Source organism: Asterias amurensis, chromosome 13 (assembly GCF_032118995.1).
Source record: "Asterias amurensis chromosome 13, ASM3211899v1".
In the NCBI taxonomy this organism is placed as follows: Eukaryota; Metazoa; Echinodermata; class Asteroidea; order Forcipulatida; family Asteriidae; genus Asterias; species Asterias amurensis.
In genome coordinates this window covers 19,142,391-19,419,239 of record NC_092660.1, presented here as the reverse complement: position 1 = coordinate 19,419,239, position 276,849 = coordinate 19,142,391, and the positions used below count along the sequence as shown (strand labels likewise).

At 38.1% G+C, this 276,849-nt stretch overlaps 14 protein-coding genes across 26 annotated transcripts; 6 read left to right on the top strand and 8 right to left on the bottom strand.

Moving 5' to 3' along the window:
* The first annotated feature begins 4,978 nt into the window (after positions 1 to 4,978).
* Positions 4,979 to 22,947, top strand: LOC139946505 (uncharacterized). 5 transcript variants are annotated; one of them, XR_011787255.1, is made up of 5 exons: positions 4,979 to 5,037; positions 7,199 to 7,438; positions 8,787 to 8,921; positions 17,641 to 17,756; positions 22,707 to 22,804. XR_011787255.1 is itself a non-coding variant. In XM_071944188.1 (4 exons), the coding sequence occupies exons 2-4, from the start codon at positions 7,301 to 7,303 to the stop codon at positions 22,794 to 22,796; spliced, it is 363 nt and encodes a 120-aa protein (XP_071800289.1). In that variant the 5' UTR covers positions 4,979 to 5,037; positions 7,199 to 7,300; the 3' UTR covers positions 22,797 to 22,947. The 5 variants fall into 5 exon arrangements, 3 of the variants coding, with proteins under 3 accessions (XP_071800289.1, XP_071800292.1, XP_071800290.1); XR_011787254.1 differs by having other exon boundaries at positions 17,638 to 17,756; XM_071944188.1 differs by lacking the exon at positions 17,641 to 17,756 and having other exon boundaries at positions 22,707 to 22,947.
* A 2,330-nt stretch (positions 22,948 to 25,277) lies between these two features.
* LOC139946504 (2-(3-amino-3-carboxypropyl)histidine synthase subunit 2-like) lies at positions 25,278 to 32,231 on the bottom strand. Of its 2 annotated transcripts, XM_071944187.1 has the most exons (7): positions 32,121 to 32,231; positions 30,837 to 30,994; positions 29,914 to 30,026; positions 28,740 to 28,963; positions 27,394 to 28,116; positions 26,756 to 26,938; positions 25,278 to 26,293 (listed from the first exon to the last, which is right to left on the bottom strand). In XM_071944187.1, the coding sequence occupies exons 2-7, from the start codon at positions 30,987 to 30,989 to the stop codon at positions 26,172 to 26,174; spliced, it is 1,518 nt and encodes a 505-aa protein (XP_071800288.1). In that variant the 5' UTR covers positions 30,990 to 30,994; positions 32,121 to 32,231; the 3' UTR covers positions 25,278 to 26,171. The 2 variants fall into 2 exon arrangements, with proteins under 2 accessions (XP_071800288.1, XP_071800287.1); XM_071944186.1 differs by lacking the exon at positions 32,121 to 32,231 and having other exon boundaries at positions 30,837 to 31,001.
* Positions 32,232 to 32,262: 31 nt separating this feature from the next.
* LOC139946502 (structural maintenance of chromosomes protein 2-like) lies at positions 32,263 to 53,140 on the top strand. Its single transcript, XM_071944185.1, has 24 exons — positions 32,263 to 32,540; positions 33,380 to 33,529; positions 34,270 to 34,392; positions 34,683 to 34,721; positions 35,600 to 35,710; positions 36,235 to 36,450; positions 37,101 to 37,313; positions 38,139 to 38,328; positions 39,321 to 39,496; positions 40,020 to 40,138; positions 40,944 to 41,082; positions 41,474 to 41,620; positions 42,299 to 42,421; positions 43,432 to 43,513; positions 44,265 to 44,400; positions 45,267 to 45,391; positions 45,913 to 46,106; positions 47,178 to 47,321; positions 47,960 to 48,154; positions 48,517 to 48,717; positions 49,178 to 49,303; positions 49,647 to 49,798; positions 50,413 to 50,560; positions 51,150 to 53,140. The coding sequence occupies exons 1-24, from the start codon at positions 32,373 to 32,375 to the stop codon at positions 51,393 to 51,395; spliced, it is 3,663 nt and encodes a 1,220-aa protein (XP_071800286.1). The 5' UTR covers positions 32,263 to 32,372; the 3' UTR covers positions 51,396 to 53,140.
* Positions 53,141 to 64,810: 11,670 nt separating this feature from the next.
* LOC139945862 (MAP kinase-interacting serine/threonine-protein kinase 1-like) lies at positions 64,811 to 99,489 on the bottom strand. Of its 4 annotated transcripts, none has more exons than XM_071943356.1 (10): positions 99,252 to 99,489; positions 79,349 to 79,420; positions 78,704 to 78,854; positions 76,749 to 76,889; positions 74,515 to 74,612; positions 73,793 to 73,914; positions 73,035 to 73,171; positions 71,240 to 71,394; positions 70,416 to 70,616; positions 64,811 to 69,758 (listed from the first exon to the last, which is right to left on the bottom strand). In XM_071943356.1, the coding sequence occupies exons 1-10, from the start codon at positions 99,267 to 99,269 to the stop codon at positions 69,303 to 69,305; spliced, it is 1,551 nt and encodes a 516-aa protein (XP_071799457.1). In that variant the 5' UTR covers positions 99,270 to 99,489; the 3' UTR covers positions 64,811 to 69,302. The 4 variants fall into 4 exon arrangements, with proteins under 4 accessions (XP_071799457.1, XP_071799459.1, XP_071799460.1 ...); XM_071943358.1 differs by lacking the exon at positions 99,252 to 99,489 and adding an exon at positions 93,729 to 94,040; XM_071943359.1 differs by lacking the exon at positions 99,252 to 99,489 and adding an exon at positions 84,585 to 84,734.
* Positions 99,490 to 99,625: 136 nt separating this feature from the next.
* On the top strand, positions 99,626 to 109,259 carry LOC139946585 (glutaryl-CoA dehydrogenase, mitochondrial-like). The gene is made up of 9 exons (XM_071944280.1): positions 99,626 to 99,871; positions 101,931 to 102,122; positions 103,001 to 103,234; positions 103,787 to 103,916; positions 104,443 to 104,665; positions 105,249 to 105,352; positions 106,323 to 106,448; positions 107,069 to 107,229; positions 107,927 to 109,259. Exons 1-9 carry the CDS (start codon positions 99,745 to 99,747, stop codon positions 107,998 to 108,000), a joined length of 1,371 nt encoding a protein of 456 aa, XP_071800381.1. The 5' UTR covers positions 99,626 to 99,744; the 3' UTR covers positions 108,001 to 109,259.
* Positions 109,260 to 109,404: 145 nt separating this feature from the next.
* Positions 109,405 to 175,570, bottom strand: LOC139946584 (ubiquitin carboxyl-terminal hydrolase 24-like). 2 transcript variants are annotated; one of them, XM_071944278.1, is made up of 53 exons: positions 175,153 to 175,570; positions 173,766 to 173,961; positions 169,936 to 170,147; positions 167,774 to 167,935; positions 166,695 to 166,766; positions 165,817 to 165,957; positions 164,973 to 165,131; positions 164,321 to 164,432; positions 162,720 to 162,823; positions 162,158 to 162,265; positions 160,624 to 160,881; positions 159,752 to 159,832; positions 158,964 to 159,113; positions 157,857 to 157,988; positions 156,733 to 156,921; positions 155,060 to 155,200; positions 153,720 to 153,886; positions 153,191 to 153,229; positions 149,354 to 149,531; positions 148,342 to 148,440; positions 147,804 to 147,908; positions 146,887 to 147,014; positions 146,220 to 146,304; positions 145,637 to 145,768; positions 144,763 to 144,959; positions 143,206 to 143,428; positions 142,375 to 142,543; positions 141,568 to 141,714; positions 140,248 to 140,417; positions 139,942 to 140,006; positions 138,828 to 138,889; positions 138,113 to 138,304; positions 137,237 to 137,351; positions 136,391 to 136,535; positions 135,623 to 135,742; positions 134,928 to 135,143; positions 134,427 to 134,509; positions 133,764 to 133,902; positions 133,020 to 133,139; positions 132,569 to 132,789; positions 132,034 to 132,179; positions 131,426 to 131,588; positions 130,666 to 130,894; positions 129,643 to 129,746; positions 128,666 to 128,779; positions 127,227 to 127,452; positions 125,800 to 125,892; positions 124,551 to 124,662; positions 123,374 to 123,495; positions 122,512 to 122,625; positions 120,659 to 120,797; positions 119,961 to 120,115; positions 109,405 to 117,131 (listed from the first exon to the last, which is right to left on the bottom strand). In XM_071944278.1, the coding sequence occupies exons 1-53, from the start codon at positions 175,429 to 175,431 to the stop codon at positions 116,838 to 116,840; spliced, it is 7,824 nt and encodes a 2,607-aa protein (XP_071800379.1). In that variant the 5' UTR covers positions 175,432 to 175,570; the 3' UTR covers positions 109,405 to 116,837. The 2 variants fall into 2 exon arrangements, with proteins under 2 accessions (XP_071800379.1, XP_071800380.1); XM_071944279.1 differs by lacking the exon at positions 153,191 to 153,229.
* A 450-nt stretch (positions 175,571 to 176,020) lies between these two features.
* On the bottom strand, positions 176,021 to 183,679 carry LOC139946373 (E3 ubiquitin-protein ligase RNF170-like). Its single transcript, XM_071944014.1, has 5 exons — positions 183,476 to 183,679; positions 182,407 to 182,681; positions 181,869 to 181,942; positions 180,238 to 180,351; positions 176,021 to 179,298 (listed from the first exon to the last, which is right to left on the bottom strand). Exons 1-5 carry the CDS (start codon positions 183,607 to 183,609, stop codon positions 179,026 to 179,028), a joined length of 870 nt encoding a protein of 289 aa, XP_071800115.1. The 5' UTR covers positions 183,610 to 183,679; the 3' UTR covers positions 176,021 to 179,025.
* Positions 183,680 to 194,689: 11,010 nt separating this feature from the next.
* Positions 194,690 to 206,923, top strand: LOC139945958 (delta(24)-sterol reductase-like). The gene is made up of 10 exons (XM_071943501.1): positions 194,690 to 194,815; positions 195,612 to 195,945; positions 196,309 to 196,432; positions 199,178 to 199,315; positions 200,096 to 200,214; positions 201,366 to 201,632; positions 202,394 to 202,534; positions 203,375 to 203,572; positions 205,117 to 205,295; positions 206,079 to 206,923. The coding sequence occupies exons 2-10, from the start codon at positions 195,703 to 195,705 to the stop codon at positions 206,230 to 206,232; spliced, it is 1,563 nt and encodes a 520-aa protein (XP_071799602.1). The 5' UTR covers positions 194,690 to 194,815; positions 195,612 to 195,702; the 3' UTR covers positions 206,233 to 206,923.
* A 134-nt stretch (positions 206,924 to 207,057) lies between these two features.
* Positions 207,058 to 216,212, bottom strand: LOC139945959 (uncharacterized protein F21D5.5-like). The gene is made up of 5 exons (XM_071943502.1): positions 215,816 to 216,212; positions 214,776 to 214,957; positions 213,258 to 213,593; positions 211,983 to 212,217; positions 207,058 to 211,678 (listed from the first exon to the last, which is right to left on the bottom strand). Exons 1-5 carry the CDS (start codon positions 216,210 to 216,212, stop codon positions 211,431 to 211,433), a joined length of 1,398 nt encoding a protein of 465 aa, XP_071799603.1. The 3' UTR covers positions 207,058 to 211,430.
* Positions 216,213 to 216,347: 135 nt separating this feature from the next.
* LOC139946489 (leucine-rich repeat-containing protein 40-like) lies at positions 216,348 to 228,641 on the top strand. Its single transcript, XM_071944162.1, has 13 exons — positions 216,348 to 216,747; positions 217,343 to 217,524; positions 218,360 to 218,433; positions 219,075 to 219,204; positions 220,434 to 220,557; positions 221,670 to 221,812; positions 222,036 to 222,208; positions 222,519 to 222,609; positions 223,203 to 223,351; positions 223,979 to 224,086; positions 224,731 to 224,841; positions 225,571 to 225,834; positions 226,688 to 228,641. Exons 1-13 carry the CDS (start codon positions 216,570 to 216,572, stop codon positions 226,791 to 226,793), a joined length of 1,833 nt encoding a protein of 610 aa, XP_071800263.1. The 5' UTR covers positions 216,348 to 216,569; the 3' UTR covers positions 226,794 to 228,641.
* A 1,342-nt stretch (positions 228,642 to 229,983) lies between these two features.
* Positions 229,984 to 236,961, bottom strand: LOC139946048 (ATP-dependent Clp protease proteolytic subunit-like). Its single transcript, XM_071943637.1, has 7 exons — positions 236,820 to 236,961; positions 235,621 to 235,731; positions 234,250 to 234,321; positions 233,988 to 234,084; positions 232,458 to 232,645; positions 231,159 to 231,264; positions 229,984 to 230,868 (listed from the first exon to the last, which is right to left on the bottom strand). The coding sequence occupies exons 1-7, from the start codon at positions 236,841 to 236,843 to the stop codon at positions 230,744 to 230,746; spliced, it is 723 nt and encodes a 240-aa protein (XP_071799738.1). The 5' UTR covers positions 236,844 to 236,961; the 3' UTR covers positions 229,984 to 230,743.
* Positions 236,962 to 237,041: 80 nt separating this feature from the next.
* Positions 237,042 to 247,827, top strand: LOC139945814 (small glutamine-rich tetratricopeptide repeat-containing protein alpha-like). 3 transcript variants are annotated; one of them, XM_071943263.1, is made up of 10 exons: positions 237,042 to 237,171; positions 238,079 to 238,282; positions 238,917 to 239,026; positions 239,880 to 240,027; positions 241,060 to 241,264; positions 242,166 to 242,304; positions 243,326 to 243,424; positions 243,877 to 243,914; positions 244,633 to 244,719; positions 245,661 to 247,827. In XM_071943263.1, the coding sequence occupies exons 2-10, from the start codon at positions 238,183 to 238,185 to the stop codon at positions 245,836 to 245,838; spliced, it is 1,104 nt and encodes a 367-aa protein (XP_071799364.1). In that variant the 5' UTR covers positions 237,042 to 237,171; positions 238,079 to 238,182; the 3' UTR covers positions 245,839 to 247,827. The 3 variants fall into 3 exon arrangements, with proteins under 3 accessions (XP_071799364.1, XP_071799365.1, XP_071799366.1); XM_071943264.1 differs by having other exon boundaries at positions 237,068 to 237,244; XM_071943265.1 differs by having other exon boundaries at positions 237,070 to 237,171; positions 238,085 to 238,282.
* Positions 247,828 to 250,216: 2,389 nt separating this feature from the next.
* On the bottom strand, positions 250,217 to 263,026 carry LOC139945813 (trafficking protein particle complex subunit 13-like). Of its 2 annotated transcripts, XM_071943260.1 has the most exons (12): positions 262,927 to 263,026; positions 262,465 to 262,533; positions 260,721 to 260,820; positions 259,649 to 259,864; positions 258,987 to 259,059; positions 258,398 to 258,442; positions 257,206 to 257,232; positions 255,051 to 255,184; positions 253,918 to 254,125; positions 253,288 to 253,388; positions 251,730 to 251,880; positions 250,217 to 251,545 (listed from the first exon to the last, which is right to left on the bottom strand). In XM_071943260.1, the coding sequence occupies exons 1-12, from the start codon at positions 262,967 to 262,969 to the stop codon at positions 251,444 to 251,446; spliced, it is 1,269 nt and encodes a 422-aa protein (XP_071799361.1). In that variant the 5' UTR covers positions 262,970 to 263,026; the 3' UTR covers positions 250,217 to 251,443. The 2 variants fall into 2 exon arrangements, with proteins under 2 accessions (XP_071799361.1, XP_071799362.1); XM_071943261.1 differs by lacking the exon at positions 257,206 to 257,232.
* Positions 263,027 to 264,328: 1,302 nt separating this feature from the next.
* Positions 264,329 to 276,227, bottom strand: LOC139946118 (calreticulin-like). The gene is made up of 9 exons (XM_071943733.1): positions 276,005 to 276,227; positions 274,396 to 274,497; positions 272,550 to 272,753; positions 271,797 to 271,891; positions 270,959 to 271,168; positions 269,844 to 269,957; positions 269,054 to 269,197; positions 267,923 to 268,015; positions 264,329 to 266,502 (listed from the first exon to the last, which is right to left on the bottom strand). Exons 1-9 carry the CDS (start codon positions 276,087 to 276,089, stop codon positions 266,281 to 266,283), a joined length of 1,269 nt encoding a protein of 422 aa, XP_071799834.1. The 5' UTR covers positions 276,090 to 276,227; the 3' UTR covers positions 264,329 to 266,280.
* Between the last annotated feature and the right edge of the window lie 622 nt (positions 276,228 to 276,849).

Genomic DNA, 276,849 nt, shown 5'->3' with positions numbered 1-276,849 from the left:
GCTGTCGATTGCTTGTAAACAGAATACTTAGTTTGTCTGTTGTTTAGTGCTATTTGTTGTTATTCAAAATAAGGAATATATTGTACACCTTTAAAGGCAGTGGACATTATTGGTAATTACTCAAAATAATTACTGGCATAAAACCTTACTTGGTAATGAGTAATGGGGAGAGATTGGTAGTATAAAACTATGTGAGAAACGGCTCCCTCTGAATTGATGTAGTTCTCGAGAAAGAAGTAATTTTCCACGAATTTGATTTCGAGACCTCAAGTTTAAAATTTTAGGTCTCGAAATCAAGCATCTGAAAGCACACAACTTCGTGTGACAAGGGTGTTTTTTCTTTCATTATTATCTCGCAACTTCGATGACCAATTGAGCTCAAATTTTCACAGATTTGTTATTTTATGCATATGTTGAGATCCACCAAGAGAGGAGACTTGTCTCTGACAATTACCAATAGTGTCCAGTGTCTTTAATGTTATTGTCAATTGTAGTTTCAGTTTTTGATCTCAACTAGTCAGACTTTTTCTTTTAAAATTGAAAATAGTTATGTGTAAATGCTGATATCATTGTTATATACACTGTGAAATACAAACACTTCGGGCGCATAGTTTGACCAAATCCGCAAAGCAAATTCAAATGCCAGTCATTGCCAAGCTAGTACTCATGTTCCCTACCTTTCGTTTAGAAAAATACATTTATTTATTAAGAAAACACTCTGTCAAAAAGTTTAAACAACAATCACATTATAAGAGATGTGAAATTTGCAGTCACATTACAATCAAGTACCTCAAAGCATCCTCGAAGGCCTCACTGAAAAAATTTCAACAAGAATTCGGAAAACGCCCATAGGCCTACGTGTTTGTTTACTCTATTAAACATCGTGTAGGCCCACCTTATGTAAAGGGAACTGTGGCTTATTGTGGAAAGGGTCGTTTTTATGGTGCTGACACAGGTAGGTTCGAATCCCTCTACTGGCGAGAGGCACAATAATGGCGGGAGCCTAAAATTGCAACTTAGAAAATTTGTAAAATTTGATACAAATAATGGACTATTAAGTTTCGGAAAATTATAAAGGCCTGGACTGGACACTTTTGGTAGTTACTTAAAGGAACACGTTGCCTTGGATCGGACGAGTTGGTCAAAACAAAAGCGTCTGTAACCGTTTTGTATATAATGCATATGGTTGGAAAGATGTTTTAAAAGTAGAATACAATGATCCACACAAGTTTGCCTCGAAATTGCGTGGTTTTCCTTCTACTGTGCGAACTAACACGGTCGGCCATTTATGGGAGTCAAAATTTTAACCCCCATAAATGGCCGACGTGTTAGTCGACGAGGTATAAGGAAAACCACGCAATTTCGAGGCGTGTTTGTGTGGATCATTGTATTCTACTTTTACAACATCTTTCTACCCATATGCATTTTATAAAAAAACGGTTACACACGCTTTTCAAAGACCAACTCGACCGATCCAAGGCAACGTGTTCCTTTAAATTAAATTTTAGCATAAAAATTACTTGGTGACGAGCAATGAAGAACTGTTGATAGTACAAAGCAATGTGAGAATGTGAGTAACGTAGTTTTTGAGAAAGGGGTAATTTTCTCACTCAAACAAATACTTCAGTTGAAGCCTTTTGTTAGGCATATGAAAACACACAAAATTTGTGGAACAATCGTGTTTTTTTTTGTCATTATTTCTCAGTGTAACTTCAATGACCAATCAATTATTGATTCAAACAAAATGTTCACAGAGTTTGTATTTTATGCATTATGTTGGGGATACTGGCCGTATTTTGATTCTACTATACTGGTGCCATATCACTTGATCCAGTAGAGGGCCATAAAATAAGAGCTATATTTAGCACAGCCAATACAACTAACTAAATTACTAAAAAATAATATAAAAGTGTATTTTGTCGATGCATATGAATTCTTTACTCACTACGAAATAGACTTTACCTTACTAAGGTGTTCATCTGGTTTAAAGGCAGTGGAAACTATTGGTAATTACTCAAAATAATTATTGGCACAAAACATTTCTTGGTGACGAGTAATGGGGAAAGGTTGATGGTATAAAACATTGTGAGAAACGGCTCCCTCTGAAGTGCCATAGTTTCCGAGAAAGGAGTAATTTTCCACGAATTTGATTTCGAGACCTCAGATTTAGAACTTGAGGTCTCGAAATCAACCATCTATTAAACGCACGCAACTTCGTGTGACAAGGGTTATTTTTCTTTCATTGTTATCTCGCAACTTCGATGACCGATTGAGCTCAAATTTTCACAGGTTTATTATTTTATGCATATTTATGTTGAGATACAGCAAGTGACAAGACTGGTATTTTACAATAACCAATAGTGTCCATTATCTTTAATATAGAAATTAGACACTAACAACACTTCTAAAATTCACTGTACTTCTTTAAAAGCAGAAATTTTGCAATCCATTTGAATGTAAACATATAATGCGATTGTTTTCTTTCATGCATTATGTAGATGAGTAAAATTTAACTCGAATTTATTTACCGTGTTGTTTTGGGGTTTTTTGTTGGTATTTTTTGCACATTGGTTCCCCCAAAGTAACTTTTTTTTATATTGGAGTTGCACCCCAGCGTAGTTCCTTGACTCAATGCGAGGCGCACCAGTCTACTGCATGCTTTGTGTTTCACTGTCCACATGTGCTAGTGTGGGTCAGTGATGAGCAGACCTAGTTGAAAAGTTTTCGTGTCCTCCAAATCTTAAAAGTTTGGACATCAAGTTGCTGTATTTTCCTGTTTGCTAAATAATTCTTGGTTATTCATGATTCAATTCAATTCAATTCAATTCAATATACATTTATTTCCACAAAACATTTCCACAATAGTTACTATAGTAATTTTCACAGGTTTATTATTTTAATCCCTTATTTTAATTCCTCAATCCCTTTCCCCCTCTCTTTTTCTATAAATGGATATGTATTTGTTTGTACTTGTTTTATGCCTCTGAAGAAGGTCCGGTTTGGATCGAAAGCTAAGGCCATCTACTCTATTCATTATATTGCAATACATACAGGTGTATATAAACGACAGGAAAAAAAATAATAAACTGGCGGAAAACGCGTGGAGGGAAGGCCAAAAAAAAGCCAGGTAGCTTGTAGCGGCTTGCCTTTACATAACAAAATAGATAAACTAAAGGTACATGCTTAGGACAAAACACAGACGAAACAGACAGACAGACAGACCGTCAGACAAACAGACAGACGGACAAACAGACATACATACATGATTTGTTCTGACTGTAATGTTTCGCTTTTAGTGCTGTGTTGGGTTTATTGCTTTTTTTTTTTTTTTTTTTTTTTTTTACTTTTGGTTTTAATCTGGAGTTGACTGGCTTCAAGTGAACTTTTCTGGATTATTCACACATCAGTGTTCAAAGTTTAATTAAAAGTTCATGGTTTAGTTTGAGTGCAAAAGGTAGTGTTCTTGCCCCAGTTATTTCAGGAAAATCTGCAACTCTTCATTTAGATCTTTGGTCCTCATTGCAATTCATCTGGCTTTATTAGTATTTTTCAAGTGAACCATTTTTCGTGGTTACACATACACCTTGTTTAGTTTAAGCATGAATAATTCAGTTAAAGACACTGGACGCTATTGGTCATTGTCAAAGACCAGTCTTCTCACTTGGTGTATTTGAACATATGCACAAAATATCAAACCAGTGAAAGTTTTAGCTCAATCGGTCGTCGAAGTTGCGAGATAATAATGATAGAAAAAACACCCTTGTCACACGAAGTTGTGTGCTTTCAGCTGCTTGATTTCGATACCTCAAAATTCTAAATCTGAGCGGGTCTCGATATCAAAATAATTCGTGGACAATTTCTTGTTTCTCGAAAATTACTTTACTTCAGATGGAGCCGTTTCTATCAACAGCTCCCCATTACTCGTTGCCAAGTAAGGTTTTTATGCCCATATTTTAAGTAATTACCAATAGTGTCCACTGCCTTTAAGACCAACCTTGTGTATGGGCGATATCCTTGTTGGACTGTCATTGCTCCCAGTCTCTTTATAGAAACAATACAGAATTGGTTTCTGCACCAAAACAACTATTGGTTGGCACCTGTAATCCACCATACATAGTTGAAATCTGTATAAGTTTGAGATCGATCGGTCATCTGGGTCGCGAGAAAGTAGTAAAACACCGATTACACATAAAAATCATTTTTGCATGACATCGATTAAAAAAAAAAAACGCTCATTGGGCGATATACTCAAAATAATGGTAAATTTGTTTGGTTTAAGGCTATTTCTTATCAACATAATATGACATTTCAGACATAAATATTTCAAGGTTAGTTTTCTATTAGGCTATCGTCATCAAAGAAGACCATAACGTTTAATCAAATCTGTGACCTTAGACGATTTTTTTTTCTTATAAATTGCGTAATGTTCCTTGAGATTTCAGTGTATAAAATGTCATACTATTAATTTGGTAAGAATAAATACAACCAATTTCTCATTTGGAGCTTATCGCTTGCGTTTTCGAGTCCCATTTTGTTTGAATTCAGCCCTCTACAAAGGAAGCGGGCGGCGCGGTGCGGACGCTTAAAAGTATTTCGTTTACTTCGCCTAAAGCAAAACGTGCTTGACAAGTAGACAATTATTAATTGTTGGTCACAATTAGAGTGCTATTTTAATAAAAAGTGCACTTCTAAAAATAACCTTGAGAGAGACCTAATCGACTATGGACATGTTTTTTTCTTTGTGGTTTTTGTTTTGGATGGTGGTATCATAGGTAGAATGAACACTAGATCAACGGTTGAAACTGCATTATGCCTTTACACTGTGCTTAACATAGAGGTGGTGTCTTCTGCTAAATGCAGTTCTGTCAGTTAGTTCCTTCCTCCATTGTTGAAAAAAGAAATAAGATAATATGGAACAAAAGTTGTAAGGTTAACGCAAACCACAAGAGGGCGCTACACACACGTTTGTAAAGCATGTAGCAGTCAAAACAGAAAGTCAACATGTAGTACCTGCAGTGCACGTCCACAGAGTTAGAGGTTGGTGTATTTCGTCCTTTATAAAATATATGTTTTCTTCATTTCCTCAATTTATTGTTACTGAAACATATCTCTATGAATGTAATGTATAATGATTCTGTTTTTCCTGTTGTGTGAGATTGTAAATAACGGTTATAATATTTGACAAGTAACACTCTTGACTCTGCCAGAGTGAGAGTGCATGCTGCATCAATTCATTACGGTCGCACTAAATACCGACAACTCACAACCCCTCACGACCCCTCACGACAACAAGTTTTAAATGCACTTTAGCAGAACATTTAAACATAAGTCAACTGTTAAATATATGCACAAGAGTCATATGCATCTGAAACATCTTCAAACTGTTGACAAAATTGTATTTTTAACTGTAAAAAATGTGTTTTTTACCCCGAATTGAGAAACGAACGGAAATTCGCCATGTTGTCGTTCGACGTACTTGGACGATTCTATTACACTGCAGGGGGCAGGGAAAATTTCTGAGGGCCGAGTTGTATTTTTTTAGTTTTGGTTTGAACTTTGAGCTGCTTTTTTATTCTTGTTTTTGTTAGTAACTAAGCCGCCACTCTGGAATTTGAAGTTAAAATGGAGAGTCACAAAAAGTGGTAAATCATCTTGCATTTAATCACCCCTGCAGTGTAATGGAACCGTCCAGTACATCGAAATGGCGAATATTTCCGTTCGTTACTAAATTCGTGGTAAAAAACACTTTTTTTACAGTTAAAAATACAACTTTTTCAACAGTTTGAAGATGATTCAGATGCATATGACTCTTGTGGACATATTTAACAGTTGACTTATGTTCAAATGTTCTGTTAAAGTGCATTTAAAACTTTTTGTTGTGAGTTGTCGTGAGTTGTAGGTATTTAGTGCGACCCATTCATTATGATCATTCATGTTCCTGCAGCCTAGCCCACCTTGTTGAGCTGTAAATATGAGACCGATGTTAAAATCGGAGCCATTAACAGCTCAACAAGGTGGGCTACCTGCATCCTGGATGATTCTACTGCAATCAGCCAGCGAGTGAATTTCCTCAATAGAATAGAACAACAACAACAAAAATAAAATAAAAGCTATATTTAGCACAGCTTTATACACCTATACTAAATTACTAAAATATGATAAAGGTTTGTTTATTGTAGTTGCGATAACGTAACCCTCCTCCAGACGTCGGCCAGCTGATGGCCGTCTAGCCCCACTTGTGTGGCCAAGGATTCAGCTATCTTTTGCCACACAAGTAGGGCTAATGGCCGTCAGGAGGAGGGCTACGTACGTTATGGCGACCGTCGGGAGTAGGGTTACGTTAACTAGTTTTGTTGATGCATACAAATTTTTCACTAACTACTAAAGACTTTACTTTACTAAGATGTTCATCTGGTTTAATTCCAAATAAGATACAGCATTTCTAACATTCAATGTACTTCTTTTAAAAGTAAAGCACAAATTTTGCGGTTAATTACTTTAATCCATTTGAATGTAAAAAATATTCTTGGGCAACAGGATTGTGGTATAAGTCTGCAGGAAGAGATGAGAAATTCTGAGGTTGTCTTTCAAACAGGTAACATGTCAAAATCTGTTGCCATTCAACCAAAATTCATTCAGATGCTTGAAGCTTCCAAAACTACAAACAGTTTCAAGGTTCTAGTGTGCAAGAAAGAAAACAAATGTGAACTTGTTTTCTTTCATGCATATGCAGGAGTGAAATTTAAAGCACTTTATGTAATCCACCGAATACATAAGCTGACAAACCTGGAGAAGTCTGAGATCAATCAGCCATCTGGGTCACGAGAGAATAGTGAAAACCGATTACAAATTTTGCATTGCATCGATGCCAAAATAAAAATGATTAAAATGCTCACTGAGCGATAAACTTTAAATATTACATTTCAGACAGAAATATTTCAAGGGCTGTTTTCAACTATCATCATCATTAGACAGTGTAAGTTTTATGCAAATCTGTGATATTCATGGTTTTTGTTTCTTACCAATTCTGTAACGTTCCTTTAAGTTAACCCTACAATATACAATCTAATTCTAAACCATCTATTTTTTGAAATAAAAACTGTGAAAAGTTTTCAGTTGACGCCCTTTTTATCTAATAATTTTCAGTGTAACTTCTTAAAGTTTAAAGTGACGATATTACGTTTGTAATCTCCAACAGGTCATGCATGAAGATTGTTGTTATGGTTGGAGTAACGAGCCCTCATATTCTGACGGTAGTGTAGTGTGCGGATCGTACCATCCCAGCCAGATGCAGTGAGAAATGGCCGTCTGCTCTTGTCGAACTATTATAGCTACACTTCTCTGTCTTCTAATCTGTGGTGACTACTTCATCTTGCCCTCAGATGGGAAAGTGATTTACAATTTTGTTTACTATTCCTACAAGAAGAAACCCAAACTGGTAAGGATTTGCCATTTATTTATTGTGCTACCTTTTGAGGTCTTAAACAGACGTTTAAAACCAGCAGGATTGTGGCTGTGTGACGGCAGCGACCCTGCAAAGTTTTAAACGGAAGTTTAAGAACCAGTCACTACTCTTTTGTTCCCATTCATAAATGCTCTTTTGTTAAAGGTAAAACAGCTTTACAATTTTAGACAATCTGCCACTTGTTTGCAATATGTACTAGCCTACTCTATTGAACCACACATGCAGCCACATGTTAAAGCCATAGAGTTATATATATAAGAACTGGAGGGCGCACTGGTCTATATACGCGCCCCGGCATGCGCGCAGGCGGCCATTTTCTAAGTTGACAAAACAGGCATTGCTTAGCGTGTGTTTGTGTGGCCATTTTGTTTCAATAAAAACAAACTCAAACGTGTCTTTCAATCAATCAATCAATCAATCAATCAAACGAAATTTGTATAGCGCCTAAATCAAAAGTTTGCTCAAAGGCGCTGAGGCACAGAAGAAATAAATAAGTCATTAATGGTAGGCATCCTGAAACAAGTGGGCTTTCAGAAGTGACTTGAATGTTTTGAAGGATGTTGTGTCCCTGATGTGATTGGGAAGTTTATTCCAGAGTTTGGGTCCATGTACCGAGAAGGCTCTTTCGGCAGAAGTGATGTGACTTGTTTTTGGAACTACAAAGTATGGTGAACAGGAGCTGTTTGACCGAAGGAGTCTCCATTCAGCACCAACTTGCAGAATGTCTATGATGTAATGAGGGGCTTGTTGATGTAAGGCCTTGAACATGAGAACGATGACCTTGAAGTCGATCCTTTGTTGGATTGGGAGCCAGTGTAGTGTGATGAGTTCCGGGGTGATAGAGTCGAACTTGCGTTTCTTTGTGATGAGTCTGGCAGCTGTTCGTTGCACGTTATATATCCAACACGCGTACAGAATGGCGCGCGTGTGTCTCCTTGCAGTCCCGTCACGTTTGTGCAAGAAGCATCACCAGTGCGCCCTCTAGTTCTTATACATAACTCTATGGTTAAAGCCAACCAGGGAGATGTGGATAGATAAGAGGCATGATTATAAATCATGCACTTGGGAAGGGGCACAGCTATTCTCTGATAAGGGGACACAAAATTATGAGGAAACCTGAATTTGTATTGGAACTTTCAAAAGGGCACCACAGCAAAAGCACAGGGCACCATTGCAATCGCTGTTGATGCCGCTTTGCTCATTTTGAGACTTGATAAATTATTTTATAGACATCCACCACCATCTTTTTTGAATGTGTGAAAGCGTTTCTCATTTTCTCATGAACAGCATTTCTCATATCTGATAACATTCTTTTATTCAGGAACGTCAGTTTAAACTGAGCATGAGGCAATGTGAACGATACGAATGCAGTCAAGAACAAGGGCTGGAGCTGGTCAAATGTGCAAGGATATGTACAGCTGCAGAGTGCTACATGGAAATATACGGCCATGATGAGGTATGTTATAAGTGCAAGGGAAATGACAAATTCAATTTTATAAGCATGTTTGAGATGTGGTGGACACAATGGTTTGACACTGTGGGTAAAATTATCAGTATACACCCAAACCAAACAGTGCACTCCTATAGACAATGTGACCTATGTTTACAATCAAACCGCCCTCTATTGACAAAACACTGTATGCGTCATATTTCGTCAGGCAAAAAGACGCCTAGTCATGGTAAGATTGCATACACTTGCTGGCTGCATAAACACAACAGTTTTGCCTGGCGGTATTCGTGCGAATCATGTTATGGTTCGAGTGACGTCAGAGGTCACATCGTCTATAAGTGTCCACCATATCTCAAAAACGCTAATTATGATGTTCTCAGTTTTCCAATGGAATGAGTCCTCATGTGAGTGGAGGAAAAGTTGTGAATCTCTAACTTCAGAAGATTTCAATTTAGACCTTTTTTTTTACATTATTATAAAAGGGTCTAATTGCAATTTGTATTTGAAACTCTTCCGGTGCAAATTTGTCAAGTGGTAAAAGGCACTGGACGTGTTTGGTAATTGTCAAAACTTGGTGTATCCCAACGTATTCATAAAAATAACAAACCTGTGAAAATTTGGGCTCAATTTGTCATCAAATTTGCAAGAGAATAAAGAAAGGAAAAACGCCCTTGTCGCACTACTTTTTGTGCTTTCAGATGCATAATAAAAGGCTTCAGCTGCAAAGTCTTTAATATGTGAGTGAAAAATTACCTTTTTCCTCAAGAACTACTTTACCTCAGATGGAGCCATTTCTCACAATGTTTAAAGGCAGTGAACACTATTGGTAATTGTCAAAGACTAGTCTTCACAGTTGGTGTATCTCAACATATGCATGAAATAACTAACCTGTGAAAATTTGAGCTCAATCGGTCATCGAAGTTGCGAGATAATAATGAAAGAAAAAACCACCCTTGTCACAAAGTTGTGTGCGTTTAGATGGTTGATTTCGAGACCTCAAGTTCTAAATCTGAGGTCTTGAAATCAAAATCATGGAAAATTACTTCTTTCTCGAAAACTATGGCACTTCAGAGGGAGCCGTTTCTCACAATGTTTTGTACCATCAACCTCTCCCCATTACTGGTCACCAAGAAAGGTTTTATTTAATTACCAATAGTGTCCACTGTCTTTAATACTCTCAACAGCTCTCCATTGATCGTTAACAAGTAAGTTTTTATGCTAACTATTATTTTGAGTAATTACCAATAGTGTCCAGTGCCTTTAACTCACTCACTATCCATCACGCCAGTTGCTTTGTTTCAAGTTTCCTCTTGGAGTGCATTCCGAGTGATTTTAAACCTTTTCAAGCATGGTATTGCCTTCAGAAGTCCCTGGCGAAAGCCACGATACTGCAATGTGTAGATAAACGGATTAGCACACATGTTAAAGAAAGCAATGCAAACGGTGACTCCATAAAGCAGAACATCAAAATGCTTAAAGTTATTGATATTGTAGTAAGTATAGAGGACCTGGTTCGGCAGCCAACACAGGGCAAAAGTTGTGCAAACGAGAATCAAAGTTTTAATGATGTTGCGGCGAGCATGCTTGTTCTTTGTAGACAGTTGTCTTAACTGGATAAGTGGAGTTTGATCGTTTGAGGTGTTATGCACTGGCCGCTCTCGTAGCTGTCGATAAATTTTGATGTAAGCAAAGACCATAAGTGCAAGAGGAACTAGGTATGCCAAAGTCACCAGTGAAACAGAGTACACAATTTTACCTGTGTGCGTTTTAAATTGCCGTAGTTTACAGTGGTTGTCTTTCATTGTGTGTAACACAATAAAATAAGATTCAAATAAAAAGCCTCCAAACCAGGGAAACATGATCAAGAGAATGGACTTGGGCCATATTAGACATGGCCGGTTCTGGTACTTTATGGGATGTATTATGGCATAGTAACGCTCATAGGTGAGGCAGAGGAGATTAAACGTAGAGGTCATAGTTGTGGCCCAAAACAGGTACTTTGAGTTCCAGATGAAGCACACAAACCACCCAGTTGATGTGGTCGTTAAAGAGGGTTGAGGCACGAGGAAGCACAAGATCAGCAGAATAGACGCTACCAGGTCAATCAGTGACTGATTTATCAAGAGGATGTTTGTGTTTCCACGGCCCGATTTAACCATGTAGGCAAGGACATACATTGCCACGCTGTTACCGAGGATTCCGAGACCTGCAATGATATAGTAGACGATCCTCTGGGCTAGTGTGAGAGGAATGAAATCTGGCCCATAGTCTTTCAGAATCACAGGTAGAGGAATGACATCGGATCCATTGTCCTTAAGGATCACTGACAGAGGAATGTAACCTGGCTCCTGGTTGGTCATTTTGCACGGCACAGAATTTCTTGAATCTTGAAGAAGGCAAACAAGTTCAGGCACAACAAATGTAAATTTATGTTGTATGCTGCAAAGCCTCTCTGTACCGTACAGCTTTGTATGTAGTGCAACAGCTTGCAGAACAATCAGTAGACTAGAAATCTTGAATCTGGAAGGCAAACAAGTTCAGTCTCTAAAAAGCTTAATTTTGGTGTATAGATGTTTAGCATGCCGTTATGTACATTACACGTAGTTCATGGTTCAACAGCTTGCAGAACGATCAATAGATTACTCTCAATGTTCCATCCATGAATGTTGGACACAGTTCAACAGTGCTAACTTGCACAACAATCAAGTTAAGTCAAGTGCAATGTAAATACAGAAAAGCAAATACATGAAATAAATCTTCAAAAATATACAAAATCGGCCATTCAATTCATCGTAATCACCTGGACAACGCTTAATGCTAGAGTTTTCAGCGAAGTTCCTGCATGCTTTTAAAACACACGGTTTTATCTTGTCACCATGAGTGCACATTAAATCACCAAGCATCCATGTGGAGAAGCCAAAAGTAGTGTTTAGGCCGGTCGCATAAACAATATCTGTTGCGACAGCCTTTTGAAACCAGAACCGATTTTTGTCTGAGAGTATCGCTGTGTTGGGATTTATAAAGCTTCCTTGTTCTATTTTGAAAGAAGTCTGTGATGTTAGCTGTAAACGAAACAAACTTTAAGTTTTTTTGTTTTTTTTTACGCTTTCTTTAAATAATATATCTCTTTAGTCAGTATGGTCTTGGAACAAAATTGATTTGTGTGTACTGTATGAAGGTTTTGGTTACTTTTTGAACATATCAATCAGGAAGTACGTACAAGTAGTATGTTGTAAAAATAGGAACTGAAATTTGATCACCAAAACCAGGAAAGAAAGTACAAAGCATAAACCAAAGTCATGCTTCACTTTTGAAAGAAAATGTGGGTGTAGGAAGCATGATAGCACTTAAAGAACACCCACTGACAGTCCTTAAAGGCACTGGACACTATTAGTAATGACTCAAAATACTTTTTAGCATAAAAAAACTTACTTGGTAGCGAGCAACTGAGAGCTGTTGATAGTATAAAAAAATTGAGAAACGGCTCCTTCTGAAGTAATGTAGTTTTTTAGACAGAGGTACATGTAATTTCTCACTCAAATAAAAGACTTCAGGCCTGAAGCCTTTATCGTTTATTAGGCATCTGAAAGCACAACATTGTGCAACAAGGGTGTTTTGTCTGTCATCATTCTCTTTCAACTTTGGATGACCAATTGAGTAAAACAAATTTTCCCAGATTTGTTATTTTCTGCATCTGTTGGGATAGGCTACACCAAGTGAAAGTACTGGTCTTTGACAACTACCAGAGGGGTCCAGTGCCTTTAATGTAACAGTCTTGTGATGTTTAGAGTGCAAAATGAAATGTGGGCAAACGATGTTTATTTTTTAGGAGGAAATAAATGTGAAGTGAGAGTCGTGCCACGATCGTGGTAATAAAAAAAACAGATTGATTTGAGGTACATGTTATCATATTGTCACTGTTTTTTGTGAAGAGGAAATTTGGGGGAAAATCGCTCATTTTGGCAAATGTGTTTTTATACTTATTTTGGATATTATTAGTGAAAGTGACATCACCATTTCACTCAAAATTCAAGTGCTTAATCGAAATAATTTTCTAATAATAATAGCACAAGGACCATTTATCAATCTTCCACTTTTGCGTTTTCACAAACAGCAACATGTACATATGCCACTTTTTACATTGAAGTTCATAGCACTGATTCAGGGCTAATAACACTCTGCGTTTTGAGCTTCTGGGCAATTCCATGAAGAAGTGGACATGACCTCAAAATTTAGAATTGTGTTTTTTAAGTAAAAATTGGGCTTATATTGTAGCATATACATCAAATATTCAGGAAAAAATGGTTTCAATGTCATGTCTTTGCAAGAAAGTTACAAAAAAATAATTTTTGTGCCAACAATATTTTATCATGAAATTATGTGTAAAAAAGTTGTGCAACTTCAATTTACTACTGAAGGGGGAAGATAACAAGGTATCAAATCAATCTAGTCATATTTATTCATTGATTGGACCTACACATTGGCTGCAATCGTCAAAATTTGTGTTTGTGATAGATTCAGACCATCAATCTGTGAAGCTTGTACCCCCATTAAACCTTATGTAACGTAACTAACCAAAACTTCCAATTGTTTCTGCCTGTAGAGAAGGCAATCAATTAAAATGTTTATATCTTGAATTTTCCTACTTGGTGCAATCCTTAATTAAAATAAGGAAGGAAAAATCATAAAAATTGTACCATGTGGAAAATAGAAGCAGTCAAAAACTGTAACGTAACTAACTATGTAACGTAACTAACCGGACCGTAACGTAACTAACCGACATAAAGACTATTAAGATGCTGCTAAGTTGACACAAGCATAAGTTTTCAGCCATGTTGTAGAGTTTAAACAAGTTAGGGAAGTGTGATACTGTTCTTTGACCCACAATTCAACTTGTAGCAATGTTTTGTTTGCCATGTGCCTCATTTTGTCTGTATGCATATTATGTATGCAAGATCCATGCGCAACACCCCTGTCCTACAAGTTCATCTTCTTCAACTTTTGTGGTGAATTTTTTGGGTAAGTTTGATGACAATAAAGTTACATGGTGTAATCCACATGAATTTTATTTTAAGGGGTTATCTTAAAGTTGTATTTCTCTTCTATATACTAAATTAATGAGAGTTTGTGTACAAGTGCTGCATGTGTATAATTCTAACATTGTTCATCAGGTACATACATATGTGTAGTTATAAAAATTGCAATTTTCAAAAAAGTTGATTGACTTTGTTCCTTATTTTTATGTCCATAGATCAAACTGGCCATTTTCAAACAAGGAAAAGCAATTAGCAACACTAAGAAAACATAAAGGCAGCTAGTCACTACAAAAAAAATACAACTAGGAGAAAAAGGCAGTGGCCGTCCAGACATTTTGTGACATAAGAAACAGCGAGAGATTTTGCTGTCTAATCGTCAACAATATCAGCTTGTATGTAAGGGGGAAGCAAACTCATTATAAGCTTGTTGCCCTGTGCAAACAGACCATGGGATGCGATTAGTGTGAAAAAAACAAAAACATTTTGATGTGCATCTCGTAGAGATTTTTTTTAGGACAAAGCACAAAAAACAGTAGGACCGGAACGTGTTCAAAAGGTTTAATATTATAATAAGTCTTCCTTTGTACATGGATAATCAAAGGCTTTAGTTATTAATTAGGGAGGGGGTACATGTATGTAGTAGAAGGGCAAAGAGGAACTGGTGTTGGTAGGTCAGGGTGGGGTTAGGAAAGGAGGGAGGGTGTGATGAAGAGAGAGAGACTGCCCATTTAAGCATTAAGCTGAAAAGCATTGTGGAGCGTGACAGCTGTACTTCAAGAGCAGCACAAGATTGAAATTCGCTGGACTTTCTTCTGCACCTCCCATGGCAAAGGTCATGTGGATGGCATGGGAGGGGCAGTGAAGCATCTTCTGTAAAATGGCCCACTCAAAATGTTTGTATCTTCTATACGAGGGACAAAATGATTTTCAAGCTAGATGTGCCAGAAAATGTCAACAATCGCGAGCATTTCAAAATTTCTGTTTAACTGTTAGATTAGTGTCCATGACCAAGAGTCAAGACAAGCGACTCATTTAACATCCTTTCTATTGTTTTGTTTTCTTTGGTATCTATGTAAGAGAGAAATTCACTTGGTTTATTGTGACTTTAAAATACTGCATGGCTTATGAATGTAAAGGAACAAGTTTATATGTTACAGATATAAACATTTTGTAATATATGTGACCTGGGTTAATGATATGGCGAGGTAATGGCTTTTTATACCTTTTTTGCAATTTTGTTACCAAATATTACTTTATTCCATTGTTTTTTGCTTAATTGATTTGTATATAGTGTAGTATTGCATACTAGTTACTAATATAGACCATATTAGAGCTGTGAGTGAAGTACAAAGGGTGTATCACAAATAATATTAGTCACGGACAAAGTGTAACGTAACTAACTGTAACGTAACTAACCATGATTTTGGGGCAATGCCTGGAACTGATAAGAGTTATTTTATTTTTTCCCCTACCAAAACACTTGCTAGTACCCTTGTAGTTATAGAAATAGTAAAGTTTTTTTCAGCTGTACCCTGTTTGAGGAAACTTTTTGTTCAAAGACATGCATTTTTTTTCCATGTCCCTTTTTTGTAACGTAACTAACCAAAATTAAACTGATCATAACAACGGAAAAAATGTGTCTAGAAGTTTGTAATTTTGTTGTATATTAGGTCTAACCAAGATGTAGCCATGGTACAAAAATGGAGACTTGATAGGCTTTCATGTTAATATTGGAGATCACAGAGCTGTGCTAAGCAGCTAAAAGTGTAACGAAACTAACCGTGGAATTGCCCTTCTGAAGAGACAATTTGTGTGAGCTATATACAATATGATATGGAAAGTTTTGCGGTAAAACACCATGTAATGACTATCTCTAATGAGTTGGGGTGGTTCTGAAAAGAACCGTTAGTTTAACTCCTCAATGTAGATAAATTATACAACGTCTACGTAGATACATTTTACTAACACACTCGTTTTTTATGCATTGGTTTTGTATGCAACAGGCTGCACACATACCTTGTTCGCGCAGTTTTTAAGAGGAGACACTTGTATTAAACAGTTAATTACTCATAAATTATACTTACTGTGATTAAAATAACAACATAAATGTATGACCTGACTGTTGACCATTGTTCAAGATCAAGCAGTAGAAATTGTTGCTAAATACAAATACCTGGGCACTATTTTTGATGACAAACTCAGATGGGACGAGAACACCGATTTACTGAGTGTACAGTGCTATCACACATCGGTGTATGGGTTAGAAAAAAAAAAAAAAAATTAATATTCTTTATCCCCGATGCAAATTTAACATCTATTTTAACATTGATTTAGTTGCTAAAAAATGTCATCAACAGTTATATATTTTCTCCGTAAGTTAAAGTCCTTCTCTGTTGACACAACTATCCTTAGTCTTTTTTATCAGTTGTTCATTGAGAGTGTGTTGTGTTTTTTATTCATTTCCTGGTATTTTAACTTAAGTGTAAAGAACAAAAACAGTTTGAGAAGAATTGTCAGACTTGGGTCTAAAATTATCGGAGAGCCACAGAGAGATCTGACCCAGTTCTGTGAGCAACAGGTTCTTAGGAAAGCACAATCGATTTTAACCAGTGACAGTCATGTACTGAAACAACTGTTTCAATTCCTTCCTTCAGGACGTCGTTTTAAACTCCCCCTTTGCAAAACAAATAGAAGGAAGTTCTCTTTCATTCCAGTGGAAACCAGACTTCTGAATGGTTGACGTTTTGCACTTGTTTTCAACTGTTTTCGTGTGTGGGATGTCAACTATTTGGAGGTCTGGTTCGCCACTGTTTACCTGTTTATGTTTTACTTGTTTTGTGGTTCTTAATATTGTACGTTCAATTTTTAATGTTTTTTGAGTGTATTCACTTGTATATAATTGCTGTGGTTTTAACCATTTGTACATATCTGCTTTGTCATTTTGTCAAGTAATCGTTATATTTTATATTTTTGTATATTGTATATTTCTCTTAATATTTTTATATGGAGCTGGTCTACTGTTGTACTTGCCTGTAAAGGATAAATAAAGTTTTTTGAATTGAATTTAATTGAATTGAATTACAATCAGCAATGGTTATGGGGGCCATTTGTTTGGATCATCCTGGGCTGCAAGTGCAACTAGCTGTTAACACCTGAACGTCCGTAAACTTTCTTTCGAAAATGAAGTTTAACTTTGTAAAAGCCATCCTTTCTTCCTGGTTTTGATAATCAAATTTCAGTTCTCTACTGTATATGTAGCACTCAAGATACAACTACTGACGCAAAGTCAACAAGTACCTGAAACATGGAAGTGGAAGTTTTTCTTAGGCCAGAAGTACAGAACTGTTTATTTATAGAACCATAAAAAAAAAACGATAACGCCATTGTTGTTTATTTATAGCTAACCATAAAAACCCCAGATTAAAGTCTGATATTACACCATACTGTAATGTTAGGGACTTTCCCCTAACAGAACAAGGAAGCTGGACACAAACGGGAGTTGTAATAGTCTGGGTTGTACTGGTACTGGCTGTTTTTAAAGGCTAACCACACAGATACATGTATTGTCTGACCATCGGGGCTAAGTGCTACTCGTTGTTTCTCCACATTATATGAATGCAAATTGAATGTTGCTGATGACACTTTGAAACGAGGTAAACAAAAGATATATTGTGTTTTAAAATCAGCAGGAACTTCGCTCAAAGCTCTACCAGTAACTGTTGGAATTGGATGTGATGATTTGAGGACTGATTTGCATATTTTGAAGAATACTAAGAAGACTGATTTGCATATTCTGAAGATTACGGTGAGGAGTGATTTGCATAAGACTGATTTGCATATTCTGAAGATTACTGTGTGGACTAATTTGCATAGGACTGATTTGCATATTCTGAAGATTTACTTTGAGGACTGATTTGCATACTCTGAAGAATATTTTTAGGACTGATTTGCATTTGACTGATTTGCATAATCTGCAGAATACTTTCACCTATTTGTTTCGTTGGATGTATATATTTAGAAGTGTTGGTAGTTCTGCAAGCTGTTGAACTATATAACTTTGTTGCAGAGGCTTTGCAGGAGATCAATTTCATGACATCAAATTACCTTTTCTGTGCCTGAACTTAATTGCCTTCAAGACTCAAGAAAATGACCAACCAGGAGCCAGGTTACATTCCACTGTCAGTGATCCTTAAAGACAATGGATCCGATGTCATTCCTCTACCTGTGAATCTGATAGACTATGGGCCAGATTTCATTCCTCTCACACTAGCCCAGAGGATCGTCTACTATATCATTGCAGGTCTCGGAATCCTCGGTAACAGCGTGGCAATGTATGTCCTTGCCTACATGGTTAAATCGGGACGCGGAAACACAAACATCCTCTTGATAAACCAGTCTCTGATTGACCTGGTAGCGTCTATTCTGCTGATCTTGTGCTTCCTCGTGCCTCAACCCTCTTTAACGACCACATCAACTGGGTGGTTTGTGTGCTTCATCTGGAACTCAAAGTACCTGTTCTGGGCCACAACTATGACCTCTACGTTTAATCTCCTCTGCCTCACCTATGAGCGTTACTATGCCATAATACATCCCATAAAGTACCAGAACCGGCCATGTCTAATATGGCCCAAGTCCATTCTCTTGATCATGTTTCCCTGGTTTGGAGGTTTTTTATTTGAATCTTATTCTATTGTGTTACACACAATGAAAGACAACCACTGTAAACTACGGCAATTTAAAACGCACACAGGTAAAATTGTGTACTCTGTTTCACTGGTGACTTTGGCATACCTAGTTCCTCTTGCACTTATGGTCTTTGCTTACATCAAAATTTATCGACAGCTACGAGAGCGGCCAGTGCGTAACACCTCAAACGATCAAACTCCACTTATCCAGTTAAGACAACTGTCTACAAAGAACAAGCATGCTCGCCGCAACATCATTAAAACCTTGATAGTTGTTTGCACAACTTTTGCCTTGTGCTGGCTGCCGAACCAGGTCCTCTATACTTACTACAACATCAATAACTTTAAGCAATTTGATATTACGCTTTATGGAATCACCGTTTGCATTGCTTTCTTTAACATGTGTGCTAATCCGTTTATCTACACATTGCAGTATCGAGGCTTTCGCCAGGGACTTCTGAAGGCAATACCATGCTTGAAAAAGTTCAAAATCACTCGGAATGCACTCCAAGGGGAAACTTGAAGTTTCTATATGAAACCACAAAGCCACTTGTTAAATGAAAACGAGGGAAAATGAGTGAACATCAATGTATGTGGATGATGTCGCATACGCATTTGTGTGCCTGCTTAGGGCACAACTCTATGACGTTTGCCAACCAAAGTAGGGGTCTGGAATCAGTCCACATGCCTGAACATAACTTGTACTTGTACTAGTTATGGTCGTAACAGCAGACTGCAAATTTGTGCTGGTTGAAAGGCCTTTCTTCTTAAAGGCACTAGACGCCTTTCTTCTTAAAGGCACTGGACACCTTTGGTAATGGACCCTTCCCGTGAAATATGCTAATCACATTCACGCATGTGTACAGACCCTGTTGGTTGGCAAACGCCATATAGTTGTGCACTAAGCAGACGTGCAATCGCGTCTGCGTCACGCACCCATTAGCCGTGTGTAAAACAGCGCGATGTTCCCTCATTTTGCCAACGCAATTTACATATTTCATGGGAAGGGTCTATTTGCAAGTCTCACTTGGTGTAACCTATCATGCATAAAATCTGTGTAAAATTTTGACTTAATTGGTAACCGAAGTTGCAAGAGAATAATGAAAGAAAAAATACCCTAACACAATGTGTCTGTGTGCTTTCAGATTCCTAAAAAAAAAGAGTTAATATTTGAGTGAGAAAAATATACCTCATTCTCAAAAACTACATTACTTTAAAGGAAGCCGTTCCTCACATTGTTTTACTATCAACAGCCCTCCATTGCTTGTAACCAATAGTAAGTTTTCATGCTAAAGTAATTACCAAATAGTGTTCAGTGCTTTTAAGTGACTGCTGTGCATTGTACATTTTGTATTCTACTATTAATGCATTGTTTATTTAGTATTGAAAGATTAAATCAGTGCCAGTACAGGAGATCACACTATTTTCGATGTCATTATTTGGCTTTTAAAAATATTTATTGAATTTTTGTGAATGCTCATCCTTTAAAATAGTGGGCCGACCTCCTTCCCGTGCCTCTACTCTATCAGTTAAAGAATGTCAACAAATTTGAATCTCCAAAGATTTCCTTTAGACAGTTTTTTTAAATTTCTGCGCTGCCCTAAAGCTGACCAGAGATGCGATGGGTACCCGCTAAGCGTAAATGGATTTGACGTTCTTGATGAAAATACTAAGCCATTTTTGTTGCCGTATCTCATCAAGGAGACTCTTTAATCAACTGCAACTTTTAAAGATGAATCTCATTGTATCTGTGTTGGAAAATGTTGCCTTAAATTAGCATGAATGCGTATTACGCAAACAAAACCATGATAACACTATCTTTAAAGACTATGGAACCTGACTGATATGACAAAGTGCCTGATGTGATTTGGGACAGAAAGAATAATAATAACAAGATATAACTACAAATTAATTGTACATAAAAAAGTTAAAAAACAGACCTTGGGTTTTGGTGGGAAGAAAAATAATTTTGTATTATTTTTAACACAAAAGACAAAATATCAAAAATTTGACAACAATTTTCATTTACTTTATTTTAAGTCTTTATAATTATTTTTTATTTTAACTGCCTCTTTAAACTGAAAGACAATATCAATTTCAAAATTTGTCATTTTGTGTTGGAAATTTTTAAATATTGACACTTTTCTAAGCATGAAACTGGAGATCCTAAACCATGCAAGTACATGAAGTGAAGGATGGTATTTTGGGAAGGGAATGTGTACAAGCTGTGATCATCAGAAACAAGGAAAGAAAGGCAGTTCCAAAGGTGGTGATTCGTTTCGATAGATACGCTACAATGGGTTTTTATTTTATTAGCCTTGATTCAAGGCTGTGGCGTAGTGTGCCCCGGCCCGGTGCGGGGCACGATTCGACAACAAAAACTGCACACAGTGTATACACGAACAACGTATACATTGTTTGTGCAGTACATTGTACAGCGAGAACAGTATAGCGTAGTCGTGAGTACGGCCGTGTCTTTGTACTTGCAACCTCGCGTACCGTACGTGTACCGTATGCAGATGGTACATGTACATGTACAGTACGTACACGTATGTGTACATATGCTGTACACGTATATGCACTGTGTATGTACATGTGTGTATATGGGGGTGCGCTGGCGGAATTCAGTGATGGGGACTGGGATTTTGCAGATCGCGGCTGGCTGTAGCGCCTTGATCAAGGCTATTATTTTATTGGACACTTTATGCTTTATTTCATGACCTTATGTCTATTGAACTAAATCAGTAATCTTGGCTGTACCATTTTGGTAGTGTACTGCTCAATAACAGGCACTGGACACGTTTGGTAATATTGTCAAAGAGTAAAGACCAGTATTCTCACTTGGTATATCCCAACATCTGCATAAAATAACAAACCTATATAAAATTGGGCTCAATCGCTCATCAAAAATGCAAAAAAATAATGAATGAAAAAACCCACTTGTTGTACATTCTTTGTTGCACAAATTTGTGTGCTCATTATCAAGTACGTTCTTACACTTTATTTGGAGTAACTACCAAACGGTCCAGTGCACACTTACCATAATTTTTTACAAGCAACTTGACTCTCAAAATGGCTTGTATGCCAGACAGTTGCTATCAGCAATAATAATAATAACAGTATTTATAAAGCGCCAAATTGCCAAAGGATACAAGGCGCAGTAGTTATGTGCGACATTGATGCTCGCTATATGGCTGATGCAAGGGGTCATTACACCAAAGAACTGATAGTTCTGATTAAACCTTTTGACAAATTATTGGGTTACTTTTTCTAGCCCATGATCTGCCACAAGACTTTATCTCCACTTGACAACTTGGTCCTGACAATCTGCTGTGTACTAAACACAGCATAGCCCTGAATGGACCAGGTATAAAACACTAGAGAATTGTTGACGAGCTGTAAAATAATTGGGGTAATGGCTTACCTGAAACTATAGTGCTTTAGGAGACTGTTGGCTCCAACCTCAAGCGATTATGCCGGTACATGTTAAGCCCAGTTTATACTAAACACATCAACAAAAGTAAGTCCCCCCCTCATGTCAGAGAAATATTTCTTAATTAGTTGCTTTGGTAAAATGTTTTACCTTAAGATGTTATGTAGAACTGTTGAGGGGGGGACTTACTTTTGATGATGTGTTTATATGCGAATGTGAATTTGACGTGAATTTGACGTGAATTTGACGTCACAACTTTACTTTCGCATCGATGTTCACATGTGACTTGAGAACTGCTGCGAATTATTCGTTGTGAATTTGTGACGTCAACATTTGCTTCGCATTCGCAGTGAGTGTATTCATGTATGAATCGGACATTATACTGCTCTCACAAGAATACTGGCTCTCAAATACTGCACCCCCCCCCCCAACCAAGAATTGAGGCCATAGAGAGCAAAGTCTTGCAGAACTACTCGCTGAAGTAATATAGTTGCATGAGAACCGTTACTCTATCATCGCAAAAATCATTTAACGACTTGCTCACCCGAGGGAAAAAAACAGGAAAGTAACAAAACATACCTGTACATGTGGAAGTTTTAATTGATCTTGCTTTTTGTATTTCTTTGTTTTGTATTAGTTGGAGCATGGAGAGGTTGATGTCAGGTCCTCATCATTTAAGGGTTGCTGGAGAAAAAACGTCTACAGAGCTAACAAGGCTGACCTTTGACCCCAGGATTGTGTCAAAGATGACCAGGTCGGAATGACCAAATTCGTCAGTGGCTGGATCACTGAAGTGAGAACACATAATCTTTTATCATGCCGCCAGCAGCTAGCCGACGAGCCAGCTGCTACTTATATACAGTTTAAGAAAAACTAACAAAGCTGGAGTTTTACATTCCTGAACAAAAATAATTGTGCTTGCAGCTGACCAGCCAGCCAGCCAGCCAGCCATGTAAAGACGGGAATTCCATACATGCATGTATGTAGCTAGTTATGTGTAACGTGTAAGGGGAATTTCCAAGCCTGGAATTTCACATGCAACAAAAACCATTGCCAATCCCAGCCAATCAGTTACAAGGAAGACTGACAACTCCACTTGCCTTACTCTTGGACAAAAACAACCAACGAACACAACCCTTACGTAGAGGTGGCCTACTTATCAATCAGCAACTTTCTAAGGATGGTGAATACCAGCTTGAAAGAATCAGCTGTATTAAGCCACTCAAATGCTGACTATTGGAAACGAGAAAGTAACATGGTGTGATGCAGTCGACGTGCATCGCCCTTGCACAAGATGTTGATTTTTGTTCAGGTGCTTCTCCTCAGGGAGCAACCAGCACACAAAATATTTTAAATAAAACTGTCTGATCGTAGCAAATATTATCGTTGAGTAGGGCGCCCTCGGCTAGAGGTCAAAAGAAGGTTGCTCACTGGTGAATCCTGTGTGCTGCTCGTATGTGGATTTGTTTTAAATTGTTTCATGATTGTTTTACCTCTAAGATGTTGGCATGATGACGTCAATGCACAAGGTCCATCCAGACTCTTCTCAAAGTAAATATACAATTGATTGTAGTTTGCTTCTTGTTACAAATGACCTTTTACTTGTCCGTTATCCAAATTCACAATTTCCTTACCAATTGCAACTATATAACCAGTGTAATATAATAACCAAGGTACATGGTGAGGACTGTATTGGGTGCGTTCGTTTAGCTTCCCTGGGTCGACCCGGTCTGCCACCCGGTGCGTTCGAATAGCTTTGACATCATTCCAGGGGCTCACCCGGGTCAGCCCCCAGTGACCTGCTTGTGGAGTGGGTCACTTGGGGGCTGGCCCCAGGTGCATGACGTAACTACGAGAGCGGTGAGTGGTCGTTCGTTTAGCTCTTGTCAGGGGCTCACCCGAGTGAGCACCGCGGGGTAGACCCAGGGAAGCTTATCAAACGCACCCATTGTACGCCTAGTTGGTTTAAAAGTGAACTTGAATGAAAGTAACTAACTCATTAAGACAAAATTGATGCATAATGAAGATGAATCAGTCTTATAAACTTATTTATTATAATTTGTATTCCATATTCTGGGCATGATTTTTATTTAAGTTAATAAATTTCTTTCTTTCTAATCACTGACAACAGATTCTGTATTGACGTTAATTTAAGAGTGTGTGAGAGTCACTGCTGACGAAAAAGGTCCACCACAACCGGGGTCCATATTCAATGCAGCTGCTTAAAGGCAGTGGACACTATTGGTAATTACTCAAAATAATTGTTAGCATAAAACCTTTCTTGGCAACGAGTAATGGGGAAAGGTTGATAGTATAAAACATTGTGAAAAACGGCTCCCTCTGAAGTAATGTAGTTTTCGAGAAATTAGTAATTTTCCACGGATTTGATTTCGAGACCTCAGATTTAGAATTTGAGGTCTCGAAATAAAGCATCTGAAAGCACACAACTTTGTGTGACAAGGGTGTTTTTTCTTTCATTATTATCTCGCACTTTTGACCACTGATTGGGCTCAAATTTTCCCAGGTTTGTCATTTTATGCATACATGTATGTTGAGATACACCGACTGTGAAAGCTAGTCTTTGACAACTACCAATAGTGTCCAGTGTCTTTAAACACAAAATATTGTGGTTTATATTGATATCATAAAATATTGCTTAACTATTTTCTGCTGAACAAAAATAAGCTGGATACCAGTCACATGATTTGGCTGGTAACCCTATCCTGGAATCCTGAAAATCGATACTTTGATGTGCTAAGCTACTTGTTGTGCCTAAAGACACCGAATACAATCTAAGACCAGTATTCGCACTTGGTGTACTATAATCCCAAGATGCATAAAATAACAAGCTTGAAACAAAAAGACACCCTTGTTGCAATACTTTGTGTGCTCTCAGATGCATAATAAAAGTCTTCACATGAAGTATTTTATTATTATTTGAGTGAGAATAACTTGTTTTAAAGGAACACGTTGCCTTGGATCGGTCGAGTTGGTCTTTGAAAAGCGCTATGTAACCGTTTGTTATAAAATCGGTATGGTTAGAAAGATGATGTAAAAGTAGAATACAATGATCTACACAAATATGCCTCGAAATTACGTGGTTTTCGTTTTACCCTGTCGACAAACACGGTCGGCCATTTATGGGGGGTCAAAAATTTGACTCCCATAAATGGCCGACCGTGTTAGTTCGCGACGTAAAATGAAAACCGTGCAATTTTGAGTGATACTTGTGTGGATCATTATATTCTACATTTAAAACACCTTTCTATCCACATGCATTTCATAACAAACGGTTTCAAACGCTTTTCATAGACCAACTAGTCCGATCCAAGGCAACGTGTTCCTTTAAGTAAAATAACCAATAGTGTCATATGAAACTGGGCATAGGAGCCAATACCCCAAAGTGTTTTTGCCTGGTTACTGAATCTCAATTGTTTTTATTTGCGCAATTCACAATCATAGATGTTAAAACAGAGTGGCGTTTATATCCCCTATGGGAGCTTTGCCGAATTCCCTTTAACTCGGAAGATCATCGAAACGAACACAAACTTTATAAAGGAACTGTAGCCTAGCTTTCCAAAACAATTATTTTGTTTAACCCATAACCAGAGATATATTCAGAGCTTCCAACATTTACATCTTCATTAAATTAAACATTGAAAACGTTTCCTTAATCAAGGAGATTTCAAAAGTTGGTTTATCAGAACATGGAACGTTAGGTTTATTTTCATTATATATTTGGTTTGCGGTAACGCCATGTTTGTATCTACTTGCCAGGTAGAGTTTGTTCTTTAGAGAACTGTCTTCCTATATTCTACTACCGCGAAGTAGATTTATCCGATTGTTCGGGAGACTTCTCAGTTCTGAAAAGAAGTGTCCTTCTTTTTAACTACTACCTGGGCGGAAGGTATAGAAAATTGGCTGTGACTACTACTTTAGCTTATAGGATTGTAATTAACTGTACTACCGCGGAGTCAGTTCTTGAATTGGTCTCAACGTTTTTTTTGTCATAAGACATGTTTATTTTCATTGAACTTTCTGCACAATCAGGGAGAGTTGGCAGCATAAACTGTTATTGTTATCGCTAACTTATTGTTAGCTATCAGCTATTTTCTTCGCTGTAGCTGGCTGCAATTCCTCTTCTTCCCTCTGTGGCTTTGGTGACTGGTGTTTGTCCAAGCTGCTGCTCCAAGCCCTGCCAAGACCTCCCGGCCAAGAATTCACCTGTCATGGAAGGAAAGACACAATGAATTGGTGAAGGATTTGATACAATAATATTTGGTATGCGGTAACACCATGTTTGTATCTACTTGCATGGTAGATTATGTTCTTTAGAGAACTGTCTTGCTATATATTGGACTACCACGGAGTAGATTTTCAGAATTCGGGAGACGTCTCATCAGTTCCGAAAAGAGTCTTGCCAACTTCAGTGAACAATTTCCCTTGTATGGTGCCATGGAGCATTGTTTCCAATGGATTTGGCACTATATAAATTTTTATTATTGTTATTAGCAGAGCAAAATGCTATGCAAATGTGACCAATCAAAAATCATCATTCAAAAATCATCAATCAAAAATCATCATTTGCTACTCAATATCCACCATTCACTGTTCAGTCAAAAAATTTGATTAGTCAAAATATTTTGCTATGCAAAAGTGCTGGATGAAATCATTCCCTGCACTTACCGGCATTAGTATGCACTGTGCTAACAGTCATGTCCTCATCCCTTCTCATCACAGCAGTTGTAGATTCTCCAGATATGTCCTCGGCTGTCTTCATGGATCTCACTTTACCAGTTATTAGTGAGACATCTGCGGTTGAGTCTGGACCAGAATCATCAGATGGGAGCTCAACGTGTTTAGAAGCACCTGTTTGTGGAGAGAAGAGGGTCGTTTCAATTGAGGAGAATTGTAAAGGTCATTGTCCTGTCACCAGATGTAATTTACAGGCAACCAGTTTCATATTTGAATGTTCTCATATTATTATTCCTGGGGATCATACGACATTGTTGAAAAATTACTCATGTGCTACCAAAGTGATCATGTAGCATGCACTGCAGTTCGTCGCCTCCAGGTTGCCTGTAAATGTTGCCTTGTAAGAAAAGGTTGGGTTAAATTTCCACTTGCATATAAAACTGAAAGTTTTACACAGGGTTTCCTCATGCCTACGCCTATGAGTCTCGGTGCTAGTTGCATTTGACAATCCATTCGTTTTATTAGAAGACAAAACACAAAAATGGTTTTATAATAAGCAGCACTCGCCATCTACTACACTGTGGTATATTTTGACCCTTTATGCATTTCTTTCTAGAATAATTTTATACCTGGTAGTAGTTGCCTGAAGTCTGTCACGTAGTCTCCTGTCCATTCCCTTGCTTTGTTGCAAGCAATTTCCATTTCAAATGGCGTAACAACGGGCTTGTAAAACTCCTGCGAGTCGATCAAGCTGTTTTCGGGGCATGAGACTAAGACGTAAATATCAACCTCCATGAAGTTTGCCAGCTTGGCAACGTTGAGTTTCCCGACCACAAATGTATATGTCTTTTTCCCCGCCTTTTTAAGGAGAGTTTTGAGTTGGTTTATGACTGTCAGATAATCTCTAACGCCAAGGGTTCCAGCCACAATGCCGACAACATTAGCGTCTCGCGCCCTCTCAATCATGTAAAACCGTTTCATCAGGGCTCTGTTGACGTTCAGCGTTTCCCGTTGTCCGTGCTGTTTCTCAGGGTCAAAGGTGAAGAACGGACATTTATTATATGTCATCATGAGGTTGGTAAGAGTTGCACTCTGATTGGAACCAATGTAGAACACAGCATAATCATCGAGCGACTGTTGACTCGCGATTGTGAACCTACGTCCGAATTGACAAAATGTGTGTGCGTTGGACATCAGAGCAAGGTCCACATCTGTTCCTTCATCAGTGGAGGCGTTACCGTTTGAGGAGTTTTGGGATTTCTGAGTTGGTACATCAGTGAAGACTCCAGGGTCTATGAGTCTTGATATGACAACCTGTGGATGAATCTCCTGGAATCTTTTCGCAAGGGAATCTGCAAACAGAGAAGGGTGCTTTTAACTTTGGTTATAGAAGTTAAAAATCTTAAAGGGAAGGTATACATTTGATAATCATTCTTATAATTAATGGCAACAAAAACAAGTGGTAAGAAGCATACAGCAGCTTGCGATAGTATAAAGCATTTGGAGAAATAATTATACTTGGAAGTTATGTGGTAATGTGAACAAAAAAAATAACTATCTTGTGGTTTTAAAACGCAAGAATTCAGAAAAAATAAATGTTCATTTGCAAATTTATTTGTCCCATTATGCCTTTATTAGCACTGTGACAGTGTCATGGCCGAGAGGTTAAGAGCACGGGATTCAAGCACTGGTGTTTGATCAGCAGGGTGTTGGTTCGGATCCCGGTCGTGACACTTGCTACATAAAATTGTGGAGGTAGTGCTTTCTGCTCTACCGGCCAGGCTTCGAATTGATGATACCCAAGCCTACATCCGTATGGACTGTAAAAGGGGTAACCCTGTTTCAGCCCTAGAAGTAGGTGGCAACGGCCTCTGGAAAATATAATTGTAGCCCACACCTTGAAGTGGCCTTCAGGCCTTGTGTGTCAGGCGACTTGCATAAAAATTTTTTTTTTTTTAAACAACAACTGACTCACCTATGCAGTGTGAAAACACAACGTCATACATGACTACAACAGGCTGGGAAGCACCACCACCAAAGAATTCCTGAAAGACGCCAGAGCATTTGTCTTCATCAAGGGCTCGATGACCGAAGACGTACAGTACAGGGAGCCTCGATGTGGGGCTGAGACACGACTTGCCAAAATGAATGATGCTGTCTGCTTTGGCATGTTGAGCTGCAACCTCATCCACACAACAGCTGCGATCCAAAAATAAAGTAGTTATTGACCTCTGCACAACTTGCAGTGAACTTACACGCGCGTATCCTGTCCACTATTTTAAGAGTCAAAATGTACACAAGGAATCAACTCCCCAAATGCTATAAATGGTAAAAGTGCATAGTGCAAAGGTTAGTTTTACGTTATGCAAGGGGACATTAAAACCATACTTTAGTTTGCCTAGACAAAAAACTTGTCCAGTAAAATGATTGGATTTATGCAAGGCCCAAATTGCCAACTTCAATTTCAGGTATAGAGATTTCGCCTTTGGAAATGCAAGGCCATTTCCATTTTGAAAACTTTAAAACATTGATTATTCTAATAAGTGCAGGGCCCAACTACATTGTAAACTTTTTCCTTAGAACTCCCAACCCAATCAAGCTTGCTATACTATAGGCAGTACGGTTAGCACCAAATTCAGCAGTAAGCAGAGCGTCAAAATTTGGCCTCAAATCCTCACAAGAAAAAATTCATGAGACTATACAGAATCTGAAAGGCAAAAACACTTGGGCTCCTTTAAAGACACTGGGCACTATTGGTAATTGTCAAAGACCAGTCTTCTTACTTGGTGTATCTCAACATATGCCCAAAATAACAAACCTGTGAAAATTTGAACTCAATTGGTCATCGAAGTGACAAAGTTAATGGAAGAAAAAAACAGCCTTGTCACACAAAGTTTTGTGCGTTGATACTTGATTTTGAGACCTCGCGTGTGAATGGAAATCAATGAAAACATTTTACTGAGAAATTACTTCTTTCTCAAAAACTACGTTACTTCAGAGGGAGCCGTTTCTCACAATGTTTTATACTATCAACAGCTCTCTATTATTTGTTACCAAGTAAGTTTTTATGCTAACAATTATTTTGAGTAATTACCAATTGTGTCCAGTGCTTTTAACATAAATCATAAAATTTAGTAATATTCATTAACCTTCCATATGAGGTATCTGCAAGAATAAAGACTGCAGCATCGGTCTCTTTCTGTAGAATGCCAACGACTGATGCTGCATCCGGTAAAAGCTCATCCGGAAACTGCAACGCAACCTGCAAAAAAGAGAAGCCCATTTTCGTGATTATATACATAGAAATGAACAGGGTACTCCTTATTAACATTAAAAATTTGGAGACGGCATTGTTAGCTGCAGCGTTGCTGGCTTAAAGTCTGTAACCTATAAATTGAGTTGGACAAAAGTACAATGTTATTTCAGTGTTGAGGTACATTGTACCCCCTGCTAACTCAAGACAAACTGCCTCTAGATACCAAGAAATCTTGGTGGTTGTGGTTCACCTATTCCAAGTAATTCAGGTATGCTCGACTTTTTTTGGTTTAAAGGCAGTGGACACTATTGGTAATTACTCAAAATAATTATCAGCATAAAAACTTACTTGGTGACGAGTAATGGAGAGATGTTGATAGTATAAAACATTGTTAGAAACGGCTCCCTCTGAAGTGACGTAGTTTTCGAGAAAGAAGTAATTTTCCACAAATTTGATTTCGTGACCTCAAGTTTAGAACCCCAGGTCTCGAAATCAACCATCTAAAAGCGCACAACTTCGTGTGACAAGGGTGATTTTTCTTTCATTATTATCTCGCAGCTTCGACGACCAATTGAGCTCAAATTTTCACAGGTTTGTTATTTCATGCATATGTTGAGATACACCAAGTGAGAAGACTGGTCTTTGACAATTACCAATAGTGTCCACTGTCTTTAAATGGCTCAGGAAAGTACTGAATGTATGGGTATGGGTAAAACCAAATAATATTCAAATCTATATGTGCAATTCCACACAGCCAGATGGCAGACCATGGGCAGACAGTGAAACAAATTAACTAATTTGCTCTCCTGCCATTACCCTTTGATATGAATGTTTCTGGATGAAGTCCACACACTGAGGAATCTCATAGGATGTTAGAAGGGCATTCTCAGAGGAGGACTTTTCAACAGTGTTGACCTCGAGTGACCTCTGGATGACCTCTGACCCATCTGTACTGAATGCTGTAGCCATGGTACCTGTCATTCCAAAATAAAAAAGGAAATTGTTTATCAGCAATTGGGCTAAGTCAGAAACCACAACCTGAAGCTGAATAAAACTAAATGTGTATGTTCAAAACTAAAGAACACGAGCTTAGTTTAATTTGTGCTTTACACTACTGGCATAAAAAAGAATTCGATAGATAAAATAAGATACCAAGAAATAAAATTGATTAAAATACCAAGTCAGTGAGTGGCAAGAAGGAAGGTGACCTGAGCACCTCTACAAAGCCGTCCTGTCACAAAGAATGTCCCCTATACCCACCCGCACTCTCAGGTTTAAAAAACATCCATCCTCGACCTCAGGTAAAAAACAATTTAAAATGTGCATGCAACTTCTAATTGATTCATGAATGAAAGGACTGTTTACATTTAAATTGCATTAGCCTGGTTTTCGGCGGAAAGAATTATTTTACTTGTTTTCTTTAAAAAGTTAAAATTTTGCAAGATGCTGCACCGTTTCAAAACAAGAAACATCCATGAACATAGTTGTGATAACGACATTGTAACATGAACAGTGCAAACACTGCAAGGAATAAATAATTAACAAATCAAATGTAACAAGCAAAACTGTTTGTCCATTGAGTAATCAACGTTAGGATCCCGACAATAATTCACGGGGTCGAGGACCCCAACAATAATTCAGTTTTGAAAGACTGTCATTGTGTTACTTATTTGTTTATTTATTAATTAAGTTTAAAAGTGGTTGTATTATTGTATTTTGTATAAAATGTAAACGTTCACGAATAAATACTAAAATAGAAATATAAAATTCAATGAATATACAAATTTAATGTATTATCCTAAATTTTCGGGTCAAATCAGCCCTTGTTTTAAATACTTTGAAGTAATAAATACTATTACTAAACATTTAGCAAAGGCCAACATCAACAAACAAACATCACTGACAAAAAACTTGTCCAATATTGCAAGAAAGGGCGCCCTCTCTTCTAGTCCTATCTACTTCTTAATCTTAGATTAGGCATGGCGACGTTGGAAGCCACCTCCAAGACTTCCACACGCCATTTTCTCCCCCAAATTTACGATGTTTAGAAAATTCACACGCCAAGTAGTGACATATAAGTTGAGTTGAAACACAAATTACCAAAATGAACGCTTAACTGAACTTCTAGCTCGTCATTAGAACTTGTTTTGTTCACTGATCACTCGCTCGTGCAATCTTCATGGGCGCCGCCATTTTAAAATACAAAGGATTGTGGGACTTTCTACGCCTGCGCACAGGCCCCTAACCGTCAATTCAGGCGCCGAATTCGACTCAATGAAGTTTGTATCTAAATATGTAACTATATAAAAATCTCACTTTTAACAGTTTTAAGGTGTTTAATTTTGATTCAAAATGTTCATCAAGGAAGTAGTCATCGATGGATTCAAGTCCTATGCACAGAGGACAGAAATAAAAGGATTTGACCCGCTTTTTAACGCCATAACTGGACTCAACGGATCGGGAAAGTCGAACATTTTGGATTCCATTTGTTTTCTGTTGGGAATCTCCAATCTTACACAGGTAACTTTACACTCTTGTTTACAGTACTCAATCGGAAATTAACAAGTCAACAAAGAATATTGTAATATTGGGCCGTAATATTAGTTATGGGAAAATTTTCCGTATCCTGCCACCTCTTTGTCATTCGTTACATAGAATCTAATTTACTCAAAATTATTCGGTTTGTTTTTATAAAAATAATTTAAAAATCGGTGGCAGGGACAGGGTTGGCATATGGAAAAATCTCCCTTTGTAAATTCCTTGTTTTTCTTTTTGACACCTTCAAACTGGTAACCTCTTCTCCAGCTTTTTTACTCACACATGTACATAATTCTTTCTGCACCTGATACAAATTCCTGTTGCTTAAGTCAACCCATCCATGCGCTCACACGCATTGCGTACATCTTCAAATTCAATCATTTGATTTTGAAGGCTGCACTTCACAAGGAAGAAGAGAACAACCATGACAACAGAGTAGGCCTATATAAATTTAAATCCTTCCCAGGTTTCGTCCGGCTATCGTCTCCCGTAACTTCAATAGAGCCTAATTTTGGCGACATTAAAATTAAAATAAAGAGAGATTTCTGATTCCAAAATTCCAAATCCCCACTCAGGGTTCTCCCTTAACAGTGGTCCGCTCGCTGGCCAAATGCCTGTTAAAACACTTGAGGACCAGTTAAAATTCACTACAAGTAGTCCGGCTGGCTAGTTTAGTTTGAAAAACTTCAATTTTTCATTTGAAAATATGGACCAGTGAAAAAGATGATGGACTAGTGAAATGCCAAGTTAAGGGCAAACCTGCCACCTACATGCAATGTACACATTGTTAATCATTTGTCTGTTATTTTGAAATGTTTTAGGTCCGAGCAGGTAGTCTTCAAGAGCTTGTGTACAAGGGTGGACAGGCAGGTGTTACTAAGGCAACAGTGACCATCACTTTTGACAATCGAGACAAAAAGCAGAGCCCCTTGGGATACGAGACCTTTGATGAGATCACAGTGTCCAGACAGGTAAACGAAAAACAAGATTTACACACATCAGACTTTTCCACTTCCCCTGAATGCCTCCTTTAGAAAATTGTAACAAGCTTCTTGTTCTGTTCGATTTTGATAAATTTACTAGGAAGCACCTGCCAAGCATTTTGTACTAAACTCAAAATCAAAGTTTTAAAAACTAACTTTAAAACGCTTTGTGGTGTGTCCTGGCTGATTTACATTATCTAGTTAACCGAACCCAAGCTTCTGTTGTTGTCAGCGGCAAAGTGTGGGTTTGAATCCCAGTCATGAGACTTGTGTCCCTGAGAAAGGAATCTACTGGGTTTTTGGAGTTCGCCAATGAGTAACAAATCCCAGCGGGACTTCCGTTTTGCAGTTTGACTTTTCATTTCATCAGCTCCAAGTTTAAGAATGTATCTATAGATCATGGATAATAATAATCATCTTCCTATACTGTGCAGAAACCTCCTCTAGAGTATACTCGCACATTGGTTGAGGTGCAAACTAGCAGGTGCAGACATAAAATCAAGGCATAAAAAGATACGCATACTGTGCAAGTAAAAGCATATAAGCATTTTGTGTGGGGGGGGGGGGGTGGATAACTAACTGAAGGTGACACCGCTCAGTCTGGTCTTGAAGACATCCAGAGTTGGTGACTCAGTGACTTGCTTGCGCAGTGAATTCCACAGGCGGATGGTGTCTGGGAAGAATTATGTATTCAATCATTTCAATGTACTTTATTCAAAATTCTGCAGGTGGTAATTGGTGGCCGCAACAAGTACCTCATCAATGGCAGCAATGCCAACAACAGCCGAGTGCAGGATCTGTTCTGCTCTGTGCAACTTAACGTCAATAATCCACACTTCCTTATTATGCAAGTAAGTAGAATTTGCTCCATGTTCTTTACAAAGCAACTATCCGTAAGTAATAAAACAAGAGAAGGTTCTTGCAAAAAGATATCCAAATAGTTACGGCTGCTAAGTCTGATTTTCGGACAATTTCACACTTTGTCTGTGGATGAAAAAGTGTTGGCTTCTTTTGGTTTTTATCTAGTAGAAATTTACAATTTCTTTATTTAGGGTGCCCTTTACTTGGTGCCAATAATTTAAAAAAATTGGTGGGATAATTAAAACCTAATGACATTTTTAAAAACCTTTATTTTTTCCAGGGTCGAATCACCAAGGTATTAAACATGAAACCTCCAGAGGTAAGTCTCAATGAATGTTTTTCTATTCATTTTTTACACCTTTTTTGCCAATAAAAGTGCTCTTTGCAAAGTAGAAAGGCCTTGCCCAGTCATAAGATGACATTCAAGGCCTGGTAATAAAGTAATTAAGCAGTTAACCTTGACTCTCCATCAATCAACGTTTGGAGCAATGCAAATGCATGATGTATCCTTGATACGTGTACAATAAAATATTTTAGAAAGACAGTATTTTCTTCAGCTTTAAAAGAAATCTAGATCTCTGGTATTTACTGCTGAGGATACTTTTCCTAAAAAATTATTGAACTCGGTTGAAAAGACATAACCGGTATGTCAACATCCCTCCTAAAATATGGGTCCTAGTTTCAGATCTTTTTGTGCCTCAAACCACTGAAATAAGAGAGCGATGGAGAGTGACCAATGACTAGTTTAGTGACTAATGTAGTCATGATATATTTCCGTAGTCATGCAATTTTTTAAAACAAAATGGGCTTTTAGTGAATTTTAAAGAAAACTGAGGACTTTATTAAAAACTTTATCATAATAATAATAATAATATTAACACATTTATATAGCGCCTTTTCCTACTTAGGAAAAGGCGCTATAAGGTTAAGGTTGCTACGGTTATAGAGTGTAACACAAGCATTGACACATGGCCTCTGTTGCCCACGGTCTTGGCCTTGGTTTCCCTGCAGAAGTTTCCTGTAGTATTTGAGGTTTTCCAATGAAAGTGCTCTTCGCAAAATAAAAAGGCCTTGCCCAGTCCATGGTAATAAAGTAATTAAACAATTAACCTTGACTCTCCATCTGTCAACGTTTAGAACAATGCAATTTTATGTATGATGTGCAGTTTAAATCAACTTGTTTGAAATCCATTTCAGATTCTTGCGATGATTGAGGAGGCAGCTGGCACCAGGATGTATGAAAACAAGAAAGCCTCTGCCCAGAAGACCATCGAGAAGAAAGATGCCAAACTCACAGAGATCGACTCAGTAAGATCCCACGTTCTAATATTATAATATAGTAAGGTTTGCGGTAACACCATGTAATGATGATCTCTAAATGGGTTGGGGTGGTTCTGAAAAGAACCGTTGCTTTAAACTCAAAGTTTTGATCAGTAGGCCCTGATCGTTTTCTGGAGCTCTAAATGAATTGGCATTACATGGCAATACCGCAAACCTTACTATATCGTAAACACCATGCAAAGTTTCAAATCCTACTCATTCTAATATTTGTCCCAAAGCTGCACAGTCGTTTTGCTTGTCCCTTTCTATGAAGTAGTTGTCCCTACAAAAGCTGATGGACATATAACAGCCCTTGTAACATTATTTTATAGAAGAAAGTTACATGTGAATGAATTCAATAACAAATGGTAGAGCATCATCTGATGAAGTGTAGTTATTACTACGAATGCAGTTTTTATATAATTAGTTAGTCAACAACAACCTTCCTTACATTAAAAATTGCACAAGTTTTAATGACAAAATTGTTCCCTTGTCCCCCTTTTCCTTCTTAGATCATGTCTGAGGAGATCACACCCACCCTCACCCGTCTGAAGGAGGAGCGATCCAACTACCTGGAGTATCAGAAAGTAATGAGGGAACTTGAGCATCTCTCTCGTCTCCACATTGCGTATCAGTTTGTTGGCGCTGAGGAGATGTCCAAGAAGTCTGCTGAAGATCTGGGCAAGATGGCTGATCAGATGACCAAACTCAGAGAGAAACTTGTGGAGGTGAGACAAAGTTTTTCCTCTAAAGGCACTGGACACTATTGGTAATTACTCAAATTACATAAAAACTTACTTGGTAACGAGCAATTGAGGGCATTTGATAGCATAAAACATTGTGTGAAACGGCAACCTCTGAAGTAACATAGTTTTTGAGAAAGAGATTTGTTATTTTATGCATATGTTGGGATACACAGAGTGAGAATACTCATCTTTGTCAATTACCAAAAGTGTACAGTGCCTTTAACGTTTGTTTTCACTCAACATCCGGACTAGTGAATCCAGACTAGTGAGGTGCTGTTCACTGTTTTGCATGTATTTGCAAGAATTTTTCAAACAAATCTCTACCGGGGTTTATTTTCCGACCAAGCTTCTTGTTTCTTTCAACAAACATTGCAAAAAGGATGGAACAAAAATTAAGTCCATATCCTTTTTTTTTTCTCTTTTTTTTCCCCGTTGTTAGAGAAATAAGTTTATCAAATTTTGTGGTCATTTGCATCCACCCTGGGCATTTTGGTACTAGCCGCTTGCAGCCGCTCTGATCTCTAAGGGTTACTATGGGAAGGCATTTTGGTCAGAAGTACAAGTGAAGAATATTTCAGATTGATCATTTAATTCTCTCGCATTGTTCATTTGATTTTCTTGCATTGTTACAGATTGACGCTAAAATTGTGGAGATCGGTGAGTTCATCAAGGATCTTGAGAGGCAGAGAGATTCAGAGGCCGGTGGGCCCATGAAGGAGATTGAGAAGGCCCTTACTGAGAGACAGAACGCTGACACTAAGATGCAGAGCTCGGTTCAACATCAAAAGGAAGCTCTGGCCAAGGAGAAGAAGAACAAGAAGGCAATACTTAAGAGCTATGAAGAGGTCAGTGTGTAAACTACTGCATTTAGTAGGATTTGAAACCTTGCATGATGGGGATAGAATCTAGTTAGGTTTAGTATTCATTATAACAATAACAATAACTTGTTTTATACAGCACTTGATCTACGGGTGTCTAAAAGCTCTTAATGTGAACTTCCTGACAGTGACACTTTCTTTTAAAGTTTTTTAATTATGAGATCGACCCCTTTTATGCAAAACCTTATAAAGGTTTACAAGGTACTGCTGCACAGTCGTTACCCACTGGGGTCTCATTTCATAGAGCTGCTTATCAATCGGTTTTGTGCTTACCGTGTGAGTTTCCATTTCAAAGTGCTGCTAAATGTAAGCACACGAAAAGGCATGCTTACCTTGCGGTATTTACTGTATGAAAATGAATGATGTAATTATGCAAATCTATGGTGAAGGCGCAAGCTGGCTGGCTAATGTTCTAGCTAACCTGTGAAATACACTTGCGCTTAAACAATTTTTTGTTGCTATAGTTAGCACGCAAATTGGCTCACCGCTACTATGAATTTGGCTCAACTTATGTACATTAATAGTGATGTGGTTCTAAATTGGTGTTGTATAACACAACTTGATGTTTGAAAACATAGGGTGTTTTGCATTATTTTTGTGTGAATCTGATTACCGAGTATGGCTCAAATTGGCACAGTTTGTTTTTCTTTTCATGAATATTTTCAGTCACATAAAGTGCAAGTACAGGGTTTTTCACAATTACAAATGTTGTGCTTCAAAAAATATAACCGAATTGAAGTTCCTGACTCAAAGGACTCAAACAAATTTACATCATTTCGTTTCCCCCCGCAGGACCAAGCCACCCTGAAGGGCAAAGAGAAAGACATCAACAAGAACAGTGCCAACTTTGAGAAAGTAGAAGCTTCATTTAAGGAGAACACTGAAGCTGTTGCAGCAGCCCAGAAACACCTACAGGCAGTGTCCTCTGGCCTGTCAAGCAGTGACGACGGAGAAGCAAAGACACTAGCTGATCAGCTTATGGGTGAGTACCAACCTTGTTCCAGTGGTGTTCGATCTCGCCACGCAATTTTTTGCTCGTTCACAGAATGCATTACTCGATCGTAACCCCCTGGAAGTGTGACTTGAATGTATCCAAATTATAATAATAAATAATATTTATAGAGCGCCTTTTTCAAAAGTTACAAAGCGCTGTACAGTAACTACAAATAAACACAAATTATAATAACTTAGCTTAGCATAAAAGTAAACGAGGGATATTTCAATTAGTCCTGTGGTTGCGTGCCTCCATTCTGCGTTGAGCGTTAATCACGCACAAGCTGGATGTGCTGTTTGGAAACTTGGCAGTCAGTGTTACGTGACGGAAAAATTGCAAAAGTCCTTTTTTGTTTACAAGACTGGGAATCACATTGAGTAATAGCATTCCACACAATAATATGTAAACTGTTCGTAGTTGTAAACTGTTTATAGTTGCACAAGCACTACAAGAAGATTTATTTCATTTATCCTATGGGTGAGTATTTTGCGATAAGCAAAATAGGTCTCAATTTTCAAAACATAGTTTTGCTTATCCTGTCAAAAAACGCATAATATAATGAGTGCTTTGATAGACCCCTAGTAGTGAGATAAAGCGGTATATACGAGCTCAGGGGTGGATTTCAAGCTGAGCGTTGAAGCACGGGGAGAATCCCGCCTCTGCCCAGCCTGGAAGAGGCCAAGAGGCTGACCTCGCAGCACCTGGGTGGGCCAACTGGAAGCGAACTTCGAGTCGCGGGCTGGGTAGCTGTGGCAATCAGCAGCAGAACGCATTGTTTGGCCATGGGCGGCTCTACGTCCCCCATGATGGATCAAGAGAATGATGATGATGATGAGGTGGATTTCACAAAGAGTTTAAGTTCTTTGTGAAATCAACCCCAATGTTATTTTCATGTTAAGGAGCGCAGAGGAGACTGATGGTCTTTCGTGGGAGTTTTCCCAGCAATTATGATAATTAATTTGTGGTTTTTTTCCACCCAGCTTGTAAGGATGGAATGAATTCTGCGGAGACGGATCTTAAGCAAGCACAGAGCAAACTTAAGACGGCCCAGTCAGAGTTGAAGAAGAAACAGTCGGAGGTGAAGAAGACGGAGAAAGAGTACCAGAAAGACACTGCTAACCTAGAAGCCGTGAACAAGAGCAAAGCAAAACTAGAGGTACCAATAAAATTTCACAATACCAACAATATGTAAAAATAAAAGCTGTACTAGTGGCGTGTCATGGTCTAGCAGTTAAGAGCACCGGATTCTTTAGCAATTACTAGAATAACAAATTTGCATAAAAACTTACTTGGTAGCGAGCTATGGAAAACTGTTGGTAGTATAAAACATTGTGAGAAATGGCTCCCTCTGAAGTAATGTATTCTTTTGAGAAGTAGGTAAATTCGCACTCAAACAATAAAAGACTTCAGGCCTGAAGCCTGTTTTTAGGCATCTAAAAGCACACAAATTTGTGCAACAAGAGTGTTTTATCTTGCAATATTTTCTTGCAACTTCCGTGACCATTTGAGTCCAAATTTTACAGAATTGTTTTTTATGCATATGTAAGGATACACCAAGAGAGGATACTGGTCTTTGACAATTAACACATGTATCAAGTGCTTTTTATCCCGCTGGGTCTTTGATCAGGCATGTCTGTTCCTCAGTTAATAATCCAGTCTGAATGTTTTGACCCTCTTAGGCCGAAATGAAGAAGGTTGGCTTTGAGGATGGGAAAGAGGACTCCTTGGTGAAGCAGAAGAAGACTCTCGGACAGCAAGTAGACCATCTTAACGACAAAGTCAACGCCCTAACTGCAAGGTAAGTACACCTTCAATAAATGAAAAAAATTAAAGTTCAGTTTTATAAAGTTTTGTGGAGAATTGAAGTATGTAGTCAGATATGCTAAATATGACACAATTTTTTAGATATCGACACACCTTTGTGGAGGCATGGGAAATTAAAAAAATGTGAGTCCTAAAATGGACAATAAGATCTATGTCACCTGAAAATATTCTTCTTCTTTTTTCCCCAGAATAGTTTGCCATAATTCCATATCGTGTGGTCTCATGGTGCAAAATTTCAAGATATGTCAAATTCATAAACTAACGTTTTTTTTTCCTAGAAATTACATAATTCAATAATTGTTAAAAGCAGTGGACACTATTGGTAGCTACTCAAAAAAATTATTAGCATCAAACCTTACTTGTTAACGAGTAATGGGGAGAGATTGATAGTACAAAACATTGTGAGATACGGCTCCCTCTGAAGTGATTTTCCACGTATTTGATTTTGAGACCTCAGATTTAGAACTTGAGGTCTCGAAATCAAGCATCTGAAAGCACACAACTTCGTGTGACAAGGGTGTTTTTTTCTTTCATTATTATCCCGCAACTTCGACGACCAATTGAGCTCAAACTTTCACAGGTTTATTATTTTATGCATATGTTGAGATACACCAAGTGAGAAGACTGGTCTTTGACAATTACCAATAGTGTCCAGTGTCTTTAATGTTATTTTCACCCACAAAATACATTTGGCAGTGAAACTCTGAGCCAGATCTCGAACCCTGTCTGAGGTTCTCCTATCAGCAATCAATTAATGTACTTTCTTTTTTCTTACTTAGATTTCCCAACCTACAATTTGAATACAAAGACCCGGAGAAGAACTTTGACCACTCCAGAGTCCATGGTCTGGTTGCCAGACTCATCAAGGTGAAAGATGTACGCAATGCTACAGCCTTAGAAGTGACTGCTGGCAGGAAGGTAACCATGCTTTCTCTCATTACTGAGATTAATGTCTCTTTAGTTAAGCCACTTAGGCGACGAGATTTTCAAAAACATTCCAGAAGTTGTTCCTGTATAGTAGCAATAAAATTCAGACATTTTGTAAGTGTTCCTTGCTCCACCAGTGACATCAGTGATAAACCTCTATCAAAAATAATTCCTTCTGTTGAAATTCCTAAAGCTGGTTTCAGTATGCGCTGATCATCTTCAGGAGCATACTATAGAAACGTTCAGTCGTTAACCACTGGTTCTTTTCAGAACCAACACTACACATTGTGTTACTGCAAACCTCTCATAGTTAACATTCCACTATGCAAAGTTTCAAATCCTACAAAACAATTATTCCATTTATCCGTTTCTATTTACCTAGTTGTACAACGTTGTTGTTGACTCTGAGGTGACCAGTAAGAAACTTCTGCAGAAGGGAGAGTTGAAGCGTCGTTACACCATCATACCACTCAACAAGATCGCTGCCAGATCACTCAATGCTGATAAGATTAAAGCAGCAGAGAGTCTGGTAAGGGTCGGCACCATTGATAGATTATTTGGAGTTCAGCCATAGGGCATTTTCAAAACCATGGCCTATAAATCATCTGTGGTTGGGGCCTGGTTCATACTTCATGCAAATGCAATACAAATTTTGACTTCACAAATTCACAACAAATGATTCACAACAGTTGAACTGTGTTCAACCTCTGCGAAACATTCATTGTGAAAACAGCCATGTGACATCAGAATTCGCTTTGAATTCGCAGGAAGTATGAACCAGGCTTTAGGCATATCCACATGTACCTGTTAATGGAGGTAGTGGTATCACTTAAAGACTGACCAGTTTTTTTTAAGCTGCTTGATGCTTGAGCTGTTGTAGCAACGACTACATCATCACTCATTCCTGGAAGGGGGTATCAAAAGCAATGGCATACTCTGTTTTATCGTCAAGTTAGAGATTTGTAAGTTTTTTCCCTATTTTCCTTATGACTCTATTTATTTGAAAATGGACGCATCCCAAAATTGAATTTAACTTTTAAGCCATTCTGTAAAAGTTGGTGATTATTATATAAGAAGTTAAATTTGCATCAGGGATAAAGAATCCAAAATTATTTATTGTTGGTTGCCGGACCAGTGTGATTGTTTTGTATTGCTGAAGCTATCATTGAAATGTTCTTAACACATTTTGTTTGTTTTTATATTGTAGGTTGGCAAGTCCAACGTCCACACTGCCTTGTCTCTGGTTGGCTTTGAGAAGGACGTACAAGCCGCAATGCAGTTTGTCTTTGGCGGCTCACTAGTCTGCAGCCAAATGGACCATGCCAAGAAGGTATTTTAAGAGAATGAATGAAGATAACTTCTGTAGCATTATACAAACCACGATTGTTATGAAATTTTGAAAGTATCATAAACCACAAGGAAAACTACTTGCGTAAAACTTTTGGGTTGAACAAAGAACAAATGACAAGAGCAGGACCTGAACCTGACAATGCGGTCTACTTATTTTATCAAGATCTTTGTTCAGGGGTTCTAGTCAGAAGCCATTCAATCTGTAGCTGCCATATAACTACATGTGGTTACACTAGTGTTACTGTCGTAGAGCTAGTGAGGATACAACCTGGTTAGTGGCAGCAGAGGGATCACCTTAAATCTTACCATTTTGGGAGTCAACCGGTCAGCATGTACAACTTTTGGGAAAAAAAGGGAAAAGAAGAAAATCTTTTACTTAGCAAGATTTTTTGAAGACAACTCTTGATCAATATCCCATTTACCAGGAGCTCAAAATATGGAAAAGAAGTTTTACAAAATCTATATAAATTGCTCTAAGAACCTTTATAGTTTTGAGTAGACGATTTGTAGCACCGTGGTGAGCTAATGTGCATTATGCTTTCTTAACAGTTAGCAGTATGTATGGGCAGTGTGTATCAAGTAAACATTCTGCTAATGCCCTCTCCAAAACTTCTGCTCTGTACGTGCTTTATAAAATTGGGACCTGGGCCCAAACTCATGGCTCTGCTTACCGTAAGCACAGAATCGGCGCTTACGGAAGCAGAGAATTCTGTGCTTACAGCAAGCGTGTTTCACAAGCTAGCAGCGAATTTTTGCTTCTGTGTGTGCGTACTCCACTTTATTAGGCATTCAACGCTTAAAAGGCTAGCGCAGAAATTTGGCGCTTGCACGTTAGCGGGGAATCATGATCGTAAACCAGAATTCGGCGGTAAGCAGAGCCATGAAACTGGGCCCTAGTCACCAGGGAAATGATTGACTATTTTTAATTTAATTACTGCAAACCGAATATACATTAGCTTTAATGTGTTTTATTTTTTTTGTTTTTCAAAGGTAACTTTTGATCCGAGCGTTAGAATCAGAACTGTGACCCTAGCTGGAGATACATTCGACCCATCTGGGACCCTAACAGGAGGTACGTTACTCAGCTTTGTTTACTGGAAGCGCATGGAACTGAACTGTATGATGTATACAGGCATGCAGGTTGATCAGCGGATCAGATGATTTCCTCTATTTTTTTACTTTGGTTGTCGTGTCAATGAAATTTGAAAACCACTGTACAAATATTTATGCCTAAAGCTCGATTCATACTGCTTGCGAATGCAATACGAAATTTTGTCCCTCGTCGAGGTTCACTTTACTAAAACTAAAGCCTGGTTCATACTTCCTACGAATGTGAATGCGAAGCAAATGATGACGTCACATCTCTGTTTTTGCAGCAAATATTTCGCAGGAGTTGAGCACAACTGTTTTTAATTATTCATTGCCAGTTTTTTACCTCAAAATTTGTTTGGCAGGAAGTATGAACCGGGCTTAACTCCCTTATGTGACCTCAATGCTCCACTATCCTCCACTCGTATGTCACTTAAAATCATCGTGTCCGGATAAAGTTGGTACACTTGGCCCAGTGCTAAGCAATTGTTGTTTTGGCCCACAGTCCTTAATCCTCTGCACTCCTTCAACACCATGAAGAAGATTTGTGTGGGTTTCAAAGGATTAGGGTTAAAAGGAACTGCCTCTCCCTTGCAACAACAAAGCATTTTTTCAGGACTGCTTTGTCGATGATTTCCTTTCATTTATTTTTTTTCTTCTCACATTGCTTTTAATAATCTTCATTATGGAATAATGAAATTAAATGCGAGTCTTGAATTTATTTGAATGATAAGGTGCAAGAGCTAAAGGGTCGACAATTCTAGCCAAACTGACGGAACTGCAAGAGGCTGAAGGGGAACTGAAGCAGAAACAGAAAGAGCTGGCGGCCGTAGACAAGGAGCTTAATGCCCTCAAAGGAGCTGCTGATAAGTGAGTCATTTTATACCATTTGATACCTACAATCCTGGCTAAAATGCTTGTGCCACCTGACATACCCTCCCCGTCCCCCACTCAATGTTTTAAGCAGTTCAGATTGATTTGCTTAAAACAAAAATAAAGAATGGATTGCTTAGTAGCAGTGGTTGGATTTACTTTCATTAATCCTGGGGTGGGTTTCACAAAGAGTTAAGACTCAAGTCTCATCTCGAGTTAGCCTGACTCATCCTAACTAAGGATTAGCCTTAAGTTTTGAATATCTCTAAGGACTAGTCTTAAGTTAGGACAAGTCCTAACTATTTGTGAAATCAACCCCTGGCTATTTTAAAATGAAATTGTGTTGTCATCTGATTCCAATATTTCTTGTCTTTCTGTTACTGTTCCATTACATCATTAATAATGGAACTGTTACAAATATAACTTTTTTATTTTGTTGCATATCAGTTGGAATCAGCGTCGACAAAATCATACTTTAAGAGTATAATAATAATAGTAACCACCACAGCTGGAGCGCAGATCGGGGGGCGGGGAGACCAAGGAATTAAGAACAGGGCCCAATTTCATAGAGCTGCTAAGCACAAAAATATGCTTAGCATGAAAGTTTTGTCTTGATAAGAACAGGATTACAAACCAAATTTCTTTGTGATTTTCAGGATAAGCAAACAACAGTTGAATACCAGAAACAACCAATATGCAAGAAATGGAAATTTGGTTGGTAATCCTGTTTTAAGGAAGAAATTTCATGCTAAACAGATATTTGTGCTTAGCAGCTCTATGAAATTGGGTCCAGTACTGTAGCTTGGACCATTGTATGTTCCACTATGGGTGTTAACATTTCCACACTTTCCATTTTCTTTTAGATTCCGTGAGATGAAGGAACAGTATGACTTGAAAGTCCATGAGGCAACTTTACTTCAGGAGCGACTCCAGCAGAGCTCCCATCATAAACAACTTGAAGAGATCCAGACTCTTGAGGCCTCTGTCGGTAAGCAAGACTCAGCATCCGCAATTTTAGGAATATTCTTTGGACTTCACACAAACGTTTCCCTTTCACAGGGAAGTGACTTCTCACTTTTTAACCGGAAATCCATTGTGGAACAAGAGTTTATACTGATTTACGCTGCCCGGTAGCCTCTGCAAATCTCTCAGTAACATGGATGTGATTTGTACAGTTTTAACCGGAATTCTGTGGGTTTTTATTGCCCTTAAAAAGAAGTTTCAGATTAACTTTGCCCCCCCCCCCCCTAAAAAGAAATTATAATATTTTTTTTGACAGATCAAAATCATTAAAAAAAATTAAGATTGAATCATGTAATAACTTCCCAGATTGCAGAGTAAGGCTTTTAAAACCAGAGATAAATGGTAATATTGGGCTTGATGCTCGCACGTTTTCGAGCTCGTATGCTTTTGCGCTTTGTGCTCAGAGTTCAGGGTTTTTCTCTACAGCCTATCACATCTCTGCAATAAAGAAGTTTGGTGTGCTTAAAATAGTTCATTTATTTGCAGGAGAGCAAGAAGCAGCTATCCCAGCTGCCAAGGAGAAACATAAGGAGCAGTCAGAGAAATGCAAGAACCTTGAAGCTAAGATCAAAGATGCCAAGTCCTTCAGAGAGAAAGAGTTGAAAGAAGCGGAGGCTGGAGTCACCAAGGCTAAGAAGAAAGCAGAGGAGACGAACAAAGCCATGAAACAAAAGCAACAGGTGAGCTCGCAATCAATTACCCCATACTGCTGTTCCATCGCTGTCCAAACCTTCTACTGCATCATTATCTAGACCTTCCGATGAGTCGATGTCCAAACCTTTGGATCCGTCTTTGTCCAAACCTTTCACTGGATCATTATCTAAGCCTCCCACTGAATTGATGTCCGAACGTTCCACTCTATCGTTGTAAAGAGCTTTGGATCCGTCTTTGTCAAAACCTACCGCTGGATCATTATCTAGACCTTTCATTCCGCTGTTGTGCAAACCTTTAGATCCGTATTTTTGCAAACCTTCCACTTCATCAGAGTCCAAATATTCTGCTCCATTGTTGCTCAAACCTTGTGGTCGGTTGTTTTTCAAACCTTCCCCTCCTTTATTTTCTCTGCTTTTGTTCCTGGGGGTACAGATGCATTGCAATAGGCGTTATCGGGCGCCATATTTGATGAATTGTGCACGCGTGAAGAGCTACCATTGGCTGAGAGTCACACGCAGCGCGTACATCGCGTGCACTTTTCCCTTGTTTTACGTCAAAGACGGCAGTTGATGATACATATTGCAACACATCTATAGAGTGCTGTTGTTGCTTTTATGGGGTTTGCTCTTTCTTGTTTGTTTCTCCCTTGTTGTGTGTTTTGCTTTTCTGTGTTTACAGGGCCCCTAGGCAGAACAGTGTTTTTACATTGATGGGGCTACCGTAAATAAATAATTCTTCATTATAATTATAATAATAATAATAATGTGAGTTGTTCAAACTTCCCCTCCAGCTTAGTCCAAACCTTCCCCTTCAACCTTAACCACAGAACTTTAACCACAGTAATTATTAACTGGCCCAGGCATGATATTCATCCTACTTTAGTCTGTTTTCCGATTTTTCTTTTTGCCCTTAGAAAAATAAGAAAAATTTTGATTAAATAGTCTATAATGTCTTTATAGCATACACAATGTGTACATGCAGGTCAGCCCTTGTACCTGATAAAATACTCCTACTTGTTTTAAAAGGACTGTAAATATCATGCCTACTGGCCTCCAACAAAGTTTTATTTTGTCTCTTTTCTTGTTGCCCATTTCAAGGAAATGGAAACCCTGAGGCTCGAGGTTGAGGATTTGAAGAAGGAACTGACCAAGTATGATGATCAACTAGCTGCTGTAGATGAAGCTATCACTGGCTTTGAAGAAAAGGTCAAGGAGGTTGAGGAGAAAGCTAAGGAAACTAAGGTAGGCAGGGGTGTGATTTCTCCGTTTTTAGCAGGAATACCCTTCTTTTCTTTTTTTACCAAAACAAAACCTTTTTTTTTTCTTTCTTTTTTTTTTCATTAATATTTTATACCTTTAATCATATTTAACCAGATTGCAGAGTATGCCTTTCAAAACCAAATATAAATGTAGACAAGAAGGCTTCAAATCTTCAAGCTTTCGCGCTAGCAAGCTTTGACGTTTTACGCTCATAGATCAGGTTTTTTTCTGACAGCCTGTTACATCTGTAATAGATCCCTTTTACAACCTCGGAATGCACCTCCTGTAAGAATGTGCATCAGTTTGGGAGTCAATTCCTTTGTGCACAACTTTAATGGCAGACAAGTTTGGCGTGTGTACGTGTGCTGCGATTTATGCAATGGGTCTAAAGATGTCATAACTGCATTGAGGATAAATGTTTACATTTTGTTTGGTTTTACTCTACATTGATGTATAGATAATGAATATTAATGAGACGCAATGTTTCACCCAGCGAATCAGGAATTCAAAGACATCATTGTGACCAGAAAATTTTCAAATCTAACTCCCATATGGCTTACCAACATCACTTTCTTACAACGAAAATAAATAATGGTTGAATCTCAATTGTCATCCCACAGAAAGCCGTCTCAGAGACCAAGAAAGATCTGGAGCGACAGAAGGACCTGCTGAAGGAGAGGAATCAAGACATCCAAAGCAAGTTGGGCGAGAAGAATCAACTTGGGCGAGAGGACCAGGAGACCCAGCTAGAGATGAAAGAGTTGGAGCATCAGGTGGCCAAATTCCAGCGGGACAGCAAGGATGCCGCTAATAAGGTAAATAATAATCAGGGAGAGGGAGGGGTCCAATTAGTTTTATATATAAATTTTCACGATTGTTTTTTTTTTTTTTTTTTTTTCTTTTTTCCTTTTTTTTTGAGGGGTGGGGGGGGGGTTTGTTTTTAAAGTTAATTTTGGCACAATCTCTAAAGATTTACATTAAACTTACATGGTTTGAAGATTATAATGATAGAAAGCGTTTCTAAATACATTACTCACCTATGAGCTGTAGTTTTTGAGAATTTGGTTTTAAAAGAGTCACTAAAATTTCCCACTTTAAATGGTTACAAAACTTTAACCATCCCAACCTCACGACAAAGTGACTAACCTACCTTGATGAATATGTGTTATCTTTGTAGGTGACCAGCCTGATGGACAAGTATGAATGGATCGCTACAGAGAAGCAGTACTTTGGTCAGCCTAACACGGCCTACGACTTCAGTAACAGCGAGCCCAAGGAGGTCGCTAGAAGGCTGCAGAAACTACAAGAGACCAAGGAGAAGCTGAGCCGCAACGTCAACATGAGGGCCATGAATATGTTGAGCAAAGCGGAAGAGAAGGTAAGGGAGGGGTGGGTTGAATTTGCAATTAGGTTTGACGTCTGGGCTACGCATATTAGAGCTGTTTTCCTGGATATTCCTGATCGCTCCAAACAAAAAAGCACCACACCACAGAAACAATTATACATAAATAGTAACGACTTCTTCGATAGGGCAGGTACCCACAATAGTGCTTATGTGCTTGATTCAATGTAAAAGTTCCCTCTTGGTTGTCCTCCAGTGAATGCAAAGATCAAGAAAATTAAAAAATCCAATGTTGATGAAAAGTTACTGAAATGTTTTTTAAAAAAGATGAGTCTTCAAGGTTGTTTTGAAAGTGTCTATTGTCTGGATGGCTCTGATGGAATGTGGTAGACTGTTCCACACCTTCCCTGCAGCTACCTGGAACAAAATGTAGTGTTAAGGGTGGCATAGCTGTACAATATTACTATTACTTATTGTCCATTATTTATTGATACAGTACAATGACTTGATGAAGAAGAAGCGCATCGTGGAGAACGACAAAAAGAAGATCATGGCGACCATCCAGGAGCTCGATGAGAAGAAGAATGAGGCACTCAAGAAAGCCTGGGCACAAGTCAACAAGGTAGGGTTAAAGCCTGGGAGACTAGTGTCATAGTAGCGACTATTGATTGCTTAGTCAAGTCGCGACTACCAATTTCTTAACTACTCAGTAATCGTGGTCTTGACCTTAGTGCCCCTTCATGGTGCCCCTTCAAACATTTCCTAAAGACTCTCCAATTCCCATGCAAAGTGAAAGTGGCCTCGTCCTCTCAGAGATATAAAATTTCAGGCATGTGGTTGATATGTTTGCGCTCATAGTTCATGGGTTTTTTTTTTACAGCCTATCACATCCCATTGTTTAGGATGTTCTATACTCGGTGAAGCAATGTGAAGAGTGAATGTAAATTTTAACCCTTCCCTTTCAGGATTTTGGTTCCATCTTCTCCACCCTTCTGCCTGGCACTCAAGCCAAACTGCAGCCCACAGAGGGGCGTTCCGTCCTGGACGGGTTGGAAGTAAAAGTGGCCTTTGGTGACGTATGGAAAGAGAGTCTGTCAGAGCTGAGTGGTGGACAGAGGTAAGAATTTGTTGGGTTTTTTTATATATTAAAATTGACAAGAGGAATCGTTTATCATTATTATTATTTTATTTTTGTTAATTGACAAACTTCGTGACCCAAAGGTCAAATTACATAGTGATTACAATAGTTAAGAATAGATATGACAAATGAAATATTTAAAAAGTACACCTAAAAATAAATAAAATGAAAAAAAAACCAGATTCCACCCTTGCCTTTAAAACAAAAACAACACCACTTTTCTCAAAATGCATTTGAAAAAAATGTTGTGCGAACATGAAATGTGTCAAGTTGTTGCAAGAAAAGAATGTTGAAATGCTTAATGGAATTTTAGGTTCATAAAAATGCATTCAGTTAAGCCCAGTTCATACTCTCTGCCAATTTTAATCCGATACAAATGTTTTCATCACATGGCTGTTAGTGCTGGGAATGTTTTGCAGGAGTTTAGCCCAAGTCAACTGATGCAAATTATTAGTTGCGAATTTGTGAAGTCAACATTTGTATCACTTCCGTATTTACAGGAAATATGAACTGGGCTTTAGTTCTCGTGGTCTTTCATTCTAGCAAGTTTGTCTTCGTTCAGCAACATTTGATGAATGATTTATTCCCATCAGATCTCTTGTGGCGTTGTCGCTGATTCTGTCGCTCCTACTCTTCAAGCCAGCACCTCTCTACATCCTAGATGAAGTAGATGCTGCTCTGGATCTCTCCCATACCCAGAATATCGGTCAGATGTTGCGAACCCACTTCAGGCATTCACAGGTAGGTACAAAGTAAAAGGAAAGTAAAGCGGGCATGATATTTTTCCTACTGGTTTCAGATTTGTTTTACCCTTTGAAAAACCAGAAAATGTGTTATTCAATTATGCCTATTGATCCTGTTCCACCTGTGGGTCAGCCCTTGTACTTAATAAAATATTCCTAGTTTTATTCCAAGAACCAAATATCATGCCTTGTAAAGTCTGTTTCGAGCCAATATCCTCATCAGGCCAGTTTCTATATCCCGTTTCCTTGGCAATCTCATCTTAACCCACTTGTACACCTGGGCAGAGACAAGCAATTATGACAAAGTGCACTGTCCAGGACACAAGTATAAAAGTAACGGTGTGTTGTGTTCGGTTTAACGTCTATGTGTATGAATTGCACAAATCAAGAAATTGTGATTCACAAACCAGACAACAATATTGAAGTCATTGTGATTCAGTGTTTGGCTTGGTAGGATTTGAACCCTCAACCTTGTGACTGCACTGTCTTGCAGTTTTAGCACTGGCCCATGGTGACCTAATATTAGTAATATTCAATCTGTGTTAAACATAACTTCACCATTGTGTATGTTTCATCTTTTCTTACAGTTTATCGTAGTTTCCCTCAAAGACGGTATGTTCAACAACGCCAACGTTCTCTTCAAGACCAAGTTTGTGGATGGAGTGTCCTGCGTGACACGCTACGCCCAAAGCCCATCATCCAGTGCAGGCCGTTCTGGATCCAGCGGGAGTGTATCTGGAGGGAGTTTGAGCAGCAGGGGGAAGAGCGCCACCAAGAAGACTGCAGGATCTAAGAAGGCTAGGATGGAGCCACTGGCTGAGTTGGGACAGTAAACAGCCACAGGGTGCAGAATACTCAGGGCGATTTTAGGACTGGATTTTCTTTTTAGAGAAGACGGGGCCATTTTCATTTTGCATAGGGGCACTTCTGTTATTGGAAAAATCTTGAAGTTTGTGGGAATCTTTTGAAGGGGCACAAAGGCCAAGACCAGGGCAACAGAGGCCATTGCCTTTCAGGCCTCGATTTTCTTTTTTGAGAGGGCAAGGCCATTTTCATTTTGCATTGGGCACTGCTATTGGAAACAAAGTCTATGGAAAACTTTTGAAGAGACCAGGGTCCAATTTCATATACTGTTAAGCAGAAAAAACTGCTTCACAAATTTCTTTGCTAAGCAAAATTTGAGTGAGGCACCATTTACAATATCTAAACTTCATGTAATTTTGGCAGGTAACCTCTCCAGAGGCTCTGGAGCCATGGCATTTGTGGTGTATGTGTAAACCCAAGCATATGTGATTAACTTATTGACTGCTATGAAATTGGGTCCTGGCTTTTAGGTTTTAGTGAGACTACTTGCCTCTTGTTCATCCAATATTCAAAACCCAAAGAGAGTTACAGATTTAAACAGACTCCAGATACTTTTAAAAATCTGTTTTCCTTTATTAAAGAGAGTGGGCTATTTTTATACAAGATGGAAAAAGGGGCCAGGGCACAGTGTCATAGAGCTGCTGAAGCTGAAGAGTAGCTAAGCATAAAAAATTATTCCAGAATAAGGATACCACACAAACTACCATATCAATTTGTGACTGGTATCTTGCTCATATCTGTTTAGCACAAGAATTTGTTAAGCAATACTCTGTGCTTAAGCAGCTCTATGAAATTTGGCCCTTTACCTATACTAGGATTAGACCTACATGTAGGTAATCAAAAATTCATAATGCTGTTACCATTTTACTTTAAAAAGGAAAGCGGCTAAAAAGTTGCTTACATGTACCTGTACTGACCAATTCTTAAAAGACGCCATCTTGTTTCCCTTGCAGCCTCATTTTCAACCTATTTGTATGATAAGCAAAGTTGTGTAAAAGACGATATGGAAGGTTGGTAATTTTAAACACTTCTTGCTCTTCAAAAAATCTTTGCAGATGGACAAAGTTTTCAAAAATTGTACATATACATGTAGCTATTGCAAATTGTGTTCGTTTAGCTATAATCATGGTTTATCAAATGTATATAAAGTAGTCACAACATTTAGGATTAGATTCCTTGAAACATTAAAATCGGCTAATTTATTGTTTCATGTTTTGGATGTTAATGGAGGGTATATAATTAACAATTAACGAAAGTGAAAGCTTAGGTTTCTCTTTCATTATCTTCTTGCAACTTTGATGGCCAATTGAGCTCAATTTTTCACAGTAAACTGCCTTTCTTGACATGTTTAAATTATCTTGTAAGGAACAGTAGATTTGAGCAAATCTAACATATGGTTCAGAAGGAAAGATAACTGTATATATCACATTAAACTAATTGATTACAAAACGAATTATTCAGTTTGAAATGTGAAATGTACTTTCCACGACTTATTTTTTTTCTTTTGGGGTTTTTGTTTTTGTTAGGACTTGCTATTAGGCCTTTAACAGTCATATTGTATATACGGATAGAATGTTGTGAATAGGAAATGTCTTTACAAGTATAAAACAAAGCTTGCTTACATCGATTATGATGGTTTCATAAACCTGTTTGTCTTTGTTTCTGTGGGGTGATGAGCCTTTCTCGATTTACACAGTGTATCTTTGTTTGTTTGTTTGTTTGTTTGTTTGTTTGTTTGTTTGTTTGTTTGTTTGTTTGTTTGGTTGGTTGGTTGGTTGGTTGGTTGGTTGGTTGGTTGGTTGGTTTGTTTGATTGTTTGGTCCGTCCGTCTGTCTGTTTGGTTGTTTGTTTGGGTTTTGTCTTTTTTCTTTTTTTATGAAGTTTGATCACTATAAGAAGGCTATAGTCTTTCATTTTTATCAATATTTGCTCTAAAATCAACGAAAATATCATAAGTCTTGCATTTTTTCAATTTTTAATCAAACATGAACGAAAACATCACAAGGCTATAGTCTTTCATTTTTATCAATTTTTGCTCTAAAATCAACAACAAAATCATGCATTTTTTTCAATTCTTGCTCTAAAATGAACGCAAAAATCACGAGGCTATAGTCTTGCATTTTTATAAAAAAATCTCTAAATTGAACAAAAAAATTATAAGGCTATAGTCTTGCAATTTTTATCAATTTTTACTCTAAAATTAGTAAAAATCATAAGGCTATAGTCTTGCAATTTTATCAGTTTTTGCTCAAAAATGTACGAAGAAAATCACAAGGCTGTAGTCTTGCATTTTTATCAAGTTTTGCTCTAAAATCAACGAAAAAATCATAAGGCTATAGTCTTGCAGTTTTATCAATTTTTGCTCTAAAATGAACGAAAAAATCATCAGGCATAGTCTTACACTTTTATCAATATTTGCTCTAAAATCAACGAAAAAATCATAAGCCTATAGTCATGCATTTTTATCAATTTTTGCTTTAAAATGTGCAGAAAAATCACAAGGCTGTAGTCTTGCATTATAATCAGTTTTTGCTCTAAAATCAACGAAAAAATAAGGTTATAGTCTTGCATTTTTATCAATTTTTGCTCCAAAATGAACGAAAAAAATCATCAGGCTATAGTCTTTTATTTTTATCAATTTTTGCTCTAAAATGAACGCAAACATCACAAGGTTATAGTCTTTCATTTTTATAAAAAAAATTCTCTGAAATGAAAGTATAAATCATGAGGTTAAAGTCTTGCATCTTTTGGTTTTTTTATTCTCTAAATTGAACGAAAAAATCATAAGTCTTGCAATTTTATAAATTTTTGCTAAAAAATGAACGAAAAAAATCATAAGGCTATACATTTTTATCATTTTTATCAATTTTTGCTCTAAAATCAACGAAAAAATTATAAGGCTATAGTCTTACATTTTTATCAATTTTTGCTCTAAAATCAACGAAAAAATCATAAGGCTATAGTCTTGCATTTTTTTTTTTTTTATTCTCTAAATTGAACGAAAAAATCATAAGGCTATATAGTCTTGCATTTTTATCAATTTTTGCTCAAAAATGCACGAAAAAATCATAAGGCGATAGTCTTTCATTTTTATCAATATTTGCTCTAAAATCAACAACAAAATCATAAGGCAATAGTCTTGCATTTCTATCAATTTTTGCTCAAAAATGAACGAAAAAATCATAAGGCTATAGTCTTTCATTTTTATCAATTTTTGCTCTAAAATAAACGAAAAAATCATAAGTCTTGCATTTTTTTTTTCAATATTTGCTCTAAAATGAACGAAAAAAATCACAAGGCTATAGTCTTGCATTTTTATCAATTTTTGCTCTAAAATGAACGCAAACATCACAAGGCTATAGTCTTTCATTTTTATAAAAAAAATTCTCTAAAATGAAAGTAAAAATCATAAGGCTATAGTCTTGCAATTTTATAAATTTTTGCTAAAAAATGAACGAAAAAAATCACAAGGCTGTAGTCTTGCATTTTTATCATTTTTTTGCGGAAAAATGAACGAAAAAATTATAAGGCTATAGTCTTACATTTTTATCAATTTTTGCTCTAAAATCAACGAAAAAATCATAAGGCTATAGTCTTGCATTTTTTTATTTTTTTTATTCTCTAAATTGAACAAAAAAATCATAAGGCTATAGTCTTGCATTTTTATCAATTTTTGCTCAAAAATGAACGAAAAAATCATAAGGCGATAGTCTTTCATTTTTATCAGTTTTTGCTCTAAAATCAACAACAAAATCATAAGGCAATAGTCTTGCATTTTTATCAGTTTTTGATCAAAAATCAACGAGAAAATCATAAGGCTATAGTCGTGCAGTTTTATCAATTTTTGCTCTAAAATCCACGGTATAAACTTTTGCTCTAAAATGAACGAAAAAATCACAAGGCTATAGTTTTGCATTTTAGGCAAGTTTCTTTAATCAAACCCCAAATATTTACAACTCAAGCATTCAGTTTCACTCTTGATTTATTACTATTTATTACAAAGATTAATGATTACTTGAGATTTGTTACAGTATATCAATATAAACTACATTAATTAAATACTGCAATATATGTCAACAGTTTATGACTATTTTTCACTAATAATTAAGAAGTGTTTTGAGCACAAGTAGAGAAAATGCGTGTTTTTTTCTTTTTCAGAGCATGAATGTAATATGCGCGGATTGAATAGGGTGTGTGTGCAGTGAGTGGGTGTTAATAATGATGATATTATTGTTAGTGTTTTATTATGATGGTTTTAGTGCAAGGGTTTCGTGAAGAGTTAGGGTGCGAGTGCTGGTTCATTTCACAAAACAGCCGTAGATTTATCTTAATACATGTAATTAGATGAGTTGTCAATAATACAGTGGTTTGTATTGTGACACCACACTTTGCCATGTAATTAAGAATGATAAATCTACAAAGTTCTTTGCCAAACCGAGCACTGTGTTGTGCAAATGTGGCCATGGTTTGCATTACAACATAGTGGTTTTTTTGCGAATCTTTCTATTAACATGCATTCTCTCTACTTGCGCTCAATTGTACACTTTCAGTTTCCCACATTTCACATATCTTTGAATTTTACTCATTCAGCGATGACACCTCTTAGTCTCTAGAAGTAAGTATTGTGGCCTTACAATTTCAAAAGCCCATGCTAATCTTATAAAAATAACTTACATAGCAACACCAAAAATTAATACAAAATAGGTCTACTCCAAATCAATCAATCAAAGTCCAAAGATTGTTTCATTTGAATTTGACGAATGTTTTTGGTGTTGTGACAGACCAACAATGCATGCCATTTAAATGTGAGTACCGAGCAAACGTTATAGTGGTATTGAATTTTGATGGATCCAAGAAAAGCTATTTGACTAAACATTCCACTAAGGACATGTCCCTATTTAGTGGCTGTGGCTTTGGATGTGACCTGATCCTCACAAGAACATGATGTAAAGAATCAATACAGGGCCCATAGCAACATCCTTGACAACAGCCGCAGCCAAAGCTGCGATCACAAATTTGGACGGCCCTATCCCTATGTATGTCACATAGGGCAATTAAAGAGGCAATTTGAAGACAGTCACTTGCATTGTATGAAAAATAAACACGAGAGAGACAATCTTCTAGCAATGATTTTCTTAAGTGAGATTGCCTGTAAAATGGCCCATGTGACATTGGCCCAATTTCATAAAAAAGCTGTAAGCACAAAAACTTCCTAAGCATATAGACAAGTATTGCTTAACAGAAAAAGGTTACCAGCCCAAATTTATAACAGTTCACATATTGCCGAGACTGGTGCACCACTAAAGTTTTGCTTAGAAAAAAAGTTGTCAAGCAGTTTTCTGCTTAACAGCTTTATGAAATTTGGCCCTGCTCTTCTTCTGTAGTGTCTTCATAAAGGCGCCGTCTTGGTCCAGCCATGGAGGGTCCAGCTTGAGTGTTTCAGCATGAACACAAGGGAGATCTTCTGGCTAGATGTTACATGGTGACTTCGTTGTAGGTCCTTGTCACATGAGGCAACTTCAACAGGCAATTTGGGGGCAACCAATTTGCTACAAGAAGACTACACTGTGAACATTCAAATGTGAAAAGATTTTCTTCTGTAAGATTCTCTGAAATTGGTTGCCTGTAAATTGCCTTGTTTGAGGACCAAGTCAGACGAGGCAGTTTACACGCAACCAGTTCCAGGCAATCTACAAGAAGAAAAAAATCGGTGTATGGGTAAAAACCAAAAAACTAATAAGAAAAAAATCCAGTCACATTTCAATGTTCACCTATTGTTCTCGCTGATCGTAAAACGTTTGTCGAAAAATTACTCATGTGCTACCAAAGTGGTCCGGACCCTGCGGTTGACTCCAAATTGCGTGTTGTGAAGTTGCATCATGTGACATGGCCCTTGGTTACAATGTAGCCCTAACATCCATCCGTAACTTGTAGCGGAGAGTCATTCGGTAGACTTGATGCAGTCCTTCAGCTGATGGCACACAGCCAAACAAGCGATGATTAGCCTCAAGGTTTGGGTATGTCTTCTCCAAAGTCATCACCTCAATCTGTGGTAGAAGATAAACATTTCAAGATAGTTGTGAAGCTCTATCAATAATCCATTTTGAGATATGGTGGACACGACAGTGGCACTATTAGGTTTCGGGGTAAATTTGTCTGATAGTGTCCAAAAGGCTAATTATAGGCATACACATATCAGTTGTTCTGATTAATGGGAAAATTTCATTTAAAAAGTTTGTGGCATTTTTGAAGTAGCTGAAAATCTGGAGCGGTGTCCACGCAGGAATAGTAACCTGCAGTTGTAATACACAATCTGAGAAATGTTACTGTCAGTAACGCTTCTCAGACTTAAATCATTGTGGATAAAAAGTATCCATATCCGCAGTAGGACTACTTATAAGTGAACAGTTTTTTTTAAATGCATTTTAGCTGCTGTACTAAATAAGTTTTTATTGCAATTATTTCAGGATTTATGAATAAACAAAATGTTTCGTCCTATTTTGATGATGTTTTCTTTGAGCTGGTTGTATGGTGTATGACTGGAAACTAAAGGAAGGGAATGAACGTATTTTTTTCAATAATTGACAAATTGAAACTTTTGAAAGTGCTAACTCTGAAACACAAATTCTTTTTGTTTAACTTGTTATTTGAACCTTCTCTCAAAAGAAAACGTTTGGAATAATTGTTTTCTCCATCAAACTTACCGAGCTCTGTTGTGGTTTGTATGCATGATGTATCATCCACCAATTCACATCTCCACATGTCCGGTTGTAGTCTTCAATCTTCAATGGTGGAATCCTTATTCAGCTATGGATTCAGTCCCAATGGAACAAGAGACTGAGGGAATAGAATAGTAAGCCAAGACAAAGTTGTCAATATTTATTTACACATTTTTGAAAAAGAAACTTGCAAGACCAGCCGACTTCAATTGTTTCAGGGAGGGTTGCAATTTTTTGGGATTGTACAATCACACGTTTCAAAGGAAGTTTTAAAGGTCATGTTTTCTATTGCGGAATCTCAAATAGATACACAAGTATGCCTGTGATTTCTGTTTCACACAGCTCGGGTGAAATGTGAGTAAACAGTGCTAACAAACATCGGTGTATATGGATAAAAACCAAATGGAATATTCTTTATCCCCGATGCAAATGTTCCATCTATTAAAAAGTATTTTGACTGCTAGATACAGCTGTCTTTACTGCTTAGTGAGAGATTGGTTTTATCAAAAACAAATATTTTAATGCATGTATCGTTTTGTCTTCAAAAGTTATAAATAAACTGATGTTTAGACTTGTTAAAGATTGTGCACATTTCTTGATTGGGTTGTCTTCCCATTCCATATGTAGTTTCTTCAATTCTTCAACAGTAAAATGTAATTGTAACTCGATACATTACCAAATCTTCGCATGACCCCAGACCCTGCTGGCTCAGGGAACATTTCAGCACACAAACTTCTTCATCATCTTCAAGAAAAAAAAGATTATCTGTTTCATGGAAGAAAGGGAAAAAAACACTAGAAAGGTTAGTACCAAGTATTGTGGGGTTGGAAACTGTTGCATACCCTCAAAATAGTCTGTATTGGACAGATTTGAGAACCCCAAAAAGGGCTTCAGCACGGTAAAACAAAAAGTGCCCAATATTGTAACCTGGGGGGTTGTTGACTTCCAACTTGGTGTATTTGCTAAGAGGTGTTGGGACATTTTTCAAGATTGACGCTCAAACTTTTTGAAAACGTTTTTAAAACTGTTGTGAAAAGCTGTGATACTTCTATGTTCTAAATATTTTTCGTGTATTTTAAAATAGCATAGTATCATGCATCGATAGGCTACCCAAGTTACCGGAGCAAACCTGTTGCCATCTGTGTCCCAGAGCGGCCATCGGCGTCTAATCACCTGACACAACATCAGCTTGAAAATGAGAACTTCTGGGGAACAAAAACACAAAAAACATAAGGAATTAAGATAAGGAGATGCGGAAGAAAAATTAGTGTTCTTTTTGCACTTGCCCTCATACGTTACCGAATTTTTCAACAGTTGTTTCACCTTATTGCTGCAAACACCTGGACCTAATTTCACAGACCTGCTAAGCACAACAGTTTGCTTATAGCATGACATTTCTTCCTTGGTAAAAACAGGATTACCAACCAAATTTCTAAGTGATTTTCGGGATCAGCAAACAACAGCTGAATATACCAGTAACAAGCAATTGGAAATTCGGTTGGTGATCCTGTTTTTATCATGGACGAAGTTTTATGCTAAGCACATTTTTGTGATTGGCAGCTCCATGAAGTTGGGCCCTGGCAGTTTTAACCCACAATAATCTGCAACGGCATTCACTTCAAACAGTCTATCTGTGGAGAACCACAAAAAAGTTGTTGCATTATAAGAGAGAAGAAACATGTTTTTCTGCTTCCCCTCATACTCCAATACTCTACCGGTTACCCAACGTTTGTGCTGCCACAATTCGTCAGATTTGAGAAGAACAGGACCGGACTGGAAAACAAACACAAATGTAGCCATGGTTAAGGTTATGAAAGAAAAGGTTTGAATCTGATGTAAGAATGGAGAGTTAGTCTCATATCTAGGCCGACACTAGTGGGTTCGAATCCCCAACCGTGACACCTGTGTCCTCAAGCAAGACACTTAACCATTGCTTCGTCCATCGGATGGGACGTTAAGCCGTTGGTCCCATGTGTTGTATAACGCATGTAAAAGAACCCAGTGCACTTATCGAAAAGAGAAGGGGTTCGCCCCTGCGCCGTAGCACCTTGTAAACCCTTATAATGTGCTAAATAGTTGGGTCTCAGAATTCATCTCTGCAATAACCTATCCTTCTCTACTCAGCGCCCTCAGTACTTTATTATTAATGGTTTATTTTAATCTGAATAAAAAACAACCAAAAGGTTGACAACATTAAAATTTACAAAGTTTTTACAGAATTAGGAAAAATGGAATTAACAGTAAACAGGCAAAATCTATACATAAATACACAAAACCTAAAAGAAACAAATTATTAACTAGCAGAAACACGCTATAAAAAACCCCAAAGAATATAAAAACAAGAAAAAAATGACAAAGACATAGGCCTACATATAAAAAAAACAGACAAAAAGTTTAAAATTTGCCAAGCAGCCCCAAAAATTATTTCAATATTCTAGCTAATGAGGGAGGGTTGCGTGGATTTACTACAGCGCTCAGTTTTGCATTTAGGTGTTTGAAAGCTGGTAGTTGAGGCTGCTCTGAATTGCATGTTAGTGGTGTTAGTTCTGGCAAGAGGTAGTAAGTGACAAAAACTTTGAGAATAACGAAGATTATTACCAAACTTAAGCAACAGATTATGGCGTCTAGATTCTAAAGTGGGAATATTAAGACTAGTCAGAGCATGTGAGTAGGTAATATATCCATAGCCTAAAATAATACGACTGGCTCGTTGCTGCACACGCTCTATAAGATATATTTTACTCCTTGCTTATTGAAGTGAGCCATACTTGGCAGGCATACTCAAGAACTGGTCTTATGTAACAAATGTAAACCGCAAGTATGTCAAAAACAGGAACCTTAGCTTTCTTAATAATACAAAGAGTGTAAAGTCTGCGAGAAGCTTTAGAAATAATGTCAGTAATATGCAAGTTCCATTTAACGTCACTCTGAATGGTTACTCCCAGTAATTTCAAATGACACCTGACTTAAGTTAAGTTACTCGAGTTAATGATAAGTTGCGAAGCAGGTACTTGGCACTTTAAGAAACTAATTACCATACTCTTATACACTAGTTTGGTAGATAGGTGCGTTTTAATCAGACTTCGATATAAGATAAGTTATAAGATATCCCTTTACCGTCTTACCATTCATACTTACACCCATGCCTCACTAACGTCTTTCCTTCGTACTGTATTTTCTTTTCTCCATACTTTCTCCTCTCTCGCTTTTTATTTGGTTCTCGAACTTATCTTGTTTATTTTCCAATTTGTTTTTTTGTTTTTCAGAGCGCTCGTCGTTTTTATATTTGCTTATTTCGCTACTTGGCCTGCAGCTTTATAAAGTGTTTCCCTATCTTATTTTTTGTAATTTATCATATTTTTTTTTAAATGAGCTACACTGCCTCAAAGACCAGCTCAGTTGAAAACATTCAGAATAGATATCATGCTGATTATTAGGAATGAGTAAATAATAATTTAGCTTGTCTAAATTATTTATTTAATTCTTCCTAAATCAAACACTTATCATAAAATGAATGCAGATCGAACTGGAATATTTGTTTGCAATTTGGCTACACCTTCATAAAGAGATTCCTTCTTAATTTTGTTAAAACTTAAATCGAAATGAGTAAGGGTTACAGCTATGAATTGCGTCTTAATATTGTCTTAATATTTTTAACTCTCAAAGAACTGCTCAGTTAAAAATCTCTTCATTCAGAAAAGATATCATGCAGATGATTAGGAATGAGTAAATAATAATTTAGCTTTCTAAATTATTTATTTAATACTTCCTAAATCAAACACTAATCATAAACTGAATGTAGATCAAACTGGAATATTTATTTTGCAACTTGGCGTGCAGCTTCTTAAATTGTTTTCCCTAAATGAACAAGAGTTAGTGTCTAATTATGGTCTTAATTATATATGGTCTTAATATTTTTAACTCTCAAAGAACTGCTAAGTTAAAAATGTCTTCATTCAGAATAGATATATCATGCTGATATTTGGAATAAGTAAATAAATTTAAGCTTGACTAAATGACTATTAAATTACGTATTTAAAACTCCCTAAATCAAACACTAGTCATCAAATGAATGTAGAATGACTTGAACATTTATTTGCAACTTGGCGTGCAGCTGTATAGAGTATTTCCTTATTTGTTTGAGCTTTGATCTAAATGACCAAAGGTTACAGCTATGAGTCTCTATCATTAATTGTCTTAAATATTTGTAGTTCTCAAAGACCTGCCTAGGTGAAAATGTCTACATTCAGAAACGATGTCGTACTGATATTGGGAATAATTAAATATCAATTTAGCTTGTCTAAATTATTTATTTAATGCTTCCTTAATCAAGCACTAATCATCAAATGAATGTTGGTTGGACAGAAAATAATTTAATTGAAAAATTATTCTTAAACAATGGTGGTGCCCCCCCCCAGTACAAAGTGCAGCAACAGAGGGGGAAATTACAGAAATTAAAAAAATTCCGATTGATTTTTTTTTACAGATTTGTTGCTAAGTTTTCTTTAAAAGAATATTAAAGAAGAATAGTTAAATCTTACATTACAAATGAAGTTATAAATGGATTTTGTACTATTGCTTTTTTAAACAACAACACACACAAACATGACAAATGACGACTTGAAATACCAACCCTGATTTCCAGTAAGACCAGTCTCCTAATTGAAAAGCATCATTGGCTTCGACCAATATGCAACTCAAGAAAATGCCAAGAAAGTTTGAATTCAACTTGAAAGCTCTACAAGTAAGGACAACATCAACAAGATCGCAGCTTGGGGGCAAGGGGCAGTACGAGGGGTGGGACTCTGCAAGAGAACGGGTTAGATCTTCTCTTACACTTCGCAGTCTTCATCTTGTCTTGATCTTGAGTGCTAACTTGCGTTATCCAACCTCCACTATAGTGCTCTATCAATAACCAAACTTTCATTCTTTCCCCTATTTTTGTTTCTCTATAGAAAGGTCAGTGATTAACGTAATTTGTAATAAGCCTATCCGCCGGTTCTTTTAAGAGGACATTTTCGGTAAATTCAGTTCAATTCAATTTATTTATTTACAATGTGAACAAAACTTAACTATTTTGTTATTGTTTTTCTTTGTTCTAAAAGAATCACACACAAATTTTGTGCAACCTTACTATAGATTGTATTTACTGTCCGTTGCCCAAAGGATACCGAAACAAAAGAGTTTCAAAGCAAATAATGTCCAAGATGTACTAAAGAAGGACACATGAAATGTCACTTTTGTTTTTCTTTGTTCAGCAGTAAGAGTTTACAAACAAATTTCGTGCAAACCTTACAACGTTTGTATATTTTATTACCTGTTGTTCGCAGGAAGGGAAGTTTAAAAGGAAATAATTTGTCCAACATTTACAAAGAAGGCCAAGCACGTGGGCGAATTTAAACAGTGGAGGTTGGATATACGGCAAAGTTTTTCTTACGTGAATCCGGCGATGACTCCAATGTACGTCCACAAACCACATATCCATAGATAAACTGCCACAGTAACAGTCGATTGTGAGCTTAACCTCAACAAGAGGAACCCAACAAGATGCCATGTTGGAAGGGACTGCTGGGCTCGGTCGTGAAATTTTACACTGTAGTACGGGCTTAAGGTGATTCTCAACCCGCAAGCTCAAAAACCGAAGTCAAATGTTAATGTTTTTATTCCGTGTATTCGGAACTAGAGAGCTGTATTGAACTGACGATAAATACACTCAAGCCTTCGCTAAAGGCCTCATGCACAATGTTAGGTGTGGCAAATTTTAGATAAATTTACCGAAAAAGTTCTCTAAAAGAAACACGTCCATATCCCACGTTTAGGGCCGCGATATGCTGCTGTCCAGTTTGCCATGGTCCAACCATGGAGGTATTTCTGTCTCCATGGTCCAACTGAATGATTCGACACAATGAGTTCTTTGAAAACAAAGAGTTTGGGAAATTCGCATAACAAAGAAGTATCTTGAATGAGGGAACATTCCACAGTAAAACCCCGGTCCTAGGAATGTGTGGAGAGATTTTGTTGAGTTGAAGTTTCAACCCCGGGTGATTTAATTAATTTATTCCAGGGCGAGATGAAAATTGCGGGGAGTAGGAGACCAGAAAGGGTTCAGATAACGGTTGTTGTTCTATCCATCGCGTTTTTTGTTTTGCGTCGAGTTTTTTCTTTCGTACAATTATCTGTGTGTCCAATGCATGCTCTTTTTGTTTGGGTTGGGTGCTTTTGAATTTTGTGCGTCGCATTTATTTATTTGTATTTTACTTTTGGGGAGGGGCGTTGCATAATAACTGTCTTCGTCGTTTTTGTTTTTGTTTTCAACGATTTGTTGGGTCGTTTTGTGGGTTTGGGGTTTGTACGTTTTGGCCGCGTTTTTTTTATAGACTTAGTGGAAAATCCGGAGGATTAATCCCATATGAATACACAATCTGAGAAACGTTACTGACAGTAACGCTTCCAAGATTCAAATTATGGGTCATAATAACCGATAAATATTTAAATAAACACATTTATTCAAGTGAAATGTTTTTCAAATTGCTTCATGCTATCAAAAGCTGCTGTAGGCTTTTAACAATTAAACATATACCGTCCCTTTCATACCTAAAAATCTTACAAGAAACATTTGGTGATAATTTGACAAACAAAAAACAAACAATCCACACAATAATATCCTTCTTCAATTGCACTTTATTTCAAGGGGAATAATAAACTTAAAACGTTTCAACAAGTTACGGGGAAAAACCAATTTAATCACATTTCTGAACACCTTCACAGTCGATTCTTAAGGGGAAGCACATTACGTGGGTTTGTGTAGTTCTTTAAAAACACAAACCCTTAGTCATGGGATAGTTATTCAGCAAAACCAGGGCACAATCTCACAGAGCTGCTTAAGCACAACAAGTAGCTTACCAGAATATTAATAAGGTTACCATCTAAAACACATTGTTACATGCATCTTTTTCTGGCTTGTATCTGTTCATTTTTGCTTAGCAGAAATCTGTTCATTTTTCGCTTAGCAGAAATCTGTTACAAAAGCAAGATCTTCTGCTTAAGTAGCTCTATCAAATAAGGCCCATGTTACCAGCTTATAAACCAAATCGCTTGTTGTAACCTTGACTCATTTTTGTTTCCTTTGCAAATGCAGCTATTAACCAATTCATGGAAACATTACCTTTGTCCAATTTTTCACAATTTGTTTATCTGAAAGATAAAGCCATATTTAATGACACACATTATAACTTTTTTGTTTTTTTTACTTCAATTTTTCTTTTACATTTTTAGTTTTTGCTGCGTTCAGGAAATACTTCTGAAAATTTCCCAATGTGTTTTTAACTTTTTGCTGATTTTTTTATAAGGTTGTTAGTTTTTATTAATGTCATGGTGCTGTTACACCAAGCTCACTGTATGGTATTCTCATGGGTCATAAGAGAAAGATGGCTTAAAGGAACACAGTTGCCATGATAACAGCAGGCTTGTGGCTGTACATGGAATTATGACCTTTGACCCAATTTACATGCGCGCATTGGCTATTACATCACTTATGACTGCCAGTGCGTACGCGTGTGCAGTTACTAGTATAGAGTTTATAGTTCCATTTAAAAGCAGAAGCATGTTATGACCATGACTAGTCTCCCTTCAATGTGCCTGCATAGAAGTAACAAGGATTTAATTTATCATCAACCCTACACGTAGTGAGGGATAACAAGGGTGCGTTTGCGTGGTGGGAACTAATAACTGTTTCGGTCAATGGCCAGTGATCAACCAATGGAAAGTTCAACCAAAACAGTTATTGGTTACGACCGCTAAATGCACCCCTGCGAGTCTAGAATGCTGCAACAGGCAGCCAAATTCATACCTTCTCTTTAGATTGTAAAGTAATCTGTAAATCAGACTAGACCCCTTGCACAGACTGCCATTGCTGCAACCAAGCGCGCACAGCTCTCAGCCAATCATATGTCTTTATTTGACTTCAATGAGGGCGCTGTTCAAACTTGCATCATCATATGCAAGGGGTCTACTGTATAAATTAACCTGGAAGTCTGCAAAGACATTCTTTTGGAATGCACTCATAGAGTATTCTCTATGAATGCATCACATCCAAGAATGAATCTGATACAAAATTTTAACGCCTTTATTGTTAGTCTGTACAAATTACTATCAAATCTAGACGAATTTGATGGTATTTTGGACAGACTTAACAAACTGTTAACAAACTGTTTCCAAACTGGTGGAAATCCAACAAATATTTAACAACGAACTGTAACATTTCATTAAAAAAATTAATATGCAAAACAAAGTTATCTTTGAACATTTTAATAAATAATATTGTATAGAATTTTGTTCCAATGTTGACTGTTAATAAAACGTTTCGTGAAAGTAGTTGAAACTTTAACTTACTTAGTAAAACTTGTTTGGTTCAGAAGGCAACTACATATGCTCCAACCACTGGCCATATTTTAGACTTTTAACGTTTTGTCGAGGGTTAGATATTTTTTTCTTTCGTTCCAATGCCTGTTCCTGGGTGAAACAGACACTATCCAAATGAACAAAATTAAATAAAAATCATTTTAAAACAGTAGCATCGTAATTCAGTTTAGCACAATTCAGTGGGTTCAGACAAAATTAATCTTGAAAAGTTGCAAAAATGTTATCATAAAGGGTAGAGGGAATTCATTCTATTTGCATCTGTACCTAGGGGTCTTGTACCAAAATACAAAATATTCTACTTTAAAGTAAAGAAAAAAGAAGAAGATGTAGCTACTGTCGAGGTTCATTCATTAAAAATGTATATATGAAAATAATTTTGACAGTTGATATAAAGAATCTGATTAACCCCTTGATGCTTGAGTATAGGAATTAACCACAAACTTTTGGAGTATTCGGACACAAACCTTTTGGGTACACCTCAAATTAAGACAAATATTGAAATCATACAAACACAGTACAAAACAAATACATAAAAAAAAAAACGGTTCAATAATAGGTTAATCGACTGTTGGCTGAACACCTAAATTAAAAATAAAACTAGTACAAATGCTAACAATAGATGGGATTTAAACAAATAAATACAGGCCTGGAGTTACACTTACAGAAAGCAAGATCAAGGCCATTTGTGAAAGAGCAAGGCCATTTTCGATTTGCAAGGGGCATTTATAAAAAAAAACTTAGATTACAGAAAGCTTTAGAAGGGGCACCATGGCCAAGACCAGGGCAATAGAGGTCTCAGCCTCAATGTAACTCCAGGCATGTGAGTACAAAGATAGTCGCTTATCCTGCCTCTTGACATCTTTGATATTTATCCATAAATCAATAATAATAAGTCTCATTATCAATATTTTTTGTCTCAATCTTATCCCCTGTGGTACCCTGTCCAATAAAAACATTGTTGGAAGAAATGGCTTGTTGAAGTGCCGGTGAAAAGCCTACGAATAATAACACCTTCATTCCTAATCATGAATCTGAACGGGAAAAATAATAACCCCCAAATTGTTATCCTAAGAATGTGAAGGACCTATTAGTCATTAGTGAAAGAAATGGAGAGAGTAGAAGGCAATTTTAGGATGAGTGGCTGTGGCTTGATCACCATGTACATGTCAACAAGTTATAAAGCATAGAGTGCACATAGCAACACCTTAGCAACAGCCGCAGACCTAGCCACTTATTCAGACCAGGGCCCAATATCATAGAGCCGATTAAGCACAAGTAGCTATAGCACAACAAATTCATGTTTACCAGAATTAGGTTACCAGCCAAAATACTTTGTCACATGTACCGTTATCCTGCTTATTTTTTCTTGGGAGAAATTTGCTAAGCGATAGTTTCTACTTAAGCAGCTCTATGAACCTGGACGCTGGCCTGACAAAAAAAAAGTAAGTGAGTTTTGTTTACAGACGCCTTGTGTTACCTATTGAGGGCCTTTCAGGATCGAGGGTGGTCTTTTGTTCTCCTACAGTAAGTACTCTTCACACAAACACTGGTCTATCCACTTTGTGAATTTGATTCCACATTTGGTGGTCAACTGTGTCTTCATTGTGTCATGGGAATCACAGAGTTCTTTATGCCACATTTTGGACATGACATATAATCCCAGGGGTGGATTTCACAAAGAGTTAGGACTGGTCCTAACTTAGGACCAGTCCTAAGAGATATCAAAAACGTACAGCTAGTCCTAAGTTAGGACTAGTAACTGGTCCTAACTCAAGATAAGACTAGTCCTAACTCTTTGTGAAATCCACCCCTGGCCTCTCAAAAGTTCATCAAGTAAACCCAAAGCTTGTTTTCATAGATTGCATTTTACAAAACAATTGCAATAATAATCTTTGAAAAAAAAAAAAACTTCAACAAACAATAACAAAATAAAAATATCCTTATGGTTGACCACTGCGTCAAGTACAAGTTATAAGTTAGTTTGGAAATTTACAAAAATAATACATGATAATTTATGAAATGAAATCTGTACTATTTGAGCTGATGAATTTGTATTTCTCACAGAGAAAGACATAGCTGACAGTTAATACAATAACTGTCAACCCAGGAAAGTGTAACATCAGCCATATTGGCACTGCTCATTATGACCTTTGACAGGCGAACTTCATGACTCGAATCTCCGATCATCTCATTTGTTCCGATATTTACAAACATATACATTTCAAAAGAGCTCCTATTAACTGGGATCAACTTTTGCCAGTGCACGCTTGGGTAATGTACAACAGATTCCCACAAGTTTTTTTTTATTTGAAACTTTTTGTCTAGGCAGCCGGCTTTGGCGTCTTTTTAAGAGTGTGGCCAACTCTTTATGCTAGCCAACAGAAATTAATCTTTTAGTCTACACCTTAGAAAACCATTTTTTTTTTTTTTTTGGTGCGAGTGCATTTTGCTTGTACTTTTTACACAAGAACACTTGGTTTACCAGATTATTGAACACAAATGAAAGTATTGTTCTTTGTGGTTACACTTTGCCAAACTCGGAGTGTTCCAAATTAATTTATACTGTGGTGCCTTGTTTTGCAACTGTGGTGCCTTGTTTTGCAACCGTGCGTGCATCAACAAATAATATGAACCCAGGATAACAGAAACTGCACCAATAAAATGTGCTATAATTATGTACACTTTTTGTATTATTTTGTTGTTAAATAAATGGAAGGAATATGATACAAAACAAACTTAGGGTGCGTGAGAGCTGACCGTGATGCAGATGCCTCCGCCGTTGCTGCCGCTGTGCAGGGCGGCTCTGCGCTTCGCAAGTGCAGACTCGCCCGGCGGTGACAGGCCGAACGGTAAAGCCGGTTGCATGTTCCAGTCGTTGGTGGGCGTGGCGTCGAGGTCATCCTCCTGCTCTTCTTTCTGGGCAACGAGGCGATTACAGAGGACGGCCTCGGCGGCAAACTGGCAGAGATCCTTGGCACTGTTATTACGCTTGATGATAGAAGGAGTCAGGAGAGGGGTCATTGGTGCGCGCATGATCCACGGGTGGCCGAGGACCATCTCTGCAGTGAAACGCTTGCTGGCGTCGCGGACTAGGAGGTTAGAGATGAGATCTTTAGCGTCATCTGAGATGTTCTCCCATTCTCTACCCTCAAAGTCGTAGATGCCTGCTTGGATGCTATGGAGAAGCATATCCTGAGGGAGAAACACAAAGTACAGTTTTTTTTTATTATTATACAATTACATATTTCTGATAAATGAAACCAAGAATGCCTCATAAGTATACTTAACCACTGTAGCTCGCAAGCCTGAGGAAATCTGTAAGACAAGGATGCTTGCAAAGAACCAGTGACACCAAAACTTATCCCTTACTCTTCCAGGATAAGTGTTCTAGGTTCTTTAACTATTAACCCTAGTGTAGTGGACCTACGGCTCATATGGTCTCATTTGAAGGACAAAGCAGTTGTGGTAAAATGTCTTGCTTAAGGACAAGAGTGCCACAACTGGGACTAGAACCCACACACTGCTGATCGGAAACATGAGAGCTTGAGTCCAGTGCTCTTAATCGCTCAGCCCAGACACATCACCAGTCATTTAAATCTTTATGAGAAAATCTTTATGAAATTTGTTTCTGTCTTATTAATTCACAAACATCCAGGCATATGCTCGCACAGCTAAAACAAAAGTTTTAACTCTTGCTTTTTAAGGATACATGTAATAATCTGGATGAGAAGTACTGGTTAAGAAAAAAGTAGACTGCTTGTTCTCAGTACGTGTGTTGACTCATTTTAAGGACTTTGTTCTTTGCCAAACACAAACTCTCCGGGGTTTACACTCAGTCAAAACACTCACCTCACACTCTTGGCATGCCCCGCCATTGTCCCATCCACAGTCTTCCGTGCAGTTGCCGACGAAGGGCGGCCGTCCACTCAGCATTATGTACAGGATGACACCAAGACTCCACAAGTCACACTTTTTGTCGTAGGCCGAGGCTTCTTGGTCGTCAATGAAGGCATCAACAACCTCAGGGGCCATGTACTCTGCAGAACCAACCTGCAATTTAAGATCATCAAATTTTCTTATAAAGAGATGTAGAAGAAAACTGGTTTCTCGCAAGATGGTTTGGTTTTAAATTGTTTATGTCTTTCTATGTTTTTTGGGCTGGTGTGTCAAAAAAATCATGGACCCTATTTCAGGGTGTTGCCTACCACATAATTCTGTGATTACAGCACCCTGTAGAGCGTGTGAATCCATAACAAAAAGCAGAGCAGAGCCATAAACAAAGATTAAGACAGTTTTTCAGAATTGCCATTCAATTTTAAGTGAATCAGTCGTAGAAACTATCCTAAGAATTTGTTGGCTTACACTCAAGAACAAATTGTTTTTTGTTTTGTTTTACAAAAAGGGCACATTCCTTGACATCAGTTGTTTGAGCGTTTCTGCCATACTTATGTGAGATGATTCTGATTTACAAACAAGGCCCTATTTTCATAGAGCTGCTTAAGAAGCAATTGGTGCTTAACAAGTAAAAATGCTCAGGATACCAGTAGTATATAATTCATTTGACATGTAACATGTAGTTTGGCTGGTAACCATATTCTGGTACACATATTAAGCTTAGGTTGTTTTCTTAGCTTAAGCATCTCTATGAAATTAGGCCAAGACGAGTTACTTACAGGTGTGAGGAGTTCTGGGGTTGTGAGTGGAGTGTTGTATCTACTGTTCATATGGATTCCGCTACCGAGACCAAAGTCACAGATCTGGATGGGTGTGATGGAGTGTGTGTTCTCACATAGGATGTTCTCCGGCTTGAGATCTCTGTGGGCAATACCTGGATTGGGGTAAAAAGAGGAAAGGCGATAATGAATTAATACGGCCAGATCTAGGTATAAAGTAATTCCTAATTTAATACCTCTTTTGAGGTACAGCTATAGTGAAAAAGTGATATTGAAACAATGTACACAGATAGTGAACAGGTAATATTGAAACAATGTACACAGATCTAGATATTACTGCTTATTTATAACTATCGTGTACTACTGATCAATAATACAAATCATTGTAATAAAAAAATAAATTCTTATCTTTATTTGCAATATATTACTGGGTACTACTTATAATTTGAACATAATTGACGAACTTTGCTTTGAATTGGGAAATGTAAGGACAGCAATGAAATAAATGTATGATGATGATGATTATTGAACAACTTAATGTACGCGTAATACTTGATTAGGGTACATAGAGCGTTAAGGAAAATTGACACCATGTACCGGGATCAACGTACGAATGCCAAACAATCTTATTTAATATCTAAGACTTAGGTACATAGAGAACAAAGGCAGACATTGAACAAATGCAACAAAGCAGCTAGACCAAGGTACAATACCACACAACCTAATTGAGGTACAAACTAGGAATTGTCGAACAGTGTACCAAGATTGAACTTGCAAAAACCTATGTCATACCCAGATTAAGGTAGAGAGTGTATTTTGTTTATAATCAGCCTAATCTCATGCTCTTTGCACTGTGAATTTTTGTCCTTCAGATCTGCATTTATCCCTCGTTTACAAGTCATGAGTATTGACATACAGGTCTGGCGACAATATCAACAAATACATGTCATCCTTGAAATGCATCATAAACAGAGCTGAACTCTTTGCCCGATGAAGCGATAACCTTTGGAATGAGATTGTGGATCAGGTGATTTTGAAGGGCATTGTTAGGGTGGGATTATTGTATCATATTTTATCACTTGTTTGTTTTTAATCTTAACAAGTAAATTCTTTATCAGAACATTTTAGATATCATCATACCAAAATAAGAACCATGTCAAGGCCATTCAGGTAAAAACAAATAAACAAAAATACTGCTCTATATTCAGTATCACCAATTGTCCTGTATCTGATTTATTATCTGTACCGAACCCCCTGTAAAGCTATCAAAATCCAACATAAAGGTTTGTTTCAACTCCCAACCCCAAACCAAACTCCCAACCCCAAATACCAACCACTGACTTACTCCAAACCTCTAGCTCAACTGCCAACCCCTTGTCAAACTTGTAACCGCCCACCCCTCCCCCCGAAACACAACTCACAACCCCCAGCCCAACTCCTAACTAAATCAAAACTCTAAACTCACCTGCCAACCCCTAATCGAACACTTAACCCCCCCATCCTTCAACACAACCCCTAACCCACATGCTAACCCTAATCTAATTCCTACCTCCCCACACAACAGTTTCTCCTAACCCCTAAACATCTCTCAACCTCAAACCAAACTCCAAAACCCAGGCCCAAAACCTAACCCCGCTAGCCCAATTGAGGAAGGATCCTCGTTAATTCACGGGAGTTGTCCTTGAAAAACTTACTCCAAATACCTTCAATGTACTACTCATGAATTTATATAATTCCTAGGGGTACTTTACTAGTTTTGTGCACAAGGCACAGACATGACAAGAGCACGGCATACCTTTGTTGTGTAGGAAGGTTAGTGCGCTAGCAATGTCTCGGACCACGGTACTTGCTTCCTGCTCGTTAAACGTCCGTCTCTGCTCGATGTGATGTAACAATGCCCCTCCCTCCATCTTATCAAATACAAGATAGAATCTGTAGAAGAGAAGAGTTGGAAGTTATGATGCTGATACCATCTTGGTCTTTGTTTTTGTATCTGTATCATTGCATTGTTTGTGTGTATCATCATTTTTTTTGTCAGCTTTTGTAAAGCGCCCCAATCTTTGTGGGGTGCTATAAAAATGGCTAATGTATGTGTTATGCTCCCAATATCTAACAGCAATCAGGAATACTAAACAACACTCCAGTATATGATTCCTTTTTGGCTTGTTTATGTTGCATTCATTTGAATTGCAGTGAAGTCAAGTCGACTGCTATCTTTATTTAAAACCATATTTATTGAGACTAACTCATCAAGCGAAGGTTATCACCAAGAGCCATCATTACAAAATAGCCGATCTGGCTACGACTATTGCTATGGGTGTTGCCAAGGACATCTTATACTTCAACGCATGATAGTACAGAAATCTAGCTGTAGCCTGGCTGTATCCACCAAGGTCTAACTCACAAATGGCTAACAAGCATGTAACCTTTTCTCTTTTCCTGCTTCACAAAACATCTTGAAAACACAGCACACTATAGTTCATACATTGCTAATCTCATAGAATCAACAGGTCATGTAGTATGTCAATCTTAATGTTTGGGTGGCCTTCTTACCTCTCATCATCCTCAAAGAACTCAATGAGCTGCAAGATGTTCTTGTGGCCCTGGCAATGGTACAGCGTCTCTACTTCCCTAAACACCTTGGCACGACTGTTACCCGGTCTCTTCTGAATCATCTGCAAAATACAGAAAAACAAAAAATAAAAAATAAATAAAAAAAATTATTTTATGCAGGGATACTCCTAATTTGGGATGGGTTCAATGCACCCTAACTTCTATTTTAATGTTTTTTTTATTTTAATTTTTTAATTTTTTTTTTGTATGCAAGTCGCCCAAAACAAGGCTAAAAGCCACTCTAGGTTAAGGGCTACAAGGAAGAAAACATAGACATGCAGAAACTCAGTGGAGCAGAAGGTAGGAATTGACCTTCCTCTTAAAAGATGGAAGATCATAGGATGAAGGGAAACATGCACCAGGCAAGGAGTTCCAAAGAGATGCAGTACGAGGGAAAAAGCTACTGGAGTAGGTCTTTGTTCAACATCTCAGCACAGCCACAGTATAAGGATGAGAACAAGCAGGAAGCTTACATTGTAACTTGTACCAAGTCCTAAGACTACGTTAGGAAGAGTTTTGTGAAAACTGACAGCTGGTCTATGACAATTACAAAAAATAAACTCTGCCTACCCCCCTGTTAAACATGTAGTAAGATAAACTTGTAGGGTACTCATTAACTAAACTCAAAAGGGTATTCATTAACTAATCTAAAAGCTGCTTACCTTTACAGCATAGTGCTTCCCTGATGGTATGTGTGTGCATGTTATGACGGAGGCATACGCTCCTATTCCAAGTACTTCATCTGTTACGAGGTAGACATCTATACAAGAAAGACAAGGTCATCTTATTAATGTCATCTTATTAATGTCATCTGATTAATGTCATGAATGATGCAAAGGACTAAATGACCAACAAATACTCAGTTAGAATACTAGATTTATACTGATAAACAACACAAACACAGATGACATTACAGGAACAATCAAGCTGAAAAAATATGAACACCCATAGTCCATAAAAACATGTCAGTGAAAGACAAAAAGACCTACATGTAAACCCATCAGAGCATGCCCATAACGGTAGCCCGGCGTACATTGTCACGATCACTACTATTAATATATCAGAAAGATACATTTACATGTACAATATTTACAATCTAGCTTGCTGAAGCTTCCCAGGGGAAGTTAAACACAAGAGTATACTAGCCCACTGGGCTTTTCTACAAAGAAACTTAAGTGCAAAGACTGCGCAATAACATAAATTTGAAAGCATGTCATACGTTTGACTATCATGGACAGACACAAAGTAGTCTACTTCTAATGGAACGCTGTTAACAACAAAACAAAGGAGTCAGGCCTGGAATTTCATCTTTTAGGGGGCAAAGCCATTTTCAGTTTTGAAAAGGGCACTTCCATCGGAAAATCTTAAAGTCTATGGGAATTTTTGAACGGGCACCAAGGCCAAGACCAGGGCAATGCCTCCGTGGCCTCCGTGAAATTCCAGGCCTGAAAGGAGTATCACAACAGATACAATGTCAATGGCATTCTGCCAGATGTGACTTTAGACGGGAAACAAAAGAGGAACAATGTTCTATAATATACAGTTAGATGAATGATTGATAGGGAAATGTGCGTGCTTTAACACCCAGTCTGCATGACACCTCCTACAAAATGTTGGTCTGTATTTTGTGTAAAAATCTGTTGCGTTAATTTTTCATTATGAAGGGTTTATTGATTATTTCCAGCCACAGTTGAATTTTTTATACATGTAGCTTATTGGCATCAAGCATGTCTCAAAAAAAATAAAACAATTTCATATGGTTGAGAAAAACACTTTTCGATCTCTCTCCACGAGCAGCCGCATAAATCTTATTAAGAGAACATATCAAATATCATGTTATTTCTCTTTCGAAATGTCAAGCCAGCGGTAGCTATCCCCTGCGTTTCTATTTGAAGAAACAATTCAAAGGGTCCAAAGAAAGAGGCGCAGTCCACTGATATCAGCCAGAAGAAAGGGCCGCGCAACGGCCCCAGATTGATTACGCATTTATCAAATGTCAGGGAGTAAATGATCATTGTTTACTCACTGAGCTTGTTTGTTGTCAACCCAGTGCTCTGATTTCAGGATCTTTCCATTGCACACTTGCTTCCTCTCTACTCTTTGTCAACCAACCTCCCACCTCCCCCAGATTTTATTCAATACAAAATTTTCACAATGTTTGTACCTTGTAAAAATATTATTTTCCCTGAAGTTGCATACATGTTATAATTCACGAAAATCAATTTTGTTTTGGAACGGAATGAAAATGATGGATTGGGGAATTTATCTCCAAGCAAAGCAATTGAGAGTGATATATTTAATTTTTGGATAGTGAAATCAATAAGACATTAATATCCATCAACCTCGACATTTGAATTTAGTGGAATAATAGTTCGAGTCAGTAGGGATTGGCCAGCAGAATAAAAGAGAATATTAAGACAGGAGATAGGTCATGGAAAACTTTTGCATGTCGAACTGTCAGCACAACTGCATTCATGTTGAGAGCTTAAAAGCACTGGACACGTTCAGTAATTGTCAAAGACCTGGTTTCTCACTTGGTGTATCCCAACATATGCATAAAATGACAACTCTGCGAAAATTGGTCATCGAAGTCACAAGAGAATAATGAAAGAAATACACACCTCTTGTTGCACAAATCTGTGTGCTTTCAGATGCTCCAAAAGGCTTCAGGCCTTTTAATATATGAGTGAGAAATTCCCTTTCTAAAACAACTTTGTTACTTGAGAGGGGGCCGTTTTCACAATGTTTTATATTATCAACAGCTCACCATCGCTTGTTACCAAGTAAGTTTTTTTGCTAAAAATTATTTTGAGTAATCAATATGTCCAGTGCTTTTAAAATGTATCGAACAGACTGGTAACGGCCTTAAAACCGACATGATGAACAGGCGTCTTACCTTCAAACTTGCTGGGTCCGACACTTGACCTTCTCTTCTTCTTCCTCCTGCGTCTTGTGTTCTGATTGGCATCAACATTGATCAAACTCTGATTCAGATCATCGCTGGAGGTCATAGAAATCTGGAGATTCTCTGTGGCTTCTGTATTTTTTAAAGACGGAACAAAAAAACAAAAAAATGATTTAGATATGAACCGTGAATTTTTAAAGCACTAAATGACAACAAAATGTGTTACCGTACCAAGTGCTGTGTAATTAGTGTTGCCTGCTTGGCTGTTGCCCTGCCAACTTTTTGCAAGGTAAAAGAATAACAATAATCTAAGCAATAATTCTCTGTTCTTTTTTTTCAGTTTGTTGCAATTTTAAGATTTTCGTTAGAATTTTGTATAATCTTTTGGTGCTTAAATTGTTTCTCAGCTTCATGAACTTTAGCTGTTTTTTCTTCTCTCAAACAGTTATGTCAAATCAGAGACAATTTAAAAAAAAAAAAATGTTTTGGTATGATGATCAACAATTGAAAAATAACCATGTAGAATGAATAGTTGGCAAAATCTTAAAACACTTTTTGTTGCAATTCTACATTTTATAAAAAGTACATGTCATCACTAGTACAGCCAGAAATCCAGGATAATGCACTGGCACATCCTGTTAAAATAGGAATTAATAAAGCTCAAATGAAACAATAAAACAGCTGTAAAGAAGAAAAACATAATGATCAAAACAAAATTCGAGTAAAACCACGCAAGACAACATCTGTCAACCAAAATCTGTTAACTGCATCTTTTTAAAAATAAGATTAACTCGCCAACTTTTTTTTCCTGAATGAAAAACAACGAGAGCATACTTTTCAGGCATCGTGGAGAACGTCGTGGAGAACGTCGTTTAAAAGCTGTCTCAGTCGACAGAAGCCGACGCTGCCCCGGTTTATACAAGAACACATTCATCATAAACGGTTTGCTTTGATCCGTACAGCAGGAGGAAAAATACTCAGACCGTATTTGACTTGCCGTAGGTGTACCAAGCCGCAGCGTCAACCTGAAGATGTGAGAGATTCCCCACTTCAAGCCGCAGCGTCAAACTAAAGATGTGAGAGATTCCCCACTACATATAAGTCCAGAGAGAGACAGAGAGACGAAGGAGATTGGCAGTGAGGAGGGATACCTCACACCGAGAAATCCATGGCCGTCCACTCCCTGTGAGATGACGTGAGACACTGCTCGAGAAGACAATCTTGCCCAAGGACCCGACTTGCGTTTGTGAAACAAGTCACTGCTAAATTGAGGTCACTCATCATTAAGAAACCAATCCAGCCAATCAGAGCATCACCTTTAGGTTCTGCACCCGACAACAATTCTATTTTTGTTATTTGGCAACAGGAGAAACCAGAAAATCCAGTTTCGTCAGAGCAGGGAATGAAAATCAATAAGCAGCACTTCTTGGTACGGCTGTTGTGTTCATTTGTAGTTGCAACCTTTCACTCCAGCCAGACTGAAGGAAATGCCACAAGAATTAAGACCTATAGTATAGCCAAACACCTGTCTCTTTGACTGCCCCTAGCAGAAAAACAACTAAAGTTACTCCCATTCAACAATATCTTTTTTCAAATCAATATTTTTCTGAACAATGCAACACCCCCTGAAAAAATTGCTACAAAAGCCACAAGTGCGTATCATAAATCTTTGCAATCATTTTAGCAAGATCAGAATTTTGTTCCATGTTTACTTTAGAATGCTAAATTTGCGAGCCCCTCCCTTTCGTCCTTACAACCTCCACAATAAATGATACCACAATCACGTCGTAACTTAGTTAACTACTCTGTCTAGATGTTCTGGGGGTCGTCCGCGATTGTCAGGTTATCCTGTTTCCTTGAATTTGAGTTTATGTACTTTTGTTGTATTTATCTTCTCTTTTTTTATTTATTGAATAAAATAAAATATTTAAAAAAAAGTTACTTACCGATGACACTGTTGAGCAGAGGTGGCAAGTTGTTGTTGATCATGTTGACGTCATGAACACATGACGACTGTTTAATATCCACAGGCATGGACGGCGTCCGCCCCGACATGGACAGGTAGTTGTCATCCATTGGAGTTGGCAATGTGTTGAACTATAAGAAAAAATGAGCAAATAGAATTAGCTGTTGCAAAATGCTTACCAGAAGGACCTATGGTATAAATGCAAATGCAAATAAAATACCTAAGTTTAAAAGTCACAGGGCCATGAAGAAGAGTATTTCTAAGTAAATTCATTATTCCCTTACATGTATGTGTCAAAATGCAAGTATTTTTAGGCAATCCACTTGAATCATGTTTTTACATGGGCACCCTAAACTGCATACAGTTAGACATTATATCAAGTTCAAAGAAGGGCGCGGGCGACCAGTTGCTTTAGGACTTGATGCTTTTTGAGGGCTGTAATTTATGTTTTAGCAGCAGGCACATAGAGTTAATTAACCACTGGAAAAATTAAATATCCAATATTTTGGGATATCCATGGTTATCATCCAGCAAGGCATTCTCAGAGTTAGGGTGGGGTGGGGGGGGGTGGTTTAGAACAAGATCCCACACCACTGGGAATGAGAATGGAGTCCGAGTGACTTACTGAAAATGGACTTTGCAACTGGTTCATCTCCTGGTTTCCTTTGGTGTGAGCCTTCACTGATTCTGGCATAGCCTGAAATAAGAAAAAGAATCAACCACTCTTTATACAAACGCCATCTCTTAAACAAAGATCTTCTCTTTCAATACCCCTGTTTACTATTAGCTAAATCTTCTAAAAGTAGAACAATCTTGAAATAAATTGTGTAAATATCGTGATGGTAGATGCAATGTTTATGACGTTACATGAAGAAAAAAACTGCATTACACACTATAAACAGATACCTCAGCAACGTATACAACTTACAAGGCTATGTGTACAAATCATGTCATGTAACCTACATTACATTGTACGTGTACATTGCATCTAATGAATATTATCTGTAATGAAAGCCCACGCGCGTTTTTCGTTTTTGTAATTGGTTAGATTTAAATGCTACCACTAGGCCTATCATTTAAATCATACAACTAGGACCCATGAACAAGTTTGTGCAAAATTTGTGTTTTGAGATGACCGAGTGTGAAAGTTTGATTGCAGGGCTGTATGCTTCGTTTTTGAAAGGGCAAGGGCACCAAGGCAATTTCTCTTTGGCAAAGGGCACCCTATGAGGAAATTGTAAATTTCTACTGAAGCATTTCAAGGGCACCAAGGCAATGACAAGGGGCAACGGAGGCAATCGCCTCCGTTGCCTCCGTGAAGTATCAGGCCTGTGATTGGTTTTGTACCATTCATAGTAGTCATCAAAGGATGGTTCGGTAAATGGAAATTATGGGAAACATCCCTTTGCGGGTGATTCTAGCAACAAAAATGTAACAGTTATGCCTCATTTTTTTTCCCGGTCAGAGGCCATTTTATTGCTTACAGTACAACTTACAGCTTTTTAGTGGAAAAAGTGTTAGGCCGTGTCCGAAACGACGACTTCGGCTACAGCTACGGCTAGATCGCGTGCGTATGCTATTCTTCAACACTGGTAGACGCGCTGATCTAGACGTAGCTGTAGCCGAAGTCGTCGTTTCGGACACGGCCTAAGTGTGGAAGAAGGGTAGGGGCTCTCTAGGCATATGACAATGTACACAAAATAGCTTCAATTTCACCTGCCCAATGCTGGTTGTACACATTGTATAGAATAAGGATTGATGAAGATCAATGTTTAATGAACTGCATTGCCATTTGTTGGATCCCCATCTTTAAAAGATGTTATCAACAACAAGTCACCTGACAGATTTGGATGTTAATATTGATACGTAAAGCCATAGATGTACGTGTACTTTTGTATACAATGTACTTTAGTATACAATGTAATATCATGAGTAAAAAGCAAGAAAGGTTACAATTACATGCAGAGCGCCGTTATGTGTAAATGTCATCACTATGGCTAATGTCCCTGATATCTGTTTTGATTATTTCCTGAGCACAGTGACGTCTGTGGAACTGAGGGAAGTCATGTCATTGCCTATCCTTCCTAATTACACAAGCCTCCACACCATAGAGATTGCCATTCATGTACGTCAGACGTGTCCATTAGGTCAGTGGTAATATGTACATAAAGGACTTCATTGAATCTCATCATCGAAATATTCCTCTGCGAATCGTTATGTCATTAGAAGCCATTCTACATACATAGAACATGTACTATCATATTCTAATCCCATGTTACAACTTTTGACCTCATTTCAACGCTTAAAAATAAAAGCCATAATGTGAAACACCTCCTTGGTTCTGGGGGTAAACCATTTAACATAATTATAAAAAATTGATACTAGGCCTAAATACAAGCTGGAGTAAACAAATTGTTATTAACAACATCAATGTCAATAATTATTTTATTGGTTTTTACTGGATGTTTGTGCAGCAATTGGTTTATTTCAGACTGAACTTTTTCTAGATCAAGTGGGACTGGGAATAATGGCCAAAATAAAATAATTGTTCTTTACCAAGTGTTTTTACCCACTGGACGTATAAAATATCCTACCTACATGATCTACAAGATGTAATAAATTAGGCTTTTGGGGTATGGCGGATGTGACAAGAGTGCACTGTTTGGTTTGGGTGTCCCAGACAAATTTACCCAAACATGTCGGTGAAAACCAATTTATTTAAAACAAACCTAAATAATGAGATTAAAAACTGAAAAAATCAGCGAGATTACACAACATGCCATTCACCTAAATCCCAAACCATGAGAGAGAAACACCACTTGTTGCTCACCTCCTTCTGATGGCACCATCAGACTCAGAGAAAACAAGTAAGTTGTGCACCACCCCCTGAACACCGTCAACAAACCATCAGAGAAACACCGCTTGTTGATGTGAACCTCCCTGCCACACCATCAACCAGAGAAACTCAACTCGCTTTACACCTCCCTCCTACACAACCAATAATCAATCTAATGACAGTCAAAACAACATCAACCCTGCTGCAAGAAGGAGGGGGGCCCAGAAACCTTGGTCCAGAAACCTCACTCAAGCAACGCTTGTTATTTATATCCCCAGGTTTCAACCACACACAATGGTTACAAAGAATTAATAATCCATAGCTTATGCACTGAAGGTCTCTGATAAAGGGTTGGCAAACACTGCTCGACGCAGGCAGTGTTTGAGAAAATTCTCTTTGTTATGGGCTCCCATCCTCTACCCATCTCAGAGGGTATTTAACTCAGCAGAAGTTATTTGCCAAACAGAAGTAAAAACATGGTTAATGGCCTCACGTTTCAACTCTGGTGGCAGAGTCTTTCTCAAAGGCTGGACAGAATCAATTTGCACACAATCACTTGTAAGGTCATCCTCTTTACTTCAAGTAATCGGAGTTGTTTACTTTACAATTGAAATGCAAAACAGCTCCAGAATGTACATAAATAAAAACAGAACAATGCAATGATACTCTCTTAACCTTCAACATGCCCAAACGTGTTGACAAACAAACGGCCAATAGGGTGAATGTTCATGACCTAAATGTCTTTTGGAATTTTTAATTCGGAGTTGAGCATAAGTATTAAACACCAGATACCATAGGTAGAGAATGATAAAATCATTCTACATACAGGTTTATGAACACTTTTAATTTTTAGGCAACATCTGATCATCCGTTCTGAGTAATAATTACATCGGTAGCTTGTGGAATCTGTGCCATAGATTAAATGCACACAATGTTTAACGTATTTGTCACACGTGCACATTCTCTGTACCAGCACAAATTTGGCTACTTCACCTCAATAGCAAAATCTGGAGTAGGTTAACAAAAATGAGTACATGTACGTAGGCCTACCAGGCACAACTAACAGGAAATAATATATAGTTTTCAGCTGGTATTTTTTTCATCTTACTGTAGTGTAATGTGGGCGCCTACTGTAAATGAATTCAGACTGTAGTTTTAAAAAATCAAGACAAAATAAGCAAAAATCTTAAATTTAACCTTTTTACTGCCCAACTGTGTTGATAAACAAACTGTCTATCTTTGTGCATCATACGATTCTAAATTGAACGTACTTGTAAATTGTCACAAAGTATAAGGTACAATGACTTATCAAATGGTATTTTTACCCAAATGTAAACAGTAGATCTACAAAGGGTGTATTGTACGTACACGTGCCTACAGGTGAATAAAAATGGCCTGTTATTTTGTTCTTGAATAAAAATGTGCACAAGTAACCTTTGTAGGCCTATTGAATGGGTAATGTGAACTGCTTTCTTAAGACATATTTCAAGGCTCACCAAGACAATGACCAGCCCTGGGTGGGCAGCATACTGAGGAGACGATCCCTCCATTGCCCTACATTTACCCCTATCTCCAGTCCAAAACACTACCAATGGCCTACAATGACCAATCAGAAGGAGCAATCACCTGCACCTCATGAATAATCATTCTCATCTTATGAATATTTTAATGAATGACATTGAATCCAGATTAATGTACATTTTATTCAAACGGTCAATAGAGAGTCAAGTACATTGACTGTGTGCCAAGATAATGACCACAGTAGAACTAACTGTAAGGACAATGGGAACGTGATTGACCAAGGCTAAAATGTGCGCTAAAGTGTCCGTACTATACGTATATAACTAACCTTCAAAGTTCAATTGAAGTAATTACATAATGATACTTAATGAACCAGGCCTGACACTTCAATCTTGTGTAAGGGCAAGGAATTCATTCTTTTTTAAGAAGGCACATCTTTAAAGGATATTAAAAACTTCACCAAGACAATTATGACCAGGGGAGTGGAGAAGAGTACAGACTGAGTCGTTCCTACAAAAAGCCAACAACAAGCCGGCAACAAGTCCAGAGCCCCGACAACAAGTTTTAAATACCCCCAAAATGGCAAATAAACCATATCAGAACTATGTGTGCTTTGTAATATAAACAGAAATATCATGGAAAAACACAAATAATGCAACCGCAGTCCCAAGAAATCAGGTACACTACAGTACTAGGCTATCACTACATTACACTACACCAATACAGTGTAGTTTTATTTATAATCCAAATCTATAGCAATGAATTCCTTAAAGTTGGCAAAATCACAAGAGCCTATAAAATAATCTAAAACTACTCTCCTGAAGACCATCAAAGCACTATGATCACAACGTTGAGTTATAATTAATATTACAATACATCACTGGTTCATTTCAGAACTGAACATGTACAGTTGTGACATAAATAGAGATTTTCCACTCACAGATTGTCAAGTGGCTTCAAGATGCAGTACCACAAGTTCATAAATATTACGTAGGTGGGGTTTGCAAAATGCAATCTAGAACATTTTACAAGCATGAAGGATTTTCTTCCTCCATGGTTACAATTTTACATTATGGCTCAAGCATGAAGCTATGAAGTGTAGATTGTTTTTCCACCAAGCAATCGACTCAAATCCTACTTAACTTAACAATTATTCTGTTTATCAACAATGAACAAAATTATTGTGAAAGTGTAGAACCAAACTCTCATTTAGGCTACCCAAGTATTTCAGTACATTTGTTTGTATTTTTTACTAGTTACTGATGGACATTTCCAAGCTTTTTTGTTCCGTTTAAAACGAAAACAATGTTTTCTATTTTACAAATACCAACTTGAGTGTTGTACAATATGTTCGTTGAATACGAGAGTTTTGTTTGCATTTCACTCATTATTGTGAATTCAAAGTGCAAAATATGAGTACAACAATGTTCCATAAATATAAACCAAGTCTGTTTTGTCTCCTCAACTTCTAGCCATAAAATAAAACCCATGCATAAATTATTACCTTCCAATTCTACTGAGATTCTTTTCTGATCAGACAAGCACATTCTGGGTGTAGGTCTTCTTCTCTTGATATCCAAGGAGGAACTAAGCCAACCACCCACTCACTAGATTGCAACATCCCTATCCTGCATAATTGCACCACGGATGTCAACTCAACACACACACCATAACAATGATATACACGTAGACCACGTCATCATATGGGACTATGGCATGGGAGAAATAACAACAGCTGCACAACACTAGACTTGATCAAGTCCTCTGGTTTAGTTATCTCTTGTTGAGATCATGTTTTAAAAAAAGATATCATTTCGAACAGCCCATGGCCAACCTATGTACCAGACATGTGATGTATGGTATGTCAAATTATGAAGTCAGTTTTGTCAGTGTTTTTGCTTTAAGTAAACAATGTAGCTGTGTATGCTTTTTTGAAATAAAAACCAAAAACCAAATCTGCATTTTTTCAGAAAAATTTCGGACACATTTAAAATCCAGGAACACTTGCTCATCCTTGAAAAGAGTTTGTCTAATCATAGAGCAAGGAGTCTAATCATGGAAGAATCTCAACATTGCATTGTGTTGGGCGAGCTGAGAGCAACTCGGGCTGGGTTGACAACAATTTGTGAATTCGTAATGTACATGTTCATCTTTACAGCTATCAAATTTGAAAGAACAACCCCCTCCATTTTCATTTTGTTTTAAATAAAACAATACAATAATACACACATATAAAACAGAATTTACAATCTGCACTTCAATCAATCTATTGTTCCAACCAACAGTACAGTAAAACTGTTAAGGGCAGCTTCAAGTACAAAGGACTTTAGCAAGTCTAACAAGGCACAGGCTGATGAGTCACCTTCCAATTTGGGCATTCACTCCCATCACAACACAACATCCTCGTAGTAGAACATCCCCAGGAATTAAATGGAACACCCTGCATTCAACACAATCTCGGACCACTCCATCCTTGTTGTGGGGGTGGCTTTAAGTTTAGAAATGAAACAAATAATTTCACAAACTGAAAGGTTGCAAATTTCACTATATTCACAGTATTGTATTTTTTATAACAAAAGGATAACAATAAAAATATGACAATAAAAAATAATGATGTCATAGCAGTTAATACATTTAGGTCCTACTGAAGGTTTCCATTGTATTTGTATCCTTTTGCTTTCTATAGAAAAAGGAAGGATACAGTAGCGGTCCTGGAGCCTTGTGGAATATTCCGGAAAGTGAAGATTCCAGAAAGGGAATAATTCCAGAAAAATATGTTTCATCAGCAGGAATGATTTCATCCAGCAATGTTGCATAGCAAACAAGTGCGCACTGAATGCTAATATTGAGCTTAGCAAAAATTATGAATTTTGAGTAGTATGCCTTTTGTGGACCATTTTGCTCCGACTACAAGGAAAATCATTCACTGTATTTTAAGGAGTTGATGATTTGTAGTGAATTTTATATATGGGTCTGTGAAAACAATAAGGTAAAATCTTGCTCTAATGTATGGTAACCCAGGGGGAGATTGTCAAAAGAGTTATAACTTCTAATTTAACTGCTAAGCAAAGTATGAGGTCACGATGTAAATCACTATGGTAAATCAGACAACTCAACTTAAGATGAATATTATCTCTTTATGCATGTATTTTTATCGATGGCAGCAGGGGTCTAGTTTTACACGTCTTTGATGACAGTTTTTATATGTTTGTGTTAACATTGGCAGCCCCTGCACAACTTGTAACTATTGTGTATGTCTCCAGATTTAAAATAAATAATTATAAATAAATTAATTAAATTTTATTTTATTATTTATTACACATCCAACAGCACATTAAGTACCAAGTAGGGGTGAAAAGGAAACAAGAAAACCATTTTACATAGATGTGGGAGGAAGAAAACTAAATGGGGAAAACCCATGATGCAATCATGTGTAGGGACTGAAAACTCATTTCACATGGAAGGTGTCGGCTTTAAACAGGATTCCAATCGGATGTCAACAGAGGTGGAAGGCAGGGAGAGAAACCACTGAGAGTGAGACAACCAGATCCAGACAACAAACAACCATTTGTCTAAATTTTAAGGGTCTGTAAATTCATGGAGCCTCCATGGTAAATTGTAGGGTGCACGTTTTAGAGAAGTTGATCAAAGAACGGGAAAATAACAGGTTCTTTTTTCACCATCTAAATAATGATAATAATAAGCGATAATTTTAAATTATTGATTAATAAATAGGAAAATGTCTGACTTTCAGATAAAAGTCTGAAAGTTCTCAGCAATGTACAAATGTGATAAAATTACATTGTACTTCTAGTGTTCATCTGCTAGTATTTATCAGTCACAGACAGATGTTGTCTCCCTTGGTAAATGCATAAAGTGTAGGGCCTATGTCTAGAAACCAACTTCACAGTGTCTGGAATTACATTTATTTAACCCTGCAAGGACTCGACTCCTTAGCACATTTCCTAGTATTGTGACTAAAGCTGTAACCATGGCTCTACAGGACACCCAGTGCCTGCACACAACTATTACAGTACATGTACACGTACTACATGTAAGTGCGCTACCAGTACACACGTGACCAGGTCAAGATGCGGTTTTGTAACTTCTTACCATACATGCCATAGAGAAAGCCTACATGAAAAGGTTCAACAAAACACCAGGATGGAGACTCAAGGAGAGCGTCTTGTTATTACCTAGGCCTTATTGTGTTGTTCTTAACAACTTTGGGAGCCCATGAGCAGTGAAGTTGCAAAATACAAATTAACATCACAGACAGTGGGAGCATAGAGAGAGTAAACTAAGTTCACACATTCGTGTAAGACCTTGCCCTTTTCACTGGTGACTAGACCAATGAATTTTTAAAGCATGAAACTTTGATTTACATACAATACTCTGCTGACAGACTGAGTTCACACTAGGGTGAGAGTAGACCAATGAGCAAAAGTACAATTCACACCAGGGTTTCTTGGATGATAAAAAGGGAATGAGATACAATCCAATCCAGAAAGTATGACTGAAACAATCAACATTTGCAGTTGTCAATAGGTTCCATGGCTTAATTACCATACAATGACACATTGTTCTGTTATGTTTGCATTCCTCCAGGCATTGTCATGGCAGATTAAAATCATGTGTGTTATTGTTTGCACACAGGTGTGAAGATGACAAATGACAGTGATGTGTATGTTATGGCGGATTAGTAAGTTTATTTTGGGCAGTCTCCAGTATTAAAACAAAAAAATATATTCTTCCCTGGTGCTACACTGCTACATGTAGGCCATATTATATAAAATTAACCTTTTTACTTCACTATACAGCTGCGATAATGTCATCAACTACATGTAACAGTTTGAATGTTGAGAACTGGACACTATTGGTAAGGCAGTGGACACTATTAGTAATTACTTAAAATAATTATTAGCATAAAACCTTACTTAGTGACAAGTAATGGGGAGAGGTTGATGGTATAAAACATTGTGAGAAACGGCTCCCTCTGAAGTGCCTTAGTTTTCGAGAAAGAAGTAACTTTCCACGAATCTGATTTCGCGACCTCAGACTTAGAACTTGAGGTCTCGAAATCAACCATCTAAGTGCACACAACTTTTTGTGACAAGGGTTAATTTTTCTTTCATTATTATCTCGCAACTTTGATGACCGATTAAGCTCAAATTTTCACAGGTTTGTTATTTCATGCATATATGTTGAGATACACCAACTGTGAAGGCTAGTCTTTGACAATTACCAATAGTGTCCACTGCCTTTAAAACAAAAATATATTCTTCCCTGGTGCAAACTGAAAATGACACTGCTACATGTAGGCCCTATTATATAAAATAAACCTTTGAACTTCACTATACGGCGATAATGTCATCAACTACATGTAACACGTTTGAATGTTGAGAACTAAATCCATTAAAATCGTGCCAACAAATTGAAATGATTTTGACAGATTTTCAGCTAACCTATGATTGTGTATTTTTGTAGTTGTGGGTTAAAAGTCTGCACTTTAATAGAAAGGTACACTCTGCAAGCTTCATTGCAACACACTTGGACATTAGGGGATTTTACAAAATGTATGGAAAGATGATGCAAGATATAACTTGACGCGAAAAAAAAAAAAAAAAAAAAAAAAAAAGTATACAAAAGTATTCAGTTCATATTTTTTCAAAGGTCTTTCAAAGAAGAAGTTAATAATGCACCTGCACACCTATATCATCCAAAAAGTCGAACACTTTAAAAAATGTGATGCAATAATCTAGGGGAATTTTAATAAAGGCCACGTCACTTTGGCAGACTGCCCACATTGCTGTTTTTATTGGTTTTATTTAACTGCATCATAAATATTTAAAGCGCATGGACAAGATCCAAGTTACAGCTCATTAACCCTGTGGAAATTTAGGCTTCATATCAGTAGTTGGAGTCTCAAGAAAGTGCAGAAAAAAACACCTTCAACAACTAAAAATGTGTGTTCACTATTTTCAAACCTGTGCCAGGTTAAAAAATACAAACTTACTTGTTTCTCAAAAACTACATTTTGGGCCTACATATTATAATTATACAGCATTTCAGGCAAAAATATTTCTGAGCAAATGTTCCACCATGATCATCTTTATATATATACCATAAAAGTGAATGTGCAAAGAATTTCTATTTTTTATTTTACATTTTTGTACGTTGTGCACACTCAGAGTGAAGGAAACAAAACTTTAATATTTCATATATCAGTGCACTCTAGGAGCGTCAGTGATTGCAACACACTCCTTTGAACATTAGGGGATTTCTTTTTAACATTAGGGGATCATTTTGTCGTTAGGACACATTTCATGTTGCGACATTCAAAAGGGACTATTATAATGGTTCAAGGCGGAAGTGTTATCCCGGTGAGTTGGCATGATGCCAAAACCTATGCTATTTATGTTTGAGAAAGGGAAATGCCCCATTGACAGCCAAAGATTACAGAGGAAAATGTCTTTAGTACTCAGTATGTAAAGAAAGTAGGCTATGTACCCACACCCATGCAGATCATGAGCATAATGGGCTGAAAGCGATACTTTGGAAACAGGAACATTTCTGGATGTGTTTCTAATGCATTATTTCTTAAGATGATCTGAAAGTAAATTAAGTAATTTGCCCGATAGCCTTTTGTTTGTTGAACATTGCTTTTGCTTTCAAAACGAAACTTTCATTTTCCAAATGGGAAGTATGATTTTTGAAATCTCAATGCTGAGACAATTTTTCAGACAGGCATGCCCAGTTTTTGACAACCCACCTTGTCAGGGTTTTATGATAAGGCACAATCAATGTTCTTCCTCCTTGAGAGCCAGCTGTGCTAGACCACTGGGGCAAACCCCTTCCGAAATGATTATTTCAAGGAAATCTGTGTAGCCTACAAGGCCAGAAAATACTTGTCAAATCCTTACAGCACATGAATCTAAACCCTGTTCTAGAGTTTGGTTGAGATTTTTTAAAACTTCCGGGTAAACCAATTTGTGCAAAGAAACATTTTACGAGGGGCAGATCATCCAAAGAAGAATGAAATCGCAAAAGTGTAAAATCTAAAATGAAAAACTGTAATGTTAAAAAGTTATCTGTGATAGAATGAAAGTTGAGTGTCTTCAGTGTTTACTCCAGTAGCCATGACCTTTGTTCTTTATCAAATGTCAACTAAAACAAATAAGGATGTGTAGTACCATGGTGCATGCACTCAGCAGTCTTGGCACAAGTTCATTTTTGGAAATTGTACATAACTTGCCCTGAAGGATGTTACACTTCAGGAACTCTAAACACCTTCCCAACATTTGTGCGTAAACATTGTTGTTGTTGTAAACTTGCATCCTGATTACAGAGTACACAATAATGGAAGTTTGTATACAGTTGGTAGCAACGCACAATAATTTCTATGGAAACTATTGATTGAATCCGAACACAATGGCTATCCAGAAAATATTGGGTGTTCCCCACAACATGCCCTTTGTTCAGTGATGCATGAAGTTCATGGCCAGTTGTACACCAGTCACAAAAGAGAAAAATTGTAAACAGCGGTGTTAGGAGGGAGCACTCTACCTACAGAATATAAAACTAGATGTTATACTGGTAACATCTTCCTGTGGTTTTCCAAAGAGTAAAATAATTTGTAAAGCGTTGTCATCTTCAAGAAAATGACGTATGTCAGCTTGAATACATTCGGCGGGGTTGCGATTGTACAACTGATGCGAGTGAACAACCCTGAGAAATTAGTCCTTCTATCCTCAGAGTCTAACAGGAACAGATTTTTTATAAATTGTGGTACATGTACAGAGGCCTTGTCTTTATTTTCCTTAATGACCTTTATCTCTTAAAATTAGAAAAAAAATATATGAAGAAAGCAGGCGATCAATAAGAATACTGGAATTTCAGACATTCCACAGCTATTAACACTACTGTCTGACGAAATACTTTTTATCAAATTCGAAGGTTTAGCCGACACAAACGTACAATTTATTATCATAACAACAATAATATTACATTTATTTGACCCAACAAGTTAATTTCCTGACGTTTTGACCCTAGCAGAGTCTGCCTCAAAGGCTAATAAGAACTCTGCCAGGAACGACAGGTCTGACCATTACCGTAATTTTCGGATTATAAACCGCGCGGCGTATAAACCGCACTTCCTCAAAATATACAAAAAATATTTAGATGTCGGCGTATATGCCGCGCGGCGTATAAACCGCGATCAAAATAAAAAAAACATGAAAAAACTAACCTCAAAACACGGAAGTGAAGTACGCAAACCTGCCGCGTTACGGGTGATTTTTTTTATCTCACACTATCAGTCCTGAGTTATATTTTTTGTCCATCAACAACCCTTTTCAAGAATTTGAGATTTGATGATCGGTTGTGTTGGCCATGTTTTGTGAACTTCATTGGCAACAAACTCTCCGTGAATCAAAGATCGGTCGACAACGCACACCGAGAAATAGTTGAACTTTGCCCTGCATCGCATCGCCCTCTGTTGACAAAAGTTGTTCACGTTTGATTAGACTGGGCCCCGAGCCTCAAAGCGTGGGTCAGACGTTCAAGCTCCCCGTTGTACAATGGGCAGCCGCTCTACTCGATCCGTCCGAAGTCTAGCCAAGATTTTATGAATGGAAGTATCACCGGCCAATCAACAACGGCCAATCATCAAACGGCCAATCACCGCATGCGTGAACACTTAGGGGCCGTGCTTGTTTGCGGTCCTCTTTGTGTGGCGATGTGCAGCGACAGGCGGGCGGCACATCAGTCAGTATTGTATAGTTGCCGCAATGTGGGAGTTGCGTCGTAATTAAAGTGGAAATGTATTGAAGTTTACACTATTGATCGTAATTGAAATGATCTATTATAGGATAGCATTCTTTTTGTAAGCTGGCAGCACCCCCTTTGTGGGACCACATAATTGTTTGTGTTGGATAATTATGGATGAAAGTTACAACTGAAAATACGTTTATTATTTGTTTAAATAGAAAATAGACAAAACCAAAACCAAACGGTCCTTTTCAGGGCTACCACAACACAAACGAGAGTATTGTATATGACTGTTGTTTCTGTTTACAATGTATATAGGAACATTTTTTAAACATGCAAAATTCCTTTATAAAATAATTATAAAAGAAATAACAATGTGGACGGCTAAAGTTTTTCCCTCACCTTTATCGTATAGCGGTAGTAATGAAACAAAATGCGCTACCTTATTGTTTGCGTAATCACAAGGACAGGGGATTCACTTTTATTAAACATCGGAGTAGACGGGAAATAAGGTTGAAATGGGTCTTTCAATAAGGGAATTAAAGTAGGGTGGTTGGCCGGTGTTTCTCCCTCCCTTTTATTGTAGTCCCACAACGAGGATCCACACAACAGATTATTGCAACGACGGACGGGCGGAAGGAGGTAGCGTGTGTGTATGTAGTAATGTATCATGCAGCGTGCACATTAAGCACATGTACACACATGCGAGTTCGTAAAGCTAGCAATCTGTTAATTGCGCTGCTCAATCTCGAGATTGCACAACAGATGTTGGTGGCACCGTATTGAGCGATGTTCGCCGACGGGTTGCGCTACGCCCTCGCATTTGCGCCACCTGGAAATAAAATTCCCAATGTTACTGGACTCAACAATCAGGGCAGGTTGAAAACGTTTTGTTTGATCCCCCCGGAGCGGCATAGTTCTTTGCGTACGTCCATTCACCATTCTGCTGTTGCGGTGTGTGCGTGGTTGAGCTGAAGAAACCGCTGGCTGACACGAGTGTAGCCTGGATGTCTGACGTCAGTATATAAAGATCGTGGGAAAAATAGACAGGGGACGAGTCTATCTCGCTGAGACACGAGTATAGCTTGAATGTCTGACGTCAGCATGTAGAGATCGCTAGGATAAATAGACGGGCACCAGTCTAGTCTAACCCGAGTTGCGCTGAGAGGGGGAGCTAGCTAGCTAGCTGAGGGCGGTTGATAAACGTTTTACATGGTTTACAAAGGAAACATGGAATACAATTGTGGTGGGATTTTCAACAGGTTTTTGTCATCACACAGGCAGGTTTTTGTTCTCGTTTAAGAAAAAAAAAACATTATTTAGAATATTTTACAAACGATCTTTCTTTTTAAAAATGCCGTTTTTTCTCTTAAATATTTATACGTCGGCTTACAAGCCGCCCGGAGAATAAACCGCAGGAGTTCAAAAAAATGTCAAAATCAACATATAAACCGCGGTTTATAATCCGAAAATTACGGTAACTATTTTTTGCACTGAACACCATTGGTAAGCAGTTGCCAACTAAAGCTATTGTCTCCATCATGGAAACGATAGCAAACACGAACCTCCAGGAGTACACACAGCCCACTCAATAAATCGCCAAGCATCTGTAATGAAGTCATGACAGTAACACACATAAGGGATAACTTTCCGTATGGCGCAACCACTTTTTCACTCATTTTTACAAAAAGGGATATACCAATCAGGTAAATTAGATACTATATTATTTTATTTCGAATGAAAAAGTGGTGGCGCCATACGGAAACTTTTCCCACATAAGTCTCAAATGAAATGAATTGAATTTCGGTTGCACAAAATGACATGTGGAGATTCCTCAAGCAAAATACTACTCCCACAAAGACAAACAAAACCCACTTACCCTCCGGGTTCAGACTCAAGTCAATGACCAATCAAGGTTTTACAGTTTCCGACTTGTTTTGCACCACATTCAAACTTGATGTACTCAGTGCACGGACAGCAACAATGCTCCTCACAACAAAGACAGTTTTTCTGAATCTGAACAGCTACTGAGGTAGATGAAAAACTAGTCATTCATGAACACAATTGCTTTCTGGTGGGTTTAAAATGGACAACTACCATCTATCTGGACCTGCCAGAGCTAGTGCCAGCCTGCAGGCTGCGTAATGGACCTTCCCTATCGGTCTCCTTCTCTGTTATGACTCTATGGTTCAGGAATACGAAGCTTCTCGTGATCCATACAAAAACCATTGTTGATCAACACAGCACACCAAGCTGGCCTCTAGCCGCCCCTGGAGGTCCCTTGTTTAATAAGGTCACATAAACTTGTCCCAATCCCTTGATCATTCTATCTCATTTTACAGTTCAAATACACTGTACTCAGCAGAAGGTTTATTATGCTATCTACTCAATGATCGAGTGTTTAAAAAAATTAACACCAACTTCAGGGGCTATCATATTTTCACAAGATATGTGAAAAAGTTTGAAAACAAGGTATCATTTTGTGAATAAATGTTTACAGAAAAGGTTTTAAATCACACAAGGACATCTTGGGATGTGGTCTTCCTTGGATAGCCAAACTTTACACCAAAGGACTGAAGCAACTCAAGGCCAGTTGTGTTTACTTATGTTAATATGGTCTGATCCATTATTGGTTCAGGTGAGACTAGCCTACCCTGTGAAAGGTGATATGGATGGCGTGCTCTTGTAATAAGATTATCTTGGCTTGGCTTTCCAGGAAGGATGGGTCTCAAGGGGGCACTCTCTCTCTGATAGTTTCTACATGCTGTGATCATGGAGGAATAAGACAAGCCTGAGGGTGGGCCTTCCTCTTTGAGACAAAGCATCCTGAAGACAGATGTTTTATTACATTATTGTAGAAACTAGTGGAGGAGTGTAAAAAATTGTGTGTTTTTTTCCTCCTAGGGAAGTTTGGTTAAAGGGGAAGTATAAATACCTTTGGATTTTGGAACTGTTTGATTGTTTTAATGCCTACAAATAAAACAGGGAGCTTATAGCCCAGATACAATCAAACTTAAAACCTGTAAAAACTTCATTTAGAAAGGTGGTAGTTATTTTGAGATATTGCCGGAAATCTGGAGCGGCTTTGCCCACAGAGGAAGAATAATCCTGCGAAATGTTTTGAATCGCTTTCCGTTCCTAAGAAGAGAATCATTCCTTGAAATGTTACATATATAACCAACAGCTGCAATGCTACTTACATTAGTTTTTATGGGGTGATTCCAGAAGGTAAAATGTTCGAGCATACCATGTAGGAAGGATACTCAGACAAAAGTGCACTCTGTCAATAATAACACTGTCGACCATTGGGATCATTTTTTCATTTTTTTGCTGTTTGGACACATTTGATGTTGCAACATTCAAAGGGGAAGATTATAATTTGATGGCTCAGGGCGGAATTGTGATCCCTGGCAAGTGGCACGTAACTACAAAAGGTGTAGGCTACCCTTTAATTTTACTATAAGTTTCAAACTAGCATACCATACCATACCATACATGTATCATACAGCCTATGTGCTAGTTCTGCCCACCCCTTCTGCTCACCCCTCCAAACAAAGTGTACTGGCCCATAAAGGAGGTCAATGGGAAGGAGATTGACTGGGAATTTTAGTGACGTGGAACGTTGTGTGGATTCCTGGTGAGTGTGGCACAGCATGCCATCACATGACTATAGGTTAAATGCAAACCATAGTAGCTTGGCACACAGAGCTATAATGAGCTACTTGGAAACTACTGATAATACGACTCACGTGATTATAGATTGTGTATGGAGGACAGGCTATAAGAGGGCACTGTGCCAACAAAGTTATTCTTTGTACAGTGCTGGGTCTATGGCCTTGCAATTTAATGCATTATTGCATCAGACAGGGGACCCGGTTAGGGGGTGGGCTGGGGTCATGTGAATTTCCATGAAATACACCTCAGTTAACTCAGTTTTATCATGGAAGAATTTCCTTCCTTCCCATTTTTTTGTATATCAACATGTGGTGGGAGCCATGTTTGGTCACATCTTTTTGAGGTCACTGGAAATTGTGTCAATTCCTGTGACCATGGAGATTGCATTTGTTTTATTTAAAGCCATTATACACTTTCGGTAAACAGTATTGTCCAAGTCCCACACTTCGTGTATCACAACTTATATATAAAATAACAATCCTGTGGAAATTTAGGCTCAATCGGACATCGGAGTCGGGAGAAAATAACGGGAAAACCCACTCCTGTTTTCGCGCGTTTCGCCGTGTCATGACATGTGTTTATGACAAATCCGTAATTCTCGTTAACGAGAATTTATATTGTTTTACCGTTTTCTCAAAAAGTAAAGCATTTCATGGACTAATATTTCAAGAGAAGTCTTTTACCATTACCTTCTGTAAACCCTGTAAATTATTTGTAAATCTGTGAACTTTTTTTTTTTTTTCTGTCCCGAAAGGGTCCAATGGCTTTAAACTCATCAGTGTCCCAAGAATGTGCACACACGGGTTCGGGTTCATCGTGGAGGCCCTACACTACAGTGCACTTGTGGGGCACAAACAAAAAGTTCTAAGGAATGCATAACTGCCAAACATCTGTGGTCACACATTTATACAATTCAAATCGAAGGAGTTGTATCAGTTTGACATTTCTTCATGTACTTCAAGTTCATATGTACTTAACTAGATAACTTTAAAAAATTCAATGAACTAGTTATAAAAGTCATCAAGTAGGCCCACCTACATCACGCTCCCAGGCCACCTACATTTGATTTACTCACTAGACAACGAGCTATAGATTCTTGACAACCACTGGTGAACCAGTTGTCTTAATACAGCATCTTTAAGAATAAAAATTAAACATGAATCTTTGGCCCACTGACAAAATATTTTGAATCATAGAAAACAACATTCTTTTTGCGATGTTACCAACATGTAGAAACCAAATGTGTCCTGTTTTGCAAATGATACATGATCGAAGAATACAAAGCTTACACCTTGTTTTCCAGTTTCATTGTCAAGTCTTTTGATCATGGGGGAAAAAAGTCAGTATACGTTTAGTGAACACAGAAAGTATCTAGGGATACATAAAAGCAAAAATATCTCTGCAGGGTACTACAACAATGGTGAACAGAAACTAGTTGTTATCGACTGTCTTATAATGCCCCTGAACTTTGAAGCCGGAGGGGCAAGCAGATTTTAAGTGCCCTTGTCATTTCCTTTGATCCCTAATGGGATTTCATCCATACCATTATCTCATCAATGATCTTTTTTTGTACACCTTTTGTGTCAAGTGGCAATGCTGTTTGAGTGTATTCCCATAAGGACCCAAAACTACTTTGCTCGATCCAGATTCAGTTTTGGACGGGATAAAAATAAAATGCTGGGAATATTTTAGCATGGAGCAATGTAGTGTGATAAAACGGGAACATCAAGTCTAAAAATCACATGATAAATCCAGACCTGATATATCGGATCCTAAACAGGAAGGCCCTCAAGGTCAAATTGTCATGACCAAAATAGTATTTGAACTGATCATGATAAGATTATGTTTGACAGAGACATGCGTATGCTGTTCTCTTTGTAGGCCTAGTCTCTTCATTCAACAAGAACATATGCCATTATAACTACAGCTCCCTCCCAGCAACCCATTTCTAATGATAGGATGTCCCTCACCTCATTTTAAATCAAACTTTGCTTTCATAGCCTGTTTGGTTGTTGATTTCGGGAGAGTTGCTATTATTAAAAAGCAACAAAGTAGCTAATTGTAAACAGTACAAAATTATACTTAGTAGGCCTATCAGTACCATCTGTGACTGGCACAGGACTGCATGTTTTACTCAGTGTGAGCAAATTATTTACAAGGAATATTTTATGCTTAAAGCAGCTCTATAACATTGCAAACATAGGCCATGCTTAGATTTTGAGTGTTTTTAAAAACAGATTTATGATTTAATTAATCCTTACTTCCATAATTCCAAGGTCCACATGCCCAACCTTAATCCTCCACTATTTTACTCTATGGTCACTAATAAACAGTGAGGAAATGTTGTACTTAAATCATCAGATTATTATGGCAGGATTGAAATAACAAAAAGGCCAGGGAAGCATGGACTTTGTTCCCCCTGTTCTTGGCCTTTTATTTAATGCGCCATCAAAAGTTTTCCCTTTGCAATTAAAAAAAAAAAAAAAATGAATAGAGCCCTCTCAAACCACTTTTATTTTTTATAAATAAAACTATGAGTTTTTGCTTTGAAAAATATCACCTTTTTTTAATTATGGCCAACAAAAATTCAGTCACTGCTTTCATAAATCAAAATTGTCCACCTTAGACTGCTGACACTAGCAAACGAATTATTGGAGTAAAACACACAAGACATAGAGCAAAAGTATTGCAATATGACGCTGACAGGCAAATTAAGAAATATTAGGGGACAAAATTAAAATATAAATCCAATTCAAAGCCAATGGGTGACAAGGAGGAACAGGTGACCAGCATCCAAAGTATCAATAGGATGTAGTGTTGTAACATCAATTAGTTGCGATAACGTAACCCTCCTCCTGACTTATCGCAACTAAACATCAATATTAACAAGTGATCCTACCCTAAGAAAAAACGAAAAACCCAAACCCATTTTCATATTTATTTATAGGGATTACTTTCTGTATGGCGCCACAACTTTTTTACAAATTTTTACAAAAAGGGATATCTCATTGAGGTAAATTAGTAGTTGCGATAACGCAACTAGTAAATTAGATTATTTCATATCGAATGAAAAAGTGGTGGCGCCATACAGAAACTTTTCCTATGATTTAAGTAAAGTATAAGGCTTTGGATAAAAACTTCATATTTTTCTTGTTGGGACTTGTCATTACTAAATTGGAGGTACGGGTAGTCTATTTTTCTACCATTGTCATGTCTGTGCAAAAAACCACAGACAAGAGAAATGAAAAAACATGCAACAAAACTTGCAAATGTTAAAATAAAAAAAAATAAAAAAAATAAAAATAAAAAACTGGCTGGTACTAGACCCAGTAACTGGGGCGCTGTACTCCTTTTCAACAATTTTTGACTTTATCTGTCGTACTACGACAGATAAAGTCAAAAATTGTTGAAAAGGAGTACAGCGCCCCAGTTACTGGGTCTAGGCTGGTACTAATTAATTAATTGCTGTTGTTGTCAAATAAGGACCTCAAATAATATTGTGCCTTTAGTTATTTGGATCCAGTTATTTTGCATCTCGCTTTTTATCTTTATCCCTAAACAGCTTCCCTCAGAATTAAAATCACAGCTGGATGCTGTCGCGCCTTCTGTGTCCCCGCACGGTCCACCAACCCTGGATCCTGGGCCCATTCACACACCCCCAACCACACCCCAAAACCACACGTCCCAGGATTTTTTTAAACAGAAAAACAACAAAATTTAAATTTACCCAGAATTTGTGGCTCATTTCCAACGCCGTCCAGCAGCTTTACCCTCTGTCTCCTCCACACCATGCACTGTTGATACTGTCAACCACACAACAGCAGCCTTTCGCTCACATAAAAAAAAAGCACTTGAGGTAGAAAGCTCATTTAAAATTCTCTTGTTTTTTCAACTACCTTCAAATTTTCCAAAACAAATCATGAATATTAATTACCTTAGTCGGAGTCAAAACATGATCATTTCCGTCACTTGTTACTTGAGTGATTGTTTGCTGTGGGCGTCTGGGGACACGTTTCCATTTATAACGTCAGGATACATGTCACAATAACGTGTGTTGCATATATGCAAAATAGTACCAGACTAGTATTATGAAATTTTACTTTTGGCTTGATTACGTATGTGAACGCGTTATTCGATTTTCATCGTGTTTTTGGGGTCAAACAAATCATTTTAATTAGCCGATACATTGTTTTTATTTAGTATATGAATAACATTTAGAAATGGCTTTGAATAAAATCGCGTCAAGAAGACTTTGGCAGCCACTTGCAGCACTTTCGTCGTCATTACGATTTCAAGGAACGGCAGCGGCGGCGGCATCATTTTCAGCAGAAGGGAATGCTAAAGTCGGTATCCTTTTTAGTTTGTCAACTAATCAATTCCCTTATTTTTCCTCTTTCATAGAATTGTTTGATTTAGGTTTTCAAAATTATTGGTTTTTTTTTCCCGATCATTCAAAGTGTATACTGTATTGCTAAACTGCTACAGACATAACAGAGAATTGATCATTTTAAAATTTTAATTATAATTTAAAAGTTTTAAATTTATAAATTAATTAAACTTTAAACTAAAATTTTCTGAAACAAAATGTTTCATCTCCATAAGGTTTATCGCGATTCAGAAACGCAATGCATTGTGGGAAAGAATATGGGGCGGTTTCTATGCAGTTTTTATTGCCCACTCAACGCCTTTACCTTTGTGTGGGTTCAACAGCGCCCTCTCTTGGTATTTTGCTATTCGCGATAAACCTTTCCATTATTTATGTTAATGATGACAGATTTGTTTGTAAATTAAATGTTGATTCTGAAATTATTCTGCACGTCATATTAAAAAAAAAAATGTTTCTACAATTTTATGTTGGAAATTTTTTTTTTTTTTTTGGAAAAATAAAGCGAAATCGAAAATACCAGACAGTAGCCAATTTTAACATGTGTGTTGCATGCACGCTTACAATGTGTTCAATCAGTATTACGTGTAATACATTCAATAAGGTTTATCACAATTATCGTCTGACTGATCTTGCTGAATTGCCAAAAGACACTGTGGGATCATGGAAAAAGGGGCTTACAAATAAACCTTGCGCTAAAACTTTATAGGCGTACAAACCTCTAAATTGTTAAGCTTTTAAAGGAAGATCATTTATAAAAAGAGTGACGATTCCTTGGTTTTTTCGGCTTGGCCCTTTATGCGGCCATGACAACCTGTCTTGTCATCTGGTTTGAATCTGAGTAATAGTTGTTTTGATAAAAGGGAAGTGAGTCAAGAATTTGAGAAAATTTAGTTCAATTTAAGTTTATTTTTAACTCAATGAAAGTTTATAACAACAAAAAATTCAAAAAATTATTAGATTAGTTACTGATAATCCATGGTCATTTTGTCATTGACATCTGGAGACAACTTGTTTAAATTTCTTTCTTTTTTGTGTTTTTAACCTTGAATTCTGTTGGGGCCAAGGGTGACTCACATCCTATGAGGAAAATTGTCATGTAATGCTTTTTTTTCTTTTCTTTTTTCTTCGGCTAATCTGACCAACGTCTTTTCCCCAGGGTTTCATAAAAGTTTGTAAATGCAAAAAAAGTAATTTTGACAAAGTATTTATGGAACAAAAAATCAAACATTCTAACAATGAGAATCTTTGTGAAGGATCACTGCTTGTCCAAAATGTTTTTTTTTATAAATCAAACTTCTAATTAATAATAATTAAATAATAACCGTATTTATAACACACCTTTTGCCAAAGGATACAAAGCGCCAGGTATTATTACTGCAAGGAGTGGGGCGAATTTTTGAGATATAAGACCTAATCCTTAAGCACCATGTAATGATTTACAAGGTGCTGTGGCGCAATATACTGCGAAAAATCAGTAAAGTAAAGTTCAGTCTGTACCAATTAGCAGGTATGGTTCATCAGGCCAGTGTTTATATCCAATATTATTGGCATTAAACGACTTAGAATACTTCTTTTCCTTCAGGACAGGATGCCAGTCCATCCCAGGCTACTCCTAAACTCTCACTCTCAGCGATCCCCTTTTTGTACTACTGACATGACTGAGTGGAGAGAAGCAAGCATGATAAAGTGCTTTTCTCAAGAACATGTGTCGCATGCAGTAAATTTTCTGTAGCGCCCAGAGCTATAGTTTTTAGAAAGTGCACTTTAGACCCTATAATTAGGCCTATTATTATTGTTATAATTTGCATCTACCATTTTTGCCATTTTGGGAGTCAATTCCTTTGCGTACATTTTGAATCCCAAATGGTAGACAGGATCAGTGCACTGCACATCGGATAAAGTTTATCAATTATCAAATAGCACTTTTTTATAGAGCGCCCTTGGGTTGACGGGTTGAAAAATTTAGCTATTTTTATTTTTGTTGTCAATATTATCACCCTTAACCTAGTATTCCCAAAGGTGATTCCACAACAGGGAGTTGTTCTAGTTCTGTTCGGTCAGCATCATCACAAGCTGTGGTGTTTGATTGGAAGGATGCCTTGAATCTTGAGAGACTTCTAACGGAGGAGGAAGTGATGGTGAGAGATCAGATGCATGCTTACTGCCAGGAAAAACTCATGCCTAGGATCCTTATGGGCAACAGAAATGAAGGTAGGAGCTGAGTGGCACTGGGAGGGAGGGATTTGATCCATAAATGTTCTTCATTTAAAGGGAATGTACTTGGTTGGTAATCACTCTGAAAATTAATGACAATAAAAACTTATATAGGATTTGAGGCATTGCATGGTGAGGTATCAGTGTATATTTGGTTTGCGGTAACACCATGTGTGTATCTACTTGCCAGGTAGAGTTGTTCTTGGGGAACAGACAGTTCCCTAAGAACAACTCTACCTGGCAAGTAGATACACACATGGTGTTACCGCAAACCAAATATACAATAAAAACTTACTTGGTTAGAAAGTACTTCAGCTTTGGATAGTATTAAGCATTTTGAGAAACTTTTCATTATGAAGTACTGTGGTTATGGAAAAAGATATCACTCTCTATCCCGCAAAAATTTGAATCTGAGAAGTGTTACTGCAGTAAATTACTTAAAGTAATGTTCTCATGTTTGTGTATTATATCCTTGGTTTTGGCATTTAAAGCAGGCAGTGCTCAAAATTTAGTGATTTTGGCATCGGGCGAGTAATCTCATTTCTGAAAAAAGTCTGGCTGTCTTGTGATTATGTTCAAATGGTGAATTTTGGGTTGAAAAGTAATATTTAAAAATCTGTTTATTATTGAAGAATACTTATCGCAATCCAGATCAATCTTCTCGTAGTGCCTGTTCATACTAAACAGCCCTGCAGTCTGGTTTAACCCCCCCCCCAAAAAAAAAGCCATGGCAAGGGTGTCTTAGAAGAACTTAAGAAAATAAAATTATTGCAAAGCTTTCTGAATACAGTCTCTACTTAGTCATTGCAGCCTAAAGAAAGAAATGCAGGTCAGAGGGGCAGTGAAGACTAATCCCACCTTTTTTTGAAATGCAGTGTTCCACAGAGAGATCCTAAATGAAATGGGTGAGCTTGGTGTATTGGGTCCTACCATTAAGGGCTACGGGTGTGCCGGTGTGTCATCAGTTGCCTATGGCTTGATTGCGAGGGAGGTAGAGAGAGTTGACTCCGCCTACCGATCGGCAATGAGCGTGCAGTCGTCACTGGTTATGCATCCCATCCATGCGTATGGAACTGAGGAACAGCGACAGAAGTATCTTCCAAAATTAGGTACAAATTGTTTGTGAAACTTTGAAAGTCAGAATGAAAAGGTGCTAAATGTTTGTGAAAAAAGCATTATAAAAATGAATTATTGTGTTGTTTGGTAATGAGAGAAATCAACTATGAGTGAATTGTCAAAAAGAAACTGCATTGTTTTCCTCAACTATCCCAATTTCAAGGATGAGACATTTCAGATATTTGTTTGAATTCAGAAATTATTTGTATCTTTCTCTCAGAATAATTGATAGTTATCTTTGTTGACATTTAAGAAATCCTGCTCTTTGATCTACTTCTCTAACACTGAGAATAATGTTTGGATCCTAGTTTCAGACCTTCTGTCAGCACTGACTCTCATCTCAGCTTTGGAATACAAAACAAAGTATTTATTCACTTTTTTCAGTGTTCAAGTAATAAAACCACAATTTTGTTAGATAAAAACTGGAAAATATAACATTCAAAACAAGTTACTTGAATGACGGAACTAGGCACATAATTTTGGTCAGATTGACACCTTTTCTATTAAGCAAGGGCTAACATAAATGAGTTCTATGTTCTATCTAGCCTTGGGTGAACTCGTAGGTGCTTTTGGCCTGACGGAACCAAACCATGGGAGCGATCCAGCAGGAATGGAGACAAAAGCTCGTTATAATCCTTCAGGAAAGACATACACTCTCAATGGAACTAAATCATGGTAAGGCAACAAAATGGGGGCCTTCATTCCCACCACCCCTTCACTCAGTGAACGATTTTCCTTGCATAGCAGAGCAAAATGCTACACAAAATAAATCAGTTGCTACACAAAGAGAACAGGGGATGGCGGCGACTCCAGGAGTGCGGCCCCATTACAATCTGAGGACGAGGCGGCCACGGACGCAAGTCTATGCTGAATGATGATGTTACACAAAATTCAGGATTTGATATTCAATATTAGCATTCACTGTGCTTAAAATAAGGTCAGTCAAAATGTTTTGCTATGCATACTTGCTGGATGAAATCACTCCCTGTCACCCCTCAACATTTCTCCCAAGAGACACTTTGCAACACTAGGTGGCAGCAGACATGTAAGTGTTAGAACACCTTTGAAAGTTGTACACGGTCACTCCACTTAATACAAATATGGTTAATACTGTTGTTATAGCTTTCTAAAAGCTTAAAAACTACCCAAATATCTATTCACTAAATAGCTAAACCATATCTTTGGTGTTTTGCTTTTCTAGGATCACAAACTCCCCCATTGCAGACGTCTTTATAGTTTGGGGAAAGAATGAGGCAGAGGGCGGTAAGATCAGAGGCTTCATCCTAGAGAAGGGCATGAAAGGGCTCTCTGCACCGACCATCGAGGGGAAATTCTCTCTGAGGGCATCGACGACGGGTCAAATTGTAATGGAGGACGTTGAAGTTCCTGAAGAGAACATGCTGCCAAATGCTAAAGGACTTGGGGTAAGAAAATAAAGTCTTTATCATTGAAATCTGAAATGTCTATATCATAGCGTGTCATAAGTGAGGGTTTAAGTGCACTGGACTCAAGCTCTGGTGTCTCTGATTAGCGGAGTGTGGGTTCGAGTCCCAGTCGTGACACTTGGGCAAGACACTTGACCATGATGCTTCGTCTTTGAGATGAGACGTAAAGTCGTTTTCATGTGTGTTGTTAAACGCATGTAAAATAACCAAGCACACTTATCAAAAAGAGAGAGGTTTGCTCCGGTGTTCCTGGTTTGATTAGCAGTATATTGCGCCACAGCACCTTGTAAACCATTACATGGGGCTTTGTAAAAGGAATAGGTCTCATAATTCAATCGCAGTCCCACATACCTTGTAGGAAAATACTGACTGCTGAAGTGCCATGAGACTCATTGAGCGCTATATATAAGAGGTCGCTAATACAATTATTATTAAATCTCTTTTGTGGAAGTGTTGGCGCTGAAAAGTGCTGGTGCGGTCTTGACGTTTCGAACAGTAAAGTCTTCAGAAACTTGAAGAAATATACTTGATTGTATTTGTATTCAACCGTTTACCACTGTAGGGTCCATTTGGATGTCTGAACAATGCCAGATATGGCATTGCATGGGGCACACTAGGAGCAGCTGAGTTCTGCTTAGATGCAGCCAGGCAGTACACATTAGACAGGTAAGCTATGTTAGGAAAATACCGTCTCTCGCCAGCTTAAACTTTTGGATGTCCTCTTAAAGGAACACGTTGCCTTGGATCGGACGAGTTGGTCAAAACAAAAGCGTTTGTAACCGTTTTTTATAAAATGCATATTGTTGGAAAGATGTTTTAAAAGTAGAATACAATGATCCACACAAGCGTGGTTTTCCTTCTACTGTGCGAACTAACATGGTCGGCCATTTATGGGAGTCAAAATTTTGACCCCCATAAATGGCCGACGTGTTAGTCGACGAGGTAAAAGGAAAACCACGCAATTTTGAGGCATGTTTGTGTGGATCATTGTATTCTACTTTTACAACATCTTTCTACCCATGTGCATTTTATAACAAACGGTTACAAACGCTTTTCAAAGACCAACTCGACCGATCCAAGGCAACGTGTTCCTTTAATAACAAACGGGTATATTTTTGGTAATCACTTTTAAAATGAATGGCAACAAAAACTTTTTGGTAAGAAGCCTACAGCAGCTTTCGATAGTAAAAAGTAATTTGAGAAACCTTTCACTCACTGTTAGTAACTTTTCTCAGCTTGTGTAGTCCTATTTTTAAATGTATTAATCTTCCTGAGTGGACAAAGTCGCTCCAAATTTTCAGCGATAACTAAAAAGCGTGACCACCTTTTTAAATGAAATTTTCTGAGGATTCTACATTAGGATTAAAACAATCAAACTGTTCCAAAAACCAAAGGAATACATTGCCTTTAATGCGGTACATTCACAATACAGTGAGCCCTCTTTCCTAGAGAGGCTATTATCCCAAAAAGCAACAGACTATTAAAACAGATTATATTGCCCCTAATACGTAAAGTAATCAGCATTGATAACTTGTAAAAACACTCAAAATAGAAGAAAGGGTTAAAAAAGAAGAACAGTTTCTACAAACAAAAACATCACACTACCATATTTGATGATTTTTTTAATGCAATTCAGGGTTCAGTTTGGGTCACCACTTGCCAAGAACCAGCTGATGCAGAAGAAGATGGCGGACATGTTGACTGAGATTTCACTGGGACTTCAATCCTGCATCCAAGTCGGACGAATGAAGGATGAGAACAAGTAAGATGTAGTGGTGTATCAATGGAAAAAACTCTTGCTTTTTAGGCTCACTCTGGTTTTGGCTTTTTTCTTTATAGCTCCAGTCACAGATAGCAAATGCGATATGAATGTTGACGCCACATGGCTGTTTTCGCTGCAAATGTTTCACATGATTTGAACACAGTTCAACTGTTGCAAATTATTTGTTGAGAATTTATGATGTATGAACAGGTTTTAGAAACCACGGCTTGAGCTTCCATTCCTAGCCTGACGATGATGATCTGCAGTTCTATGTTGCCATCAAACATTGTCAAGCATGGGTGTTTTTACATTGAATTACCTATGTACATGTATTTAAACTATATGAGCTGTTAATCTGCACCGGGCTACCAGCCTACTGGTTTGTGCATGATCCAATTAAGTCCACTGTTTGCAAAAGAAATGACAACAAGATAACAGGTGTGAGTTGCCAAATAAAAGGGATGGTTTGTTTTAGTCTCTTTCATTGATGGAGCTTTCCCAAATAGATCTTTGGGAAAATGAGTGCAACACAAGACTCAATTCGACCTTGGAGCTCATCTTTAAGTTACTATCTGGTTTATTATTTAATTTTAAAGATGAGTTGTTTCTGTCTTTTGCAGGGTTGCCCCAGAGATGATTTCATTGATCAAGAGGAATTCTTGTGGGAAGTCGTTGGACATTGCCAGGTTGGCCCGGGATATGCTCGGCGGTAACGGCATCTGTGATGAGTATCATGTGATCAGACATGTCATGAACTTGGAAGCTGTCAATACATACGAAGGTAAGGTTGATGGGAGCATTGTAGTCAATGGGTTTTGAGGAGGTTTATATTGTGCTTGTATCTGCTCGAAGCATTATAGTCCATGGGCTTTGAGGACAATATATAGCACTTGTAACCTCTTGGCCCATTACAGTCAATGGGTTTTGAGAACATATATGGCGTTTGTATCCGCTGGGGGCATTACAGTCAATGGGTTTTGAATCCCACCGGAGTAATATGCCTGTGATTTTTTAACACACAACTCAAGAAAGTTACGAGTATCAGTGCTAACACACATAGGGTATGTGGGTAAAAACCAAAATTAACATTCTTTATCCCGATGCAAATTTAACATCTATGACAATCAAGTCACTATTGACCCCTTGCACGCGCGTCACACGCGGCGACTGATGCCACGCTCACCATGTTGGTGGGCAAGTTAGGTTTACGTGTATTAACGCCGCATCGCCTAAAATGCGCACTTCACTGCATAACGCACAGCATACTCATTGAGTTATATATAAAAACGCACAGTGAAATTGCCCACCAGTATGGCGCATTCAAGATTTTTCTGATGATGACGTCAGGTGAAATAGGTCAATAGAAAATGTGCCCTAAATAAGAACCAAGTATTGTAAGTTTTAGTTAAGGAGTTTCATCAGCAAGTATGTAAACATTTTTATTTATTTCTGCTCATTTCTTGTTTTTTGTTTTGTAGGCACACATGACATCCATGCCCTTATCATTGGTCGTGGCATCACTGGTCTTCAAGCCTTCGTTCCAGCTAAGTAAACCAAACTTCATTACAATGTGGCGACAGTCTGTCGAGAGTATAGGCCAGTGTTCTTCAAAGGATTACAGCAAAGGAAAGCTGTTCCTCATCATGGAAATAAAAACAAAATCCCATTAACCCTTTCTTCTTATGAAACTAAAGAAATCCCTGTATGATTCTTCCACATAGAATAATCCTTTACCACACGCCTTATAATAGGAATACAAAAATCCCTGTGTACTGTCCACTGTGGTGTTCATTTAAATCGAGTCAATGCAGTTTGATTTGCACTTGGCTGCAAATAGACTGGTCCCTCATCATGTATTGAGCATCACTGTTATTAGTGTATTTGTAGACAGGGAATCTGACAAAGATGGCTGCTGCTAAATAATGCTCAATTTATAAGGGCTTCCTGAAATATGTTAGTTTGTGATATAGCAAAGGTTTTATTCATTTATTGTTATTATTTTTTATGCTGTTTATTGAACACCAGTTTGTCACATTTTCTTCTTCTATTTTTCACCCACAAAAAGTGTCCAACCCTTTATATATATAATATATGTTTTTTAGATGAATTTAAAACAGACTTTACTGTAATGTTTCACTTTATATAGGGAATTTGAAGGTACGCTTCACCCAGATATTAATTTAATTTTCTTGATATAGTTGATCATCCTTCAACTAGTTTATTTTGTTAAAAACAATTTTGTTTGATAATTGAAAACAATATGCTTGTAAAGGGGCACAAAGCCAAGACCAGGGTAATATAGGTTGCGACCTCTGTGTAGTTCTAGGACTGATGAAGGCTGGTTTTTAATTGACCTGACCATCTGATGTCACACTTCGAGGCACATGAGTAACCCCAGATACAGGTTTGTGAACAATTCATCAAAATTGATGATTAGTTTTAGTGAACATTTATGGATTAAGGCACACGTAAACAAAGTGTTTTGTGGGAAAATTCAAATGCAAGTTGCATAAGTTTGACCATCTAGAGATGCAAGTTTAGTTTATTTAAAATCAGTGAACTTTCAGATTGAAACTTTTAGGCAATAAAGTTTTCCTTTAAGTTTTTTGAATAATGAATCCTGTAGGGGTTTGAACAGTTTTGGAATCGTTAAGGCATGTCACGTTAGGGCTGGGTTGGTTTGGTATTCATGCATACAATATATATTTGTGTACAGATAAAATGTATTATTAAGAATCATGTCAAGTTTGTTTCACTGACAGATGTTGCAGTGCTCAATAAATCTATCAGAACTGTTGTAGACATTTCCTACATCGTGTATCCGATCATTGTTTTGTGTAAAGAGAAAGTGAAGTTTAGCAGTCAACAACTTTGTATTCGTTCATAATTTATCTTATTTTAGTCGCACAAAGTTGTCTCGGGATATATTTTGTCCCAAGTAAATGATACAGCTATAATAATAATAAATAATGCTTATAATGCGCCTTGCATCAGACCAATCGTAACACATGGAAAGCTTAGGCCACTGCACTAGGCAATACAATTGTTGTATCAAATGAAATCATTGTGGATAGAGACAGGGGACCAGTCTACCCATGTATGACCATGGAGCATAACCAGAAACCCAAAGTAAGAGGCAAGGGCTTTAGGCACTAGCTACCCATGCCACCCAGATTTGCAAGGGTTGTGGGTTCGAATCCTATCCAATTTGCCTGTAGATTTTGTCACTGTAAGACCATGGAAGCACTGAGCATATAGAGATTATCACACATCAATCAGTGTATGGTAAAACAAGCTGCCAACTTGCCCGGTTTCTCCACAAAGTTCCCTAAAAAGTAAACCAATCTTTCCACGTTCTGATGAACAAAGTTGAAAATCTCCCAGATTGTGGAATATTTCCCCCTATTTTGTTGAATGTAATTCTAAATATATCCCTGTGTAGTAAAAAATTTCCCTGATTGAAAGATGTGAATGTTGGCGGCTCTGCAAAGAATGATATTGTTATCATATTGTATTGACAAAGGAAGACTTTTTAAGGCATATACTTCGACCAACGGTTGAACGGTTTAATTCATATCTTCTTTCTTCAAATAAATTGTAATTAACAAAATTCAAATTCAAAAGGCATTTAAAAAAAAAAAAAAACGTATGTTACAACTTGCCTTAATTATTACTTTTAACACAGTAGAAATCAAACTCGTCAATTCTCTTTACCGTTCTTTCAACAATTATGCTTACTAGATTCAGGTTACCAGCAAAAATACCATGTCTTTCTCATTGGTGACTGGTATCCTGCTCTTTTTTGCTTAACAGGAACTTGTTAAGCAATGTTTAGTGCTTAAAGCAGCTCTATGAAACTGGGCCTATATTGATGTGATTTACACTGGATCAATCTTCATGCCTCATTTACTAAATTAAAAAAAACATTTTCAGTCTGTGTAAATTGATATATTCGAAAGCACAGAAGTCGATTTGAACCATGCCAAAAGAAAATTACAACAATAATGCAAGTTCACACAAAATGTGAGGAGGGGATCCTACATATGTAACATCAGTCTAAATGTGCACATGGACATTGTGTAGCTAAATATACCAATAATTGTTTCATTTTTTTTTTTCCAAAAAATATTTTACAGAATGTATTCTCTCTTCATTAAACATATTTCATACGATTTCCCTAAGCTGTGCCTATATAACGCTTTGTTTTAAATTCTAAAAAATAGTAACAATTCAAACAGGTTTGTACAAAATCATGTTTGCACAAAGAAGTGAAAAAGTGTTCGGGTCTTAACTGACCTATAATGTTAGCACACTTCCCCAAAAATGTTTAAATAAAAGTAATTTTGCAACAAAAAATAAAAGCAATGGCCGACTGATATGTCAGTTCAAGTAACATCTAACATGTCTTAAAGACAAACCCATTTCTTTGTGCAGCATTTGTTTTACATATAGCTGAGAGGTCTATTTTCAAACTCGTATAGAAAGTTGTTGCTGTGTTAAAGGCAGTGGACACTATTGGTAATTACTCAAAATAATTGTTAGCATAAAACCTTTCTTGGGGACGAGTAATGGTGAGAGGATTGATGGTATAAAACATTGTGAGAAACGGCTCCCTCTGAAGTGCCATAGTTTTCGAGAAAGAAGTAAGTATCATTTCTTGACTATGCAACTATACATTTTGTGTAAATACACACATGAATTTGATCAAATGCCTTGCAGTTATGCTCTTGAGATTTTGCTCCTTGGCGAGTTGTGAAAATTTACAAGTGACGACCACACAGTGATAATGCACCTATAGAATGACGTTAATCATGTCATCATCATGTTTGAAAAAGAGCCTAAGAGCCAAGAGTGTGTACGCCAAGTGCCGTGATGAAAGAAACTTTTCATCTAACGGATGACAGTGTATGATTCTTATTACTATTATGTTAGATCAACTTTTAAAATGAAGATCAGATGCAACATATCTCCAAATTTATGACCGATGTACTATCTTGCCTAAAATGCCTTGGAGCGTTCAAAGTGACTCCTTTCGAAACAAAGTCACAAATTTTTTTCCACAAAAATACACAATCATTTTAATATGAATTGTAGCTATGGGAGTAAAAAAATATTTGTATCAATCGTCCTCCATGCCAACTTGCCCTGGCTTGCCTAAAGAGTAAATAAAGCCCAGCTTCGCTTAACAAACTATAGGTCTAACCATGGAGGTACTACCACAATGGTCTTAATATTCCATTTGCCTTTTTCCCGAAATTGACCCATCCACCTCCCCAAATCCTTGATTTAAAACATGTTGACTGGCTACTAGAAACATCCTACATACTGAAGGACAAAATTGATGCCTCAAAAGAAACAGATATTTTAGAGAACTGCTCTCACAGCTCAGAACATTTCAATGGCTTTTCCAAACTTCCAGAGTCTAAATCAGCATTCAACTTTGCAGTTGACAAAGCAGGAGAAAATTGTTGAGAAGCTTTTTAAAACTTGGTGATTCTTAATGGCTCCTACATGTATGTGACTAAAGCCCGGTTCATACTTCCTACGAACGCGAATGCGAAGCGAATTTCGTTGACGCAACCAGGCTTAAGTCCTACACTATTCTCATAAATACTTTACAATCAAGGTGGTTTCACGAAATATAAAACAAGCAAATTCACAATTTGAATGGTAAGGTACATCATAGATAGCAGCAGGAAAGAAAAAACAACATTTGCTCAACTTTCATGCACCTCTTTGGATATTTTGTTGTTGTTGATTGTTATTAATCCCTGGTGTAAACAACCCAATGGTTTCTCTGGATCAACATAAAAATACAATGATGCATATATGTCTTTGTACGAGTCATTTTGAAGTTAGTACAGGGACAGTATTGGCAATTGTCGACGACAGTCTCCAGCATATACATAAAATAACAAACCTGTAAAACTTTAGGTTTTGTTTAAATCCCTAAAGTTTTCCGCCATGACCATCATGAACATTTTTTTATTTTTTGTCTTATCAATGTCGGAAGGCTTTAAAGGGTGTGGGTTCAATCCCCGTCATGACACTACTTGTGTAAATGTCCAAACTTTGTTTTTTCAAACAACTGTACTGACTGTACTTGTACCACTGTTACCTGGCAAGATAATGATTTATTATGGTGATGGCTTGAGTGGAATATTCGCTAGGTATTTTGAGCAAAAGTGCTACCATTGATGCAAAGTGCTATGGGAGACTTTTGGACGCAAGGTGGCAGCAGACTTACCAGGTAAATGTACGTAGTTCTGAGCGTGCGCACATTACCAAGAACAATGGATTTTACCTGGTAAGTCTGCTGCCACCAAGCGTCCCAAAAGTCTCCCATTGCACCAAAATTAAATGTACAAACAAACATTACCTGGTAAAAAATAAGTTGATTTTGTGTTCTTTTCAGTATTTTATTTGTTAATATAATATGTAATTTTGAAAACTTCTACTTTGTACCAAATTCCATGTTTGATCAACTGACCTATTCAAAATGGTGGAAAAATTCATCAGAACGCTTTCTACTATGATCACAGATTTGTAGATTTTTTTATATAACATTTGAACCAAAAAATTCCAGGTCATGACCATAATGTACAATGAATTTAATGTGAGAACAACTCAAAAAATTTACATAAAGCTGGACAATTCTACAATTCCATTTTTTTTTTCGCTGGTGAATTTGAAAACTCAAAATAAAAAGGGGTTAAAATAATGAGTAAATATTCTTCTGAGCACCATAACAAAAAATTTCAAAATTTCAGATTTATAGGTTACACACAAATAAAACAACAGTATTGAAATAAATTGCAAAATCATATTTTAGTGTTTCTGGAAAAAGCTTGTATCTTAAAAGATAAACCTCACTTATTTTTAAAACATGAAATAAAAAGACTGGCACCATGGCACCATTATTTAATTTGAATAATTTAAGTTGTCCCTCTATGATAGGAACGAGACTACCCCCCCCCCCCTTTAGAAAAAAGAAAAACAAGAGTAAAATAATCTTCACTAATAACAAAGATAAGAATGATAATTTGGTTCATAACAATATATTTTTAGGGTATGAAACACAACCGATTTATGGCAATTAAAAACTAACAAATTTATGACATTTTATTTACAAAATATACATGAATGGCTCAGCATTTTTATCTGCCAAAGCATTTTTTTATGGAGTGAAATAATTTACAAACTATCAGATTAGCCACAACTGTGATAGAGAAATACCATTCCACACTGATTTGAAAAAATCTACTAATATAATTAGAGAAAACAAACTCATAAAAGTTTACTAACAATATCCAAACTAAAACAATAACTACACTTTTATGAGAAGTTGCATTCTCCAAATCGTAAAACTGGTCTGTGTACAAACTTAAATTGTTCTAAAATTAATATATACATGGAAGTTTGACAAAGAATCTGCATAATATTGCTATCACATAGTACTTAGAGTGCCACACCAATCTTTGATGTATGAAATTAATTTATCTGTTAATAACTTAAACCATCAAATCAATGCATAAGCGACGTGTGTGTATTTTGGTTGATGGTTTGCCTCTTAACAGCCCAGGTCCCAATTTCATATAGCTGCTTAAAAATAAGCACAAAAAGAAGCTAAGCATAAAAAATTATGCTTAACAGAATAAGGATACCACCCAAACTACCATGTCACATTCAAAATTTGTGACTGTATTCTGCGCCTTGAACACCCAGCAGGTGGATACGTTTCTAGTAAAGACATTATCATGCGAAGCGCAAAAGGCAGAATATTTGTAAGGGGTATTATAACATAAAACATTTTCAGAATGAGACCTCAGATTTACAATTTTAGGTCTCGAAATCAAGCATCTGAAAGCACACAACTTCGTGTGACAGGGGTGTTTTTTCTTTCATTTTTATCTCGCAACTTCGACGACCAATTGAGCTCAAATTTTCACAGGTTTGTTATGTATGCACAATGTTGAAATACACCGTGAGAAGACTGGTCTTTGACAAGAACCAATAGTGTCCATTGTCTTTACGCATGAAAGTTGTAACTAAATTTTCACTGTTGAAGGATGTGGGGCTTAATTATGAATGTTGTAACTGAATTCTACAGGCTTATGGTATCCATTGTTTGTGTGGTGTGGCGAAATGACACCGGGATGCAGCCGCAGACACGGAGGAGGCGAAGTCATTTGTCATTTACTGCATCACTATTACCGGGAGTACCTACCCCCCGTAAGCAAGCAGGTTAGACACAAACACCCATCCATACAACCAGGTTCATGGTTATTTTAGGAAGAAAGTTTCAGTGTATAAAAATAACTTGACGTATAATCAGCTGTGTTAGTTGTAATAAAATAGTTGTGTATTCAATGGATAGTATTTAAAAAAAAAAAAGAAAAAAAAAAAAAAGTGGATCAGTGCACATTACAAGTCTTATTATTATTACTATTATTACTATTATTAATTCTGCTTAGCAGAAAATTGTTAAGCAATGTTTTGCTTGAGCAGCTTCATAAAATTGAGCCCAGGTTGGACTCCTTCAGTGCAATGCAACGGAGACTGGCGTCCAACAAGGCTATATAAGGCCCTTTGTATGATCAGCCATTTGTGTGTAGAGCCTCAAATTGGAGACAACAGTAAATAGAAAACATTTCAATTTTATTTCATTTATTCTGGTTGTGAAGCCAAGGACTCTCAGAAAACAGAACTTAAACACTGTACTAGCCAAGAACCCAATGGAGAGAAGACAAGGAAGTTTAGCAAACTCCAGAGAATTATTCTAGGGAAAAACCCAAGCAGTCAGGTTGGGACTGAAAACCCAATCCACATAGTGCCTCCCGGCTGGATTTGAGCTGGGGTCCTAGAGGTGAAAGGCAAGGAAAGATTACACCCATCATGGAAGTCTTCATTGTTGCGGTAACATAATGACACTTTCATCCAAACAGATGCATAAAAAAAAAATACAATACAAATGCAAGTAATCTTGCTGGCCAGTTTTTACTTCCACTATGAATATTTTGCACCTGATTTGGCTTACGATTTCATTGTTTCACGCCTGCGCCCAGCCGCAGTGCGGTAATCGTCAATTATTGAAGCAGCACTTGAAAGGAAGATGAAGAAACATGAAGTCAAGGCTCTACACGACATGCCTGATCCAAGCCAAGGCGGAAACTGTGTGTATATTCATCTGTAGATGTACAGAGTGACTACACAAAACTAGTGACCAGATTAACTTAAATTTCTTGTGACGCAACTTTCTGTTCCTTGGTCTCACATGACGGCTCTGTATTGTATCTCACTCCATTGGCTTCATGCATACACTGTTCATATGCAGGACTCGTGAAAAGAGAATCGACCCTGTTGGTGTTGAAAGATCGGTTATTACCGCAAAGTAGTAACTCGTTATAATGTCCTACTGCTCTGATTCGGCAAAATTATTGAAAAATATTGTGCTCCCTTGGGCGCAAGTATTCCATATCCACTACTGGCATGGGTACTATTGCTTTCTATTGTCACCACGCACTTTATATTTACTACAATTTTCTTCTTTTTTTTCTATAAAAACTGAGAGTCTACTTACAACCCGTCTGGTTTTATTTACAATATACTTTGACGTACCTGTGCAATTGGTACAATATTTGTGCATCGGAACTACCATGAAATACATTTTATTGCATATATGCAGTAATAGCTAATGTAGTCATGATGTTCTTCCTACTTATTTCTGATTCCCAATTTTCTTTATACCCTCAGAAAAATAAGCTTGCCTATCAAAACCTACATGTATGTAGAGCTCCACCCTTCCAGAGCCCCACCCCTCCTGGGCCGGCCCTACACCTATACCATGTGGCGCCCCTTGTCCTCAAAAAGATGTTCATACTTTGTTCCAAGAGCCCAATACACAGCCTGAGAACAAAAGTAAACACTAGGACTATACATGTTTGGCTCAACTGATTTCAAGAGGTGACCCCCAGGCAAGCCTTGTTTAACATTTGGCACTAATACAATTATTATCATTTTGTTGGTTTACTCCTTTTAGCAGCGTTCACTTAAGGGACTGTACAACCATACATATAGCCCCCTTAAGCACATGACGTCATTGTAGTAGGACGCCCTCGCCGACAGGTAAAAAGGTGGGTGTTCATTGGCCAGTCATGTGCGTTGCACCTACAAAACTGTGTGTTATGATTGTTCCGTCATCGTTTAATCTCTAAGATGGCAGCTGGATGCGTAATGCATAAGGTCTATTGTCTACATCTTAAGCATAATCCTTCAGAACCGTCTCAATTCCCCGTGAACTCTGACCTTTGACCCCATAATTATTAGTTACATTTCATTTGATATACAAGGAAGGGAAAATAAAGGGCAACTCTTCTGTAGTGGTATTTACTATGTGTCAATATCGTCCAGATCACCAACATCATCCTGAACCAGCGTCTTGGAAGACTCGGAGCTGTCTTCATTCCCGTTGACCTCTGACCCCTCAGATGACCCATTGACCTCCATCTTGTTATTCGAGTCATCTTCCATGTCCTCGTCATCCTCCCCATCCCGTGTGTTGAGCTCATCCAGGAGGGCGGTCGCTTCGGCAAGCGTGTCCTGGGCGCTGATGGTGCGCTGGAATGACCTTCCGGCCGAGGATTCGTTGGAGCCTTTTTGTGGTGGCCAGTAGTGCTCGCTCATCTGTGAAGGGAAGAGAGATGTTAATAATTCTATTGCGATTGTCAAACACTACTTTTATTTTTTTTAATTTTTTTTTTCTACAATAAAATAATCTTTTTTTTCTTTTTCTTCTTCATTTTTTTAATTATTTTTTATTATTGATATCCAACAGCAGATAACCGCCACTTACAGGAATCATTAAAAACTAGGTAAAATATAAAAATACAAATATAATATATAAAGTTAAAAATTACAATTATGACAAGCAGAGGCTTTCTAGGGAAAGGGTTAAGTAAAAACAAAATGTCATCAAAAAAATGTGACCCTCCCAGACCTTGCTCATTTACATGTATGAAGCAGGGCAGACGAGCTGTGTGCATAGTGGCTAAGATAAATGTTATTTCAAGAGAATTCACAAAATATTATAAGTGGCAGTATGAGACTAAATATATATTTACAGTTCAATATTGAAAATACAAGAGAAAAACCAAAACGCAGTCGGCGTACAAGAGACACCACAGTGTAGAGACTGCATTATTGCGAGTCCAGAATGACATTCTTGTCTCTCTTGACCAACGGCAGGAAGCTCTCTTGGTATTACTGGACTATAGTGCGGCCTTTGATACCATTGACCATGCCATCTTGCTCATCCGACTCACAAAGCGGTATGGATTTGGAGGCCTGGTTCACAAGTGGTTTTCTTCATATCTCTCGGAGCGTTCTCATGTTGTGAAAATTGGGGACCAACATTCCTATTCTGTCGAAGACAACTGTGGAATTCCGCAAGGCTCTATTATGGGACCTCTCCTCTACACATTGTATACTGCCGCTATATATGATATCATCAAAGCTCATGGACTTCATTCCATGATATATGCAGATGACATTCAGGTGTACTTAACATTCTCACCAGGTGACAGAGAGATTGCCACACGTCGTATAAACAGGTGCATTGACGACATTACTTCTTGGTCGACCAGAAACAAGTTACTTGTCAATGCATCCAAGACTGAAATTGTACATTTTATATCTAAGTTTGCTCCACCTCCTTTGGAGGCTCTTGTTATCACTGTTGATGGAGTTGACATTCCTGCAGTTAGTAAGGCACGCAACTTGGGTGTAATCATGGATAAGCACCTCACAATGTCTGATCACATCACTAAAACCTGTCGGTTGGCATTCATAGCCATTCGGAAAATTGGACAGATCCGGCAATATCTAAATAGTAGATCTATTAATATACTTGTTCATGCTTTGATAATGTCACATGTTGATAATTGTAATTCATTGTTGTATGGCCTTCCGAAAAAGGAATTAAACCGTGTACAGAGAATTCAAAACACAGCAGCAAGGTTAATAGTGGGTGCTCGTTCAAGAGATTCCATCACTCCTCTTCTAAAGAAACTTCATTGGTTGCCCGTAGAAAAACGTGTTGTTTTTAAGATTCTTATGATGTGTTTTAAAGCCCAGAATAATCTTGCTCCATCTTATATGTCAGATCTAATTCATAAGCATAATCCAGTTCGTACACTTCGATCATCGTCACAACACCTCCTTGCAGTACACCCTGTTAATATGCATATCTATGGAGACCGTTCCTTTGTGGCTTCGGCTCCAACTCTGTGGAATTCTCTGCCCTTGACGATCAGGAAAACATCTTCCCTTGGTGATTTCAAGAGTGCCTTAAAGACGCACCTTTTCTTACAATAGTTTACGTTCTTGTATTGTTGTATCGTTATGCTTGTAGTGGTATTATTTGTTATATATATATATATTTATGTTGTTGTTGATTTATAGTGTACTTCTTTGTAAAGCGCTTAGAGAATTAAGTGTTAATTATTAGGCGCTATATAAATCGAAAGTTATTATTATTATAAAACATTTAAAGGGAAGGTACGTGTTTGGTAATTGTCAAAGACCAGTCTTCTCACTTGGTGTATCCCATCATAACCATAAAATAGCAAGCCTGTGAATATTTGGGCTTAATTGGTCATCGAAGTTGCGAGAAAATGATGAAAGAAAAAACACCCTTGTTGGACGAATTTGTGTGCTTTCAGATAAGAATACATGTAAAAGACTTCTAGCTAGAAGTCTTTTATTATTTTGAGAAAGTACCTCTTTCTCAAAAACTACGTTACTTCAGAAGGAGTCGTTTCCCACAATTGTTTATACTATCAACAGCTCTCCAATGCTCGTTACCAAGTCAGTTTTTAAGTTATTATTTGTTATGAGTAATTACCAAATGTGTACCTTCCATTTAAAGACACTGGACACTAGTGGTAATTGTCAAAGACCATTCTTCTCACTTGGTGTATCTCAACATATGCATACAATAACAAACCTGTGAAAATTTGAGCTTGAGTGGTCATCGGAGATGCGAGATAACTATGAAAGAACAAAACACCCTTGTCACACGAAGTTGTGTGCTTTCAGATGCTTGATTTCGAGACCTCAAATTCTAAACTTGAGGTCTTGAAATCAAATTCGTGGAAAATTACGTCACTTCTCGAAAACTACGTCACTTCAGCGGGAGCCGTTTCTCACAATGTTTTATACTATCAACCTCTCCCCATTACTCGTTACCAAGTGAGGTTTTATGCTGATAATTATTTTGAGTAATTACCAATAGTGTCCACTGCCTTTAAGACCATTACCATAGAAAAGATACAAAAGATCAATGGAAACATGCCAGAATCAACAACAAATATTCTCAAGGACAAAAGGCCTTAAATACCAACACATTTGTATAAACAAGTCTTGAACAAAGAGCAAGACCAGGGCCACAGAGGTCACGACCTTTGTGGCCTTCGTGGAATTCCAGGCGTGGGTCTCCCATTGATTTGACCATACCTTCTTCTTGAGCCAGTTGACCGCCCACTGCCAGCGTCCCGAGATGGTCATCAGATATTCCTTGGCCATTGGTGACTTGTTGGATAAATGGACCAGGAACTTAATGCATTGATACGATCGCCGACTGTCGGTGGACGTGCAGTTTCGAATAATCTCTGTGTAAAATTCATTAAAAAAAGGTGTTTGTACGAAATATCATCATTTATTAGAAGATATCCACTGTGGGAATGCTCAAACATCCAAAACAAAAAAAGCACTTAATAACAGTTTGGATTATAAGATAATTTTTTTTATAGTAATATTAGGGTTTTATTAATTAATATTCTTTATCCCCGATGCAAATTTAACATCTATTAAGTATTAGGGTTGACAACCATGCCAGAAACGCCGTGGCAAACCCCTAGTATTAATGTGAATATCGCGATAAAACATATGCTGATTTTTGCTAAAAGAAGAAACACATCTTGTTTAATTCTTGTTTCTTCCGAATTACAACTAAATGTATAGCACAGGAATGTGATAGGCTATTTTATATAGTTTTTATCCTCATTTTTTAAATGAACTTGTTGTTGTTGATGGTTTTTTTTTTTTTTTTTTGGGGGGGGGGGGTTAGGGGGGGGGTTAAAAAGTGAATTTCAGGTTTAAAACAGAGAAATCACATCCCTGATAACAACATACGTGTAGAACCCTAAACTTACCCAGCAGTCCGTTGTTGTTGTTGCCCTCGACGGCGAGTTTGAGTCTCTTGCCTTGCAGGGGGTCTTCCATCATCAATAACTCAAGTAGTAGGATGAAGATATGCTTCAACTCAATGGTGGGCGCTGAAGACACCTGATCCTGTGTGAACCAATCAGAAACAAAGGATTAGATTCAAGGTATTGTTCGGCCAATCAAAAATACCACCAATTAACAAGATCATAGTACAAAAAGCTTACTCTAAAAAAAAACTATGAAAATGCAATAAAAATAAAACAAAAGGTTACAGCGAAAAACACTATATATACCTCCATTAAAAACACTGGATCCTAGCTCACATAAATACAACAAAAATGCATTAAAAATTAAATTAAAGTTTAAAGAGAAAAACACTACACATTCATTAAAAACACTAGATCGTAGCTCATAAAAACTACAAAAATGCAATAAAAATTTAATTAAAGTTTAAAGAGAAAAACACTACACATTCGTTAAAAACACTAGATCCTAGCTCACATAAAAACAACAAGAAATGCAATAAAGATAAAAGAACAACAGGTTAATAAAAAAAAAACATTCTACTTTCGTTAAAAACACCAATTCCTAGCTCGCATTAAAACTACAAAAATGCAAAAAAAATATATATATTAATGTACATAAATTGACAGAGAAAAACATTACACATTCATTAGAAACACTGGATCCTAGCTCACATACAAACTACAAAAATGCAATAATTTTTTTTTTTTTTAAGTTCATTAGAAATACTGGATCCTAGTTCACACCCAAACTACAAAAATGAACTTAAGATAAAAAAGAACCAAAGGTTCCACAGAAACACACAATCCTTAAAAATACTGGATCCTAGTTCACACCCAAACTACAAAAATGAACTTAAGATAAAAAAGAACCAAAGGTTCCACAGAAACACACAATCCTTAAAAATACTGGATCCTAGCTCACACCAAAACTACAGTAATACAATCAAGAAAAAAAGAATAAAAGGTTCCACAGAAACACACATTCATTAAAAACACTGGATCCCAGCTATGAACTTACATGAACACTACAAAAGATGCAAATAAAATATGAAGAAAAAAAAGTTTTTCAGTGATACAGGATGGTCATAAGGAAGTGTGGGTTCAGCAGTACAGAACTAAAACACAATCAAGAGTAAACACATCAAACATACATTCAATAATTAATGCTAGAACAACAGTTGAAGCACACAACAATGTCAACAACATATTAACCAAAATAATGCAAGGATGACACAAGCTTCTTAACAATCACATCACAGGGTTTAAAAACTTCATTTCAATGCTATATCAGTTCAGAACATTAGTTAAAGCACAAAACAAAGCAATATGTATACAGCATAAAATAAGGCAATAACAGATTAACCAATTTAAAGGAACACGTTGCCTTGGAGTGGTCAAGTTGGTCTTTGAAAAGCGTTTGTAACCGTTTGCTATAAAATGCATATGGTTAGGATGATGATTTAAAAGTAAAATACAACGATCCACACAAATTTGCCTTGAAATTGCGTGGTTTTCCTTTAACTTTGCGGACTAACACGGTCGACCATTATGGGAGTCAAACATTTGACTCCCATAAATGGCAGACCGTGTTAGTCGACGAGGTAAAAGGAAAACCACACGATTTTGAGTGACTGTTACTGAATCACGATTTCTTGATTTGTGCAATTCAAAATCATAGGCGTTAAACCAATGTTTGTATGAGAGAGTTTTGCTGTTGCCAGCTTGGTGTTTATATCCCTTTGTGGGAGTTTGCCGAGTTCCCTTGATGGGAAGATCATCTAAACAAACAAACAAACAAACAAAGATAAACTTACATGGATCATTAACATGACCGATAAGGTGAAGTTATCATTGCAGTAGCAGCAGTGTAGTAGCATATCTAACAAGGCAGTCGTTACGTTAGGTACCTCTCTAAACATCAGAATCACCTGCAGAAAAGAACAGTTACTGTCAAGTGGCAGTTTAGGTGATACGTATGCGATTATATACGCACTGTGTCTTTACATACATTATGAAATGGTAGATCATAGCAGACAGTATCCATGTGTGACATCAGCCGTCGATTTCACAAAACTCTTCCTAACTTAAGACTAATCTTCGGACTTAGGACGAGTCCCAACCCTGCACTGTAGCATGCAGACCTTAAGATTAATCCTAAGTTAGGACGAGTTACTCGTCCTAACTCGAGATAAGACGAGTCCCAACTCTTTGTGAAATCGAAGGCAGTGAAAGAAGTCTATCAATAACAATAATGGACATTCTTAAAGTGCCAATATCCACTTACGTTGTATTTCCTATACAAGACATAATATATTGTTCTTGGAAAAAAAGTAGGAACAATTTATTGAGTACAAGGGCTGACCTACATGTGGAGTAGACTTTAGTAGACTCTCTCAGGCTCCGGAATCAAACATTTTCAAATTTTTCCAATGGCAAAAAATCGGAAATCAGACTAAAAGAGGAAGAATATTATGCCTGAGATTCTGTATGCACTAACTTTGTCGTTCATTGTGCATGAACATTATACAGGATTGACATTTGGTTCTTAAAAAATAAAGGGAAATTGTATTGAGCTGACCTACATGTACACATGAGGCCTTCATACTTAGGTGAATAAAAAAAAAGATGAAAAATCAAAACATGGATATAAGAACTGAATAGATCTACATAACACACCTCTCTGATGTACTTGACACCCCTCGGTCCACACAGGATTTGTTCCATATCGATAGGCATCGGCAGTGGTTTATCAGTTGGGATGATTAGCGTCCTTTGTCTTGATGGATAGTCACCTTGCTCTGAATTTACATCAATAAACAAAAAAGAGAGATTAATCTACCACTTGAACAGTTTAATCAAGCGAGGTTTGCGGTGACACCATGTGCATTAATTTTTTTGAGTAAGTGTGGTTTAGAGAAGAACTGGTGGATTGACAACTCGGCGTTTCAATCAGTTTGCTGTGATTGTCTTCAGAGTATACTGATCGAAACCCTGTGTTGTCAAACCACCAGTTCTGTACTCAAAAGGGATTTATGCGCATGGCATCCTCACCAACTTACACAGTCAGCATTATTAATTTTGGTTTTTACCCATACACCGATGTGTGTTAGCACTGTATACTCAGTACTTTCCCAAGCCCTGTGAAAAAATATCACAGGCATGTTACTCGGGTGGGATTCGAACCCACGACCCTTGCAATTCTAGAGCAGTGTCTTACCAACTAGACTACCGAGGTTGCCCGGTAGCTAGAGGCAGCAATGTTGTAGAACAAATGTTTCACTTTACAAGATTACGGACCGTGTTAGTTCACAAGGTAAAAGGAAAACTATACAATATTTGTGTGCATCATTATATTCAACTTTTAAAACATCTTTCCAACCATACAAAACGCTTTTAAAGCCCAAAATGCAATGTGTCCCTATAAGGTTTTGTGTGTACATCAGCGACAAGCTTAGCGTGATACAGCATTTTTACACTTTCAAACTCGCAATTCGTGTAAATAATAATTTGGAGATTTTTTTCAACAATTTTAAACTAACATGAAAACAACACACTGCACTCGAAACAGTATAGTCAATGCAAGATTCAGGGATGTGATAGGCTGTTGAAAAAAAACCTGAACTGTCGGCGCAAAGCGTGAAAGCTTGGGAGCAAGAAGTCTGCTTACATACATTTATCTTCAGTTTTAAAAACCCATATCTGCAATATGGGGCATTTCATACAGTTTTTATCTTCATGTTTTTATGGCCTTGATTTTTTTTTGGGGGGGGGGGCAAAAAAAAAGATTCCCGGTTTAAAATGAAGAAATCACTTCCCTGAAGATTAAGTTTTTAACACAGATTTCTGAACTTACCGACTGTTCTTAGTTTTGAAGCGTCACAGTACAGTATCATGACTGCTAGCATTGTATGAAGGAATCCAAACTCTCTGGTCTGTAGCGACGTCCACCGTCTGGTTTGCATGTCCTGAAAGAAGTTGGAAAGTCATTGACAAGTCAGTCTTGGAGGTAGGAAACACAAGGAAACACAAGGAAAGTCAAGAAAAAATAAACATTGAGTTTTTCATGTCGTCAATGTGGCATTGTGGTATCTTTCCTCGCCTTCCACCTCTATATGACCCTGGTTGAATTCTGCCGGGAACACTTTGTGGATTGGGTTTTTAGTCCATGAGTTTTCCAGTATGAAAAACCTTCTTTTAAAGATATGTGTGCAGGGTTCTTTTACAAGTTTCCCTGTAGAGGCCATTTTCTCCAAAACAGTCAACTCAAAACACCCTCTCCTGTGCGACCTGTAGAGGGGTACTGTGTTCTGAATCATCTGAAGTTGTACATCATTGAGCTTTATTTCCCAAACCAGGGTTGAATTTGGGGAAATAATCCTTTGCCAAGACGATCAGAGCATACTGATTGAAACATCGAGTTGAAACCAACAGTTCTTTTCAGAACCACCCCAACTCATTTAGAGACAGTCATTACATGGTGTTACCTCAAACCTTTCCATATTGCCAATATTGCCGTAGTGATTTCTACTGTTACACCACATTTTCCTTGCCAATTGAGATCGATCCCCATTTTAAGATGAATCTTAACTTTATTTGAAATTGGCCCCTGATGTATTTAAAGGTTTCAAGGGACTGAACAGGGGTAATGTAATGTATTATTGGCTTTGTAGGACATCAAGTATTAAGGTTAAAGGAAGAATTAAAGGGAAAATGATTGGCATCCTACCTTTTATGAAAGGAGCGAGGAAGTGTGGTCTTTTCTGGTTAATCCATTTTTTTCTACCAAATTTGCTGCCATGCCCTTATTTGGATTTTAATTGATTGTCTATAGATTTTATATATATTTATATTTGATATGGTATTAGATGTGCTATTTTTTCAAATTTTCATGTCGTTTTTGTCCTTGTGCCCTTTCGTGCCTTTGTTATTTTTATTATCTGGATCGCCTTTAGATAGTGATTCTTTTCGCTTTTTGGTTATCCGCAGGCTTGTTCTCTGTGTGGTCTTATTTTTTATTGCCTATTCTTTGTATGTACTGTTTGCCTGGAAATAAATAAACAAATAAAACAACATAAAAAACATAAAAAATGTCTGGAACTCACCTCTTCACTCTGAGGATCCTCCTTACCTAAGAGGAATGTTATAAGATGACGAAATGCTGACTTATTAAATAGATGCTGGCAGCACATGATATCCTGAGAAAAAACAAGACAAAGGTCATCGTTATGATCAATGAGGTCACATGCTTACTACCATCTGAATATTCATTAGTTCAGTGCAGGTTGATTCAGAGAGGTCATTTCACCTACACTTATGAGGAAATTTCCACAAAGGCCTAAAGGAACACATTGCCTTGGATCGGACGAGTTGGTCAAAACAAAAGCGTTTGTAACCGTTTTTTATAAAATGCATATGGTTGGAAAGATGTTTTAAAAGTAGAATACAATGATCCACACAAGTTTGCCTCGAAATTGCGTGGTTTTCCTTCTACTGTGCGAACTAACATGGTCGGCCATTTATGGGAGTCAAAATTTTGACCCCCATAAATGGCCGACGTGTTAGTCGACGAGGTAAAAGGAAAACCACGCAATTTCGAGGCATGTTTGTGTGGATCATTGTATTCTACTTTTACAAAATCTTTCTACCCGTATGCATTTTATAAAAAACGGTTACAAACGCTTTTCAAAGACCAACTCGACCGATCCAAGGCAACGTGTTCCTTTAATGACGTCACACTTTGAGGCTTGTTTATAACACGAGATGCCTGCCTGACAAGATGTTGCCAAATGCACCTTTGACCTCGCAGTAATTTCACCTAGAGATTTGCATTCAGTTCACACATATACATAGTGAATAAAACAACACTACATGATGTACAAAACATTATGCACCAGACGCTCGAGCCGATGATCGAAAGAAAGTGCAAGGAGACAGACACTACATTACCTCGCACAAATCATAACACAGATATGGAAAGATTACGTCACAGCACGTTTATCCAACCAAATCATTGTATCAGATGAAATCATTGGGCGCTTGGGGAACCAGTGCCTGTCTTTAACCTTGCGGATAGAGACAGGGGACCAGGCTAGAACAAGAGGAACGATTAGGACAAGAGAACAGAATCTGGGTTTTACTTAGCCCCATAAACTGGTCCAATCCACTCCATATCCTTGGCCCCAGCACCATTAGTATAAATTTCTTAAAAACGTTCTGCAACGATCTGCATTATGAAACTTACAGATAGATAGCCCTACACCTGGATTTGTTAAAAAAAAACATCACACATTTTTGGGAAAAAAATCAAATGATTTTTGAGTGTGAACTTTCTCTATGATCTTGACAACTTGCCTATCTTTGAAGCATGCACACGTTCTCATTATTAGTCGGGTTTCTTCAATTGTAGCAATTGTTGATAAGTGGTTAAGGGAACTCAACAAAAACAAAACGAAAAAAATTGATGTCAATGGTGCTGGGGCCAAGGACACAGAGTGGACTGGACCAACTTATGGGGCTAGGTTTTACTCACCGCATCCAAGTAAGCACTAAGGAGCAGGAAGTACTGCTGACACGTCTTGCAGTGGTCTGGTACCTCCCTATCTAGCAGCGAGAGTAGATACTCAATGATGGAGTTCAGTTGAGGGGAATCTGTGGAGCGGGTATAGGAGATGAAATGCTCCACGATGTACTGCATGATGCGACAGAAAGCCATGCGAACCTCTGGCAATAGCATCGGACATTCTAAAAGGAATTGTCTGGAATAAAGAGAACGGGGTAGAAAGACAAGTTATTTATAAGTTAATCTTTTAAGATTCTTTGGTTTTTCATTTTGGGTCAAAAGAGTTTTTAAAGGGTCTATGTATTTTTTGTAGGACAAAAAACACAATGTCTTCATATTTACACTAAACTTACACAGTTTGAAGATAATGATAGTAGAAAGCTTCCCTGAAAATATTACTTGCTGAGGTGCTGTAGTTTTTGAGAAATGAGTAAAACAATGTCATGAAAATAATTTTCGACTCAGTGATCATGAGACAAAATTTATTTTAGCATGTAAAAACAAATTTTCATGACATTGTTTTACTCATTTGCTCAAAAACTACAGCACCTCAGCAACTAATATTTTAAGGTACACTTTCTACTATCATTATCTTTAAACGGTGGAAGTCTAATGTAAATCTGTGGACATTGTGTTATGTGTTACAAAAAGTACCCAATTCCTTTAATTGGTCATTCATAAATACCTCAGACAGTTTCGCTATTCCTATTGGTGGAGAGCGCGTCACGTGGGTGTGTATAAACCTTTGTTTATGACTAGTAAAAAGTGTTGAAACATGGGCGTGACATGCGAGTTTGCACCTGATCTTATAAGACAGTTTCTTCATTCCTATTGGTCGAGAGCAACGGCTGAAACAGTTGTGCCACATCACGCGATACATGCGACGCGCACAGCATTCCCTTTTAAGGAGTTGTTTACCCGAGGGTTGCGAAGGGCTTTACCATTTCATAGCTGGAGGGGTGTTGTGTTGAAAGAAATCATTAAAGAATTAAAATTGTTGCATTTATTTTACTTTTTAACCAAAAAGTGTTGATGTTTTGACCGAAAGGGTATTTATGAATGGGAATCAAAGTGTGTTAAATCGGTCTTCAACTAGTGGTTTAAACCTGCCAAGACCTGGTTCTTGATAATTTACCTCGACTTCGTCTCATTAAAATTATCAAGAACCAGGCCTCGTTGGGATTAAACCACTAGTTGAAAACCTCTTCACCACACATTGATTCCCTTATTATACACTGAAAGTAATCATCAGGACTCGAATATCATCCTTGCAGGGGCACAGCAATTTGCCTCTGGTTTAGGGGCACTTCTGTGCAAAGGGCACCACAGCAAAAGCACAGGGCACCACGACAATTGCCGTGGCAAAAAAACACTTTCCCAGGTAATACCAAATAGAAGAAGAAACTCACTTGATGTACGCCTGGCCTTGTGGACTAGCCATGAAGTTGAGAGCCCAGTAACAAACCTCTTTGCTGTTAGCAACAAGTATCTCGATACAAGAGCACCACTCTGATATGTCACACCTAAGAGAAACAAATACTATTGTTAGTATTATTGCTATTATTACATGGAATTACATGGAGATAACAGGTGTGAGTTGGTAATCACAAAAAGGATGTATTATTCTGGCCTCTTTCTCTGATGAAGCTTTGACCGTACGTTGCTGGCGGGAACGGGTTCTCTGTAAAAAATAAGTTAATGATTTGGGGTTGAACAAAGACAAATTGACTAGAGCGGTGTTTGAACCATGGCACTCTACCAACTGAGCCATCTAGCCCAATGTTGGCAGTCTCCATATTTGTTAATATCTTTGGCCGGGGTGCCAGTCAGAAGCCATGCAATTGTTAACTGCTGTGTAGCCAGGGCTCACACCCAAGTTCACAATACAACATGAGAAGCGGCAGCTAGGCGGTCACCTTAAATGGTTTGTGTTCTTTTTGTAGGACAGTGTATATTTTGTAGGACAAAAACCACAATGTCCACAGATTTACATTAAACTTACACAGTTTGAAGAAAATGAGGGTATAAAGCTTCCCTGAAAATATCACTTGCTGAGGTGCTGTAGTTTTTGAGAAATTAGTAAAATAATGTCGTGAAAATAATTTTCGTCTCAGTGATCATGAGACGAAAATTATTTTAGCATGTAAAAAGGTATTTTCATGACATTGTTTTACTCATTTCTCAAAAACTATAGCACCTCAGCAACTAATATTTAAAGGTATGCTTTCTACTATCATTATCTTCAAACAATGTAAGTTGAATGTAAATCTGTGGACATTGTGTTTTGTGTTACAAAAAGTACCCAAGTCCTTTAAGGGAATGGGGCTTTTTTTATTTGATCAAAAATAAATAAAATTACAGAAATTTAAATTGTAGCACTACTCACCTTAACTTCTTCTTGGTTCTGAAGTATGTGTTGAATAGGAACTGGAAGGCTAGCTGGAGGCTGGTGACTGCTAAGGAGTCATATTGATTGCTCAATGTAAGAGACTACAGGGAAGAAATCATGTCAAGTTGGGATCAAGATGTCTATCCAGATATTGCATTATCATCAAAAGATATATCATCAGGTCAATGCAATAACATTGTACCTCCTAAAATGTGACCCGCTTTGTGAAAATGAGTCACATGTAGGCAATATCAGGAATTGAGTTATAGGCATGGCTAGAAAGAATACATCAGCAGCAGTAATTTGGTATGTGTCTAAGCTTTGGGGTGTATCGCGTTGCTGAGTTACTCCCGTTTGAAATTAGCCACTACACCATTTTTTTTTTTTTACGAATTACAAGTAAAATGATATTTTAAACTGCCATTGTGTGCAAAAGGATACAAATTAGACATAAGTATGATCACAAAATTGTTGTATTCATAGCTTTATTGCCTAAAAGTAAGTGTTCTAAAGGTTAACCATGCAACTAAAGATCTTTAAAAGAAAAAAATTTTTTTTTGTTTTTTTTTACATTTACCACATTAAACTGTCCATAACTTAATATTGCACTGGGCGACATGTGACTCATTTTCACAGAGTGGGTCACAAATAGTAATTACGAGCAAGTTTGAGATTGGCAAAATGTTGTATCTTGCTCAAAGTGCATGGTCACACAAAACAAATACACGCAGAGATACGTTTTCATGAACAGACAATTTTCTTGATAGATACAATGTAAAGCACAATCAAGATACAAAGTTTTTGGACTTAAGAAACTATAGCGTGATGTCTGCGCTAACACTTTGTATCTCCTATGCTGGGAACAGCTTATAGAGTGAGGGAAACAGGAGAGGTTCAGGTCATTAACTATTTTTTGTAGAAGTTCATTCTTAGGGCAAAAACCAAAGGTTTCACCTCACTCACTGGTGCCCCTAAATCACTAGCAGGGGAAAACCTACTGAAGTCTAGTATCCATCTTACCATATTGCACGTAGCAAGGGCGTATAGAAAGGTGAAGTAGTCGGGGTCGTAGATGGCCCGATTGCGAAGAAACTGTAGATTGTTGTCTCGTATAACTCTCTGGATCCCGGGGGGCATACGGTCTACAAACATCCCCCGGTGTTCGCCCTTGCGCACAAGGGCTGTGAGCTCACTTAGCCGATCCCCGTCATGGTGGGGAGAGAGTTCAGGTGAGCTGACTGGCTCCATGCTGCAAACAAAATACAAAGTTAATGTGAATATGATATTTATGGTGGTGCTGAAGGGGTATCATACACTTTGCAAGTATTACTGGTGTCAAAACTATTATCAAAATAGCTTTGGTAATATTGCCGGCATCGCAACTATCTTTGGAAATATTTGCAACATTGCATTATTTGCAAAAATATTAACAATAATTTTGTAACCAATTCAATTGCTTGATATTGAAAATAGAGCCATTTTAATTGGTCCTGCCAAAATGTTATCTGAAATTTGCCACTACATAGTCTGAAAGTTGGGCTGAAGAAATCAACCTGTTCCCGATTTAATAAAGAACTAAAATTCATCTTAAAGGGAACCATTTAATGGTTGTAATCCTAAATAAATATAGATATATACAGTATTAAGAACCTGTAAAAAGTTCATTCAAAAGGTGGTCTCTGGGCCACTACTAGGGTTACGGGAAACCTAATGCATCACTGGATTAGGATACTTTGGGTTTGCAGCGATTACTGTCAAAGTCTTGTCATAAATTACTCACACGTGGATTTCGCCTTCGCTGTCCTGTTTCAGTAACGTGACTCTGTTGGTACCGGTTGGTACTTTGCTCATTGGTCCCAGTGGGGTATTGGCTCCTTCCAGTCGTTCATAGAAGAGCATGTAGCCATTCCAGTAACGAAGCCTGGTCTCAGATGAGTAGGAACCTAGGAAAGAAAGACATGAATAAAGAAAACTCTCTGGGAATCCATTTTTAAACTTAAAAGTTTTCCCAAAGAAACGATTTCAGAAACACGCCTGTGAAAATTTGGGCTCAATTGGTCATCGACGTTGCGAGAAAAATGATGAAAGAAAAAAACACCCTTGTTGGACGAGTTTGTGTGCTTTCAGATAGGAATAAAAGACTTTCTAGCTAGAATCTTTACGTATTTTATTTTCGCGAATGGGCAGCCATGTACGGAAGCGTTGATGCCGAATTAAAAAAAATCTTGGCAATGTGTGTTCTCTTAAAATTAAAATCGTTCTGTAGTCACGCAACACATCAAATATGTCTGCGCTCAGGGTGGCTTCAAAACGCGGAGCAAGTTAGCGCTCTAGTTAATATATAGCTTTAGCTTGGCCCTTACATTCAAAAGTGAAAGTACTACTTACTGCCACTTGGCTCGTAGATCTTTGGTTTGTAGTTGCCGCCAAAACACTCAGCTTCAACAGCAGCCTCCGACATGTCAAAATCCTCGACTACCACGTCGTTGAACTTGAACCATTTCCCCTTGGTGTTGTTGGTCATTGTTGTGCCCCTAGTCATTCAAATCAATTAAATAGAACACTTATTTCCATACAACTCCATATGATATGTCAGCAAAATGAGTCGTTTTTGACTCGGGTAATTTTTTTTTTATAAATTTCAAAAGAGCATAATTTTTGCTTTAATACTATTGAAACCCCATGTTGTAGAAACACAGTACAAGAGAAGCGAGTTGTTTTTTGGCAATACATCGGCAACATTTATTTCAGTGCTAAATTGTACACCTCAGCAAGAAATATTTTAAGTGAAGCTTTCTTCCATAAACCGTGTAAGTTTAGTGTAAATCTGTGGACGTTTGTGTTTTGTGTGGTACGAAAAGTATGCGAAATGGGCCTGCTATGTGGTAGTGTTGATAACCCACCTCCCTATTCCCTTACTTACCATCTGTCTTTGATGAAGGAGTAGTAATGCCCAGCATTGGCTTGACCACTATGGACAATCACTCCAACCAACTGGTACCAATCCTCAGATGAGTTCTGAGTGAGTAACTTCTCCTTGTGAGTCTCGGGGCTGGCATCAGGTTGAGACTCGACTGGTTGCTGACTCTCTCGCCTCGCTGTGCCTCGAACCGTGTATGGCTCCATGTCAAGTAACCATGGAAACTGAATGAAGATAGTGGATTGAGAATCTGAATGGGAGTCTGAGTTATACAGTAGGCAAAACATCCTCTTGGAAACAACACATCAGTTATTTATTTATTTATTTTTTACCCTGGGGAAACCTCCCAGTGAAACACTGTTAGTCAGAGGTGCCCAGCAATTACAAACACAATTTTAAAATTGCAACTTTTTGCAAAGAAGAAGTGTCGGTTTTGGGTAAAACTAAATTATACCTTGAAGTAGTCATCAAACTTGAGCGCTCGTCCTGCCTCCCAATCGTAGTCGAACCTCTTGAGCTGAATGACTAGCACTGGAGGTAACGTCTTGATACACGTTCTCTTGATTGTATTCCGCTACAAGCAAATCATACAAAATAAGCAAAATTTAAGATGTGTTTTGGGCCCCTTTCATAAAAGTGATCAAAGGCGCAAAAAGCCCAGCTCATACTTCCTACAATTGCGAATGCGATATGAATGATGACGTCATAAATTGGCAACAAATAATTCGCATCAGTTGCCCTGTGTTCAACTCCTGCAAAACATTCACTGCAAAAAAAGCCCTGTGATGTCAACGTTTGTATCGCATTCGCAAGAAGTATGAACCGGGCTTAACATGTTTTAAATAGAATGGAGGAAAAAGATAAAGAAAACAAAACTGGTCACTGGGCCAGTTCCCCAAACCACAACGTAGGGATGCATCTGTCCCGCCCACAGGGAACTGAAAGTTTCTTATTACATACAGGCCTAAAAAATTGAAAAAGACAGAAATTTAACAAACCCAATAAAAAACACCCAAGTGTGGCATTAAAAAGATGGGTTTTTATCTCAAACAAGCGAACAAACAAACACCCCAACAAACAAACCACCAGATGACTAATGAACCAAATAGACAAACTGAAAACAGAAGTACTTACTCAGTTTTAAAATTGAGCCTATTTGCAGAAATTACTTAGAAAATGTTGGCGGATGAAAACTTACCTTCTCGTTGCATTTTTCACAGAAGTAAGCATTGTCTCCGTCTAGCATCTCCCCTCGTACAAACTGATCCAGAGAGGACTCAAGACTGTGACTCTTGACCGTCAGGTTGAGGGCAAAGAACTCTTCCTCTCTCTCATACCTAGCATAAGGTTATAGGTCAAATGTCACAAGGTCATAGGTTAACCGATTGACGAACTGTTCAAATGCATATACTGTCTCAAATAGGTTTGGTGGTGATGCAGAAACAAACCATGGCCAAAGATGGTAAGCACCAATATTTTCATTGTTAAGCAATAATTACTGATATGTGATTTGGTAAAGTATCAATATATATTTGGTGTGCGGTAGTCTCCTGACGATGACTAGAGCAAGCTAGTCGGAACATTGAGACCAATTAAGAACTCACTCCGCAATAGTGAAGTTAATAACGATCCACTAAAAGCTCAAGAAGTAGTCCCGGTCGATTTTCTACCTTCAGCCCAGGTACAGTAGTAGTTAAAAAGCAGGACAGTTCTTTTCAGAACTGAGAAGTCTCCCAAATTCCAAAAATCTACTCCGGGGTAGTAGAACATAAAGCAAGATGGTTCTCTAATGAACATAATCTACCTGGCAGGTAGATTTTCATTGGACAAAATTGATTGAGTGTAAGTCAGCGGTATTTACCTGTGTGGACAGTCCTCACAAATCTTCTGGTCCAAGAAGAAACCTTGGAACTTGGGCTTAAAAACTTCTTTCCGTTTATTTTTCTGGAAAAAAAAAGAAGAAAAAACTTACACAGTTCAATACCAAGTCCTTTGTATAATGTCCTAAAGCTGGTAGATAAGCAAACAAATAATCCAATCTAGAATAAGTTTCACAAGACCGCCAAGTAAATTGGGTCCATATGTTTGTTATTTGAGAGGTTTCGTAAGCGTGCGGATACAGATACAGATACGGATATGATAACAGTAGCCGTTCACGTCAGCCACGTGTTGGATTTTGTTTCGCAACAAATAGGTATATGTGTAATTTGAGGGAGCCCGCATTCATCATGAGTGTTTTTCCGACAAGCATGACCGATAGAGACCCTGTGTTTTATACACTGCATTTTCTCATCCTTTCTCATTCATGTAGTATCAGGCCAGCACTAACGGCTACTAAAATATCTCAGAAACAGACACTCACTTTGAGGTACTCATCGAGTTGATCGGTGAGATTTGTGAAGAACTCAAAGGCATCTTGCTGCTCTCTGATGTTCACTGGCTGCCCCCACAGCTTGAAGACCTTCCAGAATTTCTCTGGTTCGTAGTACTGTAGTCTGCTCTCCATTAGGTGGCCGAAGACAGACTGCATCTGGTAGAAGACGGTGTCTTCGTCTGTTTCCAAGTCCTTCAGAAGGCCCTGAAATATGAATAAATCAAATTAATAAGTGCAAATTATATTACTTTGATGAGGCCCTGGAGTATGAATAAAATGAATACAAAATTCTGGTGGAAGAAAAAGTCTTCATCAGTCTCAAGACCCTGGAATATGAATAAATTGGAATACCACCAGTGCATCTGCTTTACTTAATGAGGCCCACAAGTATGAATAATTTGAGAAACCAAATTCTGATAAAAGAAACTACATATTTTTTTTTTTTTTTCCAAATCCTTGAAGAGGCAGGGGACCCAAATATTTTATTTCCATGGTGTAACTGCAAACCTGAAAAAAACATCCTTTCTTTGTATCTGTATTTCTGGCCCTGTGGTATTTCTGGTTTCCCTGCAGTGTAGTGAGTCTATCAGTTGTCTATACCAAGGAAAAACCAGCTGAGGAATTTCAGTAGATTTAGGAAAGTTTGATACCCTCCAAAATCACGTCAAAGTTTCATTTCTTACCTCTCTTATACCCGGTGTCATATAAAGCTGCTGTATAACTGAGTTCATGTAACATGTTGCACCACCATTCTTCAGTCCTACATACTTGCTGGGTGACCTGCCATCCACTGGTGGAAGGTACTAAGTGGAAACAAAAAGTGCCAAATTGAAGTAAACAGTCTGAATTTTGTCATAAGAAATGCCTTTGAAATGTTCTCTTTAGATCCACTAAGAATCCCAAACTCTGCTTAAAGTTTTTGTTTTAATTCTCACCTGTCATATTGAACTCAAAATTGAAATCGGTTTCAAGGACCAGTATCACAATCTAAATAAGTTATGCAATCTTACAAACACCTACTTGTACATAACTGTTTCTAATTTAAAACAGGGTTTTACTTGACACGAAAGCAAATGCAAAGCATTTATATCGGAACAATTAGATGGGCATTTTTGTGGCTGTAACCAATAACTGTTTTGGTCATTTGCCAGTAATTAACCAATAGTCACTCAAGTGAAACATGAGCCTGGCTCAGTGAAACATGAGCCTGGCTCAGTGAAACATGAGCCTGGCTCAGTGAAACATGAGCCTGGCTCAGTGAAACATGAGCCTGGCTCAGTGAAACATGAGCTCAGTGAAACATGAGCTCAGTGAAACATGAGCCTGGCTCACTGGGGTTAACCTACTCCAGAAGACGAGCAGAGTTCACTTTGAAAAGTCGAGACTTATTTATAGTTTATTCTTATCCTTTACACCATGCAAAGCTTCAAACATAACTTGGGATAACTTACGTCCCACTCTTTCATGATAGTAAGGTCAGGCTGATGATGCATATTCATGAGCTCAGTTCCGACTTGTTGTAGATTCTCTGTACACAACTCACACAAGGTCACCAAGAGGTCAAAGGCCGCAATGCGACTCTCTCTTCCAGAGATTCTACAATCAAATTAAAGTAACATACATGTGTGAAAAACAAAATTGTAACAATGCGAACTCTACTGCTATGGATACTCTCACTCTCTTTGAACCAAGATGCAGTACAGCATTGGCAATGTTGGCAGACGACTGCTTTTATATGCTCAGTTTTATTTTTGGAATCACAAAATATTTGTAACAGTGTATGCTTATTCGTTGTTTCTGTTAATAACATCTGTTAAGTTTCTGTTATAGGAATTGCAATCTTTTCGTTAACCATTCTAAAAGGGAATTTCAATTTTCTTAATTTAATCTAGATCCAGTTTTCCTTGCAATAACCCAATACTGTCGGTGCACTCTCTTGACCAACTTGCTCTTTCCGCAAGTCCACGGTACAACAACCAATGGGGTTTCCACATAATACCAGCTGTACTAACAGAAGAAAACCCATGTACCCAATGCTAGCCTAGAAGGTATGGTCATGATATGACCATATGGTACTTTGTGGCAGTCTGTTGGTCCACAAAATAATACAATAATAATAATAATAATAAATATATTTTCTTTTTGCATATCGGCCGAAATTTGATTGTATCGGCTAGCAATTCGCCCGAATAGCCCATTACGCTTTCTTGTGCATGGTGAGAACCCTGGATCTTTTTGAGAGAAAAACACAGTTCAAGCAAAACCTGTGCAATTGTAAACCAAAATGTTGGACCTACTTGGGATTGTACTCAGCCTGAGGGTTGAGTTTATCTGGATTGCTGGAGCTCTCTAGGATCAGCTTAGAGGCTGGGAACAGGTAGTCATTCAGCAAGGTGTCAATCAACTGTTTCCCTGGTAACAAAACAACAAATATCAGATATCAAACAGGAAGTTGGTGAAAGAGGTTCAGTAATAATCATGAAAAGATATAACAAACTTTTTAGGATAAAGAATGTTATTTGGTTTGACCCAAACACCGACGTGTTAAATTAATGTTTACTGAGAACTTTCCCAAGTCCTGTGAAAACAAATTCCACAGACATGTTACTTGGGTGGGTATCCCACCCACGACCTCCACCACTCAAATAAGGTAAATTAACGATGGGTTACTATCCGCTGGTTGTCCCGGACTAATTCTGAAAAGGTCTCTGCTCACTGAGGTCCCTTTGAACTACCTCTTAATCTCTTTTAAAGACACTGGACACTATAAATATTCACTCAAAATAATTGTTAGGATAAAAACTTACTTGGTAACGAGCAATGGAGAGCTGTTGATAGTATAAAACATTGTGAGAAACAGCTCCCTCTGAAGTTGCGTAGTTTTTGAGAAAGAGGTAATTTCTCACTCAAATGTTTAATGACTTCAGGCCCAAACCCTTAATAATGTATCTGAAAGCGCACAAATTTTTACAACAAAGGTGTTTTTTCCGAAAACCAATTAAACCCAAATTATTTTTTTTTAAATTGTAGTTTATTTTTTGCATAATGTTGGGATACACCAAGTAGAAATACTGGTCTTTGACAATTACCAAAGGTGTCAATCTCTGACTGACAATAATTATGCAGCAACTTCTCTTAATCTCTGACTGTAAAAATGCACAAACTTCTCTCACCTATCTGTCTCTTGTCGACACCTTCACAAGTGAGCAACGTCTTGGCCAGTTGTAGATGCCCAGCGATGATGATGTTGTCCGTCTGTGAGAGGCTGGATTCCTCAACGTCACACGGCTCAAAGTTATTCAGCCAGTCGATCTCGTCTTGTATCATAGACATGGGGTTGATATTGACGAAGCGCTGGTCCTCAACTAGGTGAGAGAGAGGGCAACAAATTAAAAATATAACATTAATTAAATTTTTGTAAGCCTATTTTAAAATATTAGTTGCCGAGGTGTTGAGTAAAACAATGTCATGACAATACCTTTTTACATGCTAAAACAATTTTCGCCTCATGATCAACGAGAGGAAAATTATTTTCATGACATTGTTTTACTCATTTCTCAAAAACTACATGTACATCACCTTAGCAAGTAATATTTTCAGGGAAACTTTCCACTCTCATTACCGTCAAACTGTGTTAGTTTAATGTAAATCTGTGGGCATTGTGTTTTTTGTCCTACAAAAAGTACATAGACCCTTTAGGGGCATCAAACACAGAGGCATTTTACACTATTTTAACCAGAGGTCAGAGACTTGTAATTTCGTCCCATTTTCATGACGAATCTATCTAAGAGAAAATGAGTGGATCACAAAGTCGAAGCCCCTCTTCGATGAATCTGAACCCACATCTCATTTACTTGTTTGCAAACTTAATATTGTTTTCTTTCTTACTTGTAAGCTGCTCCAGAAGACGGCATCTTAACTCAAAGTACTGTGTACACTGCCCAAGGATCCTGGAATATAAGAGAGGAACGGGAAAGTCTCGGTCAAAACAATACAATACTAAATAATAATCGGATACTTTAAAAGTGTCCATTATTATTATTATTGTTAATATTATTATTATTGTTCCAGCTCTTCTATAGCGCATTTCCAAAAAAGTGATCAAAGCGCTTGGCAAACCAAAACAATAGCAATTATAATACACTAGAACAAATACGGATTGAGGTTGCGTTCGAAAGCAAAAACTGTTGGAGAGGATCTTATGGTATGAGGTAATGTGTTCCAGAGAGTTGACCCGAAAACACTGAGCGATCCATCGCCTATCCGTCTGCTACTCTTGGAATGGAAAGACGAGCAACGTCCCGGCTCGATCGCAGGCCTTCCCTAAAGTACATTTATAACGTACCAAGATTGTTGTTAAGAATGATTTCACCAGGCAAAGCAACCATAATGCAACACCTTGGACAGGGCCAAATTTCATAGAGCTGCTTAAGCATAAAAAGTAGAGCTTAAAGGCAGTGGACACTATTGGCGTTTGTCAAAGACCAGTCTTCACAGTTGGTGTATCTCAACATATGCATAAAATAACAAACCTGTGAAAATTTGAGCTCAACCGGTCATCGAAGTTGCGAGATAATAATGAAAGAAGAAAACACCCTTGTCCTACGAAGTTGCGTGCGTTTAGATGGTTGATTTCGAGACCTCGAGTTCTAAATCTGAGGTCTCAAAATTAAATTCGTGGAAAATTACTTCTATCTCGAAAACTATGGCACTTCAGCGGGAGCCGTTTCTCACAATGTTTTATACCATCAACCTCTCCCCATTACTCGTCACCAAGAAAGGTTTGATGCAAATAATTATTTTGAGTAATTACCAATAGTGTCCACTGCCTTAAACAGAATAAGGTAACCTGCTAAAATACCATTTGACACCTACAAAATGTAGCTGGTATCTTGCTTAGTTGTGCTTAGCAAAAAAATGTTAAGCAATATTTTTTGCTTAAGCAGCTCTATAAAATTTAGCCCAGGCATGGTATTTAAACAGACTTCTGATAACATCGTACCTTTGGTTGGTTCCCCTGACCAGGCAGCTAGATGTCCACAAAGGAACTGGTACCCTCAACAAAACCTATATTAATTCATATAATAAAAAAAAGGAAATAGGTTTTACCAGTTTGTTGTCTTAATAGTCGCAGGGTTGGGTTTGATGGGAAAATGTTACCTGGAGAAGGAAGTGTCTAGGGTGGAGGGTACGTATAGTCTCTTGGTTGGGCTGGGTTTGGTGAGAAATTGTTACCTGGAGAAGGAAGTGTCTAGGGTGGAGGGTACGTATAGTCTCTGGGTTGGGATGGGTTGATGGGAAATGTTACCTGGAGAAGGAAGTGTCTAGGGTGGAGGGTACGTATTGTCTCTGGGTTGACGCTGGTTGTGCTGAGTGTGAAGAACTGTTCCATGGCAGTTGATCTGACTTCACCGTGGGGACAGGCTAAGAGGATGTCGATGACAAAATCACCCATGGCTGCCATGTTGTAGAACGAGGCTGAAGGAAAGATGTGAAATGGAGGGAAAAGAATGAATGATTTTAATTCACGTGTGGAAGTAAGGACATGAAAATTTTGCAGAGTAAAGGAGCATTTCAAAGTGGGGGCATATTGTAGCAGAGCTGCCAATATTTGAACCTCAAAATCAAGGAGATTTTGTATAACAAATGGAAGGGCATTGGATTTGAGGCATTGCATGGTGAGGTATCAATATATATTTGGTTTGCGGTAAACACCATGTGTGTATCTACTTGCCAGGTAGAGTTTGTTCTTTAGAGAACCTGTCTTGCTTTATTATCTACTATCGTCGAGTAGATTTTTCGGAATCCGGTAGACTTCTCAGTTCTTCAAAGAACTGTCCTGCTTATTAACAACTACTTGTTAACTACTAAATGGAAAGCCCTCTCAAAAATAATAATAATAATAATAATAATTAAAACTTAAAAAGCGCCATCTATCTAAGACAAACAAAGAGAGTTACAAAACAAAAACAAAAATTACGAAGCTTGGAAAGAAATAAGGGTACATTGAATAAAAATGTTGAATTACATAAACGTGTTGGCAAAAATAAATGGTTAAAAACAGACAGAAAGTCAATCATAAGAAATTTTGAATAGGAAATTTTGAAAAGGTTGAAAATGTCCAGGGACGTTGTAGCTCGAATATGTAAAGGAAGAGAGTTCCAGAGTGTGGGTGCGGATACAGAAAAAGCATGAACGTCGTTGGAAGTGTTTGTTTTAGGGACAGTTAAATAAAGTTGGTTTGTAGAGCGAAGATTGCAAGTACATGTAGGTGTATATGGTGAGAGAATTTCTTAGAGATACATGTATGGAGGAGCCCTTCCATTCATAGCTTTCCAGGCGAGCAAAACAATTTTGAATTTAATTCTTTGACAGACTGGGAGCCAGTGAAGTTGTTTCAATACAGGTGTGATGTGATCATATTTACGTGTTTTAGATAATACGCAAGCAACAGCGTTCTGGACATTTTGAAGATTTGTGATAAGATTCTTGTTTATACCATAAAGCAAGGAGTTTCCATTATCAAGCCTGGATGTGATGAAAGCATGTATAAGGATAGAAGCAGACTTTTCGTTGAGGATTTTGCGAATGCTGTTAATATTTATAATATGGTAATATTGTTACTCACAAAGGTTGTGACTCCTGAGTTGCAAGCAGGCAATCAGTAGCTCCAGAGCTTCTCGAGCTATCATGGCGTCCTTGGTGGATACGTGCGTCGCTAAGAGACACACACCAGCATGAAGATTCTGACTGTCTACATCACTGCTGGAACTCCCTGTCAAAAGAGAAGAGAGTTGAACAAATTGGATTCAACTGGGTAAAACAAATTTCCTGTTGTCATTGAAATTTAAACAAAAAAACTTTTTTTAAAAGCAATACAATTTTTTCGTTAAATAATAATACCGGGTTCTTATTTAGCACCTCATCACACCCCTAGGAGCGTATTGAAACACTCCTAGTTTTTTTTTCCTGAAAGATTTTGAAGTTTATATGAGGCCTATTCCTTCATAGCACCATGTGATGGTTTACAAAGTGCTGTGGCGCAATATGCTGCCGATCAGACCAGGAACACCAGACGAACCCCTTCTCTTTTCAATAAGTGCACTGGGTTCTCTTACGTGCATTACACAACACACAGGTTCAACGGCTTTACGTCCCATCCGAAGGACAACGCAATACAGGTTTAGTGTCTTGCTTAAGGACACAAGTGTCACGACCAGGACTTGAACCCACACTCTAGTGATCAGAAACACCAGACCTTGAGTCCCATATTCTTATCTGCTGGGCCGTGACACGCCACTAAACAATTGAATATGTAAATCGGAAAACAAACAAAAATTCAAACTTTGTCAGGAATTTGAAGTGGAAGGATCCATGTAATACTGTTAATCCGACTGTAAAAATTGCTTGTTCAAGTGCAAGGAGATAAATTTACCTCCGCTGCTATGTCTGCTTCGTCTGTTGATCCCCATGGCGAATCCACCGAGGGAATTCTCTTTGATTTGATTGGCTGAGCTGGCTAGACGCAACTGGCCTGCAGCTGCTGCCCAACATACCCGCATTAGGCAGCCAATCATAGAAGAGAACTCAGATGTACTCATGGTCTGTGGGAGTGACAGAATAGAAAATAAACTTGAATCTGTAAATAATGGCAAAGTTTATAAACATTTTTAAAACACTGGAATTTTACACCCAAGGACATAAAATACTTAGCTCTCAAATATAACATACAGCATCTTGGACAATGATAAATATAACCATTCTATTTTTTATTTTTTCACAAATTTTGGGTTGTACAAAGAAAAATGGTCTGGAGAGGAATTTGAACCAATCGAGCAGACTAGCCCTATGTTAGCGGACTCCATAATTGTCAAGATCCTTGTTAGGCGAAGCGAATCAGACATACTGTCCGACGGATATCCAACAAAGACACCATCGAATTGTTATTTAACTACTTGTCCAGTCAGGGGTCGAAATTAAGTGTATTTTCATGGTAGTCAGCAGGGCTTGTAACCTAGAACTTGTAGTAGCTCACGTTTTGAGTTATGGCACAAATTGGTCACCGAAAGTATTTCATTTTACAATACCATCAGCACAGCTCATTATTGTTTATGATGTTGATTATTGCACTATTTTCCACTGGCCTGCAGGGCTATAACTATCGAACTGGAGAAATGAGTAGCCTGGCTGTAAATCTGGTAGTCCTGGGCTAGCGGCAATTTCGACCCCTTAAAATTCCTGGATTTATTTTGAGAGGAACCTTTACCTGTATGACAGCTATAGCCTTTGACGTCCCTTCCCGGTATGCGACATCGCCGCTGGCCTCCACGCTAGACATCCTCTCCACAAGACTCATCTTACGAGGTGATGTTCCAAAGCTCGATGATAAATTTCCTGACGAGGTATCGGCTGAAACCTCAGCTTGGCTCTCAGTGAGGGACAGATCACTTTCCATTACGTCAGTGGTGGTCTCTCCGCAGAGTAGGAATCTAGTGATAGCAATGAAAAACATCTTCAAAAGGTGTTTGGGTGTTTATAAATTTATTTTAAAAATCGTTGGATTTTTGATGGCGTGAGGACTTCAAAAACAAGTAAGCAGACAGGTTTAAAAAAATAATAATATTAACAACATGTTAACGTATTTCGTCATTGATGCAAGAAAACTACACATAGTAAGTTAAAGTAAGATGATATTGTAATTGTGAAGGAAGACATCCACCCTCATGCTGTAAAAAATATGGTCAATTGGGGCTTGCAATCCTCCACCACTTTACAAAGATGAATTTAGTTTTGAGATGGACAAAGACAAATTTACTCAAGCAGGATTTGAACCTGTACCTACAAATGGACAAAGTGGCGCTCCACCAACTGAGCCGTCTACATGTAGCGGTTGGTAGTCTCCTAAATTTGTCATGTCTTTGTTCAAGGTGGCCATTACGTGAATTTAGCATTAAAGACACTTAACACCTTCGGTAATTGTCAAAGACCAGTCTTCTCACTTGGTGTATCTCAACATATGCACAAAATAACAAACCTGTGAAAATTTGAACTCAATTGGTCGTTGAAGTTACAAGATAATAATGGCAGAAAAAACACCCTTGTCACACAAAGTTGTGTGCTTTCAGATGCTTGAAATCGAGACCTCAAAATCAAATTCTGAAGTTTTAAATTCAAATACTTTTGTGAGAAATAACTTCTTTCTCGAAAACGACTGTACTTCAGAGGGAGCAGTTTCTCACAATGTTTTACACTATCAACATCTCTCCATTGATCGCTAACGAGTAAGTTTTTATGCTAACAATTACTTTGAGCACTTACCAATAGTGTCCAGTGCCTTTAACCAACTCCCTGATCTCTACTCACCAGTATCACTGCAACTCTTATCAGCTGTTATCGGTCAAGTAATTGTTTTTAGAAAACGTTCACCCCGGAACCCACTTCCCAAAGGCCAGTGACCCTGACCCACAAGCCTACTACTGGGCCCAATTTCATAGAGCTGCTTAAGCAAAGAAATTTGCTTAAGCAGAAACATCCTTGCTTAGTAAAATCAGAGTAACGGCCAAGACTTAACCCAATTGTTATGCTAAGTAAACAACAGCTAAATACCAGTCACAAACAATATATATGGCATGAAATTTTGGCCAGTAACATGTGTAAAATAAGCAAGCTATTTTCGTGCTTAAGCAAATTATTTGCTTAAGCAGCTCTAAGAAATTGGCCCCTGGTGTCAATCAGCAGAAATGCTGAAGAGCACAAAGAAAGTCCTGCTGGGGTTTTTGGGGGTTTTTTTTTCTCAGGATGGGCAGTTTTGCCTTTAACTCACCTTGCTAAATGCAGGCATATGATATAGCATCCTCTGCGCGTCTCTTCATCCATATCCTGTGGTATAGATTCTCTTTGCAGTACGCTAATCACTAGACTCAGTCCACCAGCGTTCAGGAAGTTCTCTCGGAATGTCTGCGCGCTCATCTGCGTTGCTTTGTCCTCTTGAAGGGATGGGACTAGCCGACTGCTTAGAACCTTGAGGGAGTATGAGAAGGATGCACTGTTTAGAGATGATATTGAATTAAATGAAGAATATTGTTCTTTTTGATGTCAGACAACTCGATGGTTCGGACAGCTTAAAGATTTGGACAATTTGACGGTTGAGACAGCTCGACCGTCCGGACAACTGGACGATTCAGACAACTCAACTTTGAGACACCTCGAAGGATGACCAAGACAAGTCGATGGTTGAACGGTCGACCTCCGTTACTGACATGTTTACACAAATTTCCTGTAAATCCTCACCCTAACCCTAACCCTAACCCTAACCTTAACCCTCACCCCCCTCCCCTTCCCGGCCCTGTGCGCGCCCCACGCTGAGGCCCCTGTCAAGTTGTCTGAATGGTCGAGCCGTCTCAACTGTCGAGTTGTCCAAAAAAGTTGTTATAGAAAGGTAAACGAGTGCATAAAGATTACACAGTGTGCTTTCAGATAAGAATAAAAGGCTTCTGGCCAGAAGTCTTTTATTATTTTAGTGAAAATTATCCTCTTTCTCAAAAACTACGTTACTTCAGAGGGAGTCTTTTCTCAAAATGTTTTATTCTATCAACAGCTCTCCGTTGCTCGTTACCAAGTAAGATTTTATGCTAATATATATATTTTGAGTAATTACCAAACGTGTACAGTGCCTTTAAACTAGCCTTAACCCTTACCTCTAGATTATAGAGTAGCCTGAATGCGGACATGCTTTGTGAGTTAGTCTTGAAGAGGGAATCCAACGTGGCTTTGGTGGTTTCTTTAGGAGAACTGGAACCATCGCCCCAATCCACTGATGTTCCTTCACTCTGGGGTAAAAAACAAAACAAGAGTGAGGCTTTTACAAGAGTGAGGCTTTTATTGATATTTTAAAAAGTTCTTCTTCAATAAATTTGTAACTAAATATTTATAATAATAATATAAAGCATATGTATCCACCAATAAGGTGCTCGGTGTGCTTGAATGCTCAGCAACGACTCACCAAATAATACAGACATAAGGCCAATGATTTACAATCACAGAATCCCCATCCCCTTCCCTTCTACCCTAATTCTCCTTTATTTTTTAATCAGTAGATCTCCTCCAACCTTCAGTCACAGTCTGGAGTATGCACAGACATGATCATGTCAAAGTAAACTTTGTGGTCACCAGAGAAGAAATCTTTTCCAACAGAGAAAAAAGTCATTTGAGATCCTGCCCTGAAATTTGTTTTCACCTAGATTTGCCGACCCACCATATTTCTCAATCAACTTGACCTACCTGTCTGCATATTGAGTCTAAAGCTTCTTGTACAGTAGGGTCCGTTGGTATAAGCATGAGGAGATTGCGAACCCGCTCTGTTAACCTACAACAAAGATGCCAAATCAGTAAATCAATCAATCATAAATAAATAATGAGTCTAAAGCTTCTTGTACAGTAGGGTCCGTTGGTATAAGCATGAGAAGATTGCGAACCCGCTCTGTTAACCTACAACAAAGATGCCAAATCAGTAAATCAATCAATCAATCATAAATAAACTGCCCAAATCAAAGGTTTGCTCAAAGGCACCGAGGCACAGAAGAAATAAAGTCATTGATGGTAGGCCTCCTGAAACAAGTGGGCTTTCAGAAGTGACTTGAACATGTTGAAGGATGTTGTGTCCTAATAGAACTGATCTCTAGCGCATCCAGGACATTTGGCAAAATACTTTGAGAGCAATGCACATGTCAGAAATCACCGTCTTAACATAAATCTTGGTGCTTTGCCGTGGGCTCAATTTCACAAAGAGCTTAGATAGATGTGGGGAGGCGGGTCCATGGATCAGTTACAACTTTGCTTTTGTTTCTCCTCGCCCATTTGGAATTTATTTGTTATTGTCTTGCATCGTTGAAATGGCTGAATAAATAATAATAATAATAATCTTAGAAATCTTAAACAAAGTCCGAACCTTGACCCCTCGAGCTCTGCTAGCTGGTACAACATCTCAAAGACTTGACCTCCCATCGCCATGACAACGCCCGGTAACGACCTCTCCACTTCGGCCATGTAGGACTGTCTGCCAGTGAATGGTATACTCTGCAGAACGAAATCATTACAAACATTTTTAGAAAATATCAAGTCATGAAACGGTGTGACGTATTGATATAAAACAATATAAAGAAGAAAAGGAAAATGTCAAATTTTCAATTATGTGGTGAACTCATTTTCCAATAAATAGCAGGCCTTCAAAAGTTCCCCATAGACGTAAAGGTTCTCCAAAGGACATGACAGAAGTATGGCCTTGCCCTCAGCTCAAGGCTGTATACTCCCCAGGGAGCAGAGAAAGATTAAAGGAATGTTATTGACCCAATGACTAGGGCAATAATGTAAATGCGCATCGAGACGCTAATTGTGAAATGCGCTTTATAAGAGCTGGTTACAGGACTAATACTTTACAGACAGAGAAGGCAAACTGGTCCCCTTGAAACGCTCCAGTAGAAGTTTACACTGTCCTCATAGGGTGCCCTTTACCACAAAGAAAATGCCTTGGTGCCCTTGCCCGAGCGGTTAAGAGCACCGGATTCAAGCTCTGGTGTTTGATCAGCAGAGTGTGGGTTCGAATCCCGGTCGTGACACTTACTACATAAAATTGGGGAGGTAGTGCTTTCTGCTCTACCTGCCAGGCTTCGGACTGATGCTACCCAAGCCTACATCCGTATGGACTGTAAAAGGGGTAACCCTGTTTCAGCCCTAAGAGTAGGTGGCAACAGCCTCTGGAAAAAAATAATTGTAGCCCACACCTTGAAGTGAACTTCAGGCCTTGTGTGTCAGGCAACTTGCATAAAAAAAAAATATACATCTGTCTACCCTTCTACCTTCCCATACCTCATCCATTCTTGAAACGGTCGCTCCTAGCTGCTTCACGGTCAGCAACTGCTGATCTTCAAACTCTAGCTGCCTCAGTAGCTTTGGGTACTTGCTAGAAGTCAACTACAAAAACAAATAAACAATTCAAGATCTGAGATTCAAACTTCTGTTCAGCAGAGTGTGGGTTCGAGTCCCTGTCGAGTCCCTGTTTGAATTTTTCCTTGAATTCATGATCTTTCGGTTCAGGGACTTTCTCCACCGTTGCCCTCCCACTTTGGAACTCTCTTCCCAGCTACATCAGCTTTCAACAGAGCATAGAACAAATCAAAACTCAGATCAATCACATTTGTTTTCTTTTCCCTATTTTTAAGTTTAATCCTTTAAATGTAGTTTGCCTATTATTATAGTGTATTATTTGTTATTTTGTTGCTCTTTGCCTTTTTTTTTTGTAAAGCGCATTGGTATTTATTTCAGTTATGAAATGCGCTACATATACAAGAATTAGCTATTATTATTATTCTTACTATTATTATCAATGAACTTTTATTATTATTACCATTCTATCATTTGCAGCAATCTGGATGTTTTCAACTGTCGTTCTCATGCGATGGGCGATACGTTGACGAACACTCTGTAATGTCTCGTTTCCGTGACCCTGTACAAAGAAAAGACAAGTCCATAACTAACATGAAAGGAGTGTTAGTTGTTGATGACCAAAAAGTCTGCACCAAGGCTCAAAACCCCCGTTCACACAGCTCAGCAACCTTACAAAGACAATGTTGATCACCCTGATCTCAAAAAGTTACCAAATCGGGGCACTACCATGTCAAAATCCAGCAATTTTGCAACTTAAAGGCAGTGGACACTATTGGTAATTACTCAAAATAATTATTAGCATAAAACCTTTCTTGGTGACGAGTAATGGGGAGAGGTTGATGGTATAAACCTTTGTGAGAAACGGTACCCTCTGAAGTTACATAGTTTTCGAGAAAGAAGTAATTTTTCACGAATTTGATTTCGAGACCTCAGATTTAGAACTTGAGGTCTCGAAATCAACCATCTAAACGCTCACAACTTCATGTGACAAGGGTGTTTTCTTCTTTCATTAATATCTCGCAACTTTGATGACCGATTGAGCTCAAATTTTCACAGGTTTGTTATTTTATGCATATGTTGAGATACACCAAGTGAGAAAACTGGTCTTTGACAATTACCAATAGTGTCTACTGCCTTTAAAGACTACATCACGACTGACTGCTAGCTACGACCCGGCTACGCTTATTTTGTGCATTTTCACAAAGAATGCAGCATTCCAACCGTGGAGATCCAAACCCGAGCATGAAAGCCACTCTCATGGGGATCCTCCCACGTTTGGCTCGCTACTGGCCACGCTCTCGGCCACTTTTCCATCGTAGTAGAAGTGGCGTCTATGTGTGACGGGGTTAGTAGGAGGCATGTTGAAATCGTTTAGTGCTCGATATGTGGCACGGTGTGGCATTCACGAAGCTGCTCATTTATGAAATACATGTAGAGAAGAAGATGTAGAAGTCTTGATGTTCTAAACTCACCACGAGGACAAAGTCATACTTTGGTGAGTCGCATGTGACTTGCATCGTGATGGGGTGACCCTGATAGGAGGCACCGTGAGGTAGGATTGTACGGGGGGAGAGGTGCTGATCCTCAACCGTGGTGATGTACGTCTCTGCAAGCTTCAGGAGGCGTTCAATTACCAACAATTTCGCTGACCTGTTGGTGGGAAAAAAAAAGTAGATAGACTTTCCATAATCATGTTTCAAGGAGTATGTGGGGGTGAATAGTAGGTGTCCGTACATGAGGTTCCCACATTAATCACTAAATCAGGTACATTGTACATGTGTGTGAGGTACATGCACATGTGAGGTACATGCACATGTAAAGTACAATGTACATGAATGTATGTGAGGTACACACATGTGAGGTATACATGCACATGTGAAGTACATTGTAAATGTGTGTGAGGTATGCAAATGTGAGGTGTATACATGTATGTACATGTGTGTGTGAGGTATAATGTACATTACAAGTACATGTGAGGTATGTAGATGTGTGTGTGTGTGTATGGGTAGGTATCCACATTCAAACCGGGGATCTATAACAAAAGGGAAAATGGGTCCAGGGTGGCTATCACAAAGAAAATCATTGTGGTCCCCGGTTGCTCTCACAAAGAGTTGAACAAAGGAGGGTCCCTGATTGCAGGTGTTTACGCACTGTGTGTGTGTGTGTGTGAGGTACATTACAAGTACATGTGAGGTACATGTAGATGTGAGGTACAAGTTAGTTGTACAAGAGGTATGCAAATGTACATGTGAAGTTCATGTGAGTTACTTGCAAGGTACATGTACATCACACTGATAAGGTCATTCCACCATAATTTTGTTTAGGGTTAGATATAATGCAAAAGAACCAATGTTAATCCATCACCTCAAGAATTGCTTGTGCAGCAAAAGGTTTTGGGGTTTCATCCTCAAACATGTTTCGGATTAATGTGTGTTTTTGGTTAATGTCATTAGTCACCTCAAAAAATGTGTGTTGTTGGGAGTGGAGGGGAGAATACAACAAACACCACCCTGAACTTGTTAATATGAGGTACACCTCGGGAGTTGGGTTTTCAAGGATTTTGGTGCCTTTTCAAAATGTCCATAGATTTACATTAAACGTACAGGGTTTGAAGATAATGATAGAGGAAAGCTTCCCTTCAAATATTACTTACTAAAATGCTGTAGTTTTTGAGAAATGAGTAAACAATGTCATGAAAATACGTTTGTAAATGCTTAAAATAATTTTCAATAACATTGTTTTACTCATTTCCCAAAAACTACAGCACCTCAGCACGTAATATTTTCAGGGAAGCTTTCAACTATCATTATCTTCAAACTGTGTAAGTTTAGTGTAAATCTGTGGACATTGTGTTTTTTGTCCTACAAAAGTTACATAGATCCTTTAAGGGATAGAGTCTAACCCCCAAGAGGGCCCACCACTCGGTATGCAAATCTAAACTCCTACTAAAATTACTCCAGTGCATGTACTTGAAAAACAAAAACAATGGTGTACAATGGCGGCAGTCGAGTATACACAAGTTCAAAGCTTACTGCCGAAACTTTATTTCGGTGACAAGTATAACCTTCATAAAGGTCGTTTTAAGGTTGCGTGGCGTGTTGTAACCAATAGGAATGCTTTATACACAATCCCTAAATTGGTCTAAATTAGAGTTAAAACCACTTGCTTTTCCATTTAAGCAATTACTTCAACCCCACTAAAATTATGCCATGCAAATTTGTAATTGGAAAATTGGAAAAAGAAAAAGAAAAAATGACAAAGCTTTAAGTAAGTACAGTGTCTTAAATTGTTTCTATGGCACAATTTCACATGAGGAATTCAGCCAATTATAAGCATGCCTGACAACTTTAGGACACCTCAAAGGCAAAGTAAACCTTTGGTTTTCGGAAACATTCAGTTGTTTTAAAGACACTGGACACTATTGGTAATTGTCAAAGACTAGCCTTTACAATTGGTGTATCTTAACATACGCATAAAATAACAAACCTGTGAAAATTTGAGCTCAATCGGTCGTCGAAGTTGGAGATAATAATGAGAGAAAAAAAACAACCTTGTCACACGAAGTTGCGTGCTTTCAGATGTTTGATGTGGAAAATTACTTCTTTCTCGAAAACTACGTCACTTCAGAGGGAGCCGTTTCTCACAATGTTTTATACTATCAACAGCTCCCCATTACTCATTGCCAAGTACGGTTTTATGCTAATAATTATTTTGAGTAATTACCAATAGTGTCCACTGCCTTTAACCCTATATAAATGTAGATGAATACAGTCAAACCTGTGAAAGTTTCATTTCAAGACATTTCAATTTAAAAAATTATTTATTTGGTCCTAGATACAAAATGTCAACAAAATGTAAACAAAAAAAGTTGCAATTGTGATGCAATGAAAGTTGCTGTTGAAAGCACCCTCAGTCAGTCGAAAACACAGTTGTACACAAAACTTTAAAGCAAAAATTAACCGAACAAACTGCCAAACAAATCATACTTTAATGGCGTCTTTGATGACAAAAAGTTGACAAAATATTACAAACAAAAGGTTAATAAGACCATCAGACGCCTGCTAAAAAACAACCTTGTTTAGGAAGATCAGGGGCTGTTAATAAACCAACAACAGACTGTGCAAGTCTAGCCTATATTCAAACATTTGAAGTGAATGTTTTTGTTTCCGGCATATGTTGAAAGCAATCTATGCAGAAACACAAGCAGGGTGGTTTTCTTTTTAAAAACTGTGGGGCATTCTAGACCAAAACTGTAAAAGTTTTGCCGAAGCACGCTGAACTGAAAAGAGGGCCCAAGAATGAATTTGTTTTTACTTGGATGTTTCTGGCTCTATTGTGCAATCTGGAGCACTTTTAAATGTTTCTTTTTTCCTTTGCGATTTTTTTTCCTTTGCGATTTTTTTTAATTTTTTTTTATCATCAATTAAATACAAAAATACAAAAACACAAACAAATATTTATCTTTGCTTCCATTAAATTAAAGAAATTATTCTTGTTGCAGATCGGCACTAAATTTGGCCAATGTGTTAGCTTGAACCCACACACGGTATTGAAAGATGTTTAAAGACACTGGACACTATTGGTAATTGTCAAAGACCAGTCTTCTCACTTGGTGTATCTCAAAATATGCATGAAACAACAAACCTGTGAAAATTTGAGCTCAAGTGGTCGTCGAAGTTGCGAGATAAAAACGCAAGAAAAAACACCCTTGTCACACGAAGTTGTGTGCTGTCAGATGTTTGATTTTGAGACCTCAAATTCTACATCCGAGGTGTCAAAATCAAATTCGTGGAAAATTACTTCTTTCTCGAAAACTACGTCACTTCAGAGGGAGCCGTTTCTCACAATGTTTTATACTATCAACCTCTCCGGTTTTATGCTATCAACAGTTTTTAGTAATAACCGATAGTGTCCACTGCCTTTAAATACACACAAGATTTGCACAGTCCTTAGGTTACACACAAGGCTGGACAAAACATCAAAAGCCTAGTTTGCAACATTCCAGAGCCTCTACATATTTCACTTCTAAGTTCACCATGTGGACTTCTTGAAAATGACAACTTCACTTCCACATTTTTTATTTATTTTTATTTTGTGGAGGGGGAAACTAAACCTTGTTGGCATGCAAAAGGGACTGTTGTTTTCCCGTGGCAACCTCAGGTTTACCACGTATCGACCTGCAAATTGCGCATATTGGCCCAAGATGCTAGTTTGTGCATGGGGGAGATTCCTGGAAATGGTCAGGTCATTCATGTCATTTAGGGAACACTTGAGGGTGTCAAATTTGTGTTGTGTTTTTCGGTTCTTACCTGTCACTTGGTTTGGTTAACGCAATAACTGGTTGCTTTCTTTGGACAGGTAAACAAATTAAGGGAGGAATTGTTATAAATCAGGGGGGAATGAAAGTATCACAAAAATATTTCTTAAAAATTTTTTAAAAAGATTGGTTCTGAGTGGGAATTTTTGTTCTCCCATTTTTGTAATCAAAGGCAAAATTCACTGAGCAGATTTCATGAAGCCTGTAAGCAAAAAAATTGTTAACTAAAGCAGAAACTATTAATTTGGGTTTTTACACATATACACTCATGTGTGTTAGCACTGTATACTCAGTACTAACTGATTTCTGTGAAAAAAAATCACAGGCATCAATTCAGAATGTTTTTTTTATACATCCTGACAGGGGACTGAGTCAAGTCTAAAACAGATAAACTGTACACACATCCCCCAACAGGGAACTGGGTCAAGTCTAAATCATAACAACTGCACACATATCTCCGACAGGCCACTGAGTCAAGTCTAAATCAGAACTGTCTTTAAGGAAACAAATGAACGTCTCACCTGGAGGGACTTGGTAGAGTGGCGACCTCCGGCACGGTGGCAGCAGTCAGAGTCTTAGTTGCCTGGGATATGACAAATGCTATTGCCGTACCTCCGATAGTGATGGAGGCCAGCTCTAACCTCCTGTAGCACTCAGCTATAAAGGACTTGTGTAGGGCCACGGGGTCCTGTTGACAATAAAATAATAATACACGACATTTATTAGGTGCTTAATACGGTTGTTTCTAAGCGCATATTCAGTATAGTCCTGCAAAGTATGTGGGACTTCATTTGAATTATAAGACCTACTCCTTGAACAAAGCACCATGTAAAAGTTTACAAGGTCCTGTAGCAGCCAGGGCTGAGAATGTATCAAAAATGAAAAATTTTGAAATATGGAGAGAAATTTTCATTTGGTGTGGAGACGAGTCCTTTCATTTTACTTTCATTTAATTTGTTCTGATTGTGAAGCCAATGAAAACTCAGAAAAGCGAACTTAATCACTGTACTACTAGCCACGAACCAAATGGAGAGTAGAACTACAAGGAAGAAAGTTTCGTATAGATGTGGGAGGACACCCAATCCACTTAGTGGCCCTGGGCCCAATTTCATAGAGCTGCTTAGCACAAAAATTTGCTTAGCATGAAATTTCTTCCAGTGGTAAAAGCAGGATTACCAACCAAATTTCCATTTGTTGCATATTACTTGTTACAGGTATTCAGCTGTTGTTTGCTTATCCTGAAAATCACGTGGAAATTTGGTTGGTAGTCCTGTTTTTATCAAGGCAAAAAATCTCATGCTAAGCAAATTTTTATGCTTAGCAGCTCTATGAAATTGGGCCCTGGTGTGATTTGAACCTGGGTCCTAGAGGTGGAAGGCAAGGAAAGATACCACTACACCAACCCGACCATGTTACATGTTAAAGGAACACGTTGCCTTGGATCGGACGACTTGGTCAAAACAAAAGCGTTTGTAACCGTTTTTTATAAAATGCATATGGTTGGAAAGATGTTTTAAAAGTAGAATACAATGATCCACACAAGTTTGCCTCGAAATTGCAAGGTTTTCCTTCTACTGTGCGAACTAACATGGTTGGCCATTTATGGGAGTCAAAATTTTGACCCCCATAAATGGCCGACGTGTTAGTCGACGAGGTAAAAGGAAAACCACGCAATTTCGAGGCATGTTTGTGTGGATCATTGTATTCTACTTTTACAACATCTTTCTACTCATATGCATTTTATAAAAAAACGGTTACAAACGCTTTTCAAAGACCAACTCGACCGATCCAAGGCAACGTGTTCCTTTAAACCACTTTACTTCTTACCCACTATACCCCATCTATTCCCCCCGCCTCATACCTTCTTAAGTTTGGGCGACAAGTTGGTATAGCACATCTTCATCAGGTGTCTAATGGCCTGATCGGCAATTTCTTCTGAGGTCGTCTCCAGAGCAATCTGCCACATGAAGTCAAGGCCGTACAGCTCAAGCTTCTCAACAACCTTCACAAAAAGTTATCCAAAAATTAATACAATAAAAGAGAGTTAAAGGGTATATGTACTTTTTCCCAACAAAAAACACAATGTCCACAGATATACATTAAACTTACAGTTTGAAGATTATGATAGTAGAAAGCTTCCCATGAAATTTAACTTACTGAGGTGCTGTAGTTTTTGAGAAATGAGTAAAAGCAATAATTTTCGTCTCAGTTTTAGCATGTAAAAACATATTAACCAGTTATGCTATGGTTTTGGTATAATATCATAACTGGTTAAGGGAATATTAAATGCTAAAATAGTTTTGGTCTCATGAGACCAAAACTATTTTGCGACTTGTTTTACTCATTTCTCAAAAACTACACAACCTTAGTTAGTAATATTTGAAGGGAAGCTTTCCACTATCATTATCTTCAAACCCTGTAAGTTTAATGTAAATCTATGGACATTTTGAAAAAGTACCTGAATCCTTTAAATGATGAGAGGGTTTGATGTGGTAGCGTACACATATGAATGATATGGGGGATATTCTAAAGGCTTCACACAGCTCCTGTATGTATAAAAATCAAGTCAAAATGTAGAAGTGCCATATTATAAGAATGTATCTGCACACACATCATGTCATGGGAAGTCAACCACTGTGAATGTCGGCTTAATCACATCCTCATTCAATTGTTTGTTTATTTTTGCTGTCCTTACTTTTTATTGGTTTTTTTTCTGTTGTCGCAACACTCTTCTGTGATTTTTATGTTTTTTGCGCTTTTCTGAGTCTTTTGCTCTGTTACTTTATATTAGGGGTCTTGTGTCATTTGTGCAATTTAATGTTTTCTGTGTTGTATAGTCGAATTATATTTAACTATCTTTTAATTGCATTCACTGTAAAATTGTAAATTTAAGACAGCAATTCAGTTTTTAACTGCCAGTGTCTTTTTTAAATATTGTTGAATAAATAAACCATTAATAATAATTAATAATGTCATTGAGTGCACGTGTGCAACTTTCACACCTGATAAAATAAAGACTATTTTGAGAATGAAGTGCATGTTTGACTAATTGACGTTCGCAGCTTATTGTTATGGCAAATAATAGAGTGTAGAGTGTCATGGCCGAGTGGTTAAGAGCATCGAATTCAAGTTCTGGTGCGAATTCACCGGAGTGTGGGTTCGAATCCCGGTCGTGACACTTGTGACCTTGAGCAAGATACTTTACTATAATTGCTTCTCTTCACCCAGGGGTACAAATGGGTACCTGCGAGGGTAGTGGTTGATATTGTGAATGAAAAAGCCCTTGGAGCGATATAAACTGTTGCCCAGGTTGTATACTCCCAAGGGAGCTGAGAAACATTAAAAAGGGATGTTATTGGCCCTATGACCAGGGCACTAATGTAAAGCGCATTGATACGGTTATTGTGAAATGCACTATATAAGAATTGGTTATTATTATTAAATCACAAGCCAATTATTGAAGATCATTATTGATTGTGTTTGTATATTTTGTTTTGAGCACTTGTTTGGTCTAATCTCATGCTCTAAACTTACCAGACCGGAGGAGGTTTTCTTCAGGCAATGGTTGTTCATATTAATGGATTCAAAGAACGGTTTGACACACTCGAAGCCCGTCGGTGAGAGGGTGGTCGGGTCCAGCTTCAGGAGTTTCTCCTTGAAGAGTTGCATCTGGGTCTCGGGTTCTAGATCCGTCAGACCAATGCGGAACCACTCAAAGCAGGTCTGCAGAAAGAAAGAAAAAAAAATGAAGAGGAAAATATCAACTTTTTATTATTATTGGTTTATTAAAGTTGCGCCGTTCCTGAGCGGCTAAGGGCACCCAACTCAAGCTACCCAACTACAATTGCTTCTTGTCACCTAGGGGTAATCAGGTACCTGTGAGGGCAGAGATTGTTGATGTTAATGATTAACAACCTGTGCACAATTTTGGCTGTGGGTGCTGCATACTTGGTTTAAAATGTATTTATTATTTTTATGAACATGAATAACACAGGGTTCTTATAAAGCGCTTTGGATGTATCAAAGCGCTCAGTATTTTTTTCCCTGCAAGGAATGTTGAGCTACGATTTGAAAGATGAGACCTATTCTTGTATAGAACCATGTCGTGGTTTACAAGGTACTATGGCACAATATGCCGCCAATCATACAAGAACATTGGGTCAAACCCCTACTCTTTGTGATAAGTGCACTTCACTCTTTTACGTGATAAAACACAACACAGAAGACCAACAGCTTTGCGTCCCACCCAAAGGACACAACAATTATGGGCTTGCTTAAGGACACAAGTGTCACGACTGGGGACTGGAACCCACACTCTCCTGATCAGAAACACAAGAGCTTGAATCTGTGCTCTTATCGGCTCGGCTACGACATGTTACAACATGTACCAAGCCAAACAGACAAGATCTAACAGATAGGTAAGAAGGAAATTTTGTCTGAAAAAAATCCCAGTCAAATTCTCAAATGAAGACAGATTCTTTCAAGATGGTCTTGTCTATGGACCCTCTGTACCAACGCCTGCCACACCTGATACTGTCTGCCACAATCACCATTTTGAAAGTTAAGTTGCAGTATTGAAAATTCAAAACACAGGGACACTGTCTCCCAAAATGGCGCACCAAGCTTACTACGATGACTACGTCAAGTGAACTAATTACCTCTTTGTCTAATTCACAGGCATCTGGGTTGGCAACTAGACAGTCCCATATATCTCGAGCTCGATGCCAGTGAAGATAGAGCGCCCCCTCTTGGAGAATAAAGGCCAGGAACCTTAGATGCACATCCACATACTGAGGACAAAAAAGTATTATGAGTTTTTACAGATCATGTAATTTTTATTTTATTTAAGGGGTTGGGTACTTTTATTACGTCCGCAAACATGTTCAACTTACACGGTTTACAGATAATGACGGTAGAAATCTTCCCTTAAAATTTTACTTGCCGAGGTGCTGTGACTTTTTGAGGAAAGAGTAAAACAATTTCACAAAAATAAATTTTGTCTCAGTTAAAATAAATTTTGTCTCACTGAGACAACAATTATTTTAGCATGTACATGCTCATTTACACAACTCTCCTGAAAACATTGCTCTGTGATTTTAACTCTTTTTTTTCTTAAAATCTTGAGGCCTAAGGAAGCTGAAACTTCTACAGGTAAATTATGTTACATAAATATTCATTCACAGTGAGTATGGATTTATGTCATGGCCAAATAACTTGATCTGCATCAAAACCCTTTAAACACACTGCCGTCGATTTCACAAAACTCTTCCTAACTTAAGACTAATCTTATGACTTAAGACAAGTCCCAACACTGCACTGTAACATGCAGACCTTAAGATTAATCCTAAGTTAGGACGAGTTACTCGTCCCAACTCGAGACAAGACGAGTCCTAACTCTTTGTGAAATCGACCCCAGGACACCTTGGTATATGTCAAAGCCCAGTCTTCTCACTTGGCATATCTCAACATATGCAAAAAATAACAAACCAGGAAAATTTGAACTCAATTGGTCATTGATGTTGCAAGATAATAATGGAAAGAAAATGCCCTTGTCACACAAAAATGTGTGCTTTACGAAATCAAATTCTCAAAATTAAATTCAAATGTTTAAAAACTACGTTACTTCAGAGGGAGCTATTTCTCACAATATGTTATACTATCAACAGCTCTCCGTTGATCATTAACATGTACGTTTTTTTCTGCTAACAATGAATTTGAGTAATTACCAACAGTAATAGATTTATAATAAATAAATAACAACAGACCTCTTCATGCGAGTATCTTCCATCCATCATAGTTTGAGGTTCTAAGGGAATGCCTTCTAATGACGACACGGCCATCTTGTGATACTTCAGAAGACTCTGCGTTGTTAACTTGATGATATCATAGGTTCTGTTCAGCTCCTGGGGCAAACCCTGTCCAAAACAAAAAAAGAATGTAGCCGTTAGTTACTCCAGTCTTTTAACAAATGGACGGCCTGGAAAACTCGGAAGATGAGGTGTTTTTGTTTTTTGTTTTTACCCGCAGTAAACCTAGAAAATTGGCATCGCTTGTTAACTGCACTCATACAACCTCTGCCTTACCATAGGTGACTTTAGTCCACTATTTTCATTTTATAACATATGCAATGGAGAGAAACAGATCCCAGTGCCATCTGACTGCTTGTCAAAACAAAATATTTAATCTTTTTTTTATGAAAGATTGCCAAACATAACCAGGCCGATCAGCAAATTCAAGATGATGGCTACATTTAACTGATTTGGGCCATCGACCCAAATCAACTGCCACTAGTGGCACGTTGCAACCTACTCCTGGCATCCATAAGGATGTAGACTTGGGTATCATCCACTAGCAGCCTGGCTGGTAGAGCAAAATGCAATATCCTATCAACTTCTTATGCAGCAATTATGATTTCAAGGGCACAACTGTCATGAGCGGATATCAAATCCACATTTTGCAGCTGCCAATACTGACAACGCCATTGCCTCCACTAAAATTGTTTCGGGAAACATTGAAATGAGGTCAATTAAAGCAATTGAGGAAACCTACTGACCTTGTCTTTGGTATAGCTCTGCTTTGTGATGCCCTTGGTGATTGAATGCAACTGCCTCAATGCAGGGACGACCAACAAACCCTGTAATGCAAAAACATTGAGATTTACTACATGTACATGAATAGGATTTGAGAAATTGCATAGTGAGGTATCAATATATATTTGGTTTGTGGTAACACCATGCGTGTATCTACTTGCCAGGTAGAGTTGTTCTTAGGGAACTGTCTTGCTTTATTCTACTGCTGCGGAGTAGACAATCGGAGGTTCGGGAGACTTCTCAGTTCTGAAAAGAACTGTCCTGCTTTTTAACTATTACCAGGGCGGATGGTATAGAAAATAGACTGGACTACTACTTTAGCTTATAGGATTGTAATTAACTGTACTGCCGCAGACTCAGTTCTGAATTGGTCTCAATGTTTCGACTAGCTTGCTCTAGTCATCGTCAAGAGATAACGTTGTAATGGCAGACTGTGGGGGACTTTATGGAGGATATATCATCGAAGTAGGCCGCCCACTTGCACAGGTCAGAAGAGGGCTGCTAATTGGTCCATGTTTAAAATAATGATTGGTTTTTATAACACTTGAATCCGTCACTCGGTGACCCTAATGGCGCTCCAGTATTCAGCGGAGCTACATTTTTACAGTATGAAACATATGTTTATTTATACATGTATACCACAAATCCTTCACTAAAAATTGGGGCATCTTGAGTATTTTTTGAACTTTGAGATCGGGGCAGTTCATGGGAAATCAATGCAAACAGGCTTCAATAAACATAAGAATTTAACCTCCCCCAATTTTTTGTTTAAATAAGTAAATAAATCATAAATTATGGGGTAAAATTGTCAAGGATGGCTGTCCATAACTCCTACCTTCTTTATATCTCCTACACATTTACTGATGTATTTCTGTTTGACCGTCATGTTCACTGTGAAGGAATCACTGAGAATGACCAACTGCTCGTCCAGAGCGTGCTGCAGATGGGGCGTGGCGATACCAGCCAGATGCGCCAAGTCCCAGAGTAGCTCCAGGACCTTGCAAGTGGTCTTGGCGTTGCGCGCTTCGCGGCCGATACGGCCAATCAAACTGAGGAGCTTCTCTTGGATGCGGTCATTCTCCCCCGTCCAGGCCTGGTTCATAAAAAAAAATTACAAAATAAAAGACATTAACAATTAGTTTGAACATAGCGCATTTTGCAGTCAACGAATCAATGCGGTATACATTAGTGGCCTGGTCATTGGGCAAATAACATTCCTGTAATCTTTCTCAGCGCCCTATACAGCCCCGGGATGCCGTGGTGCTCCGAAAGGCTTTTTCAAACACAATATCAACCTCTACCCTTGCAGGTACCATTTATACCCCTGGGTGAAGAGAATCAATTATTGGAAAGCATCTTGATCAAGGACTCAAGTGTCCTGACTGTGATTTCAACCCACACCCCGATAATCAAACAAACAGAACTTTGATTTGATGTGCAAAACTACTAAGCCATGAAACCCTATGAGTACCATTTTAATCTTTGCATGGTTAATAATGATAATGATAATGATAATGATAATGATAATGATAATGATAATGATAATGATAATGATAATGATAATGATAATGATAATGATAATGATAATGATAATGATAATGATAATGATAATGATAATGATAATGATAATGATAATGATAATGATAATGATAATGATAATGATAATGATAATGATAATGATAATGATAATGATAATGATAATGATAATGATAATGATAATGATAATGATAATGATAATGATAATGATAATGATAATGATAATGATAATGATAATGATAATGATAATGATAATGATAATGATAATGATAATGATAATGATAATGATAATGATAATGATAATGATAATGATAATGATAATGATAATGATAATGATAATGATAATGATAATGATAATGATAATGATAATGATAATGATAATGATAATGATAATGATAATGATAATGATAATGATAATGATAATGATAATGATAATGATAATGATAATGATAATGATAATGATAATGATAATGATAATGATAATGATAATGATAATGATAATGATAATGATAATGATAATGATAATGATAATGATAATGATAATGATAATAATAATAATAAGACTTGTAATGTGCACATATCCACCCTACTGGGTGTTCAAGGTGTGGTTGAAACACATCATCATCATCATCATCATCAGTTCAACTCTCATCACACTAAAAAAAAACATGCCACACATAGCTGTCATGATCTAAGCTGCAGAGGTTAACTCAGCATCACAACGCAACTGGTCCACGTTGGTTAATGTCTGCCCACCTCGAGAGGCTACTTCATGTGTAGAGACACAATCTAGAATGAAGTTTGTCTTTGAATTGTGGTGGCCCCAAACTTACCTTCTGTATGAGACAGAACAGATGCTCCAGCTGCTCGGAGCTAAACTTGACTGCAGCAGCGGCCATTATAGAATGCATGTTCTCCACCACAGTCAATGGCTGATCATTCTGCAAAGAGAAACAAAAAACGAAATCAATACAAAGTCTACTTGTAACCAGCTCACAAAAAACACCCCAAAACATTTGCTAGCAACAATTCCTTCCAAGACTAGAATTAAACTTTTGAATTTAGTAGTAAAAATTTCAACACTTAAGCCTGGTTCGTACTTCCTGCAAATGCGAATGCATTACGAATTTTGTTGTCAAAATTCGCATTCGCATTCCCAGGAAGTATGAACCGGGCTTTAGAGTGAAATTATTGAAGGCATGCAACTGCAGTTTGTAAAATAATCCCCAAATCGGAGACAAACAAGAGAGTTCCAGGCGCAGAAAGACTTTCTATCTGTTTTGTCAACTTTTAATGACACAGCTGAGAAACCAAAAACTGTGAAAAACAGTTGCATGCCCATTATTGAAGAAAAATTGTTGAGAAAACAGTGACTTTTCCAGAGAGTTTCCTTACCTGCATATTCCACATCCCAGTGAGCTCATCGAGGGACAGCTTTGTTCCCAGAAAGACCACGATACCTTTCAGTCTCTCACAGTACTGGGATTGATCAATGTTACCTGCAGAGTTTAAGGTTGAAAGTAAACATTTTAGATACACTGAACTGTTTTCACCATTTATTACTAACTGTATAATAACAATAATAACAATAATAACAGTAACAGTAACAGTAACAGTAACAGTAACAGTAACAGTAACAGTAACAGTAACAGTAACAGTAACAGTAACAGTAACAGTAACAGTAACAGTAACAGTAACAGTAACAGTAACAGTAACAGTAATAGTAATAATAATAATAATAATAATAATAATAATAATAATAATAATAATAATAATAATAATAATAATAATAATAATAATAATAATAATAATAATAATAATAATAATAATAATAATAATAATAATAATAATAATAATAATTAATAATAATAATAGTAATAATAATAATAATAATAATAATAATAATAATAATAATAATAATAATTAATAATAATAATAGTAATAATAATAATAATAATAATAGTAATGAAACATGTAGTTAGTTTTTATATAGCCCTTTTTACGTCCGAAGGGCATCCCAAAGCACTTCACATTAGTACCCCTGGTCACTGGGCCTTAAATCATTCCTTAAACCATCTCAGCTCCCTGGGGAGTATACAGCCTTGTGCAACAAATATGCACTACTTGGCTAAATCAATCACAAGAACCATCTCTGCCCTCACAGGTACCGTTTTACCCTTGGGTGGAGAGAAGCAATTAAAGTGTCTTGCTCAGGGACACAAGTGTCACGGCCGGGATTATGCTGAACAGAAGCACCAGAGCTTGAGTTTGGTGCTTGTATCCGTTCCGCCGGGACATCCTGCCCAACAGAATCTTGCCACTAAATCCCACAGGACACTGTAGGAGCACACCATGTGGTTTGGGTGTGTATAGACAGATTCACACAAACTAAATAGTGCCCTAGTAATGCGCCTGCATACATGTATACCTCATTTCAAAGTGACTTATTGCCTTGTTGCCCTTTGAAATGTGCTACTACAAACTGCTGTTTCCCTCTATGCTGCCCTCTACTAAGGAAAAAACCTTACCCCCACAAAACAAAAGTATCAGACCTAGGCCCAATTTCATAGAGCTGCTGAAACATAAAAAAACATGCTAAGCACAACAAAATAATGCTTACCAGAATAAGTTTACCAGCCAAAATGCCATGTCACATGTTCAATTTGTGACTGGTATCCTGCTCATTTCTACTTAGCCCCAAAAATGTAAGGCAATATTTCTGCTTAAGCAGCTATATGATGTTGGTCCCTGCACAATGCTGCCAAATAATAGCAATGGACCGATCCGGCCTGTCGCGTTCACCCATTTTACCAATCACAGCAGTGATTGTGGTCGGACAAACTCGGTCATGCGTGCGCGTATATTTGGCACGCGCGGCAGAATCGTGCAGAATGCCATTGGGAGTGCTTGTACACGTGTCTTGCTCATGTGCGCGGTGGGCGGAGCTTAGTGGAAAGCCGGAACGATCCATAACCAAACAACAAAGGATGAAGTACCTTCAAGAGCGATTGACAGAACCTTCTTTTCAACCAACCAATCTAAGATGACGTCTTCTTGGATCGCATTACGATTGCTCCTCGCTGAAGAATCTTCAATCAGTTTAGTTATCTGTCCATAGAAAAATGCATACATTAACAGAAATAATATGTATAGTCTTTTAAAGCGCACGTATCTCCCGATGATGAACTCAAGGCGCTTATAGGACAGAAACATTTAAAGCCCGGTTCATACTTCCTGCGAATGCGAATGCGATACGAATGTTGACGTCACAAATTCGCAACGAAATTTACACTGAGTTGAGTCTAGTTCAGCTCACTTGCAAATTTGGCTGCGAAAGGAGGGTTGTGACGTCAACTTCACGTCAATTTCGCTTCGCATTCGCAGGAATTGATAATTGCTTCAAAAATACCAGGAACAGTTTATCCATTCTGAATTGCGTGATATAATCTTGGGATATAATCACAGATAAAAGTGTCTAAACATAGGCGTGGTCACGCAAGCTTACACGTAGCGGAAATTTATGCATAACGCATTCAATATACGACCACTACCCTGTCGGTTTTAAATGACCGCTTAAGACCTCGTCGCCAACTCTTTCATTCCCTTACCCATACTGTAAGTAGTTATTTTATGTATGAAAGTCAGTACCTCCTTGAGGCTGTTCATCTTGGCGTTGAAGTGAGGTGACTTCAGCATCCTTAGAGCAATGTCCAGCCTCAGGTCATCCACTTCCTTCACATCCTCCGTCCAGAAGTTCAGACAAAGGAGCTTCATGGTAGAGAGTAGATCCGAGACGCTGCCAGCTTTCTGAAAAGTCAGAACAGAAAACACTGGCATGAATAGTCTGTACTGGCTGAGCGGTTAAAGGAACACGTTGCCTTGGATCGGTCGAGTTGGTCCATGAATAGCGTTTGAAACCAGTTGTTATAAAATGCATATGGTAAGAAAGATGTTTTAAAAGTAGAATTATAATGATCGACACAATCAGGCCTCGAAACTGCATGGTTTTCCTTTTACTTTGCGAACTAACACGGTTGTCAATTTTATGGAGTCAAAAACTTTACACCAGAAAATGGCGTGCCGTGTTTAGAACATCGGACTAAAGCTCTGGTGATTCTGATCAGCAGAGTGTGGGTTCAAGCCCCATTAACAACAATACAGAACAAGCTGTTATTTAGCGCATTTGGCAATAACCATATCAATGCACTTTATATACATGCCCTAATAATTGGGCTGAGGAACATTCCTATAATCTTTCTCAGCTCCCTGTGGAGTATACAAACCCGGTCAACAGTAGTGTCCAGAGGCTTTGTCATACACAAAATCAACCAGTACCCTTGCAGGTACCCATTTATACCTCTGGGTGAAGGGAAGCTTGGTTGGTAGAACGCCAGCACGTTAATCCAGAGGTCGTTTGTTAAAATGTTTTAAACCAAAAGTCTTTTTGATAACAAATTTCAAGTATCTTAAAATAAAGCGGTCCGATTCTTACCTTCTGTTTAAGGTCACTATCAGCAAGTTCCCGGACATACGTCAGGGTACGTTTAGACACCGGGCCAAGGAAGGTGGCAACTCGTAGTGGGTTGAGGTACTCCGAACACACCCCTACAGGCTGCAGCAGTGCTGCCATAATCTGTCAAATAAACATCAAATTGATTTAGAGTGTGAATGATTCCATACACAGTGCACCAGAAAAGTCTCTGGGGGCCAATTTTACTCTTGGGAAAATTGTAGACATCTTTTTAAACAAAACATGTCCGTGCGTCTGTTTGTCCAAACAAACAAAGCGGATAAACGACATCATCCAATGTAAATTGGTTAACCCTAAACCTGAAGCATATCATGGCTGAGCAGCTAAGAGCATCAAACTTAAGTTCTGATGGCCGAGGGTAGGCCTGGGCCACTAGTTAAATTCACTACTCGACTAGACGCGCCTCAAACAGCTTCGACACTATTTTCAATTACCAAGATACGTTACGCAGAGCTGCCAACCCTCAATTGAGAAAATCAGTATTCTAAAGCCTAACAATCAGTATCCTGCCAATGAAATCAGTATTTTGTTGTGCGGCACAACTCAACTTTCCCTACCCTTTTAAAAAGCCCCCACTCTGCAATCTGGGGCGTCAATATATGTTTTTTTAGTATTTGCCGATAGTCAAATTCACTCTGAATGGATTGAAGGAGTCAGTCACTGATGTCTGATTGTGTTTTGTAAGTAAATTATTTTGTCGTGAATAGTCATGAACGACACAATTGGTTCACCAAACAGGTAGAGGTCACCAATCTTCACAAAGGTCACCAATCTTCCATTTTAAATCTGTCAAAATTAGAAATTTAGAAAACAACTTTGTCTATGATTTGACAACTCACCGCTGGATCAAGCTCCTCGAACGGTTCAAGTGCTTTGGTCTTGAGCTCTTCCATACCACCCTTCTCAGCAAACTGAAAGACAAAAACAAAATAACATATGACTATAACGAATTCTAAGGACATTTTAAGCATGAATGCCTTCTGGCTGTAGCTGGATCACAGCTTCATACTATCTGTGTATACTATGCTAAAAAGGAACTGGACACCTTTGGTAATTGTCAAAGACCAGAATTTTCACTTAGTGTATCACAACATAAGCACAAAATAAGAAATCTTTGAAAGTTACAAAAGAATGATGTCAGAAAAACGACCTCTCTGAAAAAACTTGTGTGCTTTCAGATGTTTTGTAATATTTGAGTGAGATAAAATAACAAATCTGTGAACATTAGGACTCTACTGGTCATCGAAGTTGCGAGAGAATGATAAAACAAGTAAAAACCCTGGTTGCACAAATTTGTTTGCTTTCAGATGCATAATAAAAGGCGTATTTTAATATTATTTGAGTGAGAAATTACCTCTGACTCAAAAACTACAGTACTTCAGTAGAGGGAGCAATTTCTAACAATGTTTTATACTATCAACAGCTCTCTATTGCTCATTACAATGTCAGTTTTTATACCAACAATTATTTTGAGTAATTACCAATAGTGTCCAATGCATTTAAAGGCAGTGGACACTATTGGTAATTACTCAAAATATTTTTTAGCATAAAACCTTTCTGGGTAGTAATAGGGAGCTGTTGATAGTATGAAACATTGTGAGAAACGGCTCCCTCTGAAGTAACATAGTTTTTGAGAAAGAAGTAATTTTCCACGAATTTGATTTCGAGACCTCAGATTTAGAATTTGGCGTCTCGAAATCAAGCATCAGAAAGCACACAACTTTGTGTGACAATGGTGTTTTTTCTTTCATTATTATCTCGCAACTTTGATGACCGATTGAGCTGAACATTTCACGGGTTTGTTATTTTATGCATATGTTGAGATACACCAAGTGAGAAGACTGGTCTTTGACAATTACCAATAGTGTCCACGGTCTTTAAAACGGCTCCATACTGTTGAGCCCACTTAGAAACTCACCCTGTTGACCAGGTTGACAAGCCATCCACATGGGTCCTTATAGGTATTGAAGAGTGGAGGGACGGCATAAGTCTGACCGACTCCAAATGTGTCCTCCCAATGGTTCTTGTCCCAGGCTTTGGATCGATTCTTGTAATGGAACTCCGTCTCTGGATTTAGAACCTACAACAACAAAACAAAAACAAAATCATAGAAACATTTCTAAGATCTGATTTGGGTTCCAAGCACTCACTGGGGTGTCGTGGCCGAGTGGATAAGAGCACCGAACTCAAGGATGCTTCTGCTCAGCAGAGTGTGGGTTCGAATCCCAGTCGTGACACTTGTGTCCCTGAGCAAGACACTTAACTATAATTGCTTCTCTCCAGCCAGGGGTGAGGGCAGAGATGGTTCTAGTGTTTGGTTTAGCCAAGTAGCGCATATATTGCGCACAGGCTGTATACTCTCCAGGGAGTTGAGATGGTTTAAGGAATGATTTAAGGCCCAGTGTGAAAAGCGATACATATAAACGGGTTATTATTATTGTTATTATTACTGGAACTGGTTACACAAGTGTGAGCAGCAGTACTGGTAGCCACGGTTGCCAGTGCCAGGCGGGCTTGCCTTGAACTAAAAACTTTCACCCAGCACTCTGAGCAAAATACACTATGCCAGCACAGATTTCCCCCAGATTGCACTTCAGCAATGATGGTCCCAAATCTAAACATGAATAATTTTGCTGAGCCGCCCTTGGTGGACTGATTGGATTTGAAGCCCACCACTAAAATTTGTCTAGGAAACAAAACTGGTGTCAATATATTCAAATACAGCACCCCATAGTCATGACATTTTCTTTCAATTTGAAGAGGGAAAAAAAGAAGAAGAAATTTCATTAAATAGACAATTTCAACTAGAAACTTTATCATCCACTTTTAAGTCAAATTTCATTAAATAGACAATTTCAACTAGAAACTTTATCATCCACTTTTAAGTCAAAAGGGAAATTTCATTAAACAGACAATTTCACCTAGAAACTTTATCATCCACTTTTAAGTCAAATTTCATTAAATAGACAATTTCAACTAGAAACTTTATCATCCACTTTTAAGTCAAAAGGGGAAGACTATCTATCTTCACGCAATGTGAGGGGTTTGTTAAACAAGCCGAGTGCCTGGCTCCATGATCTGATAACTGAACACTAGCAGTATTATGTGAATGTGCAGGAAGTCACATGGCCCTTAAAGGCAGTGGACACTATTGGTAAGAGGAAGTGGTTCAGGCTATTAAATATATGGAGAAAAGATTCTGAAGAGGGATTCTTGTCTGATAGTTTGTCTGATGTTTTTGTAAAGGTGACGAAAGCAAAGTACACTTTAAAGCCATTGGACACTTTCGGTACAGAAAAAAAAAGTTCACAGATTTACAAATAACTTACAGGGTTTACAGAAGGCAATGGTGAAAGACTTCTCTTGAAATATTATTCCATGAAGTGCTTTACTTTTTGAGAAAACATTAAACAATATCAATGAATTACGGATTTATTTTAAACACATGTTATGACACGGCGAAACGTGCGGAAACAAGGGTGGGTTTTCCCGTTATTTTCTCCCGACTCCAATGACCAATTGAGCCTACATTTTCACAGGTTTTTTTTTTTATATAGAAGTTGTGATACACAAAGTTTGGACCTTGGACAATAATGTTTACCGAAAGTGTCTAATGGCTTTAAGGTAGGGTCATATTATGATAATGACCCTGACAAAATGGAGTAATTTTCTTTCTGTGCGGAAGGTGAAATGTAACCAAGATAGTTTATGGTGCTAAGCATCCTATGAAATTATTTTGAAAAATTTTTAAAATTTTTTATCCTGTAAAACTATTTTGTCTAAAATGATTTTGTTGATTAGAAATCATGAAGGGATTAGCGATTGTAATTGTGATCGTAAGCGCATAATTCAGCGGTAAGCAGAACCATGAAATTGGGCCCAGGTCTATTAATTTGTTTATTATTTACCCTGGGGAAACCTCTCAGTGAAACACTGTTTTTCAGAGGTGCCCAGCAACGACATACACATTAAATTGTCTGGCGTGGACAAATGGGAGAGTGAGCGATCATACTGTGAGCTTACAGGCCCAATGAGGACCAGTTGGGTTTTCAAGCCTCTGAAACTCGTTAAGAACCTCACCATTGTGAGTACACCAAGTAACTCGACAGGGACTGGCTTGTGTTTGAGTCTGGCAGCAACCACGTCCACAGTCAGCTGCATCATGTTATAAATACCCTCCTGTATTTCAGCGCCCCATCGATGTACAGCGTTGGATACCATCAACTTCTTGATGGCTTCTGGCATGCATCGACTCACAAAACGTTGGCAGTTATCATCCGTGTCAATCAGATCTGTATAATAAATAATAATAATATTAAAGGCTCTATGTAACTTTTGTAGGACAAAAAAACACAATGTCCATAGATTTACATTAAACTTACAGGGTTTGAAGATAATGATAGTAGAAAGCTTCCCTGAAAATATTAGGTGCTGAGGTGCTGTAGTTTTTGGAAAATGAGTTAAACAATGTCATGAAAATAATTTTTGTCTTATGAGACGAAAATTATTTTAATCATTTACAAACGTTTTTTCATGACATTGTTTTACTAATTTCTCAAAAACTACAGCACCTCAGTAAGTAATATTTGAAGGGAAGCTTTCCACTATCATTATCTTCAAACCCTGTAAGTTTAATGTAAATCTATGGACATTTTGAAAAGGTACCAAAATCCTTTAAGAAGAAACTATAAATAAAAGCCAGCAACCAACTCTCACGCATCACCGGCCAAGAACAGCTTGGATCCTTCCCGTCCAAATGTTCATTCATCCAGCGCTACTTAAACTCCACCACCACCAACAGTCCAGCATTCTCCTGAAGACGAGCAGAGTATACTGTTTGAAGCTCGAGACCAAACCGGCTATTTTTCAGAGCCAACACTCACCCTAAGAGATTTACACATGGTTGTACCCGCAAGTTTTCTATTTATTTATAGTTTCTTCTTATCCCTCCACACCATGCAAAGCTTCAAACAATACTTACAATACTTTAAATAATAATATTGAAATCTTATAGCGCACATACGTATCTACTAACAAGGTACTCAAGGCGCAGAGTACATGTATACAAACTTTCAGGAAGATAGCTTATTGAAGTTATGAATTCTGAGACCCAATTATATCTTTAAAGAGATTTGGTAAGACACTGCTCTAGAATTGCAAGGGTCGTGGGTTTGAATCCCACCCGAGTAACATGCCTGTGATATTTTTTTCACAGGACTCGGGGAAGTACTGAGTATACAGTGCTAACACACATCGTGATCGGTGTATGGGTAAAAACCAAAATTAATACGAATGTGTACATATTTTTTGTACCCTACTGTATGCATTTTACATACATTCATGATCATACAGTAACTGTATACAAAGGGATTGCTTATAGGAATTGCTCAACAAAGAGTCTGCAGCAAATCCATTGATTATTGATAATGGTTTGCTGGTATTGAGGACTTTGACCTACAGGTACTTGAAAGATACATGTACACATCCTAGCTTCAATTTTCCATTACAAATTTCCACAAATTATATAGTGCAAGAGGCCTACTCCATAAAACATTTGCAGACCAAAGAAACTGTACATCACAGTGATGTACAAACATCTAAAACTGGAAATTTCATCATCGTCTTCCCTAAATGAAACTTGATTCTCCCTAGGAACAAACTGGCAGAACAGGCAAATATGCACGAATTGCAGCCTGATACATGTACATTGCAGCCAAAACACACACAAACAAAGTTATTTTTGAGGTTTTTGTTTACTTCAGATCAAATTCTCAATCTTGTGGTGGGGGCATTTGTTTGTGTTGGGACATTACATCAAAATGTAAAACCATTTTAACCATTAGGCCTTCATACAAAACGTTGAAATCAATTAAATGGAGCTGGCAGTAAATACAACTATTTTTTTTTCTCTGTAAAATGTTAGCCCCAATTGCTATCCAGGGAGAATAAAAAATATAAATGTAACATCCCTTTTAATATGAAAGAACTGTCTTACTACCTACAATTTGTATTTAAACATTATTTTCAATCCTCTACAATTTGTATTAACATTTTCCTTTCTGACCATACTTGGCAATCCCACCTGCCCCTTTGTGGTTTTATGAATGCCAAGACTTGGAAGGGGGGGGGGGGGGGGTGGTACATGTATACAGGTGAAGTGACCTTTTTTGTCATGATTGATCCTGGAAAGTGTGTTGACATATGCACTCCTTTGATAGGTTGACTTTTATTTAGTTCAGATTAGTATCGGTGCAAACGGTAAAATGAAAGTCACACAGCACTTTGAGTTTGAACTCTGCTTTAAAAATGTAATACCAGCCGTATGCGATATTCAGTTTGCTCTATAAGATGATTAGTCTTTAAAGGGCAAGGGCACGGAGGAATGTTCCCCTTAGTAACCTTAAAGGAACACGTTGCCTTGGATCGGTCGAGTTGGTCTTTGAAAAGCGTTTTTTACAAAACGTATATAGGTAGAAAGATGCTGTAAAAGTAGAATACAATGATCCACACAAACATGCCTCGAAATTGTACGGTTTTCCTTTTACCTCGTCGACTAACACGGTCGGCCATTTATGGGAGTCAAATTTTTGACCCCCATAAATGGCCGACCGTGTTAGTTCGCACGGTAAAAGGAAAACCACGCAAATTTCGAGGCAAACTTGTGTGGATCATTGTATTCTACTTTTAAAACATCTTTCCAACCATATGCTTTTTATAACAAACGGTTAAAAACGCTTTTTTATAGACCAACTTGACCGATCCAAGTCAATGTGTTCCTTTAAAGGGCACCTCAATGAGCACATTGTACATTTCTACTGGAATATTTCAATGGAAGTATTAACCAACGTTGTGGCATAGAATTGTGTGATTTTAGATGCCTGAAAAAGACTTCAAGTCTGGTGAAAAATTCTTTCTCTAAAACTACATCCCTCTAAAGACGTCGTTTCTAACAATGTGGTAAAGTATCAACAGCTCTCCAGTGCTTTTTACCAAGTTCTTATGATAAATAATTGTTGGAGTTACATAACTACCAAAGGTTATCTTTGTAAGGCAGTCATGAAGTTGTTTGAATTCTGTCTTCAGTTGTCTGGAATATTTCTGAATGCATCACTGTGCATCACCAACTTAAATAATAATGGTGATAATAAACAGTATTTAGGCCTATATTTTTAACAGTCAGAAAGTTTGCGAACAAAAGCAGGCCTGATACTTCACGACGGCAACGGAGGCGATTGCCTCCTTTGCCCCTTGCCATTGCCTTGGTGCCCTTGAATTGCTCCAGTAGAAATTTACAATTTCCTCATAGGGTGCCCTTTGCCAAAGAGAAAATGCCTTGGTGCCCTTGCTCTTTCAAAAACGAAGCACACAGGCCTGCAAAAGTACAAATTTCTGCATTCATTTTACAGGCCTTGAATTACACAGAGGTCATGCACAGCTTTTTCAAACACATTATCAACCTCTACACTCACAGGTATCCATTCATACCCCTGGGTGAAGGGAAGCAAATATAGTACAGCATCTTGCTCAAGGACACAAGTGTCATGCAGGGAATTTGAACCCACATCATTCCCAAATACCACCAGAGCTTGAATTGAATGATCTAAACCGCTTAGCCATTAAACCCTGTTAGCTAGCTACCCGTATTACATGAAGCCCCCAGCTAAGTGTCAAACCTTCAATTTTCATGAATGGTAAACAATTCTTTCTCATTCGAATACTTACCCTCTGCCTCGACAATAACTTTTAAGACATTTCCTCAAAACCCCAATCAATCGTGCCTTAAAGTTATGTAGTAAGTATACTCATTTCAAGAATATATCGTAATTTCTTTGAAATTTTATATTACTCCTCATTCCCTGTAGAGACCATTAGCTCCTTTGTTGTTGTTATTATTGTTGTTTCATACTTACTTTCCTCTGCAAATCTAGCCGCTGCAATAAGACACTTTCCAAGAGACTCTTCCTTCTTGTAAGGAATGGACCACTGGTCGGTGAATACCCTCCCTTCCAATTCGTACAAGTTGGTTGCCGGAAACTCTTTAGATGTCTCTGCATTGGGATCCTCCCCAGTATCCATGGTCGACTGCTCTGGGCTAACCTTAGCTCCCTGAAAGAAAATAGTAAACATGAATTAATGATCGAAATGCTTGAAGCAGACTGACGGCGCAGGCCTGTATGCTTCATTTTTGAAAGAGCAAAGGCACAAAGGCATTTTCTTCTCAGTAAAGAGCACCAAATGAGGAAATTGTAAATTTCTACTGGAGTAGAGGGCACGAAGGCAATGACCAGGGGGCATGGAGGCAATTGTCTGCTTTGCCTCCGTGAAGTATAAGGCCTGATGGCGATGAGGCAGTTGTTTTTGTGAATGCCACAAAATGAAAGTACAGAAGTACAAAGAATGCCAGGGCAAGGAACAGACCTTTTTTTTCATTGTCATTCCCAAGACAATTGTTCCCGCTCATTCATCCAAACAAAGCAAGATTGTGTGATGGAGACAAGGTTGGTGTCTGCTCCTGTGCGAGATATCCAGCCAATTGTTGATTGGCGTTCGCACAGTTAGTAGCAAACAGATGCAGATGGATGGAGTTGTCCACATTTCATCATACATTTTGAGGGGATTTACATTTGGAAGGTGTTTTCAGATTAAATTTAAAAGTGGGATGGACAAGTTTCTGTGTCAAGTATGTTGTGTTTATTTATGAAAACATTTCAAAAGACAATTTGACTATATATATTATGACTATTTTATGAGTAAAATAAAACAAATATTGAATGCATTTCGTTCATTATCTGTCACAGAATATTTCCAGCGTTTCCATTTCACTCTTTAGGCTTTGTGGTATGATAACAACATTACTTTTACATGTAATGAGTTTAATGACTAGACTTTTTCACTAATTTTTACAAAAAGGGATATCTAATTGAGGTAAATTAGATACTATATTACTTGATACTTCATATCGATTGAAAAAGTGGCGTCATACGGAAACTTTTCCCATAATACATGCAGGCCTGGAATTTCATCTTTGAAAAAAGGCAAGGTCATTTTCATTTTGCAAAGGGCATTTCCATATTGGATAATCTTAACGTCAATTGGAAACTTCCACTTCGAACTGTCGAAGGGGCACAGGCCAAAACCAAGGGCAACCAAGGTCATGGCCTATGTCGTGGCCTGCTTGTAATTCCAGGCCTGGACATGACACAAGTGCAGACTGCATGCATTTTTGCATTCTTCTGCAGCACATTGAGTTGACTTTTGTGAGCAAGTCATGAAGTGAGTACTGAGTAAACACCTCACCTCGTCTGGTTCAACCGCCTCGTCGTAACTGGGCGGTGCTGGGTCCGAGAAGCGCACCTGGTCTGGGCGATCCCCTTTGGACTTCCCAGAGCCTCCCCTGTCCTTCATTTCAACGACTTCATCAACCGTGTCGTACGACGAGCCTGGCTGCTCGTTCGTGAGAATAGCTACGGCTTCATTCAAGTCGTTCTTGCTCAGGGAGAGCGCGCGTTTTATCTCGGTCAGGTCGGAAAACCCCATTCCGATGAGCATCTGAAGGCTGTCTTCATTCGGATCCATGGTTGAGACGATCCGTGGGGCTCTTGCCCTCTTTCCCTCTCAACGATGGGGGTCAATCAAGGGGGGTAGACCGTCCTGGAAGTGGTTGCAAAGTGGAGATATTTCAAGACGGCAACACCCCAAAATTAACCGCACTGTACGTCGCCATGTTGTAATATCAACTTTAGAAACGAGGACACGAGAGGGCGCTTGTCTTGCAACCCGCATCATGATTTTTGTCCTGTGTCGTGTGATGTTTCACATTATTCAGTAGATCTCATTAATTTCAAAACGAACTAAAGTTGTAGTTGAAAGATTGTGACTTCAGTTTATAATTTCGGTGAATGCACCAAAACATCCTCTCCTCTCTCTTGATATGCAATATACAATTTAAATTATTCACAAAATATAAATTTAAAAAAAAGATGTTTTGGGATAGATATAACATGCCCCGCCCCCTCCTAGCCTCAACCCCACACCCCATTATACTTGTCACAACTTCCCGACGCATAGTCAATGCCAATTGTTGTACAAATTTACACTTTCATCCCATTATTATTATGAGAAAAAATACATAAATAAAACACACAAACATTCTAAAACTCGAGAATTAATCAAACTTCAGTTAAAAGTTGTTTATTATTATTTATAATTTACAAAGTCATTTGGAGCAATAAAATAATTTAATTGCAAAGGCTCGGTTCAAAAAGTGAAATGTGCAAGCAATCTTGTATCTAATTTGAAAAAATAACATTCCTTTAACAAAGCTAGTAGAGCTGTTAAACTTAAAATTTGTCATATTTCTGCCATTTACTGCAAAAATTGCATTTTCTGCGTTAACATGAAAAATATATAACACCACAATTTTTAGTTTAGTTGTCACACAAGGCTGATTTTAAAGCAATTATGAATACACTCCTTGAAAAGTTACTAAGTTCCTACTATCAATAACTAACCAAGAAAAATGGCACTTTAAAAGGCATATGATTCTCATAATAGTATCATTATTAAAAAGTTAATCCATTTGAACCTAAACTGGGTTTAACTAGAACCAGATGAAAACAAGTTGATAAACTAGTCAAACACTGTTAAAACTAGGTGGTTTAAGATGGAATTTGGACAAAACCAGTTAGTTTATACCATTAAGAATAGTTAACATAGTTGACCACAGTTCAAACCAGTTGGTTTAATATGGAAATTGGACACTGTCCAGTTAGAACCAGTTGACCCAGTTAACTGGGTTCAACTGGAATTTTGACCTGGGTGAGCCATTAACCAAAAAACTGATTGAGGGCTCTAAAATATTGAATGGCCCAGAACACATCCAACCAGAAAACCATTTCACAATGTCAAAAGCACAAGGGACATGACTTCAAACTCTTCAGAAACAGTTCCACAAGGAATTTACAATTTTAGGGGAAACCTTCCTTCTCCCAATGAGTTGTTGAATAATCTTCCCGAACATGATGTCAACATAAATAATAAATAAATAATAAACAACCAACAATATTGACAAGTTCTTTGGAAAAAAAGAAAATATCGCGTACCAACAATTTGTTTACACACCACCTCAACCATAATGCTATTCTCAAAATCAAACTCCATAGAAGATAGATGCAAATATTTGTCAAAAATAATTGTTCCACAGAAATAGAACATGGAGAATGTTAAACTCAATTGTCTACTACACACGCCCTCAATGTTAGCTGTGGACATAGAGTATCAGTACCATGATCTATGCCATTATTATGTCAAAAGCTATCCAATGGACAGCTGCAATTTAATGGTTCAAGACACTCCTGTTGTTTATTATCTCACTACTCTTGCAGTTAATTTCCATTGCTGATAGTCACCACAAGAGTGTGCTATCAACCCTTACCGCTATCATAACAGGAAAATCTTGAACCAAGACTAGCCTCTACTAAAATGGAAGCAGGCATTAATTGCCTAAAAGCAGATAATACCAAAGATTTTAGATGGCCCAAGGCGGGGAACTGGAGCTCTATTTACTGTTGGATCGTGGAATTCGCATGAGCCCCATTTCTGCAAGCAAACGTTTTGTTGTATCATTAATAGCAATGATCATTGTCAAAAGTCACTTAGTGTTGCGTCAAAAGAGTTGCTTGCTAAAATGGCGTCCAGTGCACATTTCAGCTTGAGTTTCCCATCTTGCACCTTTGGCGGTCTACAATCTGTAGCTAACGACAAATCAATACACACTCAGCATTCTCCAAGTTATATTTCTACAAAAAATTCCAAATGAATACAAAATTGTTTTCATATACAGTGATTGAATTTACAAACCATAGAAACAAAACTACTAAAACAAATGTTTCATTGAAATTCCCCTTTCCTCAAAACTTAAAATATAACAAGTTTTGTTTTTTTGTTTGTGTGTAGAGCTAAATAAAACGAAGAAGAAAGAAAAAACGTTGGAGAACACAAAGCATTGGTCAAAATTGTTTATGATACAAGGTACCGGTACATTTGGCTGGTCAACTGTTTCTGTGGTTCTATTAAGCACATTGGTGATGCAACAATTCAAATCCATTCATTTATGAAATGCGTTTTTGCATAATAATTATGCATGTTTTTTCTGCTACAGAAATTACAAAAAACAGTTTTATCGACTGGGCCAGATCAGCTGCAAAGTTGCATGCCTGTAGGTTGCGCTAAATCTTCAAAAACTTTCCAGAATAAATCTTCAAAAACTTGTCTTTGTCTGGATCCCTGAATAACACAGTTGATAGTCCCAGTTCCGATTTTGAGAAAGGAACCAGACTTTCTGATCCGTGTAGACTTGGTTTTGTTATGTTTGAACAAGAATTTGTTTTTTGACAACAAGCCATTATTAAGGTAGACGTGTGTTCCTGATGGGTACAGCAACTATTTGTTTAAAAGTTAAAAGTGCACTTGAACTTTTCATTTGGAACCAAGCAAGGCTCAAGGTATCTAGTTACCTTCTCCAACTCAAAGACATGAAGTGGAAATTAGGATTGGAATGTTGACAGATCTACAGATGACATCAAACTTAGCGGTCGCTACGTTTGCCTGAAAAATATTCATGATGATGATGCGAGAGCGTAGTCTAACCTACACCAACCCGGAACTTGGTCGCAGCCCTCCACTCAGCTAACTAGCAGAAGGGGACGAAGGCGGGCCACATTCATCGACACTCTAAGGCTAGATGTTGGCCTCAGTGACACAGGGAGATGAGGACTTTAATGCTGGACAGGAAAGAGTAGAGGGCTGCCACCAAGTCCCGAGTTGGTGTAGGAGAGACTACGCTCTCGCATCATCATCATCATCAACTGTTACAAAGCAACAACTGCCCCGATGTACTCAAACCTGTTAAATCTCAAGGATTCCTACATATAAGCATTAGCAATCCAACAGAATCCTACACAACATTATGATTTTGTTTTAATCCTACCGCCCATAAAATTCAAAAGAATTCGTAACATTTATATCAAGGAATGAAACACACCAACTTAAGTTGCAAAAATTCAACTTTCCTCCATATACCACATGTATATTGCAGCTGCATCTCCGAAACGAGTTCACCATTTCATGGTATAAGATATAAAAAATATGATTAGTTGATTGTTTTTTGATTCAGGCGACCCCGGCTCTAGCTGCGATAAATCCTCTATATATGATGGTAACATAAATTGCGAGTAAGAGGAGAATGAACAGATCGTCAAGGAAACCCAGGATGCCGAAGACCGCCTCGGGAATGATGTCCAACGGCGAGATGAAATATAAGAGGGCGGCGAAGAAACAGATGATGATGCGAAGGCGGAACATCCACACGAGACCACTAAGGGTGAAGAACTCTCTCATGGCGTGGCGAAAGAGGGTCGGGAGGTCACGGACGTAGTCCATCAGCTGAGGAAGGTCAAAGGTCATTTATATATTACATCATTGGTTTTTGAATGTATAAATTTGTTACAATCCTCAAGTGTTTAGTAAACACACCAAATATAAACCCATTCTTATAAAGTGCATTACCCATAGAGTCTCAATGCCCTGTACAAAGTAAATTGAGAACAAACAAAAAATTAGTCATAGGTAGTTTAACAAATGAGTTTTGAAATGGCGTTTTTAAAGCTATTTTAAAATTGATCCAGAGTTTGTGCGCCTTTGATGTTTTTGGAGAGTGGGAGAAGACGTAGAGAGCATGCGGCCTATAGCCCTAATAACCATAGCCAAATATGCTTCATTTGGGCGTGGCCCAAGCCCTTAGCCATAGCCGAAACTGCTTCATTTGAGCGTTGCCGAAGCCGAAATTGCTTCATTCAGGCGTGGCCTAAGCCCTAAGTCAAAGCAGAAAATGCTTCATGTGAGCGTTGCCTAAGCCCTTAGCCATAGCTGAATTTGCTTCATTTGGTGGGGCTTAAGCCCTTAGCCCTAGCAAACATTGCTTTTTTCGGGTGTGCCCTAAGCCCTTAGCCCTAGCAAACATTGCTTCATTTGGGTGTGGCCTAAGCCCTAAGCCCTACCAAACATTGCTTCATTCGGGTGTGGCCTAAGCCCTAAGCCCTAGAAAACATTGCTTCATTCGGGTGGGGCCTAAGCCCTTAGCCTAGCAAACATTGCTTCATTCGGGTGTGGCCTAAGCCCTAAGCCCTAGAAAACATTGCTTCATTCAGGCGTGGCCTAAGCCCTTAGCCCCAGCAAACATTGCTTCATTCAGGCGTGGCCTAAGTCATTAGCCCTAGCAAACATTGCTTCATTCGTGTGTGGCCTAAGCCCTTAGCCATAGCCAAAAATGCTTCATTTAGGTGTGGTGGAAGCCTATGCCTGTAAACACTTTTTTCTACTTACTGGTCTCGGCTCGCCAGAGAATCTTCTGTTGTATTCATTGATCTCATTGATAACTTGCTGGGCATCATTTGTGGTTTGATCAACTTCACGGAAACATGGCAATAAGAGAGTCACCTGTGTATTAATTGATAAAAAGGAAAATGGAAATATTTTTTGGGGTGGTTGGACACTAGCAGAGTCTTTCTCAAAGGCTGAGAGTCACCAAAACAATGTATTTAAAGGCAATTACTTAAAACAACTATTAGCATATAACCTCATTTGGTAACGAGTAATGGTATAAAACATTGTGAGAAACGGCTCCCTCTGAAGTAACATAGTTTTTGAGAAAGAAGTAATTTTCCACGAATTTGATTTTGAGACCTCAAGTTTAGAACTTGAGGTCTCGAAGTCAAGCAACTGAAAGCACACAACTTCGTGTGACAAGGGTGTTTTTTTCTTTCATAGTTATCTCGCAAGTTCGATGACCGATTGAGCTCAAATTTTTGAGGTTTGTTATTTTATGCATATATATGTTGAGATACACCAAGTGAGAAGGCTGGTCTTTGACAATTACCAATGGTGTCCACTGTCAATGTATATTTGGTTTGCGGTAACACCATGTGTGTATCTACTTGCCAGGTAGAGTTGTTCTTAGGGAACTGTCTTGCTTTATTCTACTGCCGTGGAGTAGATAATCGGAGGTTCGGGAGACTTCTCAGTTCTGAAAAGAACTGTCCTGCTTTTTAACTATTACCAGGGCGGATGGTATAGAAATTAGACTGGACTACTAATTTGGGAGGTTAGTCATCTTGACTGAGAAGCTGAATTGTGAAAGATGTGACTACAACATGGGCAAGCCACAGGCATGCAAGATGCCTCAGGTAGGTGACATGGAGCAAAGCCAGAGACAGAAAGTGCTGAATTTTTCCAAAGAAAAGAAAGCCACAGGGCCTGGAGAAAACCCTTATAGCTCAGAAAAGACCAATGCACAACTCAACTAAAATAATGTCATGTGGCTAGGAATTGAACCAGGGCCACCCACAGGGGTAAGAGGTGAGTGCAATATAAAAATAATAATAATAGTCGGTTTTTATACAGCGCTTTGTACACCCGAAGGGCGTCTCAAAGCGCTTCCACATTATTACCCCTGGTCACTGGGCCTTAAATCTTTCCTTAAACCATCTCAGCTCCCTGGGGAGTATACAGTCTGTGCTGCCAAGTATGTAGCACACTAAGCTAATCAATCACAATAACCATCTCTGCCCTCGCAGGGTACCCATTTACCCCTGGGTGGAGAGAAGCTGTGGTTAAGCGTCTTGCTCAAGGACACAAGTGTCACAACCTGGATTCGAACCCACACTCTGCTGAACAGAAACACCAGAGCTTGAGTTCGGTGCTCTTATCCGCTCGGCCAAGACACCTATGACACCTCATTTAGTGTAATTAATCAAATAGCAGTCAGGTGGAAAAGGAGTGAAAAGCAAGGAGTAGGATACAAACAGAAGAAGCAGGAGGTACGGTTATCATGAAGTAAAGGGACACAATATTACACACAGTTGAAATACAGCGTCGCTCATCAAAGAGGGATATACTGCTCTTGAAAATGTTTTTTTCTTTCTGAAAAGATGTAATTTGAGTAATGATTTTCACACCTGTTGTCTGCACACTGGACATCTGATTGACCCAAGCCAGTTGCCATGCCTCCAGTAGGTTATCAAACAGTTTCCTGCAGTACAAAATATGTAATAAAAAACACTAATGATTGATAAAATACAAGGACATAAAAAGCAAACAAAAACTGCAAAACAAAAAGAAATTAATGCAAAAAAAATTGGAAAGAAACTTCTGGGGTACTAATTTCATACTCTCATTACACTGTTTTGGGGTTTCTTTTAATTTTTGGCAGACCAGTGGGTCAAAATGTAGACATAACAGAGTGAAGATGTGTTGAGTTTAGGCCAACTAGGCCGAATTTTATGGCGCTGCTTACTGCCAAATTCTGCACGTAGCTACAGCCCCCTGTAAAGCTCTTTGGCCAGTAAGGGAACAACTCTGCAGCAAACAGAGTTATGAAATTGGGCATGATCTTAAAACAAAGTCACTACAACACAAATTGTTGAATCTCTTTCAGTTTGAGCATTGCAAGAAAACCGTCTTAAATTCACAAATACAGCTAAGCGAAAAACATACCGCAAAAAACATGGCCACAATTTGTCTCTGTAGCGTAAGCTAACTCTGCTAGACAAACAGGACATGTGGGGTCAAAGTTATATCTCCGTCTAATGGGTGGGGTTTGGGAGTTGCCATTTTGGAGCTGCTCATCATGTTGATGTTGTTGCTCTTGTTGTTGTTGTTGTTCTTGTTGGCGATCACTCACTGTCTCTGAATCAACCCCTAATCGTTGCCTTGCTTCAAAAACTCTCTGCACATTGTCTGGATGGATAACTCCTGAACCAGTTTGGTTTCTGAAAAGATCAAAACAAACAGACTTTATACAAGGTGGAGTTTGCCTGTACAGTGACAGCACCAGGACCAAATTTCATACACCTGCTTTAAAAAGCAACAATATTGCTTAACAATTTTGTGCTATGCATTAATGAGTAAAATTACCAGTACAACAAATATTCATGAGGTGTGGTAATTTGGCTGGTACCCTTAACCTGGTCAGTATTTTTTTGTGCTTTTGCTACTGAGGCTGAGTGTGCTTTGTAAGTAGTTCTATGAAATTGGGTCTAGGGAAAAAAGTATGGATTACCAATAATATGGCAATTGGGTGCTTTGTACTCATTGTTGTCAGTAAGTAGGTAAGTTCCAAACCTAAATGAAACCTTCCTGAAAGTTGGTTCCCAATTTTAGAAAATTTGCCGAAAATACTATGAGTATGGCAGGTCTTTTGCTGTTCACTGAAGTAGACACTTGAATGTATTCATCTGAAACAGTCAACGGGGACGAGAGATCCCTGTCAACTTTTCATTTATAAGATTTCTATTGATGACATTATTATTAATAATGGATAATAATTTGTGTGGCCCTAGTAATGTATCACTCAGTAATCAGTCATCCTACAGCAGAGCAACAATGATGAGGTGCAAAACGGCTAAAATAGATACTTTCTTGACTGTTTAGTCATCTTATGACGAATGACTTTTTTTTCAATATAAGAATAGTATACAAAACTTCTTAGTCGTGCATAATGTTATTGTTTTGTTATGTATTGTGTTTGCACTCTCCCGCCCCACTTCCGTGACTTTACACTCACCTGTTGAGGAAAGCAATCGTCAGAGGAATTGCAACTACAATAAAAACACCGAAAACAGAATGCACAATCTCATCTCCAACGCCCTCTATGATTGTTCCTGATCTTGGAGAATCAACACCAGTAAACGATTCCATCTTTATATCTCCTCTGCAGTAATCGTGTTGAATTTTGTGCAATCTTTCATCGTTCAATCTTCACCTTAAATCCGCCTATATTTTGTGTACAAACTAGTGAGAGCTAGCTTCATTGTGTAGTTGTAATAATAGAAGTACAGACTTCAGACGTAGTCTGTCAATTGAACAACTGGCTACGTGCTTGGACTACAGCTAGAGCTACGGCTACGACCTCTTGCTAACTGTAATGTTGAGGACATCCTCTGCACGAGTACACGGAAATCGAACCATAGCCGTAGCCGTACAGTACAGTTGTTGTTTCTTCTGTGTTTTTCATTTTTTTTAATTTTTTTTTTGGGGGGGGGATTACTTTGCCACCCTTGCCCCCGCCCCCCCCCCTGAAATAGAGTTTTATTGGCAACCGTTGCAGACTCGACATCGATAAATCATAAAACACTGTTCCGTTTGTTTTGGATAATGTCATACACATTAAGTTTTCCCTAAACCATTTAATAAAGTGTGAATCCATTGCTTAAAATAAGGTCGCGCGCTCAGCTAGCAGATCACTGAAACCAAAAAAGCACATGTCCACTATAATTGGACCATCAGTGTAGGTGAATAAGTAAAATCTGCTTTAAAAAAAAAATTCTGAAATCAGAAAAGCAGAAAAGCAGAAAATGGATGTAATTAAAACGTTCAATCCACTTTTAGGGAGGCAGAAAAGCAGAAAAATGCATCAGGAAACAACGTCTAACCTGCTTTCAGAAAAGCAGATGTCCACTTTTGAACCTCCATGTGCATCACTTCTCAAACACACTAGCCCTAAAGTTTATATCAAAATAAATTTGTATCAGAAAAAACCCAATGGAATATCACAGTAGGCCTTTATACATTCATGTTGCAAACCGGTCTTCCTGATAGCAATAATGTACTATGTTTTCATTAAAACCATTTTATGCGCTTCTTGATTTATATACATTTCTAGGTAGGCCTATACAGTTTAATTCTCACAAATGTTCTTTTTCTCAAACAATAAACGTATTGAATAGAATTGAACATTATAGTGTTCGTGTGCTTTATTTAGATATCGCCAGATATCGGCGCGAATTGTACATGCAGAAAGAATGATCCATATAGGGATAGAATACAGATTTTTTTTAAGTTACTGTGGTAACGCTTTTCAGATTCAAAATCTTTTTACATAACCATCTTCTTAGAAGTCAAGAATGTTTCTCCAAATGCTTTGTAAACAATATTGTCCAAGGCTCACACTTCGTGCACCACAACTTATATATAAAATAACAAACTTGTGAAAATAGGCTCAATCGGTCATCGGAGTCGGGAGAAAATAACGGGAAAACCCACCCTTGTTTTCCCACGTTTCGCCGTGTCATGACATGTGTTTAAAACAAATCCGTAATTCTCGCTATCGAGAATTGATATTGTTTTAATGTTTTCTCAAAAAGTAAAGCATTTCATGGACTAATATTTCAAGAGAAGTCGTTTACCATTACCTTTCTGTAAACCCTGTAAATTATTTGTAAATCTGTGAACCTTTTTTTTCTGTACCGAAAGTAAAGACTTTAATGCTGCCGTATGCTTGTTACCATGGGTTTTTATTCCCATTAATTTTAAGAGGGATTACCAGCAAACGTCTTCCCTTTAAAGGAACACGTTGCCTTGGATCGGTCGAGTTGGTCTTTGAAAAGCGTTCTGTAACCGTTTGTTGTAAAATGTATATGGTTAGAAAGATATTGTAAAAGTAGAATACAATGATCTACACAAATATGCCTCGAAATTGCGTGGTTTTCTTTTTACCCTGTCGACTAACACGGTCGGCCATTTATGGGAGTCAAAATTTTGACTCCCATAAATGGCCGATCGTGATAGTTCGCGACGTAAAAGGAAAACCGTGCAATTTCGAGTGATACTTGTGTGGATCATTATATTCTACTTTTAAAACATCTTTCTAACCATATGCATTTCATAACAAACGGTTTCAAACGCATTCCTCCATGAATAGACCAACTCGTCCGATCCAATTCCTTTAAAACATATCAGCCACTATTTTCCGCGCCTTCCTGAATGTAACCGCATTACATGCACCCATCAGTGCTTTCCGGTGTTTTTATGCCGGGTACCCAACTGGGTTGATTTCCCATGAACACCCATCACACGGACTCTCAAAGGGGAAACTGCATTCAGTCTTTCCTGGTGTAGCTCAAACTATTAGTACCTTTTGTACCCAAGGGTTAATTCCCCGTGAACACCCACACGGACTCAATTTTTAAGCTTCTTAGATTCAAATTTGGGAATCAAAAACTGATATCATAAAAATACGAATGTTTCTCAGTCAAACTGCTGTAGGCTTCCAAGGTTTCTAGTGCCATATACTTTTAGTGTTACGAAACAGACTAGATGTATTTCATTATTTTAGTGAGAAATTACCTCTTTCTCAAAATCTATGCTAATGCAGAGGGAGCCGTTTCTCACAATATTTTTACCTATCAACAGCTCTCCAATGCTCGCTATAACACTCTCAGTTTTTAAGTTAACATGTGTTTTAGTAGTAACCAAACGTGTACCTTTCCTTTAATAAACATAATCTTGTTATAACACAAATTGCATCCAAATAATCGTTGCTTATGGCGGAGGGATTTTCCATGTGACGAAGCCTATAGTTGATGGCGGGAGTTATTTCTTAGAGTATTAAGGAAGTTGAAAATGAAAGAAAGAAAAAAAAGGTTTTAGCCCAAACGTTGGCCGATCATTGTGCAAAAAAACTATTAATAATAATTGTTGAGACGAGACGAGTAACACTGACGAGTTATAATTACGGTGTGCGGCGTTGTATAACGCCCTATTGCGACGTTTACAGCGCCCCAATTTTGTCACGTGCAAAACATACTTTGGGAGGGGGTATTTTAGTCATTTATTTTAGTCATGAATCTTTATTTCTGCATTTGTGTTTATTTCATAAAATGGCAAGGGTTTTGCATTCCCCCGCCCTGGGCTAATGATTTTTTGGGGGCAGAAAATATTGCTTAACAATTATCTGCTTACCTGAAAGCAGGATACCAGCAGTCACAAATTGTACATATGACATGGTAATATTGGCTGGTAACCTTATTCTGGTATAAGCACAATTCTGTTGTGCTTAGCGCGGCTACTTTGTGTGCTTAGCAGCTCTGTAAAATTGGGTCCTGCTGTAACACCATGAAGAGGGTGTTGACTTGGGCTCGGGTGAAGCAGAAGGGTCATGGATGTGGGGGGGGGTGCTTGTCACTGTGGGGCAAAGATGTTATTGAGACGAGAGATGGCAAAAATTGGTCATTAAACGGTCAGGGGGCACTTTCCCAGTAAATTGTTTTACGCTGCCTTCGGATCACCACCAAACTTTCTGACTCATTTAACTTGGTATTTCATGGCTTAAACAAACAACTTTGTAGTTTAATCAGGGTTGAAATTGATGATATTGGCGAGCTGGTATGATGTCTTATTCTTTTTTGTATCTTAATATACATTTGTCAACAAAAACTGAATTTCGATTTTCAGTTATTTGTTTTGCATTTTAAACATTTTAATATTCTGACTTAACCCATCATGATATTATTTAATTGATATTTCATACCCACCACTCAGCACACATAAGGCCTATACTTCATTTCATATTTTTAGCTTGAGTCCGGATTCGGAAATCGAGTTAGGGGAAATTGTGTTGAATTCCCGGACTTGGATCCACGTTACAAACACTTAGCTTAAACTGACTGACCGCAGTCTATACCGGTGTTTTTAAGGGACCTGAATAAGCCACGAGTGAAATAATTACCTGGTATTAGGTTTCTTCTTCTTGTTGTTTTCCGTATCCACCGAGGTTTTTTTTCTCTTCTTTTCAGCCTTGCAAAGCGGCGCAAGGCGTTTATTTTTAGAAGATTAAGAAATAAATGCCGGATCCACGTTCACTTTGGAAAGTTATATAACTCAATTTTGATCGAGAAGAATTAAGATCAGCCTTCGAACCAGCTCTGTGATTAACTGCTGCAAACGGCATCCGAACTTCAAAGCACGATACAACTATCCACTGCGACTTTTGTTAATTAAGGCTTTTTGCTACACGATCAGTTTGTTTGCTTGCATTTTGTACACCAAGTTCTTTACAAAACTAGAGCGAGACTCTACACAAAAGATGTTTAATAAGGTAAGATTCATCACAACTTGGTTGTGTTATTTATTTTATACTTAGGGCAGCACACACATTTAATGCCTAGAGTCATAGTTGGTGTGTAAAATATTAACAAATTTGTGAAATACTTGGACTCAATTGGTCATCGAATGTGCGAGAAAATAATGAAAGAAAAAACACCCCATTGTTGAACAAAATGTGTGTGCTTTCAGATTCCTGAGAAAGTAATTCAGATTCCTGAATTATTTTCTCAGATTCAAATAGCTTAGTGAGAAATTTCTCAGATTGAAATATTTATATAGAAAATGATTACCTCTTTCTCAAAAACTACGTTACTTCAGAGGGAGTTGTTTATCACAATGCATTCAGCAACTCGTCTGCTCGATACCAAGTGAGGTTTTATGCCAATTAACTTTGACTGGATAGATACCAAACGTGTTCAAACGCAATAGAAGTCTCAAAAAAAGATCCCACATTTGACAGTGAACGTGCATGAATTATAGATTGATTTGCATTTCATTTTAGGCAAATGAGCAGGCAACTCTACTTTGTTACTGGTTTCTTAGGTGTGTTTAGAACTTCGAATTTGAGTAGTTTAATTTCCACATTGCACAAACCGGGGGTTAAATTTGACACCATTGTGTTGTCACATTGTAGATACCAAAGAGATAATACAGATGAATTAGATTGATAACATCACGTCAATGTAATTGTGTTGGCATAAATTGAAGTTAATATGACACCATGTGGTGTAAAATTTGGTTCTTGTTTCAGTATCTATAAAAATATGACAACATTGGTGTACGTTTTGTAATAAACACCATAGGTTTCGCAGTGTAGATATAATGCACAATATGACACTGTAATAGATAGACATACAATAACATCAGCATATTATTTTGTTTCTTCCAGGCAACTGCTACTTTGGTTCTTATTGTATTCCTGAATGGGTTGTTGACCAACTGCTACGTCATACCGTCCAATCAACACACAAACAATGGTGTCCTCACAGATTCCACAGCACCAGACGTAGTTCAAGTTATCAGTAGCTCTATCATGTCTGGCTCTGGCCAGCAGGCTTCCGAGATCCTCCTACCGGCCACAAACGGCGAGACACCGGTAGGCCACAAGCGGTCCGTGGCCGCTGATACCAACGGGAGCTCCCAGACCCAAGGCTTCGCCATATTCGATGGTCTCGAAGGTGATGAAGTGGAACCTTTTATGGACGCTGTTCACCGTAGTAGTAACTCTCAACAACTGGTACTGCCAGCACAAGCTGGTGTGAGCCTTGGGTGTATTTCAAATGTCACTGAAGGGACCAGGGATGTTATCGCTGAATTCAAACATGCCTTCGACGAATGTCCTGCAAGCTTGCTGTCAACTGGCAGCAACGAAGTAAACGAGAGGACACTATGTCCATGGACATACGTAGAACACACAGACGAGAACAGGTGAGACTTAAGTTACTAACTTTAATTGGGGAAGTAACCTCAAACATTACACATACATAAAATTCCACTGGATTCTGGCACCCCAGAAAGTCAAAAAGTTTGATTTACAAGGGGAGGGGTGTTGGACAAAGGCTGTCAGCATTCTGCAATTGATCTGGAAGCCATGCAGCACCCTAACAAAGAACTTGTATTTCGTCAGAAGGTTCAAGTCTGGGCATAGTTCAACACAAATTTAATATAAAACCAACACTACAAACTGTGAGACCCGACCCCTCCTCTTATGTGGAATAGCCCAGTCTGGGATAGCAAGGACTTTGACTCCCCATGGCAATGCACTTTAGAGAAAACAATGAAATAAATGAAATATTATGTGCCATCCCTTTAACTACTGTAAATCATTTGAGGACTTGATATTGCATCAAAGCAGCTGTTATTATAACTATTTTTGTTTTCATTTATTTTTTCAGGCACCCAAAGAAAATGTCTTACGCTCAGTGCTCGTGTCCGTCTTGTATTCAACCAACTGGGCAGAGCTTTTCAACAGAGGGCGGTTGTCGCCCCATAGTCTACCGTGTAAAAGTATTGCGTAAAGTCTCCTGCCAAAATGGAGTTCAGATGTAAGTATTAATTTCACACTGACACTGTTGTTGTGGTGTCATTTAGCCTTCGAGAAAGACTCTCTTATTACCAAAGTAAAGCGTAACAAACTATTCCATGGGTCTTGTGTTTCTGTTCAGCAGAGTATGGGTTCAAGTCCCAGTCGTGACACTTTGTATCTTAAGCAAGACACTTCACAAATTTTGTTCGACATTTTGATGGGATGTAAAGCCGGTTGTCTCGTGTGTTGTGTAATGCACATAAATTTGTCCCGGTGTTTCAGACTGGTCTCCGAGCAGCAATAATTATGTGCATCTCCCCTTTATATTACAAGATGTTGTATTTATGGTCTCTTAAAATCATTCTAAACGAGCCCCACAAATTCGATGTTTCGGCGCCAGGAGTGTCATTCATGGCAGACATGGTGCATTATAATTACTGCAGATGATGCATTGAGGGCGGGCGCATGTATGGCAACTGGTTGAGAGTTCACATGATGAGGACACAGTCCCTTTAAACATAGATGACAATGCCACTCTTGAAAACAAACACGAAAACACTTTCAAAAAGTGTTCACATCTAAATGGATCGAGTTTTCTGCAAAGTTGGCTTAGGTTTGAGTTTTGACTAAGTTTTGACTAAGTTGGAATCTTGTTTTTTATCTTTTTTTGCAGATATGAGAGTTATTACGAAGACGTTCCTGTTGCGTGTGCGTGTGTGCGTCCTGCACAGTAAGCTTCGCTTTATTTGGATGGAGTGGCTACGTGTGTTTATTATTCACACACGCTGTATTTGGTGCAATTATTATCCACAAAGCATTATCACTGCATAAAATCAACAAAATCATCTGTTCATATCTTAAAAGTCATACAAGGCGCAATTTGAATGGGTTTCATAAAATAGATTTTGCATATTTTGGCGCTCCCGATGTCACAAAGAATAAGATCATTATTTATATGACATTAAAAACCATTAGGTTGAGTATAACTCGTCTTAACTCGAGATGTGATGGTAAATTGGGTTTAATGATCAAGAGTGATCTTCAAGTTAAGACGTTCTTTTGTTGGACTTCATTTAATGCCCCTTTGACCGTTACGAATATGAAATTGCCATTAATGATCTTATAGTTCTGAGCAGACGAAATATCATTAACATTTAATCATTATAGCAGATAATTGTATAACATAATGACAACAAAATTATATAAATTTATAAAATTGTTTAGAAAATTTATTTATATTTTAAGCAATAACTATAAGCTATTTATATTATAGTTTATTAATTATAACTTATTCTGTTTTGACTTAATTCTTGCTGCATTTCTAACAATACGTAAATCTATCATATTATTTATTTATAAAACTGTTTAAAAACATGTCTGTACGAGGTAAATTTATATTTAAAACGGCAAAGTCATAAACGAAAGTTTTAGAACCGACAATGTCGTTACAGTGTGCTAATAGACCGAGCCAACGTATATTATAGCACATTGACCTGTACTATTTTTGATAATATATTAACATTGCCATTGTCTGAATTATGAGTATTTCCTTAACAAGTATTTATTTAAAGCACCATATAGAAAAAGACTTGTTTATATAAATTATTATATATTTTTAATATCATTATCATTAACTTGAATACGTAAAACCAGTGAATGAATATATTATTTATTCTTGGTCAAAGAAACATCTTGTGTACAATAGCTGTATTTTTCAGCTCTTTGAGTAGCACATATTGTGCTGTTATGCATACTGTAATAAAATAAATTATAAACTGGAAAAAAATGTTAATCAAACAATAAGTAACATTGGATGGATGTCAATTGTTTAGATTACTAATTTTATTTACGTGTAATTGGCTATTTTCACCTCTGTAACATCTGTGTTCCATTAAAGAAGAGCCTAAAATAAAACATCTTTTTTACATTGTATTTCACACCTGTTATCTCTATGCAATTCCTTTTCCAATCGTTGGACATAATAATTGGATCATGCACAAACAGATTCCTACAAAAATATTAAAAGACTCAGGCCTAAAGCCTTTAAATGTTCGAGTAAGAAATTACCTCTTTCTCAAAAACTACGTTACCTCAGACAGGCATTATTTTGAGAACACACCAATAGTGTCCCGTGGCTTTAAGGGTATTTTAAAAGGTGTGTTTGTGTCTAGTTAAACAAAATACCGGTTGGGCATAATATTCGGTCTACAAACCACACCATGCATTGGTGATTGGATACGAGCTTATAAATTGCTGCTAAGTTTTCATCAGTTTGTTAGTTTCCTATACCAGAGAGGTTTTTTTTTGAAGGTTTTATTTTAAGCCCCTTCATGTAGCCTGTTGTCAATGCCTTAGTGGCGTAAACAGCGGGGCAACTTGCCACTTGCATGCGTGCGTGTTCTCCCATGCTCCCGTTCCAGTCGCTTGGGATCGCAGCTCTCCAAACGCCTTGACAAAAGGCTACTTCGTATGAGGCTGGGAGTGTCGGATCTTTCATCCCTGCCTTGGTTTGCTTTGTTCGCCAGGTATTTATATATGGAAATGTTTTTGTTTTGTGTTTTACTGTTGTGTGATCTTTACGAGACTTTTGAATGCAATCTCAATTTTAGTATGCCCTAATTGTCTGATGGTGTTCTCGTCGATGGGGTCTGATTGAACATAAGTTTCTATGACTGTTTTTATACCATTGGCTGACCCTGTTCAACTTGTATTGTTTACTTATTGTAAAAAAATCCTTTGAAAAACTGTGGTGTCACTGCATGCCATGTGACAACAACAATTGGGGGATCATTATCTTATAAGAAAAAAACCCAGACTGATATGCTTTCCGGGTGGATGTTATTTCAACACAAGCTTACCAACAAATCCAAATCATAATTAAGTACTATACATCCTGGGGTCATATTGAGCCCGACGCACCGTAGCAAATGAAAATATATTTTGCTGTTTGCAGTCGGCGTAGCTCACTGCTCAATTAAAAATCAATATTGTGTGTGAACTTATTGTGTTAATGGTTCTGCTTGAAGCGCTTTTCATCGTAATATGCCTATGATTATTTAAACTTAATTAGTAAACATACAATATTTTAAGCGCTGGGCGCTTTGAAAGATTTTCTGGTATTAGCTTTGAATGGGGGGGGGGCCCTCCCCACCGTAACAAACCTGTGAAAAGTTGGATTCAATTGGTCATTAAAAATACAAGAGAATAACGACAGACAAAACACCCATGTTGCACAACTTTGTGTGTTTTAAGTTCAGCTGAAGTATTTTATTATTTGAGTGAGAAATTATCTTTTTACAAAAGAGGGAGCCGTTTCTCAAAATGTGTAAAACTAACATTGCTCGTTATACCGAGTCTGTTTTTGTGCAAATAATTGTTTTTTAGTAATTACCAATAGTGTACAGTGCCTTTAAAATAAAAGGCCTGTAATGATTTTCAGCGTTGTAGTTTTTTGCTGGTCCAGAATCAACAATGGGTAGGAGTATCCGTGACCCTAAAACTCTCATATCCTATCTGGTAAAAAGGTACTTCCCCGTGTGTGTTAAGGTGGCCTAAAGTTTCCCTTTTATTTGTACCCAAAATAGCCGGATTAGTGGGCTTTTAGGTCGTAAAGTTACCATAATACAAGTATCTAGGAACTGTAATTAGATGATTTTGAAGTTTGATAAAAAACCAATATTGCACAATCAGTAAACTACGTCATCATAATTCACTTACAGTATTTTAACTCTTAGTGGGAAAGATTTAGAGACCAACTTGTATAACAACTAATCGTATATTATTTAGTGATCTTATTATAGGTAGTTTTCTCATATTATGCGGGACTGACTAAGCAGCTGATACAAGGGAAGGAGAAACTGTTGTTATAGGCCTTCATAATGTTTCGTTTTGTTTGTCATAATGGACCTAATTGTGTTGACTTTGAGTCTCTTGTTGAGGTGTTGTTGTTGTTGTTGTTGTTGTTGTTGTTGTTGTTGTTGTTGTTGTTGTTGTTGTCGTTGTCGTTGTCGTTGTCGTTGTCGTTGTCGTTGTCGTTGTCGTTGTTGTTGTTGTTGTTGTTGTTGTTGTTGTTGTTGTTGTTGTTGTTGTTGTTGTTGTTGTTGTTGTTGTTGTTGTTGTTGTTGTTGTTGTTGTTGTTGTTGTTGTTTATGTCTTTTTAGTTTTAGTTCACCTCGTTGATTGTTTTTCCCCCGTTAAGAGTAAAGTGATTCCGTGTGGGCGTCCAAGAGGAAGTCAACCCAATGGGTACAACAAAAGTACCTAGTTAAAGAATTACACAAGGAAGGACTGCACGTTTCCCCTCGAAAGGGTAAAAAGTAGTTCCTTGTGGGTGGCTGGGTTAAGAGGAAATTAGCATAAATGGGTACAAAAAGTACCGGTTTGCACCGGACTACATGCAAGTGGGCGGGGGGGGGGGGTATCCGACACTCTTGAAGAAAAAACCTTTAGCCTATTGCAGCAGCGTTTTCATTGAGAAAAATTCCGCTGCGAAGAAAATGTTTAGCCTGTAAATAAAGACAATCTATATTTTTTTACAATTATCTACTGAAGCTGTTGCCGCCACATGAATAAAAGAAAGACCGTGTTAGGCCCAAGTTGAGTTTGCCTGAGATGGGGAGCAACTCCATAATAATATCGTCTAAAACACTTGAAGGCCATTTTTCCCCCCAAAAAGGTATTCTTGGAGATCTTATCTATCTTGAGTCTGCCTGTGTTTAATTATGAAGTCACCAATGATCTAGGAATGTCTGAACCAAAACATCTTAGTAATAAGCCATTGCCACTGGTTTCGAAAAGTGCCACAATCAATTTGGAAACAAGCGCCCTCTGTTGTCAAACATGTTACCAAGGGGAGCAGTCGGGCGGACGGCCGGGGGGACGTACCGAATTACGTACACAATCAGTGTCGAGTGATCGAGGGATGGTCACTGCGGACGGCTGGGTGTGTGCATGGAAACAGACGGCTTTAAAATAACTTTCAGACGAAACTGTAGGGTAAATACTTTATTAAATAATAGTATAATTACACTGTAGTTAGACTGGAATTTTTGTTATTTGATTAAGAACAGCCATTTTGTCTGATGAGGAACATTCAAGTTTTCAACGCTGTGCTGATGCAACGGTTCACTTCATTTACCTCAGGAATCAGGGATTCAGGGGTACAAACTTTTCACACAGCAGTGCAGGGGGGTGGGTAGTTGGTAATGAATGACCAACATTGAGTCTTGACAGGGGGCAAACATATTTTGAGACGCAATTAATAATGGTAGTTTCCGTAGTTTCATTTGCATTTTTCCTAAATAAGCCCCTTTAATTTAAAAAAAAAAAAAAAAAACCTTTAAAGATAGTGGATTCCAAGATAGTTTTTATTAATATAACTTATTTATTCTAAGTTTACTATTTTGTTTGTTTGGTAATCTACTAATAGTAATAATTTTAGCAAACTTGATTTAGCAACAATAGGCCGCTGATTTCAAAACCAAAGTCCAACAATGGTTCAAGGTTCAACAAGGGAGCATTTTAGTTTTACATCTTTTGATGAAATTATCCCAAACTACGCTGTCATGAATTGTCCATTACTGTCTTCGATAACATAGGTGAGGGTTGAGGTAGCACCGTGTCACGTGTGTAAATCTCCTTATGGTAGTGTTGGTTCTGGAAAGAAGGTTTGGGGTAGCATCGTATGTAAATCTTTTTAAAGAAATCAACAAAAGAGATTAACACATAGTGCAGTTGCCAAAACCTCACCTAATTTTGTTCCCACTGTTTTAAAAGTTTTATTTCTTTGCAGGGAAGGACAGTGACCAGGCCTGTAAAAACAAGAGAATACACCCTATTTTCGTCTAGTCGTTAGACATTTCGAAACTTTGGCATTCTTGAAGATGTTTCCCCCACTATGGTTAGTGACACTTTGTGTTGCTCCTGTAGTAAGCCTGTTGGTTTGGATACGCATCAAAGGACTGGAGTACACCATTGTGAACCAGCGATGGATTTTTGTTTGTCTGTTTCTTCTGCCGTTGTCTGTCGTCTACGATGTGTTGACCTTCGTGCGGAACTGGCTGGTTTTCCAGCTGAATACGGCACCATTGAAGCATGACAAACGCGTCAAGGAAATACAAAAACAGGTACAGCTATGTGAAGCGATCAATGGAATTGAGTTGTTTGTCAACCCAGGTCATTGAAAATTTGTGTTATGTTGATTAGAGCAAACCTATTGCTTTAAAACTGTTGATAATTGATATCACATTTGGTTCAAAAGTTGTGAAATTAGCAATGTCACCAAGTGATGTGAGAGAATAAAGCTATGAAAAAGGGGTTTAAAGTCGACTTGTTTCTTGAAAATACTTGTAGTAGTTAGTAAGTAGTAATGGTAATTTACTTAAATACAACTTTTGGTAGTTAAAGTTACCAAAATAATAACATGCCTTTAAAGGTGATCAAAGTCGAATCTGAAAACGCTTTTCAACAATCTTGTTTTTTTTGCACAGGTTTTGGAGTGGAGATCAAATGGGTCCAAGAAACCTATGTGTACATCACGTCCTGGATACCAGACTGTCAGCTTACGCGTTGGAAAATACAAGAAAACGCACCATAATGTTCATATTAACCTAGGTAAGAAGAGGCCATTGTGTTTTGTTTTAAAGTAGATGTAGTTGTTTCTAGTTGACGATTTTCTCTTCTTCATTTTTTCCTTAACATCGTGGCCATAGAATTGAAGAAAAGTATTTCTACGGTTTTATGATTTCTTAAAATATTTCAGAGAGCCTTTGTTGCCAAGTTTCTAGTATGAATAGACCGATCCAGTAGGCTCCGCCCACGACGCACGCGTGAGCAAGAACACGTGGGGCTCTCCAATGCCTTTCTGCACAACTCTGTCGCGCGCGCCAAGATATGCACATGCATGTAGGACCTTAGTGTCGGACCTTCATTGCGTTGTGATTGGTCAATACCCAATGGAGCGGAGCTTAATGGATCGGTCTATTGCAATCACAGGCCTGGAATTTCATCTTTGAGAGGGCAAGGCCATTTCCATTTTTGCAAATGGTCAATCCATTGGAAAATATCAAAGGCAGTGGACACTATTGGTAATTACTCAAAACAATTATTAGCATAAAACCTTTCTTGGTGAAGAGTAATGGGGAGAGGTTGATGGTATAAATTATTGTGAGAAACGGCAACCTCTGAAGTGCCATAGTTGTCGAGAAAGAAGTAATTTTCCACGAATTTGATTTTGAGACCTCAGATTTAGAACTTGAGGTCTTGAAATCAACCATCTAAACCCACACACCTTTGTGTGACAAGGGTGTTTTATTGTTTCATTCATATCTCGCAAGTTCGATGACTGATTGAGCTCAAATTTTCAAAGGTTCGTTAATTTATGCATAATGTTGAGTATACACCAACTGTGAAGGCTAGTCTTTGACAATTACCAATAGTGTCCAGTGTCTTTAAAGTCTGTGGGAAACTTTGGTAAGGGGCATCAAGTCACATTGCCTCAGTGTAATTCCAGACCTGCAGTCTACATATATTGCATATCATGTACATAGCTCATTGGTACAATTATTGAACCCAACAAATCAAGAGCATAGCCCCCCCCCCCTTTCTGTTTAAAAATGATCAATAAATGATTTCAAAATTTTAGACCAAAGTGCTCTGGAGTATGCTTGTGAGGAATCTAATTGATTTAAAGGAACACGTTGCCTTGGATCGGACGAGTTGGTCTATAAAAAAGCGTTTGTTATGAAATGCATATGGGTAGAAAGATAATTTAAAAGTAGAATACAATGATCCACACAAGTTTGCCTCGAAATTGCGTGGTTTTTCTTTTACTGTGCGAACAAACACGGTCGGCCATTTATGGGAGTCAAAAATTTGACTCCCATAAATGGCCGACTGTGTTAGTCGACGAGGTAAAAGGAAAACCGTGCAATTTCGAGGCATGTTTGTGTGGATCATTGTATTCTACTTTTACAGCATCTTTCTACTCATATGCATATTATAACAAACGCTTTTCAAAGACCAACTCGACCGATCCAAGGCAACGTGTTCCTTTAAGGTCAAAAAATTGAACTGATTTTTCTTATTAATAATAAACTTATTATCTCTTTTCTGATAAAGTTCAATGATATGATTATTATTGCTAAGTGTTCAATTTTGCTATTCTTTGCACTGCAAATCCTATTTTTATATTGGTCCAATGTGCACTGGTTTGGTATTACATACATGGATACATCCTGAGAGTGGACTATAACTTATGTTTGGTGACTTTTGCAGTTTTTATAGATTTCCTAAAAATGGATTGCATATTTTGGAGCTCCTGGTAAATGGAGTTTTCTTTTAACACCGGATATGAAAATGCAATGTATGACCTGATTTATAGCACCATGCTGCCAATGCATTGTCTAAGGTCTGTACTTGAGTGTTTTATATTTAAGCTGGATATTTTTGTCCTCTGCAAGCCAAAAAACGAAGCGGATAAATAACCTTTATTCTTTATCCTTGTGAAATGATTTCAAAAAGCTGAATACAATGCACTGTGTGCATTGTCTCAATTATAATGGAATTTTTTTCTAATTGCAGTTTATGTTACATAATAATTTGTTTAATAACCTTTACACGTTATAGTCTGCCCAAATTCAAACAAGTCTTGGTATCTTAAGGCGTCTTTCTACTTTTTAATTTCCTCCTCCTTTCATCTCTTTACCCTTTTAACCCTCAAATTGTCTGGGGACCACACATTGGCCCACGGGACTCCTGACAGGGGACAACCGGGGTCAACATAACCCCAAACAGCCTGGGATCACAGAACCTCTGACGAGGGACCTTAGCCGGGACCCCTCACAGGGTACCATTGGAACCCTTGACAGTATTCCGTGGAACCCCTGACAGCAAGGTACCACAGGATCCCTGACAGGGGCCCATGGAACCCCTAGTACATGTATGGGGCCACTGGACACAGGGGCCAATGGGACCACAGAACTTCTGACAAGGGAACACAGAACCCCTGACAAGAGACCTTAGCTGGGACCCCTGACAGGGGACCAGGGAACCCCTGACAGCTAGGTACCACAGGACTCCTAACACAGTACCACAGGATCCCTGACAGTAGGGAGGGGACCTTGAAAAATTGAAACCCTTGAGAGGGAACCATGTGACCCTTGGCAGGACACCATGACCACTGACAGGCCCTGACGATGACAGTGGCCACTGGACACACGGAACAGAAGCCAAAGGATGGGACATTGCAGGTGCCATCTCAAACCTGAAACTATTCTGTGAGTAACTCCCATTCACCAATGATCCATCGATACAATTGTTCAGTATTTTACTTTTTGCTCTCATTTTGACTCTCCACAGTTGACATTCTTGGAGTGGACACAAAGCGAAGAGTGGTACGAGTTGAACCACTTGTTTCGATGGGCCAGATCACTGCCATGCTAAATCCACTAGGATGGACCCTACCTGTGTTACCAGAGCTTGATGTTCTTACTGTTGGTACGTCAAAAGTATTTATCCTAACCTTCTTTTCAGTTGAAAGAAACCTTCCAATACACCAGGGCTCACCCTAAACTCTAGCCTCGTTTAGTAAGAAGTTCTACAGGCTTTTAAGGGCCAACCTAACAAACTTGCTCCGTCGGCTATGTACTACAAACTGTGCAAACAACTTGTTGAACGTGCTCTTCTTCTTTTTCAGATGTAAGAACAAATTTAGATATGTTGTTAGTTTTTCACTGAGTGTTTGAATGTACCTTCCTTTAACCATGAAAACTGCTTCTTTAACTTCTGGGGCAAATAATTATTAGCCCTGTGTGGAAAGCCTGTATATGTGCAAAGAGGAAGGGAAATGACCTATTAAATTTTGTGATGTACCCACATATTCCAAAATCTATACGGATGTGAGTGAGAAAAAAAAAACTCTCTATGGTGTAAATTGCCAAGTTGAATTCAATACCCTTCAAAAAATAATTGTTGTCAACATCCAAAACATCTGATGGCATTTGTCTGGGACAAATGGGTCTCTCTTGTTTGTTCATAGGATGACTTTTTCAGAGTGAAATTTGAAAAATGAAAACATTGGACTTCAACAACTAATGGATATTTACATTCCAAGTTAAATGCCATTTTGAATAAATATTATCGAAAGGCGATTACTTTGAAGGTAATCTATTCTTAAAACAGTTGATACTATCAACAGCTGCAGTTCTCTTCTTTGTGTAAGTTTGAATCATTCTTTTTCATCCAATTCTGTGGATATTTGTTGTGATTCATTTTTAGGAGGTATGGTTATGGGTGTTGGCATAGAAACATCATCTCATAAATTTGGGTTATTTCAACACACATGTGTGGCCTTTGAGTTGGTCATGGCAGACGGAACTTTAGTCAGGTGTTCAAAGGTAGGTTTACGATGACATCCTGATCCTGTTTTGTTTCATAAAAACTTGTTTGTTGAGGTGTTTGTTTGATTGATTGTTTTGTTTGTTTCTTTTGTAAGCTTGTTTGTTATGTGTAATGGTTAATCTCCTTTTTTCCATTGGCTTTTTACCCAGGGCCAATTTCATAAAGTGAGAAGACTTGTCTTTGACAATTACCAATAGTGTCCAGTGTCTTTAAGTATATGATTTGGGGCAAACAATAAATTTACTTGGGCGAGATCTGAAACAAACTCTTTCTGATTTAATGTTAAGGTGCTCAACCAACTGAGTAGAGCTACCTATAGCCAATATGTTGGTGGTATTTTGTCCATAACTTTGTTCAGTCAGAAGCCATACAACACAAAAACATGCTAAGCACAGCTTAGTATTGCTTAGCAGAAGCAGGTTACCAGCCCAAATTACATTAAGTTTGCATTTTTGTGGCTGGTGCATGACTCTTTGCTTAGCAATTTTTGTCCATTCTTTCTACTTAAAGAGTTTATGAAATTGGGCCCAGGTTGGACTGACACACCTCCTTTGTCAGTTCTGGCTGACCTGTGTTGTCTCCTCTGTTGTCATCAGTCTTCTTAGTACTTTGTTATTCCACTTTTTACTGTCCTGTTTATCTCTATGATAGCCAATTTTGTAAACATGTTCCCCTTGAAAATGGCAGTTTTGATGTAGAAGATGATGTTGAATCTTTGTGTGTAGATCTCCGTTACACGATATCTCTAGATAGATGTAGGTTCTAAAACTTATTACCCTTACTGAATGTCTTAAAGGAGATCTGTTTGTTTTTTTGGAACCATTTGATTTTTTTCCCTGTAAATGTAGATGTTCACAAAAGTTGGTCGCTTTTTTGAGATATCGAAATAATAATCCGAAATAGTAAAACAAAAAATTTTTTTTCCTTAGCAGCAGTACTTCGAAACTGCAATGTTTCTCAAAATGCGTTATACAATCCAAAGCTGCTGTACTTCATACCACGTTCTTACTGCGCCTTGAACACCCAGCAGGGTGGATATGTGCGCATTACAAGTCTTATTGTTATTGGCAACAATTTTCAGAGTCATGACCAAACAAGCCTTTAAGATTCTGCTTCAAAATATTCTTGTCTACTTTGCTTATTTCAGGATGAACATCCCGATCTGTTCCATGCAGTGCCATGGTCCTACGGAACCCTTGGATTTCTGGTTGCAGCAGAGATCCAAATAGTGCCAGCTAAGAAATACGTGAAGGTGAACTTCAAGCCCGCACATTCCATGAGCGAAGTCATCAAGGTGTTCACTGAGGAAACACTCAAAAAGACGGGAAATGATTTCGTGGAAGGGCTGGTGTACAGTAAGGATACTGCAGTTATTATGACTGCTAATATGACGGACGAGGTTGAGGAACAGAAGGTAAGATTCTTGGAGTAACCACTAAAGGGGTGGGAGGAACTCTGGAGCCCCCTCCCCGAATCTTTGAGCCTACCATTAAGTATTCAATTAAAAACACACTGGACAATTATTTCAATTTCAATGAATCAAAAATCCAAAAATTATACAGTTACTGTTGTAACAACATAGTGTAGCGTCAGTGGTGATTGACCGATACACCTCCCTGTCGGAGCACTGTTGGTCGTCTCCCTGCAGGTCGATCGGGGAACCTGCTCACCAGAGAGGGCGTCCTTTTGCTTTGTGTAAATGTCATAGACCTTATCGCAAATACCAATGCACAAGCGCAGACTGTTGAATGAGGTGCATTGTGGGATATATATGGATCAAATTTGGATATCAGCAAGACCACAATGCACCTAATTCCAAGCATTACGCGCGCGCCCCGGTATTTGCGAAAAGGTCTATGACTTGTTGAGTGTCAATAAAGTTCTGTAACCAGGGGACAGAAAGTCAGTATTTGTATATTCTTGTGTCATTTAAAGCTGTGTGCATCGCAACTCCTTTCAACACTGCAATACATTATACTGTTACAAGTTCAATGCACGGAAACAGCTATATTCGTTCGTTGCTCGTTTAGAACTTCCCTTTCCGAGCCTTTTATGGTTTTTCTCCCTGTCCACTCTGACTTACAGTGCTACTGAAATATATAGGTGTCTATTATTATTGTTATTATGATTAATTTTTTAATTGAACAAGATCCATTTCATGTTTGTTACATACAGATCAATGATATTGGTAAATACTGGAAACCCTGGTTCTTCAAGCATGTCCAGCAATACCTGACCATTGGTGAAGGGTATGAGTACATCCCATTGCGTCATTACTATCATCGCCATACAAGAAGTATCTTCTGGGAATTAGAAGTGAGTGCCTATAACCATGACATCATTTTTGGTTGAATGTCCTGGACAACTATTAACTTGAAAAAGAATGACACTGCTCTAGATTTGCAAAGGTTGCGGGTTCGTATCCCACCCGAGTAATATGCCTGTAAAAATGTTTCACAGAACTCGGGAAAGTACTGAGTATACAGTGCTAACACACATCGGTGTAAGGGTAAAAACACAAAATGTAATATTCTTCTGCAAATTTACCATCTATTAAGTCCTGATTAGCTTCTTGGGTTGAAAGGCGGGTAGTTGCTGGGTTTGAGGGTTAGGGTGGCTACTAAGGTTAAAGGGCCTGCCGTCGATTTCACAAAACTCTTCCCAACTTAAGACTAATCTTAGTACTTAGGACGAGTCCCAACCCTGCACTGTAGCATGCAGACCTTAAGATTAATCCTAAGTTAAGACGAGTTACTCGTCCTAACTCGAGATAAGACGAGTCCTAACTCTTTGTGAAATCGACTTCTGGATAGCTACTTGGGTTAAAGGTCTCAAGATTTACCTACCTTAATAATTTTGTTGATGGAACGAAAAAATTGTATTGAAGGCTGGATAGCTACTTGGGTTAAAGGTCTCAAGATTTACCTACACTAATAATTTTGTTGATGGACTGAAAAAAATTGCATTTATGAAAGTTATATATACTTCGCCCAAGGTATCGCTCCTAGTGAGTTTAGTTAACCAATAAACTACATGCTATGCTAGAACTAAACATTCAGAACGGGAGCAAGCTATCACTCTACCTAATACCTAACCAACATTACATACATCAGTCGTAATTACTTTTAAAACCGTTCTGGACTTTTTCCTCGCCAGGACATCATTCCGTTTGGCAACAACCCCGTATTCCGTTACCTGTGTGGATGGATGGTGCCACCCCAGATCTCACTCCTCAAGTTAACCCAAGGAGAGACGATTCGTAAACTTTATGAGCAGAACCACGTTCTCCAGGATATGTTAGTACCTCTGAACAAGCTTCCTGAGACCATTGAGTGCTTTGAGAGAGAGACTAAGGTAAGTGAAACACTCGGTTGATTGACCTCTTGCACTGACTGTAACATACTGTACAGTAAGCTTGGGCGATATCACGATATTATTGAGTATCGCGATTTTAATTTGGAAACGATTTCGATATCGAATCGATTTGGTTTTAATCGAAATATCGATATATCGCGATATATCGCGATATATCGCGATATATCGCGATATCCTTTAAATATCGCAATATCACGATGTATTTCCTAGCTGAGACATCTTGCACCCCATAGGTTTGGAGTAAAACCAGAAGAATAGGTCATTAGAACACCTCTCTTATGCTATGACTGTCGCTTCTACAACTTTCACTTGGAGTTTGAAGACTGATGATGTCAAATTTAATTAATCGCGATTATATCGAAGATCGCGATATATTGTCGGCGATATATCGTGAATAAAATAAATCGATATCGCCCAAGCTTACTGTACAGCGACACCGATCAGCTGTAATAGGTGTTTGAAGCTTTGCATGGTGTGGAGAATAAGAGTAACTATAGATATAAATATGAATAGTAAACTTGCTGGTACAACCATGGGTAAAATCTCTTTTGAAGGAGTGGTGGCTCTGAATAGAGCCGGTTTGGTCTCAACGTTTCAAACAGTATACTCTGCTCGTCTTCAGGAGAGGGTAGGGGTAGGGGGGCACCAGCACAGCTCTCTGCAGTGGAACTTTCACTGACCGCTCTTTACTGGGGCAATTGGGTAACCCTGGCTGCCGTGGATGTGTTTCGTAGTTACCCTTGAATATTGTAATGTTTGGTGTTGTGCTGTGTCAATAAAAGCTCTCGTGAAATGCTCTCAAAACACAAGACGTTTTCTCGTCTCGTCGAAAACTCTAAACCAAACAAGCTAAGCCTACACTACAATACCTAGCACTCTCGTATGTATAATAAAAACCAAGAGGTTTCTCGGATTGAGTTTTACGGTTTATTTGTTTTGCATGGACATAACCGCTCCAGATTTTCACCGAAACCTCATAGCCTAATATCTCACAAACATTACCACCTTCTGAAACTGACTTCACAGGTTAGTTTTATTTAATATCTACGTTTATATAGAATTAAACCAACTAACGGTTAAACAAAACGGAAGATATACTTTAACTTTAAAGACCCTGGACACTATTGATATTTGTCAAAGACCAGTCTTCTCACTTTTGGTCGAAGTCCCGAGATAATAATGGAAGAAAAAACACCTTGTCACACGAAGTTGTGTGCTTTCTGATGCTTGATTTCGAGACCTCAAATTCTAAATCTGAGGTCTTGAAGGCAAATACTAGAAAATTACTTCTTTCTCGAAAACTATGTCACTTCAGAGGGAGCCGTTTCTCACAATGTTTTAGACTATCAACCTCTCCCCATTACTCGTTACCAATTTAGGTTTTATGTTAATAATTATTTTGAGTAATTACCAATAGTGTTCACTGCCTTTAAGAAGTGCTATGAAATTTGGCTCAGGTTATACCTGTTAATAGACTGGTCTTTGTCAATAATATTTTTGTGTATTCATGTTCTCCCCATCAGCTTTATCCCCTCTGGCTGTGTCCGTTTCTTTTAACTTCCCTCCCTGGAATGGTACATCCCAAAGGCAACGAGGATGAAATGTACGTGGACATCGGAGCTTATGGTACCCCCAAAACAAAGAACTTTCAGTTTGTTGAAACTACAAGACGTTTGGAGGAGTTTGTGCGCAGCGTTAATGGGTAAGAATGCTTTGTAGTTTTTATTTTATTTAACTCTAAAAATGTCTTATTTCAAAATCACTAAGCCCCAGAGATTCTCAGTGCAAAACAGGACAGCTTCAATCAGGTGCAACAAGATTGTGTGTCCAGAAAAAGAAACATGTTGAAAGGCAGTGACAAGATGCTGTACATGTAAGTCGGGACAGCCTATCCCAAGCTCATGTTAGCGTCCCTAACAACGCAAGGATGGCATCCATCAAATAATGTCACACCACACACCCTATTGGCTGGCTGTAAACCCAAACAAAATTTGTGCAGTGCATAAGGAGGACTGCAGGAAGCCATATTACATGTTTGTCAAAGGTTTTCAAGGTATAACTTTGTTGTTTCTGTTTTTCTTTCATTATGTTTTTTGGTTTTAAAGGCAGTGGACACTGTTGGTAATTGTCAAAGACTAGCCTTCTTAGTTGGTGTATCTCAACATATGCATAAAATAACAAGCCTGTGAAAATTTGAGCTCAATCGGTCATCGGAGAAACACCCTTGTCACACGAAGTTGTGTGCGTTTAGATGTTTCTAAACTTGAGGTCTCGAAATCAAATTCGTGGAAAATTACTTCTTTCTCCAAAACTATGGCACTTCAGAGGGAGCTGTTTCTCACAATGTTTTATACCACCAACCTCTCCCCATTACTTGTCACCAATTTAGGTTTTATGCTAATAATTATTTTGAGTAATTACCAATAGTGTCCACTGCCTTTAATGCGCATTACAAGTCTTTATTATCGTTCTTTTCTTTTTAAAGATTCCAGATGCTGTATGCCGACACTCATATGACCAGGGAGGAATTCCGTGAAATGTTCGACCACTCTCTCTACGACAAACTTAGAGCCAAGTTGAACTGTAAACAAGCTTTTCCTGAGGTCTATGATAAGATAAGCAGAGCTGTTCGCATCTGAGTGATGGGATGGTTTTTGCATTAAGCCGGTTCATACTTCATGCGAATTTGATTGAATTTGACACCACAACTCTCCTTTCGCAGCGATATTCGCAAACAAGTTAACTGCTGCGAATTATTCGTTGCGAAGTTGTGACGTCAACATTCGCTTCGCATTCGCAGGAAGTAAGAACCGGGCTTTAGGTCTGTTTAATTTTATTGTTTGATAAAGGTTGCATGCTATAAAATATCCTTTTACAAAATATTTTTACATTTAAGGCAGTGGACACTATTGGTAATTGTCAAAGACTAGCCTTCACAGTTGGTGTATCTCAACATATGCATAAAATAACTAACCTGTGAAAATTTGAGCTCAATCGGTCATCGAACTTGCGAGATAATAATGAAAGAAAAAAACACTCTTGCCACACGAAGTTGTGTGCGTTTAGATGGTTGATTTCGAGACCTCAAGTTCTAAATGTGAGGTCTCGAAATTAAATTCGAGGAAGATTACTTCTTTCTCGAAATCTATGGCACTTCAGAGGGAGCCGTTTCTCACAATGTCTTATACCACCAACCTCTCCCCATTACTCGTAATCAAGAAAGGTTTTATGCTAATAATTATTTTGAGTAATTACCAATAGTGTCCACTGCCTTTAATTCAACCACAGAGCTGCCAACATTTGCATCTTATACGAGGGGGATCAAATGAGGGAGATATTACATTCAACATAATTGGTAAAAAGTTTCCATAATCCAGGAGATTTTGTACAACAATCAGGGAGATATTGAGAATTACATTCAATATAATAGGAATAAGTTTCCATAATCCAGGAGATTTTGTACAACAAGCGTGGAGGCATTTAGAATTGCATCCAGCATAATAGGGAATAAGTTTCCATAAGTAGGGAGGCTTATAAATTTGTTCATCAGAAAATGACAAGATTTGTTTATTTTCTGTGAACTTTCTGCAGAATCTGGGAGCGTTGTCAGCTCTGTAAACTTTGAAAGGCCATTCATTTCTGTAAATTCATCCGCATTCATGTACATGGCTAGCGGTGTTCATTTGTTAATTCACTTTGTTTAGTAAAAAGGTCAACAAAAATAACACAAAATAGAAATGTCATGTAAAAGGAATTTTGATAATAAGTTTAAAACATAAACACTGGAAAAGTTTCATTTGACGCCTAGACTTTTACTTTGACCTCCTTGGTTGAATGGAAATGGATCAAATTTTGCAGCTGTTTGGTTGAAGAACATATTTTCAGCCAATCAGAATTAATGACTCCTGTGACATGATTTGGTTTATATCAATTTCAAATAAAGAACCAAAGAGGAAACTGAAATGGTAAATTTTGTTTAAATAACTTGGGGTTGAACCTACTTTATTAAATCTTAAATAGTTCTTATATTTCAGTTGATCCATTCTGTCCAAACTTAATAAAATATTTATTGATTCTATATATTTACAATACATGTACCTTACTTTTTATCTTCAAGTACGCGCTAATCCTTCAATCAGATTCGCAGAATGAAGTGGTGATAAAAACCTAAGTTTCACGGCTAATATCACTACCTGCGTCTTGTGTGTTCTATGTCACGCGCCAAGTTTGCTTGAAGATAAAAACGTGATCACACCCACACTCGTGGAAATATGGAAAACATAGGGCTCTGCGTCTCAGATCTAACTCGGCCTTGTTGGATATGGGACGCAGAAGCGCTATATTTTTCTGTATTCCACTCGCACTTGTGTGATAACTTATAATATTTTGAAGAGAAGCAAAATCCTCAGGTCAGATTTATGCAATAGCGTCACAGTGAACATAACCACCAAAACATGTAATTAAAATTTTGAATTTTTTAAAAAATGTAGTAATTTAATTTTTATTAAATGTTTGTTAACGGTTGTCACAAGTCTATTTATAACATTTAACACAAAAGTAGTCTCGTATTTTCTACAAACACCGTACAAACATTGATTTGCAAAAAGAGATTTCACTTCCTGCGTGCTTTGTTACTTTTGTATAATTTTTAGAGGTTTTATTTTTTGTATAATTTTAACAATTTATTTTATGTATAATTTTGAAGATTTGTTTACAATTCATTATTGTTGTCTGTTACAAGATGTAAAACGAATGTCGGTTTGTATCCTTTGGAAAAGGCGCTCTATAAATACGGTCATTAGTATTATGATGATAGTGTTCGAACTCCTCGATTTTTGTGACACTGGCAATGTTCTCGCCAGTCTGCTGGTCCTCGCTAGATTACTGCTGTCGTGACTATGGACTCATCCAAATAGGAAGCAGTCAGGAGCCAGCAGACTCACCCCAGCAGCCTGGCGCAAGAATAGTGAGAGCAGTCTTCAATCAGGAAGAACAGAGTGTGTTAAGCTTTTACACAGAGTCTCCACTATCACTGTGACAAAAATTGAACAACTTATCTATCCACAACAAGTCTGCATGTCTGTAAACTTTGAGTAACAAAGCGGGAATGCATTTTATTTTTACCAGTCAAATGAGTTTACACTAAGGTAATGATATCTTTACATTTTTCTTCCTCAAAATGATGAGCTTTTAAAATTAAGATGACAAATATATACAAACTGTCATTTTTAAAGTTGTTCGGAGCCGAGGTTGATTCTGATGTCAGATTGTCAATGCCATTGCTTTCTGATGAGCTCGGGCATGTATTTCACACTGGACCACAAGCCCGGGGTCAGTAGTTTCAGTATTGAGCCAGTAAACTCAGGACAAGACAATTTTTAATTGTATAATGACACCTCATGTAATATTTCAAACAAAAACAAATTATGTTCAACTGTTGACTTTGAGGCCGATGTAATACCTTTCAATTCTATTGAATGATGAAGTATACAAAGTACAAATGAGAATTGTATTTTTTATGTCCAACGTGTTTGTTCAAATAAAACATTTAAATGCATGTTAAACTCTGGCAGGAAGTATTTCTCATGCTGATTCTGGTCTTGTTCAAACAATTTGGGTCCAGACTGGCCTTCACAGTTGGTGTATCTCAACATATGCATAATAAAACAAACCTGTAAAAATTTGAGCTCAATCGGCCATCGAACTTGCGAGATAATAATGGAAGAAAAAAACACCCCCGTCACACGAAGTTGTGTGCGTTTAGATGGTTGATTTCGAGACCTCAAATTCTAAATCTGAGGTCTCGAAATCAAATTCGTGGAAAATTACTTCTTTCTCGAAAACTATGGCACTTCAGAGGGAGCCGTTTCTCACAATGTTTTAGACCCTCAACCTCTCCCCATTACTCGTCACCAACAAATGTTCTAAGCTAATAATTATTTTGAGTAATTACCAATAGTGTCCACTGCCTTTAATGCTTCAAGCAACAAGCCCTTCGGTCTTGAGGATTCTCCCCCCCCCCCCCAAATTCGAGCCCAGAAGCTCAATGCCAATAATTTGGCCTGTCAAGGCCGAGTGGTTTAGTACACCAGACCCCATGCTCTGGCATTGTCAGCAGCAGAGTCTAGGTTCGAATCCTGGTCATGACACTTGTGCCATCGATCAAGGCACTTGACCAAAAATGCTTTTTAAAAAAGTGGGTAGGTACAGCCTGCTCTATTAGCCAGAATGCCTAGTGGATGATACCCATACCTACATCCTACATCCTTATAAACTGTAAATTAGGATTAGGTGGCAACATGTCCTTGGGGGAAAAATTATTTGGGGTAGACACTCAACAGCCCCCTTTTCAGTCAAGTGTAGCCCTCAACTTATAGTTGCTTTCCGGCCTCGTGATTGTAGGCGACCTCTCATAAAGATTTCTGTCGGATCATTATTAGGAAAACACTTTGCCGACTTGCAAAAAAGTATACCGTAGTAGTTATCTTACTTGCAGCCCTGACAAGCCAGATGTAGACAGGCCTGGCATGTACTGACCGCCGATATTCCATAAAAATGAAAAAGATTTGTCGGAGGATTTCTGAAGTGCCAATTTTATGTACCTCACTAAATACATGAACAAGTGGCGAAAAAAAAAAGACCAACTACCAGTAATCAATAAATAACGACTGTCTGTATTTTAAAATTTATGACAAGCGACAATCACACATATTGGGCCGGATAAATAAAAACTAGCAATAACTTATCAAGTTAAAGGTTCAGCATTAGCAAGCAGACTGAAAAGTAAAAGATCAGGCATGAACATTTTGCTCGCTGGATTACCTTTCACTTATAGCCATATAAATAAAAACGACATTTTACTAACATACTGTAGCAATTACTTGTATTTTTACAAGCTACTGCATGAGGAGCTTGAGATTTTACTTACACAACAGTCTTGCATATATGGCTCGGTATCGGGTCAGTATTTAAGGGTTATTTTTCCCTTGGCCTAATGATCCAACTTCAAATGTTACTTATAAATTTGTTGTGTACTTTAATTGCTCTAAAAGAACCAATCTCTGGAGCGCTGGCGTGGAGAGGCTGTTTCCTCATAGCCACTGCCGCCATCAAAAACTTGACTAAGTGGAAACTGCCCGCCTGCATTTCAGTTAATCGCTTTTGATCAGCGAGTCCATGCCTCTATTGTTATACTCCTGAATACCCCGCTATTGTGCTTTTCTCCGACCACTTACTAATCCGTTCAAGTAAATGGTGTTTTTCCAGTAAAAGGTTATTTATAGAGATTTGAGCAAATTCTCATGCCTGATCTTAAACTTATCGACATTTTGTTAATGCTGGCCTTTATACGACCCAGTATCTTGTGAAACTATCAGATAATAGTAAAATGTTGGTTTTATTTACATCTCAATAAGAAGAGTCCCTCAAGCATTGATTTTACCTACTAGTTCGACCAATTACTAGCAATATTAAGCCTTACTTTTATTTATAAGGATTTAAGTAAAAGACTAGTAAAAGCAAATGCTAGTTTTTATTTATCTGGCCCAATATGTACTGCTGCATATAAAAAAGATAAAATCTACTATACATATATTTAACTTGGATTTCTTATAACTTCTTTTCAAATATACTTATACATTGAGTTAAAAACATTTTCTATTTATTTGATTCAAAATTGAACGTTTCCTCTAAAAATAAACCTTTTGTATTACAATGAAATGCACAAATACAAAAGTTCAATTGTAAGTGCATTTGTAATGAAAACTCTAGAATATATTGCAGAGTATTACATTTCTTCCTGTCATCCGTCTCCGGATATTGTCAAACTAGTTATTACTTATTCACAAGTCCATTGCTGAAACAGTGCTTTGTCCTTGTCGCTCTTAAATACAGGCTGGAATGGTATCTTTACAATTTCAACGAAACCTTCCGATTTGACCGGCTTTTTGAAGTTCTTCTTGTAGACATTGAAGCCCACTTTTGGGACGCGACGTACTTTGCCGTCAGTTTGTGTCTGCCTCATGAAGTTCAAGTGATTTGCTAGCTCTCTTGACGTATCCATGACGAAACAACGCACTTTGTATTCTACGCAGCAAAGACATAAATAGAAGGAATTACAAGTTAACTACAAATTATACAAATTGTTGATCAAGACCAACAAATTATACAATTTATTTGCAAGATCTCCTCTTACAAATTATGGCTAGATAGCAGGGCACGTTAATCTGGAGGTCATTGATTCAAATCCCACTCTAGTCAATGTTTTTTTGTTCATTCCATAGAGCTCTATGGTTCAACCTCAAATCATGTAAAATGTTCCCAATCAGTTCCCTTGTGGTTTACTATTTGGTATCCCTAAATAAAGTAAAACTTGTTATCAATATCTTACTGGAGTCCGTGGCAAGCTTGATGTAGTCAGCCCTGGCAACTGCTGATGGATTGGTGTTATCTATGACCACATTCTTTCCTCCTTTTATAGCTTCTTTTGTTGCTTGGATACACTTTGCTTGTGTCTGGAGGGTGTCTCTGTTGACGTGAGTGTAACCGTGGGGTACGAGGTATTTCTTAACGATGGTGCTCTTTCCCGATGCAGGAAAGCCGACCATAATGATCAGCTCCTTTTTCTGAATGAGGTATACCAATCGATAAAATAGAGTTAGCTGTTTATTGCAAACTGCTTACCAACTAAATAATAATTTAATCATATTTATTCGGGCAAAACATTCACAAGTACATATGCACACATTAAAAATATAATAAAAACTTTTAAAGTTAAACAATAGTGGGATGCCCAGGAGAGCATAAAAGTTACATTTATATTAACTGTCACCAAAAGGCGTTAATGCCTCCCAAATCTTTCCCAAAAGCCAGGAAAATATTAAGGCAAGAAAGGGCATAAACATGCAGCACAAAAGATCCCACATATCACAAAACAACTATAAAAGACCTAAAAAGTAGACAAAGCAACGCAGGACTTAAAGAACCTATGGTATAAATGCAAAACAAATAGTTAATGGCCCGACCTTTCGACCCTTGAAGAATGCTTTAATAAGAATTGAAATAATTCATTCCGGCATCACAATACATACACAAATCTCAGTACATACCCCCAAAAATACAGCATGAAATGCAAATTGACGATGAAAACATCACAGAGAAAAGTACATGGCAATTAAAAAGACAAAACACACTTCAAATTAAAAAATAGTTTGTAGTCCGACACTCCTACCCTTGCATTTGTTTAGTCTTTGATAATTTCCGAGAAAGACTTTACTAGGGTCGAAACGCCAGGCCACAAACTATTGATTGCATAAATAAAAAGCAAGGGAAACACAAGACACAAAAATCAGACCATACACATTTTTTTACTAGACTATACAGAGGCTAATGTTAAGGGCGAGCCCTGTTTATCTTATCTTTAGAATGTGAAGTAACTATAAATTGTAAAATTGCAGTACAACCATGTGTAAAATCTCTTTTAGAAGTGTTGGCTCTGGGAACAACCTATTCTTCTCAGAGCTAAAACTCCTCTTTAAAGAGATTTTACATATGGCTACTCTTTGAGAGTCAACACTTATACAAAAACAGATGGTTGTACCCGCAAATTTATTGTTTATACTGACTTCTCCTTTCCACACCATTCAAAGCCTCAAACATCACTTACCTTAGAATGATAGCTCTTATGATGTTTTCCCTCACAACTTTTCAAAACCTCAGCAGGGTTGATCGAGTGCCAATCGAACACCGGCGGCGTCTCTCCAAAGAAGTACTCCTCAGGGGTCTTAAAATTGATTCCCACATTGGCAGCGAACATCCGGTCCCCGCAGGAGAAATCTCTCTTCTTCCCTGGTGCCCAGTCTTTGGCTCTTCCAGCAGCATCGCCGACGTAGTAAGACGCAGACATGTCGGGCTGGATACCATCATTGTGATGTTTCACCATTACATCCCACATCTTCGTCCCTGGTTTACGGAAGTCGTTCTCGCCAGTAGCTACAAAAACCTGAAATCAACATTCAGTCAGTTATCTTAAAAAAATCATGACAACGGTTATTGATGAAACTGACATTGAATTGTTCCATTTCTAGAAAAATACAGCGCTTCTGCATACCATACCCGGGGAGTTGGATATGGGACGCAGGCGCACTATATTTGTATTCCAAGAGTGCATGTGTGTTTACAAATTTATCTTCACACAACCTTGACGAGTAGCTTAAAGGCACTGGGGTGGATTGCACAAAGAGTTAATACTCTAGTTAAGACAAGTTACTCATCCTAACTTTGGACAAGCGTTAAGTTTGTAATATTTCCTCGGACTAGACTAGTCCTTACTCTTTGTGAAATAGACCCATGAACAGGTTGGGTAATTGTCAAAGACCAGTATTAATTTTGGTTTTTACCCATACACCGTGTGTTAGCACTGTATACTCAGTACTTTTCCCGAGTCCTGTGAAAAAATATCACAGGCATGTTACTCGGGTGGGACCAGTATCCTCACTTTGTATCCTAACATTCACAGATTTAATCTGTGAAAATTTGGTCATTGAAGTTGCAAGAGAATAATGATTGAAAAAAAAAACACCCTTGTTGCACAAATTTCTGTGCTTTCAGTCTTTACATAATAAGTGAGAAATTACCTCACGAGTTTACTGGCCAGACACTGAAATCACTGGCCTGTGGCCTACAGTCCAGGGTTGATTCCGAGCCCTGATGTGAATGCTATTGACTATTTCAATACATACAGGGTTGTACGCTAGAGCATTTATGTTAGTTGCCAATAAATCAAGTCCACCAAAGGCGAGCAGATCAACAAAATGACTCATGTTTAACTATGCGGCCATTGTAGCTGAAGAGGGGCCATGTTTATAATTATGCGGCCATTGTAGCTGAAGTGGGGCCAGGTTTAATTATGGGGCCATTGTAGCTGAAGTGGGGCCAGGTTTCCTAACTGTTTGTGTTATAGGGCAATGCAATGTTGAATGGCTTTTGACTGACTTTTTCTGTGACATATTTTGATGCTCCTATGCCGGTCTAAGATCAATGCACAGTAGTGGACAATATTTTCAAAATCTGCGCTGGGTGGGCGACACAATGTATATTTTGCTCAGAGTGCTGGGCAAACATTGTGAGTTCTGGGCAGGCCCGCCCAGCACCGCCCACCGTGGCTACAACACTGGATACATACCTGTATAGGAATATTGAGCTCATTTATGATCGTGTTGACCTTCTTCTGCCATCCTAATGGATTTTCGTGACCTTTTTCCATTCCTCGTTGATTGGTGATCAAGACTATTTTGTAGCCAACTTTGCGCTCAGCCTCCAATTTTGGTTTTACTTCATCATTGATGAATTTCCAGTCACTTGGACCTAAAAAGATTACAAAAGTATAAATTGTAAAAATTTTCCTACAGGATCAATCTCCTTTATTGAGGCTCTAGGCCTATATAATATCTGACAACCCCTCAAGAATGATGAAAACTTTAAAAATTCATCCTGACAATTTTGCAGTTTACTGAGTTGGTTCAAAATTATCTGAAAAATTCAAGTCCAACAGCTGACTTTCGGCCAAAAGCATTTGCCTGGAAACTAAAGATTACTAATATTAGTAATAAACTGTTTAAACAATTAAATCCAGTAAAAAAGATCAAAAATAGCCCGCTCATTTGATTTAGAAAACAGCTCATATTTTGCACAGATCAATTAGGAACAAGGAAGACAAAAGTCCAACACTAGACCCTGTAGTGAGTAACTGGGGCATTGACTTTGTTGTATACCCATTTTACAATAGTTTGACATTTTGCATTTTGTTCAATTCAAGGGAAATGCAAAATGTCATTTTTTTTTTATGAGCTGGAATTGTTTACCATTACTGGCTGGGTCCAAGTTATTAGAAGCCTTCACAGTAAAAAAGAAATCGGATAACTTTCCGTATGGCGCCACCACTTTTTCACTCATTTTTACAAAAAGGGATATCTCATTGATGTAAATAAGTCTAGAATAAGATACTATATTATTTCATGTCGAATGAAAAAGTGGTGGCGTCATACGGAAACTTTTCCAAAAAATCAAATAACACAGTAAAAAATCTCTACATTCCAGTTCCTATTTACCTTGCTTAAAAATTAAAATTCAAATTGCCATTTTCAAATATTGCGCCAAAATTTGAGTCGTTTCACCACCTGGGCATGGCAGGGCTTAAATTTATTTTTAGTTAAATGTTTGAACCTTGCGGAAATGTTTTCCCACTGGCAGGCACAATGAGCGTCATGTCCAAATCAAAAGCAGCAATCTTCGACGACCCCTTTATCGCCGGGCCACTCAGCACAAACACTGGCGGTAAATTGCTCGCTCCAGCCCGGGGGGCGTGCCCACTCCAGTCCGCATCAAACTTCAACTCCCATTCGGCCTGTTTAGCCTTCTTCGCTGCAGTGGCGTCAGCGGCCCGGCTTGATTTTCTCTTCGGCATGGTTAACTTAGCAGTTCTAACCAAATAATTAATCCTGCGTTGACATTGAGATTTTATACCATTTCCATTGCTATTTATTAACATTAAAAATTGTTTTGCCTGTCTGAACAAGTTTGGAGGAAGAAGTTTGCTACCGCAAAACGAGTTCAAAATCATCGCTAAAAAAAGGGGTCTTAATCCTGCACTTCTACACGTGATTGAGAAATAGGACTGCAGCGAGCACCATACTGGGGTGTTGCTTGTCGAGAGCTCCCTAGAGAGGGCAGCAAACAGATTTCACACAAGGTTCTGTCACATCATCTTATCTCTGTTGACATAAAAAAAAATAGTCAGCAAGCTGAAACACGCTGCAAATTTAGCGAGATTTGTTTGCCTAGCTTTGGTCATTTTAGTCTTTCTGAAGTCCGATCGGCCTGAAGTCTGCCATCATTATTGAGTTTCACTTGCTGGTAATTAGTAACTGGCAGTGTTCAGCTTTTTAGGAGACATTTTAATGAGCTGATCAGTCAAATTATGTCGAGACTTCGAGGGGGTGGACCAGCATCAGGGAGGGGAAGGGTACCCCTGAATCCCAGAGCAGGATTTCAAAAACCTGCTGCTAAAGATGTCAGTGGAGGGGTGTCATCAGCATTGCTGAAGCAGGCGATGCGTAGTGGACAGCTGAATCTATCAAATCGCGAACTCGCAACAGGTTAGGCAGACCTTTATTATTCATTTAATTAAGAACAGTTGATTGAATGTCACTCTGCTGAATCACAATTTAATGATTGAGTGCAAATTACATTATTTATTATTTAAAAGTCAATAATTATAGTAGACTTCATTTAACCCAAACGTGTTTGTGAGATTGGCGTCTGACACTGACAGCTTTTTTATAATGCAGAGTTCATTTGATGGGAAGATACTCTAAACAAACAGACAAACAAACAAACAAACAAACAAACAAACAAACAAACAAACAAACAAACAAACAAACAAACAAACAAACAAACAAACAAAATCACTCAAACTAAGATGTATCATATTCAAAGTATTATTTTATAAACGACAAGAGAAACTGACTGTGTAGTATTAAATGTTAAACGATTTTGGGTTGAACAAAGAAAAATTGACTAGAGTGGGACTCGAACTACGACCTGTGGATACATGTGCTGGCCTGTTAATCCAGAGGTCAATAACTGTACGAGTCCCACTATAGTAAATTTTTCTGAAACGAATGAGTAAACTGACGATACATAACATTTCACTTGTTTAACAGTCTCTCTTTACTACTTTGTTTATTGTAGTCCCAGACTCTGTTTGGCGCATCAACATTGACGTACCTGAAGAAGCCAAGTCGGTGTCGATGGACAAGACAGAAGATGGCTGGTGGGAGCAAACTGACTTGGTGAAACTCATCCTCGCTTGCAACAAACTCCAAGAGATCTCGAATGATATTCAACAACTGCCTGCACTTACTGTCCTGGATGTAAGTCTCTATCATGAAGGATGGTTGGATAGACCTTTTAATTGTTGATAAACAAACTGCGCTGGTTGGCATAGTGACAGCCGAACGTTTGCAAAACATTCAGTTGTGCTAACAGATGTTGTGAACATATTCTGCAAAATGTCAATTTAAAAAAAAAATTACCATGATTGGTTGCTTTATTTCCAATAAATTTGACACTTTTTTTTTTTTTTTACATTGTGTTTATTGTTACAATTTTTTGTTGTTGCATTGATGGCTTTCCTTAGAGAATGGTTGGCAGGCCTAATAATAACAACCAGCAATTGCTGTGGTGTCCTGTGCTTTTGCTGTGGCGCCCGTTTCAAAATTCAAATATAAATTGACAATTTCCTTATTAAAGTGCCCATTACAAGAGGAAAATTGCTGTGCCCCCTCAAGAGTTCAAGGCCTGGGTTGTGCTAGCTGCAAAATCCAGGTGACAGACGTAGTGCCCTGCAAGCTTGAGTCGGGATTCTCTAACCTTTTCGGTCACCTTTGGCATGCCAGCGAAAAAGACAAACAAACCAAACCCAAATAACTACACATTGTTAGACAGTCTGTGATAATCTTTTCAATTGTTTGTTCCTTTTTTGTCACCTTTGGCATGCCAGCGAAAAAGAAGAAAAAAACAAACAAACCAAAACCCAAACAACAACGCATTGTTAGACAGTCTGTAATGATCTTTTCAATTGTTTGTTCCTTTTCGGTCACCTTTGGCATGCCAGCGAAAAATAAGAAAAAAAAGAAGAAAAAAAACCCCCAAACAACACATTGTTAGACAGTCTGTATTAATCTTTTCATTTGCTTGTTCTTATAGGTCCACGACAATGTGTTGACTTCTCTTCCACCAGCGATTGGAGAGTTACTGAATCTACAGAGACTCAATGTCAGGTTTGTTATGTAACCAGGGCCCAATTTCATAGAGCTGCTAAGCACAACAATTAGCTTAGCATGAAATGTTTGCCTTCATAAAAACAGGATTTCCAACCAAATTTCCATGTGGTTTTCGGGATAAGCAAACAACAGCTGTATGCCAGTGACAAGCAATATGCATCAAATGGAAGTTTGGTTGGTAATCCTGTTTTTATCAAGGAAGAAATTTCATGCTAAGCAAATTTTTGTGCTTAGCAGCTCTATTAAATTGGGCCTAGAAAGGCACTGGACACTATTGGTAATTACTGTAATGGAGAGCTGTTGATGGTATAAAACATTGTGATAAACATCTCCCTCTGAAGTAACAGTCTTTTTCTCACTCAAATTATTTAGTTTGATAAAAGACTTTTTTATGCTTCTGAAAGCACAACAATTTGTGCAATAATGGTATTTTTTCTATCATTATTTTTCTTGCAACCTCGATGATCAATTGAGTCCAGATTTTCTGTTATTTTATGCATATGTTGGGATACACAAGTGAGAATACAGCTCTTTGACAATTACCAAAGGCCATCATTTGTATGTATGCCATAGGTTCGTTTGGTTGTAAGCAGTTTGCAGCAACTAATTCTTTTTTTTTTCTCATCATTTTCTTTCAGTCACAACAAATTGACAAGTCTACCTACTGAGATATTTAAACTGCGACATTTACTGACCCTACATGCAGAGTTCAACGATCTGACGGCAGTTGACGAAGGCATAGGAGAATATATTCACCTCGAAGATCTGGTAAACAAAAAGAGTTCCCTTGATGGGAAGATACTAGAAAAAAACTAAAAAAACCCAAAAAACAAACAAACAAACACCACAACAAACACACAAACTAACACGTAACTAAAACTAAGAGTATTTAACTGACTAGTACACACATGGAATATGTGGTAGTGGTACACATAACAAATTTGAGCCAATTGACTTTTAAAAAGACTGCTATAGACCAATCCGACAAAACAAAATTGGTAGCGCCCTCTATTGAAAAGAAATGAGCAACTGCGGGGTCTTTTGTGCATAATCCAGGGTTTCACAATGAGCTAAAATTGACCGTGAGATATGTATCAATCTAATAATTGCTAAGCAAAGTGTTATGTCATCCAGCCTTATGTCATCCGAAATCATCCAGCCTTCCACGAATATCAGAAATCTTGGAGTGGAGTTTGACCAGGCCATGCGGATGTCCGACCAAGTCACTTCTATTTGCCGATCCGTTAATTTTAGTCTACGCAACCTTTCTCGGATAAGAATGTACATTGATAAGCCCACATGCCATGCTGCTGTTAGAGCTCTTGTAACGTCTCGTCTCGATTATGCTAACTCTCTTCTCTATGGAATATCATCTGTTGACTGTCAACGCCTTCAACGGCTCCAAAATCGTGCAGCTAAACTGATCTACCAGGCCAAGAAATATGACAGAGTCACTCCCATTCTTCACGATCTTCACTGGCTGACAGTCTCCAACCGTATCAACTTTAAAATACTTACCCTGGTCTTCAAATGTCTCAATACCGCCTCTGCGCCTTCATACCTTACGGATCTCATTCAGTTGTACAAACCTAACAGGTACCTCCGGTCATCTACTGACACCAGACTACTTGCCATCCCCAAAACACGCACCACTACTGGTGAAAAAAGCTTCCACGCTGCTGCCCCCAAACTCTGGAATGATTTACCTCACAGCATCCGCCACTCTAGCTCACTAGCAGCCTTCAAGAAATCTCTCAAAACCCACCTGTTCACCTGATTTGCTTGCTTTTATTTATTATTTGCTCTTTGTTTATTTTGTGTGTACAGCGCTGTGGTACTTTCCCCTGTTAGTTAGAGCGCTTTATAAATACCTTGTATTATTATTATTATTATTATGTCACAATACACATCACTTTAGTGATTTAAGACCATAATTCAACCTTACAGACTATCCGTTTGAGGTATTTGTTTATTTTTCTCTTGTGTTATACCTACAGAATCTGTCGCATAACAAGCTCACAACACTGCCGTACACGATTGGTCAGCTCGGGAAACTCAAAACCATGAATATATCAGAGAACCAGATAACGCTACTCCCATCAACTATGGGCCTTCTAAAAGGTGAACTATTGTCTACCAGTTAAGGGCGCTGGACACCTTGGCTATAATTGTCAAAGAACAGTATTCTCACTTGGTATATCCCAACACATACATAACATCACAAATCTGTGAAAATTTGAACTCAATTGGTCATCGCAGTTGCAAGAAAATAATGAAAGAAAAAATACCCTTGTTCCACAAATTTGTTTGATTTCAGATGAATAATAAAAGGCTTATTATTTGAGTGAGAAATTACCTCTTTCTCAAAAACTACACTACTTCAGAGAGAGCCGTTTCTCAAAAAGATTTTATTATCAACGGCTCTCCATTGCTCGTTACCGAGTAAGTTAACTAACAAATTATTTTGAGTAATTACCAATAATGTTCAGTGCCTTTAATCGGCTGTGATAATTGATTGATCGATGTGTTTATAAATTGTGTTGTTAATAAAAGCCTGTAAGCCAAACAAAATGCTGATGATGAGACAGGTACTCCAATAATTTTTTGCTTAGCAAAGAAATTTGCTTAGCAGCATTTCTGCTTAGTAGCTTTATGAGTGCTGGTCTTGCTCCTTAGTCCCTGAAAAGGTGCAACCCGTGCACGCAATATCAATTATCCCAACCCTTAAAGGAACACGTTGCCTTGGATCGGTCGAGTTGGTCTTTGAAAAGCGTTTGTAACCGTTTTTTATAAAATGCATATGGGTAGAAAGATTTTGTAAAAGTAGAATACAATGATCCACACAAACATGCCTCGAAATTGCACGGTTTTCCTTTTACCTCGTCGACAAACACGGCCGGCCATTTATGGGAGTCAAAGTTTTGACTCCCATAAATGGCCGACCGTGATAGTTCACACAGTAAAAGGAAAACCACGCAATTTCGAGGCAAACTTGTGTGGATCATTGTATTCTACTTTTAAAACATCTTTCCAACCATATGCATTTTATAACAAACGGTTACAAACGCTTTTTATAGACCAACTCGTCCAATCCAAGGCAACGTGTTCCTTTAAACTCACAGACAAATATTTGTATACTAGTGGAAGTTTACCAAGTTCCCTTGACAGGAAGATCATCGAAATAAATGAGCAAACACACAATTAAACAAACTCTTGTATCGTTTTGTTCGTAGCTGTTAGAATCTTGGAGGCATCCAACAACAAATTGCCTGAAATTCCAACAGAAGTTGGCGACATGAAGTCCCTGGAGCAGCTTTATCTCCAACACAACGTCCTGACTGCCCTACCTCTACTGAGGGCTTGCATCTCTCTCAAGGTTCGTTATTAAAGCAGAGGTGTCATGGCCGAGTGGTTAATAATAATAATAGTAATAATAATAATAATAAAGACTTATAGCGCATTTATTAAGAGCATTGAATTCAACTTCTGGTGGTTAAGGTTGGGCCAATCAACAAAATGCATCACCCGTGCAGTATTTGGAACTAAGCCTCTGAATTTATAAACAGTCAAAAATAATTTGCATTCATTATTTCCAACAGGAGCTTCACGCTGGAAACAATCGCATTGTTGTCTTGTCCCCAGACCATCTGGAGCACCTGACTACAGTCAATGTAATGTCTATGAGAGACAACAAATTGAACGAGATACCAGACGAGATTATTAACGTCCGTAGCTTGCAGAGACTGGACCTTACAAACAACAACATATCAAGGTGGTGTTTATTTATCATTTATTTTTACATTCCTTCAAATGTATGGTCTCACAAGGTGAAGGCCAAATAATTTAATGGGGTCGGAGATATAGTAGACAGCTGTCCTAAATTTTCAATAAGTGAGTGCGACATTTTCAGCCTTTCAGTACTAATCTTTAAATTGAGGACAAAAAACCAGCACGTTTTAAGCATTTTGTGTTTGCCAAAATAATACATAATATAACTGACTTTTGTGTGTCAACTCAAAAGTGATCCATCTAAAAGAAAGATACTTACTATGCATTGTCTTGCTTTTTCTATATTGATTCAGTTTGCCAAATAAGTTGGGTACCCTGACTTCTTTGAAATCGCTTGTGTTGGAGGGAAACCCAATGCGTGGCATACGCAGGGATATTGTTAGTGTAAGTATCTTGACTTTTTTTAAGATGTAGAAGTCATTGTGTATCATGACCAAGTGGTCAACGAGCTGGACTCAAGCTCTGATTCTTCTGATCAGCAGAGTGTGGTTTTGAGTCCTGCTTGACACTTGTGTCCTTAAGCAAGACACTTTACCAGTATTGCTTCGTCCTTAAGATGGACGTAAAGCCGCTAAGTCCCGTGAATCGTTTCTCAGATTTCTGAGGGTAGGATTGTCTGTTTGTTAATACTGCTGTCAGAGATGTAGTAGGTACCAGCTGCCACCTCGCTACATGTTAACGGATTTGACGTTCTTGTGAAAATACCGTGAGAGTTTCACATGTTTGAATTTTATTCAATCAATCGACCAATCAAACTATCAGAAGTCATTTATAGGGCACCAAAGACAAAAGTTTACTCTAATGTGCTGAGGCACAGTTGAATAGTCAGTAAGCCTGCTGGAACAGGTGAGCTTTAAGGAGTGCCTTGAATGAGGTAAATGAGCTGGTATTTCTAAAGAATTTGTACAGGAATTAGCTTATTCCATATTTTATGGGGCATATACAGAGAATAATTACTCTATTGTATCTTTCTTTAGCGAGGTACCCAAGGTATCTTGAAGTACCTTCGTAGTCGCATCCAGGAAGAGCCATCAGCCAAAGATGCCACAGACGGCTCATCAGCCTCGGACCCATCAAGTGCCATGGGTGTAGTTGCAGCTGTCGCTAGTAAAACCTTAGACTACAGGTAAGCACAATGGCTAACATTATGCTCATCTGCATCATCTTAAGTAGTATGCAGCATCAGAGTCCAGCTTTCCTCAGAAGACGATCAGACCATACTGATCGAAACGTCCCATTGAAGGCAACATTTTTTTTTTAGAACTACCCCAACTCAAATAGAGATTATGTATCATTACATGGTGTTACCGCAAACCTTGCTATACCGTAATTCCACCATGCAAAGTTTCTAATCCTGCTAATTATGCTCACTGTGAAGCATGAAGCTTGACCTCCAAACCTCTCACTGTCACAAACTGACATAAAATCTTCCAAGGTGTGAACCAAATCACTCTCACAAAAGGGCCAGGCCTGGAATTACACAGAGACTACGGATTACATGGTCTCTGTTGCTATTTGTTGCCCTGGTCTTGGTCTTAGGGCCCCTCCCTTCAAAAGTTTCCGATAGACTTTAAGATTTTTCAATGGAAGTGCCCTTTGTAAAATGAAAATGGCCTTGCCCTCTCAAAATTTTAAATCTAGGCCTGAAGTTCAATACCTGTTTGATCAATCAAATTCACCCAGCTGGACAGAGGAAATGCCTCCTTAATGATAACAGTAAATGTTTTTAGTAAATTGTGCTGTTTGTTTTTAGTAATAAGAAAGCAACTGAGGTCCCAGTTACACTGTGGGAGCCAGCCAGGGAGGCTGATGTCGCTGTCGTCAATCTTAGCAAGAATGCCTTCACTCAAGTACCTCCAAAGTAAGTGTTATGTGAAAGGAGACTGTTATCAGATAATAAAGATGAGCTCCATGGTAAAGTTGCAGTTTTGTGATCCTTTCATTCTCCAATAGAGTCCTTATGATAATGAAGAAAAAAGTCTCTAACTTCATGTTAAAATGATATAAAATGTCACTGTGTTTGATGCCCTCAAGTGCTGTTTTTTTTTGTTGAAATCCCAAAACGTTTGATGGCGTCACATTTCAATGATTGTCTGTACATTTTTGTTCAGATAATGTTTCGTTCATTCCTGAATTCTGATGTTATTCAATCAAAGCGACATTGGATTTGAGCTCACGACTGGTGCAGAAATTCCTCCTTTGAATGCAGACCCATTGCTTTTGATATCCGATTGTGCTGTGTTTAAACTTTACATTTGGTACTATTTTAACTTAAGGGAAAGAGACTTGCAATTTTGTTCTTGTTTTAAATGAAAATGAGCACCCCACAAGACTCAATTTGAACATGCAGCTCTACTTTAATTTTACTTTTTTGTACATTGACTGACATATAAATGCTAAACAAGCTTGGTACTGTTGGATTTTACGTATTGCTTATGTTATTTCCTTGAAGTCTATATCTGAGATTTTGAGGTATCTTTTTGTTCCTTTTTTTTTAAAATCCAGTTTGATACTCCTTTCAAAGACTGTGACTGAACTGAATCTTGGCTTCAACAAACTATCAACGCTCTCTGTCGAGTTACAGATGATGGTCAACCTGGTACATCTGGATCTCAGGTAAGTTTGACAAACAAATGAACATTTAACTTTTAAATCAGATAAAAACCTCCAAAATCCACCATGATATGACTGATTTTGATCGATTGATTATTATGGTGTGGTGTATGGCAGAACGGTCTAGGGCAGTGGACTCCAATGCCTGTTTGTTCAAGTTAGGAAAATGGCCGCCTGCGCGCACACCGGGGCGCGTATATAGGCCAGTGCGCCCTCTAGTTCTTATATATAACTATGACGGAAACATCTTTTAGTGCACAAAGAAGGCTGGGGAAGCCCAGTATTAATGAGATGTCGTGGCCAGGCGGTCTAGGGCGGTGGAATCAAGCTCTGTAATTAACAGAATGTGGGTTTGAATCCTGGCCTGGTCAGTTGACACTTCTGTCCATGAGCATGGCACTTTATCATAATTGCTTCTCTCCACCCAGGAGTACAAATGGGTACTGTGTGAGAGCTGGAGAGTAAATTGCGCTGGACTGGCATCCTGTCCAGGGGAAATAGAAATATTCTCAGTCGTTTATTGCCAAGGAAACCAAATAGAAACACCCTCCTAACGAGCCGTACTGGCTGGACTATACTTTTCTTTATTATTATGGTTTGGGAAAAGCAGACAATTTTCTTTTCAATAAGATTGATATTATGAAATTGAATTATAAGAGGTTTTGAAACAATCTTTATCGAGCCAGATATTTCAAATATTCTGATACAGACGTTTTGTTTTGATTGTACTAGAAACAACGCTATAAGTAACCTTCCGTCAGAATGGACGACCTTCAGCAAGTTACGGGAGATTAATCTTTCTTACAACCGGCTGAAAGAAGTGCCAGCCGTGGTCTTCACTTGGACTCAGCTAGAGAATTTGATCCTGGGCGACAACCAGATTGGCATTATTGACGTCCCAAGCTTGAAGAAACTACCAAAGATCGCTAGTCTGGATCTACAGAATAATGACATTATGCAGGTACCGCCAGAACTTGGCAACTTGGAAACACTGCGGTAAGTTTGCAGTGATTTTTTAACTAAAAAATAGTAATAATTTGTTCCTTTATACTGTGCCCATTCCATAACATGTACACAAGCGAGTAGCAAAATAATTGTAAAAATATTCAAAATTTACAACAGGAAAAAGTGAGGAAATACAACAATCCAAATAGAAAAACTACATAACACTAAGACAGTAAAACCTAATGATTATATGAGAGATCAACTTGAACAAAGTTAACATAATTTTGCTTATGTTATAGAAAGGTACATGTAAATGCATGCGCAGTTATAACATACATGTACATGTAAAGTTGAGGAAAACTTTTTTACCATGGTATAATAATGTGAAAAACACATTTTGGTATCATACTGGGCAAAAGTAAAGAGGTTCACACAAAAAAACACAACTATCTATCTAGGAATCAAAACAGCACCGTTAAGTGACACTACAACAAACTTGAATCAAAAAAGACAAAGGCAAATGCATTGCAACAAAGATACACAACCTTCATCCAGTCTGTGTTATGACATGTTTTACATCACATCACAGTGTCTTTTTATGCTGGTTTTCTTGGCACTGGTACTTTTCATTCTTATTGGTGTTTGCTCGGAGCATTAGTTTGGGTTATTTCGTTGATATTTTACGGACAGCAACACATAAGCCTTTTTGAGATATGGCGGACACAACACTTCAACACTACAAGGTTTGGGTAAACTTATCTGTTTTTACACCCAAACCAAACAGTACACTCCTATCACGTCCACCATACCTCAAAAAGGCTTATTGATGCTGAAGTTATTTTGAAGACACCATTGTTAGTGCATTGCCTTCTTATAACCCATTCTTATGTCTGTCTCGATGCAGGTCTCTACAGCTTGGGGGCAACCCATTCAGGACTCCTAGGCCTGCCGTCCTTGCTAAGAGTACAGCAGCTCTCTTAGCCTACCTCAAAGATCGGATCCCAACATAGGTTAATTAAACAACAGGTGATCAAATCCATCAATAATCTGATCTGAAGAATAATCCTAACTCTTTCTTGCTACTATTCTGCATTATAACACACCTCTTGGGTGTTCTGTATTCTGGTTGGCTGAAACACGGTCACGTGGGATGAACTATTATAGGCTAGTGATCGCGCGCGCTTGTTTTGCGGGAACAGTACCAGAGCGTTCTCGTTATCGAGGACTGTGTGACCGGGCCTTAAGAGGTAATTTTTCACCCAAATTTTCAAACAAGTACTGTCCTACCAAACTATTTGGCTGCTTTATGACTGTATTCACAAGTACTATTATAGTTTTAAAGATTGGTCCATATCATAGAGCTATATATATTGACTAGAGCCCTTAAATACACTGGACACTATTGGTAATTGTCAAAGACCTGTCTTCTCACTTGGTGCATCTCAACATATGCATAAAATAACAAACATGTGAAAATTTGAGCTCAATTGGTCGTCAAAGTTGCAAGTTAATAATGAAAGAAAAAACACCCTTGTCACAGGAAGTTGTGTGCGTTTAGATGGTTGATTTCGAGACCTAAAATTCTAAATCTGAGGTCTCAAAATCAAATTTGTGGAAAATTACTTCTTTCTCGAAAACTATGTCACTTCAGAGGGAGCCATTTCTCACAATGTTTTATATCATCAACCTCTCCCCATTACTCGTCACCAAGTAAGGTTTTATGCTAATAATTATTTTGAGTAATTACCAATAGTGTCCACTGCCTGTAAGCCCAGTTCATCTGCTTCAACCAATGAAAGCAAAATCTGCTTCAACCAATGAAACCAAGAACAAATTTGTTTTTAAAATTACCACATCATGGCACAGACAAGCAGACGGGCGAACAGGCACTGGGCGTACAAGAACAACCCCAGTCACGTACGCCCAGTGTCCGACACCATGGAACAGACTGGGCGTAAAAGAACAACCCCAGTCACAAACGCCCAGTGCCCGACACCATGGAACAGACTGGGCGTAAAAGAACAACCCCAATCATGTGTGCCATTGACTGCACCTTCACATGTGCAGCATATTTGATTCGTGAAGAAATGGATAAAGGCACTTACATGCATATAATAATAATAAAAAGACTTGTAATGCGCATGTATCCACCCTGCTGGGTGTTCAAGGCGCAGTAAAACCAAAAACAAACAAAACAAAAACAAAACAAAGAAAAACAGACACAACAAAAATTTGTCCTTGAAAACCCGTGACATAAGATAAGTTTTGAGAAGAGATTTGAATGTTGTGGTACAAAGACAAGTTCTAAGATTAAGTGGTAGAGAGTTCCAGATGCGTGGCGCAGCTGAAGAAAAAGACCCGTCTCCCCATGAGTGTTGAGACTTGGGTTCAATATAGCCCTACAAAAGTAGTACAAAAGTTCAAGTTTGTACACAAACATGGGTGCACCAAGATCATGTATTCTCTTGGCTTATGGGTCGTTAGTTATTTGGTGGCTTTAAAACACAAGGCAACTTAGTGCTCTAGTCAATATATATAGCTCTATTATTAATATGAATAATCTAACTTTGATTTAAAGTTACAAAAGGGGGAACTTCCTTAATTGGAGATTTACAAATGATGTTTCTTTGCGATTTAAAGGTTATCATTTTATATGTTTTTTGTATTTTTGATTGCTGGCTTCCATTTGAATATAGATATTTATAATTAAACATTATTTGGGGGAATTTACTTTTGTAACAGTAATTTTTTGTACAAAAACAAATTTAATTCCAAATTGAAAACACTTTGTGCATGTGCATGAATTGTGAAAAGCACCGTGTGAAATAAATAATGTAATAAACTCTGAGTTTAACGCATGATCTTTTATGGGTTGTACTTTGATTTTAGGACAAGATAAAAGCGATGTATGTTTACCATCCCACTTTCACTGACTGCTCTCATCAATCTTATCCAATATTTAGCATGATCAAACAATGGATGCACATCATTGTCACAGAATATAACCAGACTTTGCCAGATCTACACTCAAATACTGTGTCATCGATTAATTTACTGACAGCTAGTTAGGTAGATGATCACCACAAACATGACAAATCAACAGAAAATAAGGGAACGAGTGGTGACGAGGTCTTAGCCAGCCATTTCAAACCAGCAGGTTTGTGGCCGAGCCCAAGTCCAAAATCGCATTGCCATGACCCTGCAAGGTTTTATACTTCCAGTTAATGGATGCATTTCATGAGGCCAAGCCGAGTGAAATGGAAAAGCCAGATTTCACGATGATGATGTCGAACGCTATGCTGATCTCATTTTATAGTCCGTAAGCCAGTTTATAGCTAGGTCCTCAGCCAGGTGAAGGGCTTCGATTACACCATCAAGGTGAGAGAGTGGGCAGTCATCTATCATGTGGCGCATCGTCTGGGGTTCGCCACAATCACAACGCGGAGATGCAAGGTAGCCCCACTTGTGTAGACTGCTGCAGCATGGCCCTGCGTCCGTACGGAACCAGTTTAAGAGGCACCAATGGCCGCGGGAGAGGTCCATTCCCGGCAGCTGGAACGTAGGGTCAGCAAACAGGAACTTGTGGGGGACATTGGTGTGGTCTCGCCACCGTATGCGCCATAGATCTTCTGCATGTCTGTGGTCTCTGCACTGTCCGGTACATTGGACCGTGGGTTTCTAGAAGTTGATGTCACTGAGGAGAGGAAGCTCAGGGTTGGATCGGATCTTACAGACCAGCCTAGATGTGGCAACCTCTCTTCGGATGTCTGGAGGGGCAATGTTACTCAGGACTGGGAGCCAGTCTGTCTTTGTACTGCGAACAGCGCCAGTGATGGTTCTCATGGAGTTGGACGTCGACAAGGCCGGTGTAGACAGAATTCCTCCAGACTGGAGCACAGTACTCAGCCACTGAGTAGCAGAGGGCTAGAGCAGATGAGCGGAGTGTCTTTGTTACCCAGGTTGTACCAGCGAGCATGTGGATCAAATCGGTCAAGTGTAGCCCTCACCTTGAAGTGGCCGTCCAGCCTTGTGATGTTCGGCATTCTCTTCGACATTTGTTTAAAAAAAATTAAGTAAGTAAATTCACAGTAATCGAGGGAGTGGTTATTTCAGATTTTGACCCCTCTCTCCAGGGAGGGTCAATCCAACTCCTTTGCAAAAACACTAAATGTCTGACAATGTCAATAAAACACCAACAAAAATGTCCTTTAAAATATTAATAATATTTATTAATCACTTAGAAAACCAAGTATCTTACACTACTGTACCAGCTGTTTGCAGGCATGATATTTGGCCCTTGAAAAGGGTAGGAACATTTTATTGCGTACAAGGGCTGACATACAAGTACACATGGTAGATGATTTGATAGTCTTTTCAGGTTAGTTAATAACATTTCTTTGATTTTGTTCTAAGGAGGAAAACATAGTGGAAATCAGATTAAAGTAGGAAGAATATCATGCCTTTGTTTGTTCAGCGGAGTACATTCCTGAAAGGATCTCGGCACCTTCGGGAAAAGTAGAATTGATTAGAACGCGGCAATACTTCCAAAAGCTCATCATTGATTGAAATTGAAATCAGTATGAACAAATTGTTTTTGAGAAATCTGTCAAGATTAGAGTTGTGCATTTACATTTATGTTTCAGTTGTGATGTCTTTTTAAACCAGTTCTTACAATTCAAATCAAAGTTATGAGCCAATCTGTAAAAGGCACAGGTGTAGACTGTGGCCTCGTATGCTCGTTTTTGAAAGGGCGAGGGCACCAAGGCATTTTCTCCTTGGGACCAAAGGGCAACCTATGAGGAAATTGTAATTTCCCGGTAAACCGGTTAAACGTCCTAACCCTAGTCAAGATCAGGGCTCATCATAAAAAAAGCCTGAAGTGAAGCTGTGTTTCTTAGCAACATTATTTGAGGCAAAGTTTTCCTTAAGATAAAAGTCTTTCTGGATAAAGACGATGTCATCAATCACTCTTGTTAACTTTGTTGTTTTCCCCTGGTAGAGGGGGATGTTCTAAAACTTTGTCAATAATTCCAAACTCCTTTGCTTCTTCCGGACTCATGAATCTGTCTCGCTCCATCACTGACTCTGCAAACACAACAAACAAAAAGAAAATGCGTTTTCTCTTTCGCAAATAATAATGTTGGAGTCTTATATATAACACAAAAATACATAAAATAGGGTAGATGATTATGCATTTGTTGATATACACAAGGTGATAATACTGGTCTTTGACATTACCAGAAGAGGTTATAAAGTTTTCCTGAATAATGAGACTGACTAATGTACATGTAGCACCTAATAAGGGTTTACTGGGTCCAAGCTTCTTCTTGAATCAAAACACAACAAAGTAATTAATTTGAGGAATTCTTCCTTACCTATTGTTGCTAACGGCTGGTTCGTGTGCTTTAAATACAATTGGTTGATTTGAGCTTTAATCTTCAGGATCTCTTCTGCCTGTATTTGAATATCTGTGGCTTGACCCTGTGGAAAGAGAATTTCAAGTCTGTATTATTAAAATGATGGCACAGCAATGCTTTTCAGAAGAACACATTTATTTTAGTCCACTTGTTTTTTTATAAAAATTGCCCCTGAAAACAGTTTGACAGAACCATAAAAAGAGTGCTCAATTGGTAAGGATTATTTTGAATTTGAGTCTGAAGTTAAAGGAACACGTTGCCTTGGATCGGACGAGTTGGTCAAAACAAAAGCGTTTGTAACCGTTTTTTATAAAATGCATATTGTTGGAAAGATGTTTTAAAAGTAGAATACAATGATCCACACAAGTTTGCCTTGAAATTGCGTGGTTTTCCTGTTACTGTGCGAACTAACATGGTCGGCCATTTATGGGAGTCAAAATGTTGACCCCCATAAATGGCCGACGTGTTAGTCGACGAGGTAAAAGGAAAACCGTGCAATTTCGAGGCATGTTTGTGTGGATCATTGTATTCTACTTTTACAACATCTTTCTAACCATATGCATTTTATAAAAAACGGTTACAAACGCTTTTCAAAGACCAACTCGACCGATCCAAGGCAACGTGTTCCTTTAAGACATTTATTCCAATATTGGGAACAACAAACAAATGTATCAAATGTAGTTTAAGCATCACAAATACACACTACTTGTTCTTATTATTACAAAAAGCATTTGAAACATCATAATTAAATGGTTAAGGTATTTAACGTTATTGTTAACGTTGTTACAAATATGCAGGGGAATATGTGAAGCATAGTGCTTTTAAGATTTTCTCTGTGACAGACAAAGACTTGGACTGAACAAGGACACAGCTAATTGATTTGAAAAACACAACAGTTAAAAATGGCGTTACAATTTCGATAAAAACACACACAAAAAGCACACAAAAATTCACAAAAATATGCGCCATGTGGACCCAGAGGAAATCCACCTCCATTCCGATAAAGAGCAAGAAAAAACAAATATAAGAGCACGATCTCCTCTACGACCGCAAAATGCGCAAACATCAACAATGGGAGACTTTTAGGACGCTTGGTGGCAGCAGACTTACCAGGTAAAATCCATTATTTTTGGTCATGCTCAGAACTACGTAAACAATGGACATTTACCTGGTAAGTCTGCTGCCACCTAGCGCCTCAAAGTCTCCAGTTTCATGGCAAAGGGTTAACAAAACCAGGATGAATTATTTCCTTCTTACCGCTGCTTGGCCCGACGGCTGATGAACCATAACCCTGGAGTTTGGTAAGCTATACCTCATGCCTGGAGTACCTGCCGCTAGGAGCAATGATGCCATACTGCACGCCTGCCCAACGCACCATGTAGATATCGGTGGTAGGACGTACTGCATTGAGTCATATATACCAAGACCAGCTGTCACTGACCCTCCTAATAATACGAATAACAATAATTAAAACTTATAAAGCGCCATCTATCTTAGACTAAACTTATTACGAGGCAGAAAAATCAAAGTCAGAATTTCAAATTTTCATTAAAAAAAAATGACTACAATAATGATGTATTCCTAAATAAACACATGTATTAAAGGCATAGACACTTTTGGTAATTACTAAAAATGTATACTATGAGCATAGAAAGTTACTTGGTAAAAAGCAATGGAGAGTTGTTGATAGAATAAAACATTTTGGAGTAACATAGTTTTTGAGAAAGAGGTAATTTCTCACTAAAATATTTGAATCAGAAAAAAACTTCAGTCCTAAAGCTTCTTTATTCAGCACATACATTTGTGCAACAAGTGTGTTTGTTCTTTCATATCTTCTTGCAACTTTGACGACCAATTGAGTCAAAATTTTTAGACGTGTTACTTTATGCATATGTTGGGATACACCAAGAGAGAGTACTGGTCTTTGACAATTACTGAAGGTGTCCTGGGGTCGATTTCACAAAGAGTTAGGACCAGTCCTAACTTAGGACTAGTCCTAGGAGATATACAAATTGCATGGATAGTCCTAAGTTAGGACGAGTAACTGGTCCTAACTCGAGATAAGACTAGTCCTAACTCTTTGTGAAATCCACCCAGGGGTGGATTTCACAAAGAGTTAGGACTGGTCCTAACTTAGGACCAGTCCTAAGAGATATCAAAAATGTACAGCTAGTCCTAAGTTAGGACGAGTAACTCGTCCTAACTCGAGATAAGACTAGTCCTAACTCTTTGTGAAATCCACCCAAGGGGTGGATTTCACAAAGAGTTAGGACTGGTTCTAACTTAGGACCAGTCCTAAGAGATATCAAAAACGTACAGCTAGTCCTAAGTTAGGACTAGTAACTGGTCCTAACTCGAGATAAGACTAGTCCTAACTTAAGACCAGTCCTAAGAGATATCAAAAACGTACAGCTAGTCCTAAGTTAGGACTAGTAACTGGTCCTAACTCGAGATAAGACTAGTCCTAACTTAAGACCAGTCCTAAGAGATATCAAAAACGTACAGCTAGTCCTAAGTTAGGACTAGTAACTCGTCCTAACTCGAGATAAGACTAGTCCTAACTCTTTGTGAAATCCACCCAAGGGGTGGATTTCACAAAGAGTTAGGACTGGTTCTAACTTAGGACCAGTCCTAAGAGATATCAAAAATGTACAGCTAGTCCTAAGTTAGGACGATTAACTGGTCCTAACTCGAGGTAAGACTAGTCCTAACTCTTTGTGAAACCCACCCCTGTGACTTTAAGTCATTGTAGTCATGGTAATTGTATGATTCTGAGACAGTGTTTACCTGGACTATTGATGTACATGTGAATTGGTTTCTTGTTGCTCTCAGACTGTAGGAAAAGGAGCTGAGCCACAACCAGACTGGCTAGTGTATCATCAACCTGAAAACAAAATGGAGAACCATAGGAACAACTTTGAAAGATTCACAAAAACAACCAGACAACTGTCTGAATTAGGATCGACCAGAAATGAAAGTAAGCTGTAACAAGTACATTGAATCTGAGCTAAATATATTTAAACAAAAACTGTAATATTTATGAACTTACTGGGCCCATGAGGCAGATGATACGTTCCTTGAGCAATCTTGAGTAGATGTCGTAAGCTCTTTCTCCACGACCCTGTAACAAAAATGAGTACTTCTTCATTAAAAAAATTCTTTTTACCTCATCTTCAAGAAATGTTAGAAGGTAAAAGTTATTCTAATAGGCCTAACAAAGAATTTATTTACAAGTATGATTGGCAAAACACTTGATTTAGTGTAACTTGAAGCACATATATTTATATGTCAGTAAAAAACACTCAATATTTTCATATGAAAACAGTTAGTCACATATATCAGAAAGTCATGGGGCGAGTAATACACAATTTACAAAAGAACTTTGAAGCTTACTTAGTCATTTTTAACTATGAAAGCCCCTATTTATTTTATATTCATTTCATTTCTGTGGAAGAAAAAAATAAAATAAAATTCACATTGGGAAAATCATTAAAACATCCAATCTTGAGCAAATAAAATAGAGGAAGGATAGAGAACCAGCTCGAGCCCGACGGATTGCCTCAAAGAAACAAAGTTCAAGTTTAGAGGCTCTCAACTGGTCTTATTTAAAAGAGCAAAAATATGAATTGGCAAACAAATATCCATCAATAAAAAATGTACAAAATGTGCGAACAACAAATGATCATTCATAAGATTGATAAAACATTCATAATAAAAACCTCTAAAATGGAATTATTACAAAGTATATTGATCAAAACATAGAATACAAGTGAAAACAAGTAATGTTTCAACAGTATAGTCATGAAGGTAGAAAATGCATCCATTGTATGGGGCCTAATATGTTCATACATTAAAGACACTGGACACTATTGGTAATTGTCAAAGACCAGTCTTCTCACTTGCTATATCTCAACATACAATAACAAACTTCTGAAAATTTGAGCTCGATTGGTCGTCGGAGTTAAGAGATAACTATGAAAGAAAAAACACCCTTATCACACAAAGTTGTGTGCTTTCAGATGCTTGATTTCGAGACCTCAAATTCTAAACTTGCGGTCTCGAAATCAAATTCGTGGAAAATTACTTCTTTCTTGAAAACTACGTCACTTCAGAGGGAGCCGTTTCTCACAATGTTTTATACTATCAACCTCTCCCCATTACTCATTACCAAGTAAGGTTTTATGCTGATAATTATTTTGAGTTATTACCAAAAGTGTCCACTGCCTTTAAGTTAAAAAAACAAAAATTAGATATAATAGATGTTAAATTTACACCGATGAGTGTTAGCACTGTATACTCAGTACTTTCCCAGGTCCTGTGAAAAAAATTACAGGCATATTACTCCAGTGGGATTCGAACCCACGACCAGTGTCTTACCAAGATTAGATAAGAAAATATGTACATTTAAGTACGTACTTACTGTTTGTTCAATCACTATAGGCACCATCGGAGAGTGGACTTTGGTTGAGACAGAAAACAATCGTTGTGTCTGCCGACAATGTGAGACAACTTTGGGTTGTGAAAGTACCCTCTGCGAAGGAATGTAAATACATACATCACAATTTGGTATTTTGTGGGATATCATCATTTTTATATAAACAGTGTAGGGTTTCATTATCAAATTTACTTTTACAACATGTGCAAATATGAAGAAAAATGCATACTGCATGGTTTTGACATGGTTCAGTGGACGATAACTCTTCGTGCCATCCATCGTAGCCCTGCCAGCAATTAGAGTCCTATGCACAATGTTAATAGTGCACAACCTTTAAAACCCTTTCTTTTCTTATTTCTCTTTGCACCTTGCACCGTCGACCATAGTTGCGATAAAGTAACCCTCCTCCCGCCGTCGGCAGGAGGGTTAGGATAATCTTCCGCACGTCGCCACCAATTTATCCGCCGTTAATTAACTCCAAAACCACAGAATTTTTTTCTTACCTGAGAAGAAGGGTTACCGCATTATACATCCAGAAAAAAAAGAGAGAAAATAACGTAACAGTTTGTAAACAATGGTTTAGTCCAACAGTTTAAGTTTGTGCCCTTAGAATTTGTGTCATGATTTTTGAAAGTGGTAAAAATGGGGCAAATCTGGTGACTAGCTGTCGAAATTGTCCGTGTTAAACCAGATTGTCATTTGCTATTTGAGACAATCTTGTAACCCTCCGGCCTGGCGGCCGTCGGGAGGAGGGTTACGTTATCGCAACTAGAAGTGACTTGGGTACGTCAAGTTGGGTATGAAGTGACTTGGGTACGAAGTGACCGACATCGTAATAATTATGACTTATGTGCATGTCGCATCGGGAATGGAGCATTTTTGCCCATTGCCCTTTTATAAATTAAAATATGTCAGTGTTCCGTAAACTTGTCTGTAAGTGTAAATTTAATTCATATCCACAATTGAAAGATCATACCCTTAATCATTGTATGGTAAACCATGGAGGAAGAAATAGAACATGATATAGGCCTACGTGATTTTGATATTTAATTATGGTTTATAAAAAACATTTATGATTTTTTGTGTTCAAAAAAAAAGAAGAATCATAATTGATGATATTTAGTAGTTAAGTTTGCATACAATTATTAAACCACACTGAAACATAGATTAATGAAACAACTTACACCTAACCACCGCAGCATCGGCATACTGTTTTTGTTACGTGCTTCAACTTCAAGAGAAATTTCAAATGTTACGCTTGCTTAGGGTTGTCGGGTGGGAAGAAAGCGGTGTCTGTGTGAGTTTGGTGTAAAATGTTGTGTTGTGTAAACGCGTATGTGTGAAATCAACTCTTGGGGGCGCCCTTTACGTTTTGCCACTGGCCTGGTCTAAATACAAACAATAGAGGGGGTGCTTCAACCAGACGTGTCTTTATGTTTTTTTCCAGTTGCAGCCAGAGAGGTCACGTTCGTGAGTTTAATTTAGAACAACAAACCCATAAATTGACGAATGATTTGACGACCATAATAAAAGAAGGTAGGGCAGCAGACCCCAGCAGCATTGAAAACTTACCAATATCAGGATCCGTTTATAAATCAAATTGTTAGAAGTAAGTACTTTTCAGAGTGGTGAGGAGAATAACAAAAGTTGGGATATGAACATTGAAAATGATGAGCATGAATGATATTGAATGAATGATGATATTGATGGTGGTTTTGATGGCCGATGGGCGGGGCTTGTGGGATGTCAGGCGAGGATGTCACCACTCCAGCGACATGTACAACACTAAGTGACTTAGTGGGGAAATACAATAGGAAACTAGTTTGTCACTTAAATAATGTTTTTAACTTTTTTTTGCAAAAAAAGTGTTAATTAATTAATCATGGCCTGACGCAGGACGATGAAGTGACGTTTTTTTTTACCCATACTACTCTAGGCTAGTACTAGCCGAGTCTTTCTCAAAAGTTTTTTTAACAACGATCGAGTGCACCAAAAAGTTCTTCTTCAACTTTGGTTTTATAATTTAATTATTATATTTCTTGTATTGAATCTAAAGGTGCCTTGTCATAAGTGAACTTAATCACTGTAGCTTACAACACGTGTCACAAGCCAGAGGAAACCTGTAGTAAACTAGGACCTTTGTGAACCAGAAACCTAGGTGAACCAGAAACACTGGGGTTGACAGTTAAACACCTACTCTTCTTCGATACGATACGTGTTTTGACTTCTGGGTTCTTTTACAAGCACCAATCCAAAAAATACAAGGACGAGGACAAAACAGTGAAGTACATTGTATCATAAATACAAGTGCCTCAGATTCAGACCCACACTCTGCTGATCAGAAATACCAGAGCTCGAGTCCAATGCTCAGCCATGACACACCAATTAATACACTGTTTTTGTTATAAGAGTCTCCATTAATTATAAATAATTCTTTTGACAGAAGCAGCACTTCAAGATCTGTACCAAATTGGAATTGGAGGTGAGAAACCAAAGTTGTAGTCAAGAAACCAAAGTCGGAGTCAAGAAACCCGAATCGAAGTCAAGATGGCTGATAAGAGGCAGCTCATCTTCTCAATCTTAGAATTCCTTGAGGATGAGATCAAAAGTGGAACCCTCGACGAGGAGGCTGTAGAAAGTATCGAAGGTAAAAATGAATCTTGAACTTCTTAAGTTAATGATGCCATTTTCACAATTTTTTTCCTGAAGCAGTTCTAATGAACAAAAAATGTTTCACTAAGACTAGAGTGTGGGATTTTAGCAAATGTCCTCCAGATTAACGTGTCAGTGTCCCAGGCAGTTCTGTCTGGTAGATTATGTCGTCAATATGGGAAATTAGAATGGGCTGAAGGAGAATGATTCAAAAGAGGGCGCTGTTAGGAGAAAATTGTACACACTTTGCCGTCTGCGGGGACACAGAATCTCCTGCAACACCAGCACCAATATCTTTGTTAGAGGGTGCCAGTCAGAAGCTGATGTTTAGCCAGGGATGACACCCACGTTTACAACCTGGGCACAAGCAGCAGAGGGATCACCTTAAAGGGATCAACCTCAAGGGAAACTGAATGAAAGACATTGACAAAATAGGGAGACTGCCAACATTAGTGCTAGATAGCTCAGTTGGTAGAGCGATGGCACATTAAGGAACAGCTTCAAATCCCTCTCCAGTAAAAACCTCAACTCAAAATGTTACCTTGGTGTGTTTGAGATGACTCCGTGTGTAAATCTCTCATCAGAGTTTATACTAAAAGAAAACTTGTTTTTTCCCCTTTTAATTTAAGTTTCAACACAGTGTTTAGAGACGGCATATGGGATCAACACAAGAGATCATGGTGTGCTGAGACCAGATCGTTCACTGCGGGAAATGTTCAAGACTGTCTATGGAACACCGGTACGTGCTGTTTAAAATACAATTTTTATCTTAGGAAAGGAGCACTTCCATTGCAAAACTTTTGAAGAGGCACCTAGTCCAAGACCTGGGCCCAATTTCATAGAGCTGCTTAAGCACAAAATTTTGCTTTAAAGCAAAAAAAGTCCTTGCTTAGTAAAATCAGGTTACCAGCCAATTACTCCACTCAATTTTTATGCTAAGTGAACAACAGCTATATACTAGTCATAAGCAATGTATATGGCATGAAATTTTTGCCAGTTACATGTGTGAAATAAGTGAGCTAATTTCGTGCTTAAGCAAATTTGCTTAAGCAGCTCTATGAAATTGGCCCCAGAGCTCTGTAGTTTGATTCCAGGCCTTTACGTATACAAGTACAACTGACACTTACATATATGCAGGCCTGGAATTGTATCTTTGAGAGGGCAAGGCCATTTCCATTTTGAAAGGGGCACTTCCATTGCAAAACTTGTGAAGAGGCACCTAGGTTAAGACCAGAGCTCTGTAGTTTGATTCCAGGCCTTTATATGTATACAAGTACAACTGACACTTACATATATGCAGGCCTAGAATTGTATCTTTGAGAGTGCAAGGCCATTTCCATTTTGAAAGGGGCACTTCCATTGCAAAACTTTTGAAGGGACAGCAAGGCCAAACCAGAGCGCTGTGGTTAAAAGTACAGGTCTTCATACCTAATGTAAGATGTAAAAATTATGACTTTTAAATGAGTGTTTTTCTCTTGAGGATTGCTGCTTTTTTAACTAAACATATCACACACTAAATGTGTAATTTCTTAACATATGAAGCTTTGTAAAGTTGTCATTCAAATTGTGACAAATACAATTGACATTCTTAGGATGCATCATTAGGTACAAATAATGATTTGTACATGGAGCCTGATATAAGAAGTCCCTCAGCACCAGATGTGTGTTCATCAGTGACAGCCAACGACTGCTCACCATCTGGAGACGAGAAGAAGAAAGCTGAGGAGTCTAAGAACCAAGGTACAGCATACCCCACTCCCACTCCTTACCAAGTGTGGCGTGTCATGTCCGAGCGGTTAAGAGCACCGGATTCAAGCTCTGGTGTTTGATTTAGCAGTGTGTGGGTTCAAATCCCGGTCATGACTCTTGCTACATAAAATTGGGGAGGTATTGCTTTCTGCTCTATTGGCCAGGATTCAGACTGATGATACCCAAGCCTACATTCGTATGGACTGTAAAAAGGGTAACCCTGTTTCAGCCCCAAGAGTAGGTGGCAACGGCCTCTGGAAAGAAAAAATTGTAGCCCACACCTTGAAGTGGCCTTCAGGCCTTGTGTGTCTGGTGACTTGCATAAAAAAAAAAAATAAAAAAAACTCCTCCTGATGAGCCCCCGACAAGAGTTAACCGAACACCCCAAGCATTCAAATCAATTACGCCCAAAACACTTCATTGATTTATAGATCGTAAAATAGTTATTTCCATGATAAAACTGAAACTGCAATGATACAATAATGCGAGTCTACAATTACAAACAAAAATTAATGCTCACAAAGTCGCTGGTTTAATGGTGAAAATGTGTGTCAAACTTCCTGAAAGTTTTCTGCTAATGTTACAGCAAATTGGTGGTCATTGAGAAAGTTTTTTATTGTGACATCATGCACCTGGGTCAGCCCCAAGTAACCCGCTCCAAATGCAGGGTATATTTTGGGTCTGACTCGGGTCAACTACAACAATGACGTCAGAGCTACTCGGACTCACTGGGGTCAGACTCTAGGTCGACCTGGGGGAAGCTTATCGAACGCACCCATAGAATCATGTCACATGAGCCAATTTACAGGCAACCAGTTCCAGGCAATTTCAAAGAAGAAAAACCATTCACATTTAAATGTTCACAAATTTTCTTGTGGATCGTAAGACAATGTTCAAAAAATTACTCATGTGCCACCAAAGTGGTCCTGCGGCCACTGCAGTCGGTTGCCTCCAAGTTGCTTGTAAAGGTTGCCTCGTGTGACAAGGCTCTAAGACTTTGGATATTTTGAATCTCGATTTCAGGCAATGAGTTAATGAAACAAGAGAGATACAATGAAGCAGCTGTGTGTTATACAAACGCCATCAGTGTAGATTCTACTAACGCTGTTTACTACAGTAATAGAGCTGCAGCGTTCAGCAAGCTGGACAATCACAAGAGGGCGCTAGAGGACTGCAATAGAGCCATCAATATTGATCCCCAGTACAGTAAAGCATACGGTCGCATGGGGTGAGTAATAATGATAATACTCGGTTCTTAAAGCGCTTTATCACAGCCTTATAAGGGGCATATCAAAGCGCACAGTAATTTTCCTGCAAGGTATGTGGAGCTACGATTTGAAGTATGAGACCTATTCCTTTAAAGCACTGTGTAATGGTTTACAAGGTGCTGTGGCGCAATATGCAGCCAATCAAAACCAGGAACACCTGGGTGAAACCCCTTCTCTTTTTGTGCAGTGGGTTCTTTTATATGTGTTACATAACACATGGGACCAACGGCTTTACGTTCCATCCGAAGGACGATGCAGTGGTGCCTTGCTTAAGGACACAAGTGTCACGATTGGGACTCAAACCCACACTCTGCTGAACAGAAACACCAGAGCTTGAATTCGGTGCTCTTAACTGTTCGGCCACGACACTTCCACGAGTACAACCAAAATTGACACTTAACAGGAAGCCTGAGGCCCCGTCAGGCCAGTAGCCTCACGACGGTACAAGCTCGCCGGTCTTGTGTTTTACAATAGAATAAAATACCTCATTGTGAAGTTTCCTTGTTAAAAATGTTGACTATGTATTTTCCTTCTAAATTCGAACCCGCTCCGTAAATGTGATGCCACCAAGCAAAATTAGTCGTTTGTTGACACAGGTAATTTAAAATTTGTTGACACATTTAAAAAGAGAATAAATCTTAAAAAAATCTTGCTTTACAAAAACTGGTACCCAGCCAAAATTCCATAAAGTTTGCATTGTTGCAAACTGGTGCCTCACACAGCATGAATACTTAACATAGAAATTTGCTGAGCAGTATTTCCTGCTAAACAGCTTTATGAAATTGGGCCCAGACAGGTTATGTAGGTCTCCCACTGTAATGCTTGCTTGTGTTTTCCTTGATTTTTTTACCCACTTTTTAGGCTAGCATATACGCATTTGAACGACCTTACAAAGGCAAAGGATGCTTACGCCAAAGCTGTGGAGCTTGAACCAAGTAACGATAGCTACCAGGCCAACCTTCGTATTGCAGAGAAGAAACTGAAAGACGCAAATATAGGGGTGAGTAGAAGGGGGAGTCCACATCTTTACCTTATCAGGCATGATATTCTTCCTATTTTGGTCTGATTTCTGATTTTTTTGTACCTTGGGAAAATCAGAAAATTTGTGATAAAATAGCCTGAAAAGTCTGTAACATATGAACTGTAACATGTAGGTCAGCCATTGTACTCAATCAAATGTTCCTACTTTTTTGAAAGGACCAAATTTATCATGCCTGCTTACCCTCTTTATTAAAATATCATTTTGTCTGTTTGTTTGTTTATTTGTTTGTTGGCATGGTTGGGGGGGGGGTGTTTGTTTGTTTGTTTGTTTAGATGATCTTCTTTTCAAGGGAACTCAGCAAAACTCCCACAACGGGATTCTGGCAACAGCCAATCTCTCTCATTCAAACACTCACTAGTGATTATTGTGCTTCTGTAACTAGATGACAAAAATTGAATTCTAGTCATTGTGAAATCAGCAATTAGCTTGATAGGATTCGTACCCACAATCTTGCGATTGCAAGTCCTGGGGTTGATTTCACAAAGATGTTCCTAACTTAGGCTAGTCCTAAGTTAGGATGAGTAACGTGTCCTTACTCCACATAAGACTAGTCTTAACTCCTTGTGAAAAGCACCCTTGTAGTCTGACCACTTGACCACTCAAAAAGTATAGTTTGCTGCTTAATGTTAGCATTCAGTGTTCAGAAAACATGCCCAGTCAATTTGTTTTGCTTTGCAAAACTTGCTGGACAAAATTGCTTGCTGAGAATTAACTAGATGGAAATTTGCATCAGGGTTAAAGAATATAAAGTTTTGGTTTTACATATACTGATGTGTGTTAGCACTGTAATCGCAGTACATCCCCGAGCTCTGTAAAAAAAATCACAGGTATATTACTCTGGTGGGATTCAAACCCACGACCCTTGCTGCATGTATTCTAGAGCAGTGTCTTACCAACTAGACTACCGAGATTGCCCAGTAGCTAGAGGCAGAATTAGCGTTGCTTGAATCATTGAATTTTTGCATTCCCTTATATTCAGGGAGGTGGTGGTGGGGGCGGAGCCATGCCTGGCTTTGGACCTGCTCTTGGTGGGATGGATATCGGTTCCCTCCTAAACAATCCAGCTCTGATGAATGCAGTAAGTTCAATATTAATTCATTCCTTGGCTACCAGCTATGGCTACATCATCATGCGTTGAAGTATAGAACTTCCTTAGCAACACACTTAGCTACAGCCTTAGCCCTAGTTGTAGCTGGATACAGCTTGTCTGGATCTGGATAAATACTACGTAAAACTCCTAGTGCAGTCAAACACTTGGGGTTCGGTTTGCGCATGGAGATGTTTATTAATGCTGGGTGATGTGCTTGGGAGCAGCTACTTTGAAGTCTTTGTTATCTTGGATTACATTTCACTGGCACCCTTCTTTAATTACAGTACAGAGTAACTACAAGAAACTATTAGGATGTTAAAATTGCATCAAGGATTAAGAATATTATGTAGTTTTACCCATACACCATCGTGTGTTAAGCCCTGTATACTCTAGTGCCTCCTTTTCTGACTTTTTGTCTCTGTTCTTCATTTTGTTTTTAGGCGTCTTCGATTTTACAAAATCCACAAATGCAGAGTATGTAAGTATACAGCAGAACTGATCTTGTTTTAATCGTTTAAACATGACAACAAATTTGTGTTAAGAGCTGCCAACATTTGCATCTTGCTATTAGGGATACTTTGTACAACAGTCAGGAAGATATTTGGAATTAAATTCAACATAATAGTTTCTATAACCAGGGTGACTATTTCAAAAGCGGTGACATATCCCCAAAAATCCATAGCAAATATGTCCCAGGAAGAATAATTGCTTATAGAAATTCCTAATAGAAGCGTTACGCGGCAACAGTTTTAGATTCAAATTTGGGCCATAAAAACTGTTTTCTTTTTGATTTACCACATTACTTCAAAGTGAAATGTTTCTCAAAGTGCTTTACACTATCAAACGATGCTGTAATAAGCGTTAGAATAATAATGAACATTTCTAGTGCGCCATGTCTGTCAATGATGACACTCCTGGCGCAAAAAAACCCGAACTCTGCTAACCTGGCCAATACACAATGACACAAGACAACCAAAAGTTTGGAGGCTATTGTTTCCGAAATAGATATGTTTTGAGATGAGTTTTGAATTTGGAACAAGTATCTGCTTTTCTGAGTTGAAGTGGGACGCTATTTCAAAGAGATGGTCCGGCATGTGAAAAACAGGGATTTATTGCCATTTTATTTTAAGAGTTATTACCAAAGGTATACCTTCCGTTAAAAGTCATTTCCCTTTTTGCTTCAATCTTTCTGTTAGGATGAGTTCCATGATGGGTCAAGCCATGGAAGGAGATGGTGGTCAGAATCCAGATCAAGCAGCGAGTATGGCAAATCTTCTACAAGTGTGAGTAGAATCATTTATCATGATCGTTGCTCGTTTGTTTTTGTTTGTTTATTGATGTGTTTTTGTGTTAAAGGCACTGGACACCTTTGGGTATTGTCAAAGACCAGTGTTCTCCTTTGGTGTATCCCAACAAATGTGAAAATTTGGACTCAATTGGTCATTGAAGTTGCAAGAGAATAATGGAAAAAAACACTCTTGTTGCACTAATTTGTGTGTTTCATTATCAGAAATGTATAACAAGGGCAAGCGGATCAGAAACACTATTCATGTTGAAATATGGGGCCATTATTGCTGAAGTGCAAGCTTCAGACATGATGCCAGGTTTCCAAACTGTTCATGTTATGGGGCCATGCAATAAGGGCCTTTTGACTATGTTGTTTCTATGTGATATTTGAGACTCCCTTTCATTAGCTGTGTCTCAGATCAATGCACAATGAACAATATTTTGATTTATTCTGAGGGAAATCTATGCTGGGCGGCACAGTGTATTTTGCTCAGAGTGCTGGGAAAAAATAGTGAGTCATGGGCAGGCGCGCCCAGGCCCACCCTCCTTGGCTACAATACTGATGATAGTAACAATGGGGTGTCATTGCCGAGCGGATAAGAGCACCAAACTCAAGCTCTGGTGTTTCTGTTCAGCAGAGTGGGGAATCGAGTCCCAGCGGTGACACTTATGTCCCTGAGCAAGACACTTGACTATAATATAATTACTACTCTCCACCCAGGGGTAAATGTCAGAGAAGGTTCTTGTGATTGGTTAGTAACGCATATTTGTTGCACAGTCTGTATACTCCCCAGGGAGCTTAGATGGTTTAAGGAAATAATTAAATGGCCCAGTAGAAGCGCTTTTAGACGCTCTTCAGGTGTGTAAAACTCTATACAAAAATGAATCATTATTATTATTATTATTATGAATAACTACTCCTTCGTTTTCTTTTCAGTGGGCAGCAAATGGCCAGCCAAATACAGCAACAAAATCCAGACATAGTGCAACAGATACAAGGGATGCGCAACAGACAAAACCAACCACCAGGTGGCGCCGATAATGCCAACCCTAACGCCCCAAATAACAACGGTAACCAGCAGTCACAAGGAGGATCAGATCCACCTACAAGTTAAACACAAATACAAAAAGCTCTGTGTTCTTTTGTACTACTTTTTCTTTGTCACTGTCAAACCAGGGCCAACTTACACAGTGCTGCTTAAGCAGATTATGTTGCTTAAAGGGAAGGTACACGTTTGGTAATTACTCAAAACAAATATTAACTTGTAAGCTGATTTGGTAATGACCATTGGAGAGTTGTTGATAGTATAAAACATTGTGAGAAATGGCTCCCTCTGAAGTAGTATAGATTTTGAGAAAGAGGTAATTTCTCACTGAAATAAAAAAAAAATTCTAGTCAGAAGTCTTTTATTCCAATCTGAAAGCACACAAATTCCTCCAACAAGGGTGTTTCTCTCATCATTTTCTCGCAACTTCGATGACCAATTGAGCTCAAATTTTCACAGGCTTGTTATTTTATGCTTATGTTGGGATACACCAAGTGAGAAGACTGGTCTTTGACAATTACCAATAGTGTACCTTCCCTTAAAAGGGTTTGATACCTTTTGTAGATCAAGTTTGAATCCCTACTCACTGTGAATAAAGATGCCTGTAATATAATTTACTTGTAGAATTTTCAGCTTCATTAGTTGTCAAGTTTTTTGAGAGAGAGAAAAAGTGAAAATCAACGAGCAAGTTTTCAGGAGAGTCAAGTAAATCTGTTGAACATGCTAAAATACTTTTCATCTCACTGAGACAAAATTTATTTTTGTGAAATTGTTTTACTCATTTCTCCCAAATTACAGCACCTCAGCATAAAGGGAAGCTTTCTGCCGTCATTATCTTTAAAGATTAATGTAAAACTGTGGCTGTTTGTGTTTTGTGTCAAACAAAAAGTACCCAAACCCTTTAACAAGCTTGTGCTTAGCAGAAATGAGCAGGATACCAGGCACAAATGGTTCATGGGATATGGTATTTTGACTGGTAACCATATTATTTCTTGTAAGCATAAATTTGTGCTTAAGCAGCTCTATGAAACTTGCCCCTGTTATGGATGTTTGAAATTATAACGCAGGTTGAAGTATTTGCATATTAAAAAAACAATCTATTACTTTGTTATTTATGCTATTTCATAATAACAAAGCTTTACTTTTGTTTTGATGACAAGTTAAATAAATTCGAACAAGCAGAATTGTTATTTGTCAATTATAAACGCCACTTTTTTTTTTAGAAGTCGAAGCACAGTGCAGTATTGGGTGTTATAAGGAGAATAAATTGTCAATTTTTAAGCAAATAATGCAGACTTGGTGTACAATTGTAACTGTTATTTCTTCCGTCTGGTATAAAGAATAATCATTTAATTACAAATCATTTAACCGTAACTAATAAACACCTCTGAGATTGTATGCATTCTTGATTGGTCAAAGACTGGTCACATGTGTTCACATGCGATAACTCATAACATGTATAAAGACCAGGGCCTAATTTCATGGTTCTGCTTACCGTCAAATTCTGCACTTGCAATCACCCTTCTCCGCTTACCGTGTACAAGCGCAGAATTTCTGCGCAAGCTGTGTAAGCGAAGAATGCCTAGTATTGTGGAGTATGCGTGTGCACAAGCAAAAACTCCTTGTTAACCCGTGAAATGCGCTTGATATAAGCACGGAATTACCTGCTTCCGTAAGCGCCGATTATTTGCCAACAATAAGCAGAACCATAAAGTTGGGTCGCGCTGTGTGGATTAGGGAATAAATGGCCTTTAAACAAGCATATTGTTGTGCATTAAGAAAAGCTTGTATGCACTTATGCATGTTGTGCAGAAACTGTTTAGTCAACTGTTTTCTTTGTACCTATTTTTTTTTTATTTTATTTTATTTTGGCAAGAGATTTTGGTGCTTCGGGATGGGCATGCACGTGTTTGCGTAATCGTTCAAAAAATGTATTAATTAAAAGTAGCTGGTACTTACTTTAAACAAACATAATGCTAATAACGTCGAACACTAACCAATCATGGAGGAAGAAATTCCTCCATGAACCAATAAAGTATTTCTATTTATGGTATTCAACTTACAGAGAGCTCATAGTCTGGTTCTTGAAAATATGAAGAGATCATGTGCCACGCAACTGTCTAATAAAGAATGGCACTGAATGACATTTTGAAAAATATTGCCAAAAGCATTTAGCAACCTTTTTTCCAACAAAATTGATATTCCTCTCTGCCAAGGGCTTTCAGTTCATCCAAAGTTTGAATTGCCCCATTTAATTGTAATGCAGCATATAAAATAGAGCATTAAATCTGATTAATTTAAAAAACTGACTGCATGTAGAAAATTATTGGGAATCATCATAAACTCTGAATATATCCAGTGTCTTTTCCTTAAAATTGTACTTGTCTTCAACCACTGACCCTACTATCCTAGAGCTGCTTAAGCACCACAAAGTAGCCAAGTACAATAAAATCATGCTTAGCAGAATAATGTTACCACCACCCAAAAATAAAATTCCCCTTGTATCGTCTGTAACTGTATCCTGCAAATTTTTGCATAGGAAAAATTTGTTTAGCACCATTTGCTGCTCTGGAGTTTTAGCCATCTAGTGCACTGGGCTCAATAACAAAGAGCCACATTAGCAAAAAAAAAAAAAAAAGCAAACCTATTTAGAATAAGGCTACCAGCCAAAATACCATGTCATATTTGTTATCTATCCTACTCACTTCGGCTAAGCAGAAAATTTGTCATATTATTTGCTGATTAAAGACACTGGACACTAATGGTAATTCTCAAACTCCAGTCTTCTCACTTGGTGTATCTCAACACATGCATAGAATAACAAACCTCAATTGGTCGACGAACTTGCGAGAAAGAAAAAACGCCCTTGTCACACGAAGTTGTGTGCTTTCAGATGCTTGATTTCAAGACCTCAAAATCTAATGATGAGGTCTCAAAATCAAATTCAAGGAAAATTACTTCTTTCTAAAAAACTATGTTACTTCAGAGGGAGCTGTTTCTCACATTAACTTTTTACTATTAACACTAGCTCTCCATTGCTTGTTACCATGTTAGTTTTTATGCTAACAATTATTTTCAGTAATTACCAATAGTATCCATGCCTTTAAGCAGATTTATAAAATTGGAACATTGTAAGCACTAGATAAAAATATAAAAAAACTGCCATTCAAATAAGCATTGTGCAGCAGTGCCTATTAGCTAGGATGTTATTGACTTATTTACTCCACTTGCCACCATTTCCAAGGTGAAGATAAACATTCAAAATCAGATTGTTGAAATCTTTTAGATGTTATTTGTATCGTGTTGCATTCCAAATTGCATTTCTTCGTGCGATATTTCTTTGTTTGTTCCTTTTGCATGTGAATTGGTAAGTGTTATAATAATTTTGAAGAGTTGCCAACTTTCCCGATTCTGCAGAAAGTTCCCTGAAAATAAATGTCCATGATCTGATGAACAAACTTGAAAATCTACCTGATTGTGTACACTTTGTCCCTATGTTAAAAACGTTATTGTAAATATCTCCCCGATTGTTGTACAAAATCAAACTGAATGCAAGATGCAAATGTTGGTGGCTCTGCTAAGTTTGTAATTCACCATCGGGCTAAACCTCTGTACTCTTTGTTCAATAAAAACGTTTTCTCACATGCATCTATCTGCTATAGATGGATTGCACATAGCGCCATCGAGCGAAATTGAAAAACAATAGAGAATCCATCTCTTGGTAAGCTGTAAATTTTATTAACTACTTGTCACCACTTTTGACCGCTTCCCGTTACTTATTATGAAGATTTAAGAAATTTAAAGAAACTGGTCTCTGGTGGTCAACGTATTCCAGAATTCCCGAGACTATCTTCTTTATAATCTTGGTCCAAGATGTCACCATCTCATACTCGTAACGTAACATAATGTAACGTGATTACCCAACAGAGGGTGCACTTTTCTTCTTGAATTCATTTACGTTGATGACCGACTTTACTGGAAATCGACCAAGAATAGACTTACCAAAAGTTTACGGGAAATATGGTGCGGTGCCCATGGTAGCGGGAATAGACTTACGCAAAGCTAGCGGGCGATACTGCGCACTGCCCATGGTAGCGCGGATGGGAAACAATCCATGCAAAGGTCATCAAACTGAGACTATCTTCTTTATAGGCATAGTGATGCATGTTCGTCTGTTTATATCACATGTAATTTGGTCACTAGGTACTTGATTTACTATGTACTGTGAACAAAATACGGTAAAAATAATAAACCACACATGTAAAAAGTTTGTTTTTCAACATCATTCTTGTAGAAACTGGTTTCCATTTCCTGGTTTTGACAATTGATGTCCTACGGCAAGAACCATTGTTGTTAATTTCCGTCCTTCAGATGGGACTCGACTGGTTCTACGAAAAGAAATAACCACAAGCACTTGAATAATATTCATATTATATATTTCACATTTTATTTACATGTTTATTCTCAACAAACAAACTAATAAGTTTAGTCATCTATATATAAATCATTATTTAGAGATATTTTTGAGAAGAAGCATTTAGACGTATCTTTTCAAATATATTGACTAGACAGCACAGATTCACATCAGTTACAGTAACTACATGTACACCAAAATGACAGGTTCACATTCTACTAATCTTGTGGGAAACTGTGGATGAGGCGCCTCCAGACCATTCAACCCCATGGCCTAAACATCCAAGAAAGAAATAACTTTTGTCTTTGCCTTCTCCTTTTCACAACATATCCCCCCTTTTCATTCTGCCTAAGTCACCAATTACTTACTTTTTTTCTGTCTTCTCATTATTGGTTTATCTTTTGGGTTCCCCCTCTTGTGGTCAAACCAGCCCCTTCCTCTACTTCCCTGATGTCACCTTCTTCTTTGTTCATCTCCTGCTTTTTCTGTGTGCTTTCATCTCTGTCATCTTTATTTCACTGGACTGTTGGACAATTTAGCAAAAGAAGTTGAGTTTCCTGCCCTAGACTGCTCGGCCACGACATTCCACTGAACCAACAGAACAGTGTATGACATAATTGACCCGAGCAAGCTTGGACAGACAAACGTCAAGGCAACATTGACCGAAGTTGGCCAGGCTAGCCCCAGGCTGGACAGCACGCATGATGCAAAGCTCCCATGATGCAAAGCTAGCCCTCTATCAGTCTATTGGCCGTAGCTGGCCAGTATCAGCTCATGCTTCCATGGAACTAGCCTGAACATCTGATGTCACACTTCGAGGCTCGTGAACAACGCCGGCATCAAAACCGGCAGAATTGGCGTGTAGTTTGACCTTTGACCTCGGTCATTTCAGATAGAGATACGCAGTCAACTTCTATTGCGGACGTGACAGCAGTGACTATTTGGGCATCTATGTCACTGCACGTTTTTTAAACAATGATTGTATCCAATGGAATCACTGGATCGAGCGACAGGTATCTGTCTTTATCCTAGCGGATAAATACAGGGGCCCAGTCCACCATGGAACTGGGATCTCTCAGGGATGTGGCTATAAGATTTGGTTTCATGGGAAATCAAACTCAGGTCTAGAGTTACACAGAGCCTACAGAAGCCGTGCCCCTGTTGCCCCTGGCCTTGGTGCCCCATCATAAGTTTCCCATTGACTTTGAAAATGGCCTTGCCCCTTTGAAGTTGAAATTCCAGTCCTGCAAACTGGCTCTTTTAAGCTCCTACTTGCTCGGAGTAGACAAAAATCTGCGCGACATCATCGTGTTCATAAGTTCTCTTCAAGTAGGTGTCCGTCAGCCGTAATCCTGATATGCTCTGTGTAGAAATAAGGTCAGGTCAAAGAGGTCAAAGAGGTCACAGAGGTCAAATAAGTAATGGTTCATGTTAAAGTTTGAAAGAAAGTAACAAAAAAAAAAAAAAAAAAAATACACATAAAGTCAGGACAGTGATAAACTATTTACTCTAAACATTAACACTTGCATAAAGTACTGAGGCATACCTGTAGTCCTGGAATGGTCGCCAACAGTGTGAGCTCAACATCCATGCTACTGCCCGGTCCAAGCTTACCCAACTGCCTCCCTGACACACCCAACCACATCAATCCATTCTCAGTGTTATTGAGTACCAGCTTCAGGTCCATTGTCCTTTCACTATCCAAAAAAATAAAAAATAACAATAATAATACTTACGCTTGGGCAATATCGATTTATTTTATTCACGATATATCGCCGACAATATATCGCGATATTTGATATAATCGCGATTAATGAAATTTGACATAATCAGTCTTAAAACTCCAAGTGAAAGTTGTAGAGAGACAGTCAGAGCATAAGAGAGGTGTTCTAATGACCTATTCTTCTAGTTTTACTCTAAACCTATGGGGTGCAAGATGTCACAGCTAGCAAATACATCGCGCTATTTAATCGACATATCGATATATCGCGATTATCAGGATATATCGATATTTCGATTAAAACCTAATCCATCCGATATCAAAATCGTTTCCAAGTTAATATCGCGATATTCGATAATATCGTGATATCGCCCAAGCTTAATAATAATTGTCATGATAAGGGCATGATATTTGTTTCCCTGTGTGGAAGAGAATATCTTTTTGGCGTGTTGTGGTCGAGCGGTCTAGGTCACTGGACCCAAGCTCTGGTGTTGTCAGCAGTGTCAGAGTGTGGGTTCGAATCCCGGTCACGACACTTGTGCCCTTGAGCAAGGCAGTTAAACATAATTGCTTTGTAAACAAAAAATGGGAAGGTAGTGCACTCTGCTCTGCCAGCCAAGCTCCAAGTGGATGATAGCCACGCCTACATTCTAACAGATTGTAAAGGGGTAACCCTGTTTCAGCCCTATGAGTAGGTGGCAATGTGCACCTGTTGACAGTTGGTTAACGTCAATGCCCAGATCGGTCAAGTGATAGACCTCACCTTAAATTTGACCTTGGAGACCCTCTTTAAAGTCACCTGGAAATATAATTTTTTTTCTTTCAAACATAAGAGTACATGCTTACGAACAATAAAACAATTTTTTTAGTAGTTGTTTGTCACGATTTGTATGTTTAAAAAGTATATAAAGTTGTTTAGGGGGCTGACTCCGCCTACCCCTTTTGTGATGTCAATCGAGGCAGACTTTGCCTGCAATGCGTATAGTAAACACACGTGCAAAGTACATGTACGTCCAAGTCGTGAGTTGGTACATTTCAAAAAAGTGTTTTTCTGCATTCAGCAGCAATACACCTGGTCGGCATTGCCGGAAAAAAACATGTACTTTGCAATTGTGTTTACTCTACGCATTACAGGCAAAGTCTGCCTTGATTGACATCGGGGTCTACTCTTAAATTTGTAAATAACATAAGAACTGATTTTTTAAAACCTTAGTTAACTGTTTATTCACATTCCACTCATCAAAACACATATATTAGTGACAAAAGCTTTATTTTGAAAAAATACCACTTCCAGGTGACTTTAACTTTAAAACCATTAAACTATAAAAAGAAATGATACAACAAAATACAAAATATTTAAAAATAAATCTGATAATTTTCTTACCAGCAGCTTGTGATTCTGCATTTGATTTGGAACGGTTTCTCTATAGTTATTGAGTCTGGTATACTGGTCACATTGAGTTTGACATCTCCATATCCTGGAGCCTAATACACACAAAAAAAATTAATACAAATCATGTCAAAAGTATGGGCTACATATTAATAAATACACTCAGTCATAGGGGTTAAGCATGTTAAGTGTTATATCTTATTTCATCGTACCAACATTTCAAAAAACACCATTCACAGGTATGGTTAAAAAGTACAAAGTTATAAAAGTACAAATAGAAATACAATAAATCAAAAATACACAACAAATCTATAAAAATAGCAGGAAATAAGCAATACCTTCAGAAAAACTGTTGAAAAATAAAGAATATAGAATGCACGGCCACGCAGTCTTCAGAATGGGAAACTGGACTCTTGAGGGTGCTATTGTGACATTTTGTTTTTTGTGTTTTGGGGGTTTTATTTGGGGGGTGGGGCTACCATTTGCAAAAAAAAAACCAAGTAAAACATTAATGTGTACCGGTACATGTGATCAATTTATCTATAAAATAAATGGTGTGTAAAGGGTTTCCGCACAGCACCACTTTTCCTCGAGCCAGCAGAGAATTTTTATGAGTTTTCTTACCATACGCTGCAGTTGACTGGTCTGTAAACGGCCTCTCTCTCCCATGCTGGTCTTCCAGACTATGTCCAGCTTGCCGATGTTGGACACACCTTTGATGACAGCGGGTTTATCTGTTCCCGGTAGGGGTTTGGCTTTCAGGCAGTAGAGGTACTGTCTTGTATCCAGTGGGTTCAGGTAGGTAAAGTGGCCAAACGTACTTTCTGAGTTACTGTACAACAGTATAGAGAAGCAGAAGCAAAAGGCCATCAGATGTATTTCAAAACCAGTCAGTGCGCAAGTAGCGCTATAATAAGACTGTACACAGGGTTTTATTTGCAGCAAAAAACAACTCTTGTGTCTTGGACGTGCACAAGAAAAACAAGTGTTTGGTAGTAGCCCCGGTAGAACGATTGGGAAACCCGTACGTTCACTGCTGTGCCAAGATGGAGTGGCGAGTATAAAGCTTACAAAATATTACGTAAAATAAAACCATTTTTTCCCCTGTTATTTCTTAATTTCTTTACTTGAAATCTGTCCGGAAAGTGTACTTACAATATCAGTTTATCGTGATGAAGCCTCTGATTTTTAAGTGCTCGTGACTGTTTCATACAAGATACATTTTAACGATGTTTGTAATCGGTCTCTTTGGAGTATTTGCCATCGAGGCCAGTGATTTCAGTGTCGGACCAGTAAACTCAATACAGGGCAAGTACGGTGGTCTTGTTTTTGTTTTCAATTCAACGTCTTTGTCTCCAAAAACTGATGTTCAAATATTGAGTCGGAGTCTCACAAATATCTTGAGTATCACAGAGTGACAAATATGAGCACTATGTAAGAAGCCACTATTATTAAAATGTTCGAGCATGTGTAAGGTGCTTGCTGGACGCTTATTACGAGAGTGTCAAAATGCACGCATTTCAAAGCAATACAAATGTTCAGGGCCCAATTTCATAAAGCTGTTTAGCAGAAAATACTGCTTACCAAATTTCTATGCTAAGCATAAACCGGTTGGGGGCACCAGTTTCAACAATGTAAACTTGATGGAATTTTGGCTGGTAATCAGTTTCTATTAAGCAACATTGTTCTGTACTTAGCAAGTTTTTTATGCTTACAGGCTTTATGAAATTGGGCCGAGCACAGCGACTTGGACATACCTTACACCATTAGTTTCGATCGTGTTGAGTTCCTTGACTTTATATTCAGCGGTTGGTTCAAGGAGTACTTTCTCCATAACTAGTGGCGACTGAGTGATATTCTGAATCTGAGCCTCCAGGTAAACTTCATTGGACTTTATTGTGGGTTACAAAAAAAAGTTCAGAAGAAATATTACAAACCAGTCTCAAGTTAAACTAGTCTTGCCGCAAGACGTTTTTCGTTATCCTTTCACACACAGCGCGGCCAACTCACCAACAGCGCCCGTATCAACCGCCTGTATACACGTGGGCTAAGTCACGTGAGTTATACGGGCCGTCGATGCGAGCGCTGTTGGTGAGCTGGCCGCGCTGTGCGTGAAAGGATAACGAGAAACGTCTGGCACCAAGACTACAGTTAAACATGACATTCCTTCTGCAGCAGGGCTGCCCACATTTGCATCTTGCAATCAGGGAGATTTTGTTAATAACAAAAGGAGATGTTCAAACTTGTTCTTCAGAACATGAAAAGAAAGGTTTATTTTCAGGGATCTTTCTACAGAATCAGAGAAAATTGGCAGCTCTGCTTTTGGCATACTAAGTTGACCTTTCATGTTCATATAGGTTTTTTTTCAGGTTTATTTATTAACAAGTGTGTCATTTTCTGAGAGCAACCCCCTGTCATGCCTGTTATTCTTACCAATCATGTATAAAACCTTTGACTATAGTACTTTTGTACAAAACCAATGTTAAAGGAACCTTACAGAATTGGTCAGAAAAAAAACTTGTCTAAGATCACAGATTTACATAAAACGTACATGGTGTAAAGATAATGATAGTAGAAAACATCCCTTGAAATATTTCTGTCTGAAATGTCATATTTGATGAGAAATAAATAATCTAACTTCGCGTTTGGAGTTTATTGCTCAGTGAGCATTTTATTCATTTTTACTTTAGCATCGATGCAATGCAAAATTTGTAACTGGTTTTTCACTGTTCTCTCGTGACCCAGATGGCGGATCGATCTCAAACGTCTACAGGTTTGTCAGTTTATGTATATGGTGGATTACATAAAGTGCATACACTGCAACTGGTTTGTTAGCAAAAACCAATTCGGTAATGTTCCTTTAAAATGTTAGAGAAAGCGTTAAATTTAACGAGCACACTTACTACATAATCCTGCATTAGCACAGACACACACAACCAAGTGTAGATGGAAGCCAAGGTGAACACACAGATGCCATAGACAACGGCACATGCAGAACAAGCGTACAATGGCACAAAATTAGATTAGTTGCTCTGCCAACAGTATGACAAATATGACTATTTGTACAACATATTACTAACTAATGTTTGTTAGGTTTGCAACATGTGTACTTGGGTAGATTATGTGGCGTGTCGTGGCCTAGAGGTTAAGAACACCAGATTCTAACTCTGGTGTTTCTGATTAGCAGAGTGTGGGTTCGAGTCCCAGTCGTGACACCCTGGGGCTGATCTTCACAAAGCGATCTGATTGATCTTAACTACAAAGCAAGTTGCTTCGTAAAGTGTAATGTCACAAAACAAATCACTTCGGCGATTCTGGCAACTCTTCTTACGATGAATCTTAGTGCTTTGTGAAAACCGAGCCCTGTGTCCTCATGCAAGACTAAGACACTTAACCACGATGCTTCGTCCTTCTGAAGGACGTAAATTCATTGGTCCCAGTGTAGCACGAAATATTGCGGATTCACATGTTAGACTCTAGCATTAACATGCATGCAGAGCAGACTAAAGTTGTTGCTATAAAACAGTTATAAACTACATTGAGTTATTAATGTTTCCAAAATCGCATTTTTCTTTAACATTACTTTCAATTTTATAGCACATGTGTTCAGCCATACATAGCCACTCATGCATGTAGTACCAGTGTTAGTTTGAACAAAAAACTTTTTTCTATTTTCTCATTTGAACCAAACCAAAATACTATTCAAAAGCCGAAAATGTTCCTCCTAAAAACCAAAGACATCTCAGCGAGACATATTCTATTTTTCAGCAAATAAAAAAAAATTTTTTTTGGAGGTGTTAGTGTCAGTAGACTTCTTTCATTGTACATTTTAAAATTGTTTTTTAATCAAACATGGCAGTCAATTACATCATGTGCAATCCATCTATAATAAAAACTAAACATGTAATGTACCTGTACCATGCGCCTTATTGCATTGTACTGTTGGGCAGCATGTGTAGTAAAAGTCAGTTAAAAATCATAATTGCATCATTTAATTATCCAGGGTTTTCTCAACAACAAAAACCCCAAAACATCAGGCTCTAAATTGGAGAAAGTTAGGCTTGAAGAATGTAGCACTTGTAAGCATAAATGCAAATTTTAAGGCAGCAAGTTTATAAAATACTTGAATCTGTGTATCAATTAAGCCAAGTAAAATAACAAGGATACATGAATGTTTAAAGCAATTCACATCATAAACAGCAAAACTAAAATAAATTCATAACATCTGTGTTCTGCAAAAACAAAACCGATGAAATAATAGTAAATCAAACAGTTGATACATTGTGAATCCATCGCATTGTAACATTTGGCACAAATACATACATGCTGGTCCCAATTTCATAAAGCCTGTAAGCAAAAATAACTAGTGCGCAGCACAGAAAAAATTCTGCTTAGCAGAAACTGGTTACCAGCCAAGAGTCCTTTAAGTTTGCATTGTTGTGACTGGTGCCCCACCTATTTTTTGCTTAGCATAGCAATTTGCTAAGCAGTATTTTCTGCTTCACAGCTTTACCAAAATTGGGCTCGAATGATCATCAAATTCTTTTTGGAAATAGTTAAAGACAGCAACTGCATGAGGTGAATATCTTGCAACACTTTATCATGTCATAATAATTGTTGGGACAAATATACCATTTGCGAGTTAGATTTGAATAATATCTGATACAATGACTTGCTTAGTCACAATGTACCGCTTAAATTTGAATTCCTCAGACTATAGAGACAGTTGCTATGCCAAATGGATCGGGGCAAGCTTTTGTATAGCAACCTCCAGATGACCAAACCCTGGTACCATTGTGCAATACACATCCATTCAGAATTGTGTAATGGTGTTCACAGTCTCTTTTGTAACTAAGCAAAAGCTTGCCCCTAGTCATGTGACATAGCAACTGTCTCGATAACTCTGATGAATTCAAATTTAAGAGGTAGCTTGTGATCAAGCACGTCATTGTACCAGACTCACCAGACAATATTTAAATCTGACACGCAAATGGCTCATTGACTGCATGCTGTCTTGATCAAAAAGAAGAAGAAAAAACATCTACATGTAGTGCTGACCAACAGATGGACGTTGAGTGCAATTAGTTCAATAAAACAGTATTACCTCAGCATTGTAGAACTTCGTCTTGACATCGAGGGGTTTTAAGACCTGGAAGAAAAATTAGAATATTGGAAACATTTTAATTTTTTTATTTTGTTTTATTTTATGCAAGTTCGCCCCAAACAAGGCTAAAAGCCACTCTTGGACTGGGGCTACAAGAAGGAAAAATTATTTGATGTGAAAAGAACTCAGGGGAGCTGATCGGTAGGAATTGATTTTCCTCTTATAACAGTCTAGATTGTAGGATGGAGGGAAACATGTACCAGGCAAGGAATTCCAAAGAGATGCAGTACGCGGAACAAAGAATATATTTTAATACATAGCAAAAATTTATATTATACATATGTTCAGGCCTTGCGCTTAAGATTTTGGTAAAGTGGGCTGGTAAACTGTCCCTTTTTTCCATGAAGTTTTAAAAGTTGTTCATCAGAACATGGAAAGATTTGTTTATTTTCAGGGAACTTTCTGCAGAATGACGGAGAGTTGGCAGATCTGACACTGAACTTAGTATTTCATTTACAATAAAAGTTTTGCTAGTCTGTAGATTTGACAGTATTATAGAACATAAATATTTGTTAAATGTTTTTTTTACCTGAAATTTGAAGAATTTTCTGAAGTACATACTTTCACCAGCTTGTGTATTGTAAAACACTGCACACACCAAACTGCACATACAAAAAGCAAACCAAAACATAACTTGATATGTAGGATTTGAAAGTTTGCATGGTGGAAATAGTAAGGTTTGCGTTAACACCATGGAATGATAATCTCTAAATGAGTTCTGAAAAGGTAGGTAGTTCTGAAAAGAACCGCAGGTTTAAAGAACCACTGAACCACCGCAACTCAATTAGAGATTATCATCACATGGTGTTACCGTAAACCTTACTACATAACTTGATATGCAAAGAAAACTCTAAACGTCCCAAAACATCCTCCTGAACAGTGTACATTATTTCTTCGTCCATCAAATGGGACTGTTGTGTACTTAAGAATGGGACTGTTGTGTATTTGGTAATTGTCAAAAACTGGTCTTCTCTCACTTGGTGTATCTCAACATATGCACAAAATAACAAACCTATGAAAACTCAATTGGTCGTCGAAGTTGCGAGATAATAATGGAAGAAAAAAAACCCCTTGTAACACGAAGCTGTTTGCTTTCAGATGCTTGATTTCGAGACCTCAAAATCAATTTCTGAGGTCTCGAAATCAAATTCAAATAGCAATAGCCGCCAATTCGGATTCAGCCTTACTTACATGTGTGTCCCTAGTTCCTTGACCTCATGGTGAATGACCTCATCAATGCACTCGGCTTGTTTGAGCTCGAGGTGAGCAGGAGTCCCTGCCCCCGATAGCGTCAGTCGTTGTGAGCTCGTCTGAAGGTCCGTCTTGAGTAAGATATCTTTAACCACATGCTGGCTGTCATTATGAACACTGACGTAGCTTGAGAAAGTCTCACCTAGATAGATACTCCTGTTGAAAATAAACGTTTTGTAGAGTTGAACAATGACAAATTCACTAGAGTGAGAATTCTGACTGCCAGGGATTTCTGTCCCCCTCATGGGAAATTTTATGTGGGCTGTAGGAGGATTCAAAAGAGGGCGATATCAGAAGTAGTTTGTACACAGTTCTCCTAATGGGAGGACCAAATCTAGGGGGGTGGGGGGGGGGCAGAATCTACTGCCACACCAGCACTCTTCCAACTGAGCTATCTAGCCCTATGTTGGTGGTCTCCCAATTTTGTCAATATCTTGGTTTGGGGGCGCCAGTCAGAAGCTGCTTAGTTGCTGTGTAGCCAGGGATTACACCCAAGCTTACAATACATCCTGGGAAGCGGCAGCCAGGGGATCATCTTAAAGGGGAAGTAACTGTTTATTTCAGATATCAAATAATAAACCAGAAGGGAAACTGACTGGGATAAAAAATGTCTATTAGACCACTACTGTCTGAAAGTAAACCACATACACAGCCATTACAGGGGTCCTAATGTTTGACTGCCTAAGGGCGCTCTCAATAGTATTTTCACCACTTTCGGAGGTCAGCGCGATTCGTCCTGCTCAGTTTTATTCGGCTTCTGTCACTTTTGTTGCGCAGTAGTTTTAAGTTGCTTTAGAGGTGGGATGTAACTGCTCCTTCAAAAGTCTTATTGTCCGTGATGGGTATGATGTCTGTGGTGGTAATGTGTTCCAGTCTTTAATAACTGTTTTGGGTATGAATGAATATTCCCCCGAAAGTGATACACATATGTTTGAGAGCGCCCTCACGTGGTAAAAAATACGGCGCATTGCCAGTAGCCCGCCAATTATGATTATCAATAATAATTTCTCACCCAAAGTCCTGTGGCAACATGAGTAGCTGTCCAACACTGAAATGCTGCATTCCGTCATCCAAGCCTAAGTTGGGGCAAATATCTTTTATTATGGAGCCACCTATCAAGAAAATGAATTGTTTGCATGTTACGCTTCCTCTATAATTATAAAATAAGTTATCACACACGCACTCGTGGAAATACAGAAAATATTGCGCTTCTGCGTCCCATATCCAACTCGGCCCAACGCAGAAGTGCTATATTTTTCTGTATTCCACTCGCGCTTGTAATGTGTACGTATTTATCCTCAAGCGAACTTGGCGCGTGACATAGAACACACAAGACGCAGGTAGTGATATTATCCGTGCAATATAGGTTTTTATCACCACTCCATTCTGCAAATCTGATTGGAGCATTAGATTAGCGCGTACTTGAAGATAATAATAATAATGGCTTCTTATATCGCGCTCATGTCGCTCACTCAGGGAGGCTCAAGGCCCTTCAACATTCAGTATTTTCCTGCAAATTATGTGGGATTATGTTTGAAAGGATGAGTAAGACTCACTCTTTTTTACATAGCACCAGGGCCCAATTTCATAGAGCTGCTTAAGCACAAAATTTTGCTTGAGCAAAAATTCCTTGCCTAGTAAAATCAGATTACCGGCCAAGACTCCACTCAATTTTTATGCTAAGTAAACAACAGCTAAATACCAGTCACAAGCAATGTATATGGCATGACATTTTGGCCAGTAACATGTGTAAAACAAGCGAGCTATTTTCGTGCTTAAGCAAGTTTTTTGCTTAAGCAGCTCTATGAAATTGGCCCCAGGTTGGTGAAGTGGTGTCTCGTGCCTCACCTTCCACCTCTGGCACCCGGTTCGAATCCCACCGGGGGCACTGTGTGGATTGGGTTTTCAGTCTCTACCTGGCTGCATGTGTTTTTCCTTGAATAATTCTCTGAAGTTTTCCTACCACATCTAAAACTGAAATTTCTTCATCATCTTCTGTTCTTGTTCGGCTCTAATTAGAGTGTTGAGGATATTTATCCAGACCCAGATGTAGTGGTTTACAAGGTGCTGTGGCGCAATATACAGCCAATCAAACCAGGAGCGAACCCCTTCCCTTGTTGATAAGTGGTTTCTTATAAGTACGTTACACAACACACAGGACTAACTGCTTAAAGCCATTGGACCCTTTCGGTTCAGAAAAAAAAAAAAAAGTTCACAGATTTACAAGTAACTTACAGGGTTTACAGAAGGCAATGGTGAAAGACTTCTCTTGAAATATTATTCCATGAAATGCTTTACTTTTTGAGAAAACAGCAAAACAATAGAAATTCTCGTTAACGAGAATTACGGATTTATGTTAAACACATGTCATGACACAGCGAAACGCGCGGAAACAATGGTGGGTTTTTCCATTGTTTTCTCCCTACTCCGATGACCGATTGAGCCTAAATTTTCACAGGTTTGTTATTTGATATACAAGTTGTGGTACACAAAGTGTGGGCCTTGGACAACACAGTTTACCGAAAGGGTCCAATGGCTTTAACGTCCCATCCGAAGGACGAAGCATCATGATTAAATGTCTTGCATTTGAAAGGACACCGTTATTTCAAGGCCTGCAGTGATGTTTGAAAATTTTCTGTCCAGTATTAATAATAATATATGTAGACAAAATATACCATTTAAATAACATTGACGGTGAAAAAGGAAATCAAAATCCAGGAAGGGAAATCGTCATACTCATAGCTGTTGATGTTTACCTGCTAAATCTCGAGGCTCAAATAACACTGGAGTTGTAGTAATGAACGACGACTTTGGCAACCGCATAACTGTTGCAAAAAAACACAGTCACGGTAGTCAAGTTAAAAGATCAATTTACCTCTTAGGGTCATAAGCTCAACAGTTATAAAATACTCACTGTCTGTGTTTTCGTCAGGCTTAATAATCATGCAGAGAAGTTTCCTGTCGTAGGAAATATGCTCTAACATTTATAAAATGTTTCATTTTTGGTATAAATCACTAATGCATTACATGTAATTATGGAAAAGTTTCCGTATGGCGCCACCACTTTTTCACCCATTTTTACAAAAAGTGATATCTCATTGAGGTAAATTAGAAAGTTTACCCGCAATCACAATAATTGATCTGCAATTTCAAAGCTAAAGTAAAGTACATTGATAAAGAAACAATATCCATTATTATTGTGTAAACTTTGACCAAACCTTTCAACGAAAGAAGATGTTCTTTCTCCCTGGGCGCCTCCATCTTGAAAATATTAAACTTGTTTCAGTCCATTTATTTGTTTGTTATGCGGCCACGGCGGCCGTGTAGTAGGCCGTATCCGAAACGGCGACTTCGGCTACAGCTACGGCTAGATCGCGCGCGTCTGCCTATTCTTCAACACTGACAGACGCGCTGATCTAGACGTAGCTGTAGCCGAAGTCGTCGTTTCGGACACGGCCGTAGTAACGGGAGACGATAACAAAAAGGTCAAGCGACTGGAAGTTTTCTCTTTTTATCCTGGTTTAATGGGCGGGGTAAAAGGGGCGTGGTAGAAGTGGGACCTTTCCAGGGGGGTGATCTCGACTTCACAGAGAAATATTGCACTGTTTTCCCACATGAATGTTTCCAAAGTAAGACTAAAATATTACCTCTAGATCAAGCAATCTGCATTTTTTTAAAACCCTCCGATGCAAAGGCAAATATCAGATTAAAACATCTTGTATTTTTGTGCACAATCTTTGTAGAAAGTGTTTTCGACTGGAGATTCCGAGCTCTACAAATCATGCACAACAAACTAGTGGTCAGGGCCCTTGCCAACCCCCCCCCCCCCCCCCCCCCACTCAGGTTGGCTCAGCGGTTTATTTCCCTAACTCTCACCTCAGTGGACCGCGGGTCCAATCCCAACTCAAACCCAAAGCCTTGAAAGTGGGGTCTCTGCTGGTAGCCTTATTCTATTAAATCGTTGCATAAACTGCTGCTAAAACATCTAGCTACCGGGCAATCTCTGCGGTTTAGTTGGTAAGACACTGCTCTACAATTGCAAAGGTCATGGGTTTCGAATCCAACCCAAGTAACATGCCTGTGATTTTTTCACAGAACTCGGGCCAAGTACTGAGAATTAAGTGCTTACAAAAATTGGGGAAGAGATAAAAACCAAAAGTTTAGCCTTACTCTAGTAAGCATACCTTGTTTCGCTTATAGCCACCTTAAAGGCAGTGGACACTATTGGTAATTACTCAAAATAATTATCAGCATAAAACTTTACTTGGTAACAAGTAATGGGGCGAGGTTGGTAGTATAAAACATTGTGAGAAACGGCTCCCTCTGAAGTGACGTAGTTTTCAAGAAAAAAGTTATTTTCCACGAATTTGATTTCAAGACCTCAGAATTAGATTTTGAGGTCTCGAAATCAACTTTATGTGTTTTTCTTTCATTATTATCTCGCAACTTCGACGACCAATTGAGCTCAAATTTTCACCGGTTTATTTTATGCATATATGTTGAGATACACCAAGTGAGAAGACTGGTCTTTGACAATTACCTATAGTGTCCAGTGTCTTTAAAATGGGGCCCTGCATGATGAGGAACAATCACAAACACAACATTCAAACTCAGAAACTATTTACTTGTGACATGGTGGGTGATCATTTTATTTGAGAGCCTCTCATAGCATAATGCATGTATCTCAAATCTATATAATAATATGGCTAAAAGTACATAGATGGAAACAAGAAAACCACTATATTACTACCAGGAAAATCCAAAGATCACAGTTTTTAACGTTTGAGAGGCTGCTTATAGTCACAACTAGTCTTGGTGCAAGACGCTCCTGTTGAGTTGGTCAAATAGCCTTATGTACCTGTACATACACTGCGCAACAAGGATCACGACAGTTGAGTAATAATGAATAACAGCGTCTTGCACCAAGACTAGGTCACAACATAATCGACTCTCATGCACCATTGGAAAATTGGTCACAACTTTCAAATATTCGTGTAAATTCCTCAGCATATGGTTCATCATCACTGACAATGTTGAGCTCCAAGAAATTTGAATATAGCCATGACCCATACAACTTGGTTTAGACTTGCAGAACTGAATCCAATAAATTCAGGCAAACTTAGTTGAGTTGAGAGGGTTTGGGTTGGTTCAGACTGATATAGAACCATCTTCATTATACAATTCCTACAGTACTTCCCAACCCAACCTTTTCAAACACTTGATCCCAAAAAGTGTTAGCAACATTCAAAAATAAAAAAATCTTCATCACTATTACATAAAGGTAAAAAATAAAACAAGTTGCCACAAAATACTCATCTCCGATACATCAAACTATTATTTTTGTTCTTTTCATCAATTAACATTTTGACTGCTTGTCAAAAGCTATTCCCAGTCTGGTGTGCTGCCCTCTGTTGGTCAAAAATTGAAAATACTTTCCCTGTTTAAAACGTAATGACATGCATATGCATGCATTAAGGGACACAACGGAACAGATGGGCCTGAGAGATGACATTTGAGCAATCAAAGTGTTAATGTATTTGGCTATTTTTGTACAAAACCAATGTTACAGAGTAAAAGTGAGAGTTTTGAACTCTTCCAATTGAGCGGTTGAAAGATATCAAACACTTTTCTAAAGAGATGGTTTGGTTATTTTGTTCACAAATGTGTCACTGAATAAAATATATCAATACATCGAAGTGTAATAAATTAAACTTTAGGTCAAAGATCAACTCTAAAAATACATACATGTAACATCGATGTGTAGTTGGGAAAGATGGCTATGAAAAAGCTTTGAATATTTAACTTTTACAAATCAAACTTGCATACACTTTGTAGGCAGGTTTCATTACACATCACGCTGGCACCCATCACGGTCGTAGTGGCTTAAAGAATGCATAATTTAAAAAAGATGAGGGCAGGAGGCCGAGTGCAAAGTGTGGGAGGTGCCTATCACAAAGTAATGGCCGTAATAGATTGTCGCTTTAATCTTTTAACTAGATCAATGACTGATTGACCAATTTTCAACACTGCCACCGACGTCAATGACCACAACCACAGTCAATTAATTTGTTTTGGGCAGAAGACAGAGATGCTTGCTGAGGAACAAACAAATATCCATGAAGGTAGTGCAGGAAATTTATGGTTATTTTGCTCAAATAATCATCACAGTACCACCATACGAAATAAACAAGTATACAATGAATTGGTACTGTACAGTTGTAAACTCCAACAGGGGTTGCGTATCCTGTCGGGTCAGTACAACACCCTAAAAACATCCCATAAAACACCAAACTGCAACGTGTTTGAGATATCCACAAACTTTTTCAGCCATTTAGGCTTCTTCGCTGGAAATTCACCCCCATAGAGTGAAAATCCACCAAAAAATTTACGAAACAAAAAAATAAAAACTGCAAGCCACAACTCGCAAAAGTTTTAATAGCTCAAACGTATTGCAGCATAAGTTATTATTTTACAAACTAAACTATATAAATTGTTTTTCCACTCCCTCTCTCTGAAAAAAAAAAGAAAGTAAATTGAAAAAAAAAATCCCCAACCTCCCCATAAGCATCGTTTTACAATTCATCTTTCTTATTAAGCATTTCTTCATCTTCCTCCTCTCCGTCAAATTCCTCCGCTAGATCTCCATCGTCGAATCCTTCAAGATCGTCTGCGTTCATTTTGAATTCGTCGTCTTCGTCTTCATCTTCTTCTTCATCTTTCATTTTTTTCTCTTCCTCCTCTCTCTTCTGTTTCTCTTCTTCGTCTTGTTTGTCTTTCATCGTCTTCTCACCCTCCTGAAATGGAAAAAAAAGTGTAAAATAATTGTCAATTACAAAGTATACTAATGGACATTGTCAACCCTCAACTGACCAAGCAGCGCCCTGGTCATTTGGGTCAATAAAATGTCTTTGATCTTTCATAGCTCCCTTGGCTTGAGCTTGTTTTTCTGCTAATGATTAAAGGATTTGTATATTTGGTTTGTGGTAACACCATGTGTGTATCCACTTGCCAGGTAGAGTTTGTTCTAAGAGAACTGTCTTGCTTTATTCTACTTTAAAGGAACACGTTGCCTTGGATCGGACGAGTTGGTCAAAACAAAAGCGTTTGTAACCGTTTTTTATAAAATGCATATGGTTGGAAAGATGTTTTAAAAGTAGAATACAATGATCCACACAAGTTTGCCTCGAAATTGCGTGGTTTTCCTTCTACTGTGCGAACTAACATGGTCGGCCATTTATGGGAGTCAAAATTTTGACCCCCATAAATGGCCGACGTGTTAGTCGACAAGGTAAAAGGAAAACCACGCAATTTCGAGGCATGTTTGTGTGGATCATTGTATTCTACTTTTACAACATCTTTCTACCCATATGCATTTTATAAAAAACGGTTACAAACGCTTTTCAAAGACCAACTCGACCGATCCAAGGCAACGTGTTCCTTTAAAGGAATGTTATTGGCCCAATGACCAGGGCACTTATGTATTCACATTGAGAGGGTTATTGCGAAATGCACTCTTTAAGATTTTGTTACTATGATACACGGTCTGAGATAAGGACATAGTCCAAAAAGGTGCCTGGTTTTACCTGTGGACAAGCAAGTAATAAAACAGCTACTGAAACTCTTGGCTAATATGAGTGAAATCAATCAATGACAGGAGCAGATCAGGATTGGTGTGGTAAACACGGAGATTCATAATCCGGTAAATTGGGTCATCATATCTGCTCCATGTTATGAGAGACTCACAATTAAGAGGCCTTAAACGTTACACTTAAAGGGGCACAGCAATTCTTAGCTCTGGTAACTGGCACTTCAATATAAGGAAAATATAAATTTGCAAAGAGCACCACATACAAACAGACAATGCCAGGCTGCAACTGACCAAGCATTCCTGCAGCGGTGCTGTAAAGGCTTTATTATACACAATATGAACCTCCGCCCTCACAGGTATCAATTTATACCCCATGGTGAAGAGAATCAATTATAGTAAAGCATCTTGATCAAGGTCTCAAGTGTCCTGACCAGCATTCAAACCCACATCTCGTTGACGTAACAATCAAAACTTGAATTCAATGCTTTGATACCCTACAGATGAAAACCTTTCATTTCAACCCCTAAAACTCAAAACAACATTAGAAAACAAATTCAAAATTTGCAAATTTCAGTGATTCCTGATTCAGTTTAAAAAACTTGAAATCAAAAGACTGCCATAAATACCTTTGTTGGTTTCCATAACTCATTCGCTTGTTTTTCTGCTAATGTTACATCGTCTGTGATAAGGACGTTGTCAAAAATGGTGCCTGATTTTACCTGTGGACAATCAAACAATGTAAAGCATCTAATGAACAATGAGTTGAAGCTTAGATCCTTGACTCGCTAAATATGAGTGAAATCAATCAATGACAGGAGCAGATCAGGATTGGTGTGGTAAACACGGAGATTCATAATCCGGTAAATTGGGTCATCATATCTGCTCCATGTTATTGATTATGAGAGACTCGGGCCATAAACTTTGCTCTTGAAGGGGCACGGCCATTCTTGCTATGGTAAGGGGCAATAGCTGTGGGTGTCGTGGGCTAATTCAAGGTCTGGAATACATTCATACATTCACTACATGTCAGGTCTGGAATTTCATCCTTGAAAGTCAAGAGCAGGGCCATTTTCATGTTTTCAAAGGGCACTTCTGTTGGAAGATCTTCAAGTCTTTGGGAATCATTTGAGGGGGCACCAAGGCCAGAGGAAAACAGAGACCATGTCCTCCAGGGAATTCCAGGCCTGACATGCTAATTAATAGTACATCCCTAGCTTCTACAGACGGTTTTTCTGGAAAGCAATAAAATCAACTTCCTTTCCCGCTCTAGTCAATTTTCTTTTGTTCAACCCCAAGATCTTTCAGAACAAGGCATTGTAGTTATTTAATGCAAATATTAGATTTACATTTAATATGTTGTCATCATAGAAGGTTTCACAGTACTCTCTCTTTATAGTGGTCCGCTAGCCAAATGCCAGGTATAACTTCCAAGGACCAGTCAAAATTATGTGCATTGGTCCGGCTGGGTAGTTCGTTCATTCCAAATGCTACATGTTAGCTATAAATCACTGGTTGCACTGATTGTTTGTATGGTTTTAAAACCAAGTCCCATACAAATGACAGTAGAAAGAATACCTTAAAATAAGGACCAGTGAAAAAACTGTTCAACCAGTGAAACGACAAACTATACAGTCCTGATTGCTAGACACTGAAAAAGTAATGGCCAAACACTGTTAAAAAAAACTGACTTTTGGGGTGATTTATTTTTCTGCCTTCCTTAAAGGCTGTGTCCTTCAAATTGGAAACTTTATACATACCTGCCATAAATCAAATCCTATTACACCGAAGTCTTCATATTGGTAAAGAGCATCGTCCGCTTCATATTCTGGGTTGTCGATTTCTGGATGGATCCATTTACCTTTGTACTCTGGGTTATCGATCTGTTTGGGTTTCCATTCTCCCTGAAATACAACATCAAAAACTTGTCAAAAAAAATCTGAAATTGAATTAGAACTAGAAAATTTGTGTTTGGTGAGCACAGATACCCAGAAAGCTATTCCAGTTCTTTGCATTTTACCATTTCGTTAACTCAGCACTTTGAAATCAGTACAAGGGGCACACATTTAGAGATACTAGTCCTTCTATCACTCGGGACAACATTTTCTTTCGTTTTGCCATGCTGACCGTGTCGATATTTCCTTGATTTGTCAGAAAATGCAATTCTTAGATACCTTGTGCACCTATTTGGTGATCAGAAAGTGGCCAATCATCAGTAAACTCAGCCCCGAAAGATGGTTAATAATATGAAGCCATTTCATCATCTCACCAGCAACAGCAATCCAATCGGATTCTTAGTGTATCAAACACAGGGATCTAAAGAGATCAAGAACTAAAACCGATATTTTCTTCTTCTAAGAAGGGCACTTAACATTGGTTTTAAAATCCATACTCTGCAATCTGGGATGTTTTTGTGGTCTTATCATCATATTTAAAGAAATTTGATCTTAATAAAAGAAATAATATATATATTTTTTTTAGGGCAGGGGCAAAAAAACCATCTGGATTTTCGTTTAAAAACGGAGAAATTTCATCCTTGTAGAAACCTACCTGGAATTCTGGGTTGTTGATCATTGGTGGTTCCCACTCGCCGTCCATCTCATCGTCCCAATCCTCGGGCTTCTCTGCATCAGGGTCGGGGATGAACTCTGGCTTATCGAAATCCTAATAGGGAGGAAAATATGAAATAAAAACAAATTAAAAATGGAAAACCGGTTGTTACTATGATGACCAAGGATGCCTCATTAGTTACTTTAATCACTTACGCAGACAAATAAGCATATTTCTGACCATGTGACTGAAAATGGCATGAACTTTCTTAGTGCTCGGATTGCAGATATATAAGGTTTTTTTTTTTCAGGAAACAAAGGCAAACATTTCAATTTTAGATAATCAAGTTTTGGTGCAAAAAAACAACAAAAACGATTCTTGGTGATCAGGAAGGTGGCGAATCATCAGCTTTTACTCAGCCCCGAAAGATGGTTTGTAAATTACGCCATTTCATCATATCACCAATCAAAACTAAAGTCTAGTACCTAAGCACACAAAATGCTCAATAGTATTTTTCTTATACTCTTTTCTAATTCGGCAGAGCTGCAATCTATATAGCTTGCAAGCCTCAGAAAACCTGTAAACAAGGGTGCTTGTTTTGTGAACCAGAAACACTGTGGTTAACCTCATCTCCTCCACAATAAGTGATCTGGGTTTTTTATGTGCACTGCTAATCCTAGTATATGAGAGCTATGACTCAATCCTAAGGACAATGCAATTATGGTAAAGTATCTTGCTCAGGGACACAAGTGCCTCATCTGGGACTCAAACCCACACTCTGCTGATCAGAAATACCAGAGCTTAAATCTGGGCCTCTTACCCGCTCAGTCCAGCACACCACAAAGTTAACAAAGACTATGAATAATAAGTGGAATTTTTTTTGAGCATTGAGGCCCAACAATCTAGCCCATCAAACTCAAGTTGTTGTGTCTAAGGCGCCAGAGTGTGGGTTCGAGTCCTGGTTTGAGAAAAATAATACTGCGGGTGCGCACAGAAATTTAGCCTAGCCCATCAAACTCAAGTTGTTGTGTCTAAGGTGCCAGAATGTGGGTTCGAATCCTGGGTTGAGGAAAAAGTACTGCAGGTAGGCACGGAAAATTAGGAACTTTTCTTACCTCTGGTTTAGTTTCCTCAGGATCGTCAATCTTTTCTCTCTCGTCCCAGTCCTCAGGCTTCTTGGCTTCGGGGTCCTTGATCTTCTTAGGTGGCAAGAAGTCCCAGTCGTCCTCCAAGTTGCCTGACTCTACCTTCTTATTGTCAATGCGCACTTCGTATGTGTTGTCAGGACGCAGGATGAGTGTGTATAAATGAGTCATTTCATCATCCTGCATGTTTGTAAGTTAATGGAAAAAATGATTGTTGATAGAACACAAACACCGTTAAGTCCTTTCAATCCACTAAGTGACAGTAGTCCCAGCCGATTTCATACCCACTACCAGGTAGAAGTTAATAAACAGTTCTTTTTGCATCTCAAACAGTTGCATTTATTCAATGCAGGCCTGGAGTTACAAAACAAAACCTGGACTCCATTGCGCCTGGTCTTGTCCTTATACCCTTTCAAAACTTTTCCTACAGACTTAAAGATTTTCCAATGGAAGTGCCCTTTACAAAATGAAACTGCCTTGCCCTCTCAAAGATGGAATTCTTTTGTCTACATGCATTTGGTGATCAGAAAGTGGCCAATCATCAGTAAACTCAGCCCCGAAAGATGGTTAATAATATAAAGCCATTTCATCATCTCACCAGCAACTGCATTTTTTATTCAGATTCAAATTGATTTGCATCAAAAGAGATCCAGACTCTTGGGTTCTGTCAAAATTGGTCAAGTTTTATTGAAAAAAAAAAGAGAGAAAAAAAAGAGAGCATTATAATAGAAAAGGCAACAAATTAGACTGCGTCGTCCATCATTTTAGCACAAATAAGAATAAAACTCAAAATGTTGACACGCCTTACCTTGCATCGAATATCTTTCTTGATAAGCAGATTTTTGCCCTTGTAGCTGAAGATGACGTGAACTTTCTTAGTGCCAGGACCACAGATATCAGGTCCTTTTTAGAAAACAAACAAAAATATTTCAGTTTAAGATATTTGAGTTTTGACCTTGATTGATTTATAGTGAAGTAAAAGAAAACCCCCAGATTTTTGGTGATCAGGAAGGTGGCGAATCATCAGCTTTTACTCAGCCCCGAAAGATGGTTTGTAAATTACGCCATTTCATCACATCACAAATCAAAAGCAAAACCCTGTGCAAAGCACACAAACTAACATTTCCATCTCTTCTGCTTAGCAGATTTCTTGGCTAAGCAAGTAATGACCGACCGGGGTACCAGTCACAGCAATGGTGCTCTAGCTGGTAACCTATTTTTTACTAAGCAGATTATTTTTGTGCGAACAAGGTTTATGAATTGGTCCTAGATCAGCTGAGATTCCCTCAGTATTCCTTTTTCAGAACCGTGATACTGATTACATTGGGAAAACACCCTTGCTCATGCCTAACACAAACAACATGCCTGCACATTGCAACAAAATCACTTATTGCATTTTGTTGCATTTTGTTGCATTTTGTTGCATTTGGCATGGTTTACATTTCAACTGTGTTGCATTCTATTGTATTTTGCAGGGTACGTAGAGGAACCCTAACGGGGGGTTAGGGTTTTAAAATATGCATATTTTATCTTTAAGTAATGGTTTGGTGTTTTCACTTACCGAACATGACATTGTAAGGTGAATCTCCATGCATGTCCTTCTGGTCCAAGTCTCCAGGGAATATTTTGACGTAACCTCCTCCGCAGTCGATCTTCTGTTCGTGCTTGACAGAGAACTGAACTACAAGATCTTTGCCCTCATTGCTGAAGGAGTCAAACTTTGCTGACAGGGCGTAGAACTTGGCATCTTGACTGGTCTGAATACCTAAAATAGACAGGAATTACACTGACTGTCATTCACTAAATACTTTCATGTTATTAAAGTAAAGTCATTTTAGTGTACTGCACATGCAGTCACAACCTCTGTCGATTCGCTTTTTTTTATAATGTTAGTTCCAGATCAAAATATGAAAATAAAAGTGGTATTAAATAGTAGCCATATTCATTTTTAAAAAGCCCCCACCCCCACCAAATGACAAACCAAAACTCCCCTGGAATCAATGGGTTTAACAACAAAAATTTGTAAAAATATTGCAGCTTAGAATTTTTCTGCGCCAATATCAATTTATGTTAAATACATGTTTTTCTTCTGATTGGGGGAAATTATTATTCTCAGAATAATTAGCACTTAAATCAAAGGAGCATTAAAGGGAAGGTACACGTTAGGTAATTACTCAAAACAAATATTAACTTAAAAACTGACTTGGTAACGAGCATTGGAGAGCTGTTGATAGTCTAAAACATTGTGGAAAACAACTTTTTTGAGAAAGGGGTAATTTCTCACTAAAATAATAAAAGACTTCTAGTTTATTCTTATCTGAAAGCACACAAATGCGTCCAATATGGGTGTTTTTTCTCGCAACTTCGATGATCGATTGAGCCCAAATAAACACAGGCTTGTTATTTTATGGTTATGATGGGATACACCAAGTGAGAAGATTGGTCTTTGACAATTACCAAACGTGTACCTTCCCTTTAAGAGCTTGTAATGTACTACTCAACAAACAGTCAGATCTGTCATATTATTTGCAATCATTGGTAATCAGGGAACATACTTAGAATGACATTCAAGATAACAGGGGAAAGGTTTCCACCATCAAGGAGATATTTTAATTTGTCCATCAGACCATGGAAAGATTGGGGGTGTTTTTTTTTTCAGGAAAAAGTCGGCAGCTGTGAATACTGTTTGAACCTATTAACATGAAATACCATACAAAGACGTTAGTATTGATTTTTCCTTCGAAGAGAAAGCAGCGACATGTTACCATGGTAATAATCCCAGCCATAATTTATATTGCTATCTTTTTATTACAGGCACATCAGAATCCTAATTATTATAATCGGATTCAATATGGAGACAGTAGCTTATGGTTGGATTTCCTATAGTCTAGTAGCTTGAGTTTGCGAGTGCACAATTAATCCTGTGTTGCACACTCAACCTTTTGTAGTAAAATTTTGTGTTTTCAGACAAATTCTGCAAACAAATGATTACCATACAAGCAAGACACCCAGGAGAATTCAGTTTTATCCGTGTTCTTCTTTTTGATTAAAATAATACAAGTGGAACCTTAGTTGATTCTGTTTTACAGCCATTGGTTAATATGGACACCCTGTATAACCCACGGCATCCACAATGATGCCCAGTGCTTTTGCGATGGTGCCCTCTGCAAGAAAGTTCCACTACAAATTTACATTTTCCCCATAAAAGCGCCCTTACCAGAGGACAAAATTGCTGTGCCCCCTTCAAGAGTGAAGTTCAAAACCTGTGACACAACAATGTAGGACTGCTGTTTGTACATGACTTTACAGTGGAAATGGTTTCAATATTTTTATATGAAAATTGAGAACACAAAGTGTTTTTTTATGAGGTTTCGTTTACTCGCAGGCACAAACAGACAGGAACTCACCTTTGTCTTTCTCAGCGTCATTGAAAAACTTTCCAGCTGTCAATTTGAATTTTCCTAGTCCATCTCTATGTTCAGAGTTCACCCATCTGTCCTCCCAGTCACCTGTTGGACATTGTAAAAAAGGAAAGGGTGTGAACAGAATAAGGCATACTGCAGGGATCTCCCCATGCAGGAGCTTGAGTATCTGGCCAAAACGTGAGATTTACGCGCCGCAACGCATAATTTTCAACCAATTGTACACAATAAATTTGTCCGATTTGTTCATTAGAGCATGGAAAGATTGGTTTATGTTCAAGAACTGCATGCAGAAGCATAGAGAGTTGGCAGGCTCTGCTACTGTAGAACAGTCTATTAAAAAAAAATTACATAATAAATATTTAAATTTACATATTTTTGCATATTGACCTCAGTGCCAATGCCCCCAGCTGACTAATGGTTTATTCAATGAAGAAAAATATTGAATTTCTTTATAGTTGAGTTTGGTTATTATATTGTGTTTATATTGCCTTGCCATACAAAGTACAACATATCAATTGTGTGAAGACCAGGTTCTATTTGATACACTTAAATTGTATAATAATAAAATGGAAAAAAAATTGAAAAATACACAGTGGCCACACCCTTTAATTAACAACGATATGCCACAACTAGAAGTTACCATACACCTTTATTGCGATTCCCGCCTAGCTGATTTTTCTCAATTGTCGAAAGGCATTTGGGAAGGAAAAGGGGGCTTACATTCATGGAGACGATAGCGGAATGGAACCGCAGGATAGTTCTAAGAGTACCCCCCCCCCTCCCATGTTGCGATAAATCTTCAAGACCAATCCTCCCGACAGTCAAGAGGAGATTCAGATTGGAACTTGGAAGGTTAAATTTTTGCACCTGGCCCCCCCCCCCCCAAAAAAAAAAGAAATAAAAAAATAAAAAAATCTCTCCACAAAAACTGGCCAAACACTCAACTTCAGCACAGGGTTGGTCACTCGATTGATCAGATGGAGTCAGATGGTTGAGTTGGAAGGACCTGTCCTAACTGCTAACTATCTCACTAATTCATAATCAATTGCTCAATCACTTAAAGTTTTAAATCAAACAATGAAATTTATAGAATAGGAAGCAGGCAGAGATGTATGCACAGGGGGTTGGGAGAAGAAGGAAGTGAACAGAAAACAGGAAAAAGATGAGGAATCCGACTGCATAAGTTTTTCCACTAGAAAATACTGAATAAAAACCATCATCATGACTGCCGCCCTACCCCCAAAAAATATAGGTTGGAGAAGTCATGGAGTAGCCATGGTAGCATCTTATTCTTATTTAGCACATAATTCATTATGGATAACTTTCCGTATGGCGCCACCACCTTTTCACTCATTTTTACAAAAAGGGATATATCAATCAGGTAAATTAGATACTATATTATTTTATTTCGAATGAAAAAGTGGTGGCGCCATACGGAAACTTTTCCTTCATTATCTACAACTAATCATAGAAAAGCTCTTTCATAAAGATTTGAGTCCAAAACAAAATCTCAGGATTTTTTTGAACACATAAAATAAATATGGAGGAACTTAATCATAAAAATGTTAACAATTAAAAACATCTTACTTACCATCAAATTGGTCTTCAAAGAAAACGTCAGCCCTTGAGAGTGATACAGCAATAACACAAAACAACAAGCACTTTAAACAACTCATGTTTCTGAGCTTTTCGTGGCGGTTGCTTGCCCTGAAAAAGTGGAAAAGTTCACCCCTTATCCGTGGCTTCTACTCTGTCTGTGCACTGAATGATGCAAATTCCACCGGCGATGTAAAGTGTGTTTTTTGTGTACACGTACAAACATGCGAATGGATCACACGTGAGTGTACGTCCAGATGGCTCCCTCTGATTGGTTGCTTGGCTAAGTAGTGACAATTACCGACCAATCAATGCAGACCACGCGGTCGACGATCTAGGAGCAGTCTGTGACTTTAATAAAGCGCCCTCTTTCTAATTCCAGATCATTAAATTTTATTATTCCTATATTAACGAGAGAGCGGTGTTTGCCGCCTGAAATATTGTTCGTGTTGAATTATTAATGATAACATAAATTATTCAAAATGTGTATGATAATTATAAAGAAAAGTTGTGATAGGTTAAAGCCAGCGGACACTAATGGTAATATACTAAAAAATAAAACCTTACTTGGCATGGAGGTATAGAGTGCTTGTGGTAACGAGCGGGAGCTGTAGAAAAACATTGTGAGAGAAACGGCTTCCTCTCAAGTAACGTTGTTTTCGAAAAAGAAGTAATTTTCCACGAATTTGATTTCGAGACCTCAGAATTAGATTTTGAGGTTTTGAAATCAAGCATCTGAAAGCACACAACTTCGTCAATTGTGACAAGAAAGGGTGTTTTTTCTTTCATTACTAATTATCTCGCAACTTCGACGACCAATTGAGCTAAAATTGAGCTAAA

Bases quoted from the DNA above. Each gene is read 5' to 3' on its own strand.
- LOC139946502 (XM_071944185.1), top strand. From the start codon at position 32,373: ATGTTCATCAAGGAAGTAGTCATCGATGGATTCAAGTCCTATGCACAG. The intron at 36,451-37,100 runs GTGAGACAAAGT...GCATTGTTACAG, and splicing joins TCAGAGAGAAACTTGTGGAG to ATTGACGCTAAAATTGTGGA. The intron at 44,401-45,266 runs GTGAGTCATTTT...ATTTTCTTTTAG, and splicing joins CTCAAAGGAGCTGCTGATAA to ATTCCGTGAGATGAAGGAAC.
- LOC139945959 (XM_071943502.1), bottom strand. From the start codon at position 216,212: ATGATTTTGAACTCGTTTTGCGGTAGCAAACTTCTTCCTCCAAACTTG. The intron at 212,218-213,257 runs GTAAGTGATGTT...TACCTCATTCAG, and splicing joins ATAAGAGCTATCATTCTAAG to AAAAAGGAGCTGATCATTAT. The intron at 211,679-211,982 runs GTAAGATATTGA...TTTGCTGCGTAG, and splicing joins CAAGCTTGCCACGGACTCCA to AATACAAAGTGCGTTGTTTC.
- LOC139946048 (XM_071943637.1), bottom strand. From the start codon at position 236,843: ATGCCGATGCTGCGGTGGTTAGGT. The intron at 232,646-233,987 runs GTAAACACTGTC...TCGTATTATTAG, and splicing joins CATGTACATCAATAGTCCAG to GAGGGTCAGTGACAGCTGGT. The intron at 230,869-231,158 runs GTAAGGAAGAAT...TTGTGTTTGCAG, and splicing joins CCAGCCGTTAGCAACAATAG to AGTCAGTGATGGAGCGAGAC.
- LOC139946118 (XM_071943733.1), bottom strand. From the start codon at position 276,089: ATGAGTTGTTTAAAGTGCTTGTTGTTTTGTGTTATTGCTGTATCACTC. The intron at 271,169-271,796 runs GTAAGGCGTGTC...ACAAACATGCAG, and splicing joins AGAAAGATATTCGATGCAAG to GATGATGAAATGACTCATTT. The intron at 269,958-270,958 runs GTAAGAAAAGTT...CCTCCCTATTAG, and splicing joins CTGAGGAAACTAAACCAGAG to GATTTCGATAAGCCAGAGTT.
- LOC139946585 (XM_071944280.1), top strand. From the start codon at position 99,745: ATGGCTTTGAATAAAATCGCGTCAAGAAGACTTTGGCAGCCACTTGCA. The intron at 102,123-103,000 runs GTAGGAGCTGAG...TTTGAAATGCAG, and splicing joins TATGGGCAACAGAAATGAAG to TGTTCCACAGAGAGATCCTA. The intron at 103,917-104,442 runs GTAAGGCAACAA...TTGCTTTTCTAG, and splicing joins CTCAATGGAACTAAATCATG to GATCACAAACTCCCCCATTG.
- LOC139946373 (XM_071944014.1), bottom strand. From the start codon at position 183,609: ATGGAATCGTTTACTGGTGTTGATTCTCCAAGATCAGGAACAATCATA. The intron at 182,682-183,475 runs GTGAGTGTAAAG...TGATCTTTTCAG, and splicing joins ACGATTGCTTTCCTCAACAG to AAACCAAACTGGTTCAGGAG. The intron at 179,299-180,237 runs GTAAGTAGAAAA...GACCTTCCTCAG, and splicing joins TCTCTGGCGAGCCGAGACCA to CTGATGGACTACGTCCGTGA.
- LOC139945958 (XM_071943501.1), top strand. From the start codon at position 195,703: ATGTTTCCCCCACTATGGTTAGTGACACTTTGTGTTGCTCCTGTAGTA. The intron at 196,433-199,177 runs GTAAGAAGAGGC...GACTCTCCACAG, and splicing joins TAATGTTCATATTAACCTAG to TTGACATTCTTGGAGTGGAC. The intron at 203,573-205,116 runs GTAAGTGAAACA...TCTCCCCATCAG, and splicing joins GCTTTGAGAGAGAGACTAAG to CTTTATCCCCTCTGGCTGTG.
- LOC139945814 (XM_071943263.1), top strand. From the start codon at position 238,183: ATGGCTGATAAGAGGCAGCTCATCTTCTCAATCTTAGAATTCCTTGAG. The intron at 238,283-238,916 runs GTAAAAATGAAT...TTTTAATTTAAG, and splicing joins GGCTGTAGAAAGTATCGAAG to TTTCAACACAGTGTTTAGAG. The intron at 243,425-243,876 runs GTAAGTTCAATA...TTTTGTTTTTAG, and splicing joins ATCCAGCTCTGATGAATGCA to GCGTCTTCGATTTTACAAAA.
- LOC139946584 (XM_071944278.1), bottom strand. From the start codon at position 175,431: ATGGATCCGAATGAAGACAGCCTTCAGATGCTCATCGGAATGGGGTTT. The intron at 157,989-158,963 runs GTCTGTTGTTAT...TTTTGTCCTCAG, and splicing joins GAAGATACTCGCATGAAGAG to TATGTGGATGTGCATCTAAG. The intron at 155,201-156,732 runs GTAAGTTTAGAG...CTTTTTGTGAAG, and splicing joins AGAAAACCTCCTCCGGTCTG to GTTGTTGAGAAGCTTGAGCT.
- LOC139946505 (XM_071944188.1), top strand. From the start codon at position 7,301: ATGGCCGTCTGCTCTTGTCGAACTATTATAGCTACACTTCTCTGTCTT. The intron at 7,439-8,786 runs GTAAGGATTTGC...TCTTTTATTCAG, and splicing joins ACAAGAAGAAACCCAAACTG to GAACGTCAGTTTAAACTGAG. The intron at 8,922-22,706 runs GTATGTTATAAG...GTTTTGTATTAG, and splicing joins AAATATACGGCCATGATGAG to TTGGAGCATGGAGAGGTTGA.
- LOC139945862 (XM_071943356.1), bottom strand. The intron at 76,890-78,703 runs GTAAGTAACTTT...TAAAAAATACAG, and splicing joins TCTGCTCAACAGTGTCATCG to AAGCCACAGAGAATCTCCAG. The intron at 71,395-73,034 runs GTATGCCGTGCT...ACCCCAATCCAG, and splicing joins AACCTTCCTACACAACAAAG to GTATTGCCCACAGAGATCTC.
- LOC139946504 (XM_071944186.1), bottom strand. From the start codon at position 31,001: ATGACAGGTACCATGGCTACAGCATTCAGTACAGATGGGTCAGAGGTC. The intron at 28,117-28,739 runs GTGAGTCAGTTG...CTCTGTTTGCAG, and splicing joins TGTGTTTTCACACTGCATAG to ATTCCCTTGCGAAAAGATTC. The intron at 26,294-26,755 runs GTAAGTGCAGGG...CTTCCATGACAG, and splicing joins CACAGTGCATACTAATGCCG to GTGAATTCTTGGCCGGGAGG.
- LOC139945813 (XM_071943260.1), bottom strand. From the start codon at position 262,969: ATGGAGGCGCCCAGGGAGAAAGAACATCTTCTTTCGTTGAAAG. The intron at 255,185-257,205 runs GTACATTACATG...CCCACAATAAAG, and splicing joins CAATAAGGCGCATGGTACAG to TCCAATGAAGTTTACCTGGA. The intron at 254,126-255,050 runs GTATGTCCAAGT...ACTGTTGTACAG, and splicing joins ATCGAAACTAATGGTGTAAG to TAACTCAGAAAGTACGTTTG.
- LOC139946489 (XM_071944162.1), top strand. From the start codon at position 216,570: ATGTCGAGACTTCGAGGGGGTGGACCAGCATCAGGGAGGGGAAGGGTA. The intron at 219,205-220,433 runs GTAAACAAAAAG...TTATACCTACAG, and splicing joins ATATTCACCTCGAAGATCTG to AATCTGTCGCATAACAAGCT. The intron at 224,842-225,570 runs GTAAGTTTGACA...TGATTGTACTAG, and splicing joins CTGGTACATCTGGATCTCAG to AAACAACGCTATAAGTAACC.